The 268347-nt window shown below is 57.7% G+C and overlaps 19 protein-coding genes, 1 long non-coding RNA gene and 1 other non-coding gene across 70 annotated transcripts in view; 14 read left to right on the top strand and 7 right to left on the bottom strand.

Moving 5' to 3' along the window:
- The window catches only part of RAB25 (RAB25, member RAS oncogene family), a 3778-nt gene extending 3701 nt beyond the window's left edge, over positions 1-77 (top strand). The window contains 1 exon segment of the mRNA XM_056322498.1: positions 1-77. This exon segment is cut by the window's left edge and continues 750 nt beyond it. The gene's annotated coding sequence lies outside the window, so the exon portion shown is untranslated.
- Positions 78-1341: 1264 nt separating this feature from the next.
- On the top strand, positions 1342-6594 carry LOC130141319 (ras-related protein Rab-11A-like). Its single transcript, XM_056322203.1, has 5 exons — positions 1342-1424; positions 4939-5134; positions 5232-5425; positions 5512-5592; positions 5853-6594. Exons 1-5 carry the CDS (start codon positions 1385-1387, stop codon positions 5990-5992), a joined length of 651 nt encoding a protein of 216 aa, XP_056178178.1. The 5' UTR covers positions 1342-1384; the 3' UTR covers positions 5993-6594.
- Positions 6595-17006: 10412 nt separating this feature from the next.
- On the bottom strand, positions 17007-33458 carry MEX3A (mex-3 RNA binding family member A). 2 transcript variants are annotated; one of them, XR_008819088.1, is made up of 3 exons: positions 32921-33458; positions 18577-21114; positions 17007-17971 (listed from the first exon to the last, which is right to left on the bottom strand). XR_008819088.1 is itself a non-coding variant. In XM_056322541.1 (2 exons), exons 1-2 carry the CDS (start codon positions 33390-33392, stop codon positions 20009-20011), a joined length of 1578 nt encoding a protein of 525 aa, XP_056178516.1. In that variant the 5' UTR covers positions 33393-33458; the 3' UTR covers positions 17007-20008. The 2 variants fall into 2 exon arrangements, 1 of the variants encoding a protein (XP_056178516.1); XM_056322541.1 differs by having other exon boundaries at positions 17007-21114.
- A 24540-nt stretch (positions 33459-57998) lies between these two features.
- On the top strand, positions 57999-81220 carry LMNA (lamin A/C). The gene is made up of 12 exons (XM_056322295.1): positions 57999-58962; positions 75255-75411; positions 75561-75686; positions 75815-75985; positions 76066-76191; positions 76304-76524; positions 76604-76808; positions 76947-77054; positions 77224-77343; positions 77432-77530; positions 78799-79056; positions 79640-81220. The coding sequence occupies exons 1-12, from the start codon at positions 58613-58615 to the stop codon at positions 79670-79672; spliced, it is 1974 nt and encodes a 657-aa protein (XP_056178270.1). The 5' UTR covers positions 57999-58612; the 3' UTR covers positions 79673-81220.
- Positions 81221-88856: 7636 nt separating this feature from the next.
- Positions 88857-95636, top strand: SEMA4A (semaphorin 4A). The gene is given in 16 exon segments (XM_056322294.1): positions 88857-89476; positions 89937-90077; positions 91115-91276; positions 91409-91471; positions 91601-91699; positions 92164-92272; positions 92375-92491; positions 92606-92736; positions 92815-92984; positions 93074-93215; positions 93618-93807; positions 93906-94021; positions 94113-94273; positions 94363-94475; positions 95021-95163; positions 95165-95636. Coding segments are annotated over 13 exon segments (2010 nt in total). The 5' UTR covers positions 88857-89476; positions 89937-90077; positions 91115-91276; positions 91409-91411; the 3' UTR covers positions 95624-95636.
- Positions 95637-97741: 2105 nt separating this feature from the next.
- On the top strand, positions 97742-108526 carry SLC25A44 (solute carrier family 25 member 44). Of its 6 annotated transcripts, none has more exons than XM_056322254.1 (5): positions 97742-97892; positions 102407-102517; positions 102832-103567; positions 105568-105695; positions 106242-108526. In XM_056322254.1, exons 3-5 carry the CDS (start codon positions 102946-102948, stop codon positions 106431-106433), a joined length of 942 nt encoding a protein of 313 aa, XP_056178229.1. In that variant the 5' UTR covers positions 97742-97892; positions 102407-102517; positions 102832-102945; the 3' UTR covers positions 106434-108526. The 6 variants fall into 6 exon arrangements, 5 of the variants coding, with proteins under 5 accessions (XP_056178229.1, XP_056178232.1, XP_056178231.1 ...); XR_008819044.1 differs by lacking the exon at positions 97742-97892 and having other exon boundaries at positions 98250-102517; positions 106242-106699; positions 107208-108526; XM_056322256.1 differs by lacking the exon at positions 97742-97892 and adding an exon at positions 98250-100159.
- Positions 108527-109254: 728 nt separating this feature from the next.
- PMF1 (polyamine modulated factor 1) lies at positions 109255-113274 on the top strand. The gene is given in 5 exon segments (XM_056322505.1): positions 109255-109424; positions 110008-110113; positions 110527-110627; positions 111395-111501; positions 111504-113274. Coding segments are annotated over 5 exon segments (486 nt in total). The 5' UTR covers positions 109255-109341; the 3' UTR covers positions 111593-113274.
- A 597-nt stretch (positions 113275-113871) lies between these two features.
- On the top strand, positions 113872-115133 carry BGLAP (bone gamma-carboxyglutamate protein). 2 transcript variants are annotated; one of them, XM_056322428.1, is made up of 4 exons: positions 113872-114278; positions 114505-114549; positions 114649-114715; positions 114901-115133. In XM_056322428.1, exons 1-4 carry the CDS (start codon positions 114098-114100, stop codon positions 115028-115030), a joined length of 423 nt encoding a protein of 140 aa, XP_056178403.1. In that variant the 5' UTR covers positions 113872-114097; the 3' UTR covers positions 115031-115133. The 2 variants fall into 2 exon arrangements, with proteins under 2 accessions (XP_056178403.1, XP_056178402.1); XM_056322427.1 differs by having other exon boundaries at positions 114006-114278; positions 114898-115133.
- Positions 115134-121156: 6023 nt separating this feature from the next.
- Positions 121157-122293, bottom strand: LOC130141345 (uncharacterized). Its single transcript, XR_008819045.1, has 2 exons — positions 121537-122293; positions 121157-121441 (listed from the first exon to the last, which is right to left on the bottom strand). It is a non-coding gene; the product is annotated as an uncharacterized LOC130141345 (long non-coding RNA).
- A 520-nt stretch (positions 122294-122813) lies between these two features.
- SMG5 (SMG5 nonsense mediated mRNA decay factor) lies at positions 122814-153440 on the bottom strand. Of its 2 annotated transcripts, XM_056322259.1 has the most exons (22): positions 153212-153434; positions 146263-146361; positions 145482-145605; positions 144682-144838; positions 141566-141655; positions 140152-140241; positions 139189-139267; positions 138463-138588; positions 137941-138009; positions 135535-135743; positions 135253-135390; positions 133464-134165; positions 129342-129511; positions 128982-129057; positions 128120-128295; positions 126924-127082; positions 126645-126704; positions 125639-125798; positions 125163-125253; positions 124443-124517; positions 123987-124125; positions 122814-123581 (listed from the first exon to the last, which is right to left on the bottom strand). In XM_056322259.1, exons 1-22 carry the CDS (start codon positions 153286-153288, stop codon positions 123498-123500), a joined length of 3150 nt encoding a protein of 1049 aa, XP_056178234.1. In that variant the 5' UTR covers positions 153289-153434; the 3' UTR covers positions 122814-123497. The 2 variants fall into 2 exon arrangements, with proteins under 2 accessions (XP_056178234.1, XP_056178235.1); XM_056322260.1 differs by lacking the exons at positions 122814-123581; positions 123987-124125; positions 124443-124517; positions 125163-125253 and having other exon boundaries at positions 125663-125798; positions 126645-126721; positions 153212-153440.
- A 241-nt stretch (positions 153441-153681) lies between these two features.
- TMEM79 (transmembrane protein 79) lies at positions 153682-158016 on the top strand. Its single transcript, XM_056322660.1, has 4 exons — positions 153682-154632; positions 156149-156970; positions 157194-157407; positions 157682-158016. Exons 2-4 carry the CDS (start codon positions 156238-156240, stop codon positions 157884-157886), a joined length of 1152 nt encoding a protein of 383 aa, XP_056178635.1. The 5' UTR covers positions 153682-154632; positions 156149-156237; the 3' UTR covers positions 157887-158016.
- A 796-nt stretch (positions 158017-158812) lies between these two features.
- Positions 158813-162321, bottom strand: GLMP (glycosylated lysosomal membrane protein). Its single transcript, XM_056321835.1, has 6 exons — positions 162071-162321; positions 161213-161470; positions 160764-160946; positions 160383-160601; positions 159942-160219; positions 158813-159766 (listed from the first exon to the last, which is right to left on the bottom strand). The coding sequence occupies exons 1-6, from the start codon at positions 162137-162139 to the stop codon at positions 159598-159600; spliced, it is 1176 nt and encodes a 391-aa protein (XP_056177810.1). The 5' UTR covers positions 162140-162321; the 3' UTR covers positions 158813-159597.
- Positions 162322-162446: 125 nt separating this feature from the next.
- CCT3 (chaperonin containing TCP1 subunit 3) lies at positions 162447-170780 on the bottom strand. Its single transcript, XM_056321834.1, has 14 exons — positions 170630-170780; positions 169138-169199; positions 168640-168690; positions 168488-168550; positions 167787-167883; positions 167246-167363; positions 166863-167049; positions 166255-166404; positions 165849-165981; positions 165265-165346; positions 164959-165139; positions 164435-164680; positions 163724-163855; positions 162447-162686 (listed from the first exon to the last, which is right to left on the bottom strand). Exons 1-14 carry the CDS (start codon positions 170658-170660, stop codon positions 162582-162584), a joined length of 1638 nt encoding a protein of 545 aa, XP_056177809.1. The 5' UTR covers positions 170661-170780; the 3' UTR covers positions 162447-162581.
- Positions 170781-172271: 1491 nt separating this feature from the next.
- Positions 172272-177231, top strand: SSR2 (signal sequence receptor subunit 2). 2 transcript variants are annotated; one of them, XM_056321836.1, is made up of 7 exons: positions 172272-172621; positions 172878-173010; positions 174612-174766; positions 175335-175433; positions 175823-175931; positions 176102-176179; positions 176471-177231. In XM_056321836.1, the coding sequence occupies exons 1-7, from the start codon at positions 172455-172457 to the stop codon at positions 176579-176581; spliced, it is 852 nt and encodes a 283-aa protein (XP_056177811.1). In that variant the 5' UTR covers positions 172272-172454; the 3' UTR covers positions 176582-177231. The 2 variants fall into 2 exon arrangements, with proteins under 2 accessions (XP_056177811.1, XP_056177812.1); XM_056321837.1 differs by lacking the exon at positions 172878-173010 and having other exon boundaries at positions 172583-172621.
- A 9300-nt stretch (positions 177232-186531) lies between these two features.
- TPM3 (tropomyosin 3) lies at positions 186532-208405 on the bottom strand. Of its 23 annotated transcripts, XM_056321830.1 has the most exons (12): positions 208249-208399; positions 207225-207350; positions 199400-199533; positions 198464-198581; positions 198147-198217; positions 196733-196808; positions 196190-196252; positions 195955-196024; positions 194053-194131; positions 192058-192121; positions 188362-188481; positions 186532-187755 (listed from the first exon to the last, which is right to left on the bottom strand). In XM_056321830.1, the coding sequence occupies exons 1-11, from the start codon at positions 208360-208362 to the stop codon at positions 188404-188406; spliced, it is 993 nt and encodes a 330-aa protein (XP_056177805.1). In that variant the 5' UTR covers positions 208363-208399; the 3' UTR covers positions 186532-187755; positions 188362-188403. The 23 variants fall into 23 exon arrangements, 19 of the variants coding, with proteins under 19 accessions (XP_056177805.1, XP_056177788.1, XP_056177790.1 ...); XR_008818982.1 differs by lacking the exon at positions 192058-192121; XR_008818983.1 differs by lacking the exons at positions 192058-192121; positions 196733-196808 and adding an exon at positions 197307-197382 and having other exon boundaries at positions 208249-208363.
- A 7164-nt stretch (positions 208406-215569) lies between these two features.
- C19H1orf43 (chromosome 19 C1orf43 homolog) lies at positions 215570-218943 on the bottom strand. The gene is made up of 7 exons (XM_056322500.1): positions 218804-218943; positions 217634-217735; positions 217261-217369; positions 216959-217012; positions 216493-216659; positions 216330-216388; positions 215570-215915 (listed from the first exon to the last, which is right to left on the bottom strand). The coding sequence occupies exons 1-7, from the start codon at positions 218870-218872 to the stop codon at positions 215717-215719; spliced, it is 759 nt and encodes a 252-aa protein (XP_056178475.1). The 5' UTR covers positions 218873-218943; the 3' UTR covers positions 215570-215716.
- Positions 218944-219040: 97 nt separating this feature from the next.
- UBAP2L (ubiquitin associated protein 2 like) lies at positions 219041-249931 on the top strand. 13 transcript variants are annotated; one of them, XM_056322244.1, is made up of 29 exons: positions 219041-219126; positions 222984-223113; positions 223695-223772; positions 224147-224257; positions 226776-226944; positions 227259-227354; positions 228098-228143; positions 228410-228522; positions 230167-230226; positions 233778-233830; positions 235335-235420; positions 235882-236053; positions 236933-237134; positions 238356-238633; positions 238893-239065; positions 239782-239971; positions 240575-240629; positions 241077-241251; positions 241489-241561; positions 242260-242455; positions 242562-242650; positions 243314-243367; positions 243986-244067; positions 245703-245920; positions 246008-246113; positions 247299-247366; positions 247678-247875; positions 248334-248384; positions 248924-249931. In XM_056322244.1, the coding sequence occupies exons 2-29, from the start codon at positions 223024-223026 to the stop codon at positions 249017-249019; spliced, it is 3378 nt and encodes a 1125-aa protein (XP_056178219.1). In that variant the 5' UTR covers positions 219041-219126; positions 222984-223023; the 3' UTR covers positions 249020-249931. The 13 variants fall into 13 exon arrangements, with proteins under 13 accessions (XP_056178219.1, XP_056178218.1, XP_056178216.1 ...); XM_056322243.1 differs by having other exon boundaries at positions 230167-230241; XM_056322241.1 differs by having other exon boundaries at positions 224147-224281.
- LOC130141635 (small nucleolar RNA SNORA58) lies at positions 243756-243891 on the top strand. Its single transcript, XR_008819102.1, has one exon. It is a non-coding gene; the product is annotated as a small nucleolar RNA SNORA58 (small nucleolar RNA).
- An 867-nt stretch (positions 249932-250798) lies between the features above and the next one.
- Positions 250799-252760, top strand: HAX1 (HCLS1 associated protein X-1). 2 transcript variants are annotated; one of them, XM_056322549.1, is made up of 8 exons: positions 250799-250939; positions 251131-251345; positions 251446-251591; positions 251718-251763; positions 251883-251998; positions 252119-252269; positions 252344-252490; positions 252636-252760. In XM_056322549.1, the coding sequence occupies exons 1-7, from the start codon at positions 250887-250889 to the stop codon at positions 252457-252459; spliced, it is 843 nt and encodes a 280-aa protein (XP_056178524.1). In that variant the 5' UTR covers positions 250799-250886; the 3' UTR covers positions 252460-252490; positions 252636-252760. The 2 variants fall into 2 exon arrangements, with proteins under 2 accessions (XP_056178524.1, XP_056178525.1); XM_056322550.1 differs by lacking the exon at positions 252636-252760 and having other exon boundaries at positions 252100-252269; positions 252344-252484.
- Positions 252761-252905: 145 nt separating this feature from the next.
- AQP10 (aquaporin 10) lies at positions 252906-255557 on the top strand. Its single transcript, XM_056322548.1, has 7 exons — positions 252906-253087; positions 253276-253456; positions 254061-254187; positions 254270-254407; positions 254494-254612; positions 254691-254908; positions 255048-255557. The coding sequence occupies exons 2-7, from the start codon at positions 253352-253354 to the stop codon at positions 255349-255351; spliced, it is 1011 nt and encodes a 336-aa protein (XP_056178523.1). The 5' UTR covers positions 252906-253087; positions 253276-253351; the 3' UTR covers positions 255352-255557.
- A 902-nt stretch (positions 255558-256459) lies between these two features.
- ATP8B2 (ATPase phospholipid transporting 8B2) lies at positions 256460-268144 on the top strand. 6 transcript variants are annotated; one of them, XM_056322421.1, is made up of 27 exons: positions 256460-256639; positions 258295-258353; positions 259028-259141; positions 259325-259504; positions 259603-259664; positions 259812-259884; positions 260243-260313; positions 260460-260539; positions 260745-260903; positions 260978-261066; positions 261142-261338; positions 262051-262259; positions 262474-262517; positions 262593-262758; positions 262837-263025; positions 263528-263643; positions 263769-263933; positions 264024-264135; positions 264279-264384; positions 264503-264644; positions 264732-264915; positions 265105-265328; positions 265580-265663; positions 265877-266122; positions 266266-266404; positions 266488-266624; positions 266726-268144. In XM_056322421.1, the coding sequence occupies exons 1-27, from the start codon at positions 256609-256611 to the stop codon at positions 267011-267013; spliced, it is 3666 nt and encodes a 1221-aa protein (XP_056178396.1). In that variant the 5' UTR covers positions 256460-256608; the 3' UTR covers positions 267014-268144. The 6 variants fall into 6 exon arrangements, with proteins under 6 accessions (XP_056178396.1, XP_056178394.1, XP_056178399.1 ...); XM_056322419.1 differs by lacking the exon at positions 256460-256639 and adding an exon at positions 256758-256836; XM_056322422.1 differs by lacking the exon at positions 256460-256639 and adding an exon at positions 256760-256836 and having other exon boundaries at positions 259325-259423.
- Positions 268145-268347: the final 203 nt, after the last annotated feature.

The raw sequence follows: 268347 nt of genomic DNA, 5'->3' as shown, positions 1-268347 counted from the left end.
CGGGTACCGAGGGGCCTGGGAGCAGCTCCGTGTCCAGCGCGGGGGTGACGCAATCATTAAAGGACTTGTGAAACGCAGCTTGGCTGAGCTGGAATTCCTGTGTGTTTGTTTTCCCATCCCCTCGTCCCCACCTCCATGGCATGCCAGAGATTGTGGCTGCCCAAGCAGCTCAGCCCAATGCCATGGCCCCCCCCGTGCCCCCCCAGCCCAATGCCATGGCCCCCCTGCACCCCATCCCACCCTGATGCCGTGGTCCCCCTGTGCCCCCCCCCCCCCTCCCCGATGCCGTTCCCCCCCTGTGCCCCCACCTCCTGATGCCATGGCCCCCCCTGCACCCCATCCCACCCTGATACCATGGTCCCCCTGTGCCCCGCCCCCCCGATGCCATGATTCCCCTGTGCCTCCCCAGTCCCATGTCATGGTCCCCCTGTGCCCCCTGCTGATGCCATGGTCCCCCTGCACCCCATCCCACGCTGGTGCCACAGTCCCCCTGTGCCCCCCCCCCAGCCTGACGCCATGGTCCCCCTGTGCCCCCCACCCCAATGCCATGGTCCCCCCGTGCCTCCTCCCGGCCCAATGACATGTTCCCCCTGCGCCCCATCCCACCCCGGTGCCATGGTCCCCCTGTGCCCCCCCAGCCCTATTGCATGGTCCCCCTGCACCCCATCCCACGCTGGTGCCACGGTCCCCCTGTGTCCCCCCACCCTGATGCCATGGTCCCCCTCTGCCCCCTCCCAGCCTGATGCCACGGTCCCCCGCACCCCCTCCCCACACAGCCTTTCCCAGTCGCATCCCCACCCCCTCAGTGACTTATGGGGGCAGCGGGTGGTGGTTTATCAGCCCAGACCCTGCCTTGGCCTCAGCCAGTTCCCGACCCCCCCCTTGGCAGTGGGCGAACTGGTGCTGGGGTGCCCCACATCCCCCTTACTTCTGGGCACTTGCAAGATGCGTCAGCCCAGCTCCCATTTCATGTCAATGATTCTGCACCGAAAGCGTGACCATGGCCGTGACCGTGGCCGTGACCGTGGCCGTGACCGTGGCCATCCCGGTCAGTGGCACGCGTGGCTGTGACCTTTCCCTGCTGCTACACAGCGCTTTGTGTGAGGACACCGGGGATGGGGAGGTGTAAGGAGGCCCAGAGCCCTCAGGCAAGTGGTGCTGAGCAGGGTGCTGAGCCCTGGCATCCCCTGCTGCATGCCTGCTCCGCCTCACCTGGCCCAGGTGAGCACACCTGGAGTGACGGGCAGCCCCGGCCACCAATGGGTGCAGGGGAGGAAGGGCTGTGGCCACCAATGGGTGCACAAGGGACAGCCCCTGCCAAGGCTGGATAAGGCCCGGAAATCCCAGTTTGCCCAGTAGGAGCAGGGCTGTGGTGCTGGGCGAGATGCGGGGCAAGGACGAGGAATACGACTACCTCTTCAAAGGTGGGTGTGATGAGCTGTGCACGGCCTCAGCTCCCTCCCTGCAGCTCCCTGGGGATGGAGCTGGAAGCTGGATTTGGGCTTGTACTGGGGTGTAACTGGAGCCCCCAGTGCTGGGGACCTGGGGGGGGGATGTTGGGGTGCTGGTGGTGGGTGTCGGTGATGCTGGGTCTCAGGGTGGAGTTAAAACGCTGCGGTGGTCCGAGGGTCTGCGGCCGCTGGGTGTGAGCGGCTGTTTGTGGTCCCGGTGCTAATTAAAGCAGCTCGTTAATGCTGTGGGAAGAGGCTGGAGCCCTCAGCTGGGGGCAGCACCCAGGGGAGGGGTGGCCGTGGCAGGGTGCTGGGTGTCGGGGGGGGGGGGGGCGGGCAGCGGTGGGAGCTGCTCCGCGCGGTGCTGAAGGTGCTGTGCTGGCCCCAGAGCCCCTCTGAGTGGGTTTGGGTGGTCTCCTCTGCGTGGCGTGGGGGGGTGAAGATGCCAGTTCTGGGGGCTGAGGGAGCGATCCCGAAAGGAAGAGCTGCGCTGTGGCTTGGCTGCGGTTAAGGGAAAGGATCCAGCGCTCCGGCATTGTCCTTCCCGGCGCTGGTGACCTCTCCGCTGCGCCGAGGCGATGGGGATGGGCCCTTGGAAATGTGACGTCGGTTTTCCTGGCCCAGTATCCCCTCGGAGCATCGCCATCCCAGTTGCCACCATGCCGGGTAGCCCTGCCATCAGCAGCTCTTCCCCCCCCGCCCCCCCCCCCCCCCTTGTGCCACAGCTGGGGGAAGTGAGGGGACAGCGGGGCAGCATCGCAGCTTCCTGGGAAATACCTGGGGGGGGAAAAAAATAGCTGGAAAAACAACAACAACAAAAAAAAAACCCAACCCAAAAAAACCCCTGGATTGAGCTCACCGTGAGCCATCCTCCCTCCGCAGCCCTGAGTAATTCCAGCCACCGACCTGTCGGGAGCCCCCGGCTCCTCGCACACCTCCCCTGGCTCCTAAAATCCTCCTCCCTGGAGTTATTCTGGGACGTGGCGAGGAGGGACAGGCTGGGAGCGAGGTGCCGGGTGCCAGCGCATCCTTCTCTTCTCGCCCTGCTCCGAGGTGGCCCCGGCACGGTGTCCTCCCCCTGTGCCCGTCCCTTCCCTGTCATCCCACAGGAGCCAGGGCTGCCGCGCTGGGCTCTGCGTCCCCCCTCCTTGGTCACCCGGGGGTCTCTGGAGTCCTTAAAATGAAGAGGACTTGGGTTGGAACGCGAGGTCTGCTCATCCCTCCCGAAGCAGGAGCGAAGTCCGAGCGGGATGAAGGGTTTAGGGACACAGAGCTGGGCCAGTGTTCCTTGGGCTTGGCTCTGCTGGGACCAGTTTCTGCCCCTGAGAAATGGGAGATGCTCAGCACCCGAAGCCACTTTATCCCGATTTCCATGGGGATGGGAGCGTCAGCTGCCTTCTCCTGCAAAGCGGGTGGCAAATTCCAGCTGTGCTCACGGGAAAGCCCTGGATGCTGCTGGAGGGGCTTGGGGTGGACGTGAAATGGCCCTGGGCATGGCTGCTTCTCGGGACCCTTCCTCAGGGCCCCTGTGCGGAGCCCCAGGCTGTTCCCCAGCCCCCTCGCTGGGGTGGGATGGGATGCGGCAGGGATGTCGCACCGCGGCTTGCGCGATGCCCACTCCCCACTTTAAACAGCTCCCGCTGCGTGTTCGGGGTGGCAGGTGGTTTTGTGCGTGGGGTGGAGGATGCTGCTCCAATCCCTCCCCCCCTTCAAGCTCAGGGGGATGGGGCTGAGCTGCCCCCCCCCACTCTGGGGCACCCTCGTGCATGCTGCTGGACCCCTGCCCCCTCCCTGGCATGGTGCGATGGCCGTGGGGGGCTGCGCGAGGCCAGTGGGCCACCGCGGGCTGGCTCTCCCCCTTCCTCCCTCCCCCAGTTTGCTTTCCTACAGCTTTCCTGTACCGAGATTTTAATTTTTTTTTTTTTTTGCGATGCAACACGGCATGCTCGTGCCTCAGTTTCCCCTGGCTGTACTTAGTGCTGCTTCCCAGCTGCGCTGCCATCCTGCCCCTGGGTCGCGGAGGTGCTGGGGACCAGGGACCCCCGGTACGGCCGGGGCTGGCGATGCGGCGGTTGAGCCGGGGGAAGTAGCAACTTCCCGTTGATTAAACGCCAAGCCCCGACCAAGGCGGCGATGCTCGGTGAGCGTTAATGAGGCTCGGTGAGCGTTAACGAGCCCGCCTCGTCACTGGCCTGCATTTTCCTACCGGTTTGTCCAGGATAGCCCAGACTGTCCCAGGCCTCCATTGGAGGAGCCACCCTTCCATCTTGCTAGCCACCCTTGATACTGGGATGGCCAGCAACGCTCCAGTGCCTTCCAGCTGCCTTTGGTGGTCACGAGGAGTTGCTCCGCAGGCTATTGGGCTTCTCGGAGCGGTGCCACTTCCCACCAGGGGTTTGGCGAGGGGGAAGGGAGCCAGGTCCCTCCCGGGGGGAGCTGATGGGGTAGGGGTCACCCAGGGTGTGGAGCAACATCTTGGAAGCTGGTGGCTGCTGAGCCTTGCAGGAACGTAGATGCATCTTGCTGCCAAACACAGGGTGCTGTGCAGCCCAGGGGGGGCGGGGGGGGGGGGGGGGGGGGGGGGGGGGGGGCACGGTGGCGTGCCATGGCCGGGGGCCCCTTGCTGGTGGTGTTGCCCCCCCCTCCCCCCCGCGGAGCCATCTTTCTCCCCAGGGTGGTGGCTGGATGGTTGGGATCTCGGCCCTGCTGTTGTCTGGCCCTGGTGGGGGGATGTGTCCCCCAAGCTCACTCCCGGGAGGGTGGGCGAAGTGGAGCAGGCTGCACTTGAGGGCACCTGGAGTACGAACAGAACCGGCAGCAAGGGAACGTAAAAAAGAAAAAAAAAAAAAAATTTTTTTTGAAAAAAATCAAAGATAAACTCAACAAACTTGATAGGGGAGCCGGGTGATAAAGCCTCCCCAGAGCCTGTTGCACCAGATTTTACAGGAACCATTCCAGTCTGGGGCAAGTAGAAAGTGCACTGAACTAGCCCACACCCAGGGACCTCCTGCGGACCAGCAGGAGGAGGAGGATGATGCTTTTGAGCCCAAGCCTCTAACTCCTCTTGTGTGTGTGCCCTTGGGGTTGGCGCTGGGCTGGAGAGAGAAGACCAAATCCTGCTCAGCACCTCCAGCCTGGCTGGCTCCGCACAGGTCCTGGCTCTGGTTTTTTTGCCCGATTTGTGTGCACAGGTGCCTGTGGTGCCCCCCCCCATCCCCGGTGCTGGGGTGGAAACCCACAGCAGCTCCCAGGAGATGGCAGGAATTTTCTCGAGGGGTCTTCACAGGTAGTGGCGGTGCTGCCAGGATGAGGGGAGGCTGCTGGTCCCTGTCCCCAAGTGTGGCTTCAACCCCTGGCCCTGCATGCGGTGGGGGCTGTTGGGGAGGGGGTTTGCTGGGCTGGTGGGTACTGCAGGAGGCAAATGCCTTTACTGGGTGTCTGGGGGGGGCTGACGCTGTGCTTGTGACAAACCCCTCCCCCCCTCTAGTTGTGCTCATCGGGGACTCTGGGGTGGGGAAGAGCAACTTGCTGTCCCGCTTCACCCGCAACGAGTTCAACCTGGAGAGCAAGAGCACCATCGGCGTGGAGTTCGCCACAAGGAGCATCCAGGTGGACAACAAGACGGTGAAGGCTCAGATCTGGGACACGGCAGGGCAGGAGCGGTACCGGGCCATCACCTCAGCGTGAGTTTCCTTGCCCCCCCCCCCCCCGCCATGTCCCTCACCCAGAGCCCTGCTGTGACACCCCCCCCCACCCCCCCCCCAACTCAATGTCCCCCAGGTATTACCGAGGGGCGGTGGGAGCTCTGCTTGTCTACGACATCGCCAAGTACCTGACGTACGAGAACGCCGAGCGCTGGCTGAAGGAGCTGCAGGACCACGCCGATGCCAACATCGTCATCATGTTGGTGGGCAACAAGAGCGACCTGCGGCACCTGCGGGCTGTGCCCACCGATGAGGCCAGGAGCTTTGCAGGTATCTCCTCCATCCTGCCCTGTCCCATCCCACCCCAGGGTGGCTTTGGCTGGTGGCACCTGCCTGAGCTCGCCCTGTCCTTGCAGAGAAGAACGGGCTGTCCTTCCTCGAGACATCGGCTCTGGACTCCACCAACGTGGAGACAGCTTTCCACAACATCCTTTCGGGTAAGGGGCAACCAGGAAGGACGGGGTGGGAAGGGAATGGGGATGGTTTTGGATACTGGGTCCTGCTGGGGACCCTGGTTGTGCATCCCAGGGTCCTGCTCCCCTGGGTGGGGAGATAAAGGCATTTACACCCCTTGAGCTGTGTGTTTTGGGAGAGGGCAAGTCCCCCCCGTCCTGTCCCCCCCCCCCCCCCCCCCCCCCGAAATATATACTTAAATAATTTTTCTTTTTTTCTCCTTCTCTTCTTTCTTTCCTGGCAGAAATCTACCGCATCGTGTCACAGAGGCAGATCACCGGGCAGCCGGAGTCAGAATTTGGCCCCACCACGACCATCGAGCCCATCCGCGTGCTGCCCACGCAGCAGGAGGGCAGGCAGGCACCCTGCTGCCAGAACATCTGAGCCCCCCGGGGTGCCCCCACCCTGACACCCCCACCCCACCCCCCAGCATCATGTTTCTCACCCTCTACCTGTGCTCGCTGCAGCCCCCACCCCCCACCCCCCCTTCCAAGAACAGGGCGAGCTGGTGGCTGCTTCTGCATGGGCGCTCCTGTGTGCGCCATCGCGCTGCTCTCCTTGTGTTTGTGTAGGACCTACTGAAATGGGGTAGGGAAGCAGCGGGGTCTCTCTCCTCTCTCCCCGTGGTTCGAGACATGCCATCCCCTCGTGTCCATGCTTCTTCCAGCCCTGAAGGTCCAATCACTGCGTGTCCAAACAGCGTGACTCCCTTGTTTGGTGCCACGTTTCTGTGGCACCCCTGGGTGCAGCCCTTCGGGGCAGGGTGGGGGACACACACACACACACACTGGCTGCACCTTTTTTTGTGCCTGGTGAAGCAGTAACGCAGACAGTCGCACCCACTCCAGCAGCACCCAGGGTTGGGTGCACCTCTGGGTGCTGCTGGGGCACCTGGGGTGTGTGGGGGGTGACTCCCCCCACTCCTGCTTGGAGGGACCGTGCAGGGGTTTGGAGCAGGGATGTGGGGGGACACATCCTTTGGGGGAGCCCCCAGGAAGGGGACAAGGGGGGTGCTGGGGCTTTGGTGGGGGCAGGGATGTGATGCTGAGGGTGGGCATGTGATCCCTGCATGCACCTGGCTGGTACCAGCGCAGGGGGTCCCTGGGCTGGGGGCTGCAAGGAGTCTGGAACCTGCCCCACTCGTGGTTTTGTCACTGGTGGGCCAGCTTTGGGGACACGGCTGCCACTAGATGGAGCATCTGCTGCACCTACTGGGTGACAGTGGCCCACTCCTCCCAGTTGCCCAAAGGGCTGGGACAAACGGGGCTGAGCCCAGTGCTGCTGTCGGGGGTGATTGGCAGGTGTCAATCAAGGTGGGTGTGTGCGCTTGGGAAAGCCTGTCCCTATTGACCCCAGTGCTGGGAGTGTGTCCCCCATCACAGCGGGGTGGGGGTCTCTGTCTCTCCATGGCTGCCCCGGGTCACCCCAGCCCACCCAGGGGCTGCGCCGGCAGGATCTGGGCCAGGGTCTTGCCTTGGGGACCAATTTATCCAGGAAACAGGAATTTGAGCAAAAATTCCCCAAATAAAGGTGCTGCTGGAAGCGCTCGCTCTCTCTCTCTGCCCAGGGTCCTTCCTCGAGGCCAGCTCGGGCGCTGGGCAGCACCCCAAGTGATGAAGGGCGTGAGGGGGGAGGGGTGGGGAGGGAGGTGTGACCCTGGGTGAGGGGGTGTCTTGCTGGGCGGCTGCAGGGGAGACCTTGAAATTCAGGCTCTGAGGGGTGGGTTGGATCCTGCACAGGGGGTGCTGAGATGGCTGCGCCGTGGGGGTGCTGGCCCCCCTGGGCTTGAGGTTGCCCCCTCCCCGCCCCCAACCACCCCAGCCCTGGCAGCATCATAACCTTGGCTCCAGCTACCCCGGTGCAGCGTGTCCGCGCACCACGGCACTGCTGCATCCCAGAGGAAGCATCACCCCTGGGCCAGCCGGACCCATCCTTGGCCACATCCCCGGTCCCTGTGGCTGGAGGGTGTCCTCAGGTGAGTGACAGTGTCCCCAGGTGAGTGACAGTTATTACCTGACCCAGCCGGACCAGCTGGCAGAGGCAAAGCTGCCCAGCATCACCCCCTCCCGCACCACCATCTGCCCACACCGAAACGCGGTGCCAAGGGGTGATGTCAGCCCTGCCGCCGGGAGAGGTGGGTGCTGTGCGGGGGCAGGATGGTGCCCCTGGCACTGCGCAGCGTTGAGCCAAAGGTCCCTTGGGGCTCGCTGCCATCGGTCCTGCCATCCTGCCAGGTGCTGGCACGCACACGCGGGATGATGAGCTCATTTAGGCCCGTGGAGATGCTTTCAGGCTTGGCAGCTTGGGTTTGGTCCAGGCTTGGTCCAGGTTTTCTACGCATTTCTACGATTTGTGCAGGAATGAAGCAGCGGGAAGGGTGAAGCCAGGCACGGGATTGCACACAGGGCTCACGGACCCGGGACACGGGGAAGGGCAGCTGGCACAGGGGGCTGAGCGTAATTAAGCCCGTGGCTTGATGAGGGACCCGTGGAGGAGGGGGCAGAAGGGGGTCATGGGCTGGCTGGGGGTCCCGTTCCCCACCACCGCTCCCGGACCCCCCTCCTAAAGCGTGAACAGATAGAAACCAAGAGCAGCCACCAAGTTTCTTAAGTAATAATACTTTAATAAAATTAAGTTCTTAATGTAATTTAGCACATTTAATACATTAACCCTTTCCCTTCTTTGTTTTCTACAAGTTGTGCAACATCATTATTTTAATTTTTTATTTTATTTTAATTTTTTTTTCCTTCTCCCCTTATACTATATGCCTCAAAACTCAGACAACGAGCCTAACTCTACTTCTATGTTCGGTTATATCTCTCTCTCAGGCTTTTATTTTTGCGTTAACGCCGGAGAGATGAAAAATACCTGGATGGAACATGTGATCGGTTTCCAATAGTAACAATCCCGACTACAGGTTTCCTATGACGTTAAAAGAAAAAAAAAAGGGGGGGGGGGACGACGACCAAAAAAAAAAAAAAAAAGAAATAAAAAAGGAAATACAACATAATAGGGAATGGATTTTCAATGGAAGGGCCACACAGTCAGGATGGCCAGGATAAAACCGGGCAACTCTGTGGCTGGCTGGCTCAGCGCGAGGTTGGGAATCCCGACAGCGCCCGGATCCGTGGGGAAAGCGGATACACACAAACTTGTACAGCGTTTTGGAGCGAGGACGAGAGAAAGCGAAGGTGGTAGCGGTCAAGCAAAAAGCCATGAAGGGTTGGCGGGGGGGCTGAGCTCTCCTGGCAGCCTCCTCTGTGTGGGTACCGGCCAGGTTGGCCGCCGATGGGCCCCGGAGGTTTGGGGTTCCTTTTAGCTCCTGTTTTAACGGGGAAATCCCACCGGAGCTGCTTTGCCAGAGTCCCAACAGCAGCAAGCCGGAGCCTGGATCTCTTTGATACTGGAGGAAAACCTCTGCAGCCCCAAAGGCTCCCAACTGTTGCAGCCAGATGCCTGGGGGGCTGCTCTGGGCATCCCTGGGGATTTTCCTGGCTCACCTGGGGCTGGGATCAGAGCCGGCTCCGTGGCCAGACCCGCTAGTTTGGGATTTGCCAGCGCTCATGCCCGCTGCCTTTCATGTTTGCTTAACGCTGCTTTTGGCCCAGGAGCAAATCCTCAATTGCAAAACAGGATCCGGCCCCGGATTTTATAATTTTTTTTTCCCCCCCTTTTTTTTTAATGATTATCTTGACCAGAATTCATAAGGAAAAAGGGAAAAAAAACTCTGCTGATGGTTTTGTAGATGAGCAAAGCAGCCTGCGACCGCGTTTCTCCATCCCAGCTCCTGGGAGCCGAGAGATCTCCGCAGCCACGACGTGCTGCTCCGTCTCGCCGCTCCGTTTCTCTGCAACTTGTTTCAAAAGCATCATCGCAAGACCAGAAAACACGTTCTGCCATCAGCTGCCTGGTAAACTGGTGCCACCATTGGAGGGTGACTTCATTAGTATTATTATTTTTTTTTAATTTTTTTTTAATCCCTGCACAGGCACCAATGGAACAACTCCAGATTTTACATTAGTGTCACTTTACCGGGGGTGACTTTCAATTTGCTCCATTAGCAGCCCTGAAGCGATGCTGGAGTGGATCCAGCGGATCACCGCAGCCTGCCAGGGCTGAAGTGACTTCAGATTCCAGAAGAGTAACCCCATTGAAATCAGGGGTGAGTTACACGGGAGTAAAGGCAGGAGCACCGTCCCCAGCCCTCAAACTGAAGTCAGCCCAGCCCAATCACGGCTGGATTTTCCACCAGGTCAACAGACAGCAGAAGGTGACTCTGAGTTTCTACAGGACGTGAAAACCCACAATAAAATACAGAGATTGCTCCCTAACATCCTAGAAAGGTTTTTGGAAGAACCAGCCCATCCTGGCTCTGCTCCTGCCGGTGCTGGCACCAAGGAAACCTCGCTGCGGGCTCAGCAGAGGCAGGATGGGACCCCACTAGCAGTATACAAGTTACTATAAAGTGCATCCACTCTCCAGTCCAGGGCATCACTGTACAATGTCAATCACTGACTCTTCTTCAAGTATCAAAACCCAAAACAAATGAGGTAAAAACAAAAACGAAAGAGCAAACAGGCCGCCTCGCCGCCCCTGCGGGGAAGGACCGGGTGCTTTGATTCCACCAAGCACGACCCCCTCCGAAAGCGTGGCAGACGTGGCGCCCGCGCTTTCCGGAGCGGGGAGGGTCCCGTGGCGTCACCTCCGATTCACAGTGCTATACGCAGAAACCGAATGAGAACTGTCTTCGCTTCCTGTCCTAACCTATTGCATGGCTTTGCTGAATGAATGCTGGTGAGCGGCGCCGGGCGAGGGGATGAGGGGCAGCCGCTGCGTGTCTCGAAGGCTTTGGGATCCTTGCGGATGCTCCACGACATCCCTGGGTTCGCTACGGCCGAGCCACGACACAAAGGATTAGGAGCAAAAGCTAAACCCAGAGGTAACCGCCTTGCACAACGCTCTGCTTCTCTAAGAAGAACAGAGTTGACGCTAGGTCATTTTTTTTTTTCAATCGAGTTCTAGCATGTAAACGGTGATTTTGGTGCAGCGAAAAGCAGTCACCGACGCTCCGGAGAAAAGCGCTGGCCTGGTTTTGAAACGTTAAGGACCAAGGTTTAACCCGCCGGGGCCGGGGCTGTGCCGAACTGCCCCAAGCGCCTCTGCCACCAGCAAAAAAGCTCCCCGCCACGCCGACGGAGCCACCGCCCCAACCTTGGCACCCAAACGCTGGTCCCCTGCCTCAGGCACCCACTGCGAGGGTTCGGGCGTCTGGTTGAGAACAGCCTCCAGCCTTCTCCTTCGCTTTGGCAGCCAAAAAACCCAGGCGCTCGCCATGGATGCCACCCTCCCGCGAGCAGGATGGCGCAGGCTCAGGGATGCCATGGTCCCGCACGGCCACGGGAAGGACCAGGGGAGCTTTTTGCAAATATTTCACCTGTGGCACCGGCACTCGTACCGGCTGAGTATAAAATCCCTTTACGGGAGCATCCGGCACGGCAAACACCCCCAACGAGCCAAATCAGACATCCTGAAAGATGCCGGTTGCTGAACAAGCGAGCCAAGGGCGCGCATCGTCTCCCTGGTGCAACGCTTCCTCACCGGCTTGAGATATAACCAAGAACCCAACGACGACGACGACGACGACAACGAAAAAGGGAACAAACCAAACCCTAATGTCCTATGTCCACTGCCCAGCTCCGAGGGCAGAAAGCCTAACCCACGGCCCCGGAGGAGCGCCGGAGCCCCGCGCCATCACGCCAGCACCTCGCTGCCCTCCAGCTCCGTCCGTCACGTTACGAGAGGGGAGTTCATCCAATTTTCCTTTCCTTCGCTTTCCCACCCAGGGACGGGGGTCCCAGCCGCGCGTCACGGGGACCTGCCGACCCCCTCGGTGCTCGGAGAAGTTCAAAAAAGCAAGAACAGCACAAGAAAAGTAACAGCAACTGGGTTGTTGTTTTTTTTTTTAACCTTTTTCTTTCTGAAATTTCATGCTCCAAGCCCTGAGGCTGGAGGTCAGAATAAGGCAAAAATAACGGCCTAAAACTTTCTTATTTTGTTCAGTGACTAGCCAAATCTTTATATTTTTATTAAAAAAGCAACATAAAAACCCAAAAGTATCTTTTTAAAAAATACATATTATTAGATCCCTTCTTTTTTTTTTTTTTCTTTTTTTTTTTCCCCTCTATAAAAATAACTTCAGGACTTTGATTGACAGAAGGTACCAGTCGGTGGTCTCTTATTTTGTTAGGCTTTCGTTCGTTTATTTGTTTGCTTCAGAAAAATAGTACCAAAAAAAGATGGAATTTCTGGGGAAGTTAAAAATGATAGCTGATCTCGTTTACAAGTTTATTTTACATTCTGCTCTGTCTGGGATCACTTGGATCTACTATAGATTAAACAATATGGATAGCATCTACTATTTGAACTAGTTAATTTTATTTTAATCTTTACTCTAGGATTATATGAAATAAATTTGAATGTTTATTATTATTAACTTTTTTTTTAATACCCATCAACTCAAAATTTTTTTTTTCTTCTTCTTCTCCTTTTTGGTTAAAAACAAACAAACAAACAAAAACAAAATTATTTTAAAATGCTTCTTTGAAAGGCAACAGAGCAGAAGCATCCCCCACCTTCCTGCTGCTTTGGGAAGGGGAGCGGGACAAGGGCCGGTGGCGTGGTGGGGGTCTGGGACCCCCCACACTCCCCAGCCCATGGGGAGGTTGAGGGTGCTCAGCTCGTCTTGCAAAGCACCTCCTTGGGCCTAATCCTGCAAAACCCCCGGGGCTGTGGCCGGAGCTAAGTGCCAGCTTTATGGCTTTCCTGGATTAAAGCAGGTGCTTGGCGAGCCCCGAGCCTCGCCGGCGAAAAGCGGGGTGCTCCAGGCTTCCTTACACCGGTCGTCTGGCACAAGACGTGCCCACGCTGGCTTAAGGGGGGGGGAGCAGAAAGGGTGACATCTCCCTGCCTAGGATGGGTGGAAGGTGGGCAGGAGCTCTGCACCAGCTGCCCCATCTCCTGGCTGCTCAGAGCCCCAGGTCCCACGCAAGCCCCTCGATCCCAAAAAAATTAAAAGACGATGGTGGATGGTTGCAACTGAACGATGGGACAAAATATTCCCGTTCTTGCAGCCCGCTCTGCTAAAGGAACGGAGCCAAAGCCTCAATGGAGGCAAGGGATGGCAACCACCCACGCTCCCGGCCCGGGGTGGGGGTCTGAGCTGGCACCGGCTGGGGTCCCTCCCGTCGAGGCTGCGGGCAAGACCCTAAATCCTCTCGCCTCCAACAAGAAGCAGTTTTAGGCAGGGCTCCACGAAACCCCACTGCGACGCCAAGCCACGGCGACCCGCTGTGCCGGCTCCCTGGGATGGGACGGGGCTCGTCGTCACCGGGAGGAAGGCTGAGGAGGGGGGTAACACCAGCTTTGCTTTGAGAGCCCCCACGCTCCTGCCCCCCCCCCCCCCCCCCCAAGAAACCCCGGCCAGAGCAAACCATCATCACCCAGCGCCTGCCCTGGGTGCTGGGTGGGAGCTGGACCCCCCTGGAGCAGCCCATGGGAGTCAGGACCACCAGGGACCCCCATGGAGTCCATGGGAGCCAGACCCCCAGGGAGCCCATAGGAGCTGGACCCCCGGGCAGCCCATGGGAGCCGGGACCATCAGGGACCCCATGGGAGCCAGGACCCCCAGGGAAGCCCATGGGAGCCAGGACCCCCGGGGAAGCCCATGGGAGCCAGGACCCCCAGGGACCCCATGGGAGCCAGGACCCCCAGGGAAGCCCATGGGAGCCGGGACCACCAGGGACCCCATGGGAGCCAGGACCCCCAGGGAAGCCCATGGGAGCCAGGACCCCCAGGGAGCCCACAGATGCGAGGGATGCGCTGAAGCCCGGCGCTGGGTGATGCTGCTGACAGACCCCCGAGTCCCCACCCGGGGGGTCTCCGCAGCCAGGGCCTGACCCCACAGAGCCGTTTCAGCGTGCTCAGCCCGCGACCCCCTTGCAAAGGGATTGTCAAGACAGAGCAACCACAGGACGGGGGCTTCAAAATGACCACACGGGCTTTGATTCATAGTGGTTTTGTTTTTTTTCTCTTCTACTTCTCTGGTTTTTAATTACCTTTTTTCTTTTTTTTCTTTTTTTTAAATACATCCAACTGTGTTAATTTCTTATTTCTGGAAAGGGCTATCTGCACCATAACTATCACCTTTTACATACACACACGCACACACAAAAAAGGAAACATATATTAAAAACACTTTTTAAGCAATACTCTGGATACAAATGTATTTTTTAACCTACATATATTCTAAACCTTCTAAACTTTTAAGGATCACTTTATCATAAAATAAAATATCCTTTTTTCTTATAATAAATTACCTAATAAAAAGTATTTTTATTAGCCCAGTTCCTTGCTACATTTACATGTAATAAATGCATTTATTAAAATAGAATATTAAATTATAAAGAAATGTTCTAATTTTAAAATCTTAAGTCTTTTTTTCCCTCCTCTCTCTCTCTTTAAAAAACACCAGTAAATGCATCAAAATAAACCCTTCAAATACCAAATAAACAGGTTGGAGCATTTTGATTTAAGAGGTTCACAATATTAACAGTCTGAGCCTTTGTATGGATGGAGATTATTTTTTTTTAAGAAAGAAAGAAAAGAGAAAAAAATAATAGATATCCCTCCAGCTGAAAAATACTTTTGCAAATGGGAGCTAGGACAAGATATTTTTATAGTATCTCCTCATTAAATATAAATCCAATTTTGGTTCTTTTTTTTTTTCTTTTGTTATGTATTATAATACATACTATTCTCTATATAATTTATGTCGATGAGGATGACATCACAGCATGATATTACTTTATCCCTCCGTTTCCCTTTGTTAGGTTTTGTCACCCTCTCCCCCGCATCGTCCCTTCTCCAGGAGTCCCTGTCCCCGTCGCAGCAGCTCGCAAGCACCGGCCGAAGATGCGGCAGGTTTCGGGGGACGTGGCAGAGCAGCGCAGGCAGCACCCCAAAACTCCCCTGCTCAGCACCCCGCCGCCACCCATCCGCGCCCTGGCCAGGACCGGGGAGCCCCCGCTCCCACAGCTCTGCCCGGGAGGTCACCATCACAAGGAAAGGTCGCAGGATGAGTCCCAAATTCAGCGAAGCACCGCAGCCCCCCACTTTCTTGGTTTTAGCAAGTGCCGAAGCCGGCTGAGGTTTGGCAAAGCACGTCTGTACATCCCGGCGGCGCACCCGGCACCCAATCGGTCCCGGTTTTGGCCAGGTCTGCTCCATTCCCCCACAGGTTGCTGCTGCGCGGCCCCAGAAGCCCCCTGCTAACAGCTCAGCACCTTCCAATGCGGCTCTGCTCCGAGACCCCTGGGTTTTTGGGGACCTGCCCTCCACCCCACTGCTTGTGCCCTCGACGGCCGTGCCACCCGCCTCGCAAAGCGCCCGGATACAGCTCAGCCCTGTGGCAGGATGAGTGCCTGGGGGGGAGGCACAACACACTGCCACCCGGGCATGGCAAGTCACAGGCGGGTCCTCAGCCGGCTGCCCACCCTGGCCTCACCGTCCCCACGGCAGATGAAAACCCTCGGGGGAACAACCCGCTCCCCTGCCTGGCCAGCAGCACCCAGGGGATACCAGCAGCACCCCTCGGCACTGGGCCACCCGCGAGGTGTGGAGGATCCATCCATCCCAGGATGGAGCATCCTGAGGACCAGGCTCCCTGCGAGGCTTTTTGCTGCTCCTTAAACCAGAGGAAGAGAGAACTGGGTGGCTCGGCAAGACCCGGCACCGCGTGCCTCCCCCTCCCCGGGCGCAAGCAGGGTGCCCCCACCTCAATTCAGCACCCCGAAAGGATTTATCCCACGGAGTCCTGGGAGGGATGCTCAGGGCAGGTGATGCCAGCCAGGTTTAGCCTGGCTTGCTGCAAGGTGGGTCACCAAAGGCATCCCTGCAGGGGGGGGAGGGGAGGAGGAAAGCACACCCGTTGCACGGGGGGGGACTCCCCCCCCAGCTCAGAGCTGGCTGAGAAGGGCAGGGGTGCAGGGAGGAGGGGTCTCTCTATAGTTAACGTTATTGCTGGTGAATTAGACCAACAAGCCATTTTTAGTCACCTATCAAGGAAGATACAAGTCAGAGCAAATAGTTAAGGTCATGGGCATTTTTCTCGTTTTTTGTTTTTATTTTTTTTTTTTTTAAGATTTTTATATATATACATATATTTAAAAAGAGAGAAAAAAAAAAAAAAAAAAAAAGTTACGCAAATTTGTTGTTTTAAGCCCCGCAACCGGGCTCCCCTAGGATGCTAAAACAGGCAGGGCCCGGGACTGCCGCTCTCTGGGTGCCCCCGACGGCCTGGGGGGTGGCGGGGGCCGCAGCTCCCCCACACTGCCCGAGCCCCCCCCGTGCAGCCCCCTTCTCGGGCCAGAGGTAGCTCTCGGTGCGTTTACAGCGCCTGTTTTTCTTTCTTCCAAAGTTGCTACATCAAAATATGGAGGGGGGGTGGGTTACGGGGGAAAGCAGGGGAAAAGGAGAACTCAAAATAAAACAGGGGCTGAAATACTTCTATTCATTTTAAACTAGAACTGCTACATCAAGCTTTCTTTTAATATATATGTATATGTATATATATATGTGTATATATATATATATAAAGGTTATTGGAACTGAAGATTTTATTAAAGGCCAACTTGGAGACTTGAGTAGGAACCTCATCTGCAGAGGGGGGCACGGGCAGCCCCCCCCTCCGGTTCCGATCAGCAAGCATGGACGTTTGTTTGGGTCATTATTCCTTTTTTTTTCTGGGTTTTTTTTTTGTTTTGTTTTTTTTTTTTTTTTAAATCAGTGTGGGTTTTTTTAAACTTATTTTTATAAAAAAAGAAAGGTTGTTCTTTTTTTCTCTAACATTTTTTTCAGCATGCAGGAGGCTTTTACATCGTTTTTCGCTTGTTAAGGTAAGGGAGGAGATAAAAGGAGCGGAGAAGAGCCCCCCTTACCTTCCCCCCCTCCCCACTCCCTAGGGTCAGTGCTAGAATAAGGTCCCCCCCCCCCCTAGGTCCCCTCCCCCCCCCGACACGGGTGTCTCCTTCCCCCCCCCCCCCCCGCCCCCGCTCCCCCCCACCTCTTCACAACCTGGCCATCAAATAAAGACATTGATCAAAAACTTGCTCACATTACCACGAACAGACTCCACTCAGCCAAGAACGACTAGTCACCCAACTAACACAGCGGCCCCGGGGGACGCGGCCAGGGAAGCATTTGCCATTTTGCAGTTTCCAGCTAAATCCCCTCCGTTTTACCAACACCAACATTTCCGAACGCCCCTTCGAAGGGTGTTTGGATCCCCCCCTGCCCGTCCCGCAACCCCCCCCCCCCCCTCCCCTCCCTCCCAGCTCTTGCCCCGACCACTCTCTCGACATCAGCGGGAGAATTTTGCACAATGAACGGGTAAAACAGAACCCTGGGGGGGAAGGGGGGACACAAGGAGGTGGTGGTGTGCGTGGGGAGGGGAGAGGTTACCGCTCAGGGAACAGGATCGTTCCCCCTCTCCCTTCCCCTTCTTTTACTGGGACCAAGCTGAAGCCAGATTTTGGACGAGAACTGGGCCAGTTTTAGAAAGGAGGTGGCCAGAGCTGGCCAAGGCTCGCGAGCCTTTGCCAAAGGCCACGCTTCCACGGCGGGGAAGAGGGGGGAAGATGGCTTTCACATCCGTGCCCTGGGACAGCAGCGGGGCGCAGAGGCTTTGGGAGCTCGGCTGGCCAGCACCCCCAGCCCTCCGTCACCCCATGGCTCCCCCACACAGCACCCACACCGGCGGGTCCAAATGACGGCGCCTTCCCCCGGGAAGCGCTCGCATCCCGACCCGGTCCCGGTGCACACCAGAGCCGGGAGAACCAAGCGGCCGGAGATTTCTTAAAGCTTTGGGGAGGAGGCGAGTACAAATTCGACCTGACAGTGTCCCTTTAGCACAGCATTAATTATTTTTTCTTTTTCTTTTTTTTTTCTTTTAAAACTTTTTTCCAAAACATCAGCATCCACTACAGAGCCTAGGAACGTCGTCCACCCCTCCATCTACGTCTTGCCCCTACGTAGTATTTTACCGTTGATGCAAAATGGTTGGAGGCACATCATTTCACGCCCCTCCACCCGATATCTGAAGATCAGAAAATGGATCTTTATCGACGCAGAGCACCGGAGCAGCCTGTCCCGAGAGTGGCCGGCTCAGCCTCTCCTCCGGTGACCGAGGATGGCTCAAGCGGACCATACCGGGATGGAGGCAGCAACCGGGAGCAAGCAGCAGCAAACCGAGCAGAAGAGGGGATGTTCCCAGGAACATTATTACGATGAAAATAAAGTCTCCTGTAACTGAAGGGAAAAAAAAAAAATCTCAGGCGATTTTTTTTTCCTTTTTTTTTTTTGTTTTTTTTTTTTTTTGTGTGTGGTTTTTTTTTTTTGTTGCTGTAGAACTGTCTCTGCCAAGTTGTGAAACTTGTTGGTTCAGTTCTAAATCAGGGTCCAGGATCTGTGAGCAGAAGTCGAGGGGTAGGAAACGGGGAAGCGGTGGTGGTGGGAGAAAAATTATATATATATAATTTTATATACACATATATATATATAGAGGTGCTTGATGAGTCAAGCGCCCATATATATATATACACATATATTCATAGATAGGTATACTGGTACTTGATAGGTTAATCCAACACACATCTTTACCATCACAGCATTTTGGCATCCAGAGACTGGTTGAACAAACCTGATGATGTTAAGACGCTGGCTTGCATCTCGTGTGCATTGGCACAGAAGCCAGATATTCGAAGCCCATCCTCTCCCACTACCCAATGGTTTAAAAAGTATCTCACTTAACAAAACCAGGAGTCTTGAAATGATTAAAGGATGTTCAACAAGGCAATATTTTTTTTTTGTTTTGTTTCGTTCTGAAAAAAATATAATATATAAAAGTGGCCAACCTCAGGAAGATCCAGGTAAAGGACAGCTGAAGAGGTTTTGGTCCATAAAGAAATACTTTTTCTTCTTTTTTTTTTTTTTTTTTCCCCCCACTCGGTTTTGGGTAACAAAAGTTTTGGTCCAGTTTAAAAACGACGACAACAAAATTATATATATAAACTCGGGGTTTTTTGTTTGTTTTTTTTTTTGCTTTCTGTTGGGATGCATGTTGGTTTCGTATGGGCTCATCGCCTGTATTGCATGATCGTCTTTCTTAGGTTTTGGTGCGATATATATATTTTTTAAGAAAAGAAAAGCACAATGTTAGGTGTGTGCGTGTGTGTGTGTGCGCATGCGTGTTGTGTGTAGCTGCAGCTGGCATCGCTTGGAAAAAAAAGGATGAAGAGTGAACTACGGAAACACGGAAGTCGATACACTCCCCCCATGGATGGGAACTCAGGACTGCTTTTGAAATACCCTGTTAGTGACTCCTGATTCGTCTGATGAACAAATCCCTGCTCGGATAAGGAAAAAAGAACAAAGTTCCAGACTCCACGGTGGCTCAGAATAATAAAATAAATGTTAATCGCCCAGTGTGACTCCAATAGGTTCTTCCAAACCTTCTTCAGTTTCACCGGCGTCATTTTTATTTCTTCATCTTCTTTTTGTGATTTTCTTTTTTTTGTGGGTTTTTTTTGTTTGGTTTTTTTTAGAAAAAAAGGAAAACAATAAAAGTTCTTTAGCTGCTGTGGTTTTTTTTTTTTTTTTTGTTTAAATCTTTGAGGTAATACAGTTGTGCCCTCGTTCTAACAGGTTCCCAGAGGTCGATGGTTCCTTTTTCGCTTTTCTAAATCCCCGTCATCCGTTTTCCTTTCTTTCTATTTGTTTCTTTCTGAGCTCCCAGTTGGGCTGCCATCCCTGGGGGGGAGGAGAGTAGGGGCTTCAGACCAAGGTGAAGATTGAACGTGGCTGGAGAAGAAAGGCTGCCAGGGCCCTCCCCGCGTCCCTGCTCCCTTCCCCGTCCGATCAAGATGGCCCGGCTTGGTCAATGCAGAGAAGTCCCAATCTCACCACCAAAAAAACTGAACTAAACCGCTTTGCTTGCGAGATCCGAGTGTGCGTTCAGAGTACTTGCTTTAAAAAAGACATTGCAGGCTGGAGCATCGTTCACCCTTCAAAATTTCTGGCTTTGCTATTCATTTTAATTTTATTATTCACTTCTTTTTTTTAAAAAATAACATACATTGCTTGTAAAATAATTTCTTTTTTTTTCTTCTTCTTCTTCTTTAAATTAATTTATTCTTTCATTCGTTTGTTCTTCAGATGTCATTATTATTATTATTATTATCATTATCATTATTATTATTATTATTATCATCATTTTTTTCTTTCCTGGACCCCCCCCACGCTCCCTTCCTACCCCCACCCCCCCACCCCAATGCCCTGCTCGTCTCTTTAGGAAAATATTCTAATGGCCTGAGTGGCTGCAGCGTGGCAAACCGGGCACTCTGGATCAGTCCTCTCACAGATCCTCACGGCACACTCCATGCAGAAGAGGTTGTGGCCGCACGGCACCAGCGCCGCCGTAACTTCGCTTTCGAAACACACCATGCACTCGCGGCTGCTGGAGACAGACGTCCGGGCAGCGGTCGTCGTCCCCAGCTTGGAAAACCCTTGGAGCGGTTCCCCCTGCGACCGCCTGGGGAGACCGGAGAGATTGGGCTCTTGGATGGAGGAGGACGGGGAGCGATGTGAATTTGGGTGGATGGTGCCGGTACTGCTGGACCGCTGCTGCTTTGAGAAGAGCACCGAGACGGGGTTGGTGTTCTCCTGCCCAGCCCACATCGGGGCACCCGACTCCGGCACCCCGTAATACAGATCTTGCTTGTTCACGCCATAGTTGGGGAAGAGGTAACCGTAATTGAAGTCGTTTTGGTCGTTCAGCCGGGGAGTCTCGTAGACGGGGTCAACGGAGCAGTCGCCGATGCACCCCAGGCTGTTCTGCCGAAAGGTGGAGAGGGGCTTGCAGCCCGGCGCCGGCGTATGAACCCGCCAGGCCTCCGAGTAGCGGTTCTCCATGCCGGAATCAGGGCTGCTGGAGAGAAAATCGTTCTCGTTGTTGTACTCCAGGATCTTGCCCGTCCTCACTGCAATGTGGGTCTCAATCTCCTCCCGGGCGCGCTCCACGTTACCCGGTGCGCCGGTGATTTCAAAGACGGGGTCCCGGTCCCGGCTGGGCGTGATGATGTAGGTGTTGGTCTGCTGCTGGATCCGTTTGATGGTGGCTCCTTTGGGGCCCACCACCAAGCCCACCACGCGGTAGGGCACACGCACCCGGATGGTGACTTGCCCCGGCAAGGTCGGAGCGCTGCCAAAAGTGGTGCCGGCCTTGTTGCGGGAGGCCCGGATCATGGAGAAGTGCTCAGCAGCAGAGATGATCTCCCGCCGGGCCATGGCCACGTCCTCCCGCCGTCCCGTCACCATGAAGACCGGCTCCTCGCCCCGCACCGGAGTCTTGATGTAGGTGTTGGTCTTTGCCCGCAGGGCTTTGATCTTGCAGCCTTGGGGAAGAGAGAGAAAACAAAGCAGGGAGGTTAGAGAGGCTGTCCCGCCACCCTCCTCTCGCCTCAGGAGACCGCTGAGCCGCCATGTTTTCACCAGGCCCTGCACCACACAGCAGCCACTGCCTGGGGACCGGCCATGAGGGAAAGGCTTTTTACCCCCTAACCCTGCCAGGAGAAACGCCTGAGGAAGGCTCCCCTCCCTCCATCCTCACAGAGTTGCTCCCTCAGGGGCTCCCCACTCCCTCATCCTCAGGCAGGTGTCGCCATTTTGTGTGCTGCCCCCCACTACAAGATCCCCCTCAGCTGCCTCCCCTCGGCCATCAGCAGCCCCTCAGCAATCCCCCATCGCAGATCCCCCTCTCACACACACCCAGGCACCAGGGAGCCGGGGATGGGGGGGATTCCAGACCTCCCTGTGAGGAAGCCTGTCCCCGCTGAGGCCCAGGCGCCATGCTGCCCCTCAGAGAAGATGGCCGCCCTCCCGCCAGAGCAGCTCCCAGGGTGGGAAGGATTTGGCCAACACTGAGGCGGCAAGAGAGACAAGATGATGGGAGAAAGCAGGGGGATGCCGAGCCCACGGCCAGGCATGGCCAATGCGGAGCCCCTTCACCCCCCTGCTCCAGCTCACAGGGAGCACGAGGGAGAGACAACTGCCATAACTGAGGGGAGCAGAGCCCTACAACTGCCGTAACTCAAGGGGAGCAGAGCCCTACAACTGCCATAACTGAGGGGAGCAGAGCCCTACAACTGCCGTAACTCAAGGGGAGCAGAGCCCTACAACTGCCATAACTGAGGGGAGCAGAGCCCTACAACTGCCGTAACTCAGGGGAGCAGAGCCCTACAACTGCCGTAAATCAAGGTAGCAGAGCCCTCCATGGAGACTTCTGTCCTACTGCAGAGCTTTTGGGGTGAATCCGCCATGATCCGGGTCACTTTTGCGGGGCCAAGTTTCAGGGGGGGATGCAGCAGAGGGTCAGCCATGTGGGCTCCCCACTGCAGATACGGCGGGACCCCAAATGTCGGTGGAAGGCCGGGGGGTAGCAGGCTGCTGGTATTTGCTCGGGGGTCAAACCCACAAGCCATCGGGCAGGGATTCCTTCCCGTGTTTGCAGAGCCCTGGCACGGGCTGCGTGCGGACCCCAGGCCCGGCAGCGGCTCCCGGCGAGGGGAGGCCACCAGCCAAGGGCTGCGTTTTGCCTTGGACCCTCCACCCGGTACATAAAATACCAATGGCCGCAGCCCCCCACCCCCCCGCCCCCAGCAAGCCAAGCGCTCGGCCCCTTCCCTCGGAGCACTCGCCATGCCAGTGCCTTCGTGTACCAGTACCCACCTCGTGGAGCCCACTGAGCCAAGTCCCCTGCTCCTCACAGCTCAAAAACCATCTTTCTGCTTTTCCAAAAAAGGCAAGAGACTTTTCAGTGTGTTTTGGCTTCCAAATTGCTTTTTTGGAAGGCTTTAGAGCCAGCTGTGTGACTCCAGGTTCCTAGATGACACTAGGATGCCATCAAGCAACTAAATATTTTTACAGATGTGGCACAGGTTTCCAAACGACTTCTGGAAACCCTCCCTGCTGCTGTCCCTCTAACCTCTCTCTCCAAAAGCCTTACTCGGTGCCTGAAGGCATTTTCAAAGCCTGGCACCAAGCTCCCGTGCAGACCAGGGCTTCCTCTGTGGGGAGGTTTGCTCTAAGCTCAGATCTCGAAGAAGAAACTGAAAAAAAAAAAAAAAAAAAAAAAAGATTCTCCAGGGCACCGCATTTCTGCTAGTGCAGGTGGAGTAAAGCGAGCGTTTTGCCGTGGTTTCCCAAGGATTCAGGTGTCTGACTCGGGGGCTCACGGAACAAGAGGATCAGGATATGGGATTGAAACCCCTGTGAGATCCCCCACCTTCTTTCCCCAGAAGAAGCCTGTCTCCTGTCCTCTCCTCCGACCATCTGACACCAGCAAGTGTTCCTCAAGGTACTACACTGACATCATACTTTAACACAAGATGATGGGCAAACGATGCTTTTGCAACCAAGAAGTTAAGATTCCTCAGCTCGTGGCCTGGAACGTTATTATTTATACAGTTCCTAATAGATAACAACATCTCTCCCAGCTGGGAGTTCAGGGCTGCCACTCAGTGCTGCCACGTATCTGGAGCTCGTCTCATGAGACACAAGACTTGTGACATTGGGGTATTTACGGGAACGTAACGATCCCACCACCACGTATCATTAGCAAGAATCGAACCCCACACCTTTAGCGATAAAAATGGGAGCCTTGTGCCACTACAGCTGACAAGAATAATTCCCCGCGCTCGCAGCGGTGGCAGGCGCCGCACACGGTACAACCAATAGTTACAGCTGCACAAAGCATGCTCAGCCTGACAGGTCACACTCGCATCTCGCAACATCGCATGGGCACCGGGGTGCAGCCTCATCAAGCTGCAGGAGACTGCGCGAACACGAAAACTCACGGCGTAGCTTCGAAACCCCACCGCCTGTCAGAGGGTCTTGGCATGGGTGTAGGACACGTGCCGGTAAATCCTGACTTCGCTGTCGGCTCCCAATGTGACTTTTAACTCCTCAGAGCTACTACTTCATCTCTCTGAGCCTCAGTCCCCCATTTGTAGAATGGGAAGAATAGCTGTCTTCTGCCTTGTGCTACTGCAAAACTTCCTACAACGCTTAACGTTGCGATGCTGCTGCATCAAACCCATCTCTAAGCCATCAATTTCACGTTCCTGGGGAATGGAAATGCTAGATCTGACCCGGAGAAGGAGCTGGGCAAATCCCCAAAATCCAAACAAAATCCACTCCCTGCCAAGTCCAACGTAGCTCACATGTTACTACTCCCCGCTGAGTTTGCACCCTGAAGTATATTTGCAATGCTTTGTTTAGTATAAAGTTTCTGAGCGGTTGATGCGGACCGATGGTCATCGACAGCGTTGCATTATTAGTACTTGGGAAACTCACAGAAGATGACTTTACGGTGCTGGGCACGACACAACCGTAGAATAAATCAACACAGCCGGAATCGCAGGATAAAGGTTCATCCCAAGGAGCCCGTGGAGGGCGGGATAAAGCGATAAGGGGTCACCTACGCCCTCCTACAGCCCCAGGGCAAGGTCGGCTCTCCCTGCCCCATCCCTGGCAGACATTTCCCTGCCCTGCTCCTATGCCGCTTGCTCCAAAGATGGAGATTCCATCTTAGGAAGATTAACCGAGATGCCACCATTTCCCCTGGGATATCACCGGAGCATCGCATGGAAAGAAAGGGGGTGTCAGTGGCAAGCATCTGCGCTGCAATGACCCCCGCGCATCACCCCAGACCGAAGTAACATTTGCTGAATTCCTCGGTGACCCATGTTCTGCCTCCCAGGAGCACCGGGCTCGCTCTCGTTTGCAAAAGGACCTCAGGTAGGCATTTGTCAGGGCTGGGCTTGGGTTCGGCATTTTTCTAAGCCACGGGACAATGACTGCATGGCTGGGGGGGGGTGGGGGGGTGGAGAGGGATCTGAGCCCAGCACGACAGGAAACAATTGGGGAGGCAACACAGAGGGTCAGGCGAGCAGAGCAGTGACAAAGGACGGGGGCTCCGTGCTGGGGACAGATGGAAGGAAACGGTGGTGGCAAGGAATACACATGAATGAGGGCAAACGTAAGCGAGTTACACGAGCTGGAGAGGGTGGGAGGGAGTTAGGGATGGGGGAAAGGTGATGGAAATCGAGGGAGAGGCACGCTGTGATCCCTCTGAGGGAGGGGAGGGGGGGATTAAGGGTGTGGAGGCAAAGGAGAGACCCCCCCAAAATGGCAAAAGGGAGCCGAGCAAGGAGAGAGCATGGCGAGAGGGGGAGGGAGGATCTAGAAACGGACAAAAGGACGCATGGTGCAGTCGATGGTGTGAGAAGCAGGGGGAGGAGGAGGGAGGGTCTCCGTGCAGGCCTGCAGACAGGAAAGCCAGCTTTGCAGAGACAGACAGATGGGGGATCCTGTGCTTAAAAACTGGAGAAAATAACCCTACAGGAAATTAGACCAACTCCATCAAGACCAGCAGCCCAGCAGGTTCAGTGGCCCAGATCTCTAGCAGCTCGAAACTGGTGCAGACAACAGGCCAAGCCATCAGCGATACAGAGCCGGGTAACTCCAACTTCCGAGAGAGCTGCACCCATCTACATCAGCTAAGATCAGGCTGGGCTTAAATCTGATTTACCCACTCAGTGCCAAGGCTCCCAGCCCATCTCACCCACAACCCTGACTTTACTTCGCACAATTAAACAGGGGCTGAGCCTCCTCCGACATTGCTCCAAAGCCAGATCAGGATGTGGGCCCTTTGCATCCTGGCCGGATGAGTAGCACAGTCCTATGTGCTTTTTTCAAATGAAATCTGTCCCGTACGTTTTATTTTCAATGAAAGGTTTTCTTCGTGCATAACCGAAATTTGAAGACAACATGCAACAAACCACGTTACTCAGTGGATTATTAAAAGGGGAGAGAACTGCTTAGTAGGTGGTGTTAAAAATGTAAAACTAAAAGGAGAGAAGAACCTGCAGAAACTATAATAATATACAACTTTGCTGTGGCGTTCCACTCTTTAAGGCAGTGTGCAGACATCAGCTAATTGATCCCTGGCAGACTCCTGCCAGTTAAGATTTTTATCCTGAGAGCGAATTGAGCCCTTTCTTGTTGTGTTTCCACTACCTAGCTTCTATTACTCTGTTTTTTTCCCAATAACGCAGATCCCAAAGCGTTTTGCAAAGGAGGCTTGTACGATTATTTCCTCCCCCCACCCCTTTTTAACTTCGGTTAACTGATTGCCAATTGACTCAAAGTAAATGTGTTTGCAAATTACCCTAGTAAGCCACAAATGTTAACACACAGAAACAAACCCTTGAGGACTGTCGAGCCTCCTGCACCCTGACCAGTTATCTAACTGGAATTAATCCACAGAGCAGCTCACTCTGGCTAAAAACAAATAAATAAATCGAGTCTAGACATTGCCAAACGGGTGACAGCTCGGGAGGGGGGGGTGTGGGAGGGTGTGGAATCAGGGGGAGATTTGGATGCACAGCCACATGCTCTCTGCTTACCCCTGCATCAGGGGTAAACAAATCTATCAAAACTCCCAGAGAAGGATGCAAGAGCTTGGTCCACCCTTCCAGCTATGGCAGTTGCTCACGAGGGCGTCAAGGGTGTAGGATGCATCCGACCCAACCGCCGTTTGCTTTGCACGAACACATCCCAAATCTTTTCGCACTCAGAGTGGCGTAAACCCAAGGTGCTGCCATGGGACCTCGCTGCGGTTTGCACCGAGGCTTCCGTCCATGCCCTGGCAGAAAGAAAAGGCCGGAGCAGGGTACAGGATGGATGTGCGCTAGATGTGCCCACTGCACCACGCACGGTGAAAATGCCAGCAGGACGGTGCAATGCAAAACGAGCCATGCCTATGGAGCAGTTCCGTCAGATATTTGACTTTGGTGGAAATTCAGAGTTAAACCTGCTGGCAACCTTTTCCTTGCTGCTGCTAGAAGGCCAAATCCTGCACAGGGGCATACTGCTACTGATGTAGTTCTAGAGGGTCTTTATCTGGCACAAACTGGCGCACCCCCAGCATGTACCAGTTTATGCCCAGAAGTGTGGGCTTCACCGGAAAGCATGAGAGGTGCTGTACCAGCTTACAGCAAACAGCTAAGGATCCAGCACCAAGGTGCAGGGTGGGGTTTGTTTGGGGTTTTTTTGTGTTATTTAAAAAAATAAACACACCACACAAATCACTCCAGGTCCTTAAATTGCTTGTTTTCATCAGATACAAAATCACCTCTACAGACAAAAGATTTTTAGCCCTCTTCACATATATACTAAGGCACCTTTACACTGCACTGGTATAAATTACACCTGTAAATACCCTACTTAGGATATTTTGACATTGCCGGTGTGGTGTAAGAGAGCCTAAGGGCAAATTAGAACTTGGTCTTTTTTCTGTTATAGTCATAAAATTAAAAAGAGGACCATAAAATAAACAACCCTCAAATATCTCTGGTAAGGTGGGGCATTCTTTTCCCATTTAAGATGAAAGCCATGTTAAAAGACAAGCACACAAAGAACATCACAAATAAACCCTCCTGAATATCTGTGGGGTAAGATTTTGCTGCATTGAAAATCTGATGAAAGTGGTGTCAAAAAAACACAAATGCACACAAAAGGACCACAAGCAAACAACTAAATCCCTTTGCATTGAGGTTTTATTGTACTGATGATGCAAGTTGTGTTTACAAGAAGGGGCGAAAAAAAAAGACACACCACACCACCACGCCATGAAAATAAGCAACCACCTCACATCAGTGCAGTAATTTAAAGCTTTTTCACGTAGCGATGGAAGTTGTTTATGATTAAAAAAAAAAAAGGGGTGGTGGGGGTGGTGGTTTTTTTTTAAAAAAAAAACCAAAACAAAAAACAAAAAAGAAAAAGCAACGCGACCCAAAAGCAACAACCCAGATGCCACAGACAATCGCTGCCTTGTTGTGCGGTGGAGGAAAGTTGGGAACTCGGGCTGGAAGCCCCCGGCCCCGAGCAGCCGCTCTCCGCCAGCAATGCATCACATCGGGGTGGGTGTGACCGCGGCCCCCTGCATGGCACAATCCTGCCGCGGCCCCGCCACACACGCTCAGCGCTGGACGGCGCGCAGGGGAAAGCGGGGCAAAGCGAGCTGGTGGGGGGACGGAGGGACGCAGGAGGAGGGGGCCGCCAGACAAAGGCAGCAACGGGGGGCGAGGGCCCCCACCCAACGCCAGCACGCTTTCCCACTGCCCTAGATTCCGGCCGGCTGCGCTGCGGCGCGGTTCACTCGGTCAGCGCGGCATCCAGCAGCCGGCTCCGATGCGCGGAGCGTGCGTGTCTCCCTAGAAAATTCCCTTTGTCTCTCTCCCAGACCCATTTTCTCCTCCCACCTCTAGTTCAAACCGCACAAAGTCGATCCCGTTCGGCACTTTTCCCTGGTGTAAATTCAGATGGATTCTCATTAACACTTTATAACAATCTGACACCGACTGCAATTTCTCTTTCCCTTGAAGGCCCATCTCGAGCAGCGTGAGGAGGTCGGTTTTCAGGTCCCGCCGGACCCGGTGGCTTTAGCTCCAAGATTTACGCGAAGCAAGCGAGACAACAGGATCTGACCCCCTTGCTGCTTCTCGGATGCTGTACATCCACCTCCACATGGTGGGTGGGGGAGCTGCAATCATCAGACTTCCTCAATGAAAAAGGCTTCCTTGGACTATTTTTAAATGCTGAAAGCATTAGAGCATGTTTGGAGCTACACAAAGAGCCCCATCACCTGGGGTTAGCGGGGCCTCTTGTTATTTGACTTCACCTTGCCAAGAAAGAGCAATTTATGTTAAGCTCCTCTCTCACATCATCTCATTCCTGTTGACAACAGGCTAGTTAGAGCAGGCTGGGAGATGCTTCATCAAAGGGTGGCTCTGGGTACAGGTGACAATGGATGCTACTATTGATGGTGCGAGCAAAAATGCCCTTACAGGGAAGGTACCTGCTGGGAGTGGGCGGCTTGCGCTGCTCTTCTGCAGGCAGCAGGAAGCCAAACTGACCCACCACCTTCTCCCTGTGCCAGACACACAAAGAACCGCCACCGTGCCTCCCTAACCACGAGATCTAGCCTTAAACATGCCCCGCTTGAGAGTCCAGCGGCCCCTGCCCTGGCTCTGCTGACGGCAGCCCAGTTTGTCAGTGGGAGTGGGTTTAAAAGTCACATTACACATCTCCATCAGGCTGGTCTACACCTGCCTCGGGTGACTTCTAGGGAAGAACCTGGACATCTCGGTGACTGAGGATTTCTGCCCCTTTCTAAGTCGACAGCCCAAACAGCCAAAGCATGAGACCTTCAGACACTCTCCACTCTTCCCAGCATCTCGCCCTCCTCAACCCACACCCTTGAGCTGCAAGAACCTTCTCCTGTGCAACTCCCTTGGTGCCCCACCATCTCCTCAAAACCCACCTGCAAACCGCTTCAGTGCTTTGTCTTTACACCCTGGCAAATTCACCTGCGTAGCCCCGGGAACACGCGCAGCCCCGCAAAGGGTGCCACGGGGAAGATGCCCACAGTAAGAACCGGCAGGCGAAACGCAAGAGCCACCAAGCGCCCCAAACCGACTCCAGACCCTGGGAGCACCGTGTGTGCCGCGGCACACGCCAGGAGCTTCAGCCATCCGAGCCGAGCGCGGCTGGAGTTCACACTCATTGCCACATGCCGAGGGATGGGGGGAACAATCTGCAGGAGCCACGATGCAGACAGAGCCACCCCTGCTCCTCACCCTAGCAGCAACAGGAGGGCACGCGTGAAGGTCATGGCTCCACTTCCAGGCAGCGAAGGGAAGTCATTGCCAACCATGGCCAGGGGCAGAACGGAAGAGGTCATAAACGTCAGCCAAAGGGATTGTTATGACTTTATCCCCTCATCCTTCCTTTTCCAGTTTCCTTCAATTGGCAAAGCGGTCCTTGGCACATTCCACCAGCCACCCAGCTCTCCACCGCAGACCCTGGGGCATCACGGTGGAGGAGCCGCTCTCGGCACCCGCACGGCCGATTCCTGCAGCGTCCCACGATTTCAGCAACCCACGATCTCATGCCGGTGACCCACTACCCCATCCCACCCAGCCAGCGGTCACGCCGCTGAAGAAGCGCTGCTCAAATTCAGCACACAAACCAGTACCAGCCCAAACTCCGGCGAGTTTTCCAGCACGCCACTGGCTCCATGAGGGCACGTTATCCCGGGAAAGGCAAGGAGCCACCGAGCACAGGTTTTGCTCCTGCAGCATCCCTCCTTCGAAGCGGAGCCACCCCCTCCGCCACAATTACACCTCTTCACAAATCACACATACAAACATTCCAATAAAAATATATGGGGCTTGAGCCGTATTTATACTCAAGTGCCTTTACACCCTTCCAGCGGGGTAAAGGACAATCTGGTGGCAGGTGGAAATGCCGTTGCCAGATGCACGTAAGAGGGCCCCCGTGCCCAGATCCAGGCCTCTCCCATACATACATCTGTCAGGAAGGTACACTTTCAAAGGCAGTAGATCCTATTTTAAAATAATCTGAAGGAACAGCGTGGTGCCTCAGATCAGAAAATACAAAGTTAACGAACAAGCTCAACCCTGTTTACTAATTAAAGCCCTGAAATAATTTTTATTTCACCGTTACCTTCCCCCCTCCTCTCTCTTCTCCAAGATGTTCATCACCCTATTCACAAGAACCTACCAAACACTCATTTCCTTCGAAAACCACCAGCCCCACGAGCAGCATTACCAAAGGGGTGACACTCTGCGGTTTGTGGCATCCCCCCAGGATTCCTGGGTGGGCATCCATGAGAGCACAGGATCGGGCCCCCCAGGGGTGTCCTGCGCCCAGCACCATCTGAGAGCAGACCCCTGTAATCCAGCCGATTGCAAACATGACTGAGGAGACATTCCTGTAGGCCTTTAAAAATAAAAAGTGTGAGCCACAGTCTCTGCCGGAGTAAAGAGCTGTGGCTGCGGCGACCCTGCTGAAGGAATCTCGGTTTCTGCCAGCACAGGATCCGACCCAGCCGCCTCGAGAAAGGGGCACAGCTTACACCGCCTGCCCCACGAACTGATGGAGCGCTGCCGAGGCCGCTCGCCGGGGCTCTGCTCCACTGACATTTCCCAGTTTCCCAGCTGTGGGAAAGCCCTTACACACAAGCGCACTCACACACACACACACTAAAAATGGTGGAAAAAAATCCAGGTCTCCACGTTCTTCTCCATCACTCCGGCCACCACCAGGCATGCGGCTGCGTACCGAAGGCAGCGAAACACACCCCCTTCTCGGGAGTTTGGGGCAGCAGGGAGATCCAGGGAGAAAATACCCCAGGCACCTCCCGCATCCCCTCGATTCCGCCTGCCGAATCCTTTCTCTTTTCTAACTTTATGAAACAAAGGGGGCCTGATTCTCCACGGCCTTGCACCCGCCGGCGCAGAGTTGGTGCAAAGCCCCACCATTTCTGGCCACGCTCGGCTCGTGGCAGTGTAAAAGCACAACCAGGAGGATCAGGCCCCGGTGGGATCTCCTCGGCCGGACCTCCAGCCCCCGGCGCCGGGGCCACGATCCCAGCGTGACGGTGGGGAGCAAGGGGGGGAAGCCGGGGCAGGAGGCGTTCCCTGCGCTGCAGACACCCCGAGTTTCAGGGGAGGACGGCACCACACTCCATCCCAGCATGGGGAACAGCCTCCGGCTTGGCTGGTGGCAGGGTGCTGAGCCACCCCAGGCCCCATTGTTCCCCTAACACGTTCCAGCAGATGATGTACAGCCATCAGCCATCGGGATCCCTCTCCCCACGGCATCCCCTCGCCCACCCCAACCTCCGCACAGCCCCTCCTGGGACCACCGGCCCCAGGGAGCCACTCCCCCCCCCATGTCAAACTGCAAACCCCCTGCTCGGGGCGATTTCAATTCCCAACCCAAGAGGAAGCATCTGGATTTGGAGCCGCAGTCTCTGCCCGTCACACTTCCAGAGCGTCAAGTTACTTGCTTAGAGAAAGAAAAAAAAAAAAAAAAAAAAAAAAAGAAAAAAAAAAATCCCACTTAGCCACACTATTATTTTTTTCTTCTTTTTTCCTCCCCCTCCCCCCCCCCCCCCCCGTAAGAGACACAAAACTTCTCTCGCCAGCCCCACGGTTCAACCCTGCCACAGCTCCCGCAATGCCAAGGAGGGGGGGTCGGCAGAGCTGCCCCCCCCGCAGCGCACCTCGCCCCCACACGCACACTCGGGAGCCCGGAGCGGAGGGGGGTGGGCGAGGGGTGACTTAAGAGTGGGTGTGGTGTGTGTGTATATATATATATATATATATAATTATTTTTTTTTAAAGCCCTCCTCCATTCCACCTCGCTCCGAACAGAGCCGTCAGGAGAACAAAAGCATCACTGTGGCGGCGCGCGGGGCCGGGCGCGCGCGTGGGGGCCCACGCGGGACACCCGGGTCCCCGCTCCGGGAGGTGGAAGGGGGGTGGGTGGGGGTGCAGAGAGAAGGGGGGGGGGGGGGGGCCCGCCGCTCACACGCTTTGCAGAAGGAGTTTAACTTGCCCGGATCGGAGCCGGGCTAGGCCCGGTACAACCACACCCCCTCGCTCCGAGCCCAACAAAGGGGATTTTTTTTCCGACCCCCCGACCGGTGCACGGGGGTCGGGCTCAGCCCGGCTCTCGGCTTTCCTCCCCCCGCTTTATTTTTATCTTTTGAAAAATTATTTTTATTTATTTCTATTAAAAAAAAAAAAAAAAGGAGGAGGGCGGAGAGCGCGGCTCAGGAACAGCTCTCTCGCATAAACCGGAGAAACCACGGGCTCGGGGGCTCCGGTGCAGACAGCCGGTCAAACCCACGCAGGCATTCCTATAGATTCCATAGAGACACCCCCCCCCCCCCAAAAAAAACCAACAAAAAACACCCCCCGCCCCCAAACAGCAAAGCAGCGACCCCGGGAGTCCCGCGGAGGACGGGGCGGGGGACACACACACCCACCCGGGCCGCCCCCTCCGCTTTGTCCCCGGTAGGGCTGCGGCGACCGGGGCGCGGGTGCCCGCCCGGCCCCGAACAATGGGAGGGAGGGGGCGGCGAGGGAAGTTGGCGGGGCGGTCGCCAGCCCTCCCGGCCGCGGGGATGCCACGGGCGGCGGGGGGGAAGTTTCCCGTGGAGGGGAGCCCGGCCGGGCCGGGCGATGGATGGAGGGGGGACGGACGGACGGGACACCCCGGGCGCGGGGAACGGGGCGGGGGGGGTCCCCGCACCCCGGCGCTCACCTTGCCGGCCCACGATCTCGGCCACGTGCTCGGAGCTGGGCACCGGGACGCACTCGGTGGTGTTGGAGCTGCTCTTGAGCCGCAGCTCGGCCTCCTTGTACAAGGCGCACAACTTGGGCTCCGCCGCCCCGGCGCTGGGCGCCGACGAGCCCTTCGGGGCCGGTGGAGGCGGCGGCGGCGGCGGCGGCGGCGGTTGCTGCTGCGGCGGCGGCGGCGGCGGCGGGGGCTGCTGCGGCGGCGGCGGCGGCGGGTTATTGTTGTTGTTGTTGCTGTCCTCCACCAGCACCACGGCGGAGGAGGAGGAGGAGGAGGAAGGCTCGCCTAGCCCCAGCAGGCAGAGCTGGTCCAGGGCGAGCTGCAGCGCCCGGTCATCCTCCAGCAGCGCTCTGTCTTTGCCGCTCCCACCGAAACAGCCTAAATCGCCGAAACCCCCGTTCCTTTCCATTATCCCTGGTACTACCAGGCTAGGCATGGCTAACAAAGACTTGAGAGGGGGTTGGGTGGTGGTGGTTGGTTGGGGAGGGGGGGGTGTGAGAGCGAGAGGAGGGGAGTGGGGGGGGGGGGGGGGGGGACACAAAGAGCTCGGGAGGGAGAAGGGAAAAAAAAAAAGGCAGAGGGAGAGAAACAGACAGAGAAAAGGACCCTCCGCCCACCTCCCCTCCGCCTGGCCAAGCCCCTTTCTCTCTGTAACCCGAGCTCCCTCGCCCAGGCACTTCCAGCCCGCCGGGGTCCCCCCGCCGCCGCCCCCGCCCCCGGCTCCCAGCCCCCGGCTCGCAGCCGCCGCCGGGTGTGCGGAGGCCGCCGGGGCGGCGCGGAGCCCCGCGGGGGGAAACTCTTTGTTTGAAGGCGGCTGGGCGCAGCGGGAGCGGCCCCGGCCCGCGGCCTGCTGGGGGATGTAGTCCCGGCACCGGGGGGCCGTGCCGGGGGCGCTGTGCCCCGGGCGGGGGTCCCGCTGTGCCCCGGGGGGGGGGCGCCGGGGGGACCCGGGGGGGCACGGGGGGGGGGGAGCTGCGTGGGGACCCGGTGTGACACGGGCTGGGGGGGCAGTGGGGGGACCCGGTGTGGCATGGGCTGGGGGGCTGCGTGGGGCCCCGGTGTGGCATGGGCTGGGGGGCTGCGTGGGGCCCCGGTGTGACACGGGCTGGGGGGGCAGTGGGGGGACCTGGTGTGGCATGGGCTGGGGGGCTGCGTGGGGACCCGGTGTGACACGGGCTGGGGGGGCAGTGGGGGGACCCGGTGTGGCATGGGCTGGGGGGCTGCGTGGGGACCCGGTGTGACACGGGCTGGGGGCTGCCGTGGGGACCCGGTGTGACACGGGCTGGGGGCTGCCGTGGGGACCTGGTGTGACACGGGCTGGGGGGCTGCCGTGGGGACCCGGTGTGACACGGGCTGGGGTCTGCGTGGGGCCCCGGTGTGACACGGGCTGGGGGGCTGCCGTGGGGACCCGGTGTGACACGGGTTGGGGGGGCGGTGGGGAGACCCGGTGTGGCACGGGCTGGGGGCTGTGTGGGGACACGGTGTGACATGGGCTGGGGGGCTGCGTGGGGCCCCAGTGTGTCACAGGCAGGGGGGCTGCGTGGGGCCCCGGTGTGACACGGGCTGGGGGCGCGGTGGGGGGACCCGGTGTGGCAAGGGGGGGGGTGACCTGCTGTGCCGTGGGGAAGGGATGCACTGTGGGGACCCGGTGTGGCACGGGCGGGGGGGCTGCGTGGGGACCTGGTGTGGCACGAGGGGGGGGGGGCTGTGTGGGGACCCGGTGTGGCATGGGGTGGAGCGGGGTGGGGGGCTCCAGTGTGCCACGAGTGGAGGGGCAGTGGGGGGGTTCCAGTGTGTCTGTCACGCCTGGAGGGGTGGAGGGGATCCAGTGTGTTCATGGTTGGAGGGGTGCTGGGGGGATCCAGTGTGTCTGTAACGGGTGGAGAGGCAGCGGGGAGATCCAGTGTGTCACAGGTGGAGGGGACTGCGTGGGGACCCAGTGTGTCATAGGGGGAGGGGGAGGGGGGGGTGATCCAGCGTGTTGTGGGTGGAGGGGTGACGGGGGGACCCAGTGTGTTACACGTGGAGGGGCTGTGTGGGGATCCAGTCTGTCACGGGCAGAGGGGCAGCTGGTGGGCCCGGTGTGTCATGTGTGGAGGGGCTGCATGGGGACCTGCTGTGACATGGGTGACATGGGTGTGACATGGGTGACGTGGGTGGAGGAAGCAGTGTGAGGACCCAGTGTGTGATGGGGGGGGGGGGGCTGCATGAGGACCCACCATGCATTGAGTGGAGGAGGCTGTGTGGGGACCCGCTGTGACATGGAGGGGTCATGGGGGGAGGGGAGGGGGCCTCGTGGGGACCCACTGTGACATGGAGGGGTCATGGGGAGAGGGGAGGGGGCCTCGTGGGGACCCGCTGTGACATGGAGGGGTGATGGGTGGAGAGGAGGGGGCTGTGTGGGGACCCGCTGTGACATGGAGGGGTCATGGGGGGAGGGGGCTGTGTGGGGACTCATTGATGTGCATCCCATCCCCGAGGGTCTGTGTGGGTGCTGCCCACCCGTGAGGGCTACTGTGGAGGGGTGAAGGGTTGGGGGCCTGGAGACCTGGTGGGACGGTGGGGACCCTCGGGAGAAGCGGTGGCCAGGCAGGGACACCCCAGGGGGTGACCGGTGGGGGCAGGGGCACCGGGACAGATCCTGGAGGGATAAGCCCACCGGCTCCATCCTCATGCCAAGGGGGACACCAGCCTTCGAAGAGGTGCTGCCCCCCCCCCCAACACGGGGCCATCGCTCTTGTGATGGGAAGACCCCCAACCCAAAATGCAACCGGTTGAGGGCTCAAACCACGTGTCCAGTGTGGGAAGAGAGGAAAAGGGGGGACCCCCCGGCCCCCCAAGGCCTGGCGCCGGCTGCAAGTACAGGAGCGGCGAGGTTTGGGGGGGGGGGGGGGGGGAAGCTGCTGGGGCTTAGGCTCCCCCTCCCAGTAAAGCCCCCTCTGCAAACTGGGGATGCTGGGGGAGAGCGGTGGGATGCCCCGCGTGGCTTTTCTCATTGAAATGAGAGGCGGTTGAGTGCCGAGGGGAACATTGAAAATCGCTTTTTTTTTTTTGGAAATAGCTTTTCCAGCTCCCCGCCAGTCGGGCTGGGCTCGGCGCGTGCGAGGTGCCCCTCGCTCCCCTCTTCCCCTTCCATCCCTTCGAGTCGATCCGGGGGTCTCTCCCATGAAACGAGATTTCCCGAGCTTACACCGGGGCAAGGGACAATGCGGAGCGATGCCAGGCTCCCAGCGAGCCACGTTGCGCCGCAGCTCTGGCAGCAGCGACGGCTGCGGCGCTGGCTGGGGACGGAGCTGGCGGGGGGGTGGGGGGGAGGATGGTGGCACTGGTGCCTTGTCACCGAGGCAGGAATTTTTTCTAAACCCCCCCCCCCCTCCTTTATTTTGTCTGATTTCCTCTTTCTGGCTCTCAGATCCTCGCAGCGAGGTTTCTCCCCCTCCCCTTTTCTGGGTCTACCAGCAGAAGATCTCAGCTTGCAGATGAACTAAGCAGATGGGGCACCCAGCACAAGGAAATGTCTCATCCACTGACTCAGACGGTAAGGTGTTGCTAGAGCTTTTCCCTTGCCCAGGCACTTTGGGAATGGGAATTTTGCTTGCATTTTTGGCTTGGCATCCCGGTTTCCCGAGCTGAGCCGTAGCAGAAAGTCGGGGAGATGCTGGGACGCCGGCCAGCCGAGCTGGTGGTGGCAGGTTGCTTCTGCTGCAGGACCCGGAGCTGAGGTGCTGTGAGGTTGGAGTTTTTACTGTTTGTGTGGCGAGTGTTCAAAAAAAAAAAAAAAATCTCGCTAAAAACACAAGAAACCCCCTCACGCTGCTGCGTTTCACGTGGCTCATTTCGGGCTTGGTTATAGAACAGTGCCTTGAATTAATCTTTTTTTTGTAATTATTATTATTATTATTATTTTTAACCTTTGCATGGTGATGGGACTTGTGAAAGCCTGGCGGTTTGGGATGCTCTCCTTCATCAAGGAGGTGGCATCTGTTCGTGTTGCGATACGATGGCTAGTAGCTCCGTGTGCACATACACACGCGTTGCACGGAGTATTTAATGGGGATACTCATGGTCCCGCGTGCCACACGGAGGTTACACGGCCAAACCCACGTGCGTTTAATCCACGTGGATGTCCACACATGCACTGCCTGCTGCTCTTGCACACACCTGCTGCCCCTGGCTCCCTCACGCCCCTTCAAACCATGTAAAAAGCGTGTGTGTACGTGTAAGCATGTGTGTTACGGGGGGGGTGTGCAAAATGCCAACACGTAAAGCGAGCGTGCGAGTGGTGCTCCCTTGAAAGATGTACAGAAACTGCAAATCTGTGTTTATATGCAGTGATTTTGTGCACACGTGTGTCCGTATGCAGGTGTGTTTGTAACACGGGTGCATGTTCATGCATGCATCCGTGCCCGTAAACATGTGTGCATTAACACGTGTGCATACAGTGTGTTGTGGTCTTGTTAAGAGCTGGCGTATCTTGTCCTGTAAATTATAAAGCGACATTTTCATCTGTCAAAGTTGGATCTGGTTCACGCAGCCAATAAAGGTGCCTGGTCTGTCGGTATCGTGTCATTCCAGGGACACCGTTTTGCTTCCAACCTCTATTTTACGTTCTGTTCTGGAGCTTTCAGGAGAAGAAAGTGTCCCCCCAAATCATAAAGTGAAAGGAGGGGGGGGAGAAAAAAAAAAAAAAAGGGAAAACTGCAGTGCTCCAACTCCGAGCTTTCAAACAGAAATGATAAAACTCAAATGTTTGCATGACTCCACAAAAATAACGAATAGGGGGCTTCTTTTCATGTGCCTTCTCCCGGGGCTTTGGGAATTTTCTGGGGTTACGTCACCTCGCTGTTCTGCACCGCCACGAGGTCGAGCAACTTACTTTACCAAATGAAAATTCCGCCTCGCGCCTATTCACGCGACTCGGGGAGCTGGGAATTTCAGGCAAACGTGAGTGCTCCCGGAAAAATGGCAAGAATTGGCAAAGCAGGCGGTGACTAATCCCGATGGGTTCCTGATAGCGCCGTTCCTCAGTGCAGATGGTATTTTGGGGGTGTCGCTGGGCTCCGACCAAGATTTTGATCCTCCTCACGGTGATGGCGATGGCTTGGGAATGATCTGCCCCACCGTCTGGCACCGCTGCTCTCTGGGGAAGCTGGATTTCCATCATCATTCAGCTTGGATCGACTCAATGAGCTGGACTAGATCACCGGGGCTCCTAGCCTGGGACCGGCGGAGCCTCGACTGGTTGTAGCTCCCTGGATGTGGGAGTAAAAGGTTATTTCTTGGTTCCAGGTAGCTGTGCTGGGTTACGAGCTGAGTAATTTGCTACGGGTGTAGACTCTGTGCAGCTACATCCACTCTGCAGATATACCTACCGGGCTTTTGGCAGAAGCACAGTGTTTCTAGTTAAAAAGTTGGTATTTCCAAATGTTTTAAAATCCACATCCCTGAATTACTGTCAGAGAAAGGAAAAAAAAAAAAAAGTATTAATTAAAACCAGGGCCGACGGAAGACTCTGCCAAGTTGGGATCATATAGCGGCGTCACGTGCTGCTCACCCCCTTCCTGGGCAGGAGGTTGCGGAATGATCAAAGAAAAGGGAGAAACTGCAAACGGCAACGGCTGGCGATGCCAGAGCTGTCGGGGAGGGGAAGCCGGGCACCACAGCTTGGAACAGAAAACCCCGTCGAAGGCAAGAATAAAGCTGCCATTGACTGAGGTGGTGCCAGCAGATTGTCCTCAGGCGGAACAGTAACGTACGGTCACCGTCGGGAGCGAAGGCAGGAAAGGAACTTTCCGGGTTCGTTTGTGTCATCAATGCAAAGTGAAGTTTGGTGCATCCCTGTGCGGCGTCCTTCTTCCCTCTGGAAGGACCCGAGGCGGCTGCTCAGAAAGCGTTAACGCGGGGTGAGTATCCCTGGTTTGGGAAAAGCCAAGGGCGATGCAGGCAGCGGCGAGGCAAAAGCGCTGCTGGTGAGCAGGACGCTTATTTTTTTAGGTATTTCGTTTTCACAGGGTGTGAGGCCAGAGCTGGGGTAACATCGCCACCAGATCCCGAGGCATCGTCTCCCCATCCCTGGGCAGCTCCTTTCCAGGCCAGGAGCATCCCAAGGGATGGAAGGGATCCCTCCCACCCTGCGGCTCCCTGAAGCCTTGAGCCCACCGCCTCACCCGGCAGCCCCTGGCCCTTTCCTACAGCACAAGACGCAGAAATGGATGTGCCCACCCGTGGCAGCTGACCCACCCGGGGGTCCCTGGCTGCCCCCCGTCTGCGACATCCTTACAATTCCTTCACTGCGCCTCGATGTTAAACCTCTTTGCTCCGTAGACGGGACCGATAGCAAAGAGGCACCTCGCTGTCCACGCCCGCGATCCTCAAGTGCTTTGCAACCATTTGTTCATTAAGCTCTTCTATGAGATAAGTCCATTACCGCAGAGCTTTGATCCAAAGCTCCTCCAAGTCCATTGGGTTTGGCGAGTCCAGGTCCATGGGATCAGGCCTGGGAGACCAGATTTAAACCCCCCTCAATTTTGTTAAGAGCTCAGCATATTGGCTGCAGATGGGGTGCTAAGCTACAGGGACAATCTGGCGGTGGGGCGGCTGGTGCTGAGCGCTTGGCAGGATTGGTCGTGGTTGTAAGTGCGGAGGTTTGGGACTCTTGGTCGTGAGGGTTTGGGTTTTTTTTGAAAATCTGCCCTAAAGTTGTTGAAGTAATCCCTTCTGTTTGAAATCCGGATGATTTCAGGTCTGGGATTGGAAGGGGGTCTCAGGGTGATGCTCTCCCCTTACTCCTGCTGCTTATACAGGTCGTTTGTTTTCCCAGGAATACGTTTCCCTCCCATTGGAATCCCATCTTCTTCAAGCAGATAATTCCTGATTTCAATTTACAGAATGGCAGGATTACCACGTGGTTTTGTCTAAATTTTGTTGGGGGCGGGGGGGAGGGGGAGTTAGGATTTTGGCTGCTTCCCTGGTGTTTCTGAACCAGCATCAGCCTAGAGATCCCGGTGCGGCTGCGCTACCACACGTCGGACCAGCTCCCTGGGCATCGCATCATCCGTGATCCCAGCGGTGCCGATATCCCGCACGGGCTCCCGTCGGCTGCCCCGTCCCCCCGCAGTGAAGTCAGATGCTCCCTGGATGTGTCGAGCCCCCAGCCCACGTGCTGGCCAGATGGTCCACGTGTGCCCAGCGAACCCACCACGTCCAGGATGTGTTGGATTCACTGCACGTTGATTGTCGAGCCGTGCACGGATTTCTCTCCAGGAATTCTTGTATGGAAACGTGGCAGCCCCATCCGAGGGGCTCACCTGGCTCCTGTCACCCCAACAAGCGAGGACTGTCTTTACAGCTCCAGCTGGGAGAGGGTGGGATGTGCCGTGTTTCCAGTTGGGAGACGAGGATCTGGGTCCTGGGGCACTGAACCAACTTGGTTTAGGGTGCAACCAGGGGGGCAGGTGTTTTTCCCTGAGCTCCAAGCAAAGTCTCCCAGCATGGACACGTCTTCCAGCTCGGAGGCTGGCTGAACCTGTGGGTTCCCTGCTTTTTCCAATTATGGGTGATTTTAAATGAAAACAGGGAAGCTTTCTAGCCAGGAGTAAGGTCCAATGAAATCTCATTGCCTTCAGGAGTATGGATGCGGGCTGCAGTCGTCTTTTTGGCCAACCAAGGCCAACAAAGTGTGGATTTGGATATCCTGGCATGGAGTGAAGGACCAGTACCTCATCCCTTCCAAAAAACAGTGCTGGAAAACTGACACTGATTATTCACAAAGCGCTCTCAACACGCAAACTTAAATAGATGTAAAAGAGATATATATTCCCCCCCCCCCCGCCCCTTTAATCTAGGTGTTTGCTTGGAACCAAAGCTGTTTCTAAATCCCAGGCGGTGGTAGCGTGTGTGATCCTTGAGATTTTTGTGTCTGTAGAAGCAATTTGACCAAACTCACCCGGTGTGTCCGTGGCACACTCCTGGTTTCGCTCCTCTAGGTGAGCACTATCACTCCAATGTGCGTAGGAGCTATTGAAGAATATATATTATTGTATATATAGTGAATGTGTGGATGGGACCGATAGCAAAGAGGCACCTCGCTGTCCACGCCCGCGATCCTCAAGTGCTTTGCAACCATTTGTTCATTAAGCTCTTCTATGAGATAAGTCCATTACCGCAGAGCTTTGATCCAAAGCTCCTCCAAGTCCATTGGGTTTGGCGAGTCCAGGTCCATGGGATCAGGCCTGGGAGACCAGACAATATCTATTATTGACCAGACAATAATATTTTGAAGACTTTGTATAAGAAACGAGCCCTTTCTCCCTTCCTTCCATTTCCCCATTGTATTCCACAACGGTCGTTGTGCCAGGGATGAGGCAAGTCATTACATTGCACGTGATGCCTCCTTCCCGGGGATGCTTTAATCATCCCGTCGTCCTCTGGAGCTCTTCCTCTCACTACTAATTTTAGTCTCGGGGTGGAAGTTGCAGCGCGGCGTGGCGGGGTGGGATGGAGGCTAAGCCACGCAGGTGTGTTGCGATCACTGCGATGCGCCTGGTTGCTCCGGGTGCTGCTGTGACATCCTGCGGGGCACAGTAGCGCGGGTGCTGGGTGGGTTGGGGGAAAAAAACCCCAAAGCACATTTTGCAAGTGGTTTTTTGTTTGGTTTTTTTTTTGATGACGCGAAGTTGCTGGCGCGAGCCTGGGGATGGATAATGCCTCCCCAGAGGCTCAGCGCTGACAGTGGGGACCTGCTTTCCCAAACAGCTCAACTCTCATGCCGGTACCTAAATCAGGGCCAGGTTTTCCCAGGGCGTTCGCCTCCTGGATCAGCCTCCGGCGGGAGCACTGAGCAATTCCGAGCGAGCCGGTCCTCGCTGCCGCTGTGCGAAGCAGACTTTGTCAGCCAAGAGACTCTGGGCGCAAAACGAGCAGGTTGACGCTGTCAGGTCTTTGCATTTCTTTGCTCTCTGCAATTCCAGATCCTTCGGGATGCACCTCACAGCTTGAAGAGCCTCCACTGAGTCTGGCAGAGGGACGGAGGCCCCGGAGGTATCAAATCTCTGGAGTTTTGTGCCAAGTGATGCCTCCCAGCCCTTCAAGGCCAGGCTGTGGCATCCCCTCCACCCAGCAGAGGATCCATGTGGGATCCCTGCTCCACATCCAGCTCCAGCAGCAGCTCGGCTGCACCTGCAAGCGATTCCTCGGTGCTCAGGCGTGCACCGCTGCACTGCGCCCGCTGCTCTGCCTGCTGCAGCTTCGGGAGCAGGGCGCTAAGGGCTGGCGTGCACCGGGCAAAGCGGGATAACCCGGCTGGCCGGGCTGGGGGAACTGCCAAGCCACAGGGACCGGTGAGTCCTGGAGATTCCAGCTTTGTGTCAGGGCTGGGAGCGGATGCAGCAGCAGGAGGCTGAGGGTGATGCTCGTTTTCATCGCTTCCTTCACCTCCCCGGGCATCGCTCTTCAAGGGTCACTGGAGTCAGCAAGAGCCCAGTCACCGTGGAACTGGGGTTTGCTTCGTCCAGCCCAGTCCTGCATGGCTCCAATCCATCGGTTCCAGCTAAAACCCTCTCCCTGCCACAGGATTTGCCTTCCTCGGGCTGGGACGGGCTGCAGGATGGTGTCACTGGCGGCTGTGCCCCAGGCTGTGGGTTTGCTCCACGCAGAGCGCGGAGGCAGTGAGGGCATAGTACCAAGACAGGAAAATAAGAGCTCAGAAAAGCTAATTTGAGCAGGTTAAAGGTTTCTTAGAGTTCCTCTCACTCCTGCCTGCCAGGGGTTAAGGATCCTGATGATACCTCTGTACCTGCTAGGTTTAAAAATGGGAAGAGCAAGGGCTGTGTCCAGCCTGGCTGCGGCCACTCAGCCCCAAACCATCTTGGTTTTGCCCACAAGTTGCTCCCAAGGGGGCCGGCGTGTGCCCAGCCACCCCAACAGCGCCAGGAAGCAGAATCGGGCCCTGAGCCAATTTAACCCTTCTTCTTATCAGTCTAGACATCCTCATTATCCAGATAAATGTCTGATCCCTCACTGAATCCCGCTAAGCTCCTGCCTTTAAGGTGCCGAAGGCAGAGGGCACTCGCCCTAACCTGGGACTCGCCTCTGGGTGGGAGATGCTGCCCCCAGCCCCAGCTCCTGTGCCGGTCATGGAGGGAGCGTCTATTATTAAGAGTGCTTTACCAATTACGAGTCATTACTAATGCCTTTATTACTATTATTTAATAGATCGTGTTAATTATTATTATTCATTTCCTTTAAAAGCAGTGTTTCCATAGCAACGGGGAGATGTGCGCTGCTTTTCAGGCACGTCAAGTGGACGTGTTCCTGGGCTTTTCCAAAAGGGGCTGACAGCCCACCGCAGGGCAGGGTGGCCGAGGGGAGGACCTGGGACACCCCGTAGCTGCGCTTAGACCCCTGGTGTGGTCTGGTACCAGCAGGAGGAGGTGACAGCACCATCTCTATCACCAGGAGGTCCCTTGTGCCATAAAGAAGTTCCTGCTGGATGCAGACTTGGTGCCTGAGTGTTGAGGAACCTCTAAGAGAGGGGAGTTGGTGCAATCATGTTTGTCCCCTTATATCCCAGGGATGAAGGCACCTGCTGTTACCTCTTGCATTGCTGAGTGGCCCAGACCCCAGGGCTTCCTGAGAAGGTGCTTTGTCTCCTTTTGTATTTTCCAGCCAGCTGCAGAAGGACCAGGACTTGGAAGCCAGGCTGAAATCCATCAGATCTGGCATTACCTGGCTGCGGGATGCCGAATCCCTGGGCTAGTCCTGAAGTGGGATGGGAAGCTGCTGCGGGCATGTGGAGCAGGCTCCAAGCCTCTGCGTGTGCTGCGATGGTTCCCGGGACAAGGGGCCATCCTGCAGCGGCTGCTCCGATGTCACCTCCCTGCTCCCAGCTGCTGGACGGGCTCTGGTACAGGCAAGCTTGTGGTGGAAGGGGAACGTGGGGAATGGTACCCGCTCCTCCAGCGTTCATCAGATGTATTCAAGGCATCACGTTTGCAGAGGCTGGAAAGGAAACGCAGGCTTGCTGCTTCCTCCTGACTTCGCAGATAAGCTTAAAACACCGAGTCCATGTTTAAAGTTAGTCTCGGGCTTTCCCAGCCCCTGCTCGTGCCGTACCCAACTGGCCTTTGCTCAGCGCTTTGCTGCGATTGTTCATCTGGTGTGAAGCCAGACCACCCCGGGAAGGATGCGCCTCATCCCATGGTGTCTGGGGGGGCCGAGGGGCTGGGGGTGCGAGCGGGTGAGCAGCGGCATTTGGTGGGGACCATGCAGAGCAGCGGCGGTGGAGATAACTGCGTGTGGGGCTGTGAGCTGTGTTCTCTGCCAAGGAGCTTGCAGCGGAGATGCAAGTGGCCTCAGTTGGAGCGGTGGGGCTGGGGCATCCCCCGAGCCCCCCAGCATGGCTCAGCGAAAGCCCGTGCCCAGTGATAGCTCCGAAATGAGCTGGTGCGCTAATTGGTACCTTTGCTGGTACCAGTTGAGCACAGGGCCTGGTGCTGGGGAGCCTGTGGGGACCACCGCTCCCATCTGCCCAACCTCGAGGGGTCCCTGTGGGGCTGGAGCGAGACACGCTGTCGCCTCATCCCAGCCGGGTAGAGGTCAGATGGGCATCTGGTGGCCCCAGGGGTGGCCCTGGCAGCACATGTGCCCACTCACCCCAACTGGGTCCCAGTCCCCTGCATCGTCTCTGTTGTCGGAGCGGTGGATATTGGTTCCTCTTCGTGGAAGTTGCAGCCAGCGGCACCGGCGCGATGCTCCTGAGCAGCAACCTGAACGCTGCAGCCTGCAGGGAAACCAGCAGCAACGGCCCAGGCGAGCAGCAACGCTCGAAAGCACATGCTGCAACACCCAAAAGCACTTGTTCAGCGACAGCGTGTCCTGCATCGCTCCAAGTTACCCCAGCACCTGCCTCCGCTCTCCTGGGGCGGTGGGTTCCCCGGGGCTGGGCTGGGGGATAACCCTGCTCAGCCCCACGTGTCCCCTGGGGAAAGCAGCTCCCGGCGGCGCTTCGGTGCTGGCTGCCCAGAAATGGGAATGGCAGGTGGCTGGGACAAAGCATGGTGGAACCCCCCCGTTGCCAGCCCGTGGCACCCCCAGGGTTTTGGGGGGCTACGCATGCGGGTAAGTCAGATGCAGGCAATTATATCTCAATGGGACCTGCCGGGAGCACGGTGGCTTAATGGTCCCGCGGGGACACCCGTGCAGCTTGGTGCGGCACAAAAGCTGCCTGAAGAGCCCGTGCCTCCCCCTGCTCCTGGAGAAGTGGAGAAACACAAAAGAGAGAAGAGGCAGGAGGGGCTGGGAGCGGGTGGGAGAGAGGGAGGGAGAATCCCCCCCATGCCCAGCAGCTAATCCCAGCTCCAGCTCGGAGAGGGATCTCAAATAACAAACATCGAGGCCAGATGGATTTGATTTAATAACAAAGCGGGGGGGGTGTGGGGGGTGTGTAGGGGCTTGGGATCATTTCAGAGCCTGCCAAGGGGCCGGATCCTCGGCGAGCAGCAAAGGGCCACCTGGTATAAATCCAAGGCTGAGCTGCAGGCAGCTGGGATGCTCCCCCGAATGCTGGGCTCGCCTTGGCTGCGGGAGCATCCCCCTGCCCTTGGGAGCTCACCGGGTCCTGGCCATGGGGACGCAGGGATGTGCCGAACGCACTGGGGCTGAGGTTTTCTCCTGGATGTGGCCAGGAGGGAGAAGCTGAAAGGGAGCAGGAGGCAACGCCTGAGGTTTCCACCGCCCCCCCTGTGACGTCTCACTGCCTTGGGCTCCGACATCTTTATTGGGTGGCCAGCGAGAGGAGCAAGGGGCAACCCTTGGCCACTACTGCATCCCATGGTGGCCGAAGCCTCCCGCTCCCTGGCTTCGGCATTGCAGAGGGGGCTCGGGGCAGCGTCATCCCATCCCAGTGACATGGCAGCAGTGGGTCGGGTGAGGGAGTCGCACCCGGAGCAGCGATGCTGATGTTTTATCCTGCTGCTGCTTCACATCCCACCCTGGCTCTGCCTTGGAAGCAGGTGGACGGAGGGCCTCGGCCGCCCTGCCTTGGTGGCTGATGGCAGGGAGGCGTTTCTTGCCTATGGCACAATGTGGTGCTTTGGCAAAGAGCCCCCCTGGTGCCCCCGTAGGACATGTGGGGCCCCGTGCTCCATCCCCGTGTCAGGAGATGCGCTGGGCTCCCTGGGCCATGCCGGACCCATCGCCTTGCCTGGAGGAGTTTCAAGGTCAGTGTCAGCGGGACGGATGCTCGGGGCAGGGCTGGGGACCTGGCTGGCTGCAGGCAGCACCAAAAAGTCTTTCCCCAGGCGATGCTCCGGCGACAGGCAGGGTGGTGGCACAGCAGGGTGGCACCACGCTGATGAGCCGTCACCAGCAGGGTGTTTGCCACGTCTGCCAGTTGGTGCCCGGGCCAGGCAGCCTCCCTGGAGATCTTGTTTCTGGAAACTGGAGAACCTTTGGCGCTGCCACTACCGCCCTGAGCAGTGTCAGCCCAACACCTGCAGCTCAGCCCGGCTGTCAGCCCGCTGCCTGCTCCCGGCTGGATCGCTTGGCGCTCTGCCTCGGGAGCAATGAGATCCCGGCGCCAGCGATCTGCCGGCAGGAGCAGGGGAGTGTTTTGTGCTCAGGGGAGGATGCTGGCACCATGCAGCTGGGCTGGGAGGGCAGTGGGAGGCAGGAAGGACCACAGGTCCATCCCAGGAGCCAGGGATGCAGGAGCTGGCGCATCCCAGGTCTCCAGTGGTCTCTTTTTGGTCCAGCGCTGTGACGTTTTACCTGCACAGGGATTGTGTTCATCACCATCCCGGTCCCACCTTGGTGGCACCACGTTAGCTTGCTCCATGCAGGGGCTGCAGCTGGTTTCTGATTCCTGGCAGCGTGTCCCATCTCCTGGCTGCCTCACGGGGACTATCTGCTGTCCAGGAGCCTTTTTCCCCCTCTCCCCGCTCCTCAGCCTGCTGTTGGCAAACAGCCTGGAGGGAGAAAGGGGTCGGCGTAGGGTGGGAGAGTGATGGAGCGCGGTGCTGCCCACCATTGAGTGCCCACCATTGACTGCCAGGTTCTGCTGTTCTAACGAGAAGCAGTTGCCCAGCCCCTGGTGCTGTGCCTGTAAAAATGAATCTGTGCCTGTGCCGTCGGTGCCATGTGCTTTGCAGGGGGAGCAGGGATGTGCGGAGCGGGGTGAGGGGGTGGAGGGGGGGGGGGGGGCATCCCTGTGGGTGAGCACCCCCAGGGTGCTGGGAGCCTGAAAGCTCGCTGGGTGGCAGCCAGATGATCTCCACACCACCCTAGGTCTCCAGGTTGGGGACTTTTCAGAGACGAGTGACATCTCTGTCCAGAAGCCACCCGGTGGGGACGGCTGCTGGCAGCCCCCCTGAGCCCACCCAGCTCAGGGTCCCCAGGAGATGGGGAACAGGAGCCACCGTGGACAATGTTGTCCCAAGGTTGGACTCGCCTCTTTTGTACTGCACACGCCAGACACGAGATGGTGCTGCCGATCGCTCCTGTTCCCCGCCTGGGGAACCAGCTGCTGAGCTGAGCCTTGGACCTCGGCTGGCTGGGAGAGCCCCCCACCCCTAAATCCAGCCTTCCCTGGGGCCAGATCCAGCGGCACCCGCAGCGTGTGCCACCGAGACAGTTCTGTGCCGTGGCTTTGCCAGGGCTGAGCCCCACGGGGATGTCGGGTGGACGCTGGCCACTGAGGGGGATGGATCGGGAAGCGGGATGGATGCGGCCACATGTCTGTGAGATCGTGCGGCCGGTCAGACCCCGGGTGCTGGTGCCGGTTTGGCAGAGCTGCAGGGCCTGTGGTGCGGCTGATGCTCCGTAATCATTAACAATCCGTGGCTTTACTGGTATCGTGGCAGTTTCCAGCACCCTGGGACACGAGCGGGGCTTGGCCTCCCAAAGGGGCCCTGTATATACATCCTACCAGAGAGGATGCGTTACTGGTCACCAGTGTCAAAACTGGAGGCAGCCTGGGCTGCATGCACTGGTGGAGTTGGTGGTCCCAAGGGATATGGGACAGGCGAAAAGTAAAGTCGGGACCCTGAATTTTAGGAAAGCAAAATTCCAGCTGTTCAGGGTCAGCCAGTGGGACCCCCTGGGACACTGCCCTCAGGTACAAGGGAGCAGGATGGAGCTGGCAGGACTTGAAGGGTGTTTTCCATAGAGCCGAAGAGCTCTCGATCCCCAGGGTGTAAGAGATCAGGAAAGGAAGGCAAGCGACCGGCATGACTGAGCTGAGACCTACTGGTCAAACCGACGGGCAAGAAGGAAACGTGCAGGCAGCAGACGGGGATCCCGGGAAGAGCATAGGGATGCTGCTGGGTGTGTAGGGATGGTTCAAGAAAGCCAAGGTGCAGCTGGAACTGGATGTGGCCAGGGATGCAGAGGATAATATGCCTTCTGTAGAAGACAAGTAGGATCAGGTGGACCCTCATCAAATTTGCAGATGGCACCGAGCACGGTGCATGTGCCTGAGGGACAAGGTGCCATCCAGAGAGACCTGGACAAGCTCAGTGAGTGGGATCAGGTGAACCTCATGAGGTTCAACAAGGCCAAATGCAAGGTCCTGTGCCTGGCTGGGGACAATCCCTGGCCTGCGTGCAGGCTGGTGGATGAAGGGATTGAGAGCAGCCTTGCCGAGAAGGACCTGGGGGTGTTGGTGGAGGAAAAGCTGGACACGAATCGGCAATGTGTGCCAGCAGCCTGGAAAGCCAACTGTCTCCTGGGCTGCACCCCCAGCAGGTCGAGGAGGGGGATTCTCCCCTTCTACTCCGTTCTGGGGAGACCCCCCTGCAGCCCTGTGTCCAGCTTGGGGGTCCTCAGCATGGGAAGGTCATGGATGAGGGGGGTGAAACACTGGCATGGGTTGCCCAGAGAAGTGGTGGATGCCCCATCCCTGGAAAATTGTGAGGTCAGGTTCAACGGGGCTCTGAGCAACCTGATGTCCCTGCTCATTGCAGGGAGGTCGGACGAGGTGGCCTTTAAAGGTCCCTTCCAACCCAAACCATTCTGTGACGCTGTGATTCTAGATGCTTAAAGAGACCAGGTCTACCCAGAGAAACTCCCAGGTGAGGAACTAAGATGGGAAAAGGCTGGAAGAAGACGCTTACCCCAGTCTGGCAAATGGAGAAACTGAGGCATGGACCTGTGCCTCTTGGATGGATGAGCTCTGAGGACTCCCCAGCTCACTGGAAGGTGGTGGGGGCTGTTTTATGGGGTGGACTAGAGCAGGGCAGACCAGGCATGGCAGGTATGAGAGGCCAGCGTGCTGGGGGCAGGCTTTGCACCAAGAAGTGCAAAGGTAGAAGGGGAAGCAGAAACTCACCCCCAGCACAGGACTGGGAGGGCACTTTGTCTTTGTTGTCAGAGCCAAGGGTGTTCCCTGACTGCCCGTGAGTCATTCCCAGTGGGATCTGTCCTCCAGCCCTTCTTGCGCAGTGGTTCTTGGGGCTTGTGTGTGTAACCAGCACCCTGCGCTCGCCCTGGGTGAGCTGGGGTGCCCAGCACTCGGTGCATCAGCATCTACCGTCAGGACCACAGCCTCCATCCTCATGGCTCCCCACAGCAACTGGTGCCTCCACCAGTGCCGGCACGGCCAGCCCAGACCCCTTTCCTGGTACCACAGCCTCCATCCTCATGGCTCCCCACAGCAACTGGTGCCTCCACCAGTGCCGGCACGGCCAGCCCAGACCCCTTTCCTGGTACCACAGCCTCCATCCTCATGGCTCCCCACAGCAACTGGTGCCTCCACCAGTGCCGGCATGGCCAGCCCAGAGGTACCACAGGCTCCATCCTTCCCAGTCCAACCCAACCCTCTGGTTTCGGCTCTGCCCCCAGATCAAAGGCAGGGATCTCCCCGGCTTCCCCAGTCCCAAACCAGTCCGACACAGCGGCTGAACCACAGGACTTGCAAATCCCAACCCGCAGCCGCAGGGCACTTGGCAACAGACAAACAAACAGCCTGTGGCTGAGCTGGGCTGCTGGGCTCCGTCACGCCGCAGCCCCTAATTAATAGTGAGGATGGAAATGCCCGTTCAGCTGCTCGGCCCCTTCTGCCCCGGCACTTATACATCACATTTTTCCTTTGATGTTCATCTATTCATTTCCAGCCTCCGCTGCCTTTTACGTCCAAACCCCATTAAGAAAACACCCACTGCTCCTCCGCCCACGGACCTGGAGATGCTGCAGGAGCAGCTCGGAGGAGCAGCTCTGCTGAACCTCTGCATGCGGCTGCTCCAGCTTTATTCCGCGGTTCCCCTTGTGCCCCAGGCACTCCCCGCTGCATTTTGGGGGCTCCCCACCCTCCCCCAGAGCCGATATGCAGAGTTTCCCCCCATGGGGTGGATTTGTTCGCCCTGCTTTGGGAGAAGACTTTTTTTGTCACCCAGAGCAGCTCTGGGGTTGCTCAAACTCCAGAGGGTCCAGGCTGGAGCAAGCAGGTAGTAAATCCTACATCCCCTTGCTCCGGCGCTCCGTGCTCTTGACCACAGTTTCGTGCAACATCCTGCTCTCGTTTCTTCAACTCAACCTGTTTCTTTTTCTGCTTTAATCTGTGGGGCTACCCCCGGCGCTTCCGTTTTGCACTGTTTTGAGTGCAGGTGGTTTTGTTGGGTTTTTTGGTTGTTGTTTTTTTTTTTTTTTTTTTATAAAAAAGTATTTTGCTTTTTGCAGCACTGATGTGTAGTAAAGCCAGTCAGCCCACATCCCTCTTCTCTCCTGCCCCAGCAAAAAAGCTGAGTGGGGCTGGGAGCGGGAGGTGGTAGGAAATAGCAGGAAAACACCCCTGTTGCAGCAAGCTCTGTAAAGGGAAATGAATGAAAGGCGGCTGCGGACGCACCCGTCTGGGCTCGGGGTGTTTGGCTGGCGCAGATGGTCCATCTCCAGGAAACATGGAGGGATGTGGAGCAGGGAGGATGCTCGGCTGCCAGCAGAGCAGCTCCCACCACCCAGGCCCTGGGCATGGTGTCCCCTTCGGCGCGGTGTCGCTGTTGCAGGAGGAGCCCCGGGGATGCTCGACGTGCCAAGCGCAGGGGGGCCGTGAGTCAGGCCTCGGGAGCCAGAGATAAATCATCGTAAATGCTGGTTTTCCCTTCGGATCCTGCTCGCTGAGCTTTGCAGCGTTGCTCAGTCACACTTTAAGTTGCCTCTGCCGTGGCAAGGGTTGTGGATTTAGGAGGGAAGGAGGGAAGAATTGAGATTTCCGTATCGCTGTGAATCAGGGAAGCAAAACACCGTATTTTGTATGAGAAAATGTCTGGGACAGCATGTAATAAAACAGAGGAGTTCATTGCTGTAGGATCCAGCATGGCCAGAAGGACAAACAGGCTCAAGAAAGGGATGAGATGATGGTTTTGGAGGACTTGTGAGTTTGTAAACCATCTTCTGGCGTCAGAAGACGTGGAGCTGCTGGTAGCTGGAGTGTGGGATGGCTCATCCGCTTTGCTCCTGGGTGGGCACAGCTGCCAGCACCTGGAGGCATCTCCCCTTCTCCAGGGAGCTGCCAAGAGGTGACAGAAGATGCTGCGAGAGGCACCCACCCGAGGGGAGGGGGCTGCACCAGGGCTGGTGGTGGGGATGCTCTTTGGATATGGGGGGTGTGGCTGCTCCATCCCATCGTGCCAGGAGGGACACGTACCTTGTCCCTGTCCCCGAGGGGGCAATGCCCCAAGGCTGTCTCTGGCACGGGGCAGCCTGGCCGCAAATGGCCCCGGTGAAAGGGGGGTTTCATCCCTGCCGCTGCCCATGGAGCAGGAGCAAAGGTGCTGGGCTGGACGCTGCGCACCTGAGTAAAATGTACAAGTAGGTGAGGTCGCCTCAGAGGCAGGATTAATCCATCCCTCGAGATGCTTGTGGGATCCCAAAAGCCCCAGGGACGAGACCTTTGGGCGCGTGGCTGGTTTTCCATAGAAAAGCCCCTGGCTTGATGTTTCTTGCGCCCGCAACCGTTCGCCTCGGGGCTCCCCTGGGGGTGAAGGGAAGGTGCTGGAAGCGCCTCCAACCTGGCGACATTTGCCCTGAGGCCAGGCTTGGGGCTGGGCTGGGATCCAGGAGGATGCTGGGGAAGCTCAGCAGGGCCGTGGTGAGCCCGGGAGGCAGAATGGCTTTTATCCACCTTTCCTGCGGGCCTTCAGTGTGGCAATGGGGGAAGGCTGAGCACCGCAACGTCCTGGAGCTTCTCCAGCTCCATCCTGCACAAACATCCCCTTTGGCACCTCCGCTACCTTGCCAGGAAGCTGGTGAGCTGCCGCCCCATCGATACAGCCGGGATTTCTCTGGCTTGGGATGAGGGCAGGCAGATCCGATCCACATCCTGCCCACGGTGCTGGCTGCTGGACGTGCCAGGGCTGGGAGGCTCCGGCGTTCCGCGTGCCAGGGCGAGCTGGCACAGACCGCGTGGGAGGAAAATCCCTACGGCTCCGCAAACCGCATCCCTGCCCGCGCATCCTTGGCCATGCCGCAGGCTGGGCAAGAGGCAATGCCGTGGGACTAGCCCTAGCCCAGCGAATTGTGACCAGGGAGGGGGGTCAAGGGGGAGCCCCCAGCCCCGTGCATTGACGCGCAGCCTGGTTGCAACCAGGGAGTATGGCAAGGGACATAGCTGCTTTAGACCTTTTTATAGCACAAAGGGTGTGAGCGGCCAGGAATCGCCGCCGGCAGCTCCGCTTTTTTAGTTGCAAAACCTCTGGTCCCCCAAAAGTCGAGGCACCAAGTCTACGGCCAGCACCCCAGCACCCCGCCGTGCAGAGATGACTCTGCTGCTGCCTGTGTGGGAAGCAGAGATTAATTTCCAGCAGTGATTAAGGTTCCCCTAATTTGCCCCAGGTGGCTGGGCAAAAGCGCAAAGGGATTTTTAACTCCTTCGAGCCCCCCGCCGCAGATCGATGGGGGTGAGCCAGGCTCCTGCCAGGTACGGGTGCCATTCCCAAGTGGCATTTAACGGGATAAAGGGATAAATCCCAGGCTGGTGCGTGTCTGTGAGCCTCCGTCGCCTGCCCCACACCAGCCTGGGTTGGTGCCAGCCCATTGTGTTCATTTTTCCTGTGCGCTTTGCTGCTTGGGGGGAAAAAAAAGTGGTGATTAAAATGTGAGTGTGACCCCAACCCAGCAGCGCCGGGGGGGTTGTGGGGAGCAGAAAACTGCCTTGCTCAGGATTTTGTGCTTGGAAACTTGCTCCTTTCAGTGAAATGGGATATTTTGGGTGGATGTATGCACGGTCTACCGACTTTATGGAAAATAGGCTGCTCCTGCTCTGTAGGAACAACCCTCAGCACGGTTGGGAAAGGGGTGGGAGGGCTCAGCATCCCATCCATGCCTCATCCCTGGGAGGGCTCAGCATCCCATCCATCCGCGGGAGGGCTCAGCATCCCATCCATGCCTCATCCCTGGGAGGGCTCAGCATCCCATCCATCCACGGGAGGGCTCAGCATCCCATCCATGCCTCATCCCTGGGAGGGCTCAGCATCCCATCCATCCACGGGAGGGCTCAGCATCCCATCCATGCCTCATCCCTGGGAGGGCTCAGCATCCCATCCATGCCTCATCCCTGGGAGGGCTCAGCATCCCATCCATCCGCGGGAGGGCTCAGCATCCCATCCATCCACAGGAGGGCTCAGCATCCCATCTGTGCCTCATCCCTGGGATGGCTCAGCATCCCATCCACCCCTCATCCCCACCGTACTTAATGCGTGGGTTGGATAAGGGGGCCACAAAGCAAAGCGACAGCAAAACAGCTTTTCCTTTAAAACCCTCCCGTCGTGGGGAAGCCGTGAGATGCGTTTTCCATCGGGCTGCCTGGAGCGGCCGCATCCTGCCACTTGGCAGCCCAGCTGTAGCACCAGCGGTCCCGGCTTTGGTGAGAGTCTGGGGGGAGCACAGAGTGTGCTGCACCCCCCGAGCACATTGGCCTCTGCCCCAGCACTTCGGGTCTGCTCCTGTCCCTGCTGCTGCACCCATGGGTTGCTGCACCCATGGGTTCCTGCACCCTTGGGTGCCTGCTGGCTCGCTAAAGGGGGATTCAGAGGCTGGATTTGAGGGATGCTTTTGCTCCAAAGAGTGAAGCATGGGACTTGGGGGGGAGTGGGATACAGGCATCCCCTCTGTGGTTGCCGTGGGGCTGACAGCTTCCCCAGCCCAAGCCAGAGCGGTCCCCACCTCAGGAGCTGGAGCAGAGCAGAGGTGACTTGTTCCAGCATCCCAGAGGGACCTGGCAGGGACCCCGTGAGCCTGAGCCCGCATCCGTGCAGCCCCATCCTCATGTCTGGCATGGCTGCAAGGCCATCCACTTGGCTTTTAACACTCTGGCTGCTGGTCACGGGGTGGTTTGCAGGTGCTCGTGGTCCCCTGGCCATCTCAGGTGGATGCGGGCCAGAGTGGCTCCGTGGCTGCTCTCATTTCTGCTCTTGGCATAACAGAGCGCACCCATCGGCGCTGCTCTGCCCGCCGCTCGCTGCAAGTTTCAGCTCCCTCAATAAATACAACTGGTAAATCTATTAATTTTACAGCTCTAATTGATGTATTGCTGTAATTACCTTTTATAACAAGGCAATTAAAGCCTATTAAGGATTATTAGCTAATTAAAACTCCTCTGTACACACAAACCAACCCCTTTATGTGCACAGATTGTTGGGGGGGGAGGAACTGGAAGCCCATCGCAGTCAGAGCCTTGTGTGATGGGATAGGTTGAGATGCTGGATGGGGAGATCCAGGTCCCATCCTTGTCTCTGTCACCACATCTCCCTTCATCCTTGGGCATGTCACTTACTGCTAGGGCTATAAGGGGCGGGGGGGGGGGGGGGGGGGGGGGGGGGGGGCGGCTGCTGCGTATGCCCAGCCCAGTGCTTTTTCAGCTGTTTGGGATCAGATGGGGAAAAACTTGGAGGCTGGGATCTTCTCCTCCTGGTAATAGGGTGGTTGGGGATGCAGGGTTAACGGTGCTATGGCTTGTTGGCCAGACGAGACGTTGGAAAGGGAAAATCCCCACTTGGAGCTGGGGTGTGTCTGCTTTGGAAAGGAAATAACTGGAGAAACTGGAGAAAGGGCCCCGCGCTGGGGCCCGGAGCGAGGGGAGCCATTGGCTGGGGAGCGCGCTTGGAGGGTGCCCGGGGGGATCAGGGTAGCTCAGTCCTGCGTTGCTCCGTGCCTGCAAAAACCAGTGACAAAAGCTGTGCACAGCCTGGGGAGCGGAGCCCAGGGTCCTTGGAAAGAGCCAAAAAATGCTGAAAAGCAGCTGGAAAGGGCTCCCACCCGGGGCACTGCCCGTGCTGGGGCAGCTGCATGGGGTGGGGGTCCCCAGAGCTGCTGCTCCTCTTGCCCCCCCCAGCAGCTGTGCTTCGTTGCTGCCCGTGTGCCGTTTGCATTTGCAGGCACCCAATGCTCCCAGGCTTTTTTGCAGGCCAAAGAGCTTTGGAGGCTGCAAGGGTTTTGCAATGCCAGGGACGCGGCTGCTTTCTGCTTTCTGGGTCAGCTGAGAAAATACAGCCCGTGCCGAGTGTCTCCTCCAGCCACGCAGCCCCCTCCCCATCCACCCATCGCCCCTTGCTCATCCCCCTTGCTCGACCACAGCGCCGTGCACGCTGCTCCAGCTCCCGCTGCTCCAGCTCCCGGCACACTCGTGGAAACCACAGGAATTCACGTGTGTGGGCTGAAGCCTCGTGGAAGACGGAGCAGCCAGGAAAAGGGGGTTTGCACGGGGGTGGGGGGGCGGGGGGCATCACCATTCCACCCAAGAGGGGCCGTGCATGGAGCACCTAGTGCAAGGGAGCCAGAATGTGACCCTCCCCGGGAGGGTTTTACGCCAGGCTGCCAACGCCACTGAATCCCCCCAGAATCCCAACAGCAGACTCCCCCCAGGCCCCCCCAGCTTGTGCTGCTGCCCCCAGCCCAGGGGAAGCCCCCACCCTCAGACCCCCCCTCCCCGGGCAGCGAAGCATGGGACCGAGCGCCGGGGTCCTGCAGGGAATATGAGGAGCCGGGCTGTGCCGGGGGGGCTGCCAGCTGCGCCGATGACCCTTGGCTGTGATTTTTAGCTGTTGCCCGAGCTGCTCCCTCCCTGCATTTGCCCAGGCGATGGTTTCCCACAATGGTTTCCCACATGGAGCCAAGGGAGGTTTGAACCCCGGCATCCTTGCGGCAGGGGATGCTCCGGCGAACGCCACCTGCTCGGGGAGGGGTGGGGGGTGCAGCGGGAGGCGAAGGAAGGGCACAAAGCTTTTTCCTTCCCGCCATGGGGTTGTTAGATTTTAAAAGAAAACAAGGCTGCGGCGTGGAAGGAGGCTGTTGGCGTCCCACAGTGCCCCGCGGCTTGGCAGCGCCACGCCAGAGCCTCGGCCAGACCCCGCCTTCAGCGGGGCTGCGTGCCATGGGCGTCCCGGGGGGCCACGGTGTCGTCCCCCCCCCAGCTTGCCACACTGCCAGGGCCACCGTCACCATCGCTCTCCATCGCTCTCCCTGTCCCCTGCCTGCATCGCCAGGCCCCAGCGCCCTGCGTGCTCTCACGTCCCTTGGGGATGTGGCGGGGGAGGGGGGGGGGCAGGGCTGCAGTGTGTGTCCCCCCCCCAGGGAAGGATCAGTGCATGGAGGAGGGGAGGCAGCCCAGGACAGGCGAGGAGGCAGGAGAAGGGGAATTCAGCTGCAAATCTGAAGGAGAAGGACTGAACAAATGGGGGAAAAAAAGAGTAGAGACCCCCGGGGTGGGCAGGAGGACCAGCACTGGGTGGCTGGTGACGAAGTGTGTGCCCCCTCCCCAGCACCCAAGGGTGCTTCAGGGTGCAGAGAGGGACCCTCAGTGAGCAGGAGCGGGTGCAACGAGGCTGGGGGAGCCCAGAACCCCAAGCACACCCCACCCCCCACCCCCCGCTGCGGTACCCGGGGGGGCTGCTGCCCCTCTGCCACGCTGCTGGGGCGGTTCCCAGCATCGGGCTGATGCTTTTTTGAAAGTTGGACCTTGGATTTTATTTTTTTTTTTTTTTTCTGCGGTCCCTCTCCCCACCCCGCTACTGTTGGCTGGCGGCGGTGACTCATCAGTGCTGGGATTAATCATTCATAAAGGCGCATGCACACGCACGTGTGTCCGTGTCTGTGTCTGTGCGCGCGTGTGTTTGCCTGTGTTGCTCTGGTTGCTGCGTGAGTCATTCCCAGCCTGCTGGGCCTTCGCTGGACTGGGGTTTGCTGGGAAGAGAACGGAGCTCTTATCGCAGCAGGGACAGGAGGCGCTGAGCTGGCTGCGGATCGGGAAGCGGCGCTTCCACCGTGCCGTTGGCCTTGATCTCACCAACCCCAGACCCCTCCGTCCGCAGGGGTGGGTCGTGTTTTGGGGTGGGCACCGCTGCCCAGGCTCCCACCAGCATCCCCAGCCGTGGGGTGTGTCGCCTTTTCCAGCTTTCCCCACTGTAGAGCCCAATTTTGCAAGCAGGAGGTCAAAACAGAGGAAGATGGACCCCCCCCACCCGCCACCCCCCCACTCCCCCCCGAGGTACTGGCTCAGCCCCTCACTTCTGGGGTGCAAAAGGGTTGTGTCTCCATTCTCCTCGCCGTTCCCAGTTCTCCCTCTCCCGTACAAGAAGGATCGGCTTTGTAGCACCGGGGGGGGGGGGGAGGGGGGGGGATGAAGTCCAAGGCCAGGACAACACCCCCGCGGTAGCACTGGGGGGGTGCCAGGGTGTGTGGCTGTCACAAGCTGCCAGGTCGTGGCAGTGCTGCGAGGGAGGCAGGGCACCCTGCAACCTGCTCCAACCCGGCCAGCAGCTGGGAGGACTGGGAATCACCCATGCTTGGAACTGGAAGAACGGCTGAGCACTGGTGGGACTGGGCATGGCTGGTATTGGGAAGGGGGAGAATGGGAAAAAGCCGGTGCAGGGGACTGGGGCTTGGGAAACTGGGAGCAACTGGGGCTTAGAATTGGGGGAGTTACAAACTGAGAAACTGGGAGAAAGGTGAGGAATCAGGAGAGAAAGGATAAACCTGGGCTTCGCTGGTGCTCAGGAGAGCTGGGAAGTGGGGGCAGCTAGTGCTGGGGAAACTGGGGGGGCAGGGGGGGTCTTCTGGTGCCCCAGGGCTCTGCATCTGTGATGCCTTGGGGTCTGGGGTACCCTGGGTGACCTGGGACTTGCTATTTGGGTCCCTGGACCCCAGAGTTTGGGGTGCTCCAGGGTCCCGTGCCGCCTGAGGCTTTTGCATTTGGGGTATGCCAGGACCCCCCAGCCCCCCGGGGGCAGCAGCTGAGGCGCCACCTGCCCTGTCCTGTGGGGCAGCAACGTCCCGGAGGTGCCCAGCCGGGGGGTCCTGGGGGTGCCTGGCTGCAGCCCCTTTCAGGGTAGGCTTTGCCCGTGTGCCAAGCCAGCCTCAGCTGAATTGCACTAGAAAAGGGGGTGCTGGCAAGGGGGTCCCCCTGGGCTGCGCGCCCCAGAGCCGCCCTCCCACGGCCCCTTTTCCCAGGGATGCTTTCCCAGCCCTTCCCAAGGAAAGGCCTTGACTGATGCAAGTGGGTTGTCTCCACCCGGGCTCGGGGGTAACTCCACCTCCCGGCAGCTCCTCCCAGCGCTCAGCCCAGCTGGGATATAAGCAAGTCACTCAAGCAGGAGCAGCTGAGACAGCTGGGTGGGTGGCGTGGGACGCCGAGCCGTGACCTGTGCCGTGTCCTTCGCCTCGACGCCGGACCCCATGGCGACGCCTTCGCAGAAGAGGAGCACCCGCAGCGGGGCTTCGGGGACCCCCTTGTCCCCCACCCGTATCACTCGCTTGCAGGAGAAGGAGGACCTGCAGGAGCTCAATGACCGCTTGGCTGTCTACATCGACAAGGTGCGCTCGCTGGAGCTGGAGAACGCCGGCTTGCGGCTCCGCATCACCGAATCCGAGGAGGTGGTGAGCCGCGAAGTCTCGGGCATCAAGGCTGCCTACGAGTCGGAGCTGGCAGACGCTCGCAAGACCTTGGATTCGGTGGCCAAGGAGAGAGCTCGGCTGCAGCTGGAGCTCAGCAAAGTCCGGGAGGAGCACAAGGAGCTGAAAGCCCGGTGAGTGCCCTGGGGACTGAGGGGGGGACACACCGCGGCGGGGTGGGTGCTGGCGTCATGCTTGGCAGGGAGCGGGAGGGAGGAAGGAGCGACCTGGAGGAGGCAGGGAGAGGAGAAACCCGTGACCCAGCTGGGGCAGGAGAGCCCGTGGTGGCGAGGACGAAGAAGGAGGGAAGCTCTCCCGGCATTCCCACTCTCCCTCCAAGCGCCATCTTTGGCTGGGATGCCCTTGGAGGGGGGATGCGGGAGCTGAGTGGGGGCCTGGGGCTGAGCAGACGCGCCCTGGGCTCCTGGGGAGGGTCTGTGCGACGCGGGGTGTGAGCGCCGGGCTGGCGGCCCCTCCGCGTTCGTCATCCTGGAGCTATTCCGAAACCCGCTCCAGCGCAGCCCGGGAAGCGGTGCCAGCCAGCTGGCTCTGTCCTGCCCACACATCTCGCTTGCTCGTCCTATTTTCCTCTGCTGTCTTTGGCATTGGCACCGGTTAAAGAACCCGCTCAGGTTTTGTTTGCCTTAACCCTCCCCGTGCCGAGCTGCTCCCGCTCCGCGGGGTCCCCTCCTTTGGGATGAGCAATGCCGGGGCAACGCCTGCATCCCTTTCCCAGCGCCTGGGTGACGTGCTCCAGCTCTGCTTGGAGGCTCAAATCCCCCCCCAGCCCCTTCCCGTCAGGTTTCTATCTTTCCCTCCCTGCCCTCCGACATGCCCACCTGGCTGACACCTCCCGACCGCCCTTGGGTGCCTCTGCCCCCCCCCCTCCCCCGGGGATGGTGGCAGATGACCAGGGTCCCCTGAGGACGGACAGCGCTGGGACCAGCCACAGGGCTTCCCCGGGGCTCTGGCACCGCAGCCCTGCTGTGCTCCGCTCCCCAAATCCAGCTTCATGGAAGGAGCCGGAGGGTTCTTTTCCGACATGAGCTTTGGCTTGGGGCGGGATCCGGGCTGGGCAGCGGCGGGACAACCCTCTCTTCCTCCATTTGCTCTTTTGCCCCGTATTCTGGCCTCCTCGTTTTGAGTCTGTACCAAACGAGGCTAAAATTAACTTCTTCAGAAGATGCCGTAAATAATCTCTTCCCAGTAGGTAGAACGAATGTGCAGCCCGTTACAGCTGTCTTTGAAAGCCGTGCGGCGTTTTTATATTTAGCTTTCTATTTCCCGTGTGCTGCTGCAGCTCCGTCCTTCGATAAGGAGGTTTTGCTCGTCCCACTCACTGCAGGGCAGATCCCTGCCAGATCCCAAGGATCTGGGACCAGGGAGACGAGGAGCAGAGCTGTCTACAGGCTTTTTCTGCCTTATGCAAACCCAGAACTATCTTGGCCGCGATCTTTCAAGGGCTGGAAAAAATGCCCGGCCTGCAGCCGTGTGTCGCTGGCTGAAAGCTGCGCGCTCAGCCCAGAGCTGGCTGAGTGGCCCCTGAAAAAAAAAACCCAACAAACAACCAAAAAAAAAAAAACCAAACCCACCAAACCAAACCAAAAAATTTGCGTTAAGCATTTTCCTGCCATGGGCTGAACCCCTGGAGCTTTGCTGTGCTTGTTCCCGAAGGCTGCCAACCCCCCTGAAAAAGTGGTTTGAGTTGAGGGGATTCCCAAAGAGCAGATGTGGGTTGGAGGTGGGTTGCGGTGGGCTTGAGAACCCCCGCTTTCGGAGCACCGGTGGTTTCTGGAGGGGAGAGGTGTTCCAGTGCGCTGAGTCGTCTCTGAGTCACCCTCTGTGAGATGAAGAGCGGCTCTGCCGGTGTCCCTGCTTCCTTGGGCAGCGGGATCGGGGCTGCTTGCCCACCCCCCAATCCTTGGGAAGGGGCTGCAGCTCATCCCGTGCCACCAGGGACCTGCTTGATGTGGTGGAGCTGCTCGGAGAGGGGCTCAGACCCGCTGCCCCACCGCGATGGGGCTGTAGGGCTGGGTTCGGCTGGGGTGCCCCGAATCTTTTGGGCATGGGGGAAGGGGGCAGGCGGGACCCCGACCCTGTGGCTGTGCCAGAGCCGTTCCCCGGGGTCAGGAGGGACGTGTGTGCCGCTCTCGCGGTGGGGCAGGTGGTGCAGGTGTTGCTCCACTCTCTGCCATCCAGCCGGGCAGGGATGTACCGGTCCTGCCTGCTCTGCCTTCCCACCCCGAGCCCCTGGGTGGGTGTCCCGGGTGGTTTTGGTGACCTTGGTGCAGCCACACTTTGCTTGTCTAGTACATAACCGGGCAGCCCTTCGCTCCGCCGGCTCTCGCCAGCAGCCCCCGGGAAGCGCCGGGTATCTCCCACGGGGCAGGCAGCTCTGGGGCCGCGTTATCAGCGCCCACAGCGTCGCCGCTGCCCACCGCCGGGGTTGTCTCGCCTGCACAGGAGGGTGGGTGGGAGGCGGTGGGTGGCAGGGTATGGCGCGTCAGGGTATGGCACGTCATGGTATGGCGCATCTGGCTGCGGCGCAGTGCCCGGTGCTGGTGGGTGCTGAGCTCACCCTGGGAGGGAGAGGAGCTGGGTGCTGGGTGCTCCGTCTGTGGGGGTGGGAGAGGTGCTGGCTGGAGGGGGACAGGGTGTGTGGAGACGAGACCGGTCTCACCAGCTACCGACGCGCTGGTGCAAGAGCTGCGTGGGTGGAGGAAGGGCTGGCCAGGCGGGGGGAGAGCGGGGTGGAGGGGTGCAGGCGCTGCCCACCCTGTGCCTCCCGCCACCCCTCTGTCCCCCACCGGCCGCTCTCCCCTTTGGCATGGACCTTCCTGCTGCCTTTTCAGCTGCTCCCGGTGCTGGTCCAGGAGACGGTTCCCAAAGCGCCCACCCCAGCTCCTGGCACCGGGGGACCCTCACCCCTGTGCTGGCTGTGCCCTGGGACAAGGGACCCCCCTCCGGCCCCCTGGGCCTCCACACTGGTACCCCAGCCCCGCGTGGCCGCTGGCTGTGCTGGAGCCATGTTCGAGAGGAAGCAGAGGGTGCGGTGAGGGTGCTGGTGACTCAGGGGTGCTGGCAGCACCTGGCATCGTCCCCTCCCAGACCATGGGCAGAGCCAGGACCAGCCTGAAATGCCCCTGTCCCCTGTGTCCCCAACCTGCAGTCCCCAAGGAGGGGCACCAGGTGGTTTTGAAAGGCACAGGCTGCGGCGGGGCACCGCGCAGCTGCAGAGGGATGCTCTGCACCCCAGTCCTGCCCGGCAGACCCCCTCCATGAGCTGGTTCTTGTCTCATGGGGTGCAAACAGGAGCCACCGCCCTCGTCTTGCTCCTGAGGATTTACCTCATCCCAGATCCTCCAGGCAGAGGCGTTTGGGGGTGCGGGTGTGTATGGGCACCTCCATCCCTGAGGCAGGAGCCCCGGGGGGGGCTCTCGGTGCCCCCCTCTGTGGGCTGTGCGGTGGCCCAAAACAGGAACCAGGCTCTCGTTAGCTGTGCGGCTGATGAGCGATGGCTTCCTGAATTGCAGCCCCTAACTCGATTAAGCCAGCGCCTTGGCAGCGCCACTTTCTCCCCAGACCCAGATCTCATCCCTGGCCCTAATGAGGAAGAATCTCCTGTTTTCCAAAGGTTGGGGTGTGGGGGGAGTTGTGAAGCCCGTCCAAGGGCAGAACAAGGGAGGTGAACCCCACAGCCCTTCTCCATCCCAGGTGGATTTTGCCCTGCCGCTGGGTTCAGTGTTGACCTTCCAGGAAAGAACAGGTAAATTGGACCTGTTTAATGGGGGGGGAGGGGGGGGAAATAATAATAATAAAAAAAAAGGGTGGCAACTGCCTCCCCGCTGCAGGGCTGGGCGCTGCCTCCGTGCCACCTTTAGCAGCAATGTGCTTGTGCTGGAACATTTTGCGTGGGGGTGAAACCTCAGGCTCCTGGGCTGTTTCCCCCCCTTCTGCCTCATGGAAAGCCTGCCAGGGAGGGAATGGTTTGGCTCGGAGGAGGCTTTGCCCTTTCCGAGCAAACAAAGAGCAGCTTGTGCAGCTGGGTGATGCTTTGGGGCAGCAGGCGATGCAGAGCCGGGGCTGGTCCAGGACCCCCCCCATACCCCTCAGGGACCCTCTTAAACACACCATCCCCGAGCTTCCAGTGCTCTGGATAGATTTATTTATCCCTGACATCCGCACTGGGCGGCTCAGGATCCCTGCTTGTGTGCTGCTGGGCTGAAAGGCTCTGTGGTGAACACACACACACCACCACCACCCCCACCCCACCCCCACACGTTGCTTCAAGGTCAAGGTTTTCGTTAGCCCTCTGGCTATTTCTGTGCGGGGGCATTTCTCGTCGTCTGTGCAAACATCCAGCCCCCCCCCTTGTCCCACCTCCCCCAGCAGGATCATCTGGAGTGGAGGAAACGGCCTCAGCACTTTCATTTTGTGGCTCTGCCTTCATCGCTGGCCGCGCTCGCCGGCATCTCACGGGCACCGCCGTTACCCCGTCCCGCTGCCTGGGCTGTTCCCGGGGATGAGGGGGAACAAGAGGAAATCCTGTTGCCACAACCGTTTTGATGACAATAGGATCCACCCTGGCAAATTCAGGACCTCAGAGCTGAGCGGGGTGGGGGCTGGAAGAGAAGCCATTGCAAAAGGACGCGGGGCGGCTTTGGTGCGGGAGCACATCCAGCCCCTGTACAGCACCCAGTGCGGTGTGTCCCAGCCTGCCCCGGCCGTGCCTGCTGCTGCTACAAGTGTTTTTCAGCCTCGTGTGCGTCACTTCAGTTGTTTGAAACTCATTAATGCTTCCACTTGGGAGCCCAGCAGAAGTGGGAGCTTGCGCCGGCGCGGTGCTCAGTGCAGGCATGCGGAGAAGACGGCGCAGCCGGGGTGGGGCATGCGGAGCCGCTGCCAGCTCCTTATTTTGCTAAATTCGTGCCCTTTGGGAGCAGCAGTTTCCTTCCCTGCTGCTGGCAGCCGGGGTAGGAGGAAGCCACTGGAACTCTCCCCCTGGTCTTGGCCAAAATTAGGGCTGGTGTGGAGGAGCCCCTGGGAAGCATCAGCCCGGTGGGTTTGGGATGGGTGGCCCCAGGGTAGGGCTGGGAATCGCCCCGTTTCCCCATCCCGCTCCCTTTGCGAGGCCGTTCGCTGAGCCCGTTCCTCCGGGACTTGGGCTCGGCACGTTCCCAAGCCGGTGCCACGTGAAACCCGTATCAGCTGCCATCAGTCACCCGCAGCCCCTCACCGGGGTGTCGGGGCTGGTGCCCACCTGCCTTCCCCTTCCTGCCCAGGGCTCAATAGCCCCAGTGTGAAGGCGAACAACTGCAAGGGGCTGGCACGGTCCCCGCGCCCCGCTTGCTGCGGTGGCAGCTGCAGCCCCGCTCCGTGTGAAGGATGCTGAAGCACAGCAGCGAGCCCCACGCTGCGCCTGGCAGAGCCAAAGGCTGGGGGAACTGGTGCATTGAACTAAGCCCGCAGAGGTGCCACAAAACCAAACGGGGGTGAGGGTGCCTCTGTTCCCGAGCGATGCTGAGGCAGCCTTGCCCGGTGTCAATCGTAAACCAGTTTCCTTCCCACCACGAAGGTGCAGGCACTTGTGGCCGGGCTTCTCCAAGCCGTAGCCATCCATGATGCCCTCTTGCTGCCTTCCTCTGTAGAGCCGGGAGGTGGGAGAGCAACAAGGGCATGTTCCTCAACAGCCCAAGGAGCGTGCGCAGTGCCTGCCCCACTGCCTGTCCTTTACCCTCCTTAATTACAGGGTTGCCCTGCCGTTGCAGATGTTGGCGCCGAGGTGATGGAGCAAACAACGGCTCTCCTGAAGCTTTTGAATTTTTGCACCGGGGCTGTGAGTGGCTCAGAAGCACCTCTGTAGGAGGGGGGTTCTGATAGCGGAGGGCTCTCAACCCTCTTGGACAAAAGCCACCTCCAGCCACTTGCTCCGGCTCTTGCTTTCGACACCCGCGTCCTCCTGCCACCCAGCTTGCTGCTCCCGGTCCTGGCTGAGCAAAACTCGGCGTCTCCCTGCTGCGGTGCTCGGAAGCTGAGCTCGTAGTGCCGATGTATTCGGCTTTTATTAAATAGCAGTTTAGGACACGCTTAGTCCATTAAAACCCTGGCTCTGAGTCATGGGAGTTCCCCAGAAAGTCCAAACTCTTGATGTGGATGTGTAACGTGGGCTTCAAAGGGATAGGAGCCCAAAGGGGCTTGACCCCAGTACCGGGGGTGGCCAGTTCCCCCATGGCAGCTCCCAGTCCCCACTGGGAAGAGCCGCTTGCCCCATCCCCCCGCACGGCTGAGCAGGGCTTGGGGCTGGCTGGTTCCTTTGAGGGGCTCTGGCTCCGGCTCCAGCCCTGGCGGCGCTCGCGGAGCTTTTGCAAACCCAGCAGTGATCGGCAGGAATAAAACCTCCGTATTTTTTGACACCTGGCCCTCACCGTGAGGACAGGGAGGGAGGTTGCAGCAGGGCGGGAGAAGGCTCGGGACCTCCGCCGGAGCATGAGCAGGAGATGAGTCACACTCAGCTGCGTGCCTTTGGGTCGGAGCAGGGTGCGGCCGCCGCAGGGCCATGCTTCGCCGTATCTCCGTGAGGCCCCCGCCACGCCAGCAGCCGCGTTCGCCTGCCCCTTCCTTCCTGGTGTGGTGGGTGCTGGTGGATAACCCGCTCCCCAGCACCAGCTGTGGGGTGCAAGGTGCCCCCCCCCGTAAAGCACCGAGCTGGGCTCGCTCCCCCAGTCATCTCCCCACAGCCCTGTGGGCACCGGGAGAAATTAGGGAGGGTTTTTGCAAAGCTCAGCCTGCATGCCACGGGCTTTTTGGGGGGGAAAGCAGGGTGCTGGGGGGTGCAGGTTTGCTCCTTGGCGTCATGCTTTTGCAGGCTGGGTTGCAGCTGCAGCCCCATTTGCAGGGCAGGGACGCAAACCCGTGGTGTGCGTGTCCCGACTAGCAAGTGGCGCCGCTTTTTGCAACCCAGCCTTGGCTCCGTCGTTCCAGTGCAAAACACCACCAGAGCGGGGCTGGCACGTGGCACTGAGCAGGTAACGAAGGCGCTTGCGGTGGCAGAGCCATTCTGTGAGTGCAGAAATTGGGGCTAAATCGCACTTTCTAGGGATGCCACGTCTGCAGCCCTCGCCGGTGGGGAAGTGGTTATTTCCTGCACACGTGCCGAGCCGCTTTGGGCTTCATCCTGGCACGGTGCACGCTGCCAAGTGGGCAGAGGTGCGCGGGGAGTATCTGCCGCACTGGCTGCACGTGGCAGAGTGCAGCAAAACACCAGCACCGAGCTACGTTTTCCCGGTGGCATCGCATCCCGAGCCATGCCAGCGGCCAGCACGGCAGCGCTGGCAGCGCCTCATGGAACATGGAATGGGCAAACAAGGTGGCTCCGGTGCCGCTGCGGGCAAACAAACCTTGTGGCAATGCAAACACCTCACCTGCCTTTATTTGTGCTCTGGGAGCCGGGATAGCCAACCCTTTTGTTCCCAGGAAGATGGGTGGCAGCTGGATCCAACAATCCCCTGCTTTGTTTCTTAATCAAAATGGTGCCCGCCAGAAGCTTTGCGTAGCTGGATTTATGGAAAACAGGGCGACCTGCTGCTGCTGGAGAGGGAAAAGGAGACTTTGAGCTTGCTCCCTGTTTTGCCTCTCTTGGGTCCTCTCCGCCTTGTCCCGTCTTGCCCAGGGAGCCGGTTCCCAGGGTTGGCGTGATGCAGCGATGCCCCCATAAGCTGAGCGACCCCCTCCTGGCTGTCCATCACCCTGCTTCAGGGCTGCAAAGCTTTGCATTCAGAGGCGCCGTCGCACCGCACGTGTGTGCAGAGGGAAAGGAGGCCGCTGCCATTTGCATGGTGGCAACGTGTTTCCTTGCTCCTGGGGCTGGGATTTGCATCCCTGCTCCGGCTCTGCTGCCCCAAGCCCTGGCCACATCGCCAGGTCCCAGCAAAACACGAGCTCCCAGCTGGTTTTCCCCCTTGTCCCAACGCTCCGGGTCCTGAGGACATGATGAATGTGAGTGACTCAGCTCACTGGGTTTAACTACATTTATACAGCCTCCTCCCACCGTGGCAAATCCCCCTGGAAAACACGGGGGATCTGCACTTTCTCTTCAGCCTTTAAATTGGTGGTTTATAGGCTTTGCCTTTCTCATTCAGCAAGGATCTATTAAAGTAAATTAACATGCTAGGATTTCTGGGGGGGCTGCACCGCTAGGAGTCAGTTTAGATTAAAAAAAAAAAAAAAATAGACATATAAAACTTTCCCATTAAGTTTGAACCCAGTTATTGCAAAAAACCTGGAATTTGCTGTGTCGGAGGAAGACAGTCAAGACTGAGCAAAATCCCTGAATTTTCCTTCAACCCCAGATGTAGTTGTTGTGTGAATTTTTATCCATCACATTAAAGATATGAAACTGCACTTACCACCATCGTGAATGTTCAGAGGGTTGTAACGAACACTTTGAATTTCCTTGTTCTCCGCTCTTCCCGAAGGATGCACAGTGCAGGCTTAACCTTTGACCAGGCTTTTATCTTATATACAACACTACAAAGTGTTAGTAAATTCTGGGATGGAAAAGCAAGATGGGAAGTGAGCGAGGTAGAAGGTGGTGTATTCCCCTATTTGAGATGGTTCAAAAATTAATTTTCTTTCCAGCACAATTCCAGTCTTTTTTTAGAGTTCCTTTTTCCTGATGAGGGCCGTTATCGCTTTAATCTATATTTAAGATGGTTGAAGTCTAGGCCATCAGGGTCTTTTAGATAACCTGGTTCAAAATGCTCTGGGATGTCAGCAAAAGGCAAGCTGGCACGCTCGTAATAAATGGCGGGGGGGGACTGATCAGTGCTCGATCGTGGTTTCCGAGCAGTGGAGACGTACAGGTTTTTAAAGCCTTTGGTGATTTTTTTAATTTTTTTTTTTTAATGGAAAATGCAGTTTTTGCAAGCAAGGAAGCAGCCCACCCTCTGGAAACCCCAGGATCAACCAAACCCCTCGGGACCTGCACAGACAAATACACTGGGCAGGATTTTTCCTGTGCACCGTGCAGAGAAATTGCTGAGCTCCGAGCTCCAGGGACGAACCTGGGGCTGGACCAGTTTTGCTAAACCAAGTTGCAACTGGTGACATTTTGCATGTAATCCCAGCCTGGAGGCTTGGATCTCTGCGCATTCCAGGGAACCCAGGGGTTCGGTGGCAAAGGGAATCCGTAGGGAAACTCTGCCTTCGTTTTGCTCGCTCATCACCGGCGGTGCCGGGGTCTGCGCACTCCTGGCGCTGGTGGCTTCCACCGGGCGATGCTCACCTGCTCTTTCCCAGCTCTTTGCATCCTCATGGATTGCTGCAGCCTGGAAGAGTTACAGGCAGCTGTGAAAGGGGGGGGTTCGCAGGCAGCAAGGGGATTTCGCAGGCAGCAAAGGGCTTTTTGCAGGCAGCAAGGCACTGGCGGACCCAGTGGGAGGTTGTTACGGCTGCTCCACGTACCCATGAAGAATAAATCCCCCCCCCTTTGTCTGCGCAAACTTATGCCCGATGCAAGCCTCACCTGAGCCCCCAAAACTGGAGCGGGCAGTGGAAAGCCGAGTCCCATCCGTTCCCCGCATCGATTCTCACGTGGGAGGTGGCAAATCCACCTTTTCCAGCTGTAAAACCCCTCTGGTGATACCACCCGCCTTCAAAACCGCCCCGGAGCCGTCCCGTTACTAGGGGGGACTCAGCCCAAACAGCAACGTCACTTGGTGACTTGGGGTTTCCATTTCGAGCCGCTGGCGGAGGCTGGGATGAGTCACCGGCGCTGGCGTGACACGCTGGGATGGGGAACGAGTGACACCGGGGCTCCCCAGCCACCACGGGGTGCGCCAGGCTTCTTCAGATGCTGTTTATTCTCTGAAATCACGTTTCCAGCTTGGAAGTGGAAATTAAAAAAAAAAAAAAAAGTGAGGGGGGGGGGTGCGCATCGGTCTGCTGAAGGGGGGACCTGGGTGCAGAGTTTTCGCTCTGGTGTGTCCACTGAAAGGAGAAAAGCTCCTTAAAAGCATCCTGGGGGATATTTGTAGCTGATTCCCGGAGATATCAGCTGTGATATTCAGTTGTGAGTCCGGTCCTGCAGTTCCCAGCAAGGCTCCTGGTGATGGGGTTTGTGGAGGGATGGGAGTGACTTCAGATTTTGGGAGCCCCATCCCAGCGGGGACATTTGCATCCCTCTGAGATGCTCTTTTTCTGCTTCCCAATGGAGCAGCATTTTTGCTTCGGTTTTAGGAAGCCAGGAAAAGCCAGATCCCAATTCCAGGAGGGGGGAACCCAGCTCTTTGGAGATGCCAACGAGCTCTTGCTCCGTGGAGCCGAGCAAGCCCCTTCGACGACCCCAGGAGCGTGCGGCACGGCCGGCACCAGCCTGGCACCGGGGAGGGACTTTGGCACAGCTGGTGCTGGAGGGTGGGGGCTGTTTCCACCCCCCGGCTGCCCTGTAGCCGGGGTTTGGTGCCCGGCAGGATGCTGGCTCCGTGCAGATGTTGTCCTGGCTATACATCGCGCTGGCTGTTTACAGCTCCCCTGCTAGGAGACCAGCTCGTGTTTATCCTGGTGATTTGGCAAAGGCACAGCGGCACGGATGAGTCAGGAGCTGGGAGAAGCTGCTTCGCCACATTCCCATTGCCCCACCGCAGAGGTTTTCCCAAAACTGCCTTTCCTCTTGCTGTCCCTGCGGCTTGTGCTCGGGGGACCCTGGTCCCTGGGATGGGGGAGGGACCCCTGGGATGGGGAGCGAGCCCTGGGATGGGGGAGCGAGCCCTGGGATGGGGAGTGAGCCCTGGGATGGGGAGCGACCCCTGGGATGGGGAGCGACCCCTGGGATGGGGAGCAAGCCCTGGGATGGGGGAGTGAGCCCTGGGATGGGGGTGCGAGCCCTGGGATGGGGGAGCGAGCCCTGGGATGGGGAGTGAGCCCTGGGATGGGGAGTGAGCCCTGGGATGGGGGGAGTGAGCCCTGGGATGGGGAGTGAGCCCTGGGATGGGGGAGCGATCCCTGGGATGGGGGAGCGAGCCCTGGGATGGGGGAGCGAGCCCTGGGATGGGGAGTGACCCCTGGGATGGGGGGAGCGAGCCCTGGGATGGGGGAGTGAGCCCTGGGATGGGGGAGTGAGCCCTGGGATGGGGGAGCGACCCCTGGGATGGGGAGCGACCCCTGGGATGGGGGAGCGAGCCCTGGGATGGGGAGCGACCCCTGGGATGGGGAGCGACCCCTGGGATGGGGGAGCGAGCCCTGGGATGGGGAGCGAGCCCTGGGATGGAGGAGAGAGCCCTGGGATGGGGGAGCGAGCCCTGGGATGGGGAGTGACCCCTGGGATGGGGGAGTGAGCCCTGGGATGGGGAGCGAGCCCTGGGATGGGGGAGTGAGCCGTGGGATGGGGAAACAATCCCTGGGGTGGGGGAATGATCTCTGGGATGACAGAATGATCCCTAGGATAGGGGAAGTGATCTCTGGGATGGGGGAACGATCCTTGGGATGGGGGAATGATCCCTGGGATAGGGGAAGTGATCCCTGGGATAGGGGAAGTGATCTCTGAGATGGGGGAATGATCCTTGGGATAGGGGGAACAATCTCTGCAATGGGGGGAATGATCCTTGGGATGGTGGAGTGATCCCTGGGATAAGAGGAACAATCCCTGCGATGGGGGAATGATCCCTGGGATAGGGGGAGTGATCCCTGGGATGGAGGGATGATCTCTAGAATGGAGGAGGAATCCCAGGGATAGGGGCAGTGATCCCTGGGATGGATCCCTGATGCTGGAGGCAGCTCGGTGCAAAGCAGCCAGCCCCAGGTGGGGCAGAGCAGGTTCCCTGGGTCCTCCCAGCAATCAGATCCCTCGGGAGCCTCCCTGGGCACGTGACGCCTCTCATCCCTCAGGTTCCCAAGCCGTAAATATGTCGTAAAGTCTTTTTTTGGGGGGGTAACATTTCCGCAGCCCCGTGGTGGGGGAGTCGGCTGGCGCATCGCCGGGCTCCCTGGCAGCGAGGCAAGAAAGAAACCTGTGATCCCCGGGGATCTGGGGGTGCAAACGGATTTCTAGATGAGGCATGAGCCAGCGAGCTCCCCTGCCTTGGCACCTTCTCCGGGGTGGGGCGGCTGCGATTTGGAGGCAGGGAAGGAGGGAAACGCCTGTTTCTCCACCGGCTCCATCCCACCCCATTTGGTCCCTTTCCAGCGTGCGGAGCTGGGCACCCGACGGCAGCCGTGCTGCCCACGGGAGCCGCCTCGTGCTGCAGAAACGGCTCACGATGCTTCGTAGTAGTAGTAGTAGTAGTAGTAGTAGTAGTACGGTGAAACCAAAAGGTGTTTCCTAGAAGGCAGCTGGTGGGCTTGGGCATCTGGGAGGGGGCTGGCACTGTTCCGCCAGCCTGGCAGGGTACATGCCCAAAGCTGCTCACCCCGGCCAGCTCCCGGCGTTGTGCCAGCTCCAGCTTGCCCAGAGGGAGAAAGGGCAGAAGGGGCAGAGCCAAGGGGAGCGGCGGCAGGTCCTGGGTGCTGCTTTGTGGGGCTGGCCCCCCAGCCTTCTGCAGGAGTCATCTGCCCTGAGGGGCTTCAGCCCTGGCCCCCTTGGAGCCCTCATGGCAGCGCTGCCGGCTCGCTCCTGCGTCTGTGCCGAGTACAGGCACAGTGGGTCCAATTTTCCATGAGCGTTTGGATTTTCTGGCAGCTCAGCTGCAATTTTCCTTTTTTATTCCCCCCCCCCTCCTTCCTGCTTTTAAAAGCTAAAAATAAAACATCTTGAGGCCCCTTTTCCCTCCATCTTTTCTCTGGAGACATTTCTGTCTTGAGGATTTGGTGCCTCTGCTGCGTTTGCTCCTCTTGGCTTCCATCAACGCTTGGTTTTACACCCAGCTCTCCTGGCATGGGGGATCAAATCCTGCGGGATGCTGAGCCCATGTGCTGCAGGCACACAGCCCTTTGGGGTGGATCTGTGCTTCCCTTTGGGATCTGGGATCTTCCAGGCTCTAGCAGGCACCCGCCGGAGGAGAAGGAAGGTCCCCGTGCATCCCCTTCCCGAGGGAAGTGGGAGCGATGCAGCCGCCAGGGAAGGTTTTATTTTTAGCCCAGCACCAGCTGGAACCCGGGAGGCTGCTGGGGAAAGAAAAGCAGGACCCAACGGGAGCTGAGGGGAAAACCCAAACCCTGGCTGGGCTGGGACGGGAATCACAAGGGGCAGGGACCGGTGGGCACAGGGGTCCGTGGCACGGGAGAGGACTTTGCCAAAATCTCATCTGGGGGCTGTGTTTTGAAAGCAGGGAGGGGGGTGGGACACACACTGGGGTCCCAGAGAGCCATGTCACACAGCCCTCCGGACCCACCGGAGGAAGGGATGGGACAAGATTCGTCTCATCCCTTTTGCTTCCTGCAAAACTGCGCCGGACTCAGCGCCGCAGCCGGTGAGCATCGCGCTGCCACCTCCGCTCCCCCCACCGTGACCCAGAGCCGAGCAGGGCAGGCTTTTAGGGAAAAGGGATTGTACCCTCGAGTCCTCAGGGATTTACCCTGGGCTCTTCTAGGCATCAATGCCTAAATTTTTTAATTTTTTATTTTTTTAATTTTTTTTTTTTTTTTCTCTGAGCCCTGAGGTCCCTGGCGAGGGTGAATCCATCACCACTGCGGAGACACAAATGTAACTATCTACTCCCAGCGTTTCCCCCTCTGTATTTAATTTCAGAACAGTCCTGTGTCCCCTAAAACATGGGAAGCTCCGGGATGTGCCCAGCGTGGCATCACCCCCATCCCAAAGAGCCCGTGACTCCCAGCTGTACCCAAGTCTCTGCAGCCGAAGGGGTGAGCCAAGAGCTCCAAAAGCAAAATGCCAAAGGGAAGCTCTTCCCGGAGTTAAGCCGTGGTTAACTCGCTGGAGGACAGCAGGATGAAACCCTGCCGGGGTGGCCGTGCCGGCGGGGAGGGCGAGCCGCTGCCAGATGGAAAAATTCAGCTTCAAATGTTGCTTGCAAGGAGGATCTGCTCCCAGATGGCGTTTTTGTCCTATGAGTCACTGGCACGCAAGGAGTGGGTTGAACAGGAAGGACCCGCCGGCTCCGGCAAGTGGGACGGTTGATTCTCCCCCAAAAGGGGCCAAATCCAGCCCGGCAAAGCCTTGGGGGATGGGATTACCTGGGAACACCCTCCCTGTGCTGGCTCGGGTCAGGAAGCAGAAGGAAAGGCAGGAAAATCTGCTGCGGGCCAAGGAAGGAGCTTCCCACCTACATGCGAGTCTGGGAATGCTGGTCCCTGCTTGCCCTGGGGTCCCGTCAGAGGTTGGACCACCTCCTCAGCACCTCACTGCCCACTTCCCTATCCAGATCCTATCCCCGGGGGCCAGATCCTGCGGGCTGAGCACCCTCTGTGCTGCGAGCCCCTCCCTGGTATTTTTTTACCCATGACCTAATGGCCCGAGTGCGTGCGTCGCCCCAGGAATGCGCACCACGCGCGGGCACGCAGCCAGCGCTCGCCCACAGCCGAGGGGGCACCGCAGCCGGCGCCAGCGCTGGGCCGCATCCTGCCTCCACCAGTGCTAGACCCGATTTTGGGGGAGTTGAGAAATAATCTGTGGTGGGCCGACAGCACAAACCACCCCGGTGCTGACGGCCGCCGGGTGCCGCAGAAAGAGCGTCGGGTGTTGACTTTTTATAGGACCCTACCAAAATAGCGCCAGGTTGGGGTTTGGTGGTGGGGTCGGATCGGATTCCCTAGGCACGTGGTGCTGCGTCTCCAGTCCTGACCTGCTGTCGGGGGGCTTAAAAAACAAGGGGGGAGATGGAGGCACAAGGTGGTGCGGGGGCTCAGAGGTTGCGCCACAGCGCTGGAGGCCAGGGGAGGTCTGCAGTCCTGGGGGGGGGGGGCACTGAGCCCGGTTGGGGCTACGGGGGCCGGTGTCGCTGCTCTGCACCCACCGAGTGACAGCGGCGGGCTGAGCCCGTGGTGGGGCATGTCTGCCCCCAGGGCAGCCCCATCCCCAGCTCATCGCCCCGTGCACGCCCGGGAGAGGCACCAGGCTCGTGGCGCTGGCACGGTGGGTGCCTGGGTTGGGCAGCTCTGGCTCCAGCGCCGCTTCTGCTCCAGCGCCCTGGCTCCTCCCCAGCCGCCACCGTGCCATGCAGCCCCGCCGCGCTGTGCAGTGCTCTTCTGCACCGTGCCGCACCGTGCCACACCGTGCCACATCATATCACGCCGTGCTGTGCTGTGCCACGCCATGCCACACCATGCTGCACTGTGTCACACCATACTGCTCCGTGCCATACCACACTATGCTGCACCGCGTCACACCACGCCATGCTGTTGCATGCCATGCTGTGCCATGCCACGCTGTGCCATGCTGTGCCCTGCCAGGCTGCACTGTGCCATGCCACACTGTGCCATGCCACGCTGTGCCATGCTGTGCCCTGCCAGGCTGCACTGTGCCATGCCACACTGTGCCATGCCACGCTGTGCCATGCTGTGCCCTGCCAGGCTGCACTGTGCCATGCCACACTGTGCCATGCCATTCTGTGCCATGCTGTGCCATAGCACAATGCGCCATGCCATGTCACGCTGTGCCATGCCACGCTGTGCCATGCCACAATGTGCCATGCCATGTCATGCTGTGCCATGCCACGCTGTGCCATGCCACAATGTGCCATGCCATGCTGTGCCATAGCACAATGCGCCATGCCATGTCATGCTGTGCCATGCCACACTGTGCCATGCCGTGCCCTGCCAGGCAGCACTGTGCCATGCCACGCTGTGCCATGCAGTACCATGCCATGCTGCACTGTGCCATGCCACGCTGTGCCATGCCACACTGTGCCATGCCATGCTGTGCCATGCTGTGCCATAGCACAATGCGCTATGCCATGCCATGCTGTGCCATGCCATGCCCTACCAGGCTGCACTGTGCCATGCCACAATGCGCCATGCCATGCCACACTGTGCCATGGCCGTGCCCTGCCAGGCAGCACTGTGCCATGCCACAATGTGCCATGCCATGCTGTGCCATAGCACAATGCGCCATGCCATGCTGTGCCATGCCACGCTGTGCCATGCCGTGCCCTGCCAGGCTGCACTGTGCCATGCCACGCTGTGCCATGCCACGCTGTGCCATGCTGTGCCATGCTGTGCCATGCCGTGCCAGGCATCAGCCAGTGCGCACTGACCTCTAGTGGGTGCAGACGTGCCCGGGTGTGCGTGTCACCCATGGGTGTTACAGCACTCAGACACCTCCTGCCCCCCAGCTTTTCCCAGCCCTTTCTGCTCACCAGCACCCAAACCGGTGCTGGACAGGCGGGTGGCCAGGACCTGCCGGACCTTTGGCGGGTGGGTGTTGGGTACCATCCTGCGCTCTCCTGGGGATGATCGGGGGGGTGTGGATGTGATGCTCTGGGTGCGACGCGTGGTTTCTCCGTGCCGCTGACCCGTGCCACCCGGTGCGTTGCAGGAATGCCAAGAAGGAAGGGGACCTGCTGACTGCCCAGGCGCGCCTCAAGGATGTGGAGGCTTTGCTCAACTCCAAGGAGGCTGCACTCTCCACAGCCCTGGGTGAGAAGAGGAATCTGGAGTCTGAAGTGCGGGACCTGAGGGCGCAGGTGGCCAAGGTGAGTAGTGACAGCCCTGTCCCCAACCGCCCCAGCGTCCCCCCTGTCTGCCAAGTCCCCGCTGTGGCAGGGGACCGCGGGGCACGGCTGGGTGGGGGGTGCCCTCTGGCCAGTCGCCCGCTGGGACAGCCCCTCTCAATTCCCTGCAGCTGGAAAGCGCCTTGAACGAAGCCAAGAAGCAGCTGCAGGATGAGATGCTGCGCCGCGTGGATGCCGAGAACCGGCTGCAGACGGTGAAGGAAGAGCTGGAATTCCAGAAAAACATTTACAGCGAGGTGAGCCGTGCCGTGCCGCGCTGCTGCGGTGCCAGGCTGCCTGGGCATCACGCTCCCCGTGTCTTGTGTCCCCATCCCCAAACCGATCCCACCCTGAGGTGACACGGTGTCCCCTGACCCATCCCCAGGAGCTGCGGGAGACCAAGCGCCGCCACGAGACCCGGCTGGTGGAGATCGACAACGGGCGGCAGCGGGAGTTTGAGAGCAAGCTCTCCGAAGCCTTGCAGGAGCTGCGGAGCCAGCACGAAGCCCAGATCAGGCTTTACAGGGAGGAACTGGAGAAGACCTACGGGGCGAAGGTGAGCGGTACCATCCTCTTCCTCCCCTGCTGGCGGGCGCAGGGTGCTGGGGGTCCTAACCCACCCGTCTGATCCTCCAGCTGGAGAACGCCAAGCAGTCGGCTGAGAGGAACAGCAACATGGTGGGTGCTGCCCACGAGGAGCTGCAGCAAACCCGCGTCCGCATCGACCACCTCTCCTCCGAAGTCAGCCAGCTCCAGAAGCAGGTGAGTCAGGACCCAGGGATTCATTCCTTTGGGTGCCCACCTGGGGGCTGATCCCCTCCTGGGGTTGGCCCCAGGTGGAACAGCCCCCCCCCCCCCTTCCTTCCCCGCACAGTTGGCTGCCAAGGAGGCGAAGCTGCACGATTTGGAGGATATTCTGGCCAGGGAACGCGAGACCAACCGGCGCCTGCTCTCCGACAAGGAGCGGGAGATGGCCGAGATGCGGGCGCGCATGCAGCAGCAGCTGGATGAGTACCAGGAGCTGCTGGACATCAAGCTGGCCCTGGACATGGAGATCAACGCCTACCGCAAGCTGCTGGAGGGCGAGGAGGAGCGGTGAGCGCGGGGAGCTGGCCCCCCGTGGGTTACGTGGGTCCCGACCCTCATGTCCTCACTGGCTCCATCTTCCGCGCAGGCTGAGGCTGTCCCCCAGCCCGTCCTCCCACAAAGGCGCAACCCGGAGCCATTTGTCCACCCCGGGCTCCTCCAAGAAGAGGAAGCTGGAGGACAGCGAGAGTCGGACCAGCTTCTCCCACCACGCTCGGACGAGCGGCCGCGTCGGCGTGGAGGAGGTCGACTTGGAGGGCAGATTTGTCCGTCTCAGGAACAAGTCCAACGAGGTGCGTTCACCTATGGGGGAGGGGGTTCCCCAGGGGTGTCCTTCAGCCCCACTTCACCCCGTGGGCAGGAGGGGAAGCAGGACAAGCTGGGGGGGAACCGGGCTGGGGGTCTCAGCCTTGCCGCGCTCTCTCCCACAGGACCAGGCGATGGGGAACTGGCAGATCAAGCGGCAGAACGGAGATGATCCCCCCATCACCTACCGCTTCCCCCCAAAGTTCACCCTGAAGGCTGGCCAGGTGGTCACGGTGAGTCGCTGCCCGGTGGAGGATCCAGCCGAGGTCCCAAAGCCACCCGGGCTGTTGGTGACACGGAGCGGTCTCGGCGCCCGGCTTTTTGGAGGGGACAGACCCGTGTCCCCAAGGTCTGAGCTCCGCAGACCTGAGATGTTGCTTTTCCCTGGGCTTTTCTCCCTAGATCTGGGCTTCGGGAGCGGGGGCCACCCACAGCCCCCCCAGCAACGTGGTGTGGAAATCCCAGAGCAGCTGGGGCTCCGGTGACAGCCTGCGCACCGCCCTGATCAACTCCAACGGCGAGGTGAGAGCCCGACGGCAGCACCGGGGGGGCACACGGGGGTCAGCAGACACCGAACACCCCCCCCCAAATCCTGTCCTGTCCCCCACAGGAGGTGGCCATGCGGAAACTGGTCCGCACTGTGATCATCAACGATGAAGATGAGGATGAGGATGAGGATGGAGTTAACATCCACCACCGCCATCACCACGTGAGTCCAGTGCGGGTCCCTGGGGGGTGGGAGGCTGTCATGGGGGTGCTGGGGGAGCTCAGGCCTGGTCCCAGTCAGGGTGGGAAGCAGCTCAGCATCACGCAGGATCAGGCCTTCTGGGAGAAGGCAGTTGGGAGGCTGCTGTGGAAACAACCACGTGGGAGAAGCCAACAGAACTCCAGCACCTGGAGAAGATTGTGACTTGCCAGAAAAGCTCTAGAAACCTTGCTGGAAGTCACCTCCAGCCCTGAGTGACCTTGACCTGCCATGAAAAGGGCTGGAGGAGCCAGGAGGGAGGCTGAGCTGGTACCTGGCATCACTTGGAGGCGGAGGACAGGACGGTGGGAAGTTGATGGACGACACTTCCCTGCAGCAGCTGCTCCATCCTCTCCGCTTCGCAAGGATGCTGGAACACATCCAGAGGTGACTTCGTCCTTCCTCTCTGCTCATCTCTCCCCTTGTGGAGCTGAAATATGCACCAGGAGGAGCAGCGGGCAGAGAGCGGGCAGCGGGCCAGGAGCAGAACGGCAGCCGCTTCTCCTCGTGTCAAAGCTAACATCCCTGGCTGCATCCCAGGAGCCCCTGCCAGCCCAGGACCCCCCGCCAGCCCCTCCCGCAGGGAGTGGTCTGTCTCGCACACAAGATGCCCACGGGAATCACGTGCAGAGAAATGCCGTCACCACCACGCTGTGCCTTGACGCTGCTGAAAAAATCTGGATGCTGCCCCACGGGGCTCTGTGTGGCAGGAGCAGGATGGAGCATCCATCATCCGCTTTGCCTTGGGTTCTCTGGATCCAAAGCGCCATGCCGAGACGGATATCGATTATCCCTGGATGGAGGAGCCAAGCCCCTGCGGGTCAGCGCTGCCCATTTATCTGGGGGCTGAATCCTTTCCAAGAGTGAATTTCCCGTTGGGAAGCAGTCATCTCGGCTCGCCCAGGCAGTGAGGAAGAGGATGCTCGTAGAGAAGGGCAAGAGAAGCACAGTCACAACGTCCCCCGTGCGCTGAGAGTCCAGGGTACAAGGACAGGGCGGCAAGGACAGTTCACCCATGGGCGGTGTGCCAGCCCCAGTAATTCAGGATGAGAAATATAATGATGTTAATAATAATAATTGATTATTTTTAAATTATAGAGAGGGTGGGTGGAGCGCGGATGCTCTTTGGAGACTCAAAGACCTTTGGTCCTCAGGGCAGGGTGCTCAAGGCAGAAGATGCTCTGGCGGGTGCTCAAGGTCGTTTTGTCTTGTCTGTGTGTCCCCCCCCCCAGGGTAGCTGCGGTGGCCCTGGGGACCCTGGTGAATACAACCTCCGCTCGCGCACGGTGGTCTGCGGCACGTGCGGCCAGCCAGCCGACAAGTCAGGCAACCAGAACGCTGGGATCAACACCGTGTCCTCAGGCTCGTCCACTTCCAGCGTGACCGTCACCCGCAGCTACCGCAGTGTGGGTGACTCTGGCAGCATCGGCCTTGGGGACAACCTGGTGACTAGGAGCTACATCCTGGGCAACTCCAGCTCCCGTAGGCAGGTCAGTGCCACTTCCAGACCCCCGGCCCAAGCTGTCCCGCTGGGTCCCCCACCCCATCCCTGCATCCTTCCTCAACAAGGCAGTGCTGCAGGGATCCTGTCCCCTCTTTCCCCTCCCCCCCCCCTCCGCTTTTTCTCTGCCCCCAGCCCCCTCCAGGCTTGCCCAAGCCTCTTTGTGAGGGGAGCGTGGGGTCTGAGGGGGATGGGAAAGGGCTGTGGCCGTAGCATCTCCCCACCCCATCCCACACTCAGCTCCCCCAGAGCATCTCTGCTCCCCCCACAGCTCTCGTTCCACCGTGTTCCGCCGCCGCGGAGCGTTGTTCCTGCTGGTAACAGGAATATTGCAGCACTCGACTATTAATACCCTCACTTTTAGTCAATATTCTCAATTTTCTGACTTCAGCACTATAAATACCAGCTAAAGGGTATTTATTATACCCCAAGGGCAGGGGTGGACGAGAGCCAGGGCACCATGGACATCCCGAGGGTCCCGCTCGGACACCGCTGCCTCCCCTGCAGCCAGGGCAAACGGGTAGGGATGCTGAGTTATTTCTAATTTTCTCCTTTGTCTTTCTTCCTCCCAGGCTCAGGCTGTGCAAAACTGCAGCATCATGTAACTCCGTGGCACCATTCCTGTGTTTCCTGGCCATCTTGAGCTAGTTTTGTTGTTTTGTTGTTTGTTTTTTTTTCCCAAAGCAAAAGAAAATTTTTTTCCTTAAAAAATACGATACCAAAAACCAAGGTTGGGGTTTTTGTTTTCTATAGCAGGAGTTTTATATATATATATATAAATATATATATTAAAAATGCTAAAAGATGCTTTTTTTTTTTTAAAGAAAAACTCTATTTCTATAAAAAAAAACCAAATAAAAAAAAGCTTTTTCAGCTTCAAAATTTTTTTAAAACTTCAGCCAAAGACACCGAGGAATCGTGTTTACCGAACAGCCATGCAGGAAGAGATTGTAGTTTAATAGCTCTTTAGATTATATCTTTTTTGCCAAAGCTCTTTATATAGGACCGGGAGAAGCGAAGCTATCCCCACCGGAGCTGCGCGGCGCCGCGGCACGAGCGGGTCCGCAGAAGCGCTGGGGCAGAGGCTGAGCGCCCCGATGCTGGTGCAGATCATCCTGCCGGTGCTGGTGGGTGCTGGTGGGCACGTGCCACGGAGGGTTGCCGTCTCAAGCAGAGCACAGTGCCTTTGCAACCCTTCTCTTTTTCTAGTTTTTTGTTTTGGGTTTTTTTTTGGTGGATCTGAACCCCAAATTCCCTTCTTTTTTTTTTTTTTTTTTTTTTTTTTAATTTTTTATTTCACTGCCACACCGGCGTGGGGGGCTCCTGGCAGCTTGCGGGTAATGCCCCACGTCTCTCTGTGGCCGTGTGGGCATTATCCCCCCTTCCCAGCCCCTTGCCCACGTGCACTCCCAACGCTCCACGTACTGTATTTCCCATCCAAGGCACCTCTTTGCCCTTTGGGTTTGTTTTTTTTTAATTTTATTTTTAAGCAGCCGAGTTGTGCCTTAGCCCAGGTGGGGGCTGCTCCGGAGCCGGGCTGGGAGCCCCCCAGGACCTTGCACGGCATTGAGGGTAGATGGAGTAGGGGAAGTGAAAACCTGCCGGAGCTGCATCCCGGGACCAGATGGATTTGGCAGATTGGGTGGTGGACCTCACTCCTGCAGGCTCGGAGCCGGTGGGACCCCCTTGGACCCCCTTTTTGGGGGCTGCTGCATCCAGTGTGGTTCACCTCTGTTCTTCTCGGCTGCGGTTAGTCGGGCTCTTCTCTGGTGGCAGGAGCTCAGGAGCCCATTTCAGGGCAGGATGAGGCCAAGGATGCTTAGTTGGGACAGGGCTGGTTTGCCAGGAGGGCGCTGGGGGAGGCTTTTTGGGTGAGGGGGATTTGGGGGTCTGGCACGGGGGGCTCCTCTCTCTGCAAGGGTCCATCCAGCTGTTAACAGAGATTTCAGCTTTTTGCCTCGATCGGGGTGTGCCTGCAGCACCCCCTGCCTCGAGTGCAGCCTGGGGGAGGGGGGGGGGCAGGTTCAGTTCCCCAGCACAAGCCCCCCCACTCCGGCGGGATCTGGTGGGACCCCGTATGTATCTGTGCTTGCAAAGCTTCTGTATTACTGCCTGTATTTCCTTCCAGAATCAATACAGCCAAACCCTTCCCACCCGTGTGTCCGTGTCATTGCTGTCCTGGGGGGGGGGCTGGGGGGGACACGCTTTGCTGCAGCCCAGCCTGGCCTTGCTCTTGCCCTGGGGCTGGGGGTGGGGGTCTCTTTTAGCCCCGCAGCAAGGGTTGGGGCTCAGCACCCTACCGGGGGTAGGGGGGAAACAGGGTGGTCCTGCACACCCTGATGCACCCATGGGACACCCCGGGTGGGGTGCTGAGAGCTGGGAGGGTGGGGGGTCCTTGCAGGGCTAGTACCCCCCCCAGGCTCTGCGCTGATGCAGAGAGGGGATAGAATTTGGGGAGAGGGCTCAGAGATTCCCACCTTTTGGGGTTTTGGGGGGCAGACATTCCCCAGGGTGGGACGGGATGGGGATGGGATGGGACGGGATAGAATGGGATGGGATGGGATGGGGTGGGATGGGATGGGATGGGATGGGATGGGATGTGACGGACTGGGATGGACTGGGGGTGGGGGTGGGGGTGCAGAAGCAGAGTGAGCTCCTGAGCGCAGGTTTGCTCCAACCATGGGGATGACCCCAGCACCCCACCAAGGGGACCCCCCCTGTTCCCCCCGCCCCCTGCCAAGCCGTGCCAGGCACTGGAGTGAGGCGGGAAGCCGGGGAGAAGGAGAGCCGTAAAGCCAGCGCATAATCGGCTTTGCCGGGCACAGCGTTGGGGAGCCGCGATGTGAGCGAGCGCGGGCGGGCGGGCCGGGGTGCAGGCACAGCCAGGTAGGTGCCCGGGGTGCCCATCCTGGGGGTACCCCCCCCCCCAGTGCTCGGATGCCTGGGTCCCCCCAGCCGTGCAAGTTCACAGCGCCCAGACTTGGGTACCAGCAGGGCTGAGCCGCACGAGGGCAGGGGGTGCCAGGGGGTCTCTGGGGGGTCACTGCCACCATCCAGCTTTGGGGTGGCTTTTGGGGACATGGCAAGGTACCCACATCCCCCCCCAGGACGGGGGGTTACGGTGGGGGATCACAGGGTGGCACGGAACATGGTGGCTCCAGCGTCACCCCCTCCCTGTGCCACATTTGCCCCCCCATCTCTGCCAGCTCAGGGATGCCAGTGCCACAGCGCTGGGACAGATAACCGGCACAGCGGGTGACACCGAGGAGCTGCAGCGTGTCCCCCTTGCGCCCCAAGGTGGGACCCCAGCCTGACCCCCAACCTCGCACCTCCGGGCTCCAAAAGTCACGAGTTGTGCCCAAAATAGCGGGTTGCTGAGCGCCGGGGGGGGAAGGCGGCTGCGCTGCCGGGACCTTCTGCTCCTGCCCCACCACGCTGTGGGGAGCAAGGAGGTCAGGAGACAAGGGGAAATGTCACGGGTGCTCCCCACACCCCCTGGGACCCAGGCGCAGCGAGACTGGGTCACGCTGGGGAAGGGCTGAGCTGGCAGCATCACCCCGTGTCTCCTCACCACCCTCGGTGGCCCATGGTGACCTGTGAGGTCCCTGCACGGTCCCACGAGGACCTGGCACAGGCCACGGGGACCCTGCACATCCCATGTGGACCTTGCACAGCCCCGTGTAGAGCTTGCATGGCCCGGTGGGGACAATTGCACAGCTCATGGGAACCATGCGCAGCCCTATAGGGACTGTGCACAGCCTATGGGGACCTTGCACACCCCTATGGGGACCTTGTGTCACCCATGAGGAGTGTGTAGAGTGTGTATGGCCCATGGGGACCTTGCACAGCCCTATAGGGACCATGCATAGCCTATAGGGACCTTGCACAGCCTATGGGGACCTTGCACCACCCATGGGGAGTGTGTATGGCTCATGGGGACCTTGCACAGCCCTATAGGGACCATGTACAACCCGTGGAGACCTTGCACAGCCCCACCTGGACTTGGCACACCCCTGTAGGGACCTGGCACACCCCTTTTGGGGACCTGGCACAGCCCATGTGGACCTTGCACAGCCCCATGTAGACTTTGCACAGCCCTATAGGGACCATGTACAGCCTATGGGGACCTTGCACAGCCCCTATGGACCTTGCACCACCCATGGGGAGCGCATATGGCCCACGGGGACTTTGCACAGCCGACGGGGACTGTGCACAAGGGTGCCTGTGCCAGAACTCCAGCCCTGCTCCAGCTGGAGCAAAGTGGGGGCTGGGTTTCTCCAGTTCCTCCTGCAATCCTGCAGGGCTGAGCCCCGCTCGGAGCTCCCTCGGGAAGCAAGAGGGGAACCGGAACCCGGAGCAGGGGGCCACGACCCAGTCTCACTCACTCATGCCGCAAGTCTCGGGGTCTCTGCAGAGGCACCCTGGGGTGCTGGGTGGGAACCCTGGGGTTTGGGCACTGCAAACAGACACAGGGAGGGCACCTGCTGGGGACCATCAGGCTTTTTTTTTTGGGGGGGGGGGGGGGGCGGAAATTTAGCATAAGGGTCCCTTGGAGCAATTGCTGGGATCGGGTAGAGCCAGGACTGACCCCATGTCCAGCAGCCACTGGGGCTGACTGGGCTGGAGCATGGCTGAGCGGGTGCTGGGGGCTGAGCGGGGGCTGGGGGCTGAGCGGGGGCTGGGGGCTGAGTGGGGGCTGGGGGCCTCACAAGCCCCATGCTGGCCCCCTCTAGGCCCCTGCGTGCCCGGGGGGATTAAGGTCAGGCCGCCCCGCTAATCCCAAGGGTGGTTTAAGACGTGAGCCTGTGCCCCCCTGCCACCCCCAAGGCTGCACCCCAAGGTGCTGCACATCATGGGACAGCCGCAGGGCACCCTTGGTGGGACAAGGCAGGGGTGGGGGGCCCACGGCTGAGCCCTTGGGGTGGGAGGGGGTGCAGAGCAGCTGCCCTTCCACAGCAGGCTTCGGCTAAGCCTCCGGTGCCGGCGGGCACAAGGCACAAGCTCCTTACGACTCCCAGGCAAAGGCTCCCGACATCCCAAGCCCCGTGGGAACGGGGGCAGCAGACCCCGGGACCCCTCCCCAGCCCTGGGCAGGGCAGGTACCCCCAGCGTGGGGTGAAAATGCTTGTCCCCGGCTCACTGCTTGTGGGGGTGCTGGTAGGGGCAGAGCAAGAGGGCTGGCACCGCTCCTGGGTGCCCCCCCAGCTTGTGTAATTGCTGGCTGGGCGCAAAGTGACGCACCCAGGGTCACGCAGTGGAGGAGGTGGCAGAGGGAGGAAGCAGTTGGGGGGTGGGGGTTCTGTTTCGGGGCTCAGGGCACCCCGCTCCCACATGGGGGAAGGGGAAGGAGGGTAAGTTCCAAAGGAGAAGTGGGATCTGCCTGCGCCAGCTGGGCCAGGCTGCCCAGCAAGGGAAGTTTCCGGGGGGGGGGGGGGTGTGGGTGGGTGAAGTGCCGTGGACCAAAATTGGATGTTGTGGTTGCTGGGGGGGGGGGGGGGGAGGGGGGCGGAGTGTGGGGAGGGGGATATATGTGGCCACTCAGGATCAGCTCATGGTGGCTGCTGGTGGCACCGTGACCGGGCCCTGAGCCCCCTCCCGGGACCCCCCAAAGGCAGGAGGGGACAGGCAGCCAGAGCCAGCACTGCTCGTCTGGGGGGGTGAGCAGAGCCGGGGGGCTGAGACAGGGTTGCAGAAGTGGGGGTGCAGGGGTGGGGTGTGGGTAGGGGGGAGCAGGGAGGGGGTGCCAGGATGCAACACAGAAACAGGGGTGCAGAGATGGGGGTGCAAGGATGCGGTGTGGGAAAGGGGCTACAGAGGTGGGGTGCAGGGATGCAACACAGAAACAGGGATGCAGAGGTGGGGCACAGGGATGCTGTGTGGATATGGGGGTGTAGAGATGGGGTGCAGGGATGGGGGTGCAGGGATGTGGTGGATATGGGGGAGCAAGGACGGGGTGAAGGGATGCTGTGTGGATATGGGGGTGTAAAGATGGGGTGCAGGGATTGGGGTGCAGGGATGTGGTATGGATATGGGGGAGTAAAGGTGGGATGCAGGGATGCAACACAGAAACAGGGATGCAGAGTTGGGGTGCAGGGATGTAGGTGCAGGGGTGTGGTGTGGCTATGGGGGTGTAAAGATGGGGTGCAGGGATGTGGGTGCAGGGATGCGGTGTGGATACGGGGGAGCAGGGATGGGGCACAGATACAGGGATGCCAAGATGGGGGTGCAGGGACATGGCACAACCAGAGGGGTGTAAAGATGGGGTGCAGGGATGTGGTGTGGCTACGGGGGTGCAGGGATGCATTGTGGATATGGGGGCACAGGGATGGGGCGCAGGGATGCGGTGTGGGTATGGGGGCGCAGGGACGGGGCGCAGGGATGCAGTGTGGGTATGGGGGCGCAGGGATGCGGTGTGGGTATGGGGGTGCAGGGATGGGGCGCAGGGATGCAGTGTGGGTATGGGGGCGCAGGGATGCATTGTGGATATGGGGGCACAGGGATGGGGCGCAGGGATGCGGTGTGGGTATGGGGGCGCAGGGACGGGGCGCAGGGATGCAGTGTGGGTATGGGGGCGCAGGGATGCAGTGTGGGGATGGGGGCGCAGGGATGCGGTGTGGGTATGGGGGTGCAGGGATGCGGTGTGGGTATGGGGGTGCAGGGACAGGGCGCAGGGATGCAGTGTGGGTATGGGGGCGCAGGGATGCGGTGTGGGTATGGGGGCGCAGGGATGGGGCGCAGGGATGCATTGTGGATATGGGGGCACAGGGATGGGGCGCAGGGATGCGGTGTGGGTATGGGGGCGCAAGGACGGGGCGCAGGGATGCGGTGTGGGTATGGGGGCGCAGGGATGCGGTGTGGGTATGGGGGCGCAGGGATGCGGTGTGGGTATGGGGGCGCAGGGATGGGGTGCGGGGATGCGGTGTGGGTATGGGGGTGCAGGGATGGGGCGCAGGGATGCAGCACAGATACAGGGATGCCAAGATGGGGCGCAGGGACACGATGCGGTTCTGGGGGCGCCGGCACGTGCCGGGAGGGGTGCTGGCGGGGGCGCGCCGGGGGGGGCTCGGGGGGGGGGGGGATGCGGAGGGCTTCCTGCGCGTGGCCGCGCACCTCCGCGGGGGGTGGGGGCGGGCGCGTGCCCGCCCGGTGCACGCGCGCGCCGGGCCGGGGTGCAGGGGTGGCCGTGCAGGGGCGCGGGGTGCGCAGCCGTGCCCCCCCCCCCCCCGCGCCGCCCCGGCCCGGTGGCCCAGGCGAGCCCGGCCGTAGCCATGGCGATGTGAGCGGCGGCCGCGGGCCCCGCGGGGATGCTGGACCCGCCCGGGCGCGGGCGCTGCCACAGGTCGGTACCGGCACCGGGGCCGGGCAGGCGCGGGGGGGGGCGGGGAGAGCCGGGGCGGATGGTGGTCGCCATAGCGGGGACCCCCCCAAGCAGCTCTGACATTGCCGGGCGGTGACAAAGGGGCTGAGGTCCCAGCGGCGGTGAAGCCCCCTCACCAACCCCGCCTTGCATCCTCGCCTTTGCACCCCCCCAGCCCCCTTTCTCTCCCCCCATCTCCGGTGCATCCCTCCGCCCCCCCAGCTCCCTCTGTGCATCCTCCTGCCTCTTCAAGGCTCTATCTATCCCCCCCGTTTGCATCCTGCCCTTCGCATCCCCACCTCCTGGATCGCTCACCCATCACCCCCTGCACCCCCCAGATTTCCCCCTGCATCCCCCCATACGCTCACAGCATCCCCCCCCCCCCCCCCCCCCTTGCTTTCTATCTTGCTCACATCCCTTCCTGCTCCAGCTTGGGAGGGGGGATCAAAGGAGCCTCCCCCAGCCCCAGCCGGGCTTCCTCAGCCCCTGACTGGTGCTGGAAGCACCCCAGAACCCCCCACCCACGGCACAGGGGTGCTCCTGGGGGGTGACATGGGCAGGGGGTTGGGATCAGGTGGCAGGGAAGGACCACACTCTGCCCTGCTGCTGGGCGACCCCGGTTCCCAGCCACTGGGGAAACTGAGGCACGGGGAAGGTGCGGCAGCCAGGAGCTCAGTGCCGATGTGGCCCCCAGCTCCACGTCTGCCCTGGGCCACCACGTCTGAGCACAGGCCGTGTCCCAGGACAGGTGAACCCGCTTTTTGCACTGATGGTGGGGGGTTATCAGCAGCGTGATCTTCCCCGGCTTGGAGGGAATCTGGAGAGCGCTTGGGTCAGGGGACCAAGTGCCGTGTCCCAAGTCCCATGGAGCTACAGCCATGGAGAACCTGGAAGCACCAGGGAAAACCCACACCCCCCCAGGGAAAACCCACCCCCCCAGCACTGCGAGGCCCTTGGTGACACTGGCCTCCACGTGCCAGGAGGCTGTGGTGGCCCAGGCCACCAGGAGGGACAGGGCTGGGACAACACTTCCAACGCCTCTGGAGCATCCCTGAGGTCATCCCTGTGTCAGAACTGTCTCATCCTGGGGGGACACTCTCAGGGGGCTCCCCCCAGCCCCACCACGGTCCCCCCTGAACCTTCAGCCTCACCGAGGAGCTTCCAGTCCTTTTCCCATCCCTCCTCCCCCTCTGCTGGCCCCGGTGGCTCCAGCCCAGGGCAGAACAATGCGGCTGGTCCAAGGCCCCATTTTCCAGCCAACCCTTGGCCAAGTGGGAAATCCGGGGCAGAGTAACCTACTTTCTGGGTTTGACAAGGAGCTTTCTGTCCCAGCCAAGCAAGGTGGCAGGGGGGGGCACTGCCCTGCCAGGGCTGGGGGTCCCAGCAGGCGGATGGCTGGTGGCACCAGGGGAAGGCAGGTAAGGAGGCCCCGGCAGGGCAGGATGGTCCTCAGCCTTGTCTGGAGCAGGATATTGGGGTACCTCAGGTGAGGCTGTGGGGTTGGGGGGACACCAGGGCTTTGGCTTCGGTGGGTTTCTCGCCCACAGGCGTCCCAAAGCAAGACGATGGAGCATGCAGGGCTCCTGGCTGCCACGACCGCTATGGGCTGGGGGTGGGGGGGTGATGCTCGGCCCCAGGGGGCTGGTTTTGGGGGGCAGTGCTCCGCCCCATGGGGTTTTTGTGGGGGGCGATGCTTGGCCCCAGGGGCTGTTTGTTGGGGTGATGCTTGGCTCCAGGAGGCTGGTTTTGGGGGGTAGTGCTCAGCCCCATGGGATTGTTTATGGGGGCAATGGTTGGCCCCATGGAGCTGTTTGTGGGGGGCGATGCTCACCCTCAGGGGCTGTTTGTGGGGGTGATGTTTGGCCTTAGGAGCTCTTTGTGGGGGGCAATGCTCAGCCCCAGGGGCTGTTTGTTGGGGTGATGCTCAGCCCCATGGGACTGTTTGTGGGGGACGATGCTCAGCCCCAGGGGCTGTTTGTTGGGGCGATGCTCAGCCCCAGGAGTCTGGTTTTGGGGGCAGTGCTCAGCCCCATGGGGTTGTTTGTGGGGGCCATGCTCAGCCCCATGGAGCTGTTTGTGGGGGTGATGCTCACCCTCAGGGGCCATTTGTGGGGGGCGATGCTCAGCCTCAGGGGCTGTTTAAGGGGGGGTGATGCTTGGCCCTAGGGGCTGTTTGTGGGGTGATGCTCGGCCCCATGGATCTGCTTGTGGGGAGCAATGCTTGGCGCCAGGGGCTGTTTGCGGGGTGATGCACAGCCCCATGGGGCTGGTTTTGGGGGGCAGTGCTCAGACCCAGGGTGTTGTTTGTGGGTACCACGCTCAGCCTCAGGAAGCTGTTTGTGGGGGGCGATGCTCAGCCTCAGGGGCTGTTTAAGGGGGGTTGATATTTGGCCCCAGGGGCTGTTTGTGGGGGCGATGCTCATCCCCATGGATCTGCTTGTGGGGGGCGATGCTTGGCCCCAGGGGCTGCTTGTGGGGTGATGCTCGGCCCCAGGGGGCTGGTTTTGGGGGCAGTGCTCAGCCCCATGGGGCTGTTTGTTGGGGGGATGCTCCAACCCGCTGTTGATCCTCACAGTCCCACCATTGCTTTGCTCTCACCCCAAAGATTCCCCCAAAGCCCAGAAGGGAACCCAGCCATCTGGGCACCCCATTTCCTACCCTGTCCCCCCCTGGGCACCCCAGCTGGAGGAGCAGAGCACCCGGGCTCCCATCCCAGCTCCCTCCAGCAGGCTTCGCTGCCTTCCCGGCTGGGGTGCGAGGCAGGCGAGGGGGGAGCAGGCCCCCGCTGCCCCAACCTGCCGAGGCTCGTCCTCTTCCAGCAGGACTTTCTGGTTCCAGCAGTCCCCGGCGGGGCCACGCTGGGCTGGGCTGGGCCGCAGCAAACCCTGCCACGAGCTGGGCTGGGAGCCTGGCAGTGCGGCAGGATTTGGCCAAGTGCTGGGCATGGGCCTGTGGGGGTCTTCTGGTTGCAGCCCCCCGGGGCCAGGCACCCGCTGGGTGACGATGCTCCAGGGGTGGAGGTGAGCCAGCTCTGTCCTCGCCCGCCGGAGAGGTAATGTCACTTGCTGGGGACACGGTGGCCGCCTGCAAGGGGTCTGGGGGACCACGTGGCTCTGCAGACGTTGCCCCTTCCCCACTGCTTCTGGAAAGAGCTGCAAGAGGCCGGGGGTGTCCCATCCCCCCCAGTTTTGCGGAATAGAGGAATCATGGAGCAATCGCTGCTGGGGACGGGCACTGTGGGGCTCTGCGGGGGCAGGGCAGGAGCATCTGGGCAGCCCTGTGCCGGGGGTGGGGGTCCCGCTCTGGGGAGCCCAGCAAGGCGTGGGGACATCTCCGTCTGCCCTGGGGTGGCAGTGGGAAGCTCGTACCCACATTTGGGGGCCACGCACGGCTTCAGGCAGCGGAGCCCCACGCCCCCCACCCCCCACCCCTCGTGCTGGGTGCTGGCTTCCCCCCTCTCATTTCCGCTCGGTGACACGCAGCGCTTACCCTAACCCTCACCCTTCCCGCAGGGATCGTGCTGGGACCCTCCAGGGGTGCATCCCTGCCGCCCCCCGCCATGCCCACAGCTGCCCTCCGCCTGCTCTGTGGTGTGGTGGTGCCGGCTGCCATGCTCTGCGCCGAGCCCCTGCCCCGCGTCGCTTTCCTCGGCGGTGAGTATGGGGCAAAAGGGCTGGGGGCAGGATGGGGACAAGCTGGGGGGACACCCCCATCCCCCCCATCAGCTTGGGGGAGCAGCCATCCCCAGGGCTGAGCATCCAGCATCGGGGACCTGGTGCTCTCCACCGCAGCATCCCCATCTCCTTACCCCATGTGGGGCAGGGGGAAGGTGGTGCTGGGGTGGGTGCTGGTGGCAGCGGGGCGATGCAGGGGGCTACGGGACCATTTTTGCGGGGGTAGGTGTAAGGTGGCCGGTTGGCACCCAAACACCTCGGGGAGTGGGAGGTGGGTGCCCCCCCAGGGTGCGGTTGTGGCACCCACCTGGCACCCAGGAGCTGCTTCAGGGCCACCTGGGGTGGAGGAAAGAGCAATAGGGTGCTGCGTCCGGGTGGCAAGGGAAGGGGGTTGGTGGTGCGGGGTGCTGGTGAGGTTTGGGTGGGCAGGGGGGGTCTGCACCCCCATGGCAGGGCCATGCCCTCCGAGGCGCCCGCCTGCGCTGCCACTTCCCACTTCCCCTTCCCCATGCAGCCATTCCGAGAACTGCAAATGCGGATGGTGGAGGGGGGGGGTTCCCTGTTTCGATGGCTGGCAGGGGCAAAGAAGAAACCTGTGGCCCCCCGCTGTGCTTGAGGGCACCGGAGGGGCTTGTAGCCCCCCAAGATTGGCACCATGGGGTGGTGCACCCCCCACATTGCCCCATGGCTGTGGCCCCAAAGCATCCCAGGCAGAGCTTGCGGCCCAAAAAACATCCCCCATTTCTTGCAGGAGAGCAAAGCGGCGCGGCTGGGGGGGCTTTGCAACTGGGGGGGCGTCCAGCTCCTGCGGTGGGACCCCAGGGGGCCAGGGGGTGTGTGTCAGAGCTGAGTGGGGAAGTGGGGGCAGTGATGGGGGGCTGTGAGGGGAGCGGTGCACCCCGTTTCCTATGTCAGAGGTGACACGAGTCAGATGGTGTCTGCCTGGGGCTGCTGGTGGTACTGGGACCCGTGTGCGCGTGTCTTGGCCCCCCGTGAACTCCCTTTGCTCCTGCCAGGAGACCCCCGACGGTCCCTGACCCATTTCAGCCAGGACAACGTCCTCCCACTACGACATCTTCCTCCTGCACGAGAGCGAGGAGGAGCTGTACGTGGGGGCGCGGGACCGGGTGCTGGCCCTCAACATCAGCAACCCGGGCAGCATCCGTGCCAAAGCCTCGGTGAGCCCCTCCTGGGGAGCTTGGGGGGGGGGGGGGGGGCTGTCCCGTGCTGTGCCTCAGTTTCCCCACTCAGGCTGGGGGCGAGGGGTGGCCCGGCTCAGCAGCTGTGGACCCTCTCCCTTCCCTCCACAGATAATGTGGGGACCCACGGCCGAGAAAACCTCCGAGTGTGCTTTTAAGAAGAAGAGCCAGGAGGTGAGAAAGCACCGTGGGAGGTTTGGGGAGGGGTCCACAGGGAGGCTGGGGGGGGGGGGGGGGGGGCGGGACATCGCACAGCCACAGGGATGCTCAGCCCCCCCCGGCTCTGCTCTTTCCCCCTCACAGACCGAATGCTTCAACTTCATCAGGGTCCTTGTAGCTGTGAACCAAACCCACCTCTACGTCTGTGGGACCTACGCCTTCAGCCCCGCGTGCACGTACATCGTAAGTGCCAAGCCCCACCGGGGACGGGGATGGGGACTGGGACGGGGACGAGGACGGGGATGGGGACAGGGAGGGCTCGCCAGACATATCGTAGCATTGCTATCAGGAGCCACAAAACACCAGCCCAAGCCCCCCAGTGGGGTGGGGGAACCGCAGCACGGGATGGATGGGGGTGCTGGGTGCCCCCCACCAAGGTTTCATGCACGTCAAGAGCCCCCAGTGTTTCTTACTGTGGCTGCCAGCGGCTTTGTACCTGCCAGCTCAGATGCAGGTGGTAAAAAAAGATAATTTGGGGTCCTGGTTGCTTCTGGGCAATGCCAGGCAGCCCATCCCTGCCTCAGTTTCCCCACTTGTCGAGCAGACGGCGAGTGCCGACGCTTCCCCGCAGGGGCTCCCAGCAGTTTCTTGCAGGTTTTGGGGTGTGTTTTAACCCCCTGGGCTGGTTTTCCCCCCCTTTCCCACAGCGCCTGGAGAACTTCACGCTGGTGTCCAGCGGCAGGGGACAACCTTTCCTGGATGGGAAGGGCCAGTGCCCCTTCGACCCCCAGCACACCCACACGGCGCTGCTGGTGGGTGAGTACGGGGGGTGGGCACCCAGCCCTGGCGTGGAGGCGAGGTGGGGGGTGGGGTGGGGGGGTCCCTGACGCCGCTCACCCCCTCCCCATCCCGGAGCAGACGGTGAGCTCTACGCTGGCACCATGAACAACTTCCAGGGCAACGAGCCCATCATCTCCCGCTCGCTGGGCAGCCGGACCCTGCTCAAGACGGACGCCTTCCTCCGCTGGCTTTCGGGTGAGGGGGGTCGGGACCCCCGGCTGCCCTCCCCTTCCCTCTGCCTAGGGATGGGGGGTCTGTAGCAGCCCCCCCCCTCCCCCTCACGCCTGCCCTTGGCTGTGCCCCCCCCAGCCGACGCCGCCTTCGTGGCCTCCTTCAGCATCCCTGGAGATGACAAGGTCTACTTCTTCTTCGAGGAGACGGCGGATGAGTTCGATTTCTTCGAGCGGCTCCTGGTGCCGCGGGTGGCCCGTGTCTGCAAGGTGGGTGCAGGGATGGTGATGGAGGAGGAGGATGGGGGTCCCCCACCCTAGGGCTGAGCAGCCCCCTGGGTCCCGCAGAGCGACGTCGGGGGGGACAAGGTGCTGCAGAAGAAGTGGACCACGTTCCTGAAAGCCCAGCTGGTGTGTTCGCAACCCGGCCGCTTCCCCTTCAACGTCATCCATCACGCCTTCGCCCTGCCCCGCCGCCATGGCGGGGCCGACTTCTACGCCGTCTTCACCTCGCAGTGGTGAGTCCCGGCGCCCCAGGGAAGGGGCTCTGGGTGCCCTGGGGACCCCCCCCTCCGTCCTCCCCACGCTCACCTCGCCATCCCTGCAGGCAGGCGGGCAGCGCCGCCGTCTGTGCCTACAGCCAGGAGGCCCTGGAGGAGGTCTTCGAGGGCAAGTACAAGGAGCTGAACAAGGAGAGCTCCCGCTGGAGCGTCTACAGTGGCCCCGACATGAGCCCCCGCCCCGGCAGCGTGAGTGCTGCCCACCCCCGGGGGACAAGACCCTCCTGGGGGGACGATGCTGGTCCCCGTGGGGAGCTCTTTGGCTGTCCCAGTTTGCCCTAGGGTGGTGCAAGTGGGATGGGAGAGGGGGAGGGTCCCTCGGCACCCAAGTGATGCTGGCGTGGGGCAGCCTGGTGGCACATCTCGCCCCCCACTGCTCCCCCTGCCTCAGTTTCCCCACGCCGGGGGGCACAGGAGGATCCCCCCGCAAAGAGTGTGGGGACGTGGCAGAATGGGCTGGGGATGGGAAAGGGGAAGGGTCCCTTGGTACCCAAGTGATGCTGGTGTGGGGCAGCCTGGTGGTGCATTGCCCCCCACTGCTCCCCGTGCCTCAGTTTCCCCACGCCAGCACTGACTCCTCTCTCCCTGCAGTGCTACATGGGCCCCTCCTCCGACAAAGCCCTCACCTTCATGAAGGACCATTTCCTCATGGACGGGAAGGTGTCACCCACCCAGGGGCGGCCGCTGCTGGTGAAGACGGACGTCACCTACACGCGCATCGCGGTAGACGAGATCCGTGGCGTCTCAGGGACCACCTACCGCGTCATGTTCCTGGCCACTGGTGGGTTTACGTGGGGGGCACACGCACAGGGTGCCTGGTCACCCTTCTTTTAGCCCCCCCCCCCCCAAACACCGGTGACGCCCCCTGTGCCCCCGCAGCGGAGGGTTTCCTGCACAAAGCGGTGGAGCTGCCCAGGGGTCCCCACATCGTGGAGAGCATCCAGCTCTTCGGGACGCCGGAGCCGGTGAAGAACCTCCTGCTGGCACCGGGGAAGGTAGGGGACGGGGAGCAGGGTGACCCAAAAGCCCACCCCAAACCTGGTGTGGAACATGGGGGGGTTCAGCCCTGCTCCTCTCCCTCCCCAGGGGATGCTCTACGTGGGTTACTCTGGTGGCGTCCTCCAAGTCCCATTGGCCAACTGCAGCCTGCACCGGAGCTGCGCCGAATGCGTGCTGGCGCGGGACCCGTACTGCGCCTGGCACAGCCTCGAGGGGTCCTGCCAGCCCACCCGCGCAGCCCAGGACACGTGAGCAGGGCAGGGGGAGCAGCGGGAGGAGGGTGGGCGGGGGGGATGCGGACGCTACCGGGATGCTGATGCCGCTCTCCTGGCCGCAGGAGCGCGTGGCTGCAGGACATCGAGGCAGGGAGCCCGGCCACCGTGTGCCACCGCGGGAGGAGCGTGGCCATGCCCCGAGCCTGGGGGGCACAGGAGGATCCCCCCGCAAAGAGTTGAGTATGGGGATGTGGTGGGATGGGCTGGGGATGGGAAGGGGGAAGGGTCCCTTGGCACCCAAGTGATGCTGGCGTGGGGCAGCTGCTCCCTGTGCCTCAGTTTCCCCACATCTGGGGGGCACAGGAGGTTCCCCCCCAAAAAATGTTGAGTGTGGGGACGTGGCAGGACAGGATGGGAAGGGGAAGGGTCCCTCGGCACCCAAGTGCTGCTGGTGTGGGGCAGCCTGGTGGCGCATCCCCCTATCCCCCCCAGCTGCTCCCCATGCCTCAGTTTCCCCACACCTGGGGGGCACAGGAGGATCCTCCCGCAAAGAATTGGGTGTGGGGATGTGGTGGGATGGGCTGGGGATGGGAAAGGGGAAAGGTCCCTTAGCACCCAAGTGATGCTGCTCCCCCTGCCTCAGTTTCCCCACATCTGGGGTGGCACAGGACTAGCCCCCCCCTGAAGAGTTGAGTACTGGGACATGGTGGGCCAGGCTGGGGACGTGGAGGGACAGAGGATGGGGTGCATCACCCTGCTGTCCCCCTCCTCACGCCGCAGGGCTGACCCCCCCGCTGAACGCCGTGGTCCGTCTGCCGTGCCCCCACCGTTCCGCCCTGGCCACCTACCGCTGGCAGCAGCCGGGGGGGGGCCGGGGGGCCACGGCGCTGCTGCCAGACCACACGCTGGTGGTCATCGTGCAACGGGGGCACCGCCGGCACCTACACATGCCAGGCCACCGAGAACGGCTACACGTGGCCCGTGGCTCAGTACCACCTGCGGGACCCCAGCACCCCCGAGGAGGGTTTGCCCTGGGGGGGCTCAGCCCCCAGCCCCCAGTACTCTTACTGGCCCCAGTTTGTCACCGTCACCGTGCTGCTGGCCGTGACGCTGGCGGCCGCCGCCGGCCTGGCTCTCCTGGGCTACCATGACCAGCTGAAAGCCAGGAGCAAGGTGAGGGGGTGCAGCGCGCCCCGCAGCCCCCCCGGCCAGCGCCGCGAGAAGGTGCCCCTCAATGGGGGCACCCCGGAGCCCCCCACGCCCGGAGCCCCCACCGAGGAGGAGGAGGACGACGAAGGCTCCCGTGCTTGCTGCCTCCAGCTCGACGGGGACGTGGATGCTGATAACAACAGGGTCCGCGTGGCGGGGCGGGACACGGTGTGATGGCGATGATGGGGCGGGGGGGGGACCATGGCGGGGGGGGGATATGGATGTTATGAATGTGAAAATTTATTATTTTTTTTATTTAATACATGTTTTTAACATAAGGTACCATTGGGGGGGGGGCTGGGTGCAGCGGGGGGGCAGCAAAGGGGTAGGATGAGGGGGGGGGTGCAGAGGAGGAATGAGGACGGGGGGGACGACAACAGTGGGGGCTCGGTGGGTGCTGACACCAGTGTCACCCCAGGAAAAAAAACTGGATTCCATAAAAAATCCCAAATGGGATGGATGGGACAGGCTCCATGGGGGGGGGCACCCACCCCCAGAGAGCCATGGACCCCCCTCCCCCCCAGCTCCCCCCCCATTGGCCCCAGCTGCTTTTTTGATGACCTTTTTTTTTTTTTTTTTTTTTTTAAGACGAACCAGCTGTACATGTTCCTGCTCTTTGTACATTTGATTCTATTTTTTTTAATTATTATTAAAAAGGAAAAGCTGCTGTGTTGCGCTGCTGGGCCCCAGGAGCAGTGCCAGGAGAGCGGTGACACACGTGGGCGTGCAAGGTGTGCATGCATGCATAGTGGGCGTGCGTGTGCAAGGTGGGGGCGTGCAAGGCGTGCACAGGTGCAGTGGTGCATGCACACCCAGGGTGTGTGTATGTGTGGGGAATGCGCACTCCTGTGCAACACCGGGGGTGTGCAAGGGTGCAACATAGGCATGCATGTGTAGTGCGTGTGCAAGGTGGGGGTGTGGACAGGTGCAATGTGTGCATGCCCGTGCAGTGTGTGTGTGGAATGTGCATTCACGTGCAACACGGTGGTGTGCAAGGGTGCAAACATAGGCATGCCCATGCTGTGTGTGTGCAGAATGGGCCTGCGCGTGCAATGTGGGGGTGTGAAAGGTGTGGGTGCACACACAGCGTGTGTGTATGTGAAGGGAATGTGTGCTCCTGTGCAACACAGGGGTGTGCAAGGGTGCAGCACAGGCATGCATGGGTACTGTGCATGTTGAAAGTGCATGCATGTGCAAGGTGGGGGTGTGCAAGGTGTGCACAGGTGCAACACGTGTGTATGCACAGTGTGTGTGTAGAATGTGCATTCACGTGCAACATGGTGGTGTGCAAGGGTGCAAACATACGCATGCACATGCAGTGTGTGTGCAGAAAGGGCCTGCGTGTGCAATGTGGGGGTCTACAAGGTGTGCATGCACGTGCAGTGTCTGTGCTGAATGTGTGTGCATGCACAATGCGTGGGTGTGCAAAGTGTGCATGCAGAATGGGCCTGCCCATGCAATCTGTGAGTGTGCAAGGTGCACACAGGTGCAACACGTGTACGCACGCGCAGTGTGTGGCATGTGCATTCACATGCAACACGGTGGTGTGCAAGGGTGCGATATATGCATGCCCGTGCAGTGTGCATGCAGAGCGGGCATGCATGTGCAAGGTGTGGGTGTGCAAGGTGTGCGTGCACGTGCAGTGCGCGTGCAGAACATGCGTGCATGTGCGGTGTGGTGGTGTGCAACATATACATGCCTGTGCAGTGTGCATGCAGAGCGGGCATGCGTGTGCAAGGTGGGGGCATGCAAGGTGTGCAGGGGTGCAACACGCACATGTGCGCGTGCAGAGAATGCGTGCACTCCTGTGCAACACGGGGGTGTGCAAGGGTGCAGCACAGGGATGCACGGGTAGTGTGCGTGTTGAATGTGCATGCATGTGCAAGGTGCGCGTGTGCAAAACGAGGAGCAAGGAGCCGGGGGGGTGCACCCCCACCCCCCGGGAGGGGGAAGGGCCCCCTTACACCCGCCCGTCGCTCCCATCCCCGCGGTGCGTCGCTGCCGCTCCCCCCGCGGCTGTGCCCTCTGCCCTCCCAGCGGCCCACGCCTGCACCCCTCCCGGAAAGCCGCAGCCGCAGCCAGGCGGTAAGAGCCGCTGGCCCTTTAAGGGCGGTAACGAAACGCTGTCCCTTTAAGGCGAGGGCGCCGCTCTGCGCATGCGCGCTGCCCTTCCCGCCCGCCTTGCCGGGGCGCAGCGGCCGGCATCTTTACTGCGGCCGGAAGTGCGAGCGATCACTTCCGGAGCGGCCTCTGCCCTTTCCCAAGATGGCGCCCGTGCTCGGGCGCTGATTGCTCGGGCGGCGCGCGAGGCCCCGACGCCCTACCGCCGTTCACTTCCGGCCGGCGGCCGCTGAGGGGGGGGGGGGGGTAGCGGCCATGGGGCGGTGGGACCGGCCGGCGGCGGGGCGGGACGGGACGGGGGCCTCCCCTGCGCCGGCCTGAGGTGAGGGGGCGGCGGAGGCCGGGCCTGTGCCGCGGGCCGGGCGGCGGGGGAGCGGCTGGGCGCTGGGCCGGGAGGAGGAGGCCTGGCCTGGGCGGGGGTGGCCCGGCTGGGGGGCGGCTGAAATGGGGGGGGCGATGGCGAGCAGCCGGGGGGCTGGTTGGGGACGTGCAGAGAAAGCGGGGTGAGGGGGGGCGGGTTGGATGTTGGGGGGGGGGGGGCTGGGGCCAGACCTGCCTGGCTGAGGCGGCGGGGGCTGCGCCATTGAGCCCAGGGGCAGCTGGGGGAGGGGGTGGGGGTCCCTGCGCCTCCGGGGCTGCAGGGGGCAAAGCTACGTGCAGGGGGGGCGAGAGGGGGACATGCCTGCGGCGTGGAAGCAGGGTGCTGGGAAAAGGCTGCTCGTCCTCCGCACAGCTGCTCAGCGCCCGGTGACCTTGAGCAGGTCCCGTGCCGAACGCCGCGCCTGTTCGCCGCCTTTACAGCACATCAGGAGGGATTTTGTGGTCGGCCCCGACGTAAGCGCTGAGATGGCTTCACCTACACGGTAGGCGGGTGGCTCGCTGAGGCGGCTGCCCGGCTCCTGCCCGCGCCTCCCAGCGTACCGGGGTGCTGGCCTTAGGGCGGCTGTGCCTCATCGCTTACAGAGAAGCAGCTGCTCACAGAGGAGCTGCACAGCTTCAGGGAGGCTGGGTTTATATGTGCTTCCATCCCAGGGTGTGATCGTAGGATGGGTTGGCTTAGAAGGCATCTCAAAGGTCATCCAGTCCCACCCCCATGCCCCGGGCAGGGCCACGTCCCACCAGCCCAGGTCGCTCTGAGCCCCGTCCAGCCTGGCCTTAAGTGCTTCCAGGGCTGGGGCACCCACAGCTGCTCTGGGCCGCCTGTGCCAGCGCCTCGCTGCCCTCACAGGAAAGAATTTCTTCCCAATATCTAATCTCAATCTCCCCTCTTTCAGCTTAAAGCCGTTCCCCCTTGTCCTATCGCTACAGGCCCTACTAAAAAGTCCCTCTCCAGCTTTCTTGTGAGCCCCTTTAAGTACTCTTCAGTGCTGCTCTAAGGTCTCCTTGGAGCCTTTTCTTCAGGCTGAACAACCCCAGCTCCCTCAGCCTGTCCTCAGAGGAGAGGTGCTGCAGCCTCTGATCATCTTTGTGGCCTCCTCTGGACTCGCTCCAACAGCTCCATGTCCTGGAGGCCCCAGAGCTGAATGCAGCGCTGCGGGGGGGGGGGGGGGGGGGGGGGGGGGGGGCTCCCCAGAATGGAGTAGAAGGGGAGAATTCCCCCCTCCTCACCCTGCTGGCCACGCTGCTGGGGGTGCAGCCCAGGAGACTGTTGGCTTTCTGGGCTGCCAGCACACATTGCTGGCTCATATCCAGCTTTTTATCACCCCCCAGGTCCTTCTCTACAGGGCTGTTCTCAATCCCTTCCCCGCCCAGCCTGTATTTGTGGTTGGGATTGCCCTGCCCCACGTGCAGGACCTTGCACTTGACCTTGTTGAACTGCACGAGGCCACCCCTCGAGCCTGTCCAGTCCCCTCTGGATGGCATCCCTTCCCTCCAGTGCCTCGACACCCCACCCCCACCCCCCCCAGCTTGGTGTCGTTGGTATTTAAGGAGTGTAACAGTAAAGACTGGGAGAACGGAGCTGCCTGCTCAGACCAGGTTCGGCATAGCGTGGCACGGATAAAAGGCTTCACATCTGAGGCTTGTAGTGGATTTCTTTGATCTCGTGCTTTCCCACTTGAGAGGATCTCCACAGGCAACCGCATAGAGCGGCTGGGGCTTGGAAAGGCGGCGTTGCCGCTGGCTTCTGGATGGTTCCCAGGCTGTCCTGCTATGGCATTAGTATGCCGAGCAGGAGACGTCCTCGGCCAGGGGTACACAAAGACCCTGTCTTTTATTTGCCAAAGAATCATATTTAGGTACAGCTGCAGCACAACCGGTTTGGGGGACGGCTTGAGGGGGCTGCACGAAAAAGGAGATAAATTGCTGGGCTGTTCATACTGAGTTGTGGTCCGTGTTTAGAAGACTGAAGCTGTAACCTGTAGGTTATACTACAGACTGGCGAGAGAGCAGCATCGGGTGCAGTCTGCTGGGTAATCCTCTGCTTTAATTTCTAGGCAGAAATTCAAGAAATGTGTTTCTGTTCACGGTGAGAAGTCACCGTCTGTATAGGTCTAATGAAGTGTCGTTTTGGTGTGAAAACTTCCAAGTGCACAGAATGGTTCCATGACCTGGAAGAGAAGCTGGTGTACTTGTATTTCGTTTTAGAGGGTAGGTCGGTTCTTTTGAGATTTAGCAATTATTTTTATGTCTTCCCTAAGTTAGTTGAAAGATCATCAACGAGTTACTGAAACTGGATGTGACTGGATCGCTGCTCTGAGCAAGGCCCTAGATTTAATTTCTGGAAAAATAAATGCTCTGAGCAAAACTCTTGTCTTGGCAGAGCAAGAATTGTGATGGTGGTGGTCAACTGGGAGCATCCCTGGTGATGCTGGGATGCTTTCCCTCTTCACACGCCCCCCACACCCCCACCCACCCCCCCTGCAGGAGGAGTGTAGGGCTTGGAAGGGCATGGATTGCTTGCGGGCCCTGGGATTAAAGTGGCATTGTCTTTCTAATTTAGATCCTGAATGAAAGGAGTTAGTAGTAAGAATTCAAAGAAAGTACAGTTATTTCCTCAAGGAGGTTATGGCTAAAATTGTAAAACCGAAGCACTATAGCACGTAAAACTAAATAAAACTCAAGGCTACTTTTTTTGTTGTTATTTATTCTCAGTATTGCAGCAGTGAGGATTTTTCTTAGGTGCACCTTCAACCCTTCACGTGGGGAGCTCTGTTACATATGGTCCAGTTTTTGGAAGGCAGAGGAATTTGGGGGTATGGAGTAAACCCTCAGGCTTCACCAGGAAATTGCATTGGCTAGACTTCATCTCATTTATTATTTTTTTTTTATAAAATATTAAGCTAGTGGGACTCCTAACAAGAATAAAATTACGTTTTCGTAGGTGCTGTGTGCAGATAATTCCTGTGTAGGAAGCTTTCTGCTGTCTAATTATGCCTGTATTAGTGAACCAGTAATACTGTAATTATAATTAAAGCAATACAACTTTTGTTTAGACAAGCCATGGCGTTTGTTATGCGCTGTCTGTCGAGTCAATTGGCTGGAATGATGGAGTGCCGTTTTTCTTTGTCCTAGGTAAAATAGGGTTTCCCCCACCCTCCCTCTTGCACCCGGGTGCCCGTAGGTCTTTTTAATGTCACCGTCCATCAGCAGTGGGGGCAGCCTGTAACGCTGTTTGCTGATGTTAAGCAAATATTTTGGTGGCAGATAGGCGATGAAACGGTCTCTTAATAGTACCCCCCTGCCATAATTTCATAATCATAAATTTCTTCTCTAGGTAATTTTGTTTTGTTGCTGTTATTTCTAACCAAATGGCTCTTGACTGTTCGAGCTCTCTGCATGAAACCTGCAATTTGGAGACATTTGCACCGTGGCCTTTTTGCATTACGCTGGTAACGTAAAATGGCCCCCAAACTGGTGTTGACTGCATCTGCTGTTAAATTTCAGCGAATTGAAAGTGAATCTGTTTTCACAGCTCTGGTTTCGGCACGCTTGTTCCCTTTCCTGCCTTTGCAAGTGGAGCTACTTGGTATTGCTCTGCTCCCCGACGCTTCGGCTTGTGCCTGCGCACAGACTTCAAATACCCGTTGGCCGGAGCCTGGGATATAAGCTGTGATGCAGCTGCAGTCAAGCTTTTTCTAAAAATTTAGCCATCTGTTATTCCAGAAGACCCGTAGATTTTTTTTGATAGGGGAAGAAAGTCCTTGTGCTCCGTGAAATGATCAGTTTCACACGGAGTTGGTTCTTTGAGATGCTCTTCTCTCTTTGCTTGCATACCCCTGGCCCTGCAAGGAGGTGTAGCTTATTCCGGGCTTGGTTAATGATGCACCACGTTAGAGCAAATTACAACCAGGAGGGAGGCGGGTGGAACTGCAGAGTGTCTCGTCCTGGGGAAGCCGCTGTTGGTGACTGAGGCGCAGCGGTAGGGCATCAGGGGCAGGAGCCAGGCTCGGAATGCCAGAGGAGGCTGAACCAGGCCCTCCCCTCCTCATCCCTCCGTTCCTGCTGCTCCGAATGCTGCCAAAACTGGAAGCGCGGCAGGTTTGTGAGTGTTACCGTACCAGAAGTGGTGATGCAGTGCTGGAAGTGAGGATGAACTTTGCTCGCCTGAGCTGAAAAGCATGGTTAGGCACTGCCTAACTGAGAAATCGCTGGGCTGTGATTTTTTTAACCTTTTCTTTTCAGGGTCGTGGTCATCAAATGTGGAGACTCTGCACGGCTGTTTGCATTTGCCTAGTTCTCCCATTGTTGCTCCTCTTTTTGCAGCCTTCTCCTCCCCCTTCCCTGGCTGGCATCACCCTCCAGCTTTAGGAAGGTCAAAATAGAAACGCCCAGAAAAACAGGTCTAATTTGTGCAGGGAACGCAAACGGAGCCTTGTCATTTCCTTCTTTGTACAGAGCCTGGAACTGAAAAGTGACGTCCTGACATCCAGGAGCATCCCAAACCCGGAATGACTGGGGAGAAGCTGCTTTGGCTGACAATCCATCTTCCTGCGCGTTCGTGGCAAGGTAGTGCGAGCTGTCGGAGCCGTGCTCTTCCCTTGTGGATCTCAAAGCTGCTTCGCAGAGTCTGGAGCGTAGCGAGACCTGCCGTGTGTGCGGGCTGCTGTTAAAGAGTTTAACGAATAAACTGTGGTGACATCGGAAGGTGCTGCCATCAAGCACGCAGCACGGCCCTGCTTCCTGAGGTTACAGCCCCACCGCTCTGCCCGCAGGATGGTCTGTGCCAGGGTTGTCTCTGTGCTTGAGGAAAATCGGCAGAGTCAGGTGACGTAGGCTAATTGACGTGCTTAATCATCTACTGAACGTGTCTCTCGTTTCAGATGCCGGCCCTTCCAATCTAGTCGGTCGAGATCGGAGGTCTGAGCCTGGATCTGCTCTGTATTTTTGAGGTAGATCCGGGACATACCACCTCTCCTGCCCCGCTCTGAGGAGTCATGGAGGACAAACGCAACATCCCCATCATTGAGTGGGAGCACCTGGACAAAAGGAAATTCTACGTGTTTGGGATTTGCATGACTATGATGATCCGGGTGAGCGTTTACCCTTTCACGCTCATCCGGACGCGGCTGCAGGTTCAGAAGGGCAAGAGCCTGTACAACGGGACTTTTGATGCTTTTGTGAAAATCCTGCGGACAGAAGGGACAGCTGGGCTCTACCGTGGCTTTTTGGTCAACACTTTCACCCTGATCTCTGGACAGTGCTATGTGACGACATACGAGCTCACTCGGAAGTATGTGTCACGGTACAACAACAACAACGCCGTGAAGTCTCTGGTGGCCGGTGGCTCAGCCTCCCTGGTGGCCCAGAGCATCACGGTGCCCATCGATGTGATCTCCCAGCATCTGATGATGCAGAGGAAGGGGGAAAGCATGGGCAGGTTTAAGGTGCAGAACCAAGATGGCAAGCGGATGTTGGTCTTTGGCCAAACCAAGGACATAATTGTACAGATTTTCAAGGCCGATGGCTTTAGAGGCTTCTACAGGGGCTATGTGGCCTCGCTGCTCACCTATATTCCCAACAGCGCGGTCTGGTGGCCCTTCTACCACTTCTATGCCGGTAAGTGAAAGGACCCTTTGAATGCATCTCATCCCAGGAGACCTAGAAGCCCCCCAAAACTGACTCTGAAACTGTGGATCCAGCGGGATTTGCTTTCTCTCTTTGATTTTTGGGGTGGGAGCAGAACCTGCCTTGAAACAAATAGCCGTATTCAATGTAAACGAATTCTGCAGGCTCCGGGGGGAGGTTTAACAGAGCGGCACCGGTTTAAATGCAGAGTTAAAGAATGGGGGTTCAAGTGCTAGAGGACTTAAAACGAGGTGGCTTTAGGCAAGAGGGACTTGAAGCATCTCCTTTAAACTTTCTCTTCTGCTAATCCCAGTTATTGCTTACTTTTTGCACGGAAGTGAGGGAGGCTGTTGTCTGGCACTGGGCAGAGTTTTGCAACCACCGTGTGAGTATAATTCGTCTTTCAGTTCACGTGGGCGCAGGAATCTTGTAGGTAGCAAAAAGACTTCCACAGCCCCAAATCTCTTAGCAAAACCAAACGGGAGGCAGAGACAAATGCCAAGTCTTCCGTGGTTTTCTGTCTTAAGAGCGTGCCTCAGTTTCCCTAGCTTTGAAACTGGCACCCAGCTTTGCGATATAAAACTACACGTAAGAGTATGTTCTGTCTCCCTAGCTCAGCTCTGGTAATCCTTAGGGTGTTCCCAAATGCTAAAGATATTGGTCAGCTGAGATTTTTCCTCCCCCCTCCCTTGCCTCTGATAATCCTTTAGATTTCTGTCCTGCAGCTTTGCATGTGGTTTTTAGACTATTATTTACCTAACAGCAATCTGTCTAAAAATGGTGATAATGAGAGGCATAGCTTTCCCTGTGCTAGGCTTAAATATATCTTGGAAATCACCTGCTCTTGAAAATACAGGTGTCTTGGATGTCTGGTTTGCTTTTCAGAGTGGGCGCTTTCTGGTAGCAATGGGGAGCGCTGGTTACGCGTCAGTGCTGGGTTTAAATAGCAACAGCAGCTTGTGATGTTGGTCCAGTCTGAACTTTTTTGGGAGCACTTGCCTTCCCTCTCCATGTCAACGTTTTTTAATACCAAAATCCACTGTGTTAATTGCAAGACTTTGATGCCAGAAAGGTTCAAAAAGTGAACGTCTAAGAACAAGCAAGTTAATACGGAGAGAACAGAGCTTGCCTTCTTCAGCTGTTTGCTCTCTTTTCTAGTTTTTCGCGGTGATAATCAAGATGATGCTAGACATAAGCCCCAGCTGTCAGTACACCTCTAGTTTGGCTGCCTTTTTTAGTCCTCTGCCCTGGTCTCGGCCGGCAGCGGTCACTGAACCTCCCTCAGGGCTCAAAGTACACTGCTGGCAGCGATTCCGATCCGTGTGCCGAGCCGCCGGCAGAGCACCTTCCTTCCCTCTTGCCAGGCAGGCACAACCACCACGTCATCCAAAGAACCTGGGACTTTGGGACGGTCTTCCGTACAGCTTTAACCCATAAAGAGCATGGGAGATTCCCATCCTGTTGGCCGGGTAGCAGGAGCAGAATGAGGAAATCCTGGCGATCAGCAGTACATCGCGCTTTTCTCCTTAGAGATTCCACGGCGGGATGCCGTCTAGATTTCTCTTGGACAATGCGCTCGATGGTCGTGACAGCTTTCTGGATCTGCGTGAATCTCTGCAGATGACTGATAGCCTTGTCTAAAAGTTTCCCCCCTGCCTTTTAAAAGGGGGGGTGGGAGGGTGAGAATGTTTCCATGTTCTATTTTGGGGACGTAGAAGCTTGTTCTGCCCTGTTGGCCCCGCAGGTCTGAGCGCCGCTGTTTGGGCTGCTGGGAGGCTGTGTGATGGAGCACTGAGCCGTGGGGGTGTTTACAGCCTCGCTCCCCACGCTTTGATGCAAAAAGCACCACTTAGACGTGGCGTGGGAGGAGGTGACAGGTTGGGTATCACAGGTTCTGCCCACCGCAAATCAGCTTAAATTAGGAGGTGGAATTAAGGGATTGATAAGCAGCCACTTGTCTGAAACTTTCTCTCTCTCTCTCCCGTTCCCAGAACAGCTTTCTGGCTTGACTCCTAAAGACTGTCCCCATCTCCTCCTGCAAGCTATATCGGGGCCGCTTGCAGCTGCGACGGCTTCCACGCTCACCAACCCCATGGACGTCATCAGGGCTCGGGTTCAGGTGAGAGCTCAGCCTGCTTGGCGTGTCCGTCGGCCACAGCAGCGTGACGCAGGGGTGGGGTTCGCTCCCAGCTCTTTGATCTCTGCGGCTTCAGGTGCGCTGCTCCCCTTTGCAGGTTGTTCCGTCCTAGATATCGCGCTGCTTAATTTGCACTCGGCATTAATTGGAGGCGGCTCAGGTAGCAAGGCTGGCTTTTCGCCTACGTGGGCTGCTCAGATGAGGTTTCCCAGCAGATGTGGCATCCTTCAGAAAAGGAGGAGTGCTTCTGGCGGTGTCGCTTGTAGTGAGACTCGAGCTGTTGTGTTGATCCAGCCCCCTCTAGATGGAGGCAGGTGGGAGGACGGAGGTGGTGGGTCTCGGAATCCCGCTTACCATTGCCTCTGGGACTTCTTGCTTCCCCCCCACTGCCCTTGGAGTTCTGGAGACTAGGTCCACGTTACTGAACTGGCTGCTCTGTGGTTTCTAGAGTCATCAGTTGGAGCAGAACCCCAGAGCAGCTCCGCGTGAAGCCTGGCAGCTCTGTGAATGTTTGTTCTGGCTTTGCAGGTGGAAGGCAAGAGCTCCATCATCCTCACCTTCAAACAGCTCATGGCGGAGGAAGGCCCCTGGGGCCTGACGAAAGGCCTCTCTGCTCGCATCATCTCGGCCACTCCTTCCACCATCGTCATCGTGGTGGGCTATGAAACTCTGAAGAAGCTGAGCCTCCGCCCAGAGCTGGTGGATTCGAGACACTGGTAGAGGCAACTGGGGGAAGAGCGACGTTCCTTTTGAATCCTCTGAATTTGAACCATCACGGTTGAAGGCTCAGGAGGAGAGGCAGCTGCTGTCTCCCTTGTCTCTGGGTGGTTTCACAGTACAAGGCAGAAGCAGGAGCAACCGCAGTTCACCTCTTTAGATTTGATTGTGATGCAGCCAGCGCTCTGCTGCTCTTTCTGCTTAAAACCGTCAAAATGTGACCTTCGGCGAGGCTGTTTGCCCGTGGCAGCACATTGAAGAGCAGCCAGGTGTGTGAACGCATCCTGGCAAGTTCTGAATTCCCTTTTTTTAAATTAAAGACTTACTGGCTGAAGCAAAAAGCCAGTTTATTCTCTAAATTATTTGAATTCTTTGCCAAACCTTCCGAGGAGGGGAGTCTAACAGACTGCAGCAGAGCCCTCTCGTGGGTTGGGTGCCGACTGCAGTTGTACTGTGGCAAGCTGGAAGAATAGAATAGACCGGTAGATTTCTTCACTTGCCCGCGTTTATTTCTAGAAGATGTGAGACAAGAGTAACCTGGAACCACTTAAGACCTTATTTACCGCGTTTCGAATAGATCCCTACATACCTTTTTGTGTATGTTCTTGGAAAACGTTTCCTATCTCATCCTTTCAAACAGCAAGCGGGCTGATAGGCAAGTTAGGAGTTGAGCTGGCTATATGTCGTTAGCTGATGACAATTGTGACACCTAACCGATGTTTTTAATCTGTTATTTAATTATTTTTTAATTTTTTAATTTTTTTTTTTTAATTTTAGGGAAGCTTATTCTGATTTCTGGGAGACTTGAGTGGTTGTTCTGTGGCCTTGTTCGATGTGAGTGTCCATACTGCATGTTCGGTGTGGCTGCTGCCACTTCCCACCTTTTAGTTAGTTTAAGCACAAAGGAAACATCAAGTTTGGAAGTGTCGGATTGCTGTGCTGCCGGCAGCCGAAACGAGAACTCAATGTGACTTGAGCTAGCCCTGGATGTGAGGTGGGGAAGGAAAAAAGAAAGAAAGAAACAAACAAAAAAAAAAAAACAACTTGTACTGGCTTTTGATCCAGTTCAAACCTGATTGGCATGTTCATATTGAATAAGGAGTAATGGTTCGCTAATACGTTGTAAGTTTCAATCCTGCTTATCCTGTTTGGGAAGGGCAAGGACGATTCTTTGCACACTCTTGCTGGATCAAAATCTGAAGCGATGGTCTGTGTCTTTTACCAGATGCAAACTTGCAGGCGAGTGATGAAGCAAGAGGCTGCTCTTTGGAAAGGAGGAAGGAAGGGCTTGTTTGACCCCACTCTGCCGGTCTCGGTGTGTGAGAGCCACCTCTCACAACGCCAGCCTGCGCGTGGTGCCCGTCCCAGTTAGTTGTGTGTCTGAGGGGGTGCGAGATGCACCCCCACATACCAGCTCGTGTCTGTTCACCTCGCTGCCGTAACGAGGAACTCTTGGCTGTAGCGTTGGTGGTGCTCTTGGCTGTCTTCTCACCTGGGACTTGCTGAGTGTGGCTTTCGCCTTCCTCCCGACGTCGGCAGCTCAGCCTGTGCTGAGACTGGATGTGCCGCGGTTTCTTGCCAGAGGTGGAACCAGTACAGACAGACGCTGCTGGAGTTGGAGAGACTTCTATATTTAAGGGCAGAACTCGGTTATAAGATACTGTACTGCATAATGAGGTTGCAGATGAGTCATCCAAGGCCTTTTTAATCCCATCTTTGTTTTCTGCGGCGTTAAATAAGGTGGTGTCCGCCTGAGCCGCTGACAGAGCTGTGTGTCCTGCAAGCTGCTCTTCTGTCACGGTTTTGTCATTTAAAAGACGATGCCAGCCGGCTCTTTCTGTACTAGCCAAACAGCGGCATCACCAGATTGCGGGAGGTGTCCTGAGTAGCCCCGCGCTCACAGGAAGGCGGTAGTAAGGCCGATATTAACAAAATAATCATCAGCCTCTGCTGATTGCCAGTGGGGGAAGTCCAGGTGTGTGTCGAGGACCTGGCAGGTGGCACAAATGTAAGAAGACACTCTCAAGCTTAATATTCCTCTCTTAACCAGCGAAGTTCTTGACAACTAATAAAACTTCAGAGACCTTCAAGTTTGATGCCTGAGTTCAAAAGATGTTTGTCTCAGCAAGGGCGCTCGCTGCGGGAGTCTGATGGGTTCTGTCGTTTCATGATGCTTTTTTTTTTCTCTCCTGGTTTTTGTGTTTTGCCTTCTGAGGTAGCACTAGATGACCTGGAAACATGACGGTGACAGCACGTAAGGCTGAACACGCCAGAGAAAATCAGGCTGAAGCGTGTGCGGCACCAGGAGTTGCCAGCCCAGATCCCCCTGGGCAGAGCGTGGCTGCCCCTCTCAGCTCTCACAAGCGCTATCTTGACATGGGGAAAAATGGCTTTTCCCTCTGCCAAACTGGGATTATTCCTAACCTTTGGAATTGTTCAGCCTTGCTCGTTTTATTTCATTAAATGAGGGGGAAAACCCGGGGTGCGGAGCAGGGTGGGCTCTGCCACGGGGGTTTGAAGGGGGGGGATGGTTTGTTCTGGTATCAGCCCACCCCGGGGGCTGCCAGCTCGCGCTGCCTGCGGGGGCGGGACGGACGAAGCGACACACCTCCCCCCCCCCCCCCCCCCCCCCCTCCCTCCTGCGCCCCCGACCCGCATTTTTAACGCTTTTTGGGGTTGGGTTTTTTTTTGGAGCGTGGGGCAGCAGCGCCGCCTCTGGCCTGAAGGCGGCGCCCTTCCCCGCATGTGCACTGCGCGGGGGCGGGTTCCCCGCGCCACCACCAATGGGAGCGGCGCGGCGCGGGGGCGGCGGCCAATGGGAGGAGGCGGCGGCGGGGCTGGGCGAGCGGTTGGAGATGGCGGCGGCGCGCAGCGGCGCTGAGGAGGAGGAGGCGGGCGGCGGGGGACCCTGATGGCGGCCCCGAACAGCCGGGCCGGGCTCAGGTGTTCGGAGCCGTGGTGGACACTCCTGGAGAAGCTGGTGGCGGCCGGGAGGTGCGGCGCGGGCAGGGGGCCTGAGGGGCACGTGGGGCCTGAACGGGCAGGGAGCCTGAGGGGCGGGGGCCTAGGCCTGAAGAGGGGGGCTGAGGGGCGGGGGGGCCTAGGCCTGAGGCGGGGGGGAGCTGAGGGGCAGGGGGGCTGAGGGGCGGGGGGCCTAGGCCTGAGGCGGGGGGAGCTGAGGGGCAGGGGGGCTGAGGGGCGGGGGGCTAGGCCTGAGGCGGGGGGAGCTGAGGGGCAGGGGGGCTGAGGGGCGGGAGGCCTAGGCCCGAGGAGGGGGGGCTGAGGGGCGGGGGGCCTAGGCCCCAGGCGGGGGGCTGAGGGGCAGACGGGCCGCCGGGGGCCGTGGAGCGACCTAGGCTTGAGGCACGGGGTCTGGAGGGGACCTGAGGGACTGGGGGCCGCCGGGAGGGGGCAGCTGAGGGGCAGGGGGCCTAGGCCTGAGGCATGGGGGAGCTGAGGGGCAGGGGGCCTAGGCCTGAGGCATGGGGGAGCTGAGGGCAGGGGGCCTAGGCCTGAGGCATGGGGGGGCGGAGGGGCCTGGCTGTGACGCCGTGCCCCCTCCCACCGCTTTTTGCAGCTACCAGAGGTTTGCCAAGTGCTACCGCTGCTTCTACCAGCTGCAGCCCCAGGTGACCCAGAGCATCTACGATCAGTTCATCGCCCAGCTGCAGGCCTCTGTCAAGGTGAGGGGGAAGGGGGGGAGGGGCCTGCCTTCGGAGGGGCTGCGGGCCCTTGCTGCAGCAGCCCTGGAAGGGTAGCAGCTACATTTCCCAATGGCAGAACCAGGCAGCGAAGACTGCTCCCTAGAGGCTCTTCCAGACCTCTTTGTCTTCCCCGGATAATGCTGTAGAATTACAGAATCGTTTAGATTGGAAAAAACCCTTAAAATCATCGAGTCCAACTGTTAACCTCACGCTGCTGACTCCACCCGCCACGTTACACATCTTCTAAATGCTTTCAGGGATGCTGACTCCGACACCTGGTGATTCCTAGGATGTCGCCTTCATCCAGGGGAAAGCGAAGGGCTCACAAGAGCGATGCCCCTGTCAGTTCAGTTTGGGTCCTGCTGAATCCCTGTGCTGTCCTTCCTTCGCAGGAGGAGATCCAGGAGGTAAAGAACGAAGGGAATCTCGACGCGCTCTTTAATTCCCTGGATAAGATCGTGGAGGAGGCAAAGAACAAGGAAGAGCCTGCATGGTATGGATAGTCTTGCAGAAGGCAGTCAGGGGAGCGTGCGTGTGTGTGTGGAGGCGTGTTTCCTTCGAAAGTCAGTTCCTGTGTGATGTTTGGGTCGCGGTGACGTGTCCCGTAGGCCTTGTGCTGCAAGGGAATTCTTTAAACCTCAGGTATCTTAACAGCGATGTCATTGAGCCTAAAACATCCAAAAATAAGTTTTCTCTGTGCTTCCCTAGGTCACGTATCTATGCTTCCTCAGCGCAAGGAGGATGTTAGTGGTGCTGAGGCTGGAGGGGGGCGGGAAGCTCAGTTCTGAATAATTCAGAAGGCTGATGGAGTGGTTTAGGCACAGCTGCTGTTCGGAAAGCACAGCTGACGTCAGTGCATCCTGTTGGGGTGCCCTGCTTGGACTCAGCAGGTGCTGGGGGTCGTATGCGCTGCCTTTTCTTCGCCCTAAAGGCAGCCTGGGTCTTTTAATCAAAAGCATCATTGTGATTTCTTGTTGCTGGGTTTGGGGAGGTTAATGACATCCTGCTGCCTCCAGGCCTCAGCTAAGGGCAGAGTTTTGGGAAGGACTCGTCCCGTTCCGTCCCATCCCGTGTGGCTCTGCAGCGGGGTGCCCATTAGACGCACGCGTTGTAGCTGTCCTCAAAGTGGGAATGTAAATCGCTGCGGTCGGCCAGCCGATACGTTGTGGCAGCAACTCGGCTTCTATTTAAGCTGCATGAGACTAATTCCTGCGCGAGGCTCTTGCTCTCTGGTTGCTTCACGTCCCGGTTTGTTCCCAGGCGTCCCAGCGGGATCCCGGAAGAGGACATTTGCAGCGTTGTGGTGCCGTACCTCCTTAAGCACAGGTTGTACTTGCAGAAAGTCCTAAAGGCGAAGGAGGAAGAGAACAGAAGGTGGCAGAATCTGTGCTTGCGGGGAGGGATAGGATTGCAGAGCTGCAGCAGCTGATACAAGCTCGCAAACATGCCTGCAGGTAAAAATAACAAAGAAACAAATTAAACCCCCTTCTCTGTGCAGCATCAGCCTGAAAGAAGCGCGGTTCTGGGGCTCGGCTGCCCAAGGGCTGCGCTATATTTAAGCTCTCCGCTTATCGAGGGCCTCACCGGGAGCCGAGTGTTGCTGAAACTGCCCTGGGAGGCCCGGGCATTCTCACTGGAGGTCTCAGATGTTTTTCCCTGTGTGCTGGGGGGATATTTCGGTGGGTGAGCGCGTGAGATTAGCGGGTTGTATTCCGTACGTGCGGGGGGCGGCGGTGTATATGGCACTCTGCTATCGGCCTGCTTCGTGTCCTCAGCGCTGGCATCTGTGGAGAAGACACTTTTGCTGAGCTCAGTGGTGGCTGTTTGCCTTCCAGGCAATTAGTAAAGAGCAACGAGAACTCGTCATGACGTTCAAGGAGCCCCAGTGAGGAGCCGGGAGACTCTCCACGTTTCGCAGAGGATCCTCTCCGCAGCGCTGACGAAGCTGGGAAGCGGGACTGTGCGTGGCGTATACAAACCACACAAACTCCTGGTTGTCTCCCCGAGCCAGCAGACACTTGTGGACTGGAAAGCTGCTGGACTTGCGCAATTTGATCCAAGTTTGTGAAGAAATAAAAATGGAAATAGATTTCAACTTCCTATTCCCTGCTCAGCTCGACAGGGACAGAACCCCCCAGATCTGACAGCCTGCACGCTCACCTGCTGCCTGAGGTGTGATCCTGGCTTCCTGAAGCCAGTTTTGTGGCCGTGATGCTATTTCAGACGAGCATTAGAGAAAAATGGGTGCCTGGCTGGAGCGAGGAGCCCCGCAGCCGTAGCCCACCGAGTGCTCCCGTGGCATTTGCTGCATCCGACTCCTGAGCTGCGTTTTTGTTCAGTGTCTTTAAACAATTTTTTTTTTTTTTTTGGTCAGTTTTGTTCCATATCTTTAAACAATTGTGACCCATCAGAACAAACGAGTCGGCAGCTGCTTTATCACGCCAAGTGCCTCGTTGCCTTTATTCTTTTTTTTTTTTTTTTCCCTTAGTTGTTTTCCACCCCCAGCAGTTCCACGCCGAGGGCGCTTCGCTGAGGACTGCACTGCGAAGGATCCGCGGGTGTGCCGTCCGCAGGGTGGAATGGCCCTGCCTCAGCTCTGTGGGCTCCTGGCACAGGGGTTTCATGTTTTCCCCGTGAAAGCTCTGTATTGACTCCTGGAACCAAACTGGGTTTGATTTTACCTGGGTGGAGTTGTTCTTTATGGAATTTTGCCCGCCAGGGAAGAGGGGCTGGCTGGGGCCGGCCTGGCAGGGCCCTGGTGGAGCCCTGCAAGCGACGCACGGCTTCAAAACGAAGAAGAGATCGTTCCTCTGGGCTGGGCAGATAGTGGGAGCCTTCCCCAGCCTGCCAGGGCCCGAGTGCGGGTGTTTCCACCAGAAACCAGATCTGCCGAGGTCACCTGCCGCCCTCCTTGCCTGCCAGTACACGCCATCCCGAGGAAGAGGCTGTGCCCCCTGTGCTGGGGCCGTCCAAAATCTGGGAACAACGGTGGCAATTTCCACCCAGCACCAGCCTCTGTTTTTGATTAGAGGCAGCCAGAGCCTGTGATTGACTGACTTAGGCATATTTTCCTTCTGTCGTAAACAAGCCTTCCCTCGCTGCATTATAATCTAAATAAATCGGAGCTGTTGTTCCCCCGCTCTTGGCTCCCGCTGCCTGCGCTTGGCCCGCGTACTCTGTAGTTCGTGGGTTTGTTTGACAAAGGTTCTGGCTTCAGCATTTCTCTCCTCCTCCCCCCGCAAAGCCTCCGGTTCCGCTTTTCAAGACAGGGCTGGGATTTATAGGATCTCCAAAGTCTGGAAAGCGGTCAGGAGCCCAAAGAGGAATGTCGCCCCAGGCGGCCCCGGGAGCTCCCACCCGCTCGGAGGAGCAAACTCTGGAGGAGGGGGAGCGCCCTGAGCCCTGCGGGGGTCCTGGGGAGAGAAAGGGTGGGATGAGCAGGAGGTTCTGCTTCACCTGCTCCGCTCCCCTTTGCCGCAGCTGCCAGCCCCCGCTGGGGGTTTTGGGACCCCCCCGCTGGGGGTTTTGGGACCATCGTTGGGGGTTTTGGGAGGCACAGCCCGGGGCCGCAGCTCTCCCACGGCGTTTCCCACCAGGAGCAGCGGTGGTGGAAGGGGCACATGCTGGTGTGTCCCACCCCCCCCCGGCCAACAGGCTCCCCCCGGCCCTGCGTGGAGAGGAAAACCCCCGCGGGGTTCTACCAGCAGGGCACCACCCCTGCTGGGATCCAGCAGCAGGAACTGGGACAGACCAGTGGGTGACTGGGGAGTCCAGCCAGGAGTCCCATCAGCACCCCATCTCCCATCCCAGTTTGGGACTGGGGGGGACTGGGTGCTGCCAGGCCCCACCACCCATAAACCCCCACCAGTCTGGGGTGGCGTTTCCCTCCCCTGGTGGCTGGGGGGAACCAAGTTCATCCCAAACCACAATTGCTGCCTGCGCTGGCGGCTCCCGGCCCGGCGGATGTGCTGGAAATATCCGTGGCGGGGCCGCGGGGCCCCTCCCGGGCGGGCGCAGCACCCTATAAAGCCGCTCGGGGCTCGGGGGGCTGCACCCAGCCCAGCGCCCGTGCAGGGAGGCAGCATGAAGCCCCTCGTCCTGCTGAGCCTCCTGGCTCTCCTCGCCCTCGGCCTCTGCCGCAGAGGTGGGGGGGGGGGGGGACCAAAGTGGGGGGGCTGGGGGCTGGGGGCTTGGGGTGGGGGGTGGGGAGAGAATTGCTGAGCCTTGGGGGGGGGAGGGGCGAGGGGGACAGGGCTCTCTCTGCTGGGTTGGGGGGCTTGGGTGGGATGAGACCCCCAGAGGAGGAGCGGGGAGGGGGTGCAGGGCCTTGCTGAGCCCCCCGCCCGCCCCCCCCCCCCATCATCCCGCAGCTGCTGAGCGCTCCATCAGCGCCGATGACTCGCCCAGCTCCGAAGGTGAGTGTCTGCGGCCGGATTTGTCCCTGCTGCCCTGGGGACCGGGATGGGGGGGTCCCAGCCCACGCCCACCCCCGACCCTCTGCTCTGTCCCCGCAGCCTTCATCTCCAAACGCGCCAGCGCCGCGGTGGTGCGCAGACACAAGCGGAATTACGTCTATGACAGGTAGCGCTTGACCCCCGGCATGCTGGGGACTGTGTCCCTCCCCGGGTGACACCGAGGGAGCCACACGGTCCCCAGCCAGCCCACACGGTACAATCCTGGTTTGGGGCAGGGACCCTTCCCCAGGAGCTTCCAGCCCCTCCGTGGGGCTGGGGACCCTCCGGCATCCCCCATCTGTTCACCAGCAGCGTCTATGGCGTCGTGCGGGACCCGCTGGAGGCCAAGCGCGAGGTGTGCGAGTTCAACCCTGACTGCGACGAGCTGGCGGACCACATCGGCTTCCAGGCTGCGTACCAGCGCTTCTACGGCCCCGTCTAGCCCCCCGCCGCCCCCCCGGTGCCAGAGCTGAGCGCCCCCACCTCCCCCCGCAGCCACACCCCCCCCCTTGGCATCCCTTCCCGTTAACCGTGCAAAGAAATAAACGCACAAACGGTGTCACCTGTCACCGGCTCCTTCCTCAGCCGAGGGGGTGGGATGGGTGGGAGGCCGCAGCGGTAGGACCCCCACGAGGCTGCACCCCTCCCCCCGGGACCCCCCAGCTCACCCGGCAGAAGAGCGGGATGTTGTCGCAGAGGAAGGGGTACACGAACGCCGCCGTCCGCAGCACCTTGCGCAGCCGGGGATGCTCCAGCTCAGGGAAGCTGCGAAGGGGGAACAGGGCAGGGGGGGGGACAGGACACAATGTGGACGTGTGCCCCCGTCAGCCCCCATGGCGAGGACCCAACAGGCACCTTGGCTTTGGGCCAGACCCTGGGACCCCTCCAGAGACACTCTGCAGGACCCCAAAGCTGAGGAGGAGGAGGAACCCGCCAGCCCCAGTTCCCATCCAGCTGTGGTGCTGGTGCTTCCACCCCAAACGTACCGGGGTAGCAGGAGAGGCCGGTGCAGACAAAGGACTTAAAAGCAGCCGCGGGGACAAAGTAACGGTGCAAAACGGCGCTGAGCCAGGGGTCGGCATCACGTAGGCGCCATAGGCCAAGGCAGAGCCTGCAGGAGAACGCAGCGTGGGGCCAGCGGCTCCCTGGCCCTGCCATCACCCCCCCTCCCCCCCCCAGGGGCTCACCCAGCCCGTAGAGGCCGAGGGCTCCGCAGCGGCAGAAGTAGCCCAGCCGCAGAGGTTGCGTTACGCAGAAGCAGGGCATTGAACTTGCAGTTGGGGAAGGGTTTCCCCAGTGGGGAAATGAGGCACGGCACGTGGAAAGCAGCCCGGCAACACAAAGGGGGTCCTGAGCGTCCCCCACCCTGCCCCCAGCCCAAATCTCACTCAGTAGTTTAGAAGGGGGGGAAGAGGAAAAAGGACAGAAAAAAGGAAAACCACCCAAAAGTGGCTGGAGACACCCCCCACCCCCGCGCGGAGCGGGAGAGCTGGTGAGGGGCACCGGTGGGGTGGTGGGTGCTGCCGGGTGCCCCCTCTTCCAGCCACCCATGGAGCCCCCTCCCCGCCACCAAGGGCTGGGGGGGCTCGGACCCACCGCTGCCGCTCGCTGCCCTTCTCCTGGCCGCATTCCTGGCCCATGGCGGTGGAAGGTGGCCAGGGGGTCCCTCCCCAGAAGCTCCCCCCAAATCCCCCCCCCTGGATGCAAGACCCCTCACTGTGCACGGAGGGGCCCTTGTGTGAGGCTACCAGAAAGTGGCTCTGGGCACCCAACTTTAAATGCCACGAGCCCTTCAGCTGGGAGAGCTGGGGGGGGGGGGGGGGCAGAGCTAAGCGCCACGTCCATGGCGGGGACCCCCAGCAAACACCCACCTGGCTCCCCCGCAGGGTCCCTGCAAAATGAGACCTGGGAGATGTGGGGGAAAAGCAAAAAAAATTTGGGAAAAAATATCCCCAACTGACCTGGGAGCACCCCACGGGCACCCGGAGGCTGGAGGTGGCCGCGGTTCGGTCCACAGGAGCAAATGCCAGTGGAGACGATGCCCACACCAGTGGAGACGATGCCCACACCAGTGGAGATGATGCTCACACACCAGTGGAGATGATGCCCACGCCAGTGGAGACGATGCCCACGCCAGTGGAGACGATGCCGACACCAGTGGAGACGATGCCCACACCAGTGGAGACGATGCCCACGCCAGTGGAGATGATGCCCACGCCAGTGGAGATGATGCCCACACCAGTGGAGACGATGCCCACGCCAGTGGAGATGATGCCCACAAACCGCAGCTGGATGCAGCCACCACTCAGGAGGTGGAGGGTCGGGCCGGGAGCAGGATCGATGCTCCCGAATCCCCCATCTTTGGGGATTTATTTACCCCCGTGGGTGCTGGGCACAGCGTGGGGATCCCAGAATCCCAGGATCGAGCGGGTGCGGGGCTATGGGAAGCCGCGTTTCTCCGCCCGGCGGTGCCCGAAGGCTGGGGGGGGGGGTCTGGGGTCTCACCACCTGCCCACCAAGGGATCTGCTGGATCTAGGGAGGGCCCTGGTGCCACAAAGCCCCTCCAAAAAAACCTGCGTGAGGCACATCAGAGCCAGCGTGGGGGCAGGGAAATCCCATCTCCAAGCGGGGAGAAGTGGGAAGCGGAGGGGGAATGGTCGCTGAGTGGGGCTGGAGGGAGGGGGCTCCTGGGGCAGCCCCCCAAGCAGCAGGACCAGGAGCCCCAGCTCCCCGTCAGTTCCACGGTTTTATCCTATTTCCATTTTGTGGGAGCAACCCCCGCACCGAGGGGCAGCAAGACGGGGAGTTTGAGGGGGGGGGGGGGCAGGCAGGACGCCCCCCCAGCCCCCCGCCACGGCCGGGAAGGTTTGGCACAGCCCCCTGGAGCGGGCAGAGGCGCTGCCAGCCCCTCTGAGGGACAGAGGCGGCAGGGACAGGTCCCTTTGTGCCACGGCTGCGTTGGGACGCTGGGCACGTCTCGCCCCACGGGAAGAAGTCGCCCCACGGCTTGTTTCTCCCACTCGGACCGAAAGCCGGATTTGCCTTTTCCCCACCTTTTTCCAGGGACGCCACCAGCAAAGCCCGCTCTCCAGGGGTGGGGGCGGGGGTCTAGCAGGATGAGACCTTCCCAGTGCCGGCAGCCTCCGAAGAACTGGGGGAAGAGTCAATCCCATCGGTGCTGGCTCCGTGCTTTCCACCAGCAAAGCAAATCAAGGAGCGTTGATGGGGATGGAAGACTCCCCACCCCCCCGCCCCCCCCTTTTTCTCATCACCAGTGCCCGGCGTGGACCCCCCCGCAGCGCCCTGACCCCGAACCAAGCCTCTGAAAGGCACCCTGGGTCACCATTTCAAATTAACACATCTCTCATAACGTCTGCTTCCCGATTTCCCCCTTCGATGATTTTCCCCGAGAAACCGCCCGCGTTATTCGGGCTGATGCTGGGGTTGGGGATGCTCCTGCGGGCAGCGACGCCAGGAGTCCCGGCGAGGGGATGAACTTGAACTCATCCCGAGGCGCGAAGGCAGCCAGCAGAGGGGAAAGGAACCAAGGAAACGTTATTCCCGTTACCGGGATACGGACCCACCTTATCAAATCAAAACCGAACCAAGGTTATGCCTTCCTCCACTCCCGTCAACAGCCAAAGCGATTGGGAATGGCAAAGTTTTGGGGTTTGGTTTTGGTTTTTTTTCGGGTTGGTTTTTTTTTTTTTTTTCTGAAAAGCAAAATTTAGTCAAAGTGCACATTTGGGAGCAGACTGTCAAAAAAATCACAGAATAACTGAGGCTGGCAAAGACCTTTCGGATCGTCAAGCCCAAGCGCCCGTCTGCGGAGCCTGCGTAAGAGAAACGCGGGCTGGGCTGGGAATCACCACGAACCCGAGAGATAAAAACATCTCGTATTTTATTAAGCTAATCAATGTGTTCAGATCACAGTCAAGACACATGCCGTGAGAGCCCCCCCGAGCTCCTCCTCACCCCAGCTGGGCTCCAAGAGCCGCCCCCCCCGGCCCCCCCAGCCAGAGCTATCCAAGCACAAAATCCCAAAATCCCCAAAAAGTCCCCAGGCTGGGCTATTTTTTTTTTAAATATTTTTTTTTTGTGCTCCAACAGGAGGACGGAGGGAGAGATGATTGTCCCTCGCCTCGACCCAAGCGACCGTCCTCTCCCTGCCAGCAGACAGAGGCAGGGCTGGCGACACCGGGGTCCTGTGCCAACCCTCCTGCCCTTCTCGTAGCCGCCCTGTTTCCCCATCCCCCCCCCCCAAAAAAAAAAAAAAAATCCTATTTTCTGCCCTGGCCAGACTGGCTAGCTCCGCTGGACGTCAAGGAAATAAAAATAAAAAGAAACCCCAGATGCATGCGGAAATCCAAGGCGTTGCAGGCGGCAGCGAGCCGAGCAGGGATGGGAACAGAAGGAAATCGCTTGGCACAGCCCGAGAAACCACCGAGGCCACCAAGCCCGGGGTGCCCGTGCCCACCAGCCCCGGCAGGGGACAGCCCCCAGCCCCCGCGGGACCCCAGCGAGCCTCAACCACGGAGCCCACCCCACCGCCCCCCGAGAGCGCAACGGGGCAGCAACCGAAAGAAAAAAATCAACCCCAAGGACCGCGCGGACCCCAAGGACCACACAAAGCCCAAGGACCACGCGAAGCCCCAAGGACCACGCGACCCCCAAGGACCACACGAAGCCCAAGGACCACGCGACCCCCAAGGACCACACGAAGCCCCAAGGACCACACGAAGCCCCAAGGACCACAGGACCCCAAGGACCACGCGACCCCCGTTCCCCGCAACGCTTCTGGCCCACGGGCTCGCTTTGCTCCTTGCTCTCCTTCCCGCGCAGCGGGCCGTGCTGGGAGCCGGTACGGGAATGGCACCGGAGCGAGCAGCGGGGTGAGCTCTGGGGAACCTCCAGCCCCGGGAGCCACGGGCAGAGCGGCGGGCCAGGACCCACGGAGCCTCCCCACGGCCCTCCAAGCTGTCCGTAGCCCCCGAGGGCTGCTCAGCATCCCCAACCGACGCGACGAGCCAGGGAAACCCCGTCTGGCCGGGAAATCTGCTCGGGTGGGACGGGGAAGCGACGCACCGAGTTCCCTGTGGGGCAAACGGGCACCAGCCTTTGGACATCGCGGTTCCGTCTCAATTTATACCCAGGGAGGAGACTCCAACTCCTGGCAAGCGCCGAGACTGGGGCCAAGAAGCATTTTCCTTCCCCCCAACCTTAAAGACGTCAAGTCGCCGCCTGCCCTGAGGCCACTCTGGGGAGGGCGGGGGAGGGGGGGGGAAGCTGTGAAGTCTCCCACTTTTTCAGCTTCACGGATGTCTGATTGGGGATGTGCATCCAAAAAATAAAATTAAAAATAAAATAAAAATAAAAATCAGGTCCTCAGCTACAGTTGCGTGTTGTGGAGAGGAAGCAGGATGGCACAGGGATCTGCCAGGGATTTTTTTTTTTTTTTTTTTTTTTTTTTAAGAGGTTACAATCCCTCCAGCCCAGGAGGGACAGCAACTGTCCCACCTGGCTCAGAGGTGCAACAGTCCTGGAAGATGCCACCGGGCAGCCGAGACCCTCGGTTGAAGGGCCAAGGCCTCTTCCTCCTCTCCAGGTGTGCCAAACCTCAGGGCAACGTTCAAACCACCCCTCAGGAGCCCAAGGCTGTTACTATGGGATGGTTACGAGGGAAATAAGGCAACAGCGTCGCTGCTTTTTAGGAAGCACCCCCCTGATTTCACCCTGCGACCCCAAGTGGGCTCGCTGCAGCTCAGCACCGTCTGGGTACAGAAAGGGCAAGTTCATTTTACTTTCGTTCCTAAACTGCCTTCTGTCTCCAGCCCCAACAAGCCATCGGTCTGACGCAGTAGCCCACCCTCCGTGTCCCTGTGCCCCCTCCCCGGACGGCGACAGCACTGATGCTGAGCCCGCAGCACCCGGCGCTGAGCCCGCGGAGCTGTACGGACCGAGCCACGCGTGAGCCGTTATTTACACCGTGCTTTTTTTTTTTTTTTTTTTTCCCTCCCCTCGAGATCCAGCAAGGGAAGACAGTGGCCCAGAGCAAAGCTGAGGAATTCCTCCTCCAGCTCCTCGCTTTTTTGATTTCAGCCAAGCGCTGCGATTCCCTTTAACCACCCCGAAAGCACCAAGGGAACGACGCCGACGCCTCCCGGGACCGCAAACACAGCCAGGCTTTGTGGGGGGGGGGTGTGGGGCAGCCCTCCAGCAGGCTGCAGCCCCTTCCCCTGTGCTTTGCAGGAGGGAGGGGGATGCTTTTCTTAAGCAGCAGAAGGGGGAAAATAAAAATTAAAAATAAAAATTAAAAAAAAAAAAAAAAAAAAAAAAAAAGCACAATCCACCAGCTGTCTCCCATCCCACCGAGCCAGGCTTCCACCAAACAGGGGGTGAGCTGCGCCGTAAGCGGGCAGCACCCCCCCAGCCAGGGGCAGAAGGGGAGGGGGCTGCTCTCCACTTCACCACATCCTTCTGGCCAAGTCCCACAAGGTGATTCTCTCTTTTTTTTTTTTTTTTTCTTTCTGTTTTCTTCTCGCACCCCATCCAGCAAAAATAACGAGCTCGACAAACAAATGGCTTCCGCTAAAAACACTGGAGGAAAGAGCGACTGACAAGCCCCGCAGCCCACCCAAGGTCTCCGAGACCCCCCTCAGCTACGAGTCCGAGTCTTTGCCCTGCTGCTCCGCTTGCGTCGTTCCCTTGGCTTAGCCTAGAAAAGCACCACAAGTTTTGGGAGAAGCTGCAAAAAAGGAAAAAGGCTGTCGGGAAAAGCTGCCGCTATCCCTCTCCTCCCGCTCCGGCTGGAACTGGGAGCTCGGCCGTTCCGCTGCGCTACCAGGCTGCGTGCTGCAAAGGAACCGAAAGCGGGATAGAAATGAATCCTCCGCGACTTGTGCTGGGCTTTTCTTCGGGTTTTTTTTGGTGGTTTTTGTAGTTTTTACCTGCAAACAAGGAACGTCCTGCCACTCCAGTACAATGCACCGCGCTAGGAAGTCTGCACAGATCGTACGTTACTTGTCTCGCCGTATTTACGACCCTTTTGTAGCAGCTTCTGGCTGGCCCATGTGAAAAAAAACCACCTTAAATGTAGAAGACTAGCAGTGGGGTTTGGTTTTTTGGGGTTTTTTTTTTTTTGTTTTTTTGGTTTTTTACTTGCATAGCTGCTGTTAGTCCATGTGGATGGAGACAGCTGGAGTCCGTTGACACAGATGAACTGGGAAGAGGCCGTTCAGCCCATCTCCCATCGCTCTGCCGTCCCGGAGCGACCCGATGCTTCAATTCCAAACATCAGCGTGGGACAGGGGGGGCAGCCATGGGTTGGGAGGTGCCGTCGGGATCGGGGTGCCGTCGGGATCGAGGTTTGAAAGGTCCCTCACAGGTCACACGGGGAATGAAGCTTTTCCAGTAGCTGTCCAGGTAGCATCATCCCTTCTCTTTTTTTTTTTTTCCTTTTTTTTTTTGGGGCGGGGATGCAAAAAGCGCTGAACGGTTTTGTGAGCTCGGTCCTCCCGGGTAGCGGCAGTCACCTTCTGGCTGCCCCGGAGGGATGTGAGGAGGGGGGATGCGATCAAGTTCCGTCACCCTCTCTACAGCATGGCATAGCAGCAGGGGCGCGTTGGAAAAGCCAGAAGAGAGAATGGCTTTGAGATCCTCCTTCCTCCTCCACACCTCGTTGCAAGATTAAGAAGGGGGGGGGGGGGTGGGGGGGGGGTGGGGGAGAAACAAAAAAATAAAAATATATTTAAAAAAAAAAAAAAAAAAAAAAGAGGAGACATTTGGGTCCTTCTGAGGTTGTTTCAACCCCACACGGCTCTTCTCTCTCTTCCAGCAGCTCCGCGGGATTCCACCCCTGTTCTCCAGGGTCTAACGCAGGAAGGGACGAAGCGGGAGGGCTGGGGAAGGAGGAACAGATCCCAGATCCTTGTCACCTCTCGCAAGCAGCCCGGCCAAGCTCCCGTTGCTCGTGAAGCAGCTTGGAAGGAGAACAAGGGGGTGCACCGAGCCCACCGGGGCGCGTCGGACTGGCCAAGAGCCCTTTGCACTGAGCCCGTTCCACGGGGGACTGGGAAAGGAAATAAATATGCTTGTTCAAAGAAAAAAAAAATTATATTAAGAGCTTTCCCCCCCCTTGTTAAATAGCATAATTGTTTCCTTTTCTCTCTTGACACTGGAAGAGTATCCAGAACCCCAAAGAACTCCGCTTTTTTTTCTTTTTGAGTATTATTTATATATAAAAAACCTAAGGATTGAAAGGAAAAAAAAAAAAAAAAAAACCAAAACCCTAACCCTTGAAAAATAATTAATTCAAAGGAAGAAAAAAAAAAATAATAAAAAAAAAATCTGCTTTCCTGTCAACAGATTGCCAAACAAGAGCTAAACACTCTTTGGATCTTCTTTCCCAAGCTAGGAGGGCTCCGTTTCTGCTGCGCTGGTTTGGTTTCACGTCAGTCCAGTCCACTTGCTCCAGAGGCCGCCTGCCCATTTGAGATGACCAAGCAACAAGCTTCGGGAGGAATGGGGGGGGGGATGAAGGACTGCCCGTCTCTCGCCCACCTCTGCCGACTGGGAGAAGGGCAGAGCTCTGCCTCGGCCGTGCCGAGGTGCCTCTCTCTTCTCAGAGCACTTGGCGCCGTCGGAGATGTACAGCCGTCTGGTCAGGATACAGGTGGAGGGTTGTCTGTGTGCGTGCCCAAATGGGATTTTTTTTTTTTTTTAATTTTTTTTTTTTATTATTATTATTATTATTATTATTTTCTGGGTAGATATTTTTGTTATTGTTGCTGCTGGCTGCTGCTGCTTCTTCGTGTCTAAGTGTCGCCTGGATTTTTGTTTCCTTCGTTCAGACGCTGCACGTTCCGAGAGGGGGAGAGAAAGGTACACCAACCCGATGCCTTTCTGAACATCAGCCCATCTCTTTCCACTGCTTGTAGAACTCCAGAACATTTTTTATTTCTACACTGGCATTGGCGGCTGCCTGGATGGCAGACTGCAAGCAAACAGAGACAAAAGAAAGTGGGTTTTGGTGGTTTGTTTTTTTGTTTTTTTTTTCCCCTTGCCCTGTCGAGAAGGCTGCCCATCACGACTTGGAGATTCTCTGGCAGAGTTTTCCAGAGCTAAAACGTCCAAGTCTTTGGTCTAAAGTTGCCCTGGCACGAGAATGACTTCTCCCACCTCCCCCAGGGGTACTTGGCACCGCAAAAGCACAAGCAAACAAGGGGCCTTCAAAGAAACGGGAATCACGACTTGTAAAGTGAATTTGGGAAACCCAGGACACTTATTACCTAAGGCAGAAAATGTGGGGGGTTTTTAAGAAAAAAATTTCCTGCCAATCAATCGGATTTTAATCTTGCTAAGAAGCAGAAAGGTCCGGCTCAGCCGAAGAGCGACTGACCTGCATGGGCGCTGAGAACGTGCTGGGGTCCTCCAGCTGAAAGCCCGTGATGATGGTAACCATCCCCGTGGTGTCGTCCTCCCCGCTTCCTTGGGACACTGTCAGTTGTTTGCAGCTGTCCAGTATTTTATAGAGATTCCTGCCAAATAGACGCAAGGCGAGAGGGGAAAAGTCAGCAGGAAGACCCCTCGTCGGTGCAAACGCTTTCGTGCACGCTCAGGAGGACACGCTGCCCGTTGAGGGCTTTTCTGAGACCCTTCTTAGCACCAAGCGTTGGGTGCCGTGCCAGACACACTGATGGGTGCCCTCACGCTCTCGTTAGGGAATTTGATAATTACTCACTCACACAGAGCACCAAATGGAGCAAGCTGCACCTTGCTCTGCTAACACCTCCCCCCAGAGCCACCCGCCTGCTGGGAATAAGGCTCGGACATCTCCAGGCGCTCAAAGTCTTACCAGGCATCTAAGTCTTGTCTCTTCAATTTATGCCTCTCGAAGCTCTTCCCAACATCTTTCTGGCACCGAATGTACCTAAGGAAAGACGAGAGTCACCGAGCTCAGACAGCGACCGTCACACAGACTGGAAATGCTCCGCAGCAGCTCCACCCGGTGCTGCAGGACCCTTGCGCCGCGCTGGCTTTTAGCAAGCAAAGGAGCACCCAAAGGTCTGCCCGTGGAATCCCCTGGGAAATCCCTGGGGTCACCTCCCCCCCAGCACTCAGCGCCGCTCCGTGCCCCACAAGCGTTTCAAAGCCACCAGCCCTGACACAGGCCGTGCAGGTGCAGTTTGTCTGCAGAGGAACGCCGCGGTTTGTCCCTCTGCAGCTAACCCGGGCAGTGACAGCGCTCCCACCGCTCCCGGCGCATCGGTAAAAGGTGCTGCTCGGCTTCCTACACCAATACAGATGCAACTCCCTCTGTTACTCGGAAGCAGCAACATTTCAAAGCCGAGCAGCAACTACAAGCACATCTGGAGAACCAGCTGCCAAATCCGTTACTTCACCCCCTCCCCCCTCGCCAAGAGCATTCCTGAGGCCTGGCTTTTCCCTTGGCCCGCTCCCTCGCTCGGCTCCGAGGGATGCGCAGCCTGCTCCCACCACTGGCATCTTCTTCCACCCCCCAAGTACACCCAGCTCAAACCCAAGGGCAAACCGCATCTCGCTCTCCCCCTCTCACCTGTTTCCCTTTTTAAATTCTGCCTCCAGATAGCGGATGCTGTCCCGAGCACCTGCGTTCTCTTTTTTCAGGAAGTCCAAGCCATCGATCACTAACAGAGAAAGAAAGAAAAAAAAAAAGGAGCAAACCCATCTGGCTAACAGCTATACTTTTGCAAACGAATCCAGATGGGTCAAGAATTCCTCCTCCCACCGAACCGTCTCCGAGGCACGGCTGCCGCAGGAGGCAGACGAAGCGGAGGGTGAGCTCTTTTTCCAGCTGTTCTTCAACACGCTATCGTTAGATTCCGAGCATGGGCCACACATAAAAAAGGCTCCAAAAATGAGACGTGGAAACGGTGTTTCAGCTGCTCCAGCCGAAGCAAAGGACAAAAGCAGCGGGAGAGAGAGCCACCCCCTTGCCCGCAGGGCTCGTTTCCTAGCGGGGAGGGAATGAGGGGAAGGCAGGCTCAGCTGCGTGACGCCGAGTCCTCATACCTGTGCGAGGGATGATGATGATGAACCTCCCGCTGGTGGCCAGCTGCTTGACAACAGCCAGGTGCTGGCAGAGGGCCTGGGTGTCCGGGACGAGATAAGGAGACATGGCTGACTGCGCTTTGGGCTGCTGCAGACTTCCCTCTAGCTGCGAAACCTCCAGCTGCAAAAACAAACAAACAAAAAAAAAAAACCACACACACAGAGGGAGAGACGCTCGCTTCACATTTACGTTGAAACAAACAATCGAACGCGGTGAGGCTCGCCCTGCAAAGCTCCATCAGGCCCTTCCAACCTCTCAGCACACGCAGCAGAGGGCTGGATGCAGCCAGTGGGTCGGGGGGAAGCGACCGTCCCGCTCCACGCTGCGCCTCGGGGCACTTCAGTGTAAGGAGGACGTCAAAGTATCAGAACGTGTCCAGAGGAGGGTGAGCAAATGGTGAAAGGTCTCAAGGGCAAGACTTAGGAGGAGTGGCTGAGGTCACCTGGCTTGTTCAAGCTTGGAGGAGAGCAAGGCTGAGGGGTGCCCCCATCACCCAGGGGTGCCCCCATCACCCAGGGGTGCCCCCATCACTGCCTACAACTTCCTCACGGGGGACAGCGGAGAAGGAGGTGCTGATCTGGTGACCAGTGACAGGACAAGGGGGAACGGAATGAAGCTGCCTCAGGGGAAGGTCAGATCGGACATTAGGAAAAGGTTCTTCGCCGAGAGGGTGGTGGGCCACTGGAACAGGCTGCGCAGGGAAGTGATCTCAGCGCCACAGCTGTCAGAGTTCAAGGAGCATCTGGACACCGGTCTTTGGCATATGGTTTGGTTTAGGCAGGCCTGGGAGGAGCAGGGAGTTGAACTCGATGATCCCTTGTGGGTCCCCTCCATTCTGCGACTCTTTGCAGAACAGATTTCGTGCCTCTGTGTGGGAGGGGAGCAGGGCTCCCCCCTTCCCTCCCCAGTTTCAGACATTTCAGCCACTACCCTGCCAGTTTTCAGGCTGGAACCAGCAGCTCCTACCTGCAGTCGAAGCTGAGCCATATCTCTCATTAGCCTGTTCCGACGAGCTTCCTCGGCAGCCTAGTTACAAAAACAAACTTCCAGATCAGTTAGCAGGAAAGACGCAAGCTGACACCAGCACGCGCTTCCACAAACAGGGGGAAAAGGGGACGCCTGAGCGGCTTTAAGGAGCAAAACTTTCACCTCCCACCCAAGATCTGTGCTTACAGTCACGCTCTAACAGGGATGCCCAGGAAATCGTGCCGAGTACGGAGAAAGAGCCCACCTCTGCCAACTCACCATGTGAAACTGGGCTTGAGCCTGGTGCAGCAAATTGTCCTGCTCGGACTGTGCTATGCTGATGAAGATCCCAAGCTCCGAGTTGAACTGCAGGATGCTGCCTTGCAAGTGGGTAATGAAGTGGCCAAAGCTCCGAATGCAGCAAATCCGAACGACAGACTACAAAGAAGCAGAGAGGCCATCACCAGTTAGGTCTCCCCACGGGGCTTGGAGCCTGAACCAGCTCCGACCCTGCAGCTCACGCATTTGGAAAAGGCAGAAACTGTTATTAAAAAAAAAATTAGTAATAATCCAAAGGCAGTATTTCTGATGGAAATGTGCTTCTGAAGACACAGACTGCAGGAAAGCCTACAGTTGGACAGAAAGCTTAGAAGTGCTTGCAGTCCCGGCTTCCCCAACTTAAGAAAACATCACCAGGCTCCTACCTTCCTCACTATAAACCTCTCCTCAAGCCCTCAGCGCTGGGAAAAGGAATCAAATAAACCAACAATCTACATCTGATTTTGGGGCAGGCACGAGCCTTGGCCGGGTTGCCGAGCAAAGGCAGCCAAAGGTGAGCTCCGGTGGGATGCGAGACCACCGCACTTCGCTCCAGCTGCCCCCACGACTTGAGATGACATTCAAGATGACCGAACGCGGGTCCCACATCACGCGTTAGAGCGGTGCCCTCAGGTCAAGGCAGAAGATAAGATGGTCATGTATTCCCCACTCCAGGGAGGAGAACTGCCCAGAAATGCTCGCCTTGGCCCTCTGTGCCTGGGAGAACAGAGAGGAGCGCTCTGCGAGGGCACAGAGTGCCCCACAAAGTGAGATTTCACCAATTTTCACGTTTACTAGAGATCCTGCGGCTCCAACCAAATTCCCTTCATCCAAGGCAGGGTGGAGACAACTCCTCTGCCCCGACAGGGAGGACTTCACGCAGCAAAGCCGTCAACATGCGGCTCCGCTTCCTTTCATCATGACTCCAACAGGGAAGGGAAGGCGAGGCAGTTTTCTGAACACTGATTTTTGGGTAGACAGGTGACTGCAGCCACCACCACCGCGAACCCATCTCGGATTCACAAGTTGGAATCAGTTTGGGGTCTTTTTTGGCGAGAACGAACCAGATCTTCATCTGCACAGCTGAGCCAGGCTGCACCTCCAGAAATGCAGGGAAATGCAGCTTGTGCCAAGATTCAGGCTTTACCCGGACTCACCTCCTCAACTGCTGAGAAAATGGGCCGGTCCTGCTCGAAGTTAAACCTCTTGTGTGCATTTTTCAAAGGGGGAAGATTTCGCAGGGCCACGTCTTCTGGGAGCAGCAAGTTGGCTTTCAGGTCTGGGAGCTCAGCACCACTCAGAATGTCCTTGACTTCATGACACAGGGCCAGCCCTGGAGAGGATGGAGGGGAAATAGAGCAATAAACGATGGCTTGAACCAACCGATGTGGGGACAAAGAGGAAAACTGCTTGAAGGCACAGTCTGTCACGATCAAGGGCAAAGGATTTAAGTCACACATGTACTGTGCTGAAGGATGAACAAGGCCACCCACAGTACTTGTCCCAGCCAACCCACTGAGGTGCACCAGTTCCTCCAAACTACAGTTTTTCGGATCAGCTTTCCCATTTCCCCCAGCAGAGAAGCATCCCTGTTTAAATCAAGCTTCTCATGACCCACAGGGATCTTTAGGCTTGAGGTACAGGGCGCATCGTCAGCATTTGGAGCTTCAACACCGGTTTCCACGACTGCCATGACAAAAATCACACCTTTACTTATGGCCTTGACAGTTAATTCCAACGGTGTTGGCCACCCAGGGAGTTCAGACACACAGGTGTGAGTGTTTCAGTGTATTGTCAACCATATATAATGCGTTAATAGGACTAAAATCTACGGGGCGGTATTTAACTGGAATGATGTTTAAACAAAAAAAACCAACACATGCACGATGTCACTTCCCATCGTGCTTACAAGCAAACTGCTACTGGCAAATCTCTCACCCCAGGATCTACCACACACCACGGAAATCACTGGTGACTAGGCTTGCCGAGCCATTACATTGTCACTCCCTTCTCCAGTACCTGATTCCTGCAGGTCTGCGGCAGAAGGCAGAAGGTTCAGGAGCACAGACAGCCTGTTCCACAGGCTCTGAGAACTCTGCAGGAACAAAACACAAAAGGCCACAGAAAACATCAAGACAGATGTATGCAAGAACCTGGCTGCCTGGGCTTTCCAGCCTCTTTCACAGACGTCCAAATGCTTTATGAAGAGTAAACTTGACTACGCTTCCTGGGTCCAGATTATCCTAATTCACCGGGTGGGGTATTTAACATCACCTTCTGTCCAGGACTGGGACAGCGGCTCCAATAAACCCCGAGCATCCCAGCCTGGGGGGACTGAACAGACGCAGCCTTGGACTGAACACCAAGCACAGTTCCCACCTGAGCACACATGATGATGAGGTCCGTGTTTGTCCTCAGCCAGTCCAGGAACACCTTGACCGTGAGCAGCAGCCCTTCATTGGTCACTATTTCTAGCTTCTCCTGAAGAGATCGCTCGTTCCTGCAGGATTTGTTACTTGAAATGCTTTCCTCAGAGTCAGACACATCATCTGGAAAGTGAAGGGAGAAGTAGGATGGCAGGCATTAAACCCTTTGAGAAGCCAAGCCCTACTGGTACGAGAACAGCGCTGGGTTGGCAAGAGTTGAGTTGAACTTCTCGGTGCCTCCACACGTCCTCACAAAACCAGTTCCCTGTCCCCTACGCTGCTGCTAAGAGCGTATCACTGTTGCATTTTCTTCTTCGTTGGGAGAAGACCGCTAAAATCTCCCTGTGAAAGTCTGACAGGCACCTCAACCCCTGCAGCAGCCTCCAAGGGGCTCAGGAACGGAGCAGGAGGAAGCAGCCCGCGCTGACCCAAGGACCGTATCATTTACCGCAGAGAACAGAGCCAGCCATCACCCTTCAGGTCAGCAGGCGCCAATCTTCAGGCTACGTGAAAGAAAATAGTAAGGCTATTTTACGAGCCAGGGCCTGGGTGATTTTAAATATTGAATATGCTTCGCGATCTTGTCATTCTACAGACCCGAGGATCTCAAAGCCACCGCTGATGAAACGCACGCCAGCTACACGAGTGACCCGAGGTCAAGGTGGAAGCAAGCTGGGAATCAATGAGGCATTTTGCTACAGTCCCTTGGTTTAATTGCGCCGCTTCTGCCTATTAGCACGGCAATTATCATTCAATAAAGCCCCAGAAACAAAAAAAGGGAGGAAGTAATTTATTCCGGAGCCATCCCTGATAGGGTGTGAAGACCATTAAATAGCTTGAGTTTTCAAACAACGCAGCTGAGGCAAGGAAAGCTCAAAGCTAAAAAGCACAGGGGTTAGTTCGCTCAGCCCGGCTCGTTCAACCCCTCATTTGTTACATCTGTAAAGGTATCGTGGCCGCAGCATTCAAACACCGTCCCGGAGCTGCAACATCTGGGTAAGCCATTGAAAGAAAAATGTGAAACAAGACCAGAAAAAAAAAAAAAAAAAAGAAATCATTTCTTTCTTCCTTTACCCCCGTCTCTTTCACGTGGCTGGGAAGCAATGCCGGGAGTCAGTAAACATTAACATGATCTAACACTCCCCCTTCCAAATCCTGAACCTTGCCAGTGCTGCAGGCCCAGTGAAGTTGGCAACACGATGCAAAAAAAAAAAAAAAAAAAAAAAAAAAAAGTTTCCTTGCTCCAGGGAAGCCAGGAGGAATGACAAACAAGACCCAACAGGCCCATGTGGTTGTATCTGAAATACAAACAACTCCCTGTAGTGCATCAGATCTCCCTTTCAAGCTGGTTGGTTGGTTTTTTTTGTTTTTTTTTTTTCCCCAGAACATTACTCGGTTGTGTAAGTTGCACGATAAGAAGAGTCATTGCAGCTCCACCTGCCGTGCATCTGCAGCCTGCTTCAGCCCCGAGCGCTCAGCGGGTCACAGAATGAGGCCCCCAACACCTCTTGCACAGACCTGGGTCACGCCTTACACAAAATTCCAGACTGGTCAGGGTGGGAAGGGACCTCTGGAGATCATCGAGCCCAACCCCCTGCTAAAGCAGGCTGCACAGGACCACGTCCAGGCAGATTCTGGACATCTCCAGAGAAGGAGACGCCGCAGCCTCTCTGGGCAGCCTGTGCCAGGGCTCTGCCACCCTCACGGGAAAGAAATTTCTCCTCATATTCAGATGGAACTTCCCGTGTGGCAGTTTGTGCCCGTTGCCCCTTGCCCTGGCGCTGGGCACCACTGAACGGAAAGCCTGGCCCCATCCTGCCGGCACTCGCCCTGAAGGTATTTGTAGACATCGGTAAGATCCCCTCTGCCTTCTCCTCCCCAGGCTGAACAGCCCCAGCTTCCCCAGCCTTGTCTCATCAGGGAGATGCATCAGCCCCTCATCATCTTCGTAGCCTCTGCTGGCCCCTCTCCACCGGTTCCCTGTCTCTCTGGAACTGGGGAGCCCAGCACTGGACACAGCGCTCCAGGTGCGGCCTCCCCAGGGCAGAGCAGAGGGGGAGGATCCCCTCCCTTGACCTGCTGGCCACGCTCCTCCTCATGCCCTCCCAGATCCCACTGGCCCCTTGGCCAGCAGACAACTGCTGGCTCACGGGCAACTTGCTGCCCACCAGCACTCCCTGGGCCTTCTCTGCCCCCCAGCAGGTCACCCCAAGCTGTGCTGGTGAGTGGGGCTGTTCCTCCCTGGGCGTGGGATCTTACGCTTGCTTTGGTTGAACTTCCTGAGGTTCCTCTCTGCCGGACTCTCCCGCCTGCCCAGGTCTTGCTGAACGGCAGCGCAGCCTCCAGCCGCTCCTCCCAGTCTCGTATCACCAGCAAACTGAGCACACTCGGTCCCTGCAGCCACGTCAGCGATGAGCAAGTTGAAGAGGACGGGACCCAGGACTGATCCCAGGGGAACACCGCAACCCGCAGGCCTCCAGCTCGACTCCGCGCCGCCGGTCACAGCCCTCTGAGCTCTGCCCTTCGGCCAGTTCCCAACCCACCTCACTGTTCGCTCCTCTAACCCACCCCCCCGGGCTAACCTAGGAGGAGGTTATGGGAGACAGTGTCAGAAGCCTTGCTGAGGTCAAGGTAGCCAACGTCCACTGCTCTCACCGACCCAGCCAGCCACTCCACCTAGCCTATCCGGTTGGCCAGGCAAGGCTTCCCCTTGGTGAAGCCACGCTGCCTACTCCTGGTAGCCTTCTTTTTCCTCCACATGCTTAGAGATGACCTCCAGGCTGAGCTGTTCCATCAGCTTTCCAGGGATGGAGGCGAGGCTGACCGGCCTCTGGTTCCCTGGGTCTTCCTTCTTGCCCTGTTTGAAGACTGGAGTGACACTGGCTTTCCTCCAGTCCTCAGGCACCTCTCCTGTTCTCCGTGACCTTTCAAAGAGGATGGAGAGTGGCTTAGCAGTAACATCTGCCAGCTCCCTCAGCACGCAGGGGCACATCCCATCAGGGCCGTTGTGGGTGTCAAGTTTGCCTGCACGATCTCTAACCCATCCTCCTCGACCAAGGGAAGATCTTCCTTTCTCCAGACTTCCCCTCGTGCCTCCGGAGCCCGGGATTCCTGAGGGCTGGCCTTAGCAGTAAAGACTGAAGCAAAGGCAGCGTGCAGGAACTCTGCCTTCTCTGTCACATTTGGCACCAGGGCACCCACTTCACCCAGCAGCGGGCCCACGTTTTCCCTAGTCTTCCTCTTGCTACCGATGTACTTGAAGAAGCCCTTCTTGTTGTCCTTGACATCCCGCAGCGAACGGACCTCAGCCTTCCCCATCGCATCCCTGCACACTCTGACGGCATTCCTAGATTCCTCCCATTCTGCCCCTTTTTCCACATTCTGTAAACTTCCTCCTTCCACCTGAGTTTTGCCAGAAGCTCCTTGGTCGTCTACGCAGCTCTCCTACCCCCTTTGCTTGACTTCTTACTCATAGGGATGCACCCAACTTGAGCTCGGAGAAGCGACGCTTGAATATTAACCAGCTCTCCTGGACCCCCTTACCTCCTGCAGTCCTAACCCACGGGATTCCTCTGAGAAGGTCCCTGAAGAGGCCAAAGTTAGACAAGCTCCTATAAAAGCTTTGCAGGTTGAGAATCTGACATCTCACAGAGACCTTCCCAGACTGCACCTGCACTGTCCACCGCCAGAAGTGCTATGAAGTGTCTGATTCCAGAGATTTCACATGGGAAAAGGAAGGCAATCCAAATTTTTAATACCTGCTGGAATTATCCTCTGTATTACCAGAGCTGCTCAGCACTTAGCCTGTTGAGCAGAACAACAGGTAACCCTGGCTGCTGCAGGTGTTTCCCCTTGGTGCACACATTCCTGGATGTCAGGCAGTACGAGCAGAGCTCCTCCTTCAAGAAACACCCAAGACTTGCCCAGGACTTGGGCAACCTGCTCCTCCAAACCTGCCCAAAGGAGAACTTGCACCACGAGACGGAGTGGATTTTACAAGCAGACTGCTACAGCTTGCAGTTTTCTACACAGAACTGCAACACCAAACACTTTGAACGAAGCTGCTGATCCTTACCTTGCTCTGCCAAGCTGGGCTTCTCCAGATCTCCATTGACACACGGTTTGCTTTCTATTCCATCCTTCAAGACGGGTGGTTCGCTGTTCGGTTTCAGAAGGATGTTGCTGAAAGTGGGAGCCAAGCGAAAGCAGCGTTTGGTCTGAAACAGCTGGGTGGACATGGCCTGGAGATTACTGGCTATGCTGGCATCGTTAGTGCTCAGGGAAGCTGGCCCATTGACTGCTGAATCTGGAGCCTCAATTTTAGAGATGCTTGGGCTCCTGGAGTCCCCCAGCCCGCTGCCATCCACACAGTTTTTTAAGGCCTCTTTAGGCCCACTTTTGCCTCGGCCACTTCCCTCCTCCCCCGGCTCATCCTCCATGTCCTCCAAGTCGGACCGAGATTCTTGGCTGTTCATGTCAGAGTCCGTCTCCACATCAAAAGCAGCTTCTGCTTCCTCATCGCTCTTCTCTGAGCCACTTTCTGAGCCATCACTGCCCTTTATGGAGCCCTGGCTGGAGTCAGAGTCAAAGCCCTCACTCAGGTCGCTCTCATCCATCTTCTGGGGGTGACGGCGGCGACGCAAACAGGAGAGGCGGGAGTATTTCTTGCTTTTCTTGCACTCATTCTTCCGTTGCTCCTCGCTGGGCTGATGATTGGCCAAGTCAGCTTCAGCTTCCTTCTCGATCGAGTTCAATGGCTCCCGTAGTTCCTGGTCATCTGCAAGCATTTAAAATGAGACCACAAGTTAAGAAAGTCCCGGTGTGTCACACAGGCTGCCTGCCAGCCCTGAACCTGAGCAACCAGCCGTGCAAACTTCAGCCATCACTTCTATTAGTGACTTTAACCAGAGAAGAAGTAATGGCAACCCTAGGAGAATGACTCACTTTCTAAAAGGTGCCCAGAAAGACGTGGGAAGCCTGGATTCCTACTGCCCAAGCTGTGCTGCTCCGTTATCAGGCAGTGCCGAGCGCTGCCTGACCAGCACAAAATCCACGACTGAATTTTCCATCTTTTCCCCAGCTTTCTACAGGCTGAAAGCCAAGCGACCCACCAGGCAGGGCAAGGGCATGTGCCAGTCAGCTCAATAAAACCAGCCACTCCACCCTGTAACCAGACTGAGTTGACCTGATCCTCTCCTCGACTAACAGCCTCTCCAGCAGCCCTGTGTCACCTTGACAGCTTCAAAACCCATGCAAGGGAGGAGTCATTCATTGTTGCTTTTCAGCAGGAAAACTCCAGTCTGGCTTTCTGTGAAATATTACAAATTGACTGTTTGCAAGGGAAAGATTCAGCAGTTTTATTCTCCGCTCCACAGGATCCCCTGGAAACTAAAGCCCTGGTTTTGTCCGAGCGGAGGTGAGGTGTGCTGAGCAGGGCCTGCCTCCCTGAGACACTGTTCTGCCAAGATGTTTCACCTGAGATCCTCTCCTCAGCGGAGGAGAAGCGAATCCAGTAAATAACAGCAAATAGAGAGACAGAAAATAAGGAGCACAGTTTGGAGTAAACACATGATGAATGAGATGCCAAGAGATACAGAGAGATAACTCCTTACAACAAGGAAAGCAACATTTTTCATCCTGTGATGATTCTGATACTCACAGACAGTGTCTAAGTGGAGGCTGTCTCAGCAGATTATCCACTTTGGGGATTTCAGCCCAGCAGTCAAAGATCAGGAAGTCTCTAACGCCACTCAGGCACTACACTACAAAACCCATGCCGGGGAGATTTAGGAAAGAAAAGTAACAGCCAGCCCTACAGGCAGGCAGCTGGGGAGAGCCAGCTTATACTGTCTCCGTTTTCTTACCTGTGCCATCACTCTGAAAGGCTGGAACTGGGTTTTCCCCTTCTTCTAGCTCTGCCTGCAGGCGAATATTGACGTGATTTATCAGGTGAGAGAAGAGGGCCAGGGTGAAAGCAATGGCTGCACTGTACTGCTTTGAACCTGCAACAAGACAGCACAGTGAGGCGGAGGAGCGTGACCACCAGTCCAAAAGATGAATGCCAATTAAGACACCACCTTCAACCGAACGGGACTGCTGAATGTCAATCACTACTTTTCTGAAAGGCTGAATTAAGCACTGATTACCTGCCCTCTTGAGGCTGTGAACGCTCATAAGGCAGATGATCACCATGCGAAAGATCAGGAGATCCGGAAGGAAGGAGTAGCCGCTCTCATACTCTTCTTCATCTTCACTAGTTGAGCTCAGATTAGGAGGAGAGGGCAGGTAGAACAAGCACAGGTTGAAATCCTCCAGCACAGACTGGCAGAGAGATGTCAGCTCAGAATCCAGAGAGCTTAACAAGAGGAAAAAAACCAAACAAGAATTATTCTTCAAGGCTTGAGCTCCTGGCAATGTCTGCATGGAAACGGAGGCAAAACTGGCAGTGAGGCACTAGGCAGGATGAAGCACCAGGGAATATACTGCAGGCAACAACGGCTATGGGAAACAAGCGAGATTGATCAGATTATGTTTTCCTCCCCAAAGCTGCTCAACAAACAATAACCAGAGCACATCCCTGCAAAGAGATGGGTCACCAGCAAACAGATGACTTTTTCCCTGGAACTAAAGCAGTAGCCATTAGGACACAGAGGGCACTTCAATGCTAAAGGCAGCGAAAGGTTCAGATCCACTGCTCAGTTCAAGGATTTATATTGCAGCGCACAAACTGGGGACTCAACTTTTCCTCCTCCCACGTCTCTCATTTGCAGCCCTGTAAGAATATTCCAAAATCCTCTGTAGCTATCAGCTACTCCAAAGGAAGCACCCATGCTATTCGGTATGGGAGTCTCCTAGTTACAAAGTAAACCCATGTGCAAATCATCTAGCAAATACTTTTCAGAGGTTAACACGCTGAGGAAACTGAAGTAGTTTCCAATTTTCTTATGCGCTAAATGTGTGTTAAGCAGATATTAAATGAGCCTTGAAAGTTCCACTCTGGTATAAGTCAATATTTGAAAGCTATTCCCATACTGGGCTGCATTAGCAAGGGCACAGCCAGCAGGTTGAGGAAAATTATTATCCCTATTTGGCACTCAGGAAACGGCATCTGGAGTACTGCGTTCAGTACCTGGGGTCCCCAGCACAAAAAAAACCCCGACCAAACAAAAAAAAACCCCACCAATAAACTGGACTTAGTCCAGCAGAGGACTGTCAAGGAGAATAGAGAACATGATTTATGAGACAAGGCAAAGAGAATCGAGTTTGCTCAGCCTGAAAGACAGAAGGCTCAGGGGGTATCATCTTCTCTTTCCATAGAATCGTTTAGGTAGGAAGAGACCTTTAAGATCAAGTCCAACCGTTAACACCGCACTGCCAAGCCCACCACTAAACCGTGCCCTTAGGTGCCGTATCTACAGCTCTTAAATACCACCAGGGATGGTGACTCAACCACTTCCCTGGGCAGCCCATTCCAACGCCTGACAGCCCTTTTGGTGAAGAAGTTTTTCCTAATATCCAATTTAAACCTCCCCTGGGTGCAACCTGAGGCCACTTCCTCTTGTCCTACCACTTGTTACCTGGGAGAAGATGCCAAATAGGTGGTTATAGAGGACTGAGTAAGACGCTTCTCAATGGTGCACAACAAAAGGAAGGGAAGCGATGGGTACAAACAGCAGAAAAGGAAATAGAAACTAGATGCAAGGGGAAAAAAAAAAATTCCACAGTAAAGGTGGTCAAACACTGGGAGACCAGAGAGGTGTGGAATCCCTGTCCTGAGATCCATTCAAAACTCAGCTGGATAAGACTCTGAGCAACCTCGTCCAACTCCACATTTGTATCTACCCTCACAGCGGACCCTGCTCTGGGGGAGGACTGGACCCCTGGAAGGTTCCTTCCAACTTAAAACTACCCCACAGTGAGTTTAACTGTATCCTGTGTATAAAGCCCTTTAAAACACCTGCTCTACTTCAAGCAGTAGATTAATTTACAATCAGCTGAAAACGAGACAGAGGGAATCCAAGGGGGGGGGGGGGTGGGGGGGGGTGGGGAACCACACAGCTGTACAAAGCTTTCCACTTATTCTAACATGAACAGGTTATGCTATTTGTTTCTTTGAACGAGGTATTTGGTTACACATTTCCAAATGCAATGAACAGCCCTGCACGCGTACCGACGATACCTCTTTGCTGTCCTGTCAGCCTGAACCCAGCGCTTGCCAGGAAAAAGCATCTGATGACTGAACAAAGCAAGAAAACACCAAAGGCACAGTACAGCACAGAGGCGAGCTGCGAGGCTCAGGAGTTCGACATTCACTCAGCTCCTGGCTTGATTTAGCCAGAGGCGCAAAGTATTTAACCCTTCGGTATTTCAGCCTCCCTTGGAAGGCAATCTTCTTTGCTCTCCCAACAAGATTAGAAGGCTATAAAGTCTTGGACCTAATGGCAGAAAGCCTCAGCACAGGCACTGTTACCCTACAGGGAACAGTCTCTTCCGATTCTGAATGCCTGCTGCTGGGAGTTACCAACAGAAGATACAATCTGCCGTAACCTTACCTGCTCTTTGGCTGCAAAAGACTCTGCAGGTACATAAAGCTCACCAGCAACCTCTTAATGTCTTTGCCTCTAAAAAGATTGAGAGAAGAAAACTGTAAAGGAGGTGTCACCGAGAGGGACCAGACTAACAGAGCTCTATTAGTAGGTAAATCAGGTCACAGTTGAAAAATGACATTTTGATGAAACTGGAGAAAAGGCAACAGCTTACACACTGCCAACGCGCACCCGTATGCCTCAGCCCTCACCATGAACAGTCACCAGCTCCAGGGGAGAGTGAGAAAGTCTCTCACCCCCAGGTCTACACCTAGGCAGCATTTAGCTTTTCTCCTGAAATTACGAGCCGAGAGATCAAGAATGAGATGTAGACTGGGGGTCTCAAAATTCCAGAAACAGTCACCGCCTCAAATGGGCCATCTACCAGTTCCCCCTCCCCAGAAAGACAATACTCTCAACCCAGAGGATGACACTGGCGGGACTGCAAGCCCTCAGCCTGCATCCCTCTCCTTTCCTTTTCCCTCTTACCGTTTCTTGCTTGGAGACAACTTCCTGGTTTCACATTTCTTCAACTGCTGATACATTTTGGCTGCTTTGTCATACAGCCGCTTCAGGTTCCCATAGGCACCTTCAAAGGACACTTCAGACTGGATGCTGAGAGTCCAAAAGAGAACACATCGAAAGTTACTTTGCCACAAGGTTGCTCACGTTTTATGGCTTGAATTCACCAGCAAGTTATTCAGGCATCTGAGCATGAAGACAGTTACTTGGTGCTTTTGTTTGAGCATGCTGGGCTACTTCGCTCCCACTGATGTCTGCAAACCCCACTTCAAGCCGCACCACAGCTCCAGCTGCAACGTTTACACGCCTTTTCAAATCTGGGCCTCAAGGCCGTGTTCAAATAACTGAATTTCACCCACTTCACTCCTCGAGGTGCCTCACTCACCACCTCCACCCCCCCTTCAAACCTGGCTCTCTAGCACAGGCAGAGGGCTCAGATGAAACCCTGCCTTCCCAGTGCAGCCTTGCACGTATTATTTTAGCAACCAGCACGATGGTTTGATTTGACCAAGGCTCCTTCTTATTACCAGTCCTGCTCGAGGGTGAAATAAACCCATCTCTCCTCCCCCTCCCCTGAAACTCATCCACTGAAAACAATCGCAAGTCCAAATCAAAGGAGAAAAGAACCTGGCACTGGCAACCACAGCGCATTGATTCTCTGTCCAGGAAGCAGAGATCCTCAAAAACACTCACCAACGTAAATAGCAATAGGTAGCCTCCACATTGTAGTATTTGCTCCCTGCTAATGTCCCCAGCTGGTTAAAAGGCATGCCTGTCATGAAAGAGAGGGGCAGTGGAATTAACTTACAATTCTCCAATGTCCCTGCTAGAAAGCAGATCCTTTCCCTCTCACTACGTTTCACACAGGAGGGAAGTCAGGAGACAAAAACAGTAGCAAAGCTGCAGTACAAAGGTCTTGACTACTCAATCTTTTTGCCACCCAGGAATTTTTCCCTCTTTTATAGTGCTTTTCGATCCTCCCCAGCTTCCTGCCAGTTATCTACACAAGAAAGCAGAGCAAACAACGTTGCTGCCCCTTCTTCTGTATTAATAATGCTATGGCCTTGACCCTGTATTCCTCTCGACACAGACATCGTCTTATCAGGATCTAAGAGTTCTGATCCAGCTCACTGTGGCACATAAATTTTTGTCACTTATTGATATTTGGGACCAGCCTGTCAAACAACTCTGTGAAAACTCTGCAGAGACAGCACAGAGAAAACATTTCTCTGGAACTGCACATTTTAAGATAAGCCAGGCCCTCAACTCTTGCCACGTGTTCTCACAAGGTAGTCACTTCTGAAGGAGAAAGCAGCACGCGAGGTTATTTTGCAGGGGTAAAAAGAGGGAGACAACCAGACGACAGCTGGATCTTCCCTTAGCTAGACAAGCACAACTTTCACCGATGTCTGAGCTTCTCCAAGGTTATCAGGTGAGTAAGTTGAGGTCATTGGCAAAGAGCACCTTTGCTTTAACTCCTCTCTTTGGCTTGCCAGCAAAAGCGATACTCAAAGGAGGAAGGAATTTTAACCAGAAGATAAAACTACTCCTCCCCCAGCAGCAGGATAGAAACTTGACCAGCGCAGTATCACAAAGTATTGTTTTTAGGCTGCAGCAACACGATTAACAAGTAAAAATTCACGGTAACTCACTTACCAATTTGTGGTGCAACAGAAAGGGCTTGATAGTAAAACCGCTCAGCCAGCAACTCCGTGTCCACACCTGCCAGCTCGTTCTGATAGCGAGCTGAAAGAAAACCACATACCACACATCAGAAACCAGAAGGCAGTGTCTTCTCTCCCCGTCTGCAGAGAAGTACAGTTTCCCTACAGATTAAAACCACCACAAAACTAGAAATACTGGCCAAGTCGACAAACCCATCAAAGAAGAACTGCTCCTGGCAAAACACAGAAATGTACAGAGTTTGCCAGGCCCATTTGAAGCCCTTCTATTTTAACTGCATTATTCTGCACATCACAATCCCTGCCACTTCAAGCAAAGGGAATATCCCTCAATGCTTGTGGCAGCATGTAAGCAAGAGGAAGACATTCTTCTGTTCCATGCGTTAAGTGCTGATTCATTTATCCTTGAAATAACTCAAGAGTTGTGCTTCATTTTCCAGTACCTCAAACCAACTATATTCTACTACAGCGGAGTGTGAAATCTAAATCAAGTCAGTTGACCTAATAAAATCTCTGGCTGTGGATAGACTGGACCTAATTTATTTATTTTACCTTTTTCTGGACAACAGATGGCATTTTGGAAACCTTAGGTGAAAGCATTGTGAAGAGGTGAGCACGTTTCTCTCCCACCAGTCAGGTAAGTCATTCTTACTACCCCCATGAGACATCTATTTGCGATGCCATTTTTAGGCTGACTCATGGGCAACAATAATGCCAAACAGTTTTCAAGAGCTCGAAGGCTGCTGCGTGTCAAACACATTTACCCGTGCCACACTTCCCATAGCTGTTTTTCACACAGTTACATGTTTTCTCGCTGCCTTCACTCCCACGTGTTCACAAGCGAGCGAGAAGTTGACACACTTACCGCATGCTCCCAGGAGGTCGTGACTGCGGGGTAGACATGCCCCTGCTATAAAAAGGATGACACGCAGCCAGACACAATAACAAAGAACCTGGGGCTCTGCAGTGGCCTATTGACGTTATTCATTAACAAACCTGATTTTCAGTCACACTCGTGCTGATGACGGCGGCTCCGTAAGGCGACCGACCTCACAGCGAGTCTGAACGGAGAAGCCAGCCCACCAAGTTTCCTTCGCACCGTCCAAACAACAGAAATAAAAGCAAAGGCTTCCGTTCCTGCACTGCCGTGGATGCAGCTGCTTATAGCAAACTCCTCATCCACTTGCCCAAAAACAAAGCTTCAGTTTGTCGCAGCTGGGTTAGCCGTGAGGATTTCAGCTTAAACCAATTAGTGACAAACGTGTCAGAAGGAAACCAGTGTCTGCCAGTAACTACGGCTGGTGACTAACGATGACGGACTCAGCACTGTACAGGCACCATCTTTTTAATGATTTAAACGTTGCCCTGAAAGACAACGCTGTTCTTACCTAGATCCCCCAGATAAACCAGACATCTGTGACACGCCATCTGCGCCCACTCCATCTCCTTCTCCGATGCAGACACAGGTTTCTTGCAGCCTACAGGAGAAATACGAAGTCACAAACACCATTTAAGTAAAAGCTGCTGGAAAGACACACGAGCAGCCCACACCTCTGCCCGAGACACCCAACATTTCACCAGATGAAAACAAAGACCGCATGGTCAGGTCACACTGTTGGTTGCCACCTGTGGCACCTTACAGACCAGCACTGGTTCACTCTCCTTGCCAAAATGTGGCAAATCAATGTAGAAAATACACCAAGGGGGAGTGGGTGAGCATCAGTGTCTCCAGTTCCCTGCTGGCTGGGGCAGTTCGTGTCACTGCATCACTAAGTCACTGCAATGACTGCCACTCAGACTTTGCCTGCGAGGTATGCCCCGGAGTGGCACTCGAAGAGCTGGCTCCACTCGCACTCAGATGAGAGGACAAAGGCCAATTCCTGTCTACAAGCCATGTGATCACGTTAACGTTGAGCACAAGCTAATAAGGCCTGTCAAGAGGCTGATTTCGTTAGCATGGCTAATGAGGGCGCAAATCCCTGGAAGCCAGAACAAAGTCTGAGCGCACTTGCACCTGGCAGTAGCCCACAACACGAACGTACCTCGCCTTAGAGCAAAGATGGAAACAAACCCTCAAGACTGAGATCTAGATTTAGGATTGGCCAGCCAAAAAAGGGAGGAAGAGAATTAAAATAAGGAAAAATCAGGACAGCAAATCTGCATTGTGGACAGGGCAGCTGCAGTCGGTTAGGAAGAATTGCCTCCAGACAAAACCGCCTTTGTGTCCAGAGGAGGGCAAAGCAGCTGGTGAAAGGACTGGAAGGCATGTCCTGTGAGGAGCGGTGGAGGATTCTGGGCTCATCTAGTTTGGAGAAAAGGAGGCTGAGGAGCATCCTGAAGAGGAGAAGTGGAGAGGGAGGTGGGGATCTCCCTGGAAGATGCATGGGAACGGTTCGAAGCTGCATCAAGGGAGATTTAGACCGGACATTAGGAAACGTTTCTTCACCGAAAGGGCGGTCAGGCACTGGAACAGGCTTCCCAGAGAGGTGGTCAATGCCCCCAGCCTGTCAGTGTTTAAGAGGCATTTGGACAATGCCCTTAATAACATGCTTTAACTTCTGGTCAGCCCTGAACAGGTCAGGCAGCTGGACTAGATGATCGTATTAGAGGCCCCTTCCAACTGAAATACTCTGTTCTGTACTGAACTTACAAAAAAAAAAAAAAATTCAGGCAGTGGAAAGTGTCAAAACCAACAGGGGAAGGCTGCAGCCAGCTGATCTGTACTAACTTAAACCATCAAGGTGACTCAGTTCCTGGGAGGGTCCGCTGCTGGCGAGACCGTGCTTCCCATCTCCCCACCAGCACCTTCTCCCCAGCCCGCAGGATCACGGTTCAGCCAGAGATCAGGGAGCAAAGGCCACTGCGCTTGTGCTTCCTCTCCGGCGAGCCCACCGGGCAGACCAGGAGCACAGATTCAGTCCAGGTTCAATCTTGCTGTTGCCAAGGACTTCCACCTCCCGGAGGAGAAAATTCCCTCAAGCAGGAATCCCAAAGGAAGATTTTTTTAAGACCAGTCCAGCCCATAGCAAGTTGCTTCCCTCTTGGCTTAGATTCAAACGGTGGAACTGGAATCAGGAGGCTTAAGTGACCAGTGAGGAACGATTCCCACTTACTACAGGCACTGTACGAGCTGCATTACACAAACACACACCCTTCAAATCCGTGTCCACATACGCTATTGGACCCATCATCCCTTTCTTTTTTTGCTTTGAATCCTCTTGCTCCCATTTATACAGCCATTAGGCTGTGCCCACCCCGATGGGATTCTTACACATGCATCTTCTCTGCACAGATGCAGGGTTACAACCTCCCTTGTCCGGTTACATACCCCTCTGCTGCATCATTTTAATTAAACGAGCCCAAACACATTAAGAAACCTGAATAAGGGGAGCCTTTCAAAAGCAAACACGCACCACAGGGTACAAACTTATCTGGAATGTGCATTTCGAGAATTTATTAATTCTACAGCACCGAGATACATTTCTCAAAGCAACAGTTGCCAGGGACATCTGCCTTTTAAACCGACATTTCAAAGCTGATCATGATACAATCATCTCTCAGAGCTAAGAATAGGACACCAGCAGCTAAAACGTTCTATTGCTAAAGACATACTAACTTCTCTTGTGCCAGTTCCTGCCGCCCTCCCCCCTGCCAGCTTTAAGAACACCAATTAAACCCTTGCTAATACGGTTCACAAAACATCTGGAGGCTCCACTTCTGAGCTGGAGCCACACGAACAGAAACACGCGCCCTGGAGCCACGGAGCACAGCCCAGGAGCAAATGGGAACAAACTATTACAAGGTAAATCGAGGATGCGAGTGCATACACAGCCCTGAGCTGTTTCAGGACTGTAAACACTCTTATTCTTCCTCCTCCCCTAACAGTTAAGATACCTCAAATTACCTTGCATCTAAGGGCATGCACAGAGGCGGTTACCCGAGACACCTATCATACCTTACTCTGTTCTGGGAGCTTCCTCACGTTCTCAGTCCAAGATTCAACAGCAGTTTCAAAGCTACACACAGTACAACTAGGAAGCACGTGAAGGGAGCGCTGACAGAAGGGGCACCAAGAGGAGGAACAGTATCTTCTATCTAGTGAATAGGATGTCCTGACAGAAATGTGTTGATTTCCAGAACCTCTTCCCCCAATGGCCCGTTTGTCTGCTTTAAATAAGCTTTTTAAAACGTTCTGTACAGCCAGAAGTGCTCTTCAATTTTCCACAAAAATCTGCCACCACGGAACACTTGCTAAAGAATTTTCTAAACAGCGTTTTCTTCCTGTTAGAAACTCTTCTTTCTTCCCTAGTTCAGCATTAAAAACCCCACCAAAACAGTGTCGGAGAAAAGAGAGCAGGACAGACAGTCTGTTCTAAACAGATAACTGGCTAATGAGAGGAAAAAAAAAAAAGGAGATAATCCCTTGAATGCCGCAACAAAGATGGGGAAGCCACCTGTCTGGGATTCAGGCCTTGCCCACGAGTCCAAGAGCCGGAGCACTAACCTATGAGTGGGTCTGTCACATGCGTCCAGTCAATGCAGCACTGCAGTTCCAGCTGATAGTGAGACTGAATGTAGAGAAGAAGGTGCTGGTAAAACCCTATGCCAGCCACCAAGTGAGTCCGGTACGCACACTCCAGGGTGCTACGGCTGTGAATGTGCTGAAGGGAAGAAAAATGAGAATATGTTAATGCAGCCTAGGTAACATTTTAGGCTGACCACCCAAGTTACACCAAGGATGAAGCAAGACAGCAGGTAGCTCAGCTGTAATCGGTTTTGCACAGTTCTGTACCTCCTCTGGCTCAACAATGTTGCACCTCATGGTATTTACTAAGGGTCCTATATACTTGCTGCAACAACAAATAAATAAAATCAAGGTGTCTAGCGAGAGAACCTGAAACACATTCAGGCAACCAAATCACCAGGAGAGAGTTCACGGCATTCGGAAATACAAGCATGAGTGTTCTCCAGTGAGCAACTGGAGTAAAGACAATCAGCGCTGACAAAGCCTCTTAAGATCATCGTTCCCTACGAAGATCTATGTCTTCTGAAAGCGGGGAGACAAAAATGAAGCAAATTATGTTGAAATATCCTCAGCAATGGCAGTGCTCTCAGCAATTATTAAAGCTTACCTGCCCACAGCTAGACAAAAAGCGTATGTCAGCTCCACGATTAAAATTCAGGAGTGCCTGGCTTCCTGCCACAGCTTCAGACCACAGCTTCTCCAAGGAAATGAAGCTTTTAACTTGGCCTTACCCACTGCACAGCCAGAGACTCTCTCCTGCCAAAGCCATAGATACCTGCCTTTTTATTTGTTTTAATGAGCTGGATAACTTCATAGTAAACTTTTCTCCAGAGCAGCTCTTCTGCTTTTCTTCCATAATCCACTGGATGCAAGAACATCAGCTTCACGCACAGCTCCCGCAGCCTGAGACAGCCAGCAGAAAATTCACATTTAGCTACAGCGGCTTTAAACACAGCTGCCACTACCGAAGCACGGAAGAGGAAAATCTGAATTCATTAGGATGGATGAGCTAGGCCATCTGGTGATGGTACAGCTTAGATCACTCCCACACAAGAGCATCTGGAAAAGCCACACACCTAACCTCGTTACCTTGCTCAGCTGGCCATCAGTAACTTCCTAAATTGCAGTAATGTCAAGAATTGTCTTGACAGCTTAAAAAATTGGTAAGAAAAATCATCCCTGCTAGGCACCCTCTGAACCTGATAAAAGTTTTCACACATATAAGAAGTTTCTTCACCACACAGGTGGTTTGTTTGTTGTTTTTTTTTTAAAGATAATTACAAGGAAGGCATTGGCCAACATGAAGACAACGTATTTATATTACAACACCCAGGAAAGCTTTCAGTCCATGGCTGGAGGGTTAGGTGCTGTTCAATTACAGATCGGAAATCTAGCCTCAGCTTCAAAAACCTGGAGGGCTCCCCAGCCTACAGGTGCACTACAAATCAAATGCACAGTGAACCTGCAGCTTCAAAACCTCCCTGTGTCGCTTCACGTGGATTTTCCCCAGCCAAACACATACAAAACCAAAAACCAACGTGAGCGCTCTGCCCAACTTACTTGTTCCTCAAGCTGATGTTCTCCGGCTTGAACACTTCCTGATAGGCTGCCTTATTCCCAAGGATGAGATCCAAGCGGTGAACGGCCTCTACCACTGCCCTGCAAGGTAACACAGAAAGAAGTTTCAGAATAGCAGGCTATCTGGAATTATTTAATGAGATCTGGCGTGTCCACGCAGAACCATACTAGCCTAGTTAATTCCATTATTAGCAAGCCGCGTTATATCACCACACCATATTAATTGATTTCCTTTCTGCCCTCTTTTAAAAAGCTTATGGAAAGAAAAAAAAGAGCAGGGTTACAGGCGCTGTAATGATTTGGCTGCAAATCAGCTGTTTAATCACCAGTTACCACTGCCTGTCTGGTCAAAAATGCCAATTATTTCTACAATAGTAGTCACAAATGTCTTTGGACACGTTAGCAACTTTAAACCTCAGCAATTAAATCACGCTATACACACACTCAGATTAATTTAAACATCTTAAACTCTATGAATAAAAAATTGATTGATTTCTAACAATTACTGATTTGATCGGGTAAGAGTCAAACCTCCACCGATTTCTGTTTCCTTACCAACTTGTCTAGGAAAGAAGGCAACTCACGTCATTCTCATTTGCCAAAACTTCCTGATCTTCGTTACGGTGATTCATTGACTAAAGCCCTTAAAGATCCCTCAGTGATAGGTAACAGATATTGAGAACCAGCCTAAAATGTGAAAACTATTACGAGAATTTTCCTCCGAAAGCCAGCTAGAAGACAGACCAAGCAACCTCCAAACCTCTGAGTCATGCAAAAAAATACTTCAGTGAATCACTGCCTGCCCAAGACTCTCCTCCTGGAGGAGGAACACCACACCGTGTGTAAAATCTCAAGCACTCGAACGTTTGTAGCTGCAAAAAAACCAGACTACAATTCCAGAAGGTTGCAGTGAAATAAAACCAGGGACTTACAGAAGCGTTAGCGCCGATGGCAAGCACCCTCATCAATATCTCACGGACAGTTTGATAAAGCAAAAATCGACCAGCCACGTTAAACCCTTCCTACCCAGAGAGGTCATCTCTAAATCTCTGCCTTTGTCAAGTCTGTGTTTGAGGTCAATAAACTGACTCCTGAAATTAACTTTTCCCAGCTGTTGACTCTTAAGAAATACATTCTCCAAGCCACCCCCAGCCATTAGCTACCAAAGGCCACAGGTACTTGTTCTCCCCCTCAACTTCACATCCATCTACCCGTCACTCCTCATTTGTTCTAACACCTTTACCGCTCCTGCTGCTGAGCCTGCTGCGCACGGAGAGCTGTTTGAACAAGAAGCTGAAGACAACCGAGACGCGTCGTAAATACAGAACGAGACAGACCCGATCCGAACAAACTTCTGCAAAGCAGAACAGCTGGGTGCTGCTAGCAGCCTGCTCCCCCCTGCCCGAAATCTCCATCGCCTGCAGAATGCAAACTCCCTCATCACACTCGCAGCACAACGCAGCGACTGAACCTTTTTTTGGCGCACATGCACAAATGGTTGCTGGATTAAATACGGGGCACTTGCAAGGGAGAGCATGCAAAGCCATACGCTAAGGAGGGAGGCTGAAATCGCCACCACTTCCTTGAAAACTACAGATATTACTGTAAAGCAACTCACTGTTTCATATACCAGCCCCTTACCAGCAAGGCAAATCTCCTTTCACAAACCCACCACACTAAAAGGAATCCCCCCAAAAAAACAACAAAAAAAAACAAAACAAAAAAAACCCCAAACCAACAACCAGAACATTCAAGAGCTCAAAGAGAAAATGTCTCATCTCATTTTAGGGCACGTGAAGACTTTCATGCCAGGATAACTGGAACTCTCATCTGCATTCAGTAAATCACAGAACATCACGGAAAAAGAGAAGCATAGGGAACAGGACTGTCTTACACAATGGCTCGGGGGACCAAAACACCAGAGTTGAACCAACTTCTTCCTAAACAATCAGAAGAAAACCAACAACAGAGTGAGAATCACGTATGAAAGTCAGCTACTAACCTTGCTATCTTCAGCCACTTCCGCTCACTAGCATCTTTCTCACACAGCCTGACAGTCCTCTGCAAGCTCTAACACCCTAATGTCCTCAACAACAAGGAAGGCAAGCAAGTAAAATGCTTTTTTGGTTTACAGGTAAAAGGCAGTAAGCATGAAGCATTCATCCATGCTCACAGCATATTGGCAGGAGGGGGAATTTTTTAAAAAAAAACAACCACCAAATACACACACTCCCATTTCGGTTCCCCAAAATAGATCGTCACAAAAGCAGAAGGTAATAAACATACCCTCGCTGCAACCTGCAATTAATGTCCTGTCACTCAAATGACCCTCAAGACCCTCTGCAGCCAGTGCTGCAGCAGGAAACGACCAGCGCGCCTCACAGGGAACCGATTTGTTTCCTATGCAGAAGGGTGACCAGAAGAAAGGGGAACTGCTGAATCATTTGATTCCCAGAGTGCAGCACAGGAAAACTATGATCTTCTAATTCCCAGAATAGGCAGCCTCTACGTCTTCGAAACAGCTGTACAAACGCGTTCGCCGCGCACTGCATCGGCAGCTGCTGTCTGATACCAGCTCACATGTCACCGACACCGCAAGGTGGGAAATGACTGCACGGTGACTACAAGCAGTCGACACCAGCATCAAGGACAGGGTCAGCCCTTAGCGAGCGATGTCACATGTGGAGGTGTGAACCCACCTATCCAAATCCTCATGTGCCAGTTAACTGCCCGCAAAGACTCAACACTGACTCCTTCTTCTGCCACTTACTCAATCCAGATTCCTTGGGGGCACATGGTCCAGGTTCTCTCACTGCTCAGTAACTTACCCGCCAAACAAGCCTCTGTTTTTCTAACCTCTCACAAAAAGGGTCACAAAACCTCATCGAAGAACCCTCCCGAGTTCAGCAGTGACAGACAGACATCTTGATACTGTGCAGCACAATACCCGTGAAAGGAGAGGAATTACTCAACAGGCAGCTGCCAGAAGCCCCTTCCCAAACTGCACGCAGACAAGACAGCTCTTTGGCTGCCAACAGTATCAGTGGGTAAGAAATGTGATCGAGCAGTTCAGGAAAGCCTCCTCACATGCACCGGGACTCAAATGCCGGCCAAATGTGAAGTAATTTCCTTCCAGGGACTATCGGAGGAGGGATATCGGGAGGGGATTTCACCTTCCCCTCGAGCAGAGGGCGGGAGGCATCCCGGGGCACGCCTCTCATACAACCTCCTTTCCTACAATGGTCAGGGATGGGCACATGAAGACACCGGTTGCTTCTGCTACTTTTTATGGATTCAGAAAGAAACACAGTTGGTGACTTGCAGGCAGCAAGGTTTATCTTTTAGGATGCAGGTCCCTGAGCTGTAAGGCAGAAGGCAGACCCCATGCTAAAACGTCATCTTATTCGCACGAGCTCCACGCTGGAAGAGGCGGAGGCAGGAGGAAAAGAAGAATCTGTGACAGCCAGTGATGACCTGCAAGGATCCTGTGTCCGTAGTGGTGAGGAAAGGGGACACGGTGAGGACAAAACGCACAGGAGCCAGCCTCACTTCAAAAGCATTAGGAAACATCAACACAGGCGCTATACACCATGCACTGACTAAAACGCTATTTAGCATTCGTGCCTTGGGTGGCTTCAAACCACGGGCTGAATTTTACTCAGCAGTTCGAAGGCCAGATTTTGTCCTAATACCCATTTTTACACCTGCTGGGTTTAAACGTTGCTTTCAGACAGCACATCAGAACCACAGAGGAGGCAAATCAGATGCCAGTCTATTAAAAGAAGCAAGTACAGCCCATCATGCCAAGCAGGGTGGAAAGGGTCCAACGCAAAGTCCTCTTCAGCCACACAGACACCTCTATCACTTTCCTTCCCTGCCATTAACATTCTGGGATGGGGTAAGACAGCAGGGAGAATTGTTTGTCCTCTATTTTTTTTTATTATTTACTTAATACATCACTAAGGGCCACAGCCTCTCAAGAGTGAGACATTTCTCAGGGAACCGCAGCCATTCATTTGTATCCTGGCATGTGTCAGTACACAAATACTACTGCCCAGAACAAGGCTGGCGGACAAGAATAGTAACGCAAAGCCAACGAGCTAATGGTTACCCAGAATCCCGAAAAGAAATCTGCAAAATAAATCTGGTCACCCTACGCTAAAACATAGATGGTAAACCAGCACCACCCAGGATAATCCAGCTGCCACGTTTCGAGGTGAAACTCGGGGATTACTGACCCAGGAAGACTGGAATGGAAAAGAGCAAAGACCATCCTACAAAGAGCGATGGGCAACCTCATCTCCAAGAGGCCACTCCAACGGCCAGCGTACTTGCCAAGGTCCGTGGAGACCTGAGCTCAACTCCCACTGCTCTCCCGAGCAGACACAAAGCTGATCCCACGCGAGCACAGTTTCTAGCTGGCACTGTGACATTCAAACATCTGTGATTCAAAGGCACTGTTTAATCCAGTGGCCAAAAGTTTCCAGAGACAAGTCAGCCATCACACCAAGTACAACGTGCTTCTTAAGAGGACAGGGAGTTACTGCTTCATCTAACTGAACTTCGGGCTGAAATAGAGAAGAATTGACAAGAGACAAGTTAAGGTAGAAAGCTTGCTAAGAGAGCTCTCAGCTACGTAGCATGAAAATTTGTGGCCACTGCAGATATTATAAATCCTGCTCTAAAACCACAATACTTACTTCCAGCTGAAAGAAAAGGCATCTCTACAGGCGCATGGTTTTCTTTTTTTCTGTTGTAAAAATGCTTTAAAGCAACCACACACCTCGTTCTGCCATACAAATCTAAACAGAAAACAACCACTTCCTTGCCTTGATGACCAGTCCCACGTTTGGTCAAGAGATGTTCGCTTGAGAGCTCCAGCGGCATAGCAAGGTACCGCTTGCCAGGTGAGCTATGCAGCACACACATTCCTGATCCACTGTGACCACAAAGTAAAACACATCTTAAATCATGATGGAGGCAGTTTACACAAAACACATTCCATTTTGCAAGCAGGAGCACATACTTGCTCTCCAATCCTGCCCACCACACCTCAGGTGGCAGCGGGCAAGGTGTTACGCCGCGCTAGCTCAACTGCTAGCAGATGTGGGAAGCCACCCCTAAAATCAAACGGGGTATCTCAGCGTGACAGCAGATACAGAGCTCCACAGCCCCAGAGGCGCTTCCAGCATGACAACGCAGCCCACACCTCCAGTCATCCAAGCCATTGTGTTTTACCACTGACTTCGCAATAAGAAAAAGAAAGGCACCTAATATAACTTCAAAGTGCAGGGAACGTGCTCGTATGAAGCGCATCATGGAAGGAAACAAATTCTAGTAACTACCACTCAAACCTGCTATTAGTGCTTTGGACTTTTGGGCAAGGATCTGGCCAGGTTTCTCAGAGGGAGGCATGCCTTGTCCTGTTTTAGAGGAGGGCAGTGAGGTTTTCCACAAAATGAAAGGACATGCCCAATGTCACCACGATGAAAAGAAAACGGACCCTGACATCAAACCCGTCTCTTGCCCTCATCATTCTGCTCATCTCCGAAACCACGCTGTCGCTGCTGAACCTCCGCTACGAATCTGCTTTACTGATGGAGAAACTGAGACAGAAAGGGACAATTTCTGGGCCACACTCACAGAACAAGTCATCAGCAGAGCAGAGGCCAGGCACCTCAGTGCTGACAGCGTGGCACCTCAACCCTGCTGGGCCGAGCTGACCAAGGCCACCATCATTTCCTGACTCTCGCCTTCTGATGCCGTTTCCAACGCACAGTGCAGAGATGTCAGCGCGAGCGGAGTCCCAGCAACTGTTTTATTGGGAAGATCTGCAGCTAGAGCAGTCTTGCCCTCCACACAGCAGGACAGTGTCCTGGCGCAGGCTCCTGCTCATCACACCCTGTTCTCCAGCACCTTCCACGCAATCCCTGTCTACTGCCGATGCCAGGGACCACGTCTCCAGCCCAACCTCTCCCCGGATGCCCTCCACATCTTGCCCTTATCCCACTTTTCCCATACCTCCTTCCCCCTCAGCCGCGACCTCCCTGAAACCTGCATAACCCCATCCTCCAGCTCCCACATCTCCCTGGGTGCCCCACACCCCCTGATCCCCTTCTCACCCTCCCACCTGCCTTCTTCCCCCCATCTCTCCACCGTTCTCCCACCTTGCCGACACCCCACCCCCCCCCCCCCAGCTCCTTCTCCCAGTGCCCTTTGTCTTCACTCATCCCCCCTGGATCGCCCATATCACTTTTTCACCAGTGCCGCCCCTCACCCCGTGTACTGCCCGTCTCCTCCGGATCCCACACAACCCTCTTCCTGCTGCTCCCTTCCCACAGGCCCCCCTATGGCCCCCCCTTAGCGCTGCCCACTCCCCCTGGATTCCCCCCGATCTCCCTCACCTGTATTCCACCATCCCCTTCCCCTGCTTCTCCCCATCTTCCCTAAAGCCTGCGCTCTCCTTCCCCCACCTTTCCCGAATACCTCTGCCCCAGCTCTCCCCTGGATCGCCCCCTCCCCTCCCCCGTTCACCCCCGGCCCTCCCCCGATTCCGCCACCTCCTTCCCCAGCCCCCATGACCCCCCCTGAGCACCCCCCCTCAGTCCCCTTCACCTCGGTCCTCCCCGCTGCCTCCCTCCTCCCCCCCACCCCAATCCCCTTCGCCCTTGTCCCCCTCTGGATCCTCCCCATCCCCTTTCCCCCCTCCCTGTCCCCCGGGTCCCCCTCCCCATCCCTGCCCCCCCCCCGATCGCCCCCAGCCCCCTTCACGCTCCGACCTCCACTGGAACCCGCCCCATCGCCTTCCTTCCCCCCGGTCCCTTCAGACCCCCCAAGCCCGCCCTCACCTCCGTCCCTCAGCCCTCCGAGCCCCCCCCGGGACATCCCCCTGCCCCGGCCTTCCCCTCCCCCGATGCCCCCCTCTCCTCACCGGTACAGCCGCTTGGTGTGCAGCACCTTGGCCTCCGGCTCGCCGCTCTCGCCGGTGGCCCCACCGCCCTGGCTCATGGCGCCCGGAGAGGGCAAGGCCCGGCCCGGCCGGGCACAGCCCACCGCCCCCTCAGCACCGGCCGCGCCGCCGCCGCCGCCGCCCCCGGCCCCGCTCGGCCGCCATGGCTGCGCGGCTGCCCCCTGCCCCGAGCAGCTCTCGCGAGACTTGCCGCGAGAGCGGAGGGCGGCGGGCAAACATGGCGGCGGCGGGGCCGGCCTCACCTCGCGGGAGTTGCCCTTCTCGCCTCACCCGTACCTAGTGCTGGCAACATGGCGGCCGCGCGGCGTCATCTCGCGAGATTGCGCACGCGCCCCAACGCGCGCACGCGGTCGCCGTCCCCTCCCCCCCCCCCCCGCCGCCAGTACTTAGTACTGGCAAAGATGGCGGCCGCGGCGGCTTCAGTCAAGGGGTTTTCATGGGCGCCGGGAGGCGGGACCGGGCTTGAGGGCAGCTGCCGGTTCCCACTGGGGGCCTAGTGGGCCTTCCCCGCCACAGAGCACCCCCGGCTGCTCAAAGAGCGGCCCCTCCATCATGGGGGTCCGTGAGGAGGGGTCCTGCCCCAGGGAATCGCTTCGTGCCGCCGTGTAGCGCCATAGGCTGGTGCTGCTGGAAGCGGGGGGGGCTCCCCGGGGTCCCCCTCGGTGCTCCCCCTCCTCAGCGCGGCCGCGGCCCTGGCAGGAGCAGCGCCAGGCCGGCCCTGTCTGCCAGGGCAGGCACGGGGGGCTCCTCCTGGCCCCCCCCGCCCCGGGTCCTGCCGCCGGCCTCCCGGGCAGGGACCCCCTGTTGGGGGGGGGGGGGGCTGCCCCGTGCCTGCCCCGGCCTGGCGGCTGTGCTGTGCCACGCAGGGACCCGCTGGGGACACGTCCCCCAGCACACGGGGCTCAGGTGGCCCCCCTGGGGACATGTCCCTCAACACAGGGTGGGCTTGCAGGGACCCCCGTGGGGACCTGTCCCCAGCTCAGGGTGGGCTCCCAGGGACCCCCAGGGGACCCGTCCCCGGACATGGAGGGACCCATCGCCCAGCTCAGGGTGGGCTTACAGGGACCCCCTGGGGACCCATCCCCAGCACAGGGTGGGCTCGCAGGGACCCCCTGGGGATCCATCTCCAGCTCAGGGTGGGCTCACCAGGTGCCCCAGCTCCGGGTGGGCTCGCAGAACCCCCCCGGGGACCGTCCCCACGCGGGTGTGGGTGCCGCGGGCTCTGTGTGGGGTGAGGCAGCCGCGCCTGCCCGTTCCGCCCAGCCCCACCTCACCCGGTTGAGCAGGTTTGAAGTCCACAGGGCCCCGGCAGTGGCCGCGTCCCAAGGCCCCAGCCTGGCTCCCGCCGCCCCCCGGCCCCATGGCCCCCTGCCTCTCTCCAGGTGAGTCTGGCAGCCCGGGGAGCCCGGTGCCACCTTCCCTCCGTGTCCCACGGGGTGACGAGCCGGGGGGGGCTGGGAGCAGGGAGGGGGAGGCCTGCGAGATGCTGCTTTAGCCATGTTCCCTCGCGTGGGCCGCGGATGGGGCCCCGTTCGGCACCGTGCCTCAGTTTCCCCACACCCGCAGCCAGGCCGGGGCTCTTTCTGGGGGTGCATGTGCCCAGCAGGAGCCGTTTCTCCTTGCAGGAGGCTCCCACGGAGCCAGCAACGCCTGGGGATGGGGAGCCCCTGCTAAGGGGGAAACCCACGAGCTCTCCGCCGGGATCTCCTGCTCCCCCACGGCGGGTAGCGCTTGGCAGCCCCCTGTGCCCACCCCGAATCCACCCCAACCACAACAGGCAGCAGATCTGGCTCGGCGCGGCTCAGCTTGGCTCTAACCGCGGCTCCTCGATGCGGCAGGGCTGGCCCCCCCCAGTACCAGGGCTGGCACCGCGGATGGAGCCGGCAGCAACCCCCGCCCTGGTGCCCAGCCAGACCCCCCGGGACGCTGGGCCAGATGGGGCAGGAATTCCCAAGCTGTGCTGGTTTTGCAGCCAGATCCACGCACCCGGGGCTCACCAGGCGCCCAGCTCTGGGCGATGGTGCCCACATGTGTGGTACCCGCGTGCCCCGAGCCCGATGGTGCCCACGCGCGTGGTACTGCGTGCCCTGAGCCGGATGGTGCTGACACACATGGTACCATGTCCCCTGAGCCCGATGGTGCCCACACACACGGTACCGCATGCCCCGAGCCGGATGGTGCCAACATGCGCGGTACCACGTTCCCTGAGCCTGACGGTGCCCACACACGTGGTACCGCGTGCCCCGAGCCGGATGGTGCTGACACACATGGTACCACGTTCCCTGAGCCTGACGGTGCCCACGCACATGGTACTGTGTGCCCCAAGCTCGATGGTGCCCACACGCGTGGTACTGAGTGCCCTAAGCCAGATGGTGCCAACACACGTGGTACCACGTTCCCCGAGCCTGGCAGTGCCCATGTGTGCAGTACCGCGTCCCCCGAGTCCGATGGTGCCCACACGTGTGGTACAATGTGCCCCGAGCCTGACGGTGCCCATGTGCACAGTACTGCGTGCCCTGAGCCCGATGGTGCCCACACATGTGGTACCATGTGCCCTGAGCCTGACAGTGCCCATGCGCATTGTACCGCATCCCCCGAGTCCGATGGTGCCCATGCGCACGGTATGACATGCCCTGAGCCTGACGGTGCCGACACACGTGGTACCACGTGCCCCAAGCCTGACGGTGCCCACACGCACGGTACCGCATGCCCTGAGCCCACTGCCGGTGTGGGGGCTCGGGGATGCTGGGCTCTGCTTCCCCCTGCTATTAGGGGGCAGGGGGGCGGTGGGGGGGGGCTCCGGGGTGGCAGCTGCCAGTTAGTACCCCACGTTGTCACCGGGGCCGTGCGTGTGACCCGACCTCTCATTTCTGCTGGTTTTTCTGTCTCTCGGCGCAGGGTGAAAGCAGCAGGGGCAGTGACCTCGCCCCCTCTCGACACCCCGAAACGCAGAAGAGCATCTTGCCTGCACCGAACCAGCTTCTCCCATGGCTGCTGCTGACCCCGTCCTGCCCCCTGAGGAGGTGGCTTTGCTGGAGCTGGGGAAGGTGGCCCTGGCCACCCCCCCAGACAAGGTGCCACCAGCCCCAGATGAGCACCTGGGGGACCCTGACAGCACCCTGCCATGGGACCGGTGCCAGCATGGTGCCCACTGCCAGCCAGAGCCCGCCGAGACCAAGAGGCGTTCAAGCCCTGAGGGGGGCCATGAAGCCCCCAGGGAGGCTGCTGTCACCTGCCCCCCAGCCGAGGCCGAAGCCGAGGAAGCCCCCGGGCCACCCATGATGGCAGCCCATGTCTTTGTGCCCATCGACCCCCAGTGCATCGAGCGGACCCCCGGCAAACAGAAGAAACAAGCCACCCCGCGGCCCCAGCAGGAGGGCAAGGGGGGCTACGTGCCCCACAGCGACAGACCCGACATCCTCCGCCAGAAGCAGGTCTTCCTCCCCACGGGCCCCTCACGCTACAGGGACCCGCTGGGCTTTGAGGGGCGGGTGGCCAAGGCACCGACCCAGGAGCCACCGTGCCCATGCGTCAGGGACTGCAGGGCCGGCAACTTCAAGGCCGTGGCTTCAGTGGCGGCGGCCCTGCTCCTCTGCCCCTGCCTTGTCTACGGAGCCTACGTCTTCCTGCCTTTCGATGCCCCACTGATGCCCACCGTCAGCGCCCGCCTGGTCTACACGCTGCGCTGCGCCGCCTTCGCCACGTTCCCCATCGTCCTGGGTGAGCTGCGGGGTCCTGAGCCCTTTGCCCCCCATGAACGGGGCAGCGTTACCCCCGGGGGAGCCGGGAGCAGAGCGGGGTTGAGCTCTTTGCAGCTCCTTTGCTCCCAAATGGAGCAGGAGGGGTTTCCTACACTGGTCCCCTGCCCCGTTGCATCTCTCTGGTCCCCCCCCAGCCCTCCGCCCCCTGGCCGCCCGCTCAGCCCCTCTCTCTGCCCCCCCAGGGATGATCATCAGCGGCATCTCCCGCCTCTGCTCATCCGCGCTGGAGCCCTTCGGGGAGCTGCAGCGGGAGGTGGAGATCCACCGCACCTACGTCTCCCAGTCCATCCACCTCTTCATCCTCTACTTCTTCAACATGGCAGTGCTGGCCACCTACCTCCCGCAGGAGGCCCTCAAGCTCATCCCGCTGCTCACCGGGCTTTTCGCCATCTCCCGGTAAGCAGCTCCGTTACCCCACCCGGATGCTTGGGGTGCAAACGGAGCCTGGCAGTGCTGGCAAACCCCGTGCCCAGCTGCAAACTCCCGCTCCGGCAGTGCCTCCCCCGGCCAACAACAGCCAGGAAAAGCGGCACAGGGGAAGGGCTGCTCCATCCCTCATCCCGCTTCCCGCGCTGGCCTTGCCTGGCAGGGCCTTGCCGGGGCCAGCCCGCCGGAGCGAAGCTGGGTGCCAGCCCCGATCGCTCAGCCCGCGCCTCTCCACTCTCTGCAGGCTGATTTACTGGCTGTCGTACGCCATCGGGCGCTCCTTCCGCGCTTTCGGCTTCAGCATGACCTTCCTGCCCCTCCTGGCCATGCTGCTCTGGAACCTCTACAGCATGTTCATCCTGGAGCCCGAAAACCTCCTGGCTGTGGCCACGCCGCAGCCCGAGGGCCGCTCCAAGGACGGTGGAGCCAAGCTCCGGTACTGGGGGTGAGAGGGGCTCCGGGGAGATGTGGGTGCAGGGGTGCCAAGCCAGCAGAGCCCTCTTTCATGGGGATGGGTTGGTGGGATGTGCCAACCTCCTGCCGGAGCCGGCTTTGCCCAATAAAACCCTTCACCACGTGGTTCCGTGGCTGGTTTGGTGGGGAGGGCGGGTTAAATTCCCAGCGGAATCGCCGCTGCCAGGACTTGGAGCTTCACCCACGGGATGCCATCGCCCAGTCCCCAAACGTCGTTTCCGAAAAGGGGAAAAAACAGACCTTTCCCCAAACCATCCATCTCCCAGCACCGCAACAGCACCCACCCTGCACCCTGCTCCTGCGGGGCGTGTGGCCAGTCCCACCCAGCTCGTCCTTCCTCCTCCTCTTCCTCCTGGGAGAGGTTTAGCACCTGCTTCCCAAACCAGTTGGCCGGGTCGGAGGGAGGGAGCCCTGCCAGGAGGAACTGGGATGGCTGAGATGGCACCGGGCTTGCTGCCACCAGGGCTGGGGAGGGCTGGTCCCCCCCAGGAGGGGCACCCAGCCGGCACCCCAGCGCTCTGCAGGCACCAAGGGACCCCTGGCAGTGCACCCCCGCGCCAGTCTGCCTGTCACGGTTCTTGGGCATAACCCAAACGCGTTAAAAATCCACCGAATAAAGGGAACACCTTTCCATCCCTACATCTGCCGAGAGTTTGGCTCCTCCCGCCTCCCATCCTTGCGTCCCACGGAGGCAGCTCCCCTGCTGCAGCCCAGCCGGGTCAGAGAAGGGAACACGGTCCGACTCTTCCAAACACGCTTCTCGGGATGGAGACGGCCCGCGGCTCAGGGAAAACCAGCCCGGAGCACCACACGCTGCTGCGGGGACCCTCCCTCCTCTCCGAGGCTGATTTTGTCCCGAGAAGGAACTGCCCTCCCAGAGCGCAGCGTTTCCACAGGGAACTTCTGGAAATCCGCTTTATTTGGTTGAAGCCAAAGTCAGCGATGGAGAACGTGAAATCCTGGCGCAGCCCCAACTGATGTGGGACCTTCCGCCAGCACCCAGCAGCCGCAGACCACGCTGGCCTCGTGGCTTCAAGCAGCTGGATAGCACCTCCGAGCCGGCCACGGTTAACCACCAGCGAGGCCAGCTCAGCACCTTTTGGGCTGACAGGATTTATCCCAGCTCAAGCAGCTGCGGCAAAGCGGCACTGGGTTTCCCTTTTGTACCAGCAGCCGGTGCCTGGTGGGGATCGAGGGGTCTTGTGAGCCCCAGCTGGGGCGAGCGGGCAGTTCTGGGATGCCCCCTGCACAGCAAGATGAAGGCACTCTGTGTGCTGGCAGGGGCAGTACCAGTCCCCAGCCCTCTCCTCCAGGTTGGAGCCCCCCAGGCAGCCCGGGACACGGCCCAGCCAGGCCCAGCTGCTGCGTGGCCGCAGACACGACAGTGGTTTTATCCCTTGGGAGAAGGGGGATTTTTCCGCGGCTCAGAGCAACCCTGAGCAGCCATCCCCGGTCACTTCGCTGGATGGATCAGGAAAAAGCAGAGGAAGAAGTGTAAGCGGGTGCAGGATCTGGGCAGGAGGAGGGAACGGGACAGGGGGATACGTGATGTGGGAGCTGCTGCAAACGGTGCCCCGGTCCCCTCCGAGCCTGGACCGCAGGGAGGGCAGAGAGGAGGCTGCAGCGGCCGCGGTCGTTTCCTGGTGCCAAGAAGGATCCTGAAGGTCTCTCCAGAGACCGTCCCGCTCAGTTGATGGGTTCGTACTCGGAGTAGCGTTTCCTCTGGGCAAAGAAAACCACGCAGCTGCCCACCAGGAGCATCACCATGGGGGTGCCCAGCGCCACGGCCATGATGGAGATGACAAGTGGGGAGAAGGTGTCCTTGGGGGGCTGCCCGAAGCCCAGCAGCACCGACCTGCCAGAGGGGATGAGACAAATCAGCCACGGAGACGGGGATCAGCTGCGTCCCAGGGGTGGGATATCCGGGGCTTTTGACCCCCTATAGGATCAGATCGATTATTTCACAGCAGGATCCCACACGGGGTTGGAGAGGGTTTCCCAGAGCCAGGGGAGGCAAAACTCCTTCTCACCAGCTCAGGTAGCGTTTCTCCTGGTAAACCTGCCCATCCTCTCCCCCAAAAGAAATGTTGATGGCGCTGATGGTGTAGGTGCTGCCCACACCCTCCCCGAAGTAGGCGCGGACAAGGCTGGACACGGGCAGGCTCCAGTTGGCCGCCTGCAGGCTGTGGGACCGGCACTGGATGTTGTCCTCACGCCGCGGGGTCTGGGAGCCGTAGGCTGTCGCCTTCCACTGCAGGAAGCTGAGCGGGGAGCTGTCATTTTGGGATTCGGCGACCAGGGAGAGCATCTGGTGGAGAGAGAGCAACGGGTGAAGCGAGGGCAGGACGGGGGGAGCCTTTGCGGCAGGTCAAGCCACAGCGGGGAGGCAGGTTGCCCAGCCCGCTGGCCCCAGATCCCCCTCCCCCTGCAGCAGGGGATGTCCCCAAGCCCAGCCGTCACCCCACACTCGCCTCGAAGATGGTGGGAGTGTACTCATCGTCGATGGAACGCGCCGAGCGCAGCTTCTGCGCCACCCCTGGCTCTTCCACCATGGCCACCTCCAGCGCGAAGCGGGAGCTGTTGCCCCGTGGAGCCACCCCGGCCAGGACAAACTCCACTTTGGAGCTGTTCGCCGTGTGCAGGAGGCTGGGCAGGGGCCCGTCACGGCCACCCACCTCGTAGGCTGTCACCTGCAGGGGACACAGCCCAGAGGGACAGCGCCATCACCGGCTGGGACACCAAGGAGCTGCGTGCCCTCTCCAGAAGGTTCTTTGGAGGCGACACGGTACCGTGTGCTCCCTACAGTGTCGCAGTGTGGCACGTACGCCCCACCTTTGCCCCCCTGGACTTACCCGAAAGGCCAGGCTGCCGTTGGAGAAGCTGCCACCCGGGTCGGTGGCCGGGACGCCCTTGAACTCGGCCGTCAGGGCCGTGTGGTTCAGGGTGCCATTGACGCTGTCCCAGGAAAAGTCCGACAGGTCGTAGGTGGGGTAGAAGAGCTCTTCCAACATTTTGGTCTGGCTGTACTCAAACACCTAGGGACAAGGAAGGGGAGAGGGGCCGGGAGCCACCGGCAGGTGCTGGGGACACCACCGCATCACACGGCGAACCAGGGGCTGCCACCGGGGAGAGGAGGGACTCCAAAAAGGAGCTGCCTTGGCCAACTCAAGGCACCAACCCAAGCCAGAGCCAACCAGGGGAGGAGGCACAAGGGGCCGTTTCGCTGCAGCTGGGAACGCTGCCGGCCGACAGCGCAGCCCCCCCGCACCCCCGGCCGTGGGGCAGCTCTCCCCAGCGGTACCTTGGTGAAGACAACGGCGGTGGAGTAGACCACGCTGCTGGGGGGCTCAATCCAGACGGCGCCGGTGGGATCGGGAGAGAGCAGCCGGGTCCAGTTGAGGTGCAGGGCGCTGCTCCCGCTCGCCGTAGCCACCAGCAGCGCGGCGGGGGCCCCGATGCTGCTCCAGACGTAGTGCAGGGTGTCCCCCCGCCCCACCGCCCGCACGTAGAGCAGGTTGACGGAGGAGCCGTTCCAGCCGGGGTTGTACTGCATCGACACCTGCGGAGCAACGAGGAGGCTCAGGGGGCTCGGTCCTACCCAGCGCTGGGTGAGGCCGAAGGCGAGGTGGTCGGTGCGGTGGCCCAAGTGGTGCTCAGCCAGCGTCGCACGGCCGATGGGTTCAGAACAGCTTTCGGCACGGGCTGGCAGCGCAAGACCCCCGCCGTGCCCCCCCAGGGCAGCCCCTCCAGCCCCCCGGTGGGATTTGCCCGGTGCAGCGCCGGTGGGTGCCGCTCTGCTCCCCACACCCGGTGTGTCTGGGCTACGGTACCGGCACCGCCGGGCCACAGGGCTCCAGCCCCCCGCTCCGAGCGGGATCAGACCCCCAGAACTTCCCCTGGGCGCCTGGCGCGGCCCCACAGGCACCAGGGGCTGGAGAATGAGGCGGCCGCCCCCTCCCCCCCCCCCCCCCCCCGGCGCCGGTCCGAGCCCCGATATCACCGCCGCCCCCTCCCCCCAGCCCCGGTATCACCGCCGCCCCCTCCCACCCGGCGCCGGTCCGAGCCGCGGTGCCGCCGCCGCCCCCACCCCTCAGGCCCTGATCCAAGCCCCGGTGCCGCCGCTGCCACCCCCCCCCCCCCCCTCCCCCGCCGGACTCACCCGCCGCCCGGCCCCGGCCCCCACCCCAACCAGCAGCAGCAGCAGCGGCAGCCGCGCGCCCGCCGCCATCTTGGAACCCACCCGCTCACATGACCGCGCACGTGACACACCCCCTTAAAGGCGCCGCGCACCATTTTCTTAAAGGAGCCGCCCCGCCCCTCAAGACGGATTTTAAGGGGCCGCATTCACCTGCCCATCGCCCCTTGGCAGCCCCAGCGGGGGCGGCTCCTCCCCCGCTCCCCCTCCCCCATCAGCACAGGCTGCATTGACACGTTTTTATTTACGAGACAAACCGTCAGCGGTGCCTGCCCGGACCCGGGGCGAGGCCTGTGCTCCCCTGGGGACCCCCCAGCCCTTCCCCACCCTCCCGGGTTTATTTCCCCGTCCCTCCCACAGGCTTGAGACAAACTTTCCCCCCCCGCTCAGCTCCGGCCGGGGGGGGGTCGCTCCAGCTCTTCCCACCGTCGAGTCCCCGGTGCCCGGTTCTTCCCAGTGGGGGGATCCCCCCCTCTTATTCCTGGGCAGACTCGGGGGCGGCTGGCTGCTTGCTTTGATCGTCCCCCTTCTTTTTGTGTCCCGACACAATGTCATCGATGCGGAGGAGGAGAACTGCCGTCTGCGGAAAGGTGCCATACCCCGCCCCGTCAGGAGCTGGTCAGAAAAAATAAACCCCAACCGACCCCTCCCTCACACCCCAAAACCACCAGCCTGGCGTTAAAACGACCCTCCGAGCGCAGCACTACGGGAAGGACACCGTGCCCGTCACCCACGGGCAGGGACAGAAAAGGGGGACACCAGTTCTTCCTTGCTTCCTTGCCTTCGACCCAGCCCCACCAGCGAGGGCTCAAACTGGGAGCTTTCGCTGAGGGGAGGGCGGCTCGGGCCAGGACGATGCGAGGGGCAGCAGCTGCCCCGGCCACCGCCAGGGTTCCAGCACATGGCTGGCACCCAGCCGCCCACCCCCGGCTCAGCCCGTCCTTCACCGAATCACACAACGCTTTGGGGGGTGAAGGGACCCTTCAAGATCATCGAATTCCAGCCCACTGCCACAGGCAGAGGGACACCTCCCCACGGGCAGGGGGACACCCATCCCACCAGCCCGGGGCGCTCCCAGCCCCATCCAGCCTGGCCTTGCGCATGTCCAGGGCTCTGGGCAGCCTGTGCCAGCGCCTCACCGCCCCCACGGGGGAGAATTTCTTCCCAATATCTTCATCTCCCCTCTTCCAGCTTAAATCCATTCCCCCTTCCCCATATCTAATTTAAATCCCCCCTCTCTTAGTGTAAAATCATTCCCCCCCTTCCCCATATCCAATTTAAATCTCCCCTCTTAAGTTTCAATCCATTCCCCCTTGTCCTATCGCTACAGGCCCTGATAAAAAGTCCGTCCCCAGCCTGTCCTGGTGGGACTTGCAGAAAAAAAAGGGGGGGAATATGGAACACGACAAGTTTTAGCCACAGGATCAAAACCCAACCACTCTGAGCGCCCGAGTACGGGCTCCCACAGGTGCTGCATCGCATCGCCACCCCTCCCGCGTCAGCGAGCCGAAACACCCGCAGGCACCACGCTCAGCACCCCAGCACTCAGCATTAACGCTCCCCTCTCCCAAAAGACGTGCCACGGAGGCTCGGAACTTCTCCCGCCTCCCTCCTTACCTCTACCGCCGTCTTGTAGGTCTGCAGTTTGACTGCTAAAGGCTCCCAGATCCCCAAATCCTTCATATCGACTAAAGCTCCGGTCTCGCCGTTCACTCCCCACGTCTGGCTGCCTTCTTGAGTGTGTTTCGCCTGCAAGCGGAGAGGGACAGGTCACCACCGACAGCGTAAGGCAGCAAAGTCACCTTCTGGAAACGAAAAGTGACCCACAGGGGCTCAGGAAAATGGTAAAAGGTCATTAGAATGTTTTCAATTCTGGAGCTGATCCATGAGCGTGTTACTGAGCACCACCTGAAACAATTATACTGAACTTGCACTCAGAGATATTCTCTCTCGTGCCATCCCATCTAATCTCCCAAGGAAGATTCTGGGTTTGTTCACCCCCAGGGTTTTGTTGTTTTCTTTTTTAACGCTGGTACCTCCAACAAGCTATTTAATCCCACCTGCACCCTTTCAAATTTGGCCCAAACCTTCAGGAAAAACGTCTGCAGCTCAGCTAATGCCAAAACACCCCCACAATCTCAATCCCCTTTAACGGACGGGTTACTTCAACACCAGTTTCCTTTGATGTAAAAGCTTACTGCCACTAAAGCCGCTCCCTCAACAAGCTGCTCGCGCAAGAGCAACGCCAGGGAAGGACCGATCCGGGGAGCAGGAGGCAGCGGGAAGGGGCTGAAGCTCCTCAGAAGACCCCCAAGCCCCACGCCTTACCCTGAGCGAGGTCAGCACACGGATGGTACTAGCACCACAGTTCTGGATGAGCGTTCGGGGAATGACTTCCAGAGCCTGGGCTACGGCACGGTAAGGCCACTGCTCCACACCCGTCATCCCTTTGGATTTCTCCGTCAGCGCGTGGGAAACGGCCATTTCAGTCGCTCCCCCTCCCGGCACCAGCTGCGGATCCATGAGGACGTTGCGACACACCTGCATGGCATCCTGAAGGTTTCGTTCTACCTCCTGCAACAGGTATAAAAGGCAGAGGATCATTGGTGGCAGGGAACCGTGGCACACCAGCAGCTGGGAAGGCGGCCAGCGGGGCTGGCTCCTTGGACGGATGGAAAAGCTTTGCCTTCACTGGGCAGCACAGCCCGCCAGACGGGAATCCTTGTGTCGCTGCAGAACCCGGCAGAAATTTGAGTTTGCTTCATCCGCACGCCAAAGCTGCTCGAAAGGAAGCAATGACACCAAGAAGGTGGCCAGGACGCGGCGGGGAAGCGGCACGTGTAATAACTTACTGCTAGGATTTCCTTGCTGGCTCCACGCAGAATGATAGTGCAGGCCTTGGGGTCTTTGCAATCGGTGACGAAGGCAAAATATTCATCTCCTATTTTTTTAACTTCGAAAAGCCTGGCGCCTGTCCCCACATCTTCCTCCCGCAGCTCATCGGTGCGGCTCACGATGCGAGCTCCGCAGGCCCTAGCACGCGAACACCGCTCAGGTTAGATGCTCACAAGTAAAGAGCTGGGAGAAAAGGGGTGAGGTAAGAACAACCGCGCGCCACAGGCGGCGAGAACGGGCCCCAGCGAGGAGACGGCGTTTACCTGGCGATCCTGTTGTTGTCCGTCTTTCTCACTCTGCGGATGGCGGTGATGTTGGCTCTCATCAGGTAGTGCTGGGCCAAGTCTGAAATCAGGATCGTGACATTTTATTGATGACTCAGCGCTATTGTGACAAACTTTACGTTATCATTAAAATAAAAAAGGTTAATGGGAAGAAAAAACCTAAATGTAGCTTCTTAAACCAAGCTGCAAGGCAAAATTACAGCGCAGCTTTGCACAGTTTGCTAGGCTCAGCCCTGTATTTTGATATTATGATATCAATATATTGATATTTTGATAGCGTTTCCAAATGCTGGAAAAGCACAAAGCACAATACTATTTTAAGCATCCACATTCACAAGGCAACCTCGAGAACCAACTTCAATGCCTGCCATGTAGAACAATCGCTAGAAAGGTAAAAAACAAAACCAAACCAGGGTCACGCTCAAAATCAGGCTCGGGGGGTGTGTGTGTGTGTGGCTTGGGTGTTTTTTTTTCTTTTTTAAAAAAGTTACAGAACAGTGCATTTAACACAGTGTGAACCCTGAGATTAATTCAACATGAAGGAAGATCATGTGTGTTATTACCAGAAATTCCTTTCTCTGTGATGACCAGATCTGGCTTGACTCTCATCAGATCCTCACAGATCTGCTGAATGTACTCTTCCTCCATCTGCAGGATGCGGGCAAAGTCTTCCTCCCGCGTTATTTCAATATCAGTCTGCACAGAAAGAGGTGTCAATATCTCACCGTATTCCTTCCAATCCTCCCCTGAGTCAGACCCAGATCCCCTGGCTTGAGTGATCTTAACTCCCTTTTTCTCCAGGGTACTGACCCCGCAGCGGAATTAGCCCATACAAGCAAAAGGTGTCTGGAAAGGCAGAACGTGAAGAAATCCTTCTGCCACTCACGCTTTTAGCTAGCTAGCTGGATTTGTTCTCCTTACTACTTTTCAATCAAAAGCTGCGGACATCTCTACCAAGAGTTGCTTTACCTGGCTCTCTCCTTTCTTGTACTCTAGTGAACAATCCAGAAGGACAATGCGGGGATTCTTAATAACACGACGCATTCTGGGATGAGTTACATCTTTATTCACCATGATTCCACGCAAAACGCACGAGTCTTCACTAAAACCACCTGGAATCTGAGAGACAAAAGAAAGGGGGAAAACGAGGCAAGTCAGTCTAGGCAAACCTGGGTATCCGTGCTCCTCAAACTATCCATCCCATGTACTGAAAAAGGAAAAACCCTCCCAAGTAACCACGATGCATCCAGGTCACAATCCAAATTAATTTTAAGAGCACGCTGACTTCAGGTAAGTGAAATCCATGGAAGAACTTGAGAAACTGCTCACACCCCCCTTGCCTGGCAACAGGAAGGCAGAAACTGAAACTTAAATGGTCTTTTTGACAAATTTTCTAGAAGAGTTGAAATAACTGACTCCACTTTCACTGTAAACCAGCAAGGCTGCCAGCACCGATGGAAATTCCAGGGTTTTGCCTGCAGATCAGTAGACAAAACTCTTCCCACTGCATCTTTGGAACAACCAGCTCAGAAGGGGAAAGGGGCACACAGGTAAGAAACATTTCAGGACATACTCACCTTTTCTACTTTTGCATATTTTTTAATATCAATTTCCTTTCTGCCATTTTCTTCAAACTCCACGGTCTTAACAGCATCAAGAGCAATGCTGCAGGCCAAGTCAGACCAGCGGTTTATTGCCTTGGTATTTATAGCACTCTTTATGATTTTAAGCATCATCTCTTTGTTGTTCACATCCACTGGAGTGCTGACACCAAGGAAAAAAAAAAAACAACACAGTAAACTGAGTATTACTCCAAGCTACAACCTCTTCATAATCCCATTGAATCCCTCTCCAACTATATTAAATTCTATTTTACGAGCATGATTCCCTCAAGAACCATCTCTAAGCAGCACGGAAACACCACATCCCTTCTCCCTAACTCCCACCAGCCCACACTTACCCAATTTTCTTTAAAATACTGATCATGTCATCCAGAGCTTTACGGTAAGCCCCAATGATCACAGTTGGATGCATCTGCTGTTCAAGGAAGTGTTCAGCCACAGAGAGCATCTCTCCAGCTAAAAAAAATAATAATAAAAATCATCAAAATTCCCCAGGTAAGTTTGTAGAACAATCAACAGTCAAGACAGGAGAACAGCACACCAGACAAAAAGTATCTGCTATCCATGTAGAGAGCTCTAACATCATCTATACTTTTCCTTATACTTACATATATACTTATATATAATATAAATAGATGTATAGATGTACTTATATATACCTGTCCTTATCTCATGGAAAGAATATAACCTCACAAAGCATGGAGCTGGTAACCTAAGGGTCTAATGAACATCCTCTGCCACAAGCGACTCAATTTTAGAGTTGGTAAATAACGAGCATCTGTCTCGTTAAGGCATACTTACTGGGCTCTGATGAGCAAAAAGGGCAAACTTCAACCTTAAGCCTTTTATAAAAAGTTATGTCTTATCCACTCTCCTTACCAAGGATAATTACAGATGTGGTCCCATCTCCGACTTCTTCATCCTGAGTACGGCTGATCTCGATCATTGATTTTGCAGCTGGATGCTGGACTTGAATCTGCAGGGGAGCAAGGGGTATGTTTTGTGTTCCAGAACACTAAAGCTAAAACATCTTGCCATCACTCCATGGCACAAATACCAAACCTTTTAAACAATCAAAGGCATTCTGCCCAACCATAGCAAAGATTTTTTTTTCCTTTTTGAGACCCAAAATAAGGCCTTTTATTTCACAGGACTGCGTCTCTCACAGTTTTTCAGACATTACGATTTTTGTAATGTTATTTTAACAGCACTTGCACCAGAAAGATGACAGTGATTTCTTGTTCTAATTATTTGGTGCTGTAAAAGCAAACATCTACTCCTAAGTTTTTTGATGCAAGTGATTATAGCTACAATTACCATAGCACTTACATCGCTCTTGTAAAATCTCTGTGAAAACTTAGCACCCTGGGGTCAAACCGACTTTTCTGAGGAGGAAGAGCATTCACTGGAAATATTTAACTCCTCCCCAGTCAGCACCCTTCTTGGTACTGCTGTTTACTACCTCCTGGCTCTCAAGACAGACGATGAAATAACACAGTTCCACTGCCAGCTATGTAACTGTATCCTCGAAGATTCTGACTCACATGTTAAGTAAAAACAATCCTTTAGGAGAAACTTACTTCTCTAAGAATAGCATTGCCATCATTGGTCATCACAATCCCACCCATGGGGTCCAAAAGCATCTGAAACCGAAAGAGAAGCAATTTTTACACTGACTGGTAACGTGTAGTGTTTCAGTACACAGCACAGGTACTTCAGCGACAGTCCTTACCTTCATCATAGCTCTTGGTCCTAAACATGTTCGGATAATGTCAGCAATAGTCTAGGAGGAATAAAAGAAATGAGGCATCAAAAAGTCTAAAAACCCCACAGTCTATATGAAACAAGCAGCCAGTGCAAAGCTTACGTGACCCGATCACTCTGCAGCTGCTTAGATGCAGCAGAAGTTAAGAACTGTGTGGGAACAAGGCCAGCGGGATCGTAAGCGGCACCACACCGAATTATTATTGAAAAGAGATTTCAAAATTTAGACACACTCAGATTTTGCAGAGAAAGAGGGTTCGGTGGGTTAAACTCCTCCATGTTCAGTTACACTGCACTTATTTAACACTGAAAATTCATTTTCTATGCCGCTTCTGCTCTGGATTCATACAGAGAAAACATGCTTCAGATCTAGTTTACCCTCTTAAATATATAAGTATATAAATATACACACACATATATTAAAAACCAAAAAGAATCAAAACAGCCTGACACGAGAATACGGTACCTTGGCAGCAGTGATGTTTCCAGTCTGGACTTTTCTTCCAGACTCGCGTTTCATATTCTGACCTGAAGTTTTTAATTAAAAAAAAAAAAAAAAAGAAAAGTACATTAATATGATCTTACCAAGTAAGTCCAAGACTGAAACGGTGATTCAGACAACGCATCAAAGACACCATCTCAATCACACGCACTTGATATATGACCAGTTCTAAATTAAGTTTACAATATAAATACCACAGCCACTCTAAGACATAAGCGCCAGTGAAAAACGACATTCCTTATTGTAACAGAATTCCCGATTAGCATCATAGTTCAACTGAGACAAAATTTTGCAACCCTGGAATACAACCTGTTCCCCCATGAAAAATCAAAGAGCAGTGACTCCGAAGAAATCTGCCAGATCACACAGAGTAAACAGAACATTGGTTTAAGATTTATATATCAGTGTCGCTCGGCCTTTGGCACATTAGGGTGAGCTGCCACTGCCGTGCCACAGGCTCACAGATGTACCTGGGGACTCGTTGTCACAAGGGTCTGCCCTAAAGGACCCTAAAGCACCTTGAGGTTTGGTGCCGCTTGTCTTTTGTTACAGGCCTAGGCTGGATGAGCACAGATTTACTTTAGGAGTGGATGTTTGTGCATATACATTTTTAAAACACAACAAAAGCAAGCATCCAGAGCAAGGCAATGAAGCTGGGGAAGGGTCTGGAGCAGAAGCCTCATGAGGAGCTGCTGAGGGAGATGAGGGCGTTTAGCCTGGAGAGGAGGGGGCCTCAGGAGGGACCTTATCCCTCTCTACAGCTGCCTGGAAGGTTGTAGACACGTGGGGGTCAGTCTCTTCTCCCAGATAACTAGCAACAGGACAGAGGAAACAGCCCCAAGTTGTGCTAGGGGAGGGTTAGATTGAATAAGAGGAAAAATTTCTACACCAAAAGGCTGGTCAAGCATCGGCACTGGCTGCCCAAGGAGGTGATGGAGCCATCATCCCTTGGAGGCGCTTAAAAAGCGCATGGGTGTGGTGATGAGGCACACGGTTCAGCAGTGCCGGGGGAGCAGGCTGACCTGGTGGCCTTAAAGACTTTTTTCTAACCTAAACGATTCTACGATAAAGCAACGGCAAAAGCAACACCAAGAACAAAGTAAGGAGGCCTAAGGAAAGGGCTACAAGCGCTGCCTCTTGGCTAAGGCGAGCAGCCCAGGCACAAACCGACCCCAACGAGGGGAAACACGGCTGCGGGGGGAAACAGGGCTGGGGGAAACAGAGATCCGCCAGGAAGGCCTTAACGAGCAGCGCTCCAGCGCAGGGGGCGGAGGGGCCCAGGCAGCGGCTGTGCAGCCCCCGCGGGGCCCGGGGGCAGCCGGCGGGAGGGGAGCGCCGGGCCCGGCCGCGAGGGGGACCCAACATGGCGGCGGGGAGGGGAGAGGGGGAGCCCCCTGCTCGCCCCCCAGCCTCGGGAGCCCGCCGGGAGGCCGGGCCGGCGGGCGGCGACACTCACTGAGGACGAGAACAGGCCGCGGGCCCATCATCGTGGCGGCGGCGGCGGCTGCAGCGCGGCGCGGAACCTTCTGGAGACAGCGCGCCCCGAGAGCTGCCGCCTCACCGTGCCGCGGCACCCTACCCCGCCTCCCGCCCGCGCCGACCAATCCCGGCCCGCGCCGCTGGCCCGGCGCCCAATAAGGAGGCGGTGCCCCTCCTCCCCGCAGCCACAGCAAGTTCGGTTGAGAGGTGGCGCCTCAGCGCATGGAGCCGCGGCGTGCTGGGAGGGGCCGCGCGGGACTACGCATGTGCGGGAGGCCAGTGCCACATGAGCAAAGGGGCGGGGGGACGAGCAGCAAGGGGGTGCAGGCGGGCCTCTCCCCTGCCCGCTCCCCCTTGCATGGCGGAGGCACCGCAGCCGCTACCCGCCGGATCTCCGGGAGAGCTGTGAGGCGGTCGAGACCTCTGAGAACCGTGTGTGGGAGGGAAGTCCTCAAAGTGTCCTCCCCGCCGTCAGCGCTGTGGTCTCGCCCACCTCACGCCGCGGGCGCGGGCTCGCCGCGGTGCATGCTGGTAACCGTAGTTCCTGAGGCAGCCGGGCCTGTCTCGGCCCATCCCGCCACCCCGGGCCCGTCCCCGTCACAGCGGCTGAAGCGGGGCTGCCCGGTGGAACCGGGGGCCCTCCCGGGGGCTCAGATGCCCCCTCACAGCACAGCAGCTGCGAGGTAGCCTGGCAGCAGCCATTTTTGTCACAGGGCGCTTTGCCAGGCCCCTCCGGTTGCCCAGCGGTAATGGCAGGGACAGAGGCCACACCACCAGCTCCCTCCGCCCTCCCGCACCCTGTGTGCCTGGAAAAGTGTCCAGCGTTTCTGATTATTTGTTTGCCCCCCTCAAACTGTTTGCTCAATAACAAGGCTTTGTTTTCCCTCTCTCATTTCCAGCTCACACTGTTAGCCAGGAAGAAACGCAGACAGAAGTAGGTTGGCTGCCTTAGCGTCTGCTAGTCAGCTGCCTGAGGAAGGGGCTTTGCTGAGAAATTCGAGCCTCTTTGTAAAAAGCTCTACACTTCTCAGGCCAAGGACAGGTATTTTCTCAGTATTTGTGTGATGGGGCCCTCATCCTATCATGACGCTGCAGCAAACCCTGCTGAGGTGCGGGCCAGGGCCAGCCCTGGTTTAAGCTCTGTGGTGCTTTCTGTAGTCAGCAGCTTGGATAAACCCTGTGTGGCTCGGCAGGGAGAGAAGAAATCGGGTGTATGGGGAGCCACTGCTAAAGATTGAAAGTCGGGAACTTTGATAAAAGAAAGAGGATGAGGTGGTGATCTGGCAGCTGGAGCCCTGGAGAGGTGGATTCATGGGCTGTTTGGTGTGTGAGGAAGATGCATGTACAGAGGGGTGTTTTTTTGGCCCCTCTACCATCAGAGGTCTGCAGGCAGCTGCCTGAGAGACACTGGTATAGGCAACCTCTCAAAGCTTCCTCCAGCACTGAAAACCAGGCCTCATGGCTTTGTGTTGCTACTGGTTTTGCAACAAGGAGGTCCGGACATTTCCTAATCTGTTGGAAACAGAAGGGTGGAGCATCTCTGCTGTGGGGTTAGTTAAGCAGAGTATCCCTAATATATCAAGATACAGTTTTGGGGCTTGTGCACTAGGACAGGCATCCCACCTTCTGTTTGAGGAATTTAACCCTGCTCTCATCTTCTCCCTCGTTGCTTTCCAAAGCCTCGATGCGGTTGGCAGTGCTGGCGAGCTGGGCAGAGCTGCTAGCCATCTTCCTCACGGGCATCCTGCTGCTCTGCGTGGAACTGCTCTTGCGAGCCATGGTGGTGATTGGGCTGCTGCTCTATGTGCTTGTCACAAACTGAAGGCCGGCCAGGTGGAGAGGGTGCCTCTTTTTTTCCCTTGGAGAAGGCGGTAAGAAGAGAATTGTGCCGACCTCGAGACCAGATGGGGAGGAACGTGAGCAGTAGCCAAGGGAAGAGGGAGGTATGGCCACCTTCTGCCTTCCTACGGTACGTCCCTGCTCGGCAGCTTTGCTGTCGCCTCTCCCAACGCACCGACTTGCAAGGGGCCTCCAGCAAACCCCAGTCGCAGCTCCAGACCGAGGCCTGTTCCCTCAGGAATTGCTGGTGGGAGCCTGGTCTGCCGCACCCCCCGCTGCCCCGGCACCCGTGGGGCTGGAGGCTGGGTAGGGCAGGGGCCGGCACTCTGCGAGGAGGGGCGATAAGTGCTATTTTTGAACGAAAACCTGGTGGTTTCGGGTTTTAGGAAAGCTGCATCCTCCTGGGCGGGGAGGACTACATTTCCCAGCATGCCGCGGGCGGCCGCCATGTTGCATCGCGTCACTTCCGCTGCTGCTACGCTGACTCGGCCTTGCCCTGAGCGCCGAGGGGCAGAGACGGTGAGGGCCGGGGGGGGTCCCGGTCTCCGGGGGGGGGGCTGGTCGGGGCCTGGCGGTGGCTGCGGTGGGGGTTTTGGGGGGACGGGAGGGCCCAGCCGGGCCTTGCTGCTGGTGATGGCTGCGCTCCCCATTTCTTGAGCGCTGAACCCAGCGGTAGCGTTTAACTATACGTTAAAGATATATGTGCGCAGAGCGTAGGTCAGGCTGGCCCTCGAGCTGCCCGGAACGGTGATTTAAGGAGCTTCTGATCCAGGGAGTCGGCCTTGGGAGAGGTGAACCAAAGAACATCCCGGTTTTGCCGTGTAGGCCGGCACACTTAGACCATCGTGGTGTTAAACCCTGAGGAGTCAGCTCCTGCGGCCCTCAGCCTTGCCCTGGCCTCGTTATAACACTAAAAATCACACCCCCTGAGGAAATAAAAAACACTAAAAGACCCTTCCTCAGAGAGCGTGTGCAGTAGCATAAGGAGTATAATGGATGTGCCAAAGCGTAGTCAGTTATCTGTACAGACCTGCCCACCGGGCATGGAAAGTGTGATAATTTTGGTGTATAATGTTTGTAACTATGGCTGGCTTTGGTCGCTTGCACCCAGGTTTGCACAGCTCTGTCGTAAACCAAGATCTCATCTCGGGGTGTCAAACTGGGTTCTTGCACGGCAGGAACGGGCTCACGTTTGAGAAGCGCTGCCGGCTGGGGATGTTCTTGGGTTTGCGTGGAGCCGTATCCCTGAGCTGCCTGCCCTGCGTGGGTGTGTAGGAGCAGCCGTGGGTGTGTAGGAGCAGCCAAGGGTGGGAACGGGAGTGTGGAGACTGTGGCAGGGGAGGAGAGGGGAAGGAAGGGTCCTCCGGCGTGGAGGCTCTGACACGCCAGCGGTTTGTGCGCTTCAAAGCACTGACAAGTCTCCTGATGGGTTGCGTGTCTAAGGGGTGTGTGGGCTCCTTGTCCTCTCAGCAGGGCAGCTCCAGAGATGCTCCAGGAAAGTGGGACACGTGGCCTGAGGCAGGGATTGACCGAAAGGCCACTGGAGGGAGTTGGTGGTACCTCTGTGGCTGGAAATAGGAAAGGATAAGAAATGTTGGAAATGAGGAGCTAGGAGTTTCTAAGAACAGACAATTTGGTGGGGAGAAGAGCTGACTCTGTTGTATAAGACACTGCTGAGAAGCTGCCGTGCTTCGCAGTGGCAATTAGTTGCTAAAACTGGTGAAACGAATTGCCGGAGCTTTTGCTGTGGAAGCTAGTTAGAACAGGCTTTGTGATCGGAGACCTTTGCTAATTACTAAGATGTGATAAAGGGGAGCGATACTTGCCCAGGCTTTGAAAAGGGAGAAAACGGTCATTTTTCTTCTGTGCCTGCTGGTCTGGGTCACTGCTGTGCCAGTTCCTACGTCCTTGCACAAAAGTGCACAGGTATTTCAGGGGCAGTTGCAGACTTGCGTGGAGCGAGGGTAGCGCTCTGCCAGCTTGTGATAACCCTTTATCAATATTGCTGTGAAGTGTACAGCTGTTCTCCCACTACACATGAATGCCTGAACCGTCTTGTTTTCATCATTCTTTTTGCAATTAAATCATCAATGACGTTTCATTTTCTTTTTTTTTCCTAGATGAAGCTCCTGATTCTCGCCGTGTTTGCCCTGTTTTACGTGGTGCGCTGTGAGGAAGGTGCCAGGCTCCTGGCCTCCAAATCTCTGTTAAACAGATACGCAGTGGAGGGCAAGGACTTGACGTTGCAGTACAACATCTACAATGTTGGCTCTAGGTAAGCCTCATCCAGCATCCTAGTACTGACCCAGGGCAAACGTTACGTGTGTATTACTATTCCTGTACTCCATGATGTGCTGTTAGCTTTGCTCCCCCTAACTCTGAGCTTACCAGCAGTGCTTGAAGATTTGACCCTGCAATTTGCCTTTTTCTTCCTCTTTCGTTGTCCTTCCTTTCACCGTTTCCTGCTTTCACCCCACGGCTGCTCTAGCTGTTGTTCCAATGTGGTGTAGTATACAAATACAAAAGTATTGTGATGCTCTGCTCCCCATGCACGCAGCCTCTCACTCTTGGATTTGTGAGCTCTTTCGCCTCTAGCTTCCCATTTTTGGGGTTTTTTTTCTTTCAGTTTCTCTCAGCTTCACCTTCCTCTTTCTGCAGTCTCCCTGTAATGCAGCTTGACTCTCCTCCCCATCTTCTACCAGTGACTTTTCATGTTTCAAAAGTCAGTTTTTCCAGCTGCTGAACTGTCAGTATGGAGCCGTCACCCCCCTTTGCTGCAGTACCCTGTGAGGAGAATGCCAACTCTAAGATTCTTTTCTCATCCCTTTTTTTGTTGCATTTAGTGCTGCTTTAGATGTGGAGCTGTCGGATGATTCTTTCCCCCCCGAAGATTTTGGCATTGTCTCTGGGATGCTCAATGTCAAGTGGGACAGGATTGCTCCGTATCTTTTCATGTTGTGAAATCTCTCTCAGCACTCATTCTCACCCCCAAGCATCCTGTAGCTCTCCCGTCTTCATCCATTTTCGCTGAAATTCCAGCGTGCCAGACCCTGGGCAGGGTACTGGATGCAAATCTCTCTTCTTGAAGGTGCTGTGTTAAAAAAAAAAAAAAAGTTCCTTGCAGAGAGGGCCAGGTCCCTGCGCAATTCCTCTGCCTGGGATGGAGGAGCAGCTGGATCAGCCTTGGATGGGTCTGGATGTCTGTAGCCACAGGGGGCTCGCATCTGTCAGCCGCACTGACTTTTCCACCTGGTTTGAGGCTGCTCTTTACCCATCTCCTTGCTTTTCTTTGATGAAATGCAATGGTTTTCCTTAACTTAACGGCTCTCAGAGCGAGTAACGTGTCCCACACTGTGGTTCTGCGGCCTCTCAAAGCTGGTTACTTCAACTTCACCTCTGCTACCATCACATACCTGGTGCAGGAGGGCGGACAGGTTGTGGTGAGTTGACTATTTGTAGGATCCTTGCCCAAATCAGAGAGCAGATACACCTGGCTGCGCTCCTTGAGCTGCTTGTTGGGGGTTGGTGCGTGTCCCTGCTCTCCTACGCTGCACAGGCTCTGTTGCAAGAAGGAAAGGTGGCAAATACTATGTTTTTCCCCCTCTTTCAGGTTGGTTTCACTAGTGCTCCAGGGCAGGGAGGCATCTTGGCTCAGCGTGAGTTTGACAGGAGGTTCTCCCCTCACTTTGTAAGTACCTTTCAATCGGGAACGGAAAGTGCAACCCAGCGCGGTGGCTTTTGGCCAGCTTGTGGTGCGTTTGGTTCGTGCTACGGTCACCTGGAAAATTCCAACATGGATTGCAGTTAATCCATATTGGTTGTCCAGAAGAGTATGGCAGAAAAAGCAAGGAAATCTCATCCTGGCTGCCTCTGTGGAGGAGCTGGCATGGTGGGATTTGAGCTGGAAGAAGATCTGATGGCTGCAAACTCACATGTACATGATTTGTTTTGACTTCTTTGTCACCATTTCTCCTTCTAGCTGGACTGGGCAGCTTTTGGTGTGATGACCCTGCCCTCCATCGGGATCCCACTGCTGCTGTGGTACTCGAGCAAGAGGAAGTATGACACCCCCAAGACCAAAAAGAACTGAGCAAAGCCACCAGCACCCCAGAGCTCGGGAAAGAAGCCACCCAGAACAGCAGGGATCAGTAACAGTCACCCTGCCAAGCACCGCCCTGTCGGCAAGAGGGAATCCAGCACTTCAACAGCAGCGATGTGTTGTCTTCTACATTTTAAGAAAGAAACAAATGAAAAAGAACCCAACTGGAAATCCCAAACTGCCTTGTCTGTGTGTTCGGAGCAGAGGCCCCTCGCTTCATTGCAGACAGTGCTGGTGCCTCTGTGCTGTGACCGAGGGGCACAGCTCTGCAGTGTCTCTGAGGCCTGCGCTGCCTTCCAGCCTCCATTTGGCCCAGTGGCTCTTTGCCCGCTGCAGTCTTCACAACTGAATTAAATCTCAGGGCCCCCTTCTCCCACGTGCTGCCTGCCTCGCTGAAACATCTGCGGGAAGGAGCTCTAGTGACAAAACCAGAGCTCCTTTTGCTAGAGGCTTCTCAGAGCTGCTGTTTTTTCAGGTGGGGTGCAGGAGGTCCCTGTTGATGCTTGTTCTCTCGGAAGCCCCGCTGTGTTTCGGTGAGCGCTTCGTTGCTGTGTTTCTGTTCTTTCTGGTTGCTCTGTTAAGGGTTGAGCTGTGTTGAGGTACTGAGGATTTTTTTTAATAAAAGAAACACCATGAAAGAAGTTTGCCTTTCTTTTGCCAGGAAGTCCTGGAAGCACCTGGCTGCTAATAGGTATACAGTCAGTAAAATAAATCACTATAAATAAAATAAATAGAAGAGGGAAGGAAGGGTCCAGAAGGCCTGGTACTTTGCACCAGCTTTTCCTCCAGCTCCAAGCCCCAATACGAGATTTTCCTCCAGCTCCAAGCCCCAATACGAGATTTTTCTTCACAGCCATACATAATGTAGCTGTGACTGTGCCTTGGGCAGCAATTCGTGCTTTTCCTGTGGGGGAGGTAGTGGCATAACAAGGGCTGACAAGTGGTGAGAGGTGGCTGGTTTCTGCCTTGAGCTCTGGGCAGGGAGCCTGGGGCTGTTCACAGACCGTGGCTGTGCCGTGCTCCTGTGGCACTGTATGGCTTGGTCTGCCCAGCTGTTGGACCTCACTCAACAGCATGGTGGTACCAACTGAGAAGTCCTGGGCCATGCCAGAGCGAACGCTGTGCCTTTGTTACCAGACCAATGTTTCCAAGTCGGAATTTCAGAATACGGACAGGCTGAGAGAGCTGGGGTTGCTCAGCCTGGAGAAGAGCAGGCTCTGGGGAGACCTTAGAACAGCTTCCAGTGCCTAAAGGGTGCTTATAAGAAAGATGGGGCCAGTCTTTTTAGTAGGGCCTGTAGTGACAGGACAAGGGATAATGGTTTTAAGCTGAAAGAGGGGAGACTGAGATTAGATATTGGAAGAAATTCTTCACTGTGGAAGTGGTGAGGCGCTGGCACAGGCTGCTCAGAGCAGCTGTGCGTGCCCCATCTCTGGCAGTGCTCAAGGCCAGGCTGGATGGGGCTCGGAACAATCCATTCTAGCAGAAGGTGTCCCTGCCCATGGCAGGGTCAGAACTAGATGATCTTTAAGGTCCCTTCCAACCCAAACCATTCTGGGATTGTTCTCTAGACCCTTGGCGCCAGCTCTGCTGCCCTGCTCTGGACACGCTCCAGCACCTCCATGTCTTTCCTATGGCAAGGAGCCCAAAACTGACCACAGGATTCAAGGTGTGGCATCACCATTACAGGGGGACAATCACTGCCCTCATCCTGCTGGCCACACCATTTCTGATACAAGCCGGGATGCTGTTGATGGCCTCCTGGGCACACGGCTGGCTCATGCCCAGCCAGCTGTCAACCAGCACCCCCAGGTCCTTTCCCACCAGGCTGCAGCGCTGCCTGGAGCTGGTGTGACCCATGGGCAGGACCCGTCACAGAGCCTTGTTGAACCTCGTGCACTTGGCCTTGGCCCATCGGCCCAGCTCCCTCTGCAGAGCAGATCAACTTGGTGTTGGCTGTGAACTCAGTGCACTCAATCCCCTTGTCCAGATCATTGATAATTAAATGATATTAAACAGGACTGGCCCCAGCACTGAGCCCTGGGGAACACCCTGTGTGCATGGCGCCAGTGGGATCTAACTCCATCCACCACCACTTTGGGCTCGTCCGCCCGCACAGTTTTTACACAGTGAAGTGTGCGCCTGTCAAAGCCGTGAGCAGCCAGTTTCTCCAGGAGAATGCTGTGGGAGAGAGCGTCAAAGGCTTTCCTCAAGGCTAGGTAGACACCATCCACATCAAAGGCCCATCCACGCTGGCTGGGTCTGATCCCCCCATTGTCCTGCACATGCCGCGTGATCTGCACTCAGGGCGATCAGCTCCATGCCCTTCCCCGGCACAGAGGTCAGGCTGACAGCACGTAGCCCCCCAGACCCTCCTTCCAGCCCTTCTTTAGGTGGGTGTCCCACTTGCTGACCTCCGGTCTGCTGGGTCCTCCCCGGTGAGCCAGGGCTGCTGATGAGGCATGGAAAGTGGCTCAGTGAGTGCTTCCACCAGCTCCCTCGGGCGGATCCCATCCGGTCCCAAATGAGGTCACATTATATGCCGTTAAAAATTGAAAGTGAATGCTTAGAAACTGTGAGTGGAAGGGGAATGATGATACATGCATCGTAAACTTCTTACCAGTCATATATTCTCTGTGGTCCTTTAAAAAACAAACCAAACCCTCCTCTCCCTCCATTAAATTTCTAACTTCTGTGAAATGATCCCATCTTCTTCCCACCATGAATCAATTCCCAAAGCTCTCCAAATTTCTGTGCAGGAATTTCAGAGAGTGCTGTGCATTTGTGAGCTAAAACACAACCGAGGTCAGTACCGCTACTCCAGGCACTTGTGTTTTGGCAATTCTAGGCTCCTCCTCACTACCATGGTGGTACTTCCCTGCTGCCCTTCCCTGCAAACTCACACACAGGCATTTCCCAGACAGCGGAGCACAGAGCTCTAGCCCGTTACACCTGAATTCCTCACATTAGGTAAACAGGAGTAAAGCAGCCAGCCCAAACAGCTGTTGCTTCTGTTTCATAAGCTACATAAAGTACTACTAGTAGTAATACTCACTTTAGCATGCTAGAATTAGTGAATTAGAGAGCTGAAGCAGTTCTTTTTACTGATCTCATCACTCAAGTAAACACCCACCTCAGGGTTTAAACCTGCATTAAGTTACTCATCGCAGAAGCCCACGAGGGTAAGAATCCTCCTTCTGGCCAACACAAGTTTTCAGTATCGGCTACAATACCGACCTCAGCGGCTGTTACAAGTTTTGTGGCAGGTACGTGAATTCTTCCTGCTTTTAACCAAATCACTTCTAATTCCAGTTGATCCCATAAAACCAAAACAACTAAGCTTTCAGACATCTGAGTAAACTAAACAGCCTGAAGTGGTCTATAGCTCTACTTCCCAAATAAACCCTTCACATCCATGTTAAGGGCTCAGCTGTTTTTGGCCAAGCAGGGAAGGTTTAGCTACCATGTTTCCCCGAGCCGCCGAGTAGATGGTTATATTGCCCCGCTGGCTTACCATTTCCAATCTGTCACCTCTACAATGACTGTAACTGCTGACAAAACTAACACACTGGCATTTCTTTGAAAGCTCTTTTGAGCCTTGTTGACTTCTCTCGTGGATTGAATAGTGCCTTTAACAATATCCCCCCTGAGGGCGCCAGAAAGCCAGAAAAACCAACACCACGTGCAGCAAGAGCAGCTTCCCACCCAACTTGTAATGGCGTCATCTCGTGTTTACAGGAGGAAACAAGTTCAACTGAAGCAGTGCTTTTACGTTTACCCCATCGCCTCAGCTCTCCCACTACAACATGATATGAAATCCGCCACTCATGGAAGTTTTTTCCGAGGCCAGCTTTTCAAGGTCAAGGCAACCAAGATAAATGATTAACATTCTGTCCAAGCAGAAGGGAAAGGATGAGATGGAAAAGAATAATATGGAAAGATAATTGTGAAAAAACAGTTTTTCCTCTGTCTTCACTAACGACCTGGATAACACCCTGTACAACATCCTTACCGTTACTTGTCCAAGCTGGTTAACCTCAGGAATGGAGCAGTTAGTGACAGACAAGTGGATGATGGACTGTGGCTGGGGCCACCTTCTGACATCACCTGAAGTATATTTAAATAAAACACAAAGCTGTTCACTGAGGAAAACAAACCCTGGGGTTTAGGGAATTAATGTCTCCAGTTGCCTGTTGCACACCTCTTCCGCAATATACTGAGGGGGAAAGGAAGCTGTCAAAAATTCTGATTTGTTCAGAAGAAATGCTCGCCTGCATCATACTGTGAGGAATACGAGTGATTTTCTTTGGAATCAGCTTAAACGGAGGAAAGACCCAGTAAAAGGGGAAATATTCTGCTGTAAAACGTTATACACATTTCTCTTTTTTGAAACATCAGTAGACAGAATACTAGGACTGTTAGTGTTGAATCACATGAGCCTGTCTAAGAAGATTTTGGCACAGATTTATTACAGAGTACAGGGATTTCTAGCGAGGGAAGTGATTCTGCCTTCTGAATGAAAGGACTAGGAGAAAACAACGGATACTTTACCAAAATACAGAAATGGTATCAATGGTCCCTGACAGCAAATATTTATAAGATCCTTTTTTATATGAATGTAAAGACATATAAAACATCCCGGCTTCAGAATATCATCGTAAGTGGGAATATTTTTATTTTTTCTTAAAGAACTTTGGAAAAAGGATTCCACAATGGGTCAGAAACACTCAAAGGTAAAGCAGATTTAAAAGCTGCACACTCTTAGCTTGACTTTCCAAGGAGCAGAAGTGAATCTTCTTCCCACCTTGTCCCAGGCCATAGCTATCAGTTGTCTGGCCGACAGCAACAGCTCTGAAGTACGTACAGTTCAGAGTATTTTCCCACTTCTTCCATTTGCCTGTGAATACACCTTGCCATGGCTTCACCGTTCATTTCCTTCACGATAACTAAGAAAGAACTGAGGCAGGAACTATCTACTAGGCAAGTTGTGACTACTCTATATTGAGGCTTGGCTTTTGGGATATCCATAGTCCTAGACAGAGGATGCACGGAGCTCCAAGTGGCAAAATACCACCTAATAAATACAGTGAGTGTGAAGGAATCAGTTCCTCTGCCAGAAGAAAATGTATGGACTAAGCTACCAGCTCAGAGTTAACGCAGAGGCGTATCGCTGTTTCAGATGTGGTTTATATAACACAGAAACATCGGCAGTGGGAGATGAAAAAACATCTTAATCCTGCAACTAGGAATCTCAGAGAGCTTTACAAATAAAAGTCAATTGCCACAGCCTGCCAAAAAAAGTTATCTAGAAATTCATTAGCATTTTACAGAAGGGTAAGTGGAGGTTCTCCTGAGAAGTCATTGCTAAAGCTGGCAATTACAGTCCTGACACCTTTCGTGCACTCTACCAACGTTTGCACAGTAGAAAATAACAAGTGGTTTGTAAATGGTGTTTCTTCTGTAATTATCAGTTCCGGGTTTTTTTTCAATAGAAGGTGAACATTACCAGTTAGTACTGCAACCTACCAACTGTAGTACTCACACAAGTATAATAATAGGAGACGCTGCTTGCAGCTTCAGCTTCATATACCTGAAGTTTTTCCTCTGCAAAGGAATTCAGTGAAAACTCAGGATTTGAACAGTAACAATGAGAGACTTGCCAATCTCAAGCTAATTAGAGAGAGAAGGGGAGAGCAGAAAGGAGCAGAGTGCTTCACACATTCTTCCTTGAGGGCTCTGTATCCGTGTCCTGCTCTGCATCCTTAATTCCAAGGCCTATCTTGGTCTCCAAACACCTTGTAGAAAGTAACTTGCTCTTGCAAGAGAAATAGAGCGCAGCTTGAACCACAGAGCAGTTCCTTTCACATAGGTGTGAACAAGAGTATTATTATATGAACTGAGGGACTAGAGAGAAAAAATTCTGAAGAAAATTACCACCTTTGCCTCTTAACTGTAGAAGATCAGAAACCAGTTCAGCTTTTATCCCTGCATTGCCATCTTCCAGGACCTGAACTATATGGTAAGACCCCTCATGAGAAGACAGGAGCTCTTTAAAATGCTCCTTAGAGAAATGGTGAGTTACTCTCAGGTTCTGCAAATTGATAGAGATTAGTGAAAACTGTGTCCCCCCCCAAGGAAAACCCAGTGCACTTTCCACAAACGCAGAATTGTGCATTTCTGCAGAGGTTTGTAATGCCGTAAGAAGATTGGTATGGATGAAATGTGAATAGAAATGTGTGTGAGGGAGAGACTGAGATAACAACACAGCAAGGGTTAAGCTCCTTCTCCCTCTCATTTCCTTATTAGTGCTAAATATCTGTAACACAATTAATCATGGCACTCCCTTTGGCAGCTGCTGGTTGTTAACTAAACACATACTCACATCAGATAAATACAGTTTAGTACTGGCTGCGTCATAAACTTCCTCAGTGATCACATACTCTCACTCCACTTCCAGTATCCACCTGTCTCCTGCGTAGACGGTGAAACCTGAAATAAAACCTGTGGTTTGCTCCTGACAACCACCAACAGCAACTAATGGTAGTAATTCATTTTTCATTAAGAAACACAATGTATTATCAAAAATTATTAATCTGCATGCCTCAACTGGCTTGGAAATCTGAAGTTTGTGTTATGCTTTGTCCCAGGGCAGGCAATCAAAGTGCCAGTGATGCCAGTTTCTCTAACAGAAACATCTTCCTGCTGCCAGTAAACAGATTTCAGCACAGAATGGAGAAGGACAGCCGTGAGGCAGCCTGCACTTATGGTCACTGTGAAGCTTTTCTGGATAGGAATTAGTGACTGAAGCAGAAAAGCTCTCATTATGCATCCTCTGAAGTATCCAGTAACATGTAAAAACTAATTCTTGAATCCAAACAAACACTCTCCAACAAAAATAGTTCAGCAAGCAGCACAAAAGTGGCACGAAGGCAGTCATGACACAGGCTTTCCAAGCTCCGAGGCCCATTCTCTGTTGTTAATCTTTAGTTTAGTTAATTACGCTGATTTAGAGAGCAGCCCACCAAACTGAGAAAAGCCAACTTCAATTTTCAAATCAGTGCACTTGAAAAGATGCAGTCTGCTTTTGCCTTAAGATTTAGATGCCTACTGCCAACATAATGGATGCAGTTATATTTTAAAGAAATATGTTCCTGATTAAAAAAAAAAAAAAGGGGGTGAGTTTTACAATTCATTCTCTTATTACCTACAAATTCAGGTTCCACACACATGGAAAGTGCAATTAGGAAGACCAGATGCAGCTTGTATGTGAACATCTTTGTTTTCCTACAGGAATTCTTTCATGATTTTCATTTTATTAAAAGAGAATATAGACATCCTCAGAGAGACCAAGTAACTACTCTGAGAATTTAAAGCATTCAGAGAAACTCAGAATTAGAGCCCAAAATTTTCTGTTTGCCTTTACAGTCTCTTTTACTACAAATCAGGCTGGTCACACTCAGGAAAGATGGCCACATATCCAGACATAAGATTTAGCTGGAACTCTCTTTAGAAAGATACTCTTATGAACAGAGCCAAGGCTGCTCTGTCCCAGCTGCTCTCACTGTGGCTGTCTTCACCTCCAGGCTACTGGAAGAAGGTCAGACCCACTAGACACAATAACTTGGTTGTGAAGTTCAAGTTCATGATGTTCAAGGGCAAGTTCTAATTCTGCAAAAAGGTCACTTTACAAATTAGGGGAATCTGATAATCCTCTACAGCAAGGCGAATTCACACAGAGACTAAAACTCATGAATTCTTGCTAGCTGACATAGTAAAACCAAACCTCTATTCCTTTTAAACATGAAGACAACAAGAAGCATTCCTTTCTCAGAAGGAAAAGTTACAGCTTTGGAATTATAGGAAACCTTATCTCACAAGCAATACCTGTGATGTCCAGAGCTCTCACACCCAGCTCCAGGGGAGAATCATCCTGAGTTGGGGAGAAAATTTCAATATTGCCTATCATATCAACAATGGCATCATGACAGAGCAAATGGCTGGTCACTACGAGAACAAATAAACCTTAATTCAGCACCTACAAGCTCATAGTGGCTTCAAAACTCATGAAAAACTAGTACTAGTGAAAATAATAAAGAACAAATAGGTGGCTTCCTGCCCTACAGAGCCTGAATAATGGTACCACAAACCATAGGTTTTTCAACAGAAGAAATTGTCCGTCTTTCTAAAAATTTACATCTATGTGTACAGTCCTGTGCTCTATGAATTTTTACTTTTCTACCTACCACGTTCCTCAGCCATCACAACACAGCTTAGCTTTCTGGCTTGCAAAGACTGAGCAGACACCAAAGCTGTCCGGGAACAAAGGACACTGTTCTCATCAACGGGCTCAGCAGAGGCTGTATCGTAACACGAGGAAGGGCTGAAAAAAAGACTGGATGATGTTTTCCAACCCCCTCCACTCACAGGTATATCTTTAAATGGGCTTAAAAGCAGGAAGTGCTTAAATAAATGCAGGTTTGTCATTAAAGCACTCCCTTCTTTTTGGTATTTAGTCCTGTAATAACCCACTTCAATGCATTTTCAGTGCTGGGTGGAGCTCGCTCACCACAGGTCACCTATTGAGTCCCAAAGGTGCACAGGCTGATGGCCCCTTGGGGAACAAGTTTTGATGTTGACACCGGCCAACAATTAGAGCCCAAAAAAACTAACAACCCAGGCTGGGCCCGCACCAGCTGGCAGCCACAGCCAGGCACAGCTGGGGTGACATGGCCTCCGTCCCCCGCTCCCTGTCAGATCGCACAGGCCCCGCACGCCACAGGGCCGCTAAACGAGGTGGGCACCTTCCCGTCCCGCCAGCACACAGCACGGCCATGCCCACCACCCCACAGCAGATCCTGAGCTCAGGGTTTTGCTTCTTTTTTCAGGACAGACCCTAGTGCTCTCCAAACCTTTCCCTAGCCCAGGAAAAGAAGCCACTGACCCCTCCTCCATACACCCTCCCTTAGTCCCTTTTTTCTCTAGCCTTCTTCCCAGAGGGTTCCCACCTCCACCACTCCCCACAGCCTTTTTTTCCTCCCCTCAACACCCCCCGTTTCCCCGAGAAGCAACAGCTTCCCCACCACTGCCCGCTCACCAGGGCTAACAGCCCTGCCAGCCGCCGGCTCTAAGGGAACCCGCGCCTCCCAAACACAGGGCAGCAGCGCTCGGGGCACATCTAACGTAAAGGCGAGGAGGGGCACCACCAAGAGCAGGAGGAGAATAAGAAGGAGGAGGAGGAGGCGGACGAGGAGGAGGGCGGCAGCCGCCCGAGCCCCCCTCAGCCCCTCACACCACAACCACGACGGCGCCAAGCTCCGGCGCGCGCGTTTCCCGCCTCCCGCGTGCTTCCCGCCTCCCGCGCATGCGCCGCCTGCCGCTCCCCCGAGGGGCTGAGGGGAAGGGCAGGGTGGCAGGGGGGGAAGCTGAGCCACCCTGACCCGCTTTCGTGCCCTCATCCTGGGTAGAAGCTGACCGGCCTGCCCTTATCATCCTCCGATCCCCCCTCTGAGGGACAGGCACAGGCCTAGGAAGAAGCAAGACAGCCTGGCCTTACCGTCCCCATCTCCCCTCTGAGGGGCAAGGACAGGCCTGGGAAGAAGCAGGCCAGCCCGGACCTACCCCCCTGCCCCCGATCTCCCCCCTGAGGGACAGGCCTGGGAAGAAGCAAGCCAGACTGGATTTATCCCCCTGTCCCCTCCCTGAGGGATGGGCACAGACTGGGAAGAAGCAGGCCAGCCTGGCCTTACCCCCAGGTCCCCTACCTCGAGGGACAGGCCCAGGCCCAGGCCCAGGAAGAGGCAGGCCAGCCTGGCCTTACCCCCAAATCCCCAGTCTCCCCCTGCCCCCGAGGGGACAGCCCCAGGCCCCAGTCTCCAGAGCCACCCTCGTCCCCTGCAGGCCCAGATCGCACACAGTAAAGCTCTGCAGCCAGACAAGCAGCGTGGAGGGATTGGTTTTTATTTCAAAAGACAACAGGACAATTTTTCAATTTAGTATCAAAACACTTGATAGGGTTCTTTTCTCCGGATCGGCCCCTAAAACTGCTACAACCAAGCAGCATGCTCAAACCACAAGCTACACGCCGCGAGCTTGACACATCTCCACACTCAGGCTTCACAACAACTACACATCAGCAATGCACAGCAAGATGGCTTGTACCTTATTTAAGACACTAAGAGCACTCCTGGCCAGGAGGGAAGGCCTCTGTTCCCTCCCTCACTGTAGGCAGAAAAAACTCCAAGAAAAACAAGGCTGTTGTACTTAAGCTGTTAAGTGTAACCCAACGATGAGCAATAAAGCTTGGTGCCTCAGCACTTCGCGAAGGCAAATTCAGCCCCTGGGTAGCAATGGGTTAGAGGGGCTGCGGCTTCTCTAAGCCCATTAAGGAAATGAAGTGGCCAACAGTGCGGGGGGGAAGGGAAACAAGCCCTGTGAAGGTCTAATTGTTCAGATGACAGGCTTGGCTTTTAAAAAAAAAGAAAACAATAAAAAAACCCCACGAACGAAAACAGTCACCTTTCACCCAAGTGGCTTCTCCACAACACAGAGTTACCTTAAAGCTGAGAAACTGAACTGCTCTTTTGGCAAACGGCTCCTGGAAGGGAAGTTTTCCCAATGGGCTTCTGTCCCTAGCCTGGCTACTCTGATTCAGTGGCCCACAGCCAGAACCATCACACCCTCTTTTCCTCTCCTGCCAAAGCAGGGTGGCCCAGAGCTGATTAACAGAAGGTTAATACCGAATTTTAAAGCCAAGAGCTTTGAAGTGTAGCTCACCAGCCTCACGAGTTATTTGGAATGTTTACAATGGTTGCTACAAAAAAAAAAAAAAATAAAAAAAAAAGGTAGTTACAAAATGTATACATCTCAAACATGCTCCCCAAACATTATTGCATTGTTTGCTTCCCTTAATAATGCTGTTTGAAGCTCTGCCCAACCTGATGGCCTTTAACCCTGAGGCAAAGGAGATTTGTGTTTGGTCAAGTTGGCAACAGAAAGTAAACTCTGGTCCCCAAGGGTTAGAGGTCAGCAGCGGCTGGGCCGCCCCCCCGGGCATCGTGTGGCAGAGGCAGTGGCAGGGATCCATTACATCTCGTTCAGGTCTAGCAGGGTCTGGTCCAGCATTCTTTGCGTGCAGAGATGCTCCTCTTTGGTGGATTTCAGTTTATCTGGCAGGAAGCAAGAGGCAAGAGTTACAAGGCAGCTTCGAGACAACCGAGAAACCTTGGCCAAAGAAAGCTCGCGCTAGCCCCCCTTTCCCAGCACGCTGCCGCAGCGAGTCCTCAGACCGGGGGTACCTGGCTGGGTGCAGCTAGAAGCTCTGAAGTTACCTGGCTCGTTTGTAGCCCTCTCGCATTGCCAGTGCTCCCCGGCGGCACCGTCACGATGTACTTTTAGCCAGTGCTCTAGGCAGTGTTGTGCATGCAGGCACCTCCGACTGCAGCTAGCTTTCCTCAGGGCTTCAACACTTCTAGACAGCAGACCCCCGTGGCCCAGCAAGGCACCCAAGAGCAACGCGGAGGGGAAACACGCTGAGAAATCACCCCCTGCGATTACAGCTGGTTGTGCCCCCCACCCCCACCCCCCTTCCCCCCAGCACAGGACAGAGACGCCAAGCCGGTCACCAACTACCTAGCAGCAGGGAGCAGACAACCATGCCTCAAGGACAGCAGGGAAAAGGCTGTTTTCAAGTGAGGGGCAGACAAGGAGCGAGTAGGAGCGAGGGTGCTGCAATTCTGCCCAAGACTACAGGCAGCTGCACAGTTGATTCTCACATGTTCCTTAAGGCAGGAGAGCTCAGATCAGCAACTAGCGCTCTAGGTAGGCTTCACTCCAAAGGTGAGCCCACCCTTATCACTGAAGAGATCCACACGCTGGGACACCGGCCAGACAGGCTGTAGAAAGATGTCCTTTAGGTACAGGTAGTTTCTCAAAGCCGCTCCCCAACCTCCCCAGCGTCAGAAACTGCCCACAGAGAGAGAAGCAGCCTTCCTAGAGCACTAGCAACAGCAGTGTTCGAAAGATTCCCTGCAGGCACTCAAGACACAGCTTCATGCTGTGGATTTCGGGACTTGCTTTCCAGATGTCCGTGTGCTTTCCCAACCTGTTCTGGGGCTCTGCAGCTGCACTGGAGTCAGATCCCAGGAACAAGCGCTTTCCCGAAACCTTCTAGAGGTTAGGACTCAACTACATAGGAAAGTACTACAGGTGTGCAGTGTCTTAGAGACCACGAGGTCAGTCATTTATTGTTAGAAGCCATCATTCCATGCAGCAGGAAATCCTACAGTCATTCAGCTAACAGTAAATTAAGTCATAGCACTTGACAGGCATCTTTTAGCAGACACAAGCCTAATTTCAGCCCGCCCCTCTCTCGGTGGGTGCAGCCATTCTGGTCCCATGGAGGAGCCAGGTGGGACCCCCTGGATAAGTGAACAAGACTGCTCAAAAAACAGCCAAGTCTGAGGGTTACTTCACCAAGAATAGAGGTTACCTTTATAAAAAAAAAAATAACCCAACAAAAAACTCTTAAATAAATTAGAGGATAAATTCAAATGCCCCATTAAATAGCAGCAATTGCATAAAATTTGCAAGTCTGCCAGTCTTAAGAATGATCAGATTTCACTGTGGTCCACAGCACTGGTGGTCGCAATAAGCTCGTTTAATTAGTGGGCCCCCTTCTCAGTCACACAGATCATGCAGCGTTAACTTCAGCTCGTTAGAGAGCAGGCGGTTTTTCTCAAGCTGGCTGTACAGGCGCTCTGCAGCAGCAACAGGATTAGGGGAAACAAGAGGAAGAGAGAAAAAGAGAGAAAGGGAAGGTTAGTAGAGTACCCAGACGAGCACATCAAATAAGCTGTCTCCGTAATGCGTGCCTCTGAGGATCGAGTCTAGGCTATTACACGGATGAAGGTGAGGAGAACAAAAGTTTGTCTTACAACTTGCATTTCAGCTCAGGAAGATGACAGAGGAAACCAAGTATGGGCAGAAATGGAAGCACTGCCAAGGACTTGCAAAGGCAAAGAAAGGAAGAGAACACCAGAAGAGGAGCCTGGAGGCTGGGCTGTCCCCAGGCAAGGAGAGAGACACGGGATGTGCTTTAAGCCTGTGGAGCACTTTGTAGAAAGAAGTGGTCCTAGCACAGCTGAACCAGAAGCGCCTTCCAGCACGAGCCACACCACGCAGCGGTGCGATTGATGGGATTTTTAACAGTAGGCCATGGTTACCAGAACTGGGAATGACAGCACCTCATACCTGACCCAGAGGACACTCCTGCAAGGACATGCCTTTGTGCCACACTAACAACCCACCACATCTAGACCAGAACTGAAGGCAGGATCTGCTTCAGGTTCAGGACAGAAGTTCTGAAGCACAGCTGCTCTTTTACATCTGCCCCACAGCAACTACCCGCATCCGCCAGCCTCCGCCTCCCATCTGGTCCCTGTCCTTACAGCCTCACAGGGCTCTAGTGACCACGCTTGTCCCCAGGGATGGTACCAACCACGTGCTCCTCAGCACCTCCAGTGAAAGGGAGAACCAGTCTGATCTTCTCCCAGGACGGGTCACCTCTCAGGGCTGTAGGGCCACCTGTCAGCCACAACCAGCCACCTCAGAGAGCCAGTTCATCATCTATCTCTGCCCATCTACACGGGCAGGGTCCTTCTGATCTGACAACTCCAATTCCTGCATTTTGGGGGAATTCCAGGCAGCAAAAAATGCTTATATGACAGCTCCCAGCCTGGCAGAACTAATCACAAACTGTAGCAATATGCACAGTGTGCTGCCTCTGCCTGAAGAGCAAGCACAAAGCTCAGCAATTCTTGCTGGCCTTGGGCTTCTTCTCAAATCCTTCTACTACAAGGTCCCTAGGAATCTCACCCTCTGAAGGGTCTCTACACCATCCTCATTGCTTTTAACATCGGAATATTCTGCCTTTCAACAGGACCTGGCCAGGTAAAGATTCAGGACACCAGGTCAAGCTGTTCACATGGAGCAGCCAAAGCACGTCGCCCTCTCCAGAGCTTCAGCCCGGTCCCACCAGCGTGATGGCCGCACAAGGAGGGGAGCTCACCTTTACCAGCCATCCTCAGCTCCTCTCAGCCCTCGACACCTGCTCAAGCTGCACCTCACACTGCAGGACAAAGGGTAGTAACACTGCTTCATTGTCCCTTCTTCAATGTCACCAAGGGACCAAGCAACAGCCAACAATTTCTGACCCACTGCAATCTAACCAAAGGCTGAGGGAGGCTGTGGGACAGGGGACAGGTACGCCCCATCCTGACCTACACCAGAGCCGACCTTGCACATCAGCTACTGCTGCTGCTGCTCTGGCCTCCGTGCTGGCTCTGAGCAGGTGGGCTAGGCACCTCGATGCCAGTCTCCAGCCCCAACCAGGTGATCAGGGCTGGTCCTGGGTCTCCAGAGCAGCACAGGATGGGAGTGAACTGCAGTCAGAAGTACCAGTGACTGTAGGCTGGTGCAGCGGCTCACAGCCTTCAAGCAAGCGTTTTACTGCTTGTGGACAGGGATCTGATGGACCCAGCCACGTGAGGGAGCAGACTGACGGTAATAATTAGCGTGACCCTTCACAGACCTCAGGAACAGCTCCTCAACATGGAATGCTTGCCCGGGTATGCTAGGGCTAGCTCCAGTGTTTGGCCTGCTCACTTCTCCACCCAGCCCACAGGGCAGCCTTACCAGCTGTCCTCGCAACCCGGGGAGCTCCAGGACCCATGCCTCCTGGTCAACTCATCAGCACTTGCAGTGCTCCTGAGCCAACAGCCCGGCTCACGGTAACCAGCCTGCACAAGCCTAGCAATCCAGTCAGACCAGAAACCTCTCCAAACCTCCCAGGGCAGAAGTTGCATCACCCACCCACCCTTCCATCTACCACCCAGCACGGAGTTCCATCAGGATAAGCGGGGAAAGGGCCTGCCACAGCCCAGCCATCGATAACATCACTTGCAACATCACTGTGCAACAGCAGAGCCACCAGCTCCTGGAGGTCAGTAATAAACCCACAGCTGACAGGACCTCCCCAGGAGGAGAGAAGCCATTTCACAAGGGGAAGGTGCCACCTCCCACCCGGTTAGAGCTGACAACTCAATGCTGGGCTGGCAGCATCCACAGACCTGGATGCTTGTGCCAGAAGCCCTGCCCACTCGTGCAAGATCCACCCCCCCTGCTCCAGCTGCAGGTTTGGTTACTGAGGAGTTACGGGTTCTCGCTTTGTGCTTACAGGGCACAGTCATTGCCCCATACCCCAGGAGAGTCAGACCACCATCTGCCAGAGCTTTCCAAGCTATTACCCTTTGAAATTCCTTTCGGGAATGCTCCTTCCTTCCCCGCCCAGAGCCAGCAGAAAGCTGACAGCCCTGACACAGAAGACAGCGAGAACAGGCTGGGGCAGTTCAGCGTGTCTGGACTATCCTTGCTGCTAGTGCCATTTGTGGGGAGAATGGAGTGACACAAACCTGAGGAAACCACGGGAGGTGTCCCATTTCATCAAAATTCTGTTCGTGAAGGGCTCTTCGGGCACTGTGGCAGATGAACCAACCCAGAAAGGAAAAAGTATTTGACAAGCCACCGCACAAGGCAGCACACAGTTACAAAAGGCTGATCAGTGTTTATGATACCAGAGCAACCAGGACCAAACCCTGACCAGTGGGGAGACACACGGAGTGCTCGCAGCCCGCAGCAGTGCTCGGTGTAACGCTCCATGCCGCACTCCCAGGAGGATCCCGTCACCCTCAGCCCCCGCACAGGGAGGGAAGCTCTGCACAACACGGATTCCCTGGCTCAGACGCCCACAGCCATGCTTCATTCCCAAAACAAGGGGCCACACATCCCCCCTCGCCCCCCACTTCCCACCCCAGGCACAGGCAGCACCTCACACCCAACCAGTCCCGTCCAACTGGAAACCAGCCAGAGCTCGCTTGATATTTATTAGCTTTCACACCCTGCTGGTGACCTAGTGACTATCAGGCGTGGCGACTTCCCACTGCAAACCAGCGTTTGGAAAGCCACCCCAGTGAACACCACAGAGCAGGCAGGTGTGAGGAGTGACTTCAGCCAGGCTGCAGCAGGCACAGCTCAAGGGTTTCCTGCTACAACCGCCCCCCGCCCCCCCCCCCCCCGCCCCCAGCTCCCGTTTAACCCTACGGAGCACGCTGCATGCCGAGGCACCACTCGCAGAGCTGCAATTCACATCCAGCAGCCGGTAAGGCACCCAAAGAGAAAAATCCGGCACATTAATGAAGTCTGTGTATTCCACCAAGGAGGATGAGGGTTACACTGGTTTGAAGGCAACATTGAAACAGTTACTCTAAAGCAGCCAGTGGTCACTAGAAACCCATTTCTCAAAAGCACCAGCCGTTCCATTCAATTGATACGAGAATTGTTTTCCTTAAAAAAGGTGACATCATGCTCAAGCAAGAGAAATACAAAAGGAGCTTTATGGCTCTACGCAAGATATGCAGATAAGAACAACATACTCCCAGCTACACCCAGACATTGAAAGGGCAGCCCCTCAGAGCACAGCAGTGTCTGGCACATCGGGTCAAACAGAGGGAGCTTTGTTTAGGAGCAAGTGCAGCATAACTGGGGGGCTGCTGCTGCTGTCAAGCTTCAGTGTCTTTACAGCACTCGTTCCCAGGGATGCCCTGTGCACAGTAACTGGAAAAAGGTACTGGAATTCAGAGCGAGATGACGAGAGCGTGAATGCAGGGTGCAGATGCAGAACAAGCCACCAAGCAGAAAGGCAAATCCAAAGTGGAGTTTGGAATCGCAAGGCTTATCTGTGTGAGACAGAAGGAGACACTGATTTTTAGAGAAGCTTAGTGCTTGTGCACAGCAAACTTGGCTTAGGGAGCTTTTGGACACGAGCGTTAAGGCTCTTCCTCTACGGTGCAAGTACTGGCCTCTCCTTGGTTAGTGCTAAGGACTGTGCAGAGCAGCTGTTAGCCGGACCCACTGCAAACCTGAACAGAAAGCCGAGGAGCAAAGTTGCAGAAACATACGAGTTCAGCTACTTCCACAGATCTGTGGTTCATGATCCAGCCCATCTCAAGCCTGTTATGGCAATTCCTAAGGCACCCACTCGAGCGCTCTCCACAGCCTCTTCCAGGAGGAATCACAAGACCATGGCTCAGTGGCTCCAGCAGGCAACTAAGCCACATTACCTTAGGAAGCCTTTCCCAGTGGGACTGGGAATTGCACTCAAGAGTTCAAGTCGGAACCCTTTCAGGCCAGCACAGCGCTTGGTGTTACACATGCGGATCACAAGGACCTAGAGTTAGAGTACAGCATGCTGCAGGAAAGCCTCTGCAATCCTCGAGGCAGAGATCTGTAGAAGTAACCTAGACACAGCGCCATCGATTCTCCAACTATGAAAATCACAGCAAACCAAGCAAGCTCTGGCGGTCTAGCCTGCTGAAGCGAGAGGCGAACACCAGCCAGCTCATATTTACATGGAAGTCATGTCATTCAGGGCGTGGTCCAGTTCCTCACTAATTGCTTTGTACTTCAGTTTCTGGGCATAGAGCTCATCTAGAAGAGGTTTAGGAGGAGAACAAAAGGGAAACAATGAGGGAAGGCAGAGGAGTTCTTCCAGCACCCTGGGGCAGGAAAAGCAGTATGGGCTTCACCAACAGAAGAAAATGAAGTTAGATGTGGAGCCATCACGACTCCGTATTAGCTCCCAACAACAAACGGGAGGGTTCAAACAGCCCGAGGACAGTCTGACCAGCAAGTGCCTTCCAGGATTACAAGGCAGCTCTACGGGGAGAAGAGCCAAGAACCACATCAGCTTGTGAAAACAGGCTGCCCAGCTAGGTCAGCAAGAACCACTGACAGGAGGAGCAGCAGGGAAGGGCAACTCCATCCACCTAGTGAGAAGCTTAATACGCCCAAGGCGGGCGCAGATCAATTGAGGTGCTTTGTTCTCACCTTCAGTCTCAATACAAAAACCGGCTTGGGAGAAGTCAGCCCCGTAATAGTCCTGGGCATCAGAGGGAATTCCCGTTCCGTAGCACACAGCTAGGCAGGGTGAGCCGAACAGACGAGGCACACCCCTGTTCTCCATCAGATAATGGAGCAGACAGCCAGATCACCCACCTTCAGGGGAGGAGGCCGTCCTGACACTCATCCTGACGTCCTGACACTCATCCTGACGCACTCCTTCAGCACTGCACAGGGCTGGCACAAACTCCCCCCAGCTCTGGCTGCCTAGGCTACAGTACAGCTGGTTATGCTGTTAACAGCTTCAGAGAGCCCAGAGAACTTTGTCAGTTGTCATAAACTAGGTCACTTCAGCAGCAAGGCTGGAGACCAGAGCCAACTCTCAATCAACATGTTTCAAGGGGAGCATGCAGGGATTTGGAGAAGGTTTTGCAGTTCCAAACAAAAAAAAAAGCTTGCCCTGGATCATGAGATGGCTCAGATTGCTTCTTGGCTGCGGTTCTGGAACAGCTCAGCTGACACCATTGCTATTTCTAGATAAAAAAACCTCCTGAGTGACTCCAGACAGAAGGATGTGGCTTTGAATCTCCAAGACCTGGCACTAAGAAACCACAAAGGCACATGCTGTGGTCAAGGCAGGAGGCCTGTAAGAGTTCTGGTGTACCAGCACCACCACTCCTGCCACAGCCCCAGATTTAAGGGAGGCAACTGGAACTTTCTCCTTCTGTGGCTTGGGGAAAGGTAGGATTCTGCAATGGCTGGCCTCAGGAGTGCTCCTGAAGGACTGTGAAACCAGGAACTGGAAGAAGAAAGGAACCCATCCTTGGCACAGGCTGACCACCGCACTGCACGGATGGGGTTTCTAGTGATTTAATCTTGAACCAGGACTGATACTGGGGAGCCTGAGTCTTCATGGGGGCTGTTTCAAGACTCACTGACTACTGTGGCTGACTTGCAGCAAGGCTGTCTGCAGCAACCAGCCACACACGTGACATTCTGCATGGAAATACGTTGTTGTAACCAATTCCTGTGTTGGATTCAGCTGCTTCCCTCCTATGCCGCTCCTTAAATTGGGTTAAGCTGGAGCGTAGGAAGCCAGTTACATTCCTGAGGACATCACGACCAAGATACACCAGCCGCACTATCTGGCACTACCAGCCAGATACGGCAAGGTGTTTGGATCGAGAGCTTGAGACCTGCCACAGCGCAGCCAGGGAACCGTTTTCAAAGGAGATACACGGGGCACAACTCTTGAGCCGGGAGGCAGCCTCACCTTGGAGGCTGAATTAGGTCATGCTCCAAGTACTGAGGAGCAGAGCGGTGCCTCCACTCCTCAGCTATCTGGGAGACAATCTTCCTCAGCTCCCCACTCCTCACCACATATTCTTTGGCTTCCCAGCCCCAGCATGTACCTTCCAAATCATCAATAGTCTTCTCCAGCTTGGCTACAGACCGTTCAGCGAATTCAGCACGGGTCTCCGCCTGCCAGACAGAAGCAAGCCAGTTAGTACAGCAGCTCTGGGACACAGCGAAGGACTACAGAGGCATCATCAGCCCGAAGGCACGAAGCCTCCCACCCTCCGGGTCTCTCCCCAGTCAAGCTGAGGCCAGCTCACCCAGCTGGGCTATCCCAGCATAGTCGCTCACCTCTTTGAGTTTATCAGTCAGGATCTTGATCTCTTCCTCATATTTATCCTCTTTTTGAGAGTACTGTGGAAAATGAGAGGAGTCAGCAACCAGCAGCCCTAAGTACCTCCCACTCCAGAGAGCCCACAGCTACAGAGGGAGACAAACTCCTCACTGCAGCGCACATGCCCACAGAAACTTCCAGCTGGGAGTCGCTCACGTCCGTAACCCTAGTCCAACAGAACTGGGTCAGGCAGCAAATCCCACATCACGCACGGAACACAGACTTGGGCGCAGAAAAATTCTCACCCCAGCAGCATAAACATCTTGGGTGACTGAGCCTGCCCCAAGGCAGGGAAGGGCAGCCAGGCTTCCCGCACTCCCAGCTCCTACAGCCAACATCAGCCCTGCACTGAAATCCGTTAGCTCTCCCGGGAGAGCAAACGCAGCTCTCCTCACTCGCTTAAGGCTGTGGTTGCATCATTTCCATCCCAGTGGGTGCTCTGCTGTCACACACCCTCCTCATAAAACAAATGTTTCTGGCCCTTGGACAAGCAGCCCTACCTTCTCAGCCTGAGCCTCAAGAGACTTGAGATTGTTGGTGACATTCTTCAGCTCTTCCTCCAGCTCGGAACACTTACTGTGGGGTTTCGTAAAGAAAGGGGGGGAGAAAAAGGAAAAGAAGAAGCGGGAGGGAAAGACAGGAGAGACAAGAAGTGAATTCACGTGCAGGGAAGCCCCAGAAGTTCTTTAGGAGTCAGTCTGCGATCAGACTGGATGGGACCCTGCTTTGAGGCACTTGTGCAGAAAGCAAGTTCCCTTCCTGCCTCCAAGTTCATATATTTGAAGCGTTCTCCCAGCACATGCGCAGGGCACTGAGCTGAGCAGCTGAGATGTGGACACAGATTTCTGCTGGACCTGGAGTCTTCAAGTAGAAAATGCATGTTTAGATTGCTGTAAGGAGGGAAGCTGTTCTGACGGACAGATGGACAGCCACCACCACTCAGACCAGAATATTGACGGGCAGAGGACAGAACATTCCAGGAGAGAGAAAGACGCAGTTAAGCTGAGGGAAGAAGCGTAGCAAGACCACCACAAGAGTTCTGGTTTAATGGTTTGAGAAGGGAAAGGTTAGTACCTTTTCTTCGGCAACAGACAGACACTTCAAGTTCTGGTCCATCACTCTGATCTGCTCCTGCAGGTCCCGGCAACGACTGTTAGTGACGGTCACACGATGGCACAAGCCAGGTGGGGGCAAGGGTCAAAAGGAGCACCAATAACACAACACCGCAGAGCAAAAAAAGGGAGTAGGGGGAAAAACACAAAAAAGTCATGGTCATGACATGCATGTCCAGGCAGGAAGCACAGTGCTACTGCTGCATACACGCTAACTTTGTTAGACAAGGCCCTGAGCAGCTCCTCAAAGATCAGCTAAAGCATCCGGACACGTGGAAGGAGCCCAAATGCCACAATTTGTGCCTGCTCAGAGCAGATGAAGTCCAGCTTGTGACTCAGCAGTGCAGAAGTCTGTAGCGGTTGCTGTGAATATTTTAAGAGGCACAGTTCTGCCCTCGGACCTCCCGCATGCCACTCAGCTCCCAGCCCAGGAGGCCTCCGCCACTTCAGCACAAGCGTTGTGCACTCACGTGCCCCGTAGCAACGTGTAAGGACCTTGTGACCGTACGTACAAAAGCAGTGCTGGTGAATACCGAGTGGAAAAGGATTATCCGGCCTCGCTAACCGGGGAGTCCCTCCGTGCAAAGGGGCAGAACATCTCCACTCCAAGGCAAATCACCTCGTTGCAAACTCCACATCCTCGACGGACCCAATCCCATGCCAAGCAAGAGAGTGGTTCCAACTCTTCCATCTGAGAATCTAAACCTACCCTGTGCTCCAGGCCTTGTGTAACAAGGTTAGAAATGCTGTGTTAGTTCCCATGCAAAGGTAGATGCCAGTTACGTGCAAGCAGATTACTCACGACTCTGCAAGCTCAGCTCTCTCTTCAGTACGCTCCAGATCTCCCTCTATGATCACCAGTTTCCGAGCAACCTGGAAAGGAGAATCTGAGTTAAGAGGACGAAAGATGATTTTGTACTTGCAGGCCGTGCAAGGCAGGAAAGGCAATGCCTGCAGGAGTCACCGGAGCTGCCAGAACCTTTTGGCTAAGGGGAGCACTGATGTAGCCCCACTGAGAGCCAGGCTCTCCCCCCAGCTTTGCCCAGGAAAGCCCTGTCAGCAGGAAGAGGAGCCGCCTCTCCTGGCCCGGATCAGCTGTAGAGCATCCAAGGGTCTCACCTCCTCATACTTCCTATCCGCCTCCTCTGCAATGTGTTTGGCTTCCTTGAGCTGGATCTCCTGCAGCTCCATCTTCTCCTCATCTTTCAGAGCTCTGTTTTCAATGACTTTCATGCCTCTGCCCAAAAGAAAGCACAGGGAGGGGAGATGTATAAAACAATCCCGTACAAACCGGTGGTGTAATGGGTTTCAGAGCATTACCAGTGCTCCCCCAGGACCACGCTGCTTCCTTATGAGCCACAACACCTCCAAGTGCAGAGGGTAGCACAGGAAGGCAGACACCGCTGGGCTGATGCAAACACAGTGACCTCGATTGCTCAGAATTAACTGTTCCTTGGAGCGTTACTCCAGCAGCTCATTGCGCTCCTGGACCAAGGGAAACGCGCTGCTGCTGAGAAGAACAAGCCAGGCTGTCTTTCCAAGCATTTTCCAGGCTGGACCGCAGGAAGAGCCAAGTCCATCTTTATGGCAGGACATCAGCTGGGTCAGGCTGCTCACTACGGCGTGTGCACCAGTGAAGCACACCAGCCAGCTGGAAGTGGACTGCGCCCCAATGAATCACACCGCCGGGTCAGGGGACAGCTGCCAGAAGGAAGGATGCTGGCAGAGGCAGCGGGAAGAGAGGCTTCCCCACCAGCAGCCACCTTCATGAGTCAAGGGTGTTCCAGAACCCACTTACTTCTCCTCCCTTGAAGGCGGGGAGGCACAGCAGCGCACAGCGCCTACGTGCTCCTTAGCCTCAGGTTCCAAGATACTCACTTAAGGCCAACAGCATTGTTTGAGTTGCTCCGCAACTGGTACCGACTCCCACATCCAGCCTTGATGTGGTATCTACTTCCCACCCTCCAGGAAGCCCAAGAGGTTGACGGCACCAAGCCCTCGGTGAGGAACATGTCCGAGATGTTTGACGGAGTGAGAGCAGCAGCCCTTGCTCACCTTTCGCTTTCATCTGCGGCCTTCTCTGCCTCCTCCAGCTTCTGCAGAGCTGTGGCAAGGCGCTCCTGGGCTCGGTCTAACTCCTCCTCTACCAGCTGGATACGGCGATTCAAAGACGCCACTTCTGCCTCAGCCTAGAGGGAGCAGATGAGGGCAACTCAGTCTGCGGCAGGTTTAGCAGTTAGCGCAGGGCAGCTGAGGTCTGCCTTCAGGTCACCAGCAGCACATGGGAAGCCAAAACAAAGCCCCGGTGCTTTATCCACTTTCTTACAGAGGCTGCACTCCCATATGCTTGCTCGCATGCACGTTACGCCTCGCAACATTTCACACAAGCTTTGTCCGTGCAGCAGTCATCCTGCAGGTTTCTCGCCCGTCAGCTTGAGCTGACGTGACAGTTTAAGCCATAAACATTAAGTAGATGACTTACGCTGCTAATGGGTCTTCTCTGCAGCTGCTGTAACCCTGCCAGGCCATCAATCACAGTCCTGTTTACCCACCACACCAGAGCTCTGGGACAGCTACCGTTTAGCACAAAGTCACTTTACTCCTGTGATCTGGACACGGGCATTGCTTGAAACCAGCCCTCTCATCAGCAACGTGAGGAAGATGAACAGCTCGAGAGGTTTGCCAGACTGTGTCAGGGCACTGGCAGGCCAGGCTTTCGACGGCGCCAGCCCCAGCCGATGGCTGTAGTGGCCGCAAGCCCAGCGGCTCGAGCCCCGGAGAGCTTCCTTCCTCCCTGCGATTCACTAATAACCCAGAGAAAGAGCAAAAGCCTCAGCACCCAGTCCTGAGAGAGTTGAGGAGGCTGTTCCCAGCCGCAGCCACACGCCACCAGCCACCTCAGCTCAGTCGTCCGTGCCAGGAGCCGGCCGAATCGCCGAAAGCCCGCAGGCACCGTGCATTCGCCAGAAGCGCGACCACAAAAGTGACCGAGGCTTTACCGAAGCAGCAGAGATCAGAAGCCATCGTACACCCCCACAGCCCGGCCTGTTAGAGCAGCACTGCTATCGACCACCAGGCATCTGCTCCCAGCCCAGTCCGCATCAACCCCGGCCCAGGGGAAGCCCAGGCGGTTTGGGTGCACCAACCCCCAACGCCAGCCACCCAAGGGGAACCCAGAATCCTCATCTCCAACGGGATAACCGCACCAGCACAAGGATGGACAGGGCTGCAGCCATTTCAGGGCAGCACTGTCATCTTCTGCAGGGACCCGTGCGCAGGCACATGCCAAGCATATACGAAATACCCCAGCGACTCGTAACAAAGCAGCCTGCAAGGACACGCCGCTTGCAACCATGCCCAAGGAGGGAGGAGCAGGGTGATGAAAGAAGCCAGTGTTAGAGCAGAGCCCAACACAAATCATGTTCAGCTCCCGGGAGGGGCTGTCCAAGTTTTTCCCCCCTCGCAGCATCAAGACTAGGTTGTGAAAACCCAAGTTGAAGAGCAGCTCCCATGCCCGCACGCCCTGCTCTTCCCCGGGGAAAGCCCCCACGCTTCGGTGCTGGAAGGTGGCGGCGCTGCAGCAGGCTGCCCCGGAGCCAGCCCCACCAGCACCTTCCTCCGAGGAGGATGTGGTCTGCTGGAAGAGGAACGAACCCAGACGATAAGCAGAACTGGGAAAGAGACGGCTCGATAGGCGTCTTTGGCCTGGCAGAGGCAATGAGCTGTCAAGGTGGAGAGCCTCCTCCCACAGGATGGAGGCAGCCTCTGTTTCCTGACCCTCTGAACCGCATCGTTTCGCCCGGACATCCTGCAAGGCAGCGCTTATCCACCCCAAAAAACAACAACCAACCCTTGCTTTTAAGGGACTGCCTGTCCCCCTCTGCGGAAGGGTCCTCACACCTCCCTTTCTGCTCCTCCTCTCTGGCTGCAGCTGAAGCCATCGGGCTTCCCCAGAGCGCTGGGGTGACGCTTCCAGCCAGCGTGTTCCCGTTACTCCATGCATCCTTCGGGAAGGCTGCCCCGAGTCGGGGAGCTACCGAGCTCCCCTCGGCCCTCCAGGCTCACCGTGGCTTCCCCAGGTCCCACAGATCCCAAGGGCCAGGCCACAGGGTGAACGCAAGACACCACCACACTGGGAGCACTGGTTACCACACTGGGACCACTGGTTGTCTGGGAGAAACACGCACGTTTCCCATGACAACGCCGCTACTCCATGAGAATTCCTTATGTGGCTGCGAAGAGCCCAGCTGAGGTCTGGGAGTGGCCTCGTCCCACTGCCCGGCAGCTTCTGCCACCAGCCCCCACCGGCAGGACCCCCACGGGCCGGCAGGACCCCCCCCCATGGGCCGGCAGCCCCAACAGACAGGACACCCCCCCCCCCCCCGGGCACCACACCACCCACCCCCCCACGGGGGGGCAGGACACCCCCACGGGCAGGACCCACCCGGGGGCACCAGCCTGCCCCCCCCCCCACGGGCACCAGCCCCCCACGGGCACCAGCCCCCCCCCACGGGCAGGACCCACCCTGGGGCACCAGCCCCCCCCCCAACATGCAGGACCCACCCGGGGGCACCAGCCCCCCCCCCCCCCCCGCCCCGGGGCGACAGGACCCAGGACCCCCCCACGGGGCACCAGCTCCCCTCCCTCCGCCACGGGCGGGACCCCCCCCGGGGCACGGCCCCCCCGGGCAGCGGGCTGGAGCAGCCTCAGCGTCCCATTTTAAAGCGAATCAGCAGCAAAGTCACGGCCGAGCCGCCACCCGCGGGGACCTGCCCCGGGCCGCCCCATCCGGCCCCGCTCGCCGGGTCGGACGCTGCCGCCGTTGCCCCTTCCCTCGCTCGCAGCCCCCAGCTCGCTCCCGGGGCTGCCGGTACCGGGATGGCCGGGATGCGGGCGGGATGCCGAGCCCGGGGCGGGATGGGCCGTCACTGCCATTTTACCAGCACACGCCGGGGCTACTCGCACCTCGGTGCTCGCAGCGCGGGGCCAGACAAGATGGCCGGGGGCCTCCCCTCCCCCCCCGGCACCCCGGGACCACCCCCCCGGGCACCGAGCGCCCACCCCCACCAGCCGCCTGCAGCTCCGGGCTGCCTCGGGTAACGATAACACAAGGATCCGCCGGCCCCGCACAGCACCGGGCCAGGCGCCCCGCTTGGGGGCAGGGGGACCCCAGCGACCCCCCCAGGGACACGCGGCGGGGACACCCGGAAGGGAGGGACCGGCCCGGGGCCCAGGCGGCTGCGGGCTGAGGTGGCGCCGGTCCGCGGAGACCGAGCCCGGGTCCCCGCCGATGCCCACGCAGCACCGGGGGGGCGGGCGGACCCGGCGGGGAGCGACCCCCGGGCACCGCCGCACCCGCGGGACCACCCGCCCCGGCTCCAAATTCCCCCCCCGGGGGGCGGCTGCGGGGCATCCCCTCCCTGGGGACCGGCGAGAGGGGCCGCCCCGTACCCCGGCCCGCGGCACCGGCGGTACCTGCTCCCGGTTGCGGCGCTCGGCCTCCACCTCCCGCTGCAGGCGGTCGGCCCGCTCCTCCGCATCGTCCGCCTGCTGCTGCAGCACCTGGATCTTGCGCTTCACCGCCTCGATGGTGGTGGCCCCCGCCATCCTCCCGGCCCGTCCCGTCCCGCCGCTCCGCGCCGCGCCCGCCCCGCCCGAAACACCGGAACCCGCCGCCCCGGCCCCGCCGCCCGGGAAGTGACGTCACTTCCTCCCCCTCCGCCCGCGTTACCGTGGAGACGGGGAGCAGCCGCCCGGCGGGGTGGCCCGCGTGGGAGTGGGGGCACCGGGGCCTGCCCTGTGCCGGTGGGGGGACACCGGGACCCACCGCACACGGGGGCTGGGGACACCGGGACCTGCCCCACGGGGGCTGGGGACACCGGGACCCACTGCACAGGGGGGCTGGGGACACCGGGACCCACTGCACAGGGGGGCTGGGGACACCGGGACCTGCCCCACGGGGGCTGGGGACACCGGGACCCACTGCACAGGGGGGCTGGGGACACCGGGACCTGCCCCACGGGGGCTGGGGACACCGGGACCCACTGCACAGGGGGGCTGGGGACACCGGGACCTGCCCCACGGGGGCTGGGGACACCGGGACCCACTGCACAGGGGGGCTGGGGACACCGGGACCTGCCCCACGGGGGCTGGGGACACCGGGACCCACTGCACAGGGGGGCTGGGGACACCGGGACCTGCCCCACGGGGGCTGGGGACACCGGGACCCACTGCACAGGGGGGCTGGGGACACGGAGATCTGCCCCACGGGGGCTGGGGACACCAGGACCCACTGCACAGGGGGGCTGGGGACACCGGGACCTGCCCCACGGGGGCTGGGGACACCGGGACCCACTGCACAGGGGGGCTGGGGACACTGAGATCTGCCCCACGGGGGCTGGGGACACCGGGACCCACTGCACAGGGGGGCTGGGGACACTGAGATCTGCCCCACACAGGTGGGGGGACATGGAGATCTGACCCACAGGGGCCTGGGGACACCAGGACCCACCCCAAGGAGGAGCTGGGGACACCGAGATCTGCCCCACGTGGGTGTGGGGACACCAGGGCCAGCCCCGTGGGGACCTGGGGACACTGAGATCTGCCCCACGTGGGTGTGGGGACACCAGGGCCAGCCCCGTGGGGACCTGGGGACACGGAGATCTGCCCCACGTGGGTGTGGGGACACCAGGGCCAGCCCCGTGGGGACCTGGGGACACGGAGATCTGCCCCACGTGGGTGTGGGGACACCAGGGCCAGCCCCGTGGGGACCTGGGGACACGGAGATCTGCCCCACGTGGGTGTGGGGACACCAGGGCCAGCCCCGTGGGGACCTGGGGACACTGAGATCTGCCCCACGTGGGTGTGGGGACACCAGGGCCAGCCCCGTGGGGACCTGGGGACACTGAGATCTGCCCCACGTGGGTGTGGGGACACCAGGGCCAGCCCCGTGGGGACCTGGGGACACGGAGATCTGCCCCACGTGGGTGTGGGGACACCAGGGCCAGCCCCGTGGGGACCTGGGGACACGGAGATCTGCCCCACGTGGGTGTGGGGACACCAGGACCTGCCCCACACGGTACGGGGACAAGGGCCAGCCTGTCCCTGGCCCCACAGGTCCTGGCAGCCTGCCCCACACAGGCTCCCACGTCCCACCCCACACAGTGGCCATGCCCTGCCCCATGTGGACCCCCAGCCCCCCACCCTCGGTGCCCGTGGGACCCCCGGGAGCACCACGGGCTGCGGCTGCTCCAAGGCCACCCTGTCCCTCAGCTCCGCGGGCCTTACACGGGCACAGCCAGCACCGTGCTCCCAGGGGCTGAGCCAACCCCCCCCCCCCGCCCCGGAGAGCCCCCAGACCCCCCGGGCACCCTCCTGCCTGGGGACGGGGCTGCCAAAACCCTCCGGGCGACGGCTTTAGCCAGCGCTGAAATTCTTCCGTCTCGGGGCAGAAAACGTTCCTCTGGGACCCCCCCCCCCCCAGCTCGATGCCATGGTCCCCCTGTGCCCCCCCACCCTGGTGCCATGGCCCCCCTGTGCCCCATCCTACAATGGCCCCCCTGTGCCCCCCCCCCCCCTTTGTGCCATGGCCCCCCTGTGCCCCATCCTACAATGGCCCCCCTGTGCCCCCCCCCCCTTTGTGCCATGGCCCCCCTGTGCCCCCCACCCCACCCCGATGCCATGGCCCCCTGTGCCCCCCACCCTTGTGCCATGGTCCCCCTGTGCCCCCCACCCCACCCTGATGCCATGGCCCCCCTGTGCCCCCCCCACCCTGATGCCATGGCCCCCCTGTGCCCCCCACCCCACCCCGATGCCATGGCCCCCCTGTGCCCCCCACCCTGATGCCATGGCCCCCCTGTGCCCCCCACCCCACCCCGATGCCATGGCCCCCCTGTGCCCCCCCCACCCTTGTGCCATGGTCCCCCTGTGCCCCCCACCCCACCCCGATGCCATGGCCCCCCTGTGCCCCCCACCCTTGTGCCATGGTCCCCCTGTGCCCCCCCCCCCGATGCCACTGTCCCCCTGTGCCCCCTCCCCACACAGCCTTTCCCAGTCGCATTCCCACACGCCAGAGCGTTCCTCTGCACCAGGGGGGTCACCGAGCACCCCGAGAGCTCAATAAAAACATGACGGCAGCAGAGCTGCCACTGCCCTCGCTCGGAAAGGGAAAAGGGCGCTGGGCTGCCCCCCCACCCTGTGCCCCCCCCCCCCTTAAAAATCCTCAGCCACTGGGCAGAGCCGTGCCCCGGCGGTGCGTTTGCCGGGATGCAGAGGGTTGGCACGCTCGGCCAGCCTGGCACGTCCCCAGGGATGAGGGTGACCGACGGGCCTGACCCTGGAAGGAGCCGGGATCTGCATCTGAGGCTCCAGGGTGTAAAATCCCTCCTGCCCCGCTTCCCTGAGCCGGGGTGAAACGGGGGCAGCCCCAAGAGCCACCGTGGGGGGTGAGAGCCAGAAAAAGGGGGCTCTGAGTGCCCGGAAAGGGATGAATGAGTTGTGAGGGGATTGGGAATGTGGTCCACCGCGGGGGGGGACACTGGGACCTGCCCCACGCGGGGCTGGGGACACCAGGACCCACTGCATAGGTGGGGGGACACTGGGACCTGCCCCACGCGGGGCTGGGGACGCCAGGACACACTGCATAGGTGGGGGGACACTGGGACCTGCCCCACGCGGGGCTGGGGACGCCAGGACACACTGCATAGGTGGGGGGACACTGGGACCTGCCCCACGCGGGGCTGGGGACGCCAGGACACACTGCATAGGTGGGGGGACACTGGGACCTGCCCCACGAGGGGCTGGGGACACCAGGACCCACTGCACAGGGAGGCTGGGGACACCGGGACCTGCCCCACGGGGGTGGGGGGACACCGGGACCCACTGCACAGGGGGGCTGGGGGCACCGGGACCCACTGCAGAGGGCGGGCTGGCAGCAGGGAGCAGAGGGAGAGCAGGAGGGTGCGAGGGAGGGACGGGGCTCGCCCCGATGAAGCCACAAGCCACGCCACAGCGATGCCGAACGGCCCAGGGCTCGGCGAGGGCTTGGTAGCCCCCGTTGGCACCTTGGTCCCCCGGCCAGAGCCGTGCCGTGCTGGGAAGAGCCATGAAGAGCCTTGGTGCCATGCGGGGGCTTGGGGGGCTTCGGCGCGGCGGGAGGGGAAGGCTCCTGCCTCCGGGCTGGATGTCAGAGCTGAGGGAGAGGAGGCTGGAGCCTTTCTCCCGGCTCCCACAGGTGGGAAGGTCAGTGTGGCCCCAACTGCTCGACCCTTGGCCGCCAGGTCCTGGCTGGCCGCCGCACCACGGGACGGCCGGGATCACGGCCGGGCGGCAAAACCCTGCACCGCTCGCGCCATTGTTTTCCTGGAAACGGCCACCAACAATAGCTGGCTGTGCCGTTGTCTCTGCCCACGCGGCCTCCTCCTCCTCCTCCTCCTCCTCCTCTGGAGCTTGGCTCCTCCAGCGCCAACCATGACTCAGAGTTCCCTGGGGACACGCGTGGCCCCCGTGTCCCACACTCAAGGGGCTGCTGGCTGCTGCTCCGCCCTCAGCTGGGGGTCCCCACGCTCCGGTTTGGGGAGCCCATCCTGCTCCATCCCCGCTCCCGGGCTGCCCCGGACATCGCTGCCCAAGAAGAAGCTGGGACCAGTCCCTGCCAGCGTCCCTCTGTCCCCTGCGTGGCCGTGGGTGGCCCCCCCCGGGCTGTGTCATTCCTGGGGGCACTCCCTGCTCCCAGACCCCCCCACAGCTTTGCCAGGAGCCTGCTGAGCCTGGCAGGGACCCTCCTCTGTCCCCAAGGCCACAGGGAAGGGCTGCGGTCCCACCAGGAGGGTGACGAAGGGAGGGCAGCTCCCGCAGCTCCCCCCCTGCCCCCCATACGTACGTCCGCTGCCTTCTTCTCTGCCAGCTCCAGCTTCTCCTGGGCATCTTTCAGGGCCTCAGAGTATTTGTCCAGCTCATCCTCCGTCCCCTTCAGCTTCTTCTGCATGGCAGCGAGCTCATCCTCCAGCTGGAAGGGCAGCAGCAGTCACCGCAGATGGGGACCCCTCTGGACCCCCACATGGCAAGACACCCCTGCCTGCACCATCCCAGGCTCGGCTCTGCCCCACAGCATCTCTACAGTCCAGTCCCGGGGCCAGCTCTGCCCCACAGCATCTCTCCTGCCCCATCCTGGTGCCAGCTCTGCCCCACAGCATCCCTCCTGCCCCATCCTGGTGCCAACTCTGCCCCACAGCATCTCTACAGTCCAGTCCCGGGGCCAGCTCTGCCCCACAGCATCCCTCCTACCCCATCCTGGTGCCAGCTCTGCCCCACAGCATCCCTCCTGCCCCATCCTGGTGCCAACTCTGCCCCACAGCATCCCTCCCACCCCATCCTGGTGCCAGCTCAGCCCCACAGCATCCCTCCTGCCCCATCCTGGTGCCAGCTCTGCCCCACAGCATCCCTCCTGCCCCATCCTGGTGCCAGCTCTGCCCCACAGCATCCCTCCTGCCCCGTCCTGGTGCCAGCTCAGCCCCACAGCATCCCTCCTGCCCCGTCCTGGTGCCAGCTCTGCCCCACAGCATCCCTCCTGCCCTGTCCTGGTGCCAGCTCAGCCCCACAGCATCCCTCCTGCCCCGTCCTGGTGCCAGCTCTGCCCCACAGCATCCCTCCTGCCCTGTCCCAGGCCCCACAGTGTCTGTCCCTGCCCCACAGGCCACCAGCTGGCAGGGGCTGAGCCCTGGGCAGTCCTCAGGATGCCCCGTGGCGTTGCGCCCCAGCCCCGAGCTGTGAGACGGTGGCAGCTCTCGCACCCTTGTACCCCTTGCCAGAGTCTGCTGGGTCTGGGCTCAGCGCGGTCCAGCACGGGGGGAAGCCCCCCTGACCCCAAACATCCCCAGGCTGGGGGCTTCTGCTGCCCACCCTACCTGCTTGCTCCGCTCCTCCGCCTGCTTCTGCTCTGCCTCTGCCTGCTCCGCCCGGTCCAGGGCGTTCTCCTTGTCCAGCTTCAGCATCTGCATCTTCTTCTTGATGGCCTCCATCCTGGCTGGGACAGGGGCACCAGCGGTGGGGCGGTGGGCGGCGGGGCGGGCAGGGGAGGCAGGGCAGCAATGATGCCCGCTGCCCCGCTGCCCAGTTTATCAACCCTGCCCTGCTCGCCGGGGCTTTGCCTTTCTTGGGCCGAGCCGCCTCCCCACCTTCCCAAAAAGTCTGTGCTGGGGACCCATTGTCTGCCCTGGGGGGGCCGGGGGGCCGCAGCCTTATTTGGGCCCCAGAGAACAGCTGGGCTTGTTATAAAAAGGTCTGCGAGCTGGGGGTCCCGCATTGTCCTGGCCCCCTGCCCCCCCATGCAACGGGACACCCTGGCCAGCGTCACGGGGACACCGTGCTCCCACCCGGCGCTCCCTCGGGACACGCTCGGGACATCAATCCGGGTCCATGTGGCACCACAGCAAACCCCAGCAAACCCCCCCCCCAAGTTTGCACCCACCAGGGGCTCAGCGGGGTTTTGGTGGCCCTGGGCTGACATTTACCCGCAGCTGGGGGTGGCATGGAAAAGGGCGAGCTCAGCCCAGTGCTATTTTGGGAGTGGGGGCTTAGCAGCAGCCCCCAGCCCAAATTGTTGGGCTCAGCGGGGAGCAGCAGAAGCAGCTGAGCCCCACACCTGGGGATGAGCCCCCCAGCAGCAGGTGAGCCCCCTGCCCGGCTCCGGCTGCGCTGGTGCTTGGCACCAAGGCACAAGATGCTGTTGGCAGCTGGAGGAGCAAATTCCGGAGTCGTGGGGGAGGAATTCTCCGGGATTAGCATCCTCCTTGCGCTGGTCCCCAAGGTCCTGCTGGCCCCAGGAGCCAGGTCAGGGCCACCCACCGCTCCCATCCCAGGACAGATTTTGGGGGCTGAGGGGGTCAGCACCCAGGGACCCAGGAGAGGGACCCGAAGCCCAGCGGCACCTCCCCACCACCCAGGTTGGGGGCCAGGAGGGATGGTGCCCACGCAGGGCCCCAAATGGTGCTGCCACCCCCGTGCCCTGGGAGCCATAAATAACCCCCCCGCAGCGGGGCGGCGGGGCCGGTGGTGGGCACGAGGCCACGTGCCTTTGTCCTGGGATCATCCCAGGCGTGAGCAGGGGGACAGGTGGTGAGCGCTGACCCTGCCGCCATCCCAAACCTCTGCCGGCCCCCGGGGGTGGCAGCCTCCAGCCCCCTCACCCCAGCCCCACGGAGACGGGCATGCAGTGCAGGGCAGACGGCTTTTATTGCAGCAGCGGGGCAGGGGGGCAGGAGGGGCACAGGACACCCCCTCCACGCTCCCCCCTGCTTGCAGGAGGGCGCAGGCAGCATCTTGCTGGGCATCCCTGGCGCTGTAAGAATATGTTTGATATTTAGTTGGTTTGCTAATAAAACAACCTAATATCAAACATATCAGACAGAGGCAGGGGCAGGCGGAGGCGGCCGGGACCTGGAGCTCAGTTGCTGCAAGAGAAGGAGAGAAGGAGAGGCTGAGAGCTGGGGGGGGGCATTCCTCACCGTCTGCCCGGGCAGGACACCCCAGGCACCGCGCAGGTGGCACTGCGATGACCGGGGTGTCCGGAGCCCACCGGGGCAGCGGCCCCAGCACTGGGATGCTCTGGGGTCCTGTGGCCAAGCCCTGAGGCATCCTGCAGCAGGGACAAAGCCAGAGCAGGGCAGTGCTGGCACAGTCCCCTGGCATGGCACGGCACACCACGGCACACCATGGCACGGCATGGCACGGCACACCATGACACACCATGGTGCAGCATGGCACAGGCTGGCACGGCATGGCATGGCATGCCACAGCACACCATGGCACACCACGCCATGGCACACAATGGCACAGCGTGGCATGGCACAGCACGGCACAGCACGGCACACCATGGCACACCACGCCATGGCACACAGTGGCACAGCATGGCACGGCACAGCACGGCACACCATGGCACACCACGCCATGGCACACAATGGCACAGCGTGGCATGGCACAGCACGGCACAGCACGGCACACCATGGCACACCACGCCATGGCACACAATGGCACAGCGTGGCATGGCACAGCACGGCACAGCACGGCACACCACGCCATGGCACACTATGGCACAGCATGGCATGGGTTGGCACGGCACGGCACAGCACGGCACAGCAGGCAGCGCTGCCCACCCATCCCTGCCCACCGAGGGGACCCCACGTCCGCCACTGCCTTACCTGGGCTGGCTCGGGGGGCTCCTCGGTGGTCTGGCTCAGGGGCCGCCCAGCCGCCGTTTATAACCGCGCTCAGCTGCACCCGGCGGGGGGACACGGCCGGCGAGCGCCCTGGCCCCGTGCACGTGGCCTCGTTCCCATTAATTACCACCCATCGACGTCCCCCTGCCCCCTCTGCAGACCCCCGTGCCCTTGCCGCCGAGCGCTGCCGGTCGATACGGGTCGATGGCCCTGTGCCGCCTGCTCCTGCCCCCGGTCACACTCCGCCATCATTAGTGGGGCCGTCGATACTGGGAGCCGGCCCCGTCCCAGTGGGCTCCGCGCTGCCGAGGGGCTGCGTGTGACCCTGCCCAAGGACGAGCCCCGGCTGGCGCTGGGGGGCTGTGCCCCGTGTCCCCATCCCCTTGCTTTGGGGAAGCCATGGGGACCCCCTGTCCGCAGGAGTGGTCCCTCCGTGGGGCAGCAGAAGGAGGTGACCGCCTGTCACCCTGCCCCATCTGTGTGGATGTGCCCCCCCCCCCGGTGTGGGCACAGCTGGGTGACAAAGCAGGAACCCTGACCTCTCTGGGGTGGCTGTTGGGACCTGGCCAGCCACGAGGGCACGTGGGGTGTCTGGGGGTGCCGGGGGCACGTGTCTCCCTGCGCCGTGCCGGTGCTTCGCCACAGCGGGACCCCCCGACTTTGGGAAGGGTGTTGGGGGCTCTGCAGGGCCCCAAACTTTGGGGGGCCAGTGGGGCAGCCAGAGCTCTGAGCGCCACCGGGGAATGGGGGACCAGGGGCTCCAGCGCCCACGGGGGCAGCAGAGCCATGCAGGGAGGGTGGCGGTGGGGACGGCAGGGACACATGTGGCAGGAGCGGGGGGCACGGGCGGGGGGAGGCTGATGTGATGCGGTCCGACAGCCGCACTAATGAAGGGCCATGGGCTGGGGCTGCCGGCCCAGCGCCCCCAGCCCTGTCAATAAGCGGAGCCAGGGCCGGCACTGATGGGCCCTGGGGCTGGGAGACACCAAGGTCGGGCACAGGCAGCGGGGACAGGACGCGGGGGACAGGAGCCCCCCTCGTTGGGCAGCAGTTGGGGGTTCAGGGGTGCCCGGGCAGGGAATGGAGCCAGAAAAGAGCCCCCCCAGCCTGGCTGGGCTCCTCATCCCGCTGCTGCAGGGCTGTGCCGCGTGGCCGCCGTGCCAGACACGCGTGGCCGATGCCAGCAGCGCGGTGGGCACCCGTGTCGCCAGCGGGATCAGGCATGGAGCACCCGCTGGCAGAGCCACGCCGGCCATGCTGCCATCTCCTGGCGTGGCCACGGCTGGGACCGCGTGTGCAGGATCTGCTCCGGGTGGGATCACGGGCCGCGCTGCCAGATTCCCACCGCCGGGATCCTGTTGGGCTGCGCCGTCCCTCCACCTGTGCCCAGGGCTGGCCTGCGTCCCCGCGCGCCGCAGACGCACCCCCCGTGTTTTATTCTCAGCCAGGGAGCTGGGCAGTGCCGGGTGGGTGCTGAGCCCACCCGGTCGGGCGCTCCCAGCCGCTCCACGCGCTGCCACAGCACCCCACGGGCCGCTGGCCCACAGCTGTGGGGTCGGGGGGCGAGCAGGATGGGTGCTGGGGGAACACCGGTGCCTGCCTGCAGGGCTGAGCCCCGTCCCACCCCGCCCCAGGGCTCCCCCTCGCCTGCTGCCCCCCAGCAGCAGGGGGGTCCGGCACCCCGGGGCTCCCTTTGCCCCGACTGCAACCGAAGCAACGCGCTTGGCAGGTCCACGGTTTAACCCGCACGAGGGGGGACGCTGTGCCCCGCTGTCCCCATGTGTCCCCAGCACAGCCCCCTGCCCCATCCCACCTCCTCCCAGTGCAGCGAGGGGATCTGGCTGCTTGCCAGCGCCATGGCCAGTGCCACTGGGCCACAGCTGCCCTCCGTGCCAGCCACACCCTTAAGGGCACCCCAGTGACCATTAATGGCACCCCAGTGACCGTTAAAGGCACCCCAGTAACCATTAATGGCACCCCAGTGACCGTTAATGGCACCCCAGTGAGCATTAATGGCACCCCAGTGAGCATTAAAGGCACCCCAGTGACCGTTAAAGGCACCCCAGTAACCATTAATGGCACCCCAGTGACCGTTAATGGCACCCCAGTGAGCATTAATGGCACCCCAGTGAGCATTAAAGGCACCCCAGTGACCGTTAAAGGCACCCCAGTGACCGTTAATGGCACCCCAGTGAGCATTAATGGCACCCCAGTGACCGTTAAAGGCACCCCAGTGACCGTTAATGGCACCCCAGTGAGCATTAATGGCACCCCAGTGACCGTTAAAGGCACCCCAGTGACCATTAATGGCACCCCAGTGAGCATTAAAGGCACCCCAGTGACCGTTAAAGGCACCCCAGTAACCATTAATGGCACCCCAGTGACCGTTAATGGCACCCCAGTGAGCATTAATGGCACCCCAGTGAGCATTAAAGGCACCCCAGTGACCGTTAAAGGCACCCCAGTAACCATTAATGGCACCCCAGTGACCGTTAATGGCACCCCAGTGAGCATTAATGGCACCCCAGTGAGCATTAAAGGCACCCCAGTGACCGTTAAAGGCACCCCAGTGACCGTTAATGGCACCCCAGTGAGCATTAATGGCACCCCAGTGACCGTTAAAGGCACCCCAGTGACCGTTAATGGCACCCCAGTAACCATTAATGGCACCCCAGTGACCGTTAAAGGCACCCCAGTGACCATTAATGGCACCCCAGTGAGCATTAAAGGCACCCCAGTGACCGTTAAAGGCACCCCAGTAACCATTAATGGCACCCCAGTGACCGTTAAAGGCACCCCAGTGACCATTAATGGCACCCCAGTGAGCATTAAAGGCACCCCAGTGACCGTTAAAGGCACCCCAGTAACCATTAATGGCACCCCAGTGACCGTTAATGGCACCCCAGTGAGCATTAATGGCACCCCAGTGAGCATTAAAGGCACCCCAGTGACCGTTAAAGGCACCCCAGTAACCATTAATGGCACCCCAGTGACCGTTAATGGCACCCCAGTGAGCATTAATGGCACCCCAGTGAGCATTAAAGGCACCCCAGTGACCGTTAATGGCACCCCAGTGAGCATTAATGGCACCCCAGTGACCGTTAAAGGCACCCCAGTGACCGTTAATGGCACCCCAGTGAGCATTAATGGCACCCCAGTGACCGTTAAAGGCACCCCAGTGACCGTTAATGGCACCCCAGTAACCATTAATGGCACCCCAGTGACCGTTAAAGGCACCCCAGTGACCATTAATGGCACCCCAGTGAGCATTAAAGGCACCCCAGTGACCGTTAAAGGCACCCCAGTAACCATTAATGGCACCCCAGTGACCGTTAAAGGCACCCCAGTGACCATTAATGGCACCCCAGTGAGCATTAATGGCACCCCAGTGACCGTTAAAGGCACCCCAGTAACCATTAATGGCACCCCAGTGACCGTTAATGGCACCCCAGTGAGCATTAATGGCACCCCAGTGAGCATTAAAGGCACCCCAGTGACCGTTAAAGGCACCCCAGTAACCGTTAATGGCACCCCAGTGACCGTTAATGGCACCCCAGTGAGCATTAATGGCACCCCAGTGACCGTTAAAGGCACCCCAGTGACCATTAATGGCACCCCAGTGACCATTAATGGCACCCCAGTGACCGTTAAAGGCACCCCAGTGACCATTAATGGCACCCCAGTGAGCATTAAAGGCACCCCAGTGACCGTTAAAGGCACCCCAGTGACCGTTAAAGGCACCCCAGTGAGCATTAAAGGCACCCCAGTGACCGTTAAAGGCACCCCAGTAACCATTAATGGCACCCCAGTGACCGTTAATGGCACCCCAGTGAGCATTAATGGCACCCCAGTGAGCATTAAAGGCACCCCAGTGACCGTTAAAGGCACGCCAGTGACCATTAATGGCACCCCAGTGACCGTTAATGGCAGCCCAGTGACCGTTAATGGCAGCCCAGTGACCGTTAATGGCACCCCAGGGACCATTAATGGCACCCCAGGGACCATTAATGGCAGCCCAGTGAGCATTAAAGGCACCCCAGTGACCGTTAATGGCACCCCAGTGACCGTTAATGACACCCCGGTGACCGCGGCAGCGGCACGGGGACAGACGGAGCCCCAGATCTGGCAGGGAAGGGTTCCCCACAGTCAGAGGCCAACGGCACGCATCCCGCTCGGGGTTAACTGTCATTTTATTAAACAGCAATTAAAAAGAGTGCAGAGGCCCGGGTGAGGGGCAGGGGTCCTCGCCCCACGCGGGTACACGCTGCGGTGAGCGGTGAGCAGCGGGCACCGCCGGTCGGCCTGGCAGGACACAGATGTCAAGTCGGGGGCCGCGAGCTTTCGCCCCCGGGGGCTTGGCAGCCACTGGCACCCGAGGCGCTGGTGAGAGTGGGAGGAAACACCCCCTTGGCAGGACAGACAGGACGTTCGAAGCTGGTATTTGTCTGCTCGAGACATCCCCAAATGCCCAGGTGCAGGAGAAAAAAAAAAAGAAAAAAAGAAGAGTAGAAACCGCAGCCCAAAGAGGCACCTCAGCCACGGCGGCTGAGAACTGGCCACCAAACTATTTACACTCCATCCAGGCACCCTGGTGCACGGCCCCGGCACACGGGCAGGCAGCGACGGCGCCGCAGGGAAAAGAGGATTCACCCTTTGGAAGGAACAGACGAGTGGCTCCAGAGCCTGAGACCCACACAGACAGGACGGACAGACAGCACCAGCTCCCACCGGCCGTCACGGGGCAAGAGGACAGGTGGAGGAGAGCGCTGGCTGGGATCGAGGTCTTTTTATAAATAAGCTAAAGCTAATCAGTTTATACACAGGGCCAGGGCTCCAAGACGTTGCTGGACTCGAAGCCTGAAGCGTGTCCCGAGGAGGCCGCGCGGGCCGATGCCCTCCAGGTCCATAGGCAGGTCCCTAGGCAGGCACACCGCTCCGAAACGCGCTCGTGGCGAGGGCCGAGCCCCGCCAGCCAGCCCAGCCTCCGCTGAGCGACGACCTCCGGCGCTGTGCAAGAGGGAGACCCCGGAGCGCAGCCGCTTCCTCCCGCCGCTGCCCGAAAGGCTCAACTGCGGCCAAAACCCACCCAGGACCCCAGCTGCGCCCGGCGAGGGGCTCCGCTGGCGGCAGGTCCCCGGAGCAGTGCTCCCTGCGCAGCTCACAGGGTGCTCTCCAGTGTGTTGTAGTTGTCCTTGAAGCTCTTCAGCTCCAGGAAGTGTTTGGCACGTTTGCTCTTCTGGTTGGAAGGCAGGTAGGTGACCTGGATGGTGGCGGGGTTGGAGACTTCAGAGGAAAGGGTGAGGTCCTTCGCTGCTGACTGGTGCTGCCGCTGGCTGCTGCCTCCCCGGGCCTTGGTCCTGCAGGGAGAGGAGAGGCCTCGTCACGGCTGCCGCCCACCCCGGAGGAGCCGCAAGACCACCCCATCCGTCTGCCCGACACGAGGCAGATCTGCCCTCGGGACAACAGCGCTCACTGAGGTTTTGAAAACCAAGGGTGGGGGTGCCAGGCCCGGAGCCCACGCGAGGTCTCTGGCTCAAAGCGGCCGGCCCAAGCAGAAATGTGGTCTGTGACCAAGTGACAAACCCAAAAATGCATTAACAGACGGGCTGCAAGGAGTAAGGAAGCCTGGAAAGACGGCCAGGCGTAACAGCCCACGCCTGAGGCTGGGTTTTGCCCCAAAGCCCACCTCTGTTCCCACCTCCACGACGCGCTACTGGAGCCCAAGAACCCACCACCGCTCCCCACCTGCACCCCCAGGCACTGACACTTACATGTTTGCCAGCTCGTTCAGAGCATCCTGGTACTTCAGATATTCCGTTTTCCCAAAGACCTGGATGCAAACAGAAAAGACCATGGAAAACCCAGCCGAGGTGACAGCACAACCTCATCCAGCCGTCAGAGCAGGGGGCTGGGCGACGCAGCACCGGCGCTTACCCCAGTGCCGTAGCGGGCACTCTCGTACCCATCCAGCAAGGTGTCGATCAAGGCTTTGCGGATGCCTTTGAAGGAGGCGCTGGAATTCCGCAGTTCCAGCAAGTAGGCACAGAAGTTCTTCCCTATTAAAGATTTTGGGTACCGCCCCTCTGCGTGAAACGGGATTTCTGGAACAGAAAAAGGCACCATGCAACCGGCTGAAGGGCAGGTAAAAACGCCTCATTTTTTGGTGGCTAATTAAACCTCCCACCTCGTCTGCTGCCTCCATTTGCCGACTGCTCCCAATGCTGTGAGTAGAGCTGACCCTCAGGCTGCCAACCCCGGGTGGGAGGAGTGACTGCTCTCCCCAAAGCAGGACCTCGAGCCTTATGAGGCTGCTGACCGATGCGCCACATCTTATTCCCTCTACACACGGTCTCCCCCCACCCTTCTCTCTCCCCCCACTCCCACCCGGAGCTCCCCTTACCAGATGTTCTGATCGCATCCAGCGCCTTCATCCTGTACAGGTAGTTATAGCAGCCTGGCAAAGAGAAAAGCCACCGTGAAAGCTCTGCGGGAGGTGGCAGCGGGAGGGAGGTGGGGAGATCAGAGAGGAGCAGAGCGCAGCGCCGCTGTCTCCTGTCGGCTCGCCAAACGCGATGTTGCAACGGGACAGGCAACAAGAGAGGCCGGTGCCGCAACTTGGTGACAGGAGAACGAGCTGCCGTAGTGGGAGAAGCACCAGACAGTGTCTCTGGTGGGCCCTGACGCGCCGTGAGAAGGGGGTACCTTGTGTCTCCAGCTGCAGAAGCCTGCTATCATCCTCAGCTAACAGCCGGGGCTCGTACTTGATGTCTTGTACCCTCGACAGGCGAATGTCGATTTCTTCCTTTAAATCCTGCATAGTGTGGGGGGAAAAAAACCCAAAACATTTACAGAGCGCTCACTCTGCCTGTGGGATCACAAGGATGATAACGGTCAAGTCCTGGGGGCCCTCCGAAATAAACCCGCTCTCTCTCCAGCTGCTCATCGCCACACCAAGGTGGCAGCTCCTGGAAATACCCAGTTTTGAAGCAGCCCCTGCCTGCCCTTCGGGGCACGGACAGATCCATGGGGGCAGGGGAAGGAGAGCACATCTCCTCACGGGGCCACACGCACCCACCTTGGGCGCGTGCTGTCCGACAGGCACGTGGGGGCCGCGGCGGGACTTCATGGCGAAGCGCATGATCTGGCGTTTCACAAAGATGAACAGCAGCACAAAGACCTGGAGCGCCAACAGCGGGGACGGGATCAGGTGTGCTGAGAATCCCCCCCCCCCCCCCCGCCAGGGTCTCACAGCCCCACGGACACCCTGGTCCCAGCCCCCCAGCCCCCCCAAACTCGGCAAGCACAGGATTCCCTCTTCAGCCCATCAGGAACCCCACGGACACCCCAGCCTCCACAGAGGCTCCTACTCATGTCCTCTCCCTGCCCCACAGACACCAGGACCCCACGGGTACTCCGGCCCAACCCTGTAAGGACACCGAGTCTGGCTCCGCGGGGGCTCCCCATGGATACCCTGGGACATGTCCCAGTGGAGCTGTGTGGGCAGCTCAGGCCTGGCTTCACAGCGCCCCGTGGACATCCCAGGATGGGCCTCAGAGGGACCCCACAGCACTCCAGGCCCAGCCCCACGGGAGTCCCACAGCCACCCCAGGATCAGCCTCACAGCGGCCCCACGGACACTCCAGCCCCAGCCCCACAGCCAGCCCAGCCCCACAGGAGCTCCATGGACACCCCAGGATCAGCCTCACAAAGTCTCCATGGACACTCCAAGCCCAGCCCCACAGCCATCCCAGCCCCTCAGCCACCCCAGCCCCTCAGCCACCCCAGGATCGCCTCACAGGAGCCCCGTGGACAGTCCAGGCCTAACCTCGCCGCCGTCCCAGTCCCATAAGAGCCCCACGCCCCGCCCCCCGCCCAGGATCGGCCTCGCAGGGACCCCACGGACACCCCAGGATGGGCCCCCCAGCCGCCCCAGGATCAGCCTCACAGGGGGCCCATGGACACCCCAGGCCCAGGCCCATCCCCACAGCTACCCCATCCCCACGGGAGCCCCACGGCCATCCCAGGATCGGTCTCACAGGGACCCCACGGACACCCCAGGATGGGCCCCCCAGCCGCCCCAGGATCGGCCTCACGGGGGCCCCACGGCCACCCCAGGCACAAGCCCAGGCCCAGCCCCACAGCACCCCCCAGGATGGGCCTCACCGCCGCCCCGCAGACACCCCGAGCCCGCTTCCAGGGGCCCCCACCACGTCGCCCCGGCCACCCCCAGGCCCTTCCGGCTCACCAGGCTACCGTAGGCCATCACCAGCACCACGTTAACCCCGGAGAGCCAGTTACTGCCGGCCCCCGCCATCCCCGGCCCGGCCCGGGGCCGCACAACATGGCGGCCGCCGAAGCCACTCCGCGCCCTCCCCACGTGACAGCGAGCACCGCCCCTCCTCCTCACGTGACGCGGGGCGCGCGGCGTCACACGCCAGCAGGGCGCCCCCTTCCGCCGGCGCCCCTCCCCCGCATCACGTGGGTGAAGCCGGGCTGGCCCCGCCCCCGCGCCCTCATCACGTGATGGGGGCGGGCGCCGCTGGTAGTTGTCAGTGTGGTGAGACCCAGGTAAAGTTGGCTGCGCGGAGGCGGCGGCGGCTCCGGTAACTGCGCGCGGCCCCTTTAAATCCCGCCCCCCCTCCTTGTCCCCGTCCCCGTCCTCCCCCCCCCGCCACCGCCGTACGCCCCCCTCGGCCCGCCCGGTCCCGCCGCCGCCTGGCCGCCCGGCCCCGCCGCTCCGGAGGCGGCCGCCGCGCCCCGCCGCTGCCGCCGGGCCCCGCGCGGCCTAGTGGGCCGGGCCGCAGCCGGGGGCTGGCGTAACGCGCGGCCGCCGCAGGTGAGGGCGGGCGGGCGGGCTGGAGGCGGGCGGAGGGGGGGAATGGCGGCCGCGGCCATGAGGGCGGAAGCGGCCCGCGTTCGCCCGCCTCCCGGGTGCGGGCCCGGCCTGGCGCCGCGCCGCCGCGGGGGCTCCCGCGGGCCCGTTCCGCTTCCCCCTGGCCGCCCGCCTCCATTGTGTGCGGCGGGCCCGGGCGGCTCCGGCCCTGCCGCGCTCCCGGGGCCCGCCCGGCCCCCGCCGCCGGCAGTAACAATGGGAGCCGGGGCTCCGCGCCCGCCGCCAGGCCGCCGGCTGCTTCCCCTGGGGGGGGCCCTGCCGGTGGCGGCCTCTCGGTGCGGGGCGGCCCCCCTGGGCGATGCCGGTGCGGTGCTCCCGGGGCGATGCCGGCCCGCAAAGCCCGAGCCCCCCGCGGGATCCTCTTTGCTGCCTCGGGGCGCGCCCCCCGGGCGGGGGGCGGCATCGCCCGCCTGAGCCTTGCCCTAAAGCGCTGCAGGTCGGTGCCCAGCTGAGGGCTCTGGGGGCGTATCTGGGGGCAGCCCCCCAAAAATCTTGTGCTCTGCACGCACGGGAGCTGCGGGGCTTGCAGCTGCGGTGCGTTTGCTCCACAGGAAAAATCATAACCCGGATTAACTGGGCTCCTTCTGCGCTTCTTCTGCCCAGTGTTGCAGGAAAATCTGTTGCAGGAAAATCTTTCCCAAGGCTTTGCCCTCCGTGGTCCTTCGGAGCCTTTTGCACGTGTTAATTGAAATTTGTCAGAGGGGCATGAAAAGACAAATTTTTCTGTATTAACAGAGAAGGGAAACTGAGGCTGGGATGTGCAGGGGCTTGCCCAGCACCACCCAACAGGTCTAATGCAGCCGGGGATAGTGGATGTGACCGACAGATCCTTGTTCCAAAACTGTAACTTACCTGATATTTCTAATAAAATAAACAGTTTGTTACATTTTTGTATCACCTCTTTTTCCCGAGACTCCGCACTTCGTGTAGCTGAGACGCTCTCCTCTCTAGACGTTGAAGGCGAGTAGCGGTGTAGTCTGAAAAGGGGTAACGGCAAAGTGCGTCGCGGTTACTTGCAGCTTTCTTTGAAGAAAAGATGTTGTAACCTGTAGCTCTGAAGCTTCTTGTTTTCCCTAAATCCTGTACGGACGCATCGCTTTCCCGTTGTCTTGAAACAGAAGCGCTGGCCTGGTTTAACGCTGCTTCTCTGGTGTGGCTCAGCCACGGTTTGCTTTGGTTGGAGTCGCCCTTTTTTATGACATCTGGCTTGGTGAATATATGTATGGGTTTGCTCTTTAAAAAAGACCAGAAAAAAAGAGGTAAAACACTTTTGATGAAGACTGCTTTGAACTGGTAAACTTGTAGTCTGGTTACTTCTCTGCGGGGCCAGTTCGAGTGTCTGGATGACCAAGATTTGCGGTGAAGCATCGCCTGTGAGCTGTAGTAAAGTTATGATTGAGGAGTAAATTAGCAGCAGCCAAGTCCTCTTCCCTTAACGCAGCGCATGGGGCGTTGCGTGGGGATGCCCGCTTACCCGACAGTCTCTGCAGGGTCTGGGGCCCAGCTGATATTTTGATAACGGATGTTTTTCTTGTGTGTGTGTGTGTGTTTTGTTTTGTTTTTATTTTACATGTTAAAGAAAAAACTGTCACGATTGAATTGTGGCAGAAATGCAGCTGGGCAGAGCAGAGCGTGGCAGCTGTTGAACAATGCCCAGCCACTGCACAAAGGTTCGGGGCCGCAGACTGCTGGAACTGTATCCTATTGAAATTGCAGATTAAGTTACTGCAAACGCGCAGGATTGCTTCCCTCTGGGCCTGCAGTTCTGCTGCCAAATTGGTTTAATATGACAACTTGTTTGTGCGTGAAACACTTAGAACTGGGAGAGACGTAGCAGTGGAGAGCGAAAATAAATACCGTGGGCAAGAAGCCTGCGTGGAGCGTGGGAGGGATGGCTGCTTAACCCAGGAGGCTTTGTCTGCTCTGCCTTGGGTGAAGCCTGGGCTTGGTGCTTTTCCTTAAATCTGCTCGGTGTCACCTGCACCTTGGGGGGTCCTGGTGACCAGGCAGGTAGCTTGGGTTCTTCTCTGATAAGAAGCCGTGGTGCTGTGTAGCTGGAAAACTGTGGGTTTAAGTCGCTGCGAGGCATGGGTGGCCCCAAAACGCCAACTTTGGAGGTTTTGTGGAGGAATTGTGCTTGAAAACTTGCCTGCGAAGGAAGGCTGGATGCTGATGGGAGCAGGAGCGGTGGCTCGCGACGGCATAGAGGTGCCATTAGGGTCTCCGTGCTCTTGGGGAGAGATGTCGCGGCCCACTTGAGTACTCCGCTCGCAGACCTTGACAAGAGACTCCCCGGTTCTCGCCAGGCTGTTTGCTAACCCCGCTGCTCAGCTCTCCCCGCTTTGTGCACCAGGTCTTGCTCTGTGCTGCCATGGTCGGTGTTCGCAGGCAGCGTTTCAGATCAAATCCTGCAGGTCGCATTTTCTTGCTCGGGTTTCCTCCCCGCTCTTCACGCTTTGTCTGTGGCTCCTTCCCCTGTCCCAAGCATCTACCTGCGGCACTGGCACCTGGAGCAGCCCCTGCTGCTTTGGAGGAAGGCGTTGCAGTCTTGTTAATGAAATCCAAAAATGTGAAGTTCACAATTACTGATATTTCGGCTGTTTGAAAGTAGCAAGTCCTGCCAAGTGCTGTGGGATGCGTCTGGCATCCCTTGTGCCTGGGAGATGATTGGCAGGGTAAAACTACTTAGTGCTGATCCCGTTCTAACCATCCGGGCTGGGCTCTTCCCCCGAAGCTCAGTGTGAGGTGTTAAAACTCCGCTTGCTTTGGATGTTCCGTGGCCTGAACTCTTACTAGGATTGTTTTGCCTCGAGCGGTTACCTAACAACGTTACTGGCTGTTATTTCTTGTTGACATCTAGTTCGGGTTTTTTGGTAGTTTTTTTAATACTCGGTAGAAGAAAACTTAATATTTCCAGTTCTGAGGAATAACTGAAGCAAGCAAAACCGGGCAGTTCTACAAGGGTGGTGTTTTTTTGAAATAATATCCCGCAAATCTGTTGCACCGCTTACTACTAGAGTGTTTTTGCTTCCCCTGCCCTGCTTTGAAGGCAGGAAAGGAGAAGGGAAAGTAGTAGATGTGTCTGAGGCTCTGAGGTGTTCTGCTCTCCAAGTGAAGTTCCTTTAGAGCTTTTTTCCCAAGCCTTCCTTGATATCTGGGTGATCGCTGTAGCCCTTTACAGCTCTGGTCACGGCAAATCCGTGCCAGCAGCAAGTCATTAAACCCTTCAGCCCGAGTGCTGCTGCTCCTGGGTCCCGATTACTCCCACCTGGACGCAGGTGATGTTTCATTTAGGATGCTCCACCGTGGTAGCGGTGGAGAAACTCTTGGGAAGTACAAGTGGCCTTTTAGTCTTGGGGGCACGTGGAAGTGGCAGGCTGGCCTGCCGTGCTTTTTGGGGAAGCAGCGGGGAGGGTGGGGGCCCACGACGGCTTTACCGTCTGCCTCACCCACATGCTGGTTCAGTCTTGGTCCTGCCTTTTGGTTTTGGTTTCTAACGGTCTGTTCTCTCTTCTCCCCTGACCCACCGCAGAGTTCTACCTTGTAAATACTGTTATTTGTATATACTGTAAATGATGACATCGGTGGGCACTAACCGAGCCCGGGGGAACTGGGAGCAGACACAGACACAGAGCCAGACACAGCACAAGCAGCGGCCGCAGGTAAGGGCAGCGTCCGTGGAAACCAGTTAGCTGGGAGGCGGAGAGCTGGCACTCCTGCCTGGCCCGCTGCTAGCACTTGGGCTTGGCCTAACGAACTTCTGGGTGCTGCTCCTCGCAGAGCCAGGTTAATTGGGCGGCCGCTAATGGTGGGGCTTCTCTACTGGTGTCTCCGAGTGGGGGCTGGGCTTGAGGTTTGGGTTTGCCTCCATCTGCCCGTTCCCCGTTTGCTCTCGTGAACGCGAGTGGCTGAGGAGCAGCCTGCAGTGGGTCTTGGCGTTCTGGTGGTGCTGAGGTCGGCTCAGAATGGACGGTTTCGGTGATTGCTGCTCACCTGGCGCCATGGGGCCATCCAGCAGTACCTCCCTTTCTTGCATACTCCCCCCGCACTCACTCCTCTCGGACTTTCTCTCTGAAGCTTTCCTCTTTCTGACCCTCATTTGCGCCTCCTTTTCATCATACTGATTCCCTTCCAGAAAGGAAGATCTCTCCAGAGATCTGAGGGAAGCGGCGTGGCCTTTGGAGAATGGTTTGTCGGAAACGCACTGCTCTAAACGTGCTCTCTCTACGTTCCGTTTCTTTAGGCCACTGCGGAACAGATTCGACTTGCACAGATGATTTCGGACCATAACGACGCTGACTTTGAGGAGAAGGTGAAACAAGTGAGTGTTGAAAGTGAAGGTGAACCCTGACGGGAAGCCACGGTCGATGTTGAGAGTACTGTGAGTGCTGGGAGGTGTGGGAGGGATGCGGCTGGCTGCTCCCTGAATTCCCTTGGTCCCGGGAACGCAGGGAACGGGTGTTATCCTGAGAAAAGGAGGTTGTAGGTTGGCTTGGGGTGAAACAACAGTGACCCACTCTCAGTTACTTGTTGAAGGGGGCGTAATTAAGCCGAGAAGGAGACTCCCAAACCCTGACATCTCTCTGTAGGATTTCTGGTTTGGGATTCAACTTGCTTGCTTCCTAAGAGATCCGTTGGGATTTTGGTGCGTTCTTGGTTTGGGACATGCTGACCATGGTGTGGTCTTCTTTGCAGCTGATCGACATCACAGGCAAGAACCAGGATGAGTGTGTGATTGCTCTGCACGACTGCAATGGGGATGTTAACAGAGCCATCAACGTGCTGCTGGAGGGCAATCCGGACACGGTAGGATTGGGTCCTGTAAATCTGGTGAGGCTTAGTTCAGTGTAACTGCGTATTTGGAGACGAGACGTACAGTAATGTCTAGATAACGAGAACCAAAACGACTGAGTCGTTCCACAAGTAGCATGTAAAGTGTGATTGTGTCCTGGCTTCTTAACGCTGCTCTCTGTAGGCTTGCACAGAACGCGAGTGTGGCCAGCAGGCCCAAAGGGATAGAGGGGAAAACGCAATAAATCCTTTCCTTCCTATTCCTTTTGAATCCAAGCACTTTGACGACAGTACAGTGGCACCTGTGTAAGCTTTCACGCTGCTGTGAGTGTGAAGTAACTTGTGTTTTCCCACAAGGGCTGGGTGACCTGTGTTGAAAGGCAGGTATGTGTCAGCGGTGGTTCCTTGCTTGTTAGAGAAAAGCAGTTCTGCATCTCTGGCGCTAAATGTTCGCTTCCCAGCGATGCGCCGACTGCCTTGTGTGCCGCTGCCCGTGCCACCTTTTGGAAAATCTTTTTGCTGTTTGTTGTGGAGTTAGGCTCAACTGCTGTCACTCATGCGGGTGCCTTCTGAGGCAAGCCAAAGTCAGCTCTGAGAACAAGCGGGTGCTTGCTCAGGAGGAACCTTCTGACTGGTGTGTGGGATGTCGTTCGTTTTGTGACAAAGACAGCAGAGGTGCAAGATCTCTTACAGCCCAGTAAAAAGCCTACAAATATCAGAGCCCTCCAAACTGCTGCTGATCAAACGTATCCTCCCAGCGCCCTGCTTTGGCTGAAGCTGACTCAGCTCTTCATGGAGTTGAGACTCTAAATATCACTTCAGATTACTATGCATGAGTTCTTTTATTATTATTGCTATTAGTCCTTGAGTGTAGATGGAGGAGCTGGACATCTTGGACTATATTCTGTGTAACTGCTCCCCAGCGTCAGGTGCCTTGCTAGCTTGGGCACCAACCGAGTTCAACACAGTGCACGCAAGCATTTTTCCTTGCCTTCAGAGAGCCCTTTCCATTGACAACTAAACAAAATAGCTGTTGAAAAATCCTTTCTAAAAGGATGATATCAATGTGCCTTGCTGAGGCAAAGCTTTGCCACAGCTCTTTATTTTCTTCCACCTCCCCTGCAACCGGTGGCTTCCAGTTAAACAACAAACTCCCGCTATCACAGCACCTGCATTTCCTAGATAACACGGTGCTCGTGAAAATAACATCCAGAATAGCGTGTGGCAGTGTTAATGTACCAGTACCTCCTTTATTCAAGCAGCTGAAATGCCCAGCAGTGTGAGAGATGCAGGGCGAGGCACGGTGACTGCAGAAGAGGCAGAACTGGAGTTGGCAGAGCAAAGCCCTCGGTGCCCGCCGCTTCTCCAGCCTTGGGGGGCCTGTGGGCCGGTACCCGCAGCACGGAGCGTGGGCAGTGGCTGTGCTGGAATTGGTCAAAGGTCTTGGAGCTGCTGCTGGCCTGGATTCAGCTTGTGCAGCAATCCCGTAAAGGGGATTTTCTGATAAGGAACAGACTTGCTAATTGCTCACATACTCCCGTGCTGATGAAGACAGCTCACCTGCTGAGCTCGTTACTCAGAACATACTGTATTTCAAACAGTAAAGGAGTTTGTGTGATCTTAGCATTAGGTTAGATTTGGCTTAAAATTACAGTATTCCAAGTAAATATTTTCCTGAATTTCCTTCTGAGCCAGATACCTATGGAGAGAGACTTCAGAAGCCTTGGGTTTAAAGGCAGTTTGTGCCTCTGTGGTTTGTTTGGTGTTTTTTTTTTTTTGTCACTGTCCCTGCATGTTGCCATCCAAAACCAGCTGTCTGCTTGTCTGCTGGTTATGTTTTCAGGTGTTTGTCAATGACTTGTGACTATTTTTAATTGTTCTAACAGTGTGTAGCATCAGTTTGAGTGTGAAACCACTGCAGTCTGTCATAAAATAAACCAGTGTGGCCCCATGGCAGTAAGCTGGAGTGCTTAACTTCTTACAGATGAACTTGGGATGACTTGAACTTGCTTGTTGAATTAATTCTGTGCTGCTCCTCTCCCTGTGAGCTGTTGCGTGGTGAGGAGTTTCGTTAAATCACTCTGCATCTGAGAGACTTAACTTGCCCTAAAATATTGACTGCAGAGCCCTTTGGAACGTTTACCTGGGTGATTCAGAGAGCTCTGCATAACAGTGACCTGTATGAAATCGCAGGGTTTGGTTTTTTCCCCTAAACAGGGTAAATTTGTCCATGCTTTGAACCTGAGTATTATGCCCACTCTGTTTAAGAGGTTTAGTAGATCTTTGCAGAAATAGAGTAACTCATCTTCTGTTATCTCAAACTGCGTGCCAGTCAGCTGTAAGAAAGCTTTCCTTGAAGGAAGAAGCTGTACTGTGTGTAGGCTGATAGACTTCAAAAAAATAAATAATGGGCTGGAAACCATTTTTCTGGTGACCTTTGTTGTATTCTCTGTAGCATGTTTAAATATATGTGTATTTGCGTCGCGCATCGATCAAACTATGATTAACTTCTTTCCCCTCTGCAAACCTTCAGCATTCCTGGGAAATGGTCGGGAAGAAGAAGGGTGTCTCAGGACAGAAGGAGAGTGGACAGACAGAACCCAGTGAAGAAAGCAAAGAAAACCGGGAGAGGGATCGGGATTTCAGCAGACGACGTGGCGGGCCACCGAGGCGGGGGCGAGGTGCCAGCCGTGGAAGAGAGTGTATGGACCTGCCCTTTAATAACACCCATAACACTTGGTGCCGCGTAAAAGCTGTCAGTAAAGCTTCTTGGGCAGGATGCATCTTTGAGGAGAGCCATCCCTCTGTGTGTGGCCATCTGTTTGAGGCTCCCCTGTCTGAAATGATTCCTTGGGTGATCACCCTCGATACCATCAGCTTAAATAAAAGGAGTTACGGGAGCGTTTGGCAGCGTGGTCTCCCGCATAGCCGCTGTGCTTTGGTGTTTGAGGTCTGGTCTATCCTCCCTAAAGCAGGATGGATCTTGAAATTGTCTTTGCCTCCTTCTGTCTTTCAGTTCGGGGCCAGGAGAATGGACTAGACGGTGGTAAGAGCGGAGGATCCTCTGGAAGAGGCACAGAAAGAGGGAGGCGGGGACGTGGCCGAGGCCGAGGTACACACAGGGTGGGAGGGCAGAGGGGGTGGGAGGCGAAGAATTACGTTAGCGTATCTTATCTCCTACGTGAGGTTTGAAAGCTGCTTACGGGAAGAATTGCCAAACTGAAAATAAGCACTTGGTTTTTCTGTCCTTAGGCTTGCGCTTAGTACTTACACATGGCCTCCCCATCTTAAGCACGCTAGAAACCGCATCTAGTTCTTCTGTCCCATCTGTGCAGTTGAAAACAAAACAAAAAACTTTATTGTATAGCGGTGGGAAGTTAAAAAAACTAATGCAACAATTTGGCAGGTGGGCCAATTGCTTGTTAGCCACAGCGTCTGGATCCTCCTCGTTCTTGCACGTGTATCTGAGTCCTGTTGCTCTGTAAATGTTTGCCATGGGTTTTAACTATTTTAGCAGCAGAAATTCATTCTTCCGCAAAATCCATGCTGCTCAGGAATTGTTGCTGAGGACACACGCTGCAGAAATCAGAACCTGGGGTCCGGTACTTGTAGTTTGTGCCAGCGGGAAGCCTTGTCTGAGCCTGGAATTTTTTATAATTGCTAATTACACTGCCAGCCAGCTGAGGTCATTCCCATACATGTAAAGACACTGCTGGAAATCCTATCAGCTCGGGAAGATCCTTACCACTTTCATATTCTGGCCATCAGGACTCCATATGTTGTTCAAATGTTTCTTTTCGTGGTGGTGCAGAGCCAAGAGAGGTGCTCAGCAGTGCATGTGTGGATATTTTACAGGTGGCTCTGGAAGGCGAGGGGGAAGATTTTCTGCCCAGGGCATGGGGTAAGTGTCACTGGTACAAACTGCAGCATAGTAGCGTTTGCGTCAGTCGTTTGTGTTCCAATTTTCCGTGTGTTTTTTTGTTAGTAAAGCCAAAACTGCATCATACTAACTGAAATTTGGAATTGCCGGTGTAGCTAAAGCTTCCCTCTGCTGAGAGCAATGGCTTTGGAGACTCTTTGAGATGCGTCATGGTCTGAATAAAATCAGTTGCTTTTCAAATGCTTAAGGAGAGGGAGTAAAAATTTCCATCCTCGTATTTCTTACAGAACTTTCAACCCCGCTGACTACGCTGAGCCGGCCGGCGCGGATGAGAACTATGGGAATAGCAACAACAACACATGGAACAACACTGGCAGCTTTGAGCCGGATGATGGCACAAGTAAGTGGGCTCGGAGCACGCGATCGCTGTGGTGTATTTTTTTTTAGAGGGTAAGTGGATTTAGTGTCCATCCAGTTACACTCGGGAGGTTTTGCTCTTTAGGGATGGAGGAACAGGTTGTTGGTTCGGAGGTGGGTTTCAGTTTACACCCAGAGGTGCCTTTGCATCTGTTGGGGTAACCACGTTGGAAACTGGGAGCTGGGTGATTGTTCTGGTGTGAGCTTGTGCGTGCCGTTGCCCAACAGAGGCACAGGAACACTTGCCTCCATTTGTTTTCCAATAGAAACCATGCTGCCTCTTTGGAAAAATCTTTTTTTTTTTTTTTTTTTTTTATCAACCTTAGTGTGACAAACACATAGGAGTTCTCCTGATATTTGGTGCATCCTTCAGAGGATATTACTCAGAGTTCAGATATCTTGCTCTTGATTTCGGTACGGGGAGCATTCTCTTTCATGGTCATCATACTCAAACTGCTGTAACTTCCCTGTTGGAAGCAAACTTTTCTTCACTGGGTGGTTTGTGAACGCCGATCTGCCCTTGCACATTCTCTTGCAGTGGAAAAATGGTCCTTTTTTTTTTTTTTTTTTTTTGTTTCAAGTATGCACACTATTGTAAGACACAAGTGAGCTCAGATTTTGCAGTATTAACTGGCCAGAGTTGCAAGGGACAGTCCTTAATCGTAAGTAGTCTATTTGTGTGGGTTTTTAAAGAGTGGTTGTTTGGGTTTTTTAGGTTTTTGTGTGTTTTTTTTTTTTTAATGGAGCCATCTTGCACCACTGTGAAGCCAAACTATTTTTCCATGATTTTTGAACATTCAAGTAAATACCATGTCTTGGTTATAAGAAGCGTTCACAACCCTATTAATGACACTTGAGGCTACTTCCATGTTTCTTGTAGTTGCTGGAAAACTGATAGCTTTGGAAAAAGAGAATCAAAGCACTGTAAACTGTGATGCCTTTTACTACATGTTGTTAGTGTAGGGTTTGGGTTTTTTTGTTGGTTTGTGTTTTGGTGGTTTTTGTTTGTTTGGGGTTGGTTTTTTGGTGGTGGTTTGGTTTTGTTTTTTTTCCAGAAAATGGAGAGCTATTTTGAAAGGCCAAAAAAAAAAAAAAAGCATGGTTTTATAAAACACTAGCAGATTGAGTGATCATCTTCTTGCTGACTGAGAAACGGGAGTTTTAAATACCGGAGGGAGTAGTGTAGGCATGTGTTAAGGGCAATGGGTACATTTGTCTCTGGAGGAAAAAGGGATGGGAGTGGATGAGCTCTGTGTGCTGGAAGTTTAACTGTCTATCTGAACAGGCTGCTGTGGGTTGTTTTTTTTTTCCTCTCCTGTGTTGTGGAATTGTGGAACAAAGTGGGTCAGAGCGTGGTTGGGGGGGAAATTGAAGATTTTTCTGATGGAAAAACGCAGATTTGCTCTAGTGCAACAACGCAGCTGTGAAGTTTATTGTACAACTATGCTGTTCACCTGTCGTGCGTGGTCGTTTTGTTCCCGTTTTAGTAGCCGCAGGCATCTCTTTAAATTACCAATATCCACAGGTACAATGTGACTGGTGTTCATGGGGGCAATGAAACTCACCTTCGGTTCTTTAAGTCAAAAATTTCACTGGTTGTCTTTCTTTTCTTTTTTTTTTGTTTCAGGACTTGATTTCATTGGGGGTGAGGGGTCAAATTATCCCCGAAAATTTGACACTGCTCCTGGTACGATTCATCCAGGTGCACTAACTGCCCCGGATACCTTTACTTTATAGCTTTTTTTAAAAAAACCAACCTGAAATATCTGTGGATATGTCATTCTTCTTTTCTCTTTAATTTGTTCATTGTAATGAATATTTGACGTTTGTTCTGACTGTGCTTTTACTAATGCTGACACTTTGTGGATGGGGAGAGGTTAAGCCAAATTCTTGCGGATTATATAAATTTAAACTTCAGCCGCTGCTTCTCCATACCCGGAGCAGCTCTGTGTCCACAGCACTGATGACAGAGTATCCCACCCAAGGGGAGGAGGAGGTGTGAGGCAGCTGAGTCGCGTTCTGCTTGTCTCGCACCCGGAAAGCTGTGTCTTGCCGTTGTCCCCCTGCCATTTCCTTGACGTGGTGCTTTGCTTCTGCGGCCGCCGCTTCGCTGGCCTCCCCGCCGCGTTTCTGCTTAGGGTCAAAACGCTGCTGCAAGGGGAGTTGGTCTGGGTGAACTATCTCAGTGCTTTGCCCCTGCTGATGGCCGCCTCTGGGTGAGCGAGGCGCTCGGCGGCTGCTTTGGGGTGCTCTTGCTGCCTAGCTGCTCCTCTTGGCCTGAGCAGACCTGCCCTGCAGTTGAAGATGACGATGGATTTGGAGATGACCGGGATGCCTGATGGCAAAGCTGTGCCGGGCCACTTTATTTTTTTTGTTTTTACACTCTGATGCCTCATGAAGCCAGAAGGCACCCATGAGATTATCCAGTTTGCTTTTTATGCCTACCGAATCCCATCGGTGTCTGTAAACGAGGCCGAAATCACATTTAATGTCTCTTCCATCTAACCTGAGGTCTGGAAGTCAAAGTTAAGGGCCCTTCTGGAAGAATTTGCCACTTTTCTCTGGAAAGTCAGGACAGGAGGGGGAGTGTTGGCACTCTAGAGCCTCTTTTGCAGGGGCCCAGAGGCTGGCGTGCTTGGAGCGCTGCTCTTGCTTTGCAGCGTCTCCTGGTTCCCACCTCTGGGTTAATTTTTAACTCCTACAGGCAGCACAAAGCCATCTGCTGCAGCGCTGCCATTGTGGTTTTGCCACACTTTGCTCGTGTTTGGATTTACATTCCTTTGAGGTGCGGGGGGGGGGGTTGGCTCTGTCACCCTTGCAGACTGGGGGATGAGCATGTGTCCACTCATTGAGATAGTGGCAGGACCACCTGGTGGGCTGCGGGAGGAGCAAGCTCATTGCTCGTCTCCCAATTTAAAATGAAGAAATAGTGTATTTTTGGGGGTGGGAGAGCCCTTGGAGACACAATGGGATTTTTTTTTTTTTACTTCAGCACATTCATATTTGCAAATGCCTGTTGACTTCAAATTTTATTTTTTCCCCTTTTCCTGGTTAGAGAAGCTTAAAGACCAGCAGCTCTTTGAAGGGCTTTCTTAAAGCAGCGGAGGGATTGCCGATCAGAAGACAACACTTCCGAAATGGTGTTAAAGTGTCAGGGCATTGCTTCCGTTCCAGCTTTCCCTTTTGTAAGAGCTTGATGGAGAGCAAGACGCTCTGTTTCTTTCAAGAAACTGACTGAGCTGTGCTGGTTGGGAAGCTTTCCGGAGCATTTCTGCTGAACGCCCAGTTGTACATTGCAGGGCTTCAGTTTTCCATCTGTCTCTTCATGTGCAAGGAGCACAAGCCGTGCTGTGAATGGGTGTCCGGTCCTTGAGAAGCAGCAGGCTTGCCGGGAAAGCTCCATCAATGGCTGCTCTTCATCTGCAGGATTTTCCTTCTGCTTTCTGTGCTGGTTTGCTTTTCTTCTCACTTCTCCGAAGTGAGCGAGACTAAGAGAGCCCTGTGCCATGTTCCTACATGCACAAACTCTTCTTGGGGCAAATCTGGCTTCCTGCTCTCCCCTGCCAACTGCAGCTGACCCAGGTACCTCCAGTTCCCACTTCACCTCCTGGCTAAGGGTCGAGCTGGTAGGATCTTTCTGGGCCGTAAAAATCTGGAAAGGAGTCTTCCTGCTGCTGATACCGCTGTGAGGGCACAAAAAAGAATCTAAGGAATGGTGGAATCTGGGTTTTCAAACCCCAGATGTGTTTTGCATTGGATGTGTTGAACTCCTCCAGATGCTTCTAGCTGGGGAGAAAGGGTTAATGTGCCTTGAGACTCCTGGCACTCAAGGATTCTGTGCTGTATTAATAATTGGAATAGTAAACCAAACCAAAAAAAAAAAAAAATCCAGGAAGGCTTCTTGAATTGGCTCAAATTGTCAAGAAAAACGAAACAGCCAGCAAAACAACAATGCAAAAAGCATAATTCACTGATCATACACTGATTTCATGCACTAAATACCCCACTTCTAGCCAAGCAGTTGTTTGGATGTTTTCGCTTCATAATTTAAAGTATATATGGGAAGGTCTGTTGTGTTCTTCCCACCGAAATCTCAGTGAGCCTGATTGTGTCCTGCAGAAGAATTCGCAATGTTCTTGTTGCCCACGTGCTCTGTTTTTGTGCTGTAAAAGGCTTTCAGCTTATAAAAGGACTGATGCCAACTTGTTCCGTCCTTATAAATGTCTCCGGGATTAACCCTGTTGGCCGTGTCGGGTTTGTCGATGGGGTTTGCACGGGCTGAAAACAAGTTGTGCAAAATGGGGCTGGTTTTACACTCGGAGGTTTTGGGATTGTAAAATGCTCCTGCTATCCTCCCACACCAAATTTTAAGTTGTCTAATGGATTTGGAAGTTGCCATGTAATATTCAAAGTACCAAGGTTAAAATGTGATGGATGTGAGGGACGGAACAAGTTGAAGATGTGGCCAGGGAAAACTTATCTCTTACTTTTTTTTTTTTTTTGTGGTAAACTTTGCTCTCACAAACTGTGCTGGACCGCAGCTGAAATCTTGTGCTTTTCTCCCTCATGTTTTATGCTACTCGCTTCAAGCACCTCTCTGAAATTGGTCACGGAAAATGCAGGAATTGCTTAGTCCCTTAAGTTTTCCTTTGATTCTCATTTGCCTGTGCACAGGAGGTCCTGGTGCCGTGAGGTTTCAGCATTTTGGGGGTGGGGGGGAGACAAACCACGTGAATGGTTCCGTTGTCCCGGGTTTTACAGAAACGTAAGGTTTAACCGGGTGGTGAGGTCCTGCGCGCGAGCTGGCAGGAGGCCCGCGGAGGAGGTGCTCTGTCTGAGCTGCTGGGGTAACACAAACTGCTCGTCACTGCGGGAAACGTGCAGCTACTGCAATACGAGGTGAAAATCAGGAAAATGGCACAAGGAGGCTGTCGGGGCTGATGCCAGGGCTTCCTCGCCAAGCTCAGCTTCCCTGTTTGGTGTCGGGGTGTGTGCGTTGCCCTAGCTGCCAGCCCAGCGTTCCCTCTCTTTCAGCCTAGCCTGCCCGAGCAAGGCGGAGGCGATCCCATCACGGTACCTTGCCCCAGGAGTTGTGGGTTGGGGTCAACTGCTTTAACTTGTCTGGTTGGCAAATAAAAACCCTCTCGGCTGCTTGCAAAGCTCCCCAGTGCTTCCCTGGCTCTTGGAGGCAGAGCTTTGATGCACACGTAACTTTTCTACCTGTTGTTATCCTTGTAGGTGCGTGGAGGGCAGCGACGGAAGAATGGGGCACGGAGGACTGGAATGAAGATGTAGGTACTCTCCAAACCCCTCTCCTCCCTGTGTCTGCTGGTGCTGTCCGGTTTGTACCCATGCGGCTACGAGAGGCGCACAAAGCCCATCCATCCTTCCCAGACTATGGGTATAGCCCAAGCCAGGCTCCCAATTCCAGGAGCTATGATGAATAAGTAAAAACCACTGCTCCTAAATTACGTGTGTAGTAGAGCTTGCAATAGGAGCCCAGGACAGGAAGGGATCTCCCAGGGCATCGAGTCTGGTCCTCTCATTTCCTACAGCTGCCTTACGGAATTCTACCATAAACTGAAAGACTTTTTCCTGACTCCACACACGGTTCTTGCTCTGCTCCCGCAGTGGAGTGGCAGTTGGGGGAGGTTTGCCTCTGGGACACGCCACACGCCGTGGAGGAGGTGGCAGCAGTTTTGTGCGTGTGTCGCATCCCTGTTCACACACACATCTGCTGGGCCTTGTGATCTGGATTGAACAGAAGCTCTTGGCTTTACCTTCGGACTTGCTCGATGGCATGTCTTCCTCCTCTTGTTCTCTACCCAGCGTTTCCTCCAGGGGAGAATGGACGCTCTTCTCACCTGCTTTTAATGCCTCAGTATCAGTTTCTTCTGAAATGGGCTTCAGTCCCTCTCTGAATCAAGGGTGAACTTCTGTTCTTGCAGGTGCTCGCAGGGTTGGGCTTCTTCAGTGCCATTAGTCTTGCATGCTCATTTTTGCTAAGCCTACAGATGGGGCACGAAGGGAGAGCTCTTGCTTCCCAAGCACTGTCTGAAGGAAGCGCTCCTGCCGTGTTTGGGGCCACAAGCAGCTTCTCTGTCTGTTCGGTCAGGGCTCTGCTTGAAGAGAGCCTTTGACAGCCTTTCCTGCCTTCAGTCGGTGTGATACGCTCCCCAGGGCTCCTGATTTTGTTTTTAAACTCTTGCAGCTTAGTTGCCGGCGGCTGCTCAGTGTGTTCATATTCAGATACGTTCTGGGCTAAACCACAGGTGGTCATTAAATCTCCCCTTCATTCATTTTTGAGCGATGTTATTTTCCCTTCTGTAGTTGAAGTAGGTCTGTTGGTCTCCAGTCAGATCATCCAGGTGAGGCCAGGATTGTTGGAAACTTAACTGTGGGTCTGAAGTTTTTTGGTTTTTTTATTTGACTTCTCTAGCAATGGTTGCACCTACCTGTGCAGTGGGTTTTGCAGATCGGTGCTGCGTAACATCAGTTCAGAGCGTTTGTCTCGGACCCCAGCAGCCCTAGTGGATTTGTGGACTACAGGAGATTTGTAGAAGGATTTGTTGTTTGGGTTTTTTTTTCCATCAGCAGGTGATTTGTGCACTTGCCCGAGAAGAAAAATTAAACAGAAGCTGATTCTGATGAGAGCCAGTGTTAGAGAAGTTTAGATCTAAATGCTTGAAGTCCTTGAATCTTTCTGTGGCTGTGCAAGCTTCTGCATGCTTTACACGGAGACTCGAGATGCCATTCTCACTTTTGGATTCTTTTTTCCATTTTTGTATCTTTCAGCTGTCTGAGACAAAGATCTTCACCGCCTCCAATGTGTCTTCAGTGCCTCTGCCTGCCGAGAATGTGACAATCACAGCTGGACAGAGGTGACAGCCCATGGCAATGCTGTTTACGTGGGGAAAAGTGGCACACGAGCCCCAGAGCCATTTGCCATCTCAGCCTAAACCTTGCTAGCTAGCTAAAATGCAGCAGCTCTGAATAAGATCAGATGGATTTAAATGGCAAAGTTTAGTTTGGAGTTTCTAGGTCCTAATCCCGGGTTAGAGTTTTCCTAGGCTCTGCTGCAGGTTCTTTCAGATTTTGGGGGCATTTTGCTGGGTTAAATTAATGGGAGATGTGTTTTAAAATAGGAGGCCATGCAAAATCTTGCTTGTTCCCTCTCCTTTTGAGGTGGCTACTGGCAGTTGTGTCAATGTCCTGTAGATTCATTCAATTTGTAAAGTAAAAGGTATAAATTGTGAGGCTGGCAGCAGAATACTGCTGTAGCAGAAGTGAGGGGGGTGGCAGAGCTCGTGTTAACCTCAGTGTGTTTTCTTTCTTTACCCAGAATTGATCTTGCAGTCCTGCTAGGAAAGACTCCCTCTTCTATGGAGAATGAGTCAACAAACCTGGAGTCGTCCCAGGCTCCTTCCCTGGCCCAGCCACTGGTGTTCAGCAATTCCAAGCAGAGTGCTATATCCCAACCTGCCTCTGGTAACTCCTTCTCTCACCACAGCATGGTAAGGGAACACTCGGCTCTGCCAGCACGCGGGGTTTGGCAGGCGTTGGCTTCCCTGGCGTCTTCTGTCTGTGTTTGGGCGACATGGGGAACACAGTTCCCTGCTCACTTTTTGTGGGTGGCGGAGTCCTCTGCTCAGCCATTGGCCAGTCTGCTCTAAATACAGAGGCCTGAAGTCTGTTGCTTCATTAAAAATTATTGGGATAATTCCTCCCCTGTTGCCCTTGTCAGATTTGCAACACATGCTGCTTTCCTGCTCAGAGGAAAGGAAAAACTCTTGCGGTCCAGGGCTTGCAAACTGACCAGTTTAAGAAGTGGAACTGGTTGGGAGTTTGGTGTGGGATGAAATGCTGGCGTCTCCTGACAGGTGAAGGAAGGAAGCGCTGAATCTGAACCAGGGCTGTACGCCGAGCTGGGCAGGTGCTGCTTTGTGTAACTTCAGCAAAAGAAATAAAGATTGTGCGGCTTCATGGTGATGTAGTTCAGGAAGGATTTTTGAGCCCACCTTAACTGTAAAGCCAAGTTCTCCTGGTGGTGGTTTTGTTTATTTCAGCGCAACGATGTGAATAATTTAGTACATTCTTAAAGATCCTATTAACTTTCTTTGTAAGCTTCCTTGACACTGTGAAATGCCTCAGGTTGGGCAATAGATAAGTGTGCCTGCACTTGCAGGTGATAAATGTTGTGAGACAAGTGCAAGCTCTCCTTGCCAGCGGTGCCTGTGTGCATCTGGAGCTCGAGAGTGTTAAGCTGAGGCACCCAGTGAGCAGCAGCAGGGTACAGCGCGTTCAGGCTTATGTGAAGAGATGTGTGTGTCCTCTGAGCCAAGTTCCAAGCCAAGGGAGATATTGACTTTGTTATTTCATTGCTGAAATTGCAGGTGAGCATGCTGGGGAAAGGGTTTGGAGACGTCGGGGAGGCCAAAGGCAGCAGTACCACAGGTTCCCAGTTCCTGGAGCAGTTCAAGACAGCCCAGGCTCTGGCTCAGCTGGCTGCTCAGCACACCCAGCCTGGTGGGAGCACCACCGCTTCGTCTTGGGACATGGGATCCACTACGCAGACCTCGTCTCTTGTGCAGTATGGTAAGGAAAAGCAGCACAGGTCCCCAAAGCGGACGAGCGCGTTCTCCCAGAGCTGCAGAAACACACTGCGAGCAGCGGTGTGGGGGATTCGGTGGAGGGCCAGGTCACAAGTCCACAACAAGTTCACAGCCGTGTCAGAGAAATCAAAAGAATCGTGGGTGCAAGTTTGTGAGAGTAAAATGCAACAGTGTGTGTGAGTCTTTCCCTGTTCCTTTTATACTTAGAGCAGTTGAATCTGCCCCTTGGTGGTTCCAGCCAGCTTCAGGGCCAGGGATCTGGCATTCCTGAGGGCCCTCACAGCGTGCAGGGCTACTTCTGGTGTAAACCCGTGTAACGGGTCTGAAAGTGGGCACCTCTGGAGAATAGTTCCCAAATACTAACGCTTGTCAGTCTCATCTCGCTGCTGACTTGGTGTTATCTTTTAAAAGAATGCAGTTCTGGTGACTGTTAAATGCCAAGGAGTAACTCTGCCTCTGGGCTGGCATGAGGGAGTCAACAGTGACTGAGAGGCTCCTGCTTTTCAGATGAGATGCTGAGCCCTGCTGCGGTCGAGTACTGGTGCCTTTTCTTCTGGCTTGTTTATTTTATTTCTTGCTATAGGGGGATGGCTCTGGTTCAAATCTAAGCTGAAACAAAATCCAGCCCTGTCCTAGTGACAGTCAGCCTTGGCAGCTCCTGATCTTCTCAGACAAGGAGCCACAGAGGAGAGTCAGAACAGGAGCTGGTTTTTAATAAGCTGCAGTTAAGGCTTAGGTGAAGGAGGAGGGTGGTGCAGTTGTGCAAAGACCTGAGGGTGGGCAGTGCTGCTTGGAGGATACCCAGTGCCTGCAGGGGGAAGAGCAGGCAGTGAAGTGCAGCAGTGTTGGCAGCGAGCAAGAGGGAAGCAGTGTCTCTGCCGTGCAGTGCCCCCACACAAGGGACTCTGAAGTCCAGCTTTTCTTGGAGGATGGAGGACTGGTGCTGTGCAGACTCACTCAGTCCCTTAGAGGCGTTGGAAGGAGCTGAGGGGAGAAGGGCTTAAAGGGCTCGGCAGTAACAGTGGTGAGAACGCGGAGCTGGGAATGGAGGTGCTGATGTTCTCTGCGCCCTGATTTTAACAGGCTCCAGGAGGAGTCATAGTGTGAAATGATTTTCTTTTTCTCGATGCTGCCAAGTGTCAGAACTTGACTTAGCAGGATTTGTTTCCTTAAAAAACTAACTCAACTCTTTCTCCCCCGGTAGATCTCAAGAATCCAACAGACTCTTCGGTGCATAGTCCCTTCACCAAGCGTCAAGCCTTCACGTCAACTTCGACCATGATAGAAGTGTTCATGCAGGAGAAGCAGCCTGTGGTGACCGCCTCCACAACCATGCCGGCACCCCCTTCCTCGCCGCTGCCCAGCAAAACCAATCCTGTTCCCCAGATGTCCCCAGGGTCCTCGGACAACCAGTCCTCCAGTCCCCAGCCAGCACAGCAGAAGCTGAAGCAGCAAAAGAAAAAAGCATCGTTAACATCAAAGGTGCGGAAGGAGTCGGTGTGGCAGAGCTGTAGAAAAATCCATTTGGGCTGGGGAGGGAAGGGCTAGGCTTGGCCTTCCTGCAGTTAGCGTTGGGTGGGCTTGAGGGTGGCGGAGAAAACACGCCTGCCTGGGTGGGACAGTGTCATTCAGAGGATGCGAGCCTGGAAATCCCATCGCGTGCTGGGCAACGCGGATACTGAAGTAGTTTTCTGCCCGATGGAGGGAGCGCCTGACCCTTTCTGTTGTTCCTCCTCGGCAGATCCCTGCACTCGCGGTGGAGATGCCTGGCTCGGCGGATATCTCAGGGCTAAACCTGCAGTTCGGGGCGTTACAGTTTGGTTCGGAGCCTGTTCTCGCCGAGTACGAATCGACGCCCACAACGAGCGCTGCCGTTAGCCAACCTCAAAGCAGCCTGTACACCAGCACGGCTAGGTGAGGACGCGGTGCTGGGAAGGGGGTGGCTAGCGAGCTTTGGGAGGCAGCTGGTCCCGGGGACTGAAGTTAGGCTGCATACTAGTAGACCCTTTCTGACTCTGCCGTGGTCACAAAGGGGGGACAACGTATGCGACAGCAAAGCGTAAGTTTTGCAGACTGGTTCAGGCAGCTCCGTGCCTGACTGGCCTGTGGCACTTACACAGAAAACAGATGTTTCCTGCTGCCGTGAAACTGTGTTGCTGGAAACACAGGAGGGGAGTTGCCAGCGCAACTCCTCCTTGTCCCTGGTGATGGGATTCCATGTGCTCTGTTCTGCTTTTCACTTGGCGAACAGGGATGCAGCGGAGCAGGCACTTCTGTGGCGATGATGCCTCGCCAAAGCGAAGCGCCTCTGTCGTCTTTTGGGCTGACCCTTAGCATCTGGCTGGTCCCTTGAGTGCTGGGACCTGGGTGGTGGGTGGCAGTTTGTGAGGTGTCACCTAGAGCACCGCAGTGTGTGAGGGAAGGCTGCAGCTTGGTGCCAGCATCCTCCTGCGCTTGGGTTAGCCCTTGTCTGCGTACGTTTCTCTGCTTGGTTTGCTTTGGGTGGTGCTTTGATGCTGATGCTTGGGACTCTGGAAGTGTAGAGCCTACAGTCTGGGTCAGCAGCTCACAGCAGGACTGTTTCGGAGGAAAATGTAAAGGCTTTTCCCCTCCATTTCTTCACTTTGTAGTGAATCCTCATCCACAATTTCGTCCAATCAAAGCCAGGAGTCTGGTTACCAGAGCGGCACAATACAGACAGCAACGTTTACCTCCCAGAACAGCGCTCAGGGACCACTGTACGAACAGAGATCCACCCAGACGAGGCGATACCCAAACTCAATCTCGTCCTCGCCCCAGAAAGATCTGACCCAGGCGAAGGTAGGAAAACGGCTTGGTTGGCTCTTTGTGCTGAGTAAGCCTAGCAGCGCTGTCCTGGGGGGAGCAGAGTGGTTGATCAAGTGTTTCTGTGATCCTCCAGCCTCACCCACGTGGCTCGTGGGCTTTCGTGAGAGCTTTCTGGCGGCTGCTACCAGAGCCCTTAGTTACGTTACTTACCTGGGGCCGGGCCAGTGGGGTTAACAGCGGTTAAGTTGACGGCGGGCCATGTGTTGTGTCACGCATAATTACCCTGCTGCAGGGTGGTGATCAGGCTAAGGATTTAGTTTTGTCTTAAGGATTTGGTTCTGGCCTGCTGCACACAAGTTCAGTAACATCAGTTTTGGCTAACGAGCTTGGGTTGAGGATGCTGAGCCGGCCTAACCACCAGCAGCAGAGAAACCTCTTGGACCGCTTGCTCAAATAAGCGCTCGAGGGTCACGCTGGCACTGGGCTAGTTGAGCTCAAGACTGACCCCGGTGCCGTCTGGTGACACGGGGCCTTTTTCACAACTCGGGAGGGAGTGTGGGAGGAGGCTGATGCTAGATCCGCCTCTGGAAACGAGCAGCTGCAATGCCCAGTATTCTTTTTTTATTTCTTCCTCAGAATGGTTTCAGTTCTGTACAACCCACGCCATTACAAACCGCGCAGGCTGTTGAAGGTAAGAAAGAGTCTGTCAGTGCGGTGGGTGTCCCGAGTCTCTTGTAACTGTTCATATTCTTCCCTTTGGATGAAAAGCTTTATCTGTGCTTTCCCTGCTGGACTAATTGCTGCCATTCAGATTATTTGCTTGCCTCGAAATGTTCAGCTTTCTGCTGATGGATCTTTGATGAGTCACTCCCTGATGACATTAATTTACTGTGACTTGTTTGTAAAAGGCACCTCATCTGTAGGTCTTAAAGCTCTTTACAGAGCCGGTGGTGGTGGTGGGGTAAAGTGAGGCACAGAACACAATCGCGCTGTGTCACAAGCATGTAACTGGTTGGTAGCGGTGAGGGAAGCCTCAGATCTCCCTGCTCCTCTAGCTGAGCCTTTGCTGATCCTCGCCACTGAGTTGCCCTCCAGGAGCTGGTGGTAGCCGCCCCTCACCCAAAGCTTTTGTTTGCAGGTGCTACAGGCCCCGCAGTGAAATCAGATTCCCCCTCTGCTCCCAGTATCGCGCCTCTCAACGACGGGGTGTCTGCATCGTCCTTGCTGACGACAGCCAGCCAACACTCGACAGCTCTGAGCAGCCTGAGCCACAGCGAGGAACTCCCCAGTACAACCACCGCCCAGCTCAGCAGGTGAGCAAGCGTGGGGGGTGGGTTTCTAGAGCAGCAGAGCTAGGAGGGATCTACAGTAACCACCAAAGCCTGTCACAGGCGGTGAGGAAGACTCATCCCACCTGAGTAGACGGGGAATGGGATCTGGAATGGAATTGGTAGCCTGGTACCAATTCCTGGTAGAAATAATAGAAATTCCTGGTAGCCTGATGCTACCAGGGGTGACTCTCTAACCACCTTTTATTCCTCCTTCCGCAGTACGTTACCCACCCAGCAGAACAGTCTGTCCTCATCCACATCCTCTGGGCGAACATCAACTTCAACTCTTCTGGTGAGTCTGGGTGCGCGTCGTCGCGCTGTGTGCCCCAATTCCTGCTCGGCTTGGAGAGCTCTGCCAGTGTGCCTGACCTGGGGTGCGTGGTCAGCGGGGTCTGCAGCTGTGACAGGAGCTGCCAGGTTGTCCTGCTGGAGTTCGGATGTTGTGTGGAGAGAGAGGACAGGGGGTTATGTTGGAATACCATCCGTGCAGCTCTGGCTCGAGGCTTTTGATGCCCTGCCTGTTTCGGACCTAGCAGCGGCTTCTTTCGAACCTGTAGCAGCTCTTGCTGAGTTGCAACCAGATGTGGGAGCAAACTGGTAGCTGATGGAGTGTCACTTTTCAAACATGTGTACTGCCGGAGCTCCTGCAGCACGGAGTCACGGGGTATTGGCTTCTGCAGCAGAATAAATCTCCCCGCCGCAAATGCGGCATTCAGCCCCGCTTCCCCCAGCAGACAGACATGTTGGGACACAGCCGCGCAAGAGGCTTGGAAGCATTAGGAATTGGCTGCTCTCAGGACTCTGGACCTCAGCCAGATGCAAAGCAGGTTTCTTTGTAGCCTGCAGCAGCCGAGTTCATTGCAGGCTCTCAGGAGCATCCGGGTGGAGGCAGAGCCACACAAGATTTTGCCTAGACAGCGTCCCGCAGTTTTTCTGCGCTGGGTTACGTTTGCCTGCTCCCCTAACTCTCTTCCTTTCCTCCTTCCCTAGCACACAAGCGTGGAGAGTGAAGCCAGCCTCCATTCTTCTGCTAGCACTTTCTCCACCTCCTCCAGCACAGTGTCAGCCGCCCCGCCAGTTGTCAGCGTTTCATCCAGTCTCAGCAGTGTCAGCAGCCTGGGCCTCAGCCTCAGCAGTAATTCCACGGTGACGGCCTCGACTCGCAGCTCCGTTGCGACAACATCAGGTATTTTCCCTGGTCCTGCTAAATAGGAGGAGGGTGTAGGGGCTAAGAGGCAGTGTGCTGCTGTTTGCTTCACTGTGGAACTTTTCCTTTCTCTGCCTTTTTTCAGGAAAAGCCCCTCCCAATCTCCCTCCTGGAGTCCCACCGTTGTTGCCTAATCCGTACATCATGGCTCCAGGGTTGCTACATGCGTATCCGGTGAGTGGGCTGACCAGCTCTTTGCAGTTATCATGCCACGGGATCCCTCCTAGCTGGCAGGGAGGGATGTCACGTAGCAGAGAAACCAAAACCTGCAACATAAGCCCAGTGGGACTGCCTTGGATGGGAGGAGTTTGGACCTGCTGTTTTCCATAAAACAGCAGCAGACAAAATCCATGTGCCCGTGGGAGTAAATGTCTGTAATTCTGGGCACCCCAGAGCAGACTCTGCCTGTTCTCTGCAGGCACCCCCACCCCCCAGCCTCTGGGGCTCATGAAAGCGTAGAGCTGTATCGGCAGCGCGGTATGGCAAAGGCCGAGTAGTCAGAACAAGGGTGGCGATGGCCACCGAGTCTAGCGGTGTGTCACGGCCCTCTTCTGAAGGTGAGGACGAATGTTTGGTGTTGGAATAATTTCTAGAGGAAAACTACTGAGTGCCTTTGTGGTCCAGAGCAGGTGCTAGGCATCGGTGCTTGCTTCATTTGAGCAGCTCATAAAACCACTCTTGGCAGTGTCAGTCTTGGGGTAGTGAGTGATGGCTGCTTGCTCTTAGGTAATTGTTTAGCCACTGATTGTTTCTGCCTTTGTCTCACGCTTATCTAAACGTTTATAAGTGTCTTTATCTGGTCTGTGTCCCTCACATCATCTCCTGCTCTTTTTCTAGCCACAGGTGTATGGATATGATGACTTGCAAATGCTCCAGACGAGATTCCCGTTGGTGAGTACTGAAAACTGACGAGCTCCTCGCTGATGCTGCGGGCTTTGGGCAGACGGAGGGGGCAGGCTGGGAAGTGGTCCAGAAGAGCTGGGAAAACAGGATGCTAAGGGGATGTGCCTCTCCGTGGCAGCAGCCAGGAGTTCATCAGCTGCTCCTTGGAGTTAAGAGTTAATTATTCAGACAGCGGTATCGATGGTGGGGCTGGGGAAACGTGAGAGCTGCGGCAGGCAGAGCTCTTTCGCCGGGCACTGGTGTGATGAGCCGTTGTAGATATTTGCCTCTCATCCTTGCAAGAGGCAGCGACTACTTACTTTTATGACAATGGGGTTTATTTAGCAACAGGACATTCTGTGGTAGAGCGGAGGGGGAAGCCCAGGCAGCGTAAGGACTGCATACCAGTAGACCTTATCTGGTTCTTCTAATAGCCAGACAAGGGGGATGGTGCATGCTACAAAAACCTGGGGTTGCTGTACACTGCGATCAGCCTCCGTGTGGCTGATGGAACTGCAATACTCCCAACATATCTAGCGGCTGCAGTCCAAAATTTCTCTTTTCCGAAAGATACTGCTTTACATCTTTGGACAGAGCTCATAAAACTTTTTTGGGTTTATCCCTCAGGATTACTACAGCATCCCATTCCCTACGCCCACCACCCCACTGACTGGAAGAGATGGCAGCCTGAGCAGCAATCCGTACTCTGGTAGGGAAAAAACATCGTGTATCCCGTCGTGTGTTTGCGCTGCTGCTTACAACTAGTAAGGTGTAACTAGTATAACTAGTTGCTTGTGCCGTCGTCTGCTGGAGTTGTGCCTGCACCTGGTGTGGAGCATGCTTCTCAGCAGCTAAATTCTTCCTGTTGATCATCTGGTTGTGTCGAGGCGTGTTACCCAGAGGAGGTGGACAAGGAAAGGGAGCAAGGACAGGCTGAAAGAATCTGTGAGGTGTAAAACTGGGGAACTGCTTTTCAGGTCGTGGTGAGGCAGGGGTTAAGCAGTGCTGCTCAAGCACTTAAGGTAAAAATACAAATAAACACAATCTGGGGAAATGAGGGGGTTTGTCTCATGGAGAAAGCAAACTGGGCATTTAGGACCTGTCAGATTCGAATGTGATGCCCGCGGGGCGGCTGATCTCGCACTGAAGTTGGTAGGTGCCTTTATTCACGCTGCGGATTCACAGCGGGCAGCAGTTGTGCAGAACTTTCACATGTTTTAGGAATTGTCACACTTTGCAGATCACTCTTTTTTCCAGCACCGCTTCCCCCCTGCTTCAGCAGGAGCCTGTTTGTGCACAAGTGCTTTTGCCCGGCGTGCTGAGGCTGAAATCCCAGCTCAGAGCGCAGGCACTGCTGCCTGCATAATTTGCCAAGTTGGCACTGGTGGTAATTAACGTCTGTGGCTATCCTGGACTCGCTTGTGAGCTGGGGCAGCACTGAGAATTTCACTGGCTTACTGTGAGAGCTCTGAATAGGGGGAGTGTTTACATGGAAGAGCCGAGCAGGTGCTCGTGAAGAGCAGCAAAGGGAGCTTCCCTGAGCCCTGCAGCCAGGCCCTGGTGCAGTGCCCAGACTGGGAAGGGAGGAAGCGATATTTCCCAGTTTTGTGATATTATTTCCCAGTTTTGCGGGCTGCTGAGCCTCTGCGGCAGTTTTTGATTTAGCGCCACCAGCAAGAGAGAGGGAGGCATGAGCCCTGCTGTAAAAAGGGGCCATTCACACATCCTCACCTGGAAGATACTTGACTCTCCTCTTCAATGAGGAGCTGTTTGCCCATGGGACAGGACCCCCCTGGCCGCTGCCCTGGCCTCGGGTCTGGCTCTGGAGGGAGGGGGGTTGGGACAGGACCCCCCTGGCCACTGCCCTGGCCTCTGGTCTGGCTCTGGAGGGAGGGGGGTTGGAACAGGACCCCCCGGCCGCTGCCCTGGCCTCGGGTCTGGCTCTGGAGGGAGGGGGCTTGGGACAGGACCCCCCGGTCACTGCCCTGGCCTCGGGTCTGGCTCTGGAGGGAGTGGGGTTGAGTTCAGACCTGCTGCTGATGCAGGAGGAGGCTCAGGGAGGTGGCAGGCTGACTGGCAGGCGGTGCAGCACTGTAGCTTAGGCTGCTGTGGGTTTCCCTGCCCTGCTGAAGTCCTCTCAGGGACAAGGAGAGCAATTAACAGCTTAGCCTTATCAGCGTGCCAGGATCTGAGAGCTTTGGGGCTGGTCCTTAATAGCTGTAGGAGGGGGGGTGATTCAAGGCACCATTGATCAGAAGGCTGGGTCACCTTTGGGCTGAGCTGGAATGGGCTGGGATCTGACAGGGCTGTTCCTCCATCATCTCCTTTCATCTCTCTGTTCCAGGTGACTTAACAAAATTCGGCCGAGGCGATGCCTCTTCCCCCGCTCCTGCAACAACTTTGGCCCAGCCTCAGCAGAGCCAGACCCAGACTCACCACACCACGCAGCAGACGTTCCTGAACCCGGCGCTGCCTCCTGGCTACAGTTACACCAGTCTGCCCTACTACACAGGGGTACCAGGGCTCCCCAGCACCTTCCAGTATGGGCCCGCCGTGTTCCCTGTGAGTCTCCCAGAGGCAGGGCCTGGGATTTGGGCAGGAGGGGAATGTGCCAAACCTCTCCTCACTCTGCTGCTCTTCTTTCTGTAGGTTGCTCCTACCTCTTCCAAGCAGCATGGTGTGAATGTCAGCGTCAACGCATCAGCCACCCCTTTTCAGCAGCCCAGTGGCTACGGCTCTCACGGATACAGCACTGGTAAGGGACCCGACGGAGCGTCCTTCTCAGCAGGTGACGCCGACAGTGGCGGGGTTTGTTCACAATCTCACTGAGCAGTGCAAGGGGGCTGCTGTCTTACTGTTTCCAGCAGTAAGGGAGGAAAACGGCCACGGTGCAACTCGCAGGTCATTTGATTCTCCTTGGAAAGGCCCTGGCTTGTTCTGCATCCAGGTCTGGAGCGGGTTTAAGGAGTACGGAGCACTTCACCCCCTCTGTGGCCAGCAGTCAGGTGGCTGGGGCCTCGGATTCATGTCAGAGAGCTCACGCTGCTGAATTGTTTGGGGTTTGGTTCGGTGGTTTACTGCCTGTATGTGATCAGTAGAACCATAATTATTCCAGATTTGAGCCTGGGAACTTGCTTGACCCCCTGTGTTTGGCGGGCACGGGCATTCTGGAGAAGGGTCCTCTTTGATTCAAAGATGCAAGAAGATTGTGAACCTGCAGCTTGTCTCAGTACTGGGTTTCACTGGTTAATGTCTGGGGCCTGCATCTGGGTCCTCTTCCAGCCTTTAAAAAATCCTGTTGTGCCTTTCTTCGCTACGTCACAGCCCTTCGACACGCTGGGTTTTTTTTCTCTTGGCGAAGATATTGCAGCTCTGTACCGGCTCACCTGGTACCGAGTCCTTCAAGCCTCTTGCATTTCAGCACTTTTTCTGGGCCTTACGATTGCTGAGGTTTTTCTCTGTGCCACCACCTTTCAGAAACAGCCAGCACCAAACGCAGGTTGTGTGCCAGCATTGCCAGTCGTCGCACCAACCGTGCCAGAGTCACCTTGACGTGCAGTTGCCCAGTTTATATCGGAGGAGCTCGCAAGTCGTTCTTGCTACCATGTTGTGCTGGAAGTTTTCCTGCTGCATCCCTCCAGCTACTTCTCAGGGTTCCTATTTTCTGGGCTCTTCAAGAATGCGTTTCTCTGGGTGGCAGCAGGCCCCTAAATATGTTTCTGGAGGCGTTCAGATGAACCGCTTGTGGTCAGAGTGGAACGACTTCAGCTCGTACGGCTGCTTTGCAGCTTGGCCTTGCCAAGACGCCGCTTCCCAGGGCGATGTCCGTCTCCAAACCTCACGTGGCTGCCGCCCGCTAGAGCTCTGCACCCCCTGACGCTGGCTCTTGCTGAACCCAGGGCCGCTGCCCTAACGCTCGCTTGCCTTTCCTTCTCCCCAGGTGTATCCGTGACATCCAGTAATACAGGAGTGCCGGACATCTCGGGCTCTGTCTACTCCAAAACTCAGGTTAGTGCCTGGGGCGCGCTCCAGGAAGGCGCCGCTTCACACTGGGGAGCGGAAAGGCAGCTCTGAGAGAGCCTCCCCGGCAGCCAGGCCTCTCCCCCTGGGAGCAGCCAGCCAGGGAGAAGGGAAGGGATTTATTAACCCTTCCCAGCTTAGAGCAACTGCAAGCCCAGAGCGAGCCACAGGTGCCGAGAACAGGCAGAATCTCTGCCATGCGCTGACGCTGGGGCCTGTGACCTGTAGAGCTGGGCAGGGGCAGGGGAGCACCACCCGGCCCCCAGCCCCTTACTCCGCCGTTGGCGTCTCCTCCCCAGCAATCCTTCGAGAAGCAGGGATTTCACACTGGAACCCCGGCAGCCTCCTTCAACCTGCCTTCAGCGCTGGGCAGTGGCGGCCCCATCAACCCTGCGACGGCGGCGGCGTACCCCCCCACCCCTTTCATGCACATCCTGACCCCGCATCAGCAGCCCCACTCGCAGATCCTCCACCACCACCTGCAGCAGGACGGGCAGGTAAGCGACCCCCCCGGCTCCCCGGCCCTTGCTGGGGTATCTCCTAGGGCTCTTGCTCCCCCCCACCCCCCACCCCGGCCCCCCTCTCCCTCCCTCCTTCACGCCCTGCGGCGGACACATGCGGACACGCGGTGACACGCACACGCTCACACCTGCACATACACACAGGGCCGATAAGAGGATGAGGTGAGGAAGGCCCCGGGGTGCGCTCCGCTGGGGGGGTCTCGGCACAGCCCCCTTGGTGCCGGCCCGTACCAGGTACGGTGGGGTCGTGCCCCTTCCCGCAGACACGCCTGGTACGCCCTCAGCTCCCCCGTCCTCGGAGCGGGGGCTCCGCAGGCCAGCAGCGAAGGGGTTCCTCACCACAGCCATGACCCCGCCGTAGCTTGCAGGTCTAACCGTGGATTTCTATTGTCATAGTTTGTCCCTTTATTTTACATATCCTGGTACTGCAACAGCTTCCATATTTGCAGATGATACTGTGCTGCCAACGCCAGCAGGAAGACCAGGTAATGAACCTCTCTGATAATGCATTGCACTTGCCCTGGGGTCTCCCCCCGCCCCTAAGGCCCCCCAGGCTCACGTAGCCCCTTCCTTCTCCCCCCCCGTGGCCCCGCGAGGCGAGGAGAGAGGCCCTCAGTCAGTATGTGCACACACACACACCCGCGCGCGCAGACACACACCCCCCTGCTCGGACCCTTCCCCCCCACCCCCACCCCCCTTTCCCCCCTCCCCGCAGAGCTGCCAGGGCCCTCGCTGCCTGCGCTCCGGGCACGGTGCTGGTCTGGAGGAAGGCGCAGAGCGGAGGGAGGGTGCTGGGGCTGCTGGGGGGCAGCCGGTGTGGCACGAGGGTCGCAGGAGGCAGCGTGCGCCCCGGTGCCGGTGGCGCTGAGGCGGGTCAGCGAGCAGCCGAGGAGCCGGAGCCATCCCGTGGGGACGGCGGTGCCTGCGGTCGAGCCACGGGGTTGGGACCCCGCAGGCGGCGGCGGCACCACCGGTTCCCCCCCTCGGTAACCGGCCGCTTCTCCTTCTCGCCCCCTCCCCGCAGAGCGGCTCCGGGCAGCGCAGCCAAGGCAGCTCCATCCCCCAGAAATCCCAGGCCAACAAGTCTGCCTACAACAGCTACAGCTGGGGCGCCAACTGAGGCTGGGGGCAGCCCTCGCCCACCACCACTTGCTTCCAGAAGAGAATCCCACCGAACCTGACGCCGAAGGAGCCCGGGGAGGAGAGCGCCCTGCCGGGGGGTCGCGCCTGGGCCCCGCAGCCCCCCGGGAGGGCAGGGCGGGCCGGCAGGCGGCTCTGCATTGTCTGTCTTCAGCCACCTTTCCTGTTGTATGTAATATAGAATTTGTATTTTTTCTTTTTTTCTTTTTTTTTTTTTTTCTCTCCTCTCTCTGCATTCAGATTCTCAACCGTTTGCCGTAGGGGCCTTTTTTGGTTTTTACTCCTTTTTTTTTTTTTTTTTTTTTCTTCCCCTTCCTCTCCCCCCATCTCCTGCTGCCCCACAACCTCTTGGATCCAAAGGAGTGGAAGCTGCGAGTCGCCTACAGCAAACCCCCTTATTATTAGGATTAAGAACAGTAATTGATATGAACAGCATTGTAAGATGAATTAGTTGAAGTGTTTTTTTGTACCGTGTTCTAAATTTAATGGATAAATGTGTCTTGTATATAAAAACAAAAACCCCACGCCGTCCTGTAGTTCTCTCATTTCCTTGCCCACCCTCCGCTGCTCTCTGCCATGGGCCCAGAGGTGCCCCGGAGGGGGCCCCCCCCCCTTATTTTACGTTCTTCATCTGTGCCCCCTCTCTCCCCATGGGCCCCTAGCGCAGGTCCTGCCCCCCCCATCCCCCGTCCCGTTCCCCCCCCCCGCCCTCCTTGCACGCTGTAAGTATCTTCTGCTTTTGGTTTTTGGGGGTTGGGGTTTGGGTTTTTTTTTTTTGGTCTATTTTTTTTTCTATGCAGTCCAGATCTTGTATTTTTCAGTTCAAACTGGTCACTTCAACTGAAGCCCCCGTGTGGGTGATTTACTAAAGAGAATAAAGATCACAAAGTGATGTGTGTATTTTTTAATACCTACTTTCTCAGCCTGGTTCCATATTTTTGGTGCAGGGTGGGGGAAGGCCTGGGTGAGGTGGGGGGGGAGTAGATTTCCCCCCCTCCCCCCTCCCTCACTTCCCCCCCTCCCCCCCCATCCCTGTTTTGTGGATTTTTCCTCTCCCAGCTGCTGCACCAGCATCCCAGCACAGGGACAATGTCACCATCCTTTTCCCTGCTCCCTCCCCAGGGACACACCCCCCTTCCATTTCTCTGCCTCATCCTGTGTGGTGCGCAGCTCTTCTCCCAGTTACCCCCTGCTCTGGTGCTACTGGTGCCCCACATCTGAGCCTGGGGGGGGGGGGGGGGGCGCTCTCCACCCCCCTCATCACCGTGAGGGCCTTGGGCAGGGACTGGGTGTCATGGGAGGGGACTGGTGGTGTGACAGAGGCTGTGGGTGCCCTGGCAGTGGGTGCTGAGCACGGGGGGGCAGGGGGGGCTGCAGGGTAAGGGGTTGGGGGGGTCCCCTTGCTGCCTCCAGCCCCTCCTGGTGCTCTGGGGTCCCAGCAGAGCGGGAGGGTCATGGACTGGGCTGATGGAGCTGGGCGGGGGGCACATGGGCAGAGCCGGCGCCTGGCAGGGCTGCAGGACCCCCAGCCGGTGCAGGATAGGGCCCGGTGCCCCCGCACCCCCATTCTCTGTGAGACCCCCGCTGGGCCCAGCGCCGCCCCGTACGGCTCCCGGCCCCTAAGGGGGTCCCGGGCGGGCTCGGCAGCCGGACAGGCAGGGCCGGGGCCAAGGGGGGGCTGCGGGCCGGGCGGGGGGCCCGTGGATCCACCTTCGCTCCAGGCCGCGGCGGGTCGATGGCGGCGCTTTGCGACACCCGGCAGCGCTTTGCGGCGCTGCGCGGCCGCGGCGCTTTACGGCAGTGCGACCCGGTAGCGGCGGGCGGCGGCCCACCCCGGGCGGAGCGCCATGAGCTTTTACGACGTGTTTCGTGGCTTCTTCGGGTTCCCGGGCCGGCACAGGTACCGGCCCCCGGCCCCGGCTGGGCGCCCCCGCTCCCCCCGCCCGCGCAGACCCCGGCCCGGCCCCCGAGGCTGCTCCCCGTGCCCCCGCCCGCACAGGCCCGGTGGCTCCCGCTGTCCCCACCCCTGTTGCCCCGGGGGCCCTGGCCCGGCCCCCGGTCGCTCCGTGTCTCAGCGCTGCGGTCCCGCAGGCCCCGGGACCCGCTGTTCGGCGGCACGGCGTGGGACGAGGAGGAGGAGGAGGATGATGACGGCCCGGCCCCGCCGCAGCCCCCCCACGACTTTGCCTTCGGCTTCGGCTTCAGCCCCGACGGGACCCGCGGCGCCTTCGAGGAGCTGTTCCGGGACATGGGCGAGCTCCTGGGGGTCTTTGGGGGGAGCTGGGCCAGGCCCCCGCCGCCCCTCGGTGGGGATGGGATGGGGCTACCCCCCCGGGGGCTCTGGGGGCCGGTGCGGAGCCCCCCCGGCAGCCCGGCCTGACCCGAACCCCCTTTTTCCCCCCCCAGAGCCCCCCCTGCCCGGCCCCAGTGAGGGCAGTGCGGGGCGGCCGCTGCGGGACTCCATGCTGAAGCAGCCGGACGCTCCCAGCACGGTTCCGGGGGGGCCTGAGGGTGCCAGGGACCCTCCCCGGCCCTGGAGACCCTTCCTGGGGGTGGGTGAGGGCTCTGCCATCTCGGGCTCGGCTGCGGTTGGAGCCTGTCATCGTGGTGTCGGGCCTTGTGTCCCCGCCACTGGGTGCTTTGCGTCCCCGTCACCGGCGCGTGGCTTTGCCTTGCAGCTGGACGATGCTCCCCCAGCTTCTCCTGGCCCGAAGGAAGACCAGGGTGAGTGGCGGCAGCATGGCCCTGGGGTCTCTGCCGTCCCTGCTCTACCTGCCTGCGCTGCCGCAGCTCTCAGGGCACGTCCCCGCGCTGCTGTCACCCTCTCGTGTCTTCCCCCGCAGACTTGGATTCCCACGTCTCCTCCGCGGGATTGGGGACCATCTTGAAACCTGACGAGCCCAAGTCCCGCTCTTACTTCCAGAGCGTCTCCGTCACCAAAGTGACTCTCCCGGATGGGGTGAGTGTCCCCTGAGGGTGCGGCAAGGGGCCACAGGTGACCCGGGGACACCATCCCCAGCGCAAGGAGCAGAGCCCCCGGGATGGTGGCGTCTCACTCAGGGCTCGGTGCTCCGCGCAGGCGGTGGAGGAGCGTCGGACCGTGCAGGACAGCCAGGGCCGCCGGGAGACAACAGTGACTCGCCGGAGGGGGGATCAGGCCTTCATCACCACCACCAAGGAGGATGGGCAGAGCAAGGACTACCGGGAGGAGGTGGTCAACATGGATGACCGTGAGTGGGGTGCTGAGGAGGGCGAGGGGAGCAGGCCGGGCCCCCCCCTGAGTGGGCTCTCCTTGCTCTCCCAGGGGAGCTGGCGCAGTTCGCGGGCACGTGGCCACAGCAAGACGAGCTCTGCGCTCCCAAACTGAGCGACCCCTCGTCCGTGCTGGGCAATTTCTTCCGACGCTGGTTCTCGAGCTGATAGCTGTGCCCCCGCCCCGGCTGCGCACCCCGTATGTGTGATGGGTGCAGGGTGGGGGGACCCTGGGGCTTCCCGGGGCCGTGGGGACAGACACCAGCCTGGGGGCGAGGGCTGCCGGCTCCATCGAGGGCGGGCGGTGGGCAGCAGCCTCTTCTCCCTGCCTGTTTTTGTTGCAGATGGGTCAGATCCTGCTAGGAGCTGGCGCCTGCCCGCCTTCAGGGGTGCTGCGGAGCTGTGGGGGCAGAACGTGTGTGTGTGCGTGCGCACGTGTGTACAGAGCAATAAAGTCTATTTATGCTAACGATGACTTGCCGAGCTCCTTCAGGCTGGAATCTCCCTGATGCGCAGGCAGGAACCCGCTGGGCTGCCCCACGGGTGCAGGCAGCTGCCGGGCTCCTCCACCCCAGCCCTGTGCCCGTGCCCCCTGCCCAACCTCTCCCCCGTTTCCCTGCCAGCCCAGCACCGTGCTGACACCTCCCCTGCGCCGCTCTCGGGGGCCGGTGCTGGCAAGCCTTTCCCCAGCCTCTTCGTTAGCGCTGCCTGCGGTTGCGGCTTGGGCAGGGATCTGGCAGGGAAAAGCGGAGCTCCCGGGGGGGTAAACACGCCTGTGCCAGCTCACCTGAGCAAGGTCTCTGTTCCCCACGGCTGTTTGGGGGTCCTCGGGGGGCTCCCACCAGGTCTGGTGCTACTGGGGGCCACCCTTGTCACAAGGCGCCACTGTCCCTGGCCCCATGCGGGACTCTGGTCCCTGCCAGGCGTCTCCCTTCGGTGTGGCTCTGATTAGTTTAAAGTCTGCGCGTTATCACACCCCCCCAGCCCCGGGGCTCATAAAATCTCGCCAGGACGGAGACACTGCCACTGCCGTCCTCGCTGCCTGCTCCCGGCCAGCCCCATGGGCTCCGCTTCCTTCTTGAAGAGGGCCCAGGCTCTGCTCCGCGTGCGGAACCAACTGACGCGCGAGTGCCTGGCGGAGCTGCTGGCTGTCTTTGTGCTCATGGTGAGCGGGGCACGCGGCTGGGCCGGGGCTGACCGCGGCGGGGGTGGCAGGCACCGGGGGTCCCCGGGCTCCCCTGCCTGTCCCTCACTAGGAGTTGGGGGGGGTTTGGGGGGCTGTGTCGCGCCCGCGGAGCGACTTGGCCTCCCGCTTGGATCCTGCGGGCGCTGTGTGCCTCGACGCCTCCCGCTGTGGAGCAGGCAAAGGTTGGGGCTCCGGAGCTGCACTTGGCACCTGGGCTGCACCCCGCGATGGCGAACGGTGACACTGGTGGCACTCCTTCCCCGCCATCTCCCCAGGGGAAGAGAAAACTTAATTACTGATCATTTCTTCACCTCGCTGTCAAAACCATAAGCCGGACCGGTAACCGGTAACCAGTAACCGCCTCCCTGCCTGTCCCCGTCCGGAGCCCAGGGGACAGGGGAGCAAAAGCACGGAGGCAGCACGGGCAGAGGTGCCGGAGCAGCCTCGCTGGCCTTGTGCCGCCTGGGATCGGCACCAATCCTGCCAGCGGCTGCGGTGCAGGGGGGTGGGGGTCCTGGGGAGCGGTGGGGGGTTTGGCGAGGGGCCGGGAGGGCTGCGGTGGAGCCGTGTCCCTCTTCTCCAGCTGATCACCCTGGGGGGCTCAGCACAGATGGTCACCAGCTCGGGGACGAAGGGGAACTTCCTCACCGCCTACCTGGCGGGCGCCCTGGCCGTCATGGTGGCCGTCTACACGGCAGGAGGAGTCTCCGGTGAGGCTGGGGAGGGGTTCCCAGCTCCCGCCATCCCCCAGCTCCCGCTGGACCCCCTGCTCCCAGCCCCTCTCCGTTGCAGGGGCCCACCTGAACCCGGCGTTCTCCTTCGCCATGTGCCTGCTGGAGCAGTTTCCCTGGTGGAAGTTGCCCATCTTCGTGGCCGTGCAGACCGCGGGAGCCTTCATCGCCGCCGGAGCCGTCTACGCCCTCTACTACGGTACGGGGGGCGTGGGGGGTGCCCGGTGGGGGAAGACCGTGGCTGTGCCGGGGTGGCCGGGCTCATGGACAGATTCTGCGCCACAGATGCCATCCAGCACTACAGCAACGGGACCCTCACCACCACCGGTCCCCGGGAGACCGCGTCCATCTTCGCCACCTACCCCGCTGACTACCTCTCCCTCTCCAACGGCTTCTTGGACCAGGTGGGTGCCGGTGCTGGCTCCCCCCAGACCCCTCCGGCGGTGCCGATGCGGTGCTGAGCTGTGGTGCTGGCCCCACAGGTGATGGGCACGGCGCTGCTGATCGTGGGTGTCCTGGCCATCCTGGACACCCGCAACAAGGGTGTCCCCAAGGGTTTGGAGCCGGTGGCCGTGGCCCTGCTGGTGTTCTCCATCGAGGTCTCCATGGGCTCCAACTGCGGTTGCCCCATGAATCCCGCGCGGGATTTTGGCCCCCGGCTCTTCACCTACGTGGCGGGTTGGGGCACCGAGGTCTTCAGGTGGGTAGAAGGACGGGGGGCAAGGCAGGGGGCGCGAGGTGTGACCCCCTGCCCCACCGTGCCCCGTCCCCAGCAGGGGCGATGGGTGGTGGGGGGGTGCCAGGCGTGACCCCCCTGACCCACCATGCCCCGTCCCCAGCAGGGGCAATGGGTGGTGGTGGGTGCCGGTGGTGGCACCGCTGCTGGGGGCCGCGGTGGGCTCGGCCCTTTACCAGCTCCTCGTGGCTTTCCACCACCCGGCGGAGGAGGGGGACCCCCCGGCCCAGCAGAGCTGCCTGGTCCTCACCAACGCCACCATCCCCCCAGACACCGAGCAGGCACCGGGGGAGAAGGATGCCGGGGGGGATGCTGCCCCAGAAGTGATGCTGGGGACCCCCTCGCCACCACCAGCTGGCAGCAGGGTCCCCCCCGCCGTCGCCCTCACACCATTAAAGGAGCCCTGAGACTGCAGGTGTCGTGTCCGGACATGGGTGACAGCCCCCCACCCCGGTGGGGACAGAGCGGGCCAGGCCTGGCAGCAGGGGGGGACCCCGGCCTGGGGTGCATGTGCAGCTGGGGGGGGAGAACTGCCCCCTTGGGACACCCCCCCCCCAGGGCTGTCTCTAGGACCCCCAAGGCTGGTCCTGGTATCCCCTGGGGCTGCCTCTGCCCCACCCGGGACCCCCTGGGACCCCCTGTGGCTGCCCAGGCCCTCCCTGATTGTACTCTGGGACCCCCCGGGACCCCCAGGTTATGCTCTGGGACTGCCCGGGACCCCCCTGGTTGTACTCTGGAGCCCCCTGGGGCTGCCGAGGACCCCCAGGTTCTACTCTGGAACCCCCAAGCCCCTCTGGAGCTGCCTGGCCCCCCCCTAAGGCTGCCTGGTTCCCCCTGGGTTGTACTCTGGGCCACCTGGGGACCCCCCAGCGGTGCCTGGGACCCCCGGGTTGCACTCTGGGACCCCTCTGGGGCTGCCAGGGACCCCCAGGTTGCACTGTGGGACCCCCCGAGACTGCCTGGGACCCCCGGGCTGCACTCTGGGACCCCCCAGGACTGCCTGGGACCCCCAGGCTGCACTCTGGGACCCCTCTGGGGCTGCCTGGCCCCTCCAAGTTGCGCTCTGGGCCCCCCAGGCTGCACTCTAGGACCCCCCGGGCTGCCTGGTTCCCCTTGGGTTATACTCTGGGCCCCCCGGGGACCCCCAGCGGTGCCTGGGACCCCCGGGTTGCACTCTGGGACCCCTCTGGGGCTGCCGGGGACCCCCGGGTTGTGTTCTGGGCCCCCCTGGCTACACTCTGGGGACGCCCCAGGGCTGCCGGGGTCCCCCGGGTTGCGCTGTGGGACCCCCCGGGGCTGCCGGGGTCCCCCGGGTTGCGCTGTGGGACCCCCCGGGGCTGCCGGGGACCCCCAGGCTGCACCCCAGGACCCCTCTGTGGCTGGCGGGGACCCCCCGCGTTACGCTCTGCCCCCCCCCGCGGTGCACTCCGGGACTCCCCCCGCCCCCCCCCCGCCGCCGGGGCCGCCCCGTCCCCCCGGGCAGCGCCCCCCGCCGCCCATCACTTCCGCCGCCGACCGGCGCCGCCGCGGCCATGGGGCGCTGAACGGCGGCAGCGGCGCGGCAGCGGGAGCGGGGCCGTAGCGGCCCCGGCACCGGCCCCCCCGGCCCCGGGCCCGGCCCCGGCCGCCCGCTCCCCCCCCCATGGGCTGCGGGGCCGCGGGCCATGGAGCGGTGCGCGGCCCGCCGGGCCCCAGGTGAGCGGCGCGGGCCCGGTAGGCCCCGGTAGGCCCCGGTGGGCCCCGGGGCGGCCGTTGCCCCGGCAACGCGGCGGGGCGGGGCGGGAGGGCCCGGGCCGGGGCACCGGCGGCGCGGGATGGAGGCCCCGCAGCCATGACGGTGCCCCGGGAGATGCCCGAGAAGTGGCCGCGGGTCCGCGCCGCCGGCGGGGCGGGTGTGTGCGGGCCGGGGGGTCTGCGGGGCCCGAGGATGCAGGGCTGGGGGTCCGGGGTGGGGGGCTGGGGGTCCGGGGGTGCAGGGCTGGGGGTCCGGGGGTGCAGAGAAACAAGGCTGGGGGTCCTGGGGTGCAGAGAAACAGGGCTGGGGGTCCTGGGGTGCAGGGCTGGGGGGCTGGGGGTGCAGAGAAACAAGGCTGGGGGTCCTGGGGTGCAGAGAAACAGGGCTGGGGGTCCTGGGGTGCAGGGCTGGGGGGCTGGAGGTGCAGAGAAACAAGGCTGGGGGTCCTGGGGTGCAGAGAAACAGGGCTGGGGGGCTGGGGGTGCAGAGAAACAAGGCTGGGGGTCTGGGGGTGCAGAGAAACAGGGCTGGGGGTGCAGAGAAACAAGGCTGGGGGTCCTGGGGTGCAGGGCTGGGGGTCCGGGGGTGCAGAGAAACAGGGCTGGGGGTCCTGGGGTGCAGGGCTGGGGGGCTGCGGGTGCAGAGAAGCAAGGCTGGGGGTGCAGGGCTGGGGGACTGGGGGTGCAGAGAAGCAGGGCTGGGGGTCCTGGGCTGGGGGTGCAGAGAAGCAGGGCTGGGGGTCCTGGGGTGCAGGGCTGGGGGGCTGGGGGTGCAGAGAAGCAAGGCTGGGGGTCCTGGGGTGCAGGGCTGGGGGGTGCAGAGAAGCAGGGCTGGGGGTCCTGGGGTCCTGGGCTGGGGGGCTGGGGGTGCAGAGAAGCAGGGCTGGGGGGTCCTGGGGTGCTGGGCAGGGGGGGCTGGGGGTGCAGAGAAGCAGGGCTGGGGGTCCTGGGGTGCTGGGCAGGGGGGCTGGGGGTGCAGAGAAGCAGGGCTGGGGATCCTGGGGTGCTGGGCAGGGGGGCTGGGGGTGCAGAGAAGCAGGGCTGGGGGTCCTGGGGTGCTGGGCAGGGGGGGCTGGGGGTGCAGAGAAGCAGGGCTGGGGGGTCCTGGGGTGCTGGGCAGGGGGGCTGGGGGTGCAGAGCATCTGGGAGTGCAGGGCTGGGGATGCAGAGAAGCAGGGCTGTGGGGCTGGGCTTGTAGGGCTGTGGGTGCAGGGCTGGGGGTCTTGGGGTGCAATGAAGCAGGGCTGGGGGTGTAGGAGTGCCGAAAAGCAGGGCTGGGGGTCTCAGGGTACAGGGAAGCAAGGTTGGGGGGTCCTGGGGTGCAGGGCTGGGGGGCTGGGGGTGCAGGGCGGGGGGGTACAAATAAGCAGGGTCAGTGGTCTGGGGGCGCAGAAGAAGGGGGCTGGGGGTGCAGCCGGAGCACAGGCTGCACAGTGTAGCTGGGGGGGGGGGGGCGGGGGGCGGGCTTCCCTGTTCCCCTGGGGTCTGGGGTTTCTGGGCTTGCCTGGGGGGCTTTTGGGGCGCAGGGGAGCTGAACGGGTGGGATGGTGGGCCCAGAGGGGGGCTGGGGGGGGGGGCTGGGGTGCGGGCAGGCTGACGGGCGCGCTGTGTTGCAGAGGAGGAGAGGCGGGTGCGAGCCAACGCGCGGGAGTACAACGAGAAGTTCCAGTACGCGGTGAGTGGTGCTGAGCCCCGGCCCTGGCGCCCTCATCCTGCCGCAGGTTTGGGGAGCTGGGGGCTGCGTCACCCTCCGGGTCAGCAGGGAAGGGGGTGGGGGGGCAGTTACGGCTAAAAATAGATGTTTGTCCCTGAGAAAATTGTGCTGACGAGCTGGTAATGCCAAGAGAGCTCTGGAGCTGGGGCAGCCCAGCTGGAGGGGGGCATGGTGCGCTCCCAGGGTGGGGAATGCAGCCCCCCATCCTCTGTGGGGGCTTGATCCCCACCGCCCCCCTGGCTCTGCCTGCATCCCTGTGGTGTCCGGAGCCGCCGGGGGGGGAGCAGAGCTCACCTTGGCCTCCCCCTCCACGCTGGAGGTTGTTTCTGGCTGCTCCAGACCAGAGGCTGCCCTGGCCTCGCTGCGGGGGAGCGGGGGTCCGGGTTGGGGTGACCCTGGCGGGGGGGGCTGGATGCTCTGGATGCTGCTGCCAGAGGGGGCTGGTCCCTGGGTACCGGCTGGCGACTGAGGAATCAGCTTCTGGAGGAAGCTGCCACGCAGTCGGGGCAGGGGCAGGGGATGGGGGTCCAGGCATTCAGACTGGGGGCGCGGTGAGCTACAGCCCTCCCGGGAGTGGTGCCGGGGGGTCCTGGGGCCTCAGCAACCCGTGAACTCCCTCCTCTGTCCATCCCCAGAGCAACTGCATCAAGACCTCCAAGTACAACATTGTCACCTTCCTGCCTGTCAACCTCTTCGAGCAGTTCCAGGAAGTGGCCAACACCTATTTCCTCTTCCTCCTCATCCTGCAGGTGAGTGTTGGGGGGCCCGGGGAGGCAGATGGGGCTCCCCCGCGCTGTCCATCCCTGGCTGGGCAGCTGGGAGGGCCCAGGGCATCTCCTGTCCTGGGACACGGTGGGTTTGGCACCCCGGAGCAGGGGTAGCGCGGGCCTGGGGCTGGCCAGGTCCCCTCTAAGTCCCCTCCCTGTCCCCAGCTGATCCCGCAGATCTCTTCGCTCTCCTGGTTCACCACCATCGTGCCTTTGGTTCTTGTCTTAACCATCACAGCTGTCAAAGATGCCACCGACGACTATGTGAGTGGTCCCCCCTGCACCCCTCGAGCCAGGCTGGCTGCCCTCTGGGCATGGGGGCAGGGGGCTGTGACCCCGGTGCAGGTGTGTGGTGCCCGGGGCCGTGGCGTTCGCGGGGGGAGGGACGCAGGACCCTGTCCCCAGCGGGGCTGACGCTGCCGTCTCTTCCCCTCCGCACCCAGTTCCGCCATAAAAGCGACAACCAGGTGAACAACCGGCAGTCTCAGGTGCTGATCGGCGGAGTGTGAGTGTCACGGGGAGGGGGGCAGCTGGGGAGGGGGCACGGGGCCCTGGGGGACGCGGCACAGGGCTGCAGGCAGGGGCAGAGGGCAGCGGGGCAGGGGAGAAGCGGTGCTGGTGGCTCCCCCCTAACTCCACCGTCCCCCTGCAGCCTCCGGCAGGAGCAATGGATGAACGTCCGTGTCGGAGACATCATCAAGTTGGAGAACAACCAGTTTGTGGCGGTGAGTGTGGCCCCAAGGCAGGGTGACACATGGGGACAGCCACCTGGGGTGGTGCTGCGCCCAACTCTGCTTTTACGCTTCTCCATCACCTCCTGGTGTGGAGGCACCGGGGACTTTCCAGCCTGGAAGTTCCATTTCAGTTGCGGTGTTTGAGCCGTGTTCGAGCTCTCGGGATTTGGCTGCCCGTGGGCGCTTCAGGCGATGGTGTCCTGGCCAGGGTGCCGGCAGCGCCCTGCTAAGGACGTGTGGCTCCGGAGACCCCGCCGGCTCCTGGCATCCAAGGGCTGGAGCTTCCCTGGGGAAAGGCGTAGGGGAGCCCCGGTGTCAGCACAACCCTTGCCATGTCTCCCCCCGGCAGGCTGACCTCCTCCTCCTCTCCAGCAGCGAGCCCCACGGGTTGTGCTACATAGAGACGGCGGAGCTGGATGGGTAGGTAACCCCTGCCCCGCTCGGGGGGCGGCGGAGGGCGAGGGGTGGGAGTGGGAACGGGAGCTGCCAGGGAACTGGAGCTGGGCAGCATCTGTGAAGACCCTCCCTGTGGCTGACCCCGCGTGTGGTGCCTCCTTAACCTGCAGAGAGACCAACATGAAGGTGCGGCAGGCCATCCCCGTCACCTCGGAGCTGGGGGACACCAGCAAGCTGGCTCGGTTTGACGGTGAGTGCCCGCGACCAGCCCTCTGCGGTGGGGCAGCCCCTGCCTTCCCTCCTCCGTCACCTGGCGTGGGAGACACCGGGACCATCCACGCGGTCCTGTGGCTCGGAGCGGATCTCTGGGGAACTGGGGGCGGTGCTGGGAGCACTGGGATGGAAGTGGCCGCCTGGAGAAGGCACCTTACAGCCCAGCCATCCCCCGCGCTCAGGCGAGGTGATCTGTGAACCCCCCAACAACAAGCTGGACAAGTTTGGTGGGACGCTGTACTGGAAGGAGAACAAGTACCCCCTGAGCAACCAGAACATGCTGCTGCGGGGCTGCGTCCTGCGCAACACCGAGTGGTGCTTCGGCCTTGTCATCTTTGCAGGTGGGCTGGGACGGCTGCCACCGCTGCGCCGCGCGGAAGGGAGAGACCCCGCTGACGCCCTTCCCTCTCCCCAGGGCCCGACACGAAACTGATGCAGAACAGCGGCCGGACCAAGTTCAAGCGGACGAGCATCGACCGGCTGATGAACACGCTGGTGCTCTGGGTATGCGGGAGGCAGGTCCCAGGGGAGCCCCGGCTCTGGCACGGTTGAGGCTCTGATGTCTTCTCCTGTCCCCAGATCTTCGGGTTCCTGGTGTGCATGGGGGTGATCCTGGCCATCGGCAACGCCATCTGGGAGCACGAGGTGGGCGTCTGCTTCCAGATCTACCTGCCTTGGGATGAGGGGGTGCACAGTGCCTTCTTCTCCGGCTTCCTCTCCTTCTGGTCCTACATCATCATCCTCAACACCGTGGTGCCCATCTCGCTCTACGTGAGGTAGGGCAGGGGCCGAGGGGCTGGGCTGGGGGTGTGTGCGAGGGGCAGGCACCAGGCGTTAGGGGTGCCCTCTGGGGAGGGGAGACAGGGATGGAGACCCACGGGCAGAGCTGCGTGCGTGGGGTGGGCTTGGGCTGCTCTCCTGGTGATGGGCCGCGTCTGCCCTCGGGGATACCCCAAGACCTGAGACCCCACAGGTCCCTCGGGGCCCCCCCTGGCTGCGTCTGTCTGGCTGCTCGTCTCTCCCTGCCCTGGCTGCACGCTGGTTATTTTGCTCTGCCCTCCTGCAGCTCCCAGGCTCCTGCACTGTCCCCTTCTCTCTCTCTTTTAATTTCTCTCTCTTTTCGTTCCCCAGCATGGGTTCTGTCACCCTTAGCCCCGAGGTAAGAACGTGTCGCCCCCACCCCTCCCACTAGCTCATTGCTGTCTGCCCTGGGGGCTGGGGAGGGGGTTCGGGGCGTGTAGCTGTGTGAGATGCCTGGGGAGCTCCGCTCGGTGACAGGCTCCGTGTCCCCAGCCCTGGCTTGGCGGTGGCTGTCACTAGGAGCGGGTTGCGGGCCAGCCCTGGGGAAGGGTGTGGGGACCCTGGGTGCTGGGGTGCCCTAGGTGCTTGGGGGTCTGGGGTGGGCACGTGTGTGCCCATCGCTGGCTGAGCAGAGCGTGCTGCCCTGCCCTGCTGACACCCGGCTGTCGTGTGTGTGTGTCCCCGCAGCGTGGAGGTGATCCGTCTTGGGCACAGCTACTTCATCAACTGGGACAAGAAGATGTACTGTGCCAAGCGCCGGACGCCCGCTGAGGCGCGGACCACCACCCTCAATGAGGAGCTGGGGCAGGTGGAGTACATCTTCTCTGACAAGACCGGCACCCTCACCCAGAACATCATGGTCTTCAGCAAGTGCTCCGTCAACGGGCACAGCTACGGTGAGCACCGGGCGCTGGGGCCGGGCTGGGTCTGCCTGCAGGCTGTGGGGGCTCCGGCTCCCCTTCTGCAGACCCTCTGGGGCAGCCAGGGGACGAGGGGGCTCGGCGTCGCGGCGTGGGGCTGCCCCTGCCCCATAGCTGCCCCGGGTGTGGGTGCTGGTGAGGCAGCAGCGTTGGGTCCCTGTCCTGGTTAACTCCGTGCCCTGGTTCGCAGGTGACGTGCAGGATGTGCTGGGTCACAAAGCGGAGCTGGGCGAGGTAAGGGGGCCGCGGGGGGCCGTGCCTGGCGGTGCCGGGGGGCGCAGGGGGTAACGCCATCTCTGCCCCTGCCAGAGGCCGGAGCCAGTCGACTTCTCCTTCAACCCCCTGGCTGACCCACGGTTCCAGTTCTGGGACCCCAGCCTGCTGGAAGCCGTCAAGCTGGGAGACCCCCACGTGCACGAGTTCTTCCGCCTGCTCTCGCTCTGCCACACCGTCATGTCCGAGGAGAAGGACGAAGGTGGGCGCGGGGGGCAGGATCTGGCCCTGCACGGCCTGGGGCACGGCGCTGGCTCTGACCCCCCGGTGCTGTCCCCAGGGGAGCTCTATTACAAGGCTCAGTCCCCGGACGAGGGAGCGCTGGTCGCCGCTGCCAGGAACTTTGGGTTTGTCTTCCGGTCCCGCACGCCCAAAACCATCACAGTGCACGAGCTGGGTCGAGCCATCACCTACCAGCTGCTGGCCATCCTGGACTTCAACAACATCCGCAAGCGCATGTCCGTCATCGGTGAGGTCCTGGGCATGGCAAAGCGGCGGTGGGGCCGGGAGAGCGGCGGTGGGGCTGGGAGAGCCACAGTGGGTCTAGGAGGGCCATGGTGGGGATGGGAGAGTGGCAGTGGGGCCGGGAGGGCAGCGGTGGGGCTAGGAGAGCTGTGGTGGGGCTGGGAGGGCCACGGTGGGTCCAGAAGGGGGGTGGTGGGGCTAGGAGGGCAACAATGGGGCTGGGAGAGCGGCGGTGGGGCTGGGAGGGCGACGGTGGGGCTGGGAGAGCCCAATGGGTCTGGAAGGGTGGTGGTAGGGCTGGGAGAGCTGCGATGGGTCCGGAAGGGCAGCGGTGGGGCCGGGAGAGCGGCAGTGGGGCTGGGTCGGCCGCAGTGGGGCTGGGTCATGGGGGCTGGGGACACGGATGGTGACGAGGCTGCGGAGGCATCGCGGGGTCGTGGCTGGGCTTGGAGCGGGATTCGCTGCTGCGCTCCCGAGCCAGGCAGCTTGTCCCCTGCCCCCTGCAGTCCGCAGCCCCGAGGGCCGGATCCGGCTGTACTGCAAAGGTGCTGACACCATCCTGCTGGAGCGCCTGCACCCCCTCACCCAGGACCTCGCCAACGTCACCACCGACCACCTCAACGTGAGTGGGGCAGGGGCTGGGAAGGGGGGCTGCCCACGCGTGCGCGTGCCCCATCCTGGGGGGGCAATCAGGGTCTGGGGGCGCCGTCGGGGTCTGCCAGTGCACCCAGCTCCAACCGCTTGCAGGAATACGCGGGTGAGGGGCTGCGGACGCTGGTGCTGGCTTACAAAGACCTGGAGGAGAGTTACTACGAGGAGTGGTCCGAGCGGCTGCACCGAGCCGGCAGTGCCCCCGAGGCCCGCGAGGATCGCCTGGCTCGGCTCTACGACGAGGTGGAGCACGATATGCTGGTAGGTGGGCTGGGGGTTCGGGGAGGGGGAGGGGCAGGAGGCAGCTGGGGGCAGCGCCTGCTCACCTCCTGCCTCTTGGGGTCCCCCCAGCTGCTGGGAGCCACGGCCATCGAAGACAAACTGCAGCAGGGGGTCCCCGAAACCATCGCCATCCTGACGTTGGCCAACATCAAGATCTGGGTGCTGACGGGGGACAAGCAGGGTGAGGGTCTGGGGGGGCTCTGGGCTGGCTGGAGGTGAGGACGTTCGTGTGTTGGGATCCCACCTGCTGGGGGGGGGACGGGACACAGGACAGATGCTCCCCCTGGTCTGACCCTGGCTCAGCCCCTGGTTTCCCGTCCCCAGAGACGGCTGTGAACATCGGCTACTCCTGCAAGATGCTGACGGACGACATGACGGAGGTGTTTGTAGTCACGGGCCACACCGTGCTGGAGGTGCGGGAAGAGCTCAGGTGAGGCGCGGCAGGCAGGGCTGGCCAGGGGACACGCGTGGGGCCAGCGTGGGGCTGGGGGGGGGATGTCGAAGTGCCCTGAATCGGGGGCCCCCCCAACCCCTTTCTTTCTCTTCAGGAAAGCCCGGGAGAAGATGATGGACGCATCGCGCTCCGTGGGCAACGGTTTCTACCAGGAGAAACTCTCCTCCTCCAAGCTCACCTCGGTGCTGGAAGCCATAGCGGGCGAATACGCCCTGGTCATCAACGGGCACAGCCTGGTAGGGACCTGGGGGCACCGGGCTGGATGGGGCACCGTGCCCTGCTGGCGGCCGTGCCCCCAACTGTCCCCCCCGCTCTCCTCGCAGGCCCACGCGCTGGAGGCTGACATGGAGGTGGAGTTCCTGGAGACGGCGTGTGCCTGCAAGGCCGTCATCTGCTGCCGCGTCACGCCCTTGCAGAAGGCCCAGGTGGTGGAGCTGGTGAAGAAGTACAAGAAAGCCGTGACCCTGGCCATCGGGGACGGCGCCAACGACGTCAGCATGATCAAGAGTAAGGCCTGGGGTCTGGGGAGCCACAGGAGGGACAGGGCCCGGCTTGCGCTGTCCCGGCGTCCGTGGCAGCCTCCGTCCTCACCCCTCTGCGTCCCACAGGAGCACGGTCCTGCTGGGGGGTCCCAGCCCTGGTCCCCTGTACTCTGGGCAGATTCCTCCTCACTCCATGTGTCTCTTCCCTCCACAGCCGCCCACATCGGGGTGGGCATCAGCGGGCAAGAGGGCATCCAGGCGGTGCTGGCCTCCGACTACTCCTTCTCACAGTTCAAGTTCCTGCAGCGCCTGCTCCTGGTGCACGGGCGCTGGTCCTACCTACGCATGTGCAAGTTCCTCTGCTACTTCTTCTACAAGAACTTCGCCTTCACTATGGTCCACTTCTGGTTTGGCTTCTTCTGTGGCTTCTCGGCGCAGGTGCGTTGCCAGCTCCTGGCGCTCAGAGTTGGGGAGGGTCTGCCGGCGAGACCCCTCTGCTCAGGACCGTGCCCCGGGCTCCCTGTGGAGCCTCATCCTGCACCAGCAGGCACAGCCTGGGATCCCTCCAGAGCATGGGGGGCTGGCGGTGGCTCTCCTGTCCCCGCAGCTGTGGGTGCGGGGACGTGGGGGCCAGCTGGGATGCGAGGCGGGCAGGTCGTGCGTCCCCCTGAGCACTCCGTTCCACGCAGACTGTGTACGACCAGTACTTCATCACGCTGTACAACATCGTCTACACGTCGCTGCCCGTGCTCGCCATGGGCGTCTTCGACCAGGTACAGCCAGGGCCGGGGAGGGGGGGGTCCCTGGGTGCCCCGGGAGCGGGCCCAGCTCCCCCGCACGGCCCACCCTGTGGGAGGGAGGGCTGCCTGGGTGCCCGGGCTGGGCTGTCCTCGTCCCTGGGCTGTGGTGGAGGCTGGTGCAGCCGCAGCCGACAGGCTGTGCCTGCCTGGGGCTGGAGAGAGGTCCCCAGTGCCCCGTGTCCCCAGGACGTGCCGGAGCAGCGGAGCATGGAGTACCCCAAGCTCTATGAGCCTGGGCAGCTGAACCTGCTCTTCAACAAGCGGGAGTTCTTCATCTGCATCGCCCAGGGCATCTACACCTCTGTCCTCATGTTCTTCATCCCCTACGGCGTCTTCGCCGACGCCACCCGCGATGATGGCACCCAGCTGGCTGACTACCAGTCCTTCGCCGTCACCGTCGCCACCTCCCTCGTGATTGTCGTCAGCGTGCAGGTAGGGAGGCAGCTGCTCAGCCCCAGCTCCTCACCTATAGCACAAAGCCGGGGGGGGAAGGTTTGGGTCCCATCCTGCTCTGTGGCTGTGCTCAGAGCACCGGGGCTGTCCCTTGAGCCCCATCTCCTCCGTCTCTCCACCAGATCGGGCTGGACACAGGCTTCTGGACGGCCATCAACCACTTCTTCATCTGGGGCAGCCTGGCCGCCTACTTCGCCATCCTCTTCGCCATGCACAGCGATGGCCTCTTCCAGATGTTCCCCAACCAGTTCCGCTTTGTGGGTGAGTCCTGGGGGCAGGCTGAGTGTTGTCCCCCACCCCCGTAGGGTGCTAAAGCCCCAGCCAGACTCACGCTTTCCCCCCAGGTAACGCGCAGAACACGCTGGCCCAGCCCACGGTCTGGCTGACCATCGCGCTCACCACCGTGGTCTGCATCATGCCCGTCGTGGCCTTTCGCTTCCTCAAGCTGGACCTGAAACCCGAACTCTCGGACACGGTGAGAGTGCGTGGTGGCCGGGGGGGGCCGGCCAGGGGGTCACCTACCCGGGGCAGGGGGGGGTGGGGGAAGTTCTGTGGGTCCCTGACCCTCTCCCGTGTCCCCAGGTGCGCTACACTCAGCTGGTACGGAAGAAGCAGAAGACGCAGCACCGGTGCATGCGGCGCGCGGGACGCGTGGGCTCGCGCCGCTCCGGCTACGCCTTCTCGCACCAGGAGGGTTTTGGGGAGCTCATCATGTCGGGCAAGAACATGCGGCTCAGCTCCCTGGCGCTCTCCAGCTTCGCCGCCCGCCCCAGCACCGGCTGGATTGAGACCCTGCGCAAGAAGAAAGGCAGCGACGGCAGCACCGCCGGCAGCCCCAGCGGCGTGGCCGACAAGATGCTCAAGGTGTGAGGCTGGGGGGGCGGGGGGGGGGTCGCATCCCCTCCTGTGCAGCGGGGGGCTCCCCTCGCCCCCTTCTCTCACCGTGGTGGTCCGGTAGGGCCAAGCCCCCTCCTGGGGGGGGGGGTCCGGGGCTGCGTGTGCCCAGGTGCCGAGGTTTGGAGGAGTCTGGACTGTCGCAGTGTAACCAAAAAAATATTCTCCTCGTCCCCGGGCTGGAGGGACAGACGGACTGACGGTGTCCCCAGCAGCCCCCCGGGCTGGAGGGATGGACGGTGTCCCCAGCAGCCCCCCGGCAGCCCCCCCGGGCTGCTCCCCTCTCAGTATTCACCTCCCCGGAGCGCAAACACCCCATCACACGCGAATGTATCACGCCAGAGCCACCGCCGTGGGCAGGCACAGGGGGTCTGGGGGGGCTGTGACAGCACCCTGCTCCCCATCCCCCACCCCTCACCCACGTGTCTTCTTTTTATATAAAATAAGGGAAGAAAAAAACCAAAAAAAAAGACCCACAAAAAAAAAAAAAAAAGAGGAAAAAAAAAAAAACCCAAACACAAAACACCCCTCCAAGTTTACGGAGCGACTTGTTTCAGCGTTGGCAGTGCTGGGTAGGGAGAGAGCGTGGGGGGCTGGAGTGGGGGGCGAGGGGTGTCCCCTCCCCCCCTCCGGCTGGGAAAGGGGAAGTGTTCCCCGGCTTTGCGGGGAGCTGGGGTGCTCGGCAGGGCTGTGATTCACTTCCACGCCGGGGTCTTGCGCAACCCTCGGCCTCCGCTTCCTCCTCCTCTTCCTCCCCCTCCTCCTCCTCGCCGGCTCCCCGGGATCGGGACCCCCTGCCGGGGGGAGGGGGGCGGAGGGGGGATTGTGTGTGTGTCCCCCTCTGCTGGGGGTCCCGGGGGGGGTTCGGGGGGCCGGGGCCGCTCTCTCCGTGATACCAAAGAGGAACCCGTTCAGGACGGGCTCTGGCGTGGGCCAGGGTCTATTTTGGGGGGATTTGGGGAGGGGGCGAGGATCGGGGCGTTTAATTTATTACACGTTTCTATATCGCAGAATTGTATCATTTTATGGGGCCACAGAGGGGGGGGAAGAAAAAAAAAAAACAACCAAAAACCAGCTTTTTTTTTTATATAAAAATAAGAATTCTGAGCCGTTTCTGTCGTGTCCTGTGTCCTGCGGGGGGGGGGGCGGTGGATGGGCCCCTCCCCCCCCTGCCCGGTGCCGGCTGGCCCCGCCCCGCCCGGGCGCACGTGCTGCCGCCGCGGGGCCGCCCCCTCCCCCCCACCCCCCCCACCCCCGTCCCGGTTTCACAACCGCGGGCACCGGCCGCGCCGCCGGCGGCTCCGCCGATG

The sequence above is a fragment of the Falco biarmicus genome, chromosome 19 (assembly GCF_023638135.1).
Source record: "Falco biarmicus isolate bFalBia1 chromosome 19, bFalBia1.pri, whole genome shotgun sequence".
Taxonomy (NCBI): Eukaryota; Metazoa; Chordata; class Aves; order Falconiformes; family Falconidae; genus Falco; species Falco biarmicus.
This window is presented reverse-complemented; position numbering and strand designations above follow the sequence as displayed.

Coding starts and splice junctions, on each gene's coding strand:
- LOC130141319 (XM_056322203.1), top strand. CDS start 1,385: ATGCGGGGCAAGGACGAGGAATACGACTACCTCTTCAAAG. Junction 5,135..5,231: donor TACCGGGCCATCACCTCAGC/GTGAGTTTCCTT, acceptor AATGTCCCCCAG/GTATTACCGAGGGGCGGTGG. Junction 5,426..5,511: donor TGAGGCCAGGAGCTTTGCAG/GTATCTCCTCCA, acceptor CTGTCCTTGCAG/AGAAGAACGGGCTGTCCTTC.
- MEX3A (XM_056322541.1), bottom strand. CDS start 33,392: ATGCCTAGCCTGGTAGTACCAGGGATAATGGAAAGGAACGGGGGTTTC. Junction 21,115..32,920: donor CGAGATCGTGGGCCGGCAAG/GTGAGCGCCGGG, acceptor CTCTTCCCCAAG/GCTGCAAGATCAAAGCCCTG.
- LMNA (XM_056322295.1), top strand. CDS start 58,613: ATGGCGACGCCTTCGCAGAAGAGGAGCACCCGCAGCGGGGCTTCGGGG. Junction 75,687..75,814: donor AGAAAAACATTTACAGCGAG/GTGAGCCGTGCC, acceptor ACCCATCCCCAG/GAGCTGCGGGAGACCAAGCG. Junction 76,809..76,946: donor TCAGGAACAAGTCCAACGAG/GTGCGTTCACCT, acceptor TCTCTCCCACAG/GACCAGGCGATGGGGAACTG.
- SLC25A44 (XM_056322254.1), top strand. CDS start 102,946: ATGGAGGACAAACGCAACATCCCCATCATTGAGTGGGAGCACCTGGAC. Junction 103,568..105,567: donor CTTCTACCACTTCTATGCCG/GTAAGTGAAAGG, acceptor TCCCGTTCCCAG/AACAGCTTTCTGGCTTGACT. Junction 105,696..106,241: donor TCATCAGGGCTCGGGTTCAG/GTGAGAGCTCAG, acceptor CTGGCTTTGCAG/GTGGAAGGCAAGAGCTCCAT.
- BGLAP (XM_056322427.1), top strand. CDS start 114,098: ATGTGCTGGAAATATCCGTGGCGGGGCCGCGGGGCCCCTCCCGGGCGG. Junction 114,279..114,504: donor CCTCGGCCTCTGCCGCAGAG/GTGGGGGGGGGG, acceptor ATCATCCCGCAG/CTGCTGAGCGCTCCATCAGC. Junction 114,550..114,648: donor TGACTCGCCCAGCTCCGAAG/GTGAGTGTCTGC, acceptor CTGTCCCCGCAG/CCTTCATCTCCAAACGCGCC.
- SMG5 (XM_056322259.1), bottom strand. CDS start 153,288: ATGAGCCAGGGCGGTGGGGCCACCGGCGAGAGCGGCGAGCCGGAGGCC. Junction 135,391..135,534: donor TCACAGCCTCAAGAGGGCAG/GTAATCAGTGCT, acceptor GTCTTGTTGCAG/GTTCAAAGCAGTACAGTGCA. Junction 126,705..126,923: donor CTCAAGCCCAGTTTCACATG/GTGAGTTGGCAG, acceptor TTTTGTAACTAG/GCTGCCGAGGAAGCTCGTCG.
- TMEM79 (XM_056322660.1), top strand. CDS start 156,238: ATGGCTGCTGCTGACCCCGTCCTGCCCCCTGAGGAGGTGGCTTTGCTG. Junction 156,971..157,193: donor CACGTTCCCCATCGTCCTGG/GTGAGCTGCGGG, acceptor CTGCCCCCCCAG/GGATGATCATCAGCGGCATC. Junction 157,408..157,681: donor GGGCTTTTCGCCATCTCCCG/GTAAGCAGCTCC, acceptor CACTCTCTGCAG/GCTGATTTACTGGCTGTCGT.
- GLMP (XM_056321835.1), bottom strand. CDS start 162,139: ATGGCGGCGGGCGCGCGGCTGCCGCTGCTGCTGCTGCTGGTTGGGGTG. Junction 160,947..161,212: donor CCGCCGTTGTCTTCACCAAG/GTACCGCTGGGG, acceptor CCTTGTCCCTAG/GTGTTTGAGTACAGCCAGAC. Junction 160,602..160,763: donor ACGGCAGCCTGGCCTTTCGG/GTAAGTCCAGGG, acceptor TGTCCCCTGCAG/GTGACAGCCTACGAGGTGGG.
- CCT3 (XM_056321834.1), bottom strand. CDS start 170,660: ATGATGGGCCCGCGGCCTGTTCTCGTCCTCA. Junction 168,691..169,137: donor GAAACATCACTGCTGCCAAG/GTACCGTATTCT, acceptor TATTCCTCCTAG/ACTATTGCTGACATTATCCG. Junction 164,681..164,958: donor CCAGCAAGGAAATCCTAGCA/GTAAGTTATTAC, acceptor TACCTGTTGCAG/GAGGTAGAACGAAACCTTCA.
- SSR2 (XM_056321836.1), top strand. CDS start 172,455: ATGTGCTTGTCACAAACTGAAGGCCGGCCAGGTGGAGAGGGTGCCTCT. Junction 175,434..175,822: donor AAGTGGGACAGGATTGCTCC/GTATCTTTTCAT, acceptor AACGGCTCTCAG/AGCGAGTAACGTGTCCCACA. Junction 175,932..176,101: donor AGGAGGGCGGACAGGTTGTG/GTGAGTTGACTA, acceptor CCCCTCTTTCAG/GTTGGTTTCACTAGTGCTCC.
- TPM3 (XM_056321830.1), bottom strand. CDS start 208,362: ATGGAGGCCATCAAGAAGAAGATGCAGATGCTGAAGCTGGACAAGGAG. Junction 196,809..198,146: donor AGAGCTGAGCTTGCAGAGTC/GTGAGTAATCTG, acceptor GAAACCCCACAG/TAAGTGTTCCGAGCTGGAGG. Junction 196,025..196,189: donor TGACTGATAAACTCAAAGAG/GTGAGCGACTAT, acceptor TCTGTCTGGCAG/GCGGAGACCCGTGCTGAATT.
- C19H1orf43 (XM_056322500.1), bottom strand. CDS start 218,872: ATGGCGGGGGCCGGCAGTAACTGGCTCTCCGGGGTTAACGTGGTGCTG. Junction 216,389..216,492: donor GTGCCCGCTACGGCACTGGG/GTAAGCGCCGGT, acceptor GTTTGCATCCAG/GTCTTTGGGAAAACGGAATA. Junction 215,916..216,329: donor CTGAACGAGCTGGCAAACAT/GTAAGTGTCAGT, acceptor CTCTCCCTGCAG/GACCAAGGCCCGGGGAGGCA.
- UBAP2L (XM_056322239.1), top strand. CDS start 223,024: ATGATGACATCGGTGGGCACTAACCGAGCCCGGGGGAACTGGGAGCAG. Junction 223,773..224,146: donor TTGAGGAGAAGGTGAAACAA/GTGAGTGTTGAA, acceptor TCTTCTTTGCAG/CTGATCGACATCACAGGCAA. Junction 226,945..227,258: donor TGCCAGCCGTGGAAGAGAGT/GTATGGACCTGC, acceptor TCTGTCTTTCAG/TTCGGGGCCAGGAGAATGGA.
- HAX1 (XM_056322549.1), top strand. CDS start 250,887: ATGAGCTTTTACGACGTGTTTCGTGGCTTCTTCGGGTTCCCGGGCCGG. Junction 250,940..251,130: donor GGGTTCCCGGGCCGGCACAG/GTACCGGCCCCC, acceptor GCGGTCCCGCAG/GCCCCGGGACCCGCTGTTCG. Junction 251,592..251,717: donor CCTGGAGACCCTTCCTGGGG/GTGGGTGAGGGC, acceptor TTTGCCTTGCAG/CTGGACGATGCTCCCCCAGC.
- AQP10 (XM_056322548.1), top strand. CDS start 253,352: ATGGGCTCCGCTTCCTTCTTGAAGAGGGCCCAGGCTCTGCTCCGCGTG. Junction 254,408..254,493: donor CGTCTACGCCCTCTACTACG/GTACGGGGGGCG, acceptor TCTGCGCCACAG/ATGCCATCCAGCACTACAGC. Junction 254,613..254,690: donor CCAACGGCTTCTTGGACCAG/GTGGGTGCCGGT, acceptor CTGGCCCCACAG/GTGATGGGCACGGCGCTGCT.
- ATP8B2 (XM_056322419.1), top strand. CDS start 256,776: ATGACGGTGCCCCGGGAGATGCCCGAGAAGTGGCCGCGGGTCCGCGCC. Junction 264,385..264,502: donor GAGGTGCGGGAAGAGCTCAG/GTGAGGCGCGGC, acceptor CTTTCTCTTCAG/GAAAGCCCGGGAGAAGATGA. Junction 266,405..266,487: donor CAACCAGTTCCGCTTTGTGG/GTGAGTCCTGGG, acceptor CTTTCCCCCCAG/GTAACGCGCAGAACACGCTG.